We start from the raw sequence: 285272 nt of genomic DNA on the forward strand, positions 1-285272 counted from the left end.
AATATTGTTTTCATATATAAAAAATGGTTTATGAACTCACTAAGATGAATAATTGAACGCTAGCATTAAGTCTGTGTTGTGTTTGTCATTTTATTTAAAAGCCTTGTGGATTGATGTAAAATAATTATTTTTCCACTCTAGCAGTTATAGCTGTGTGTGTGTCTGCTCACCGCGTTGGTCACAAAGTAATGGCAGCAGTCTCTGCAGAGAAAGTGGTAGAGTCCCAAATGGGGTTTCTTTCAGTATGAAAGCCACCTGAGAAGCACGCACAAGGCAGCTACAAAAACCACTCTGAACCTAAGCAGTAACCTACGATGTAAATGATGTGCACATCTCAGAATTGTAACTATAGGTCGGGTGTACGCAGCCCGCAACAATTGTGATTAACCTGTTCAGCCCTGCTGAGTCCGCTTGTGTATTTCTGGCTACTTTTTGTAGCAGTGTTTAAATTTATCAGTGAGAGAACAATCAGGAATAATAATCAAAACATCAATATAAGGACTCACAAATGTCAGCAAATTCCTGGAGTGAGACTGCTGAAACTATCGGAATGGATGCGAGGGAATGAACAAAGTGAAAACACAGAGGGACAAATATGTTTGCAGTCAAAAAACTGACCACAAAGAGCGAGGACCAAAAAGTCTCAGCCAGCACCGCATATAAAACACTTGCACACGACCACAAGGTAATAACACACATGATCCAGCTGCACAAACCTAAATGCGGCAACGGCATCGACCACTTGCATAGGTTGTGTACACAGGCTCCGCAAAAACCCTGCAAGTCTAATTAGTGAGCATCTAACCAAGCTAGCTCTCTGAGCAGCTCCGACAGAGAACCAGCATCATGTGGTGGATAACATCAGGATGCAGCTGGATTTGAGCTTTGATTCCTTCAAAGAGTTCAGTTTGTTTTTGTCAAACATTCACTGCATTTTTATGTTATACACCACATGTAGGTTAATCTACTGCACTGACGCTGAGTTTATCGGGTTTTGGAATTTATGTTTTTCTTTATGTTTCTCCCTGTTGATGTTGATGTGTGACCTTAATATTACACACATTTGGCAGTAATGCTGCTATCTTGGCTGTCTAATACAGTTTTAAACGGTATCATTTGTCGATTTTTTATTACACAATAGTCACTCTTGCACCTTGAATCTCGCACCTGACAAAGTATGAAAAACTAATACTAAAGCCAAGTATTAAACCAAAAGTAAAAACTAATAAAAATAAGCAAAACCACTCTGAAAACTAACTAAAACTAACTGAATTAGAGAAAAAAGTTACAATGAAATAAAACTAAACTATAATGTAAAATCCAAAACTGTAATAACCCTGCTGTCAGCTTTAAAAGCTCAAACTGAAGCCACCATACTCTCAGACATTTTAGAAAGGTCAGACAATTCTCTCAAGCCTGAAGCACAATTATAGTTTTCATTGCTGACTACCAAAGACAAAAAATATTCAGCATTATTTATGTTGTTTCTTGTCTGGCACGAGTCTTTATTCAGTTTTATTCATCAGTACCAGCATGGTATGAGCTTACAATTAGACAGAGGCTTCAGTACTTTGCCATTTCCTTCTTTCACAGACCTATGGATAGAAAGCTTTTGATCAATGACGATCTCCCTGGCCAAATCCTTCAGGGGGCACTAGCCATGAAGCACAATCTGAAAGGGTTCAAGGACTCAGGAGTTGTATTTGAAGATGGCACAGTGGAGGAGAACATTGATGCTGTGGTGTTTTGCACAGGTTATGTTGCAAAGTTCCCATTCCTGCCCTCAACTCTGTCAGGACCCAATGAAGAGGTGACACTGTACAAGTAAGTTCACAGTGGATAGATTAAACTGTAAAGTGAGTAGATTAAAGTGTGAATCATACAACATTTTCTTTTTCTTTTGTGCTGCTGGACCGCTGTGTGCAAAATGTAATCATTAAGACATTCAATCATTTTAAGTAACCTTTTTAATAAAACTAAAATGGCATCTAGAATTTTTTTTTTTTTTTAACTGTAATGACAAATCTAGCAACTTTTATTGTGCCTTAATATTAAAATTTTTAAGTACACCCCCACAGTTTTATTTTTCATGTTTTAGGAGACTGTTTCCTCCTTCCCTGCAACATCCCACACTGGCCATCATGGGACTTTTCCAATTAAAAGGTCCAATCATGCCTACAGTAGAAATGCAGGCACGGTGGGCTGTTAGGGTCTTTTTAGGTAAACTCTTCATACACACACACACACACACACACAAGCTCTTGCTTTACAGGGTAAGGCAAAAATTAGCGGATGTGTCATCTTTAAGGTCTGAGTCGTCTTCCATCGAAGGAGAAAATGCTGGATGTCATTGAGTCTGAAAGGAGGAAAAACATGCAAAGGTAGAGACCATTTTCAAAATGACATTCCTTAAACAGCCCTGGCAGATTACTCATTCCCATTAAGTCCTGTTAATGAAACCTAAAAATATTTCCTTTGTTTCTCAGCTATCCCTGTCCAAAAAAGGCTGCTCTACAGGTAGATTACATCTCATATCTGGATTTTATGGCTGGGGAGGTTAGTTCACCTGAACAATATATCAAATTTTGAACAATAATTCAAAGACAAAATCTTCACGACAGATTCTATTCATAGGTAGGTGTTCGACCAAAACTCCTGAGACTTTTTCTGAGCGATCCTATGCTCTGGGCAAAGGTCTTCTTTGGTCCCTGCACTCCTTTTCAGTATCGTCTCAGTGGACCTGGAAACTGGCCCGGTGCCAGACAAGCTATCCTCACTCAGTGGGAGCGAGTTGCTCAGCCATTCAGAACTAGAGAAGTACCAGAGAAGACCAGCAGATTTGCTTTGTGCTCTCTATTGCTGCTCATATTTGCAGGAACTGTGATCATGGCTGTGCTTCTGTCCAGAAACAAGATCTGAAAGGTGCTACTGGGTGATGAGCCTGCAGAGGAGGACAGAGGGACCTGAGGCCACTGAGGCTCACAGATGCCAAAAAACTGAATCACAAAAAAAAAAAAGTTTTAACATCATGCACATCGCAGTACAGTTGGAACAAGATAAACGATTATTACGTGGTTCAAATAAACTTGGATCAGTTAAAGCGTGAAAGCAAAAGCAAGTCAATAGAGACAAAAGATAACTGAATATGATTTTTTATTAAATGTTTAATGATACATAACAATACATCACATGAATTCTGATTAACTTTTCTGTAACATCACTCCTTAATATGTCAAATGGCCTGCAGTTCATAACAAGCTCCACGGGGTGTAGATGCATCACCAAATGCAGATCTTAATGTAGATGCACCATCAAATATCTTTGTTTACTTAAGCAACTTTTTTTTTAATTATATTTTTGAGTTTCTATTAAAGACACAAATGATTTTTTTAAATTAAGTATCAGTTTCTTACAGAGTGAGAAGAAATTTGACAGAAATGCAAACTGTCATTTCTACATGTAAACCTACTCATATAAGGTGTTATGTAAAGGATGGCATGCACTGTAACACTGAAGGATGAAAACTCATTTTTGCAAAAAGATATTATCGCATTTAGTATTGAAGATGATGGCTGAGCGTAACATTTAACATATTAGTCTAAAAATGCATAAATGTATAATTGTCTATCTGCAACTCTTCTTGTGTAACACTGGTCAAAAAAGCCAATAAAGTCATTGCCTGAAGTGTTGATACAAGCATTCTGATTTCTATAGGATTGTGTGTTTTGTCATGGTTCTAATAATAATCCTAGAAGAAAGTACTGTATTTGGATTGTTTGGTTTTTTTTGTGTGTGTTTTTTTTTTCTGACAAATTGGAGCCTAAAGCTGACAGAAGATGGTATAAAATGTGGCTTTTGTTTTGAGCTTTTTATTGGAGAGAAATGCATAACTGTCTTATTACAAAGAGAACTATTTCTAAGACGAATCTAATGATGAATGGAAGAAAAAGTATGAAAATTCATTTTAATGTTAAATTAGAGCATTAGAGCTCACCAACCATGAAACTGAAAATGACAAGTTGTTAATATCATCTGGTACAAGGTGCAAAAATATCTTATGCTTAGAAATGCACACCAACTCTTTCTGTAAGTATAGCACGAAAGAGGCCAGGCAAAGACGAAGAATAGAAAAAAAGAGTCAATTTTGTCTGTGTATGTATTGGCCAGCATCCAAGAAGATGAGGCACAGTTCCTCAAGTATTTGGCAAAAATTAAATCTTAGGTGTTGTAGGGAAATGTAAAATTCAAAACAGATAACATTAAGGCAACTGACCTTCAAATAAATACCCTGTTTTTTTTTTGTTGTTTTCTCATCTAACATATCCACTCCACTCACCTGTATTCTTTTAACTCACCTGTAGAGGTGTGGGCTTGTAATCAAAAACTTTGTGACTCTGGCGCCCTCTAGTAGCAGTATGAGAAAAAGACACTGTGGGGTTAGAATAAGGTCACAGAGGAGTATAGCATCATTTGGGCTTTGCACCAGGGATTAGACCTCCAAAAATATGACCACCACTTACATTAGCAACTTACAGTTTGAGACTGACGAGAAGAAAGGTTGTTAAGAAAAAAACGAGCACACGCATTTGAGGTAACTAGAATCAGTTTCACGACTTGTCCTGTGTTTTGTGGGCAAATCCAGGCTGAGGCCTTTCTGTGTGGAGATTGTATGTTCTCTCTATGCCTGCGTGTGTTCTCCCTGGATACTCTGGCTTTCTCCCACAGACCAAAAACATGCACGGAGTTAATTGGTGATTCTAATTTGGCCATAGGTGTGAATGTGAGGTGAAGGATTTCTGTGCCTCAGATTGCAAATCTGTCCAAGACCTGTTGTGCCTAAAAGTGATCGCCTGCCAAAAAGTGATTTCTGATGTTTCTATATGTCTTTAATGTACAATATCGTTGCTTATATTCGTAAATAGACTGCAGTCAGCAGGGCTTATGAAGGGCTTATAAATTAAATAAAGACATTGAAAATATCTTTATGAGTCTGCATTATTGTGTCTACATTATCATCAATCCAGTCCTTTTCAGCCACTTCAATATCTTTAAAGAACTGTGATGTTATTTTTGTTGAAATTTCTGCTGCCCCCTTGGCCAGATCACTCTTAAAAGACATGTTTAATGTCACTGACAGTTTTTACTTGGATAAATGAAGGACATATAAAAGTCACAGCCAAAAAATTGATTGTAGCATCTATCCTGTGACAGGAATGTTGTTTCTGGCTCAAAATGACATATCATTCATGAGAGATATGTTTCACAGATCACAAAAAGTCATTTACAACATTTTAAATACAAGCAAACATTTTTTGGCAAATACCGGAAATCACTCCTTGCTCTGTGACATCTGGGATAGCAAACACTGCAGTGTTTGATTTGGTAAGGTTCCTGCAAATACTTTCATTAACCCTGAAGAACAGCACTAACTATGACTGTGTTCTATTTTGTGAGCTTATGGACTAGTTGCAGAAGCTTACAGGCATGTTTTCATGATTTCTCTAAAAATGGGAGGAAACATTACTGCAACAGCACAATGTGTGTGTATATGTATATGCATGTGTATAGAGATGTGAATGTGTGTATGTACGAATGTATATCTTTTTCGAGTATTTTTTCCCCCTTTTTTTTCTTTTTTTTCCCACTCTTTTCTATCCCTTTTCTTATTGCCTGTCAGGCCTGGCATAAATAACTAAATAAAAAATAAAAATACAAACATTAACAAGAATAGCCTACAGAAAACTTATAGAGCTGTTCTTGTAAAAGCAAATATGTTTGGTACATCAGTGCATTTGGATCATCGTTCCAATTGCGTAAACTGCCAGACATGACAGGCTTTTTTTTTTAAAAAAAAGGAAGGAAAAAAGAAAAGAGGAGAAAAGGAAAAAAAGGGAAAACTGATGTGGAATTTGATTAAGTGAAAATTTTGTCTGATTGTTAGTGGAAGACTCATACTATAGACTAAAGATCATGCATACATACTGGGTCCCTGCTGTTAACCCAAAGCAGAAGCCATGCTGTTTTGATGGTTTTGTAGCTACATATGTCAAAGTCTGACTCTGAAAAGTCGATCCTGTTGCAGCAGTTTTACCTTCATGGTGGTGATGCCCTATTACGGAGATGACAAAAGTTCTGTCTTTGGGCACTGCTGTATACAAATTTTTAAGACATTTTTTGAACGACCCTGCTGGTAAAAATGGCTTCCCTGAACCTGCTGTGTTTCATGTTTATGGAGAATAATTCAACCATTTCGAGCATTGTGGTGTGTTCTGTTTGTGTTGTTATTCATGCAGAGTCTCAAAAAGTTAAAACTGCTGACCTCTCACATGCATTTATGGTTGAGCTCCCCGAAATGGCTAACCCAGAGTTAGTTATTGATTCAGCTACAAGTCCAAAAGGGCAGGTGGTGAAAGCAAGGAGATGGAGTCATCTATCTTGTCTAAGGTTCAGTTGACATTTTGTAACCCCAGTGTGTCTTCTGAAGCTCCAGTGAGGCTTAGATTAAGGTTTTGCAGAGTTAATCTTAAGAAGACCTCTCAACTATGTTGCTATTCACTTGGAAGTTGACACTTTCATGCACAAATGCACTCCCACTCCTGACGGTTCTGACTGGAAAAATGACTGCTACTGCTCAAAGATACCAACTTTAGCTCATGACAGTCTTTTGTTTGGACACTTGAGTGTGTTAGTAAGACATATAATTGCATATTAAAACATTTCCTCTGGCCTTGATTGAAGTTAGATGTTGAGTATTTTCATCCATGTCATGGACGCCATTTAACTACAAGAAGATGTGGTCCTGATTTCATCGGGTGGTGGCCTCCAGCTTGCAGCGGAGTGGTTCGCAGCTGACTGTGAAGCGGCAAGTATGAGACTTAGCACCTCTATGTCTTAGTCCATGGTCCTCAACTGGAAGAAGGTGGAGAGCCCACTCCAGGTCAGGGATGAAGTGCTGCCCCAAGTGAAGGAGTCTTGTTCACAAGTGAGGGGCGATTGACACATGGTAAATGGACTATAGTGCTTTTCAGCTCTAATTGAGCACTCAAAACACTTATACAACATGTTTGCATTCACCCATTCATACAAGCACTTCCATATGATTCTAAGCTAAGCGCTTTTACTGTCTAACATTCACACACACATTCATACTCCAACACTTGCGTTGGAGAAGAACTTGGGGTTCAGTATCTTGCCCAAGGATACTGTGGCATGCAGCCCGGAGCAGCCAAGAAATGAACTGCCAACCTTCCGAATGGTAGGTGACCTTTTTGCAGATGTCCCTTCAGGTGTTCATGAGGTGCCATCTTTATGGGGAGGAGTGCTACATTCTGTTTTATTTTAATGGTTCCTCTTTCCATCCCCATCCTGATTAGCCAACATCTGGGATGGCTTGCCAGCTGGGCCTCCAGAGGCTGGTCATTTGTTCACTCCTCTCTCTCTCCATTTTGATGCAGGCACCTTTGAGGTGCTTGGTATCTTTTTCACATATTTATTTATCTAGTCCACAAAAAACCTTCTTGCATTAAACTATCAACCTTTTGCACACAAATGTTTTCTTTTAACACTTTAAAAGTTTCTGCAAAGGCAGATCGTGTTTTAGGATTACATTTTTCTTGACCACTTTAAAATACAGATGATCATTAGCCTACTAATACCATTGTGTATCTTAATTGTTTTTTTTTTGTTTTTTTTTAATAAAGCCTGTCATGTCTGGTAGATCTTGCAAGCAGAACTGTGATCTGAATGCGTTGTTGTGCCAAACATATTTGCTATTTCAAGATGAGCTCTATAGGTTCTCAATAGGCTCTTCTTGTTGATGTTTTAACCCTTTATTTTATTTATCTGAGTTATTTTTAACATACAATGTAACAGCCAGAGCTGACAGGCTGAAGAAAAGGAAAATAAAGAAAAGAAAAAGGGAGAGAGAAAGAGAGCAAAAAAAGGAGAATAGAAAGAAAGAAAGAAAAAAAAAGGGGGGAAAGAGCACAAGTAAATTAATCAAATAGTTCATCACTTTAACATTAAAAAATACTATCAATACTTGCAAAAATAAATTTGTGTGTGAAAAACAAAACTAACAAAGCATGTTATGTACACCAACAATTTTGTTGAGTTGTGATTGAGTGGGTGTTTGTGTCTGTGTCATGTTTGTGTCTGTGTCATGGAACGTACTTACCAATGAGGGCAAAACGCTGCAGCTCCACCCATCAGAAGCTAGAGGCAGGTAGAGAAAGCCTCAGGAAACCCAGGCCACCAGCAGCCCACCAGGAGCCAGGAAGACCCGTGGCTCTCTTAATTGGTTTAATATGGATGGGATGGGACCGATTTAATGATTCTCGGTCTGCCCAGTCACCAGCCTGCCTTGTCTGTCTGAGTAGTTCAGCAAGAGGACAGGGATCCATTCTCTCTGTCCCTGTGAAGAAGTAAGGCTGACACATTTTCATGTTTGTGAGGATGTGATTTTTAATTTCTAGTGTATCTTGAAGAAACTTTTATGAATTGTTATTTCTGTTATGTACATTTTGGTTTTGGTTTTGTTAGCTTTCTGAAAAAAAAATCCTCTGACTTGAATGTAGATCTTCCAGCAACACTCTCAACAAGAGTTGTAATAGCATCAAAATCATAGGAAGGAACCCCTTTCTAGCAACTAACGTAATTAATCTGTGTTTGACCACTAACAATCTCTGCAGTAAATAAGGTCTGTCTTCTGCAAACACTCAAATATTAAAGTGAATCACAGCAGCATTGGTGAGAACAAATACAACTGGTTTGATTCATTTTTGAAGGAAAACTGAGGAAAATGTAAAGGCGCGGCCGCTGCCTTTCAAACTAAGATGACACTTCAGTCTCACTCAGTACTTATCTGTGTCCTGCTAACTTTAATGTAATTATCCTTGATTGACTCAAGTAACATAAAAAGGCACACTTACATGCAAATTAGCAACTCAGAAACAATGGGTGTGAAAGATAGTCATCCTCTCAACATGAAACTCAACCATCCTTCAAACACCAACATTTGCAACAGATCAGCTAGCTGTGGTTCTCCTCAAGCATGCTTCAGAAGGTGGCAGTGATCGGTGCAGGTCCCTCTGGCCTGACCAGCACCAAAGCCTGTTTGGATGAAGGTCTGGAGCCCACATGCTTTGAGAGCAGCAATGACATCGGAGGTCTTTGGAGATCTAAGGTGGGCAACAAAGATTTTTTTGGAGATATAACTGAGAGTATATTAAAGTTAGAATGATCACATGTTCTGTCTTTCAGAATGGTCGTCACCAAGCCATCTCTTTGTTTTTGCTAGATATTTTGCCTTATTTGCACCCCAACATTTAAAGTGTTAAATAGTTCTTTGCGATGTAAACAGTTGTTTAACTATAAAGACACATAAAAGCATGTAAAAAATGTAATCTTTTTAACTGTTTAAGTAGAAATTATAAGACATTGTAGAATAATTAAAAATGTATTTACTTTAAATCCTTTAATCATATATTTCAAAAGACTTTTGTTTGGAGTACGTGACAAAGAAAATTTGCAATGCTATTTTTTTTTTTTTCCTGTGCTGACACAGAAGTGTAGTCCTGCCAGAACCCGCCGGAGCGACGCTCTGTTACTTTTTAATCCAAGAGAGGAAAGAAAATATTAACAGGATCAGATTTTGTAAAATCTGCACCAGCTCAAAAACCTCTTTTGGCATCAAAAAGCTGCTGTTGGGATTTACTGAAGCAGTACAGTGTCGGTTTTGTAACTGAAAGCCTTGGGGCCAAATTACTGTGGCAAGTTGATGCACCCATGGGGGTGGAAAGTTCTTTGGGTGAGCTAACAGTGTACTAATTTATATGCAAAAATAGATTCAGTTCATTTCAATAATAACCTGCCAGGAGCAGCACAAATCTGTGACTCAGAAATGACCACACCTGATGAAGAAATGTGAGAGAGCTAATAATGTCCTAACAAAAATAGTGCAATATAAGCACAGGTTGTACATGTGTTTTTCTCTGAAAACATTATGACAGTTAAGATCAATGAGCACAGACTGAAGAAGAAACGACATGTTTTTTCTATACCTTTGAACTGTGTGAGGTGCTGAGCACTGAGACTCACTGAGACCATTGCTTTTGTTTTTCCTGCAGGCTGTCATTAAAGTCTGACACACAAACATGGTCACATTAACAGCTGCATTTTGACACACATTTCCATATGATGCTTATCTATGGTTCTCATAGAGAGAAGTTTAAAAAACAAATTACATGAAAATTGGTCTGAGTGCACACAGCTGAGAGCTGTAGAGACATTTCAGTTGTGTGTTAAATATTTTCTTGCTAAACATTTGTGCTGTGAAAGGGAAACTCCTAATACATAGGCAATAAGGCCAACCACCAAAATACCTGCTGTGTCCCTGCCTTTCATTCATAAAGCTGTCACTAAGCATCTTCATTAAATCCAGCTTGTGGCGATTTTTGGTTTTGCTGTGGTGCAGAGTGTTCGTAAATCAATATATTTTTTAAAGTGAGCCAGTGGATTTGCAGTGTTTAATATTTTTCATCAGAAATCAATCCATAAGCAAAACAAGTGTAGTCATACAGCTTTCTAACACCACAAAACACCACGGAGTTTGTTTTTCTTCTTCTGTGAAATCTACATAGGCTACAATTATGAAACATCTGTCAAAATGTTTCAAATAGTGGGACTCAGAAAGATCAGAAGTGTCTAAGATTAATGTCAGAATCTTACAATATATAATACCAACTTAGCATTACATAGCAGGGGGGGGACAACAGTGATTTACACATGTGACACAGTTACTGTGGCTCGACTCGGGATCTGATGATAAACAATATTTTGTGTTCTTCTGTTAGTTTGTCATAAAAAAAAAACCCTCCTGGATGAATCCTACCTCCACCTGAGACATCTCTGATTCTCTGACATTAAGTCTGTGAAAAGCAGTGGAATTAAAATTCACCGCAGAGCGAGGGAGAGAGCTGATATCAAAGGTAGAGAGAGCGCGGGGAACTATCCCACAGGAACGAATGAAAAAAAGAAGACACGTTCAGAGAGGAGGGAGCTCTAAGCAGTATGTAAGCAGTGATGAAGACTTTATGTTCTTAAATTCAGTCTGACATTTGAGCACTTTTGCCATAGTTGAACAATTGAAGTTTGCTACTGTGGTGAAATACCCATAGAAACAAATAACAACTAAAAGGTGCACGTGGGCCACGTGGGCATGACCGATGGCTCTGCTACTTAAACAAATGGCACTACACCTCTGCAGACACAATATTAAAACATAATACTTGTAATAGTTTAAATTGAGGTGAAGTTTTATTGTCAAATATATTTTTCATTAATTGGTTTTATGTTCTCCTTCTTCAGGAGAAGCCGGAGCCAGGACGGGCCAATATCTATAAGTCAGTTGTTATCAACAGCTCCAAAGAAATGATGTCTTTCAGTGACTTCCCCCCTCCCGCTGACCTCCCTAACAACATGCACCACTCTGAAATCCTGCTGTATCTGCGTCTGTACACTCAGACCTTTAACCTGCTGCAACACATACACTTCCAGGTTGGTGACCTTCAGGTTTCTTTCTAAAGAAGATAAGCTGAGAATATTTGTCTATATGGAGTAATGCATTTAATAGCATAATAGTATGGTAATAATGATGATTTGATAATGATAAGGCTTTACAACATACAGCAATAGATTATTGTTATGGTAAATAAACTAGTACTTTACACTTTCTGGGTATTCATAAAAAGAAGAAAACCTAAATGATACTGTAAACATTTTATTTGTTTTTAATATATAATGATATATAATTAGATTTACTGATTTAAACTGTGCTTTTGGTTGCTTTTAAAAGTGTCCAAATAAAGATTTTAGCTTCATAATTATTTTACAGTTGTAATTTCTGATTTTTTACATTTTTTTTTTTAACTCTGTTTATCAGCAACTCTGTTCTGAGAAATGTGAAGCTTTTTGATTGCCTCCCGGGGCCGGAGACGGTGATGCAGGAGATCTGAAACTGCTGGCTAGGGATAAATGTAGATTTGGTCAAATAGTAATTCAGGTTGGCAGTAATGACACCCGGTTACGTCAATCAGACATCACTAAAGTTAATATTGAATTGGTGTGTAACAATGTCTCTGGACTCTGTAGTTTTCTCCGGGCCCCTCCCCAGTCGGCCCAGGAGCGACATGTTTAGCCACGTGCTCTCCTTAAATTGCTGGCTGTTTGAGTGGTGTCCAAAAACAATGTGGGCTTTATAGATAATTGGGAAGCTTTGGGGGAAAACCTGGTCTTGTTAGGAGAGACAGCATCCATCCCACTTTGAATGGAGCAGCTCTCATTTCTAGAAATTTGGCCAAATTTATTAAACCCCTCCAAAAAGTGACTACTGAGGGTTGAGACCAGGAAGCAGAGTTGCAGTCTTACACACCTCTCTGCAGCTTCTCTCCTCCTGCCATCCCCCCAAAACCCCTGGGAGCAGATGGTGCCTGCTCCCAGACCACCAAAAACACACCAAAAACCAGCAAAAGACTATTTAAGCATAAAAATTCACAAAAACAATATAGTATCCTCAACTGCACCAAAAAGTAAAACAGTTAAATGTGGATTATTGAACATTAGGTCTCTGTCTTCTAAGTTTCTGTTAGCAAATGATTTTATGCTGAAAAACTAATTCATGCATTTATTACTTCTAGGCTGGACTATTGATATTCATCTTTATCAGGCTGTCCTAAAAGCTCCCTGAAAAGCCTTCAGCTGATCTAAAATGCTGCAGCTAGAGTACTGACAGGGACTAGAAAGAGAGAGCAGATTTCTCCCATATTGGCTTCTCTTCATTGGCTCCCTGTTAAATCCAGAATAAAATTTAAAATCCTTCTCCTCACCTACAAGGTCTTGAATAATCAGGCCCCATCTTATCTTAAAGATATCATAGTACCTTCTTATCCCAATGGAGCACTTTGCTCTCAGATTGCAGGCTTACTTGTGGTTCCTAGGATACTTTAAAAAATAGAATCAGAGGCAGAGCCTTCAGCTTCAGGCCCCTCTTGTGTGGAACCAGCTCCCAGCTTGGATTCAGGAAAGAGACACCCTCTTTACTTTTAAGATTAGGCTTAAAACTTTCCTTTATGATAAAGCTTATAGTTAGGGCTGTAGCATGCTGCTGTAGGCCTAGGCTGCTGGACGGTTCCCATGATGCACTGAGTGTTTCTTCTTCACTCACTTCTTCACATACACTGTTAAAAATGCCCCGCATTAGCATTTAACATGTCCCCATACTTGAACACAAATAATTTATATGCTGTTATAAAAAGCAGCTGTTATATTCATTCTAGATGCTAAATAATTAATGTCTTGCCAATAAATGTTACAGATGAATGTCAGTGAAAAACATTCAACATTGTTTGTGTTTTTGTCAGACTACTGTGGTCAGTGTAAGGCAGAGACCAAATTTTGAAGTGACCGGTCAATGGGAGGTGGAGACGGAGAGCAGAGAGGGTCAGAGGGAGAGACATGTTTTTGATGCAGTGATGGTTTGCACTGGACATTTCACCCAGCCTCACCTGCCACTCAGAGACTTCCCAGGTAAATTTAAGAGAGGTAGCAACTATTCTTGCTTCAACACGACAAATGTCACACACCATGCTCTATACTAAGGATTCAACAGTGGGTGAAATGACTGACAAATCTTTATAATTAACAACAAGCTCACTATATTTTTTTTCTTGTTCCAGGTATTGAGACCTTCCAAGGCAAATATTTCCACAGCTGGGACTACCGCAGTGCTGAGGGTCTGGAGGGGAAAAGGGTGGTGGTCATTGGAATTGGGAACTCTGGAGGTGATATTGCCGTAGAGATCAGTAGAGTTGCTGAGAAGGTACACTGCTGCACTACATTTTGTCACTTCTGTGTTGTATTTTAAAAAAAACAATGATGTTTCATATAAAAAATACTGTATTCCTAAAGGAAGCATGAAAAAACACAACATCTAAACTCATGAATCTGAGCCTTCCCTGTGCTGACATGACCTGCAGGTGTACCTCAGTACCAGGAGTGGAGCATGGGTTGTTGGCCGTGTGGGACCAGGGGGACTTCCAGCAGATCTTGTTGGTTCCTCTCGTATGGATGCGCTGATACGAAAGATCTTCCCCTCATGGACCAACAGGAGGTTGGAGAAGAGATTGAATCAAGCGCTGGACCACAAATTATATGGCCTGAAACCAAATCATGGGTAGTAAATCAAAGTAGATAAAAATGTTTGTTTGTTTGTATGTTTTTTAAATAGTGTGGTCAGTGTACAGTAAGCCAGAGACTAAATTTTGAAGAGACGGGTCAATGGGCATGTTTTTGATGCCTTGATGGTTTGCACTGGACATTGCACTGGATTTTCATTAAGTGTTTTAACTTAGAATTTAAATGTCCTGCAGTTGGCATCATAATGAAGTTCAGTGGGGCCAGAGCCCTACAAAATGACCTCACTCACTGGTGTGAATGTCTCTGACCAAACAATCAGGAACAAACTTCATGAGGGTGGCCTGAGGGCCTGACATCCTCTAGTGGGCCATGTGCTCACTGCCCAGTACTGTGGAGCCCGACTGGCATTTGCCACAGAGTACCAGAATTGGCAGGTCCACCACTGGCACCCTGTGCTTTTCACAGATGAGAGCAGGTTCACCCTCACAAACCTCTACAGGCTAGGCAACACTGAATCCTTGGAGCCATTGTCAGGCTCTACGCTGGTGCAGTGGGTCCTGGGTTCCTCCTGGTCCACAACAATGCCCAGGCTCATGTGGTGAGAGTATGTAGGCAGTTCCTGGTGGATGCAGGAATTGATACCATTGACTGATCCCATGTTTGCCTAAATTCCTGAGCTAAATTCAATAGAACACCTCTGGGACATTATGTTTCAGTCATTCTGAGATCTGACATGTTTTCAAAGTGTTCCTTTAATTTATGAGTAATGTATTTGCTTTCAACTGAAGGCCAGGTTCACTGCTCCTGCTAACAGTGTGTGACTGGCCTTGTTCTTTAATACGCATTTGAAAAAGGTTTGAAGTGATTTAATTGAGAACACCAATGCAGTGCTATTTTGAGGATTTTCTCATGTGAGTCTATTTAGAGTATGTGTAGAAACAATAGCATTATTTACAAATGCAATGAGATGCTGGTGTGGGTGGGGAAATGCATTACTGTTTGAGAACTGCATTAAGAGTGGTGTGAATGACGTCCCTGATGTGAGAATTGCATCAAAGTGAACAAGGAAGGTTCTTTTTTTGTTTTCAAAATAGAATGCAAAACCTTGTACACTCAAAAATTAGTATTCAAGTATTCACTTTGATACACAACAGGATTCAGTCACCTTCAGAAAAATATCAGCTTTTACAGTAGGCATTTAGTGTCAGTAAAAACACACAGGGCAAAACTGTTAGGAAGTTAGAAGCTGAAAAACACACCTCTAGAGTCCGCTGTCTTTCTGATAAAATATCTAAACATTTTGACTGCCTTGATATACAGTGTCAAAAGAACTTTTTTTTATTTTGGAAGCAGTGATACAAAAATTACATTTCAAGACATGAATTAAAAGTTTCAGCCTTTTGTAAGATAGCATTTTACTGCATGCATGAGCTGTTTGGGAAAATGCATCATCAGACCTGAAAACCGAAAAAATTATGCAAGAAATGTGCCAAAGCAGATAACACATGGCGGCTAGTTTCATAGTCGACTAAACAAGGGGAAAAATAGACTAACCGACTAGTCAAAAATTAAAAAACACTCAACATATTTTAGCACTGTTTAATGGACAGTGTCAAGATCTGTCCAAACAAAGGCATTTGAAACATTAATCGCATTCTTCAGTCCCCGCTCATCCGGGCCTGGGTCAGTGAAGTCCAGACCTCCCTCTCCCCAAGCCTCCTCCTCCAGTTTACCCCTGATGGGTCTTTGTAGAGGTACAACGTAACCTACGTAACTGGCCGACGTTGTTACCGGTGTTTATGGTTGTACAGGTGCGTTATGTGTGTTAATTACCTTTCGGTCGTGTCGCGGTGTTTTACATGGTGCTGACCAACAGAAATATAAAATGCTGGGTCTTTTTTCCCTCCTGGTTCTACTCTTTGCTGTGGTCAGTTTTAACGGTGTTTCTCGGGAGGTGCACTCAGGTTACATTGTAAAAATTTAAAAATATCTAACAATATTAGACCTAATAAAAAATATTAGGCAAAGATTAACAGTTATGGGATTTTTCTATAACGATGTCAGGGCTGCAGCTTCATCTGGTGGCAGATGGCTGCATAACATTTAGGACAACCATTTACGGCACTGAGCCGACTACTGTTTATTTGCTCAAGATATTTGTGTGTGATTGGCTTTGTCACTAACATATTTCCTGTATACAATTCTATGTGGCTTTCCATTCAGTTTTTTTGCACAGATTCCTGTAGTGAATGATGACTTGCCAGCTCGGATCATCTCAGGTCGTGTTGTGGTGAAACCAAACGTGAGAGAGTTCTGTGGGTCCAGTGTGGTTTTTGTTGATGACACCATAGACAAGGTAGGGCTGTCCCTTTTCATTTGGCTTTAAAAATGAAATAATTAAAAGGTATTTAAATGCCGATAGTCATCTAATCACATGGTTGTCTGTGTGTCATATAGGTGGATGTGGTTGTGTTTGCGACAGGTTACAATTACAGCTTCCCTTTCCTGCCCTCAGCTCTTCAGGCTAAATGTGGTTACAGGCTGCAACTCTACAAACACGTGTTCCCTCCTGCACTGACCTGCCCTACACTGGCAGTAGTGGGCTTCATACATGGCTTTGGAGCTATTAACCCTCTGGCTGAGATGCAAGCACGCTGGGCTACAAGAGTGTTTAAAGGTAAAACAATGATGATGGAAAATCATGGAAAGGGCTTCAGTGGGAATTCTGGGATGTATTTTTATATTTTGAACTGTGAAAAATGGACTTTAACAGCATAGGAAAACTGAAAGCATCTCTCTAATGCAAAATTATAAAAACTTAAGATCGCCTGCAGTAACTGTGTTTAAAATTGTCCTATATTTTCCCCTGACAGGTTTAATTGCCCTCCCCACATCGAAGAATATGATGGCGGAAATTGAGAAAGACACAAGAACCATGCATCAGAAGTAGGAAATAATTTTGCACATTAATTACAGAGCTCCTCATACCCCCCAAATCCTTATTTAATTCTGATAAAGTCCTTTAGCTTAGACTGCTTAATCATATTTTCTGTTATCTGTTGTTTCTTTGTTGCTTCTCTGTTAGGTTTGCATGCTCAGAACGTAACCCACTGCAAGTGGACTACATCCCTTACCTGGACTCTCTGGCTGAAGAGGTGGGGGTTAGGCCAAATATACTGTGGCTCTTTTTTAAGGATCCAACATTGGCACTGCAACTTTTTCTAGGACCCTCCACACCGTACCAGTACCGTCTGACTGGACCAGGAAAGTGGGCTGGAGCCCGTCGGGCAATCCTCACTCAGTGGGACCGGGTATTTCAGCCTTTCAGGACCAGAGTAGTATCAGAACCAAAGCCAGAGACCAGATTCTCTTCTAACCTGAGCATAATGATTCTCTCAGGAGCTGTTCTGTTGTGTTGTGTCTTCTACAATAAACACCATTTGTGCTCTTGCTTCTCTGCTCCTTCATTCCTCAGATCTCTTCAGGAAACCATGGGGTAAATGAAGGAGCTCAAGGCAGAGAATGTTTTTACAACGTACTAACCTGACAAGCTGAGTAAGAAATAAAAACATTATTAAAAGAAACATATTCTGATCATAAGTGTAAAACTGCTTGTTAATGCAAACGTCTAATCATCCAGTGCCATGGTAGAAACTCAATGCATTTAGGCCTGCAGACATGGTCAAGACAACCTGTTGAATTTCAAACCGAACAAACCACATGAAAGCGTGTCCATCGTGCTTTGTATCAATGCTTCAGGCTGCTGGTGGTGTAACGGTGCAGGGATATTTCCTTGGCTCCTTTACTACCACTTAAACATTAAGGATGAATACTGAGGTTAGTGTCTAAAGTCTCAAAGTTCAGATCATCGCAAACTGGTTTCTTAAGCATGACAATGAGTTCACTGCACTCAAATGACCTTCACAGTCACCAGACTTCAACAGAGCACCTTTGAGATGTGGAGATTTGAGTCATGGATGTGCAGCACAACAAATCAAAAAGTATTTATTTTAAAGGGAATAGTATTGTATTTTGGATATATTCTTTTTGTTTTCTTGGTTCTTTTTAAATGTACTTTAAGAAGTTTGAAGTGTAGTAAAAACAAGTGCAAAGTGCAGGCTTTTGTTATTGGCCCTGTTGAAACTCATTTTAATATACTTCACATAATTTTGAGTTTAATTGTAGAACACCTGAGTTTACTCTGTCAGGTAAGAGCCCTGGGTTCTTTAAACCAAATAACCTTCATTAAACAAGAGACCATTTCACTCAAGGAGCAAAAATATAGTACTTTTAATGCTGGACTTAAAGATTTACAGTGCAGTCATATCATTCCCGAGTTATCGCGTTCACAGGATTTTCAGCAAAACTTGACCTCTGACCTTGACCTAATTATGACAAAAAGTTATTCTGTCACGGCTGCTGCAGCAAACTAGGCAGGAAGGACCTCAGAGCAGGACACAGGAGAGCGCAGGATTGATACTTGAGATTTTAACAGGGGACTCTTTAACTGAGATGGCTGAACAGAAGGCAGCTAAACAAAGAAAACCCAAAACTAGAAATCCAAAACTGGAAAACCAGAAACTTGAAATCGCAAACTAGAAAATCGCAAAGACATGAAAGACACAGCAGGACTGTCACACAGACATAAAAATGACAAGGACTCAAACACAGAACTAAACAACACTGAGACTTAAGTACAAAGAGGAAACGAGGGGTGAGGGGAAACAGCTGGGAACAACAGGTGAAATGAATGAGACTAATAACAGGAAGTAAAACACCACACAAAACACACGGAGCACAAGACTACCAAAATAAAAACAGAAAGTGAACAAAACACACGCAGACCTAACACAGGGAACTTGACAAAGGGGGTCAGACATTCACAAAGAAACAACAGGAATGGAAACTCAACAGAACATCTAAACAACAAACTGAGAAAACTATCTAAAAGAAACACTAAAAAACACAACCCAAGAAAAACAAAACAGAGCTATACAAAAGAAACACAAAACACTGGGCCACTGGCCCAGGACCCTGACATATTCAGTTGATCAAGGGGTCACTGGTCATCTTTGGTACACATTTGGTATGAATCAGACTGGTAGTTTTCCCGTAATAATGTTAACAAACAGACAGACAAACATACCATATACTAGTGTTTCCCAACCAGTGTGCCATGAGAAATTCATCAGGTGTGCCGAAAAAAAAAAAAAGAGAGATACTAAGAGTTGTTGAGGAAGTGTCTTTGTGTGTGTCTTTCTTCAATTCCTGCAAGAACATCAGCTTTGTATATTGAGCCATTGGCACAACATATAAAGTAAAATAAAGAGGCAATGAAAACAAGAAGGGCCACACAGTCCAAACAAAAACAAGAAAGAAACAAAAGGCGGCAGGACTAGGCTGTAAAAAACAGTCCAAACAACACGGGTGGTGAGGCAAAACAGTTCACGGGGAGTCTGCTGGGAAATCCACAGCAGGACACAGACAGTTCACCAGCGACGGCGGTGAGGAGATGAGGTAGGATGCCGACCGCGCTACCGGTGGCGGCTGCAAGACGAAACAGGAAGCTCGGACTGAGCCGGACACTCGGACCGAGTGAGACCACTGGGCTCCAGACCAGTGTTTTTACCCGAGATAGTCACCCCACATGGTTTACACCAGGGTTATAATAGTTTGGGATTTTACATTATCGTTTAGTTTTAGTTAGTTTTTACTTTTTTTCTCTGTGGTTTTGCTCGTTTTAATTAGTTTTTATTTTTGGTATAATGCTTAGTTTTAGTTTAGTATCAGTATTAGTTTTAGTATTTTCATACTTTGTCAGGTGCAAGATTCAATGCGCAAAAGTGACTATTGTGTAATAAAAACTCAACAAAAGATACCATAAAGAAATATATTCAACAACCAACAGCTCACAAGACAGAAGCACTACATGCTAAATGTGTAATACTAATAGTACAGAGGCTGCAGAAGTGTCCGACCTCATGTCCGCATTTATGCTTGTGTAGCTGTGTGTGCTGTGTGTGTTAATTATCTTGTGGTCGTGTGCTGCGGTGCCAGCTGGGACTTCTTTTGGTCCTCGCTCTTTGTGCTCAGTTTTTTGGCTGCAAACATATTTGTCCCTGTTTTTCCACTTCCTTCATATTTCCTCACGTCCATTCCGACAGCAGTCTCCCTCCAGGAATTTGCTGACATTTGTGAGTCCTTATATTGATGCTTTGATTATTCTTCCTGATTGTTATTCTCTCACTGATAAAGTAGACGGAAACGCACAAGAACTGAACAGGTTAATCACAGCGTTGCGGCAGCGTGGACCCACTCTGAACCCGGTCGGTTCAGAGCGACTCTGCTGCTTTCTCCTGCACACACACACACAGCTGCCCGACGGCGCTCCCAACTTAAACTCGGAGAGCGGAAAAATGATCAATCCACAATAATTTCAGTTAGTTTTAGTTAGTTTTTGAAATTCACAATACAGTTTTAGTTAGTTATCGTTTTTTTCTTTTAATTATAGTTTTTATTTATTTCAGTTAACGACAATGTTTTTTCAATTTCAGTTTTCGTTATTTCGTTCGTTTTTGTTAACTATAATAACCCTGGTTTACACATCGATTTGTTTGTCACAACATCAAAGGACAAATGTGTCCATACATCGGCTCTTCTCTTTCTCCCTGCTGATATTGTTTACATAACTTAGTTCTATCGGAAGTAAAGACAAATCGCAGACTAGTTTGGTCTTCCTGGCTTTAGAGCATATTTGTGCAACTTTGCGTTTGAGTGGATGTTTTCCTAACTTGTCCCACCCTGTCACAAAATTAAATCAGTTCTGATTGGATGTCATCCCCGCCAAGCATTTTCGTATCGTTTTCATTCATTGACAAAAGTGTCAATTAATTTCATCATTGTTTTTATTCTTTTAGGTTTAGTTATTTAGTTATCGTCTCATTTTCATCATGACATAAAGGGTCGTTGATGAAAACTATGACGAAAATATTTCGTCAACGAAATTAACACTGCTCCAGACGCAGCTCGGACTGAGCCGGACCCTTGGGCTGAACGGGACCTTCAACAGTCGCCAATACCACAAACTGTGAGGGGGGGATCCATTGCGTTTCGCTGCCCCTTATATTTCGAATCGCACACCAAACCCTTGAATTGTTTCCTGAATCAGTCACGTGGTAACGGCCGGCTTACGAGGCTTCGCACGACACGACACAAGCCTCGATACGCGCTTCACAAAAGTCACCCTCAGTTACTCGACACAAGCTTCGAAGTCTCGACACAGAACGACACATCACTACCTGTGACGTCATTTCAGCACTTTTCTACTCGTACCACAAACTTGGATTCGCATCCACACAGAAGGGAGGAGTTCTTAGTCGAAGAAATTAGAGTTGTGTTCACAAGACTTTGCACTCACAGCTTTTAGATTCGTACTCACAGAAAAACAATCCTAATCCTAATAGACTTAAATACACCATAGAATAATGAGGGAAGTGGAAAGAGCAGGGAACACAGCTGAACACAATGAGGCTGAGGAGACAAGGGGAAGCAAAATTAAATGCACTGTACAAGAAACAAGACACTACCAAAATAAGACAGGAAGTAACCTGACACACAGAAACATAACAAAACAGAACTATATGTAACCTGTATTAGAGTGACAAACAATACACAGGAGTATTTCCGATCTAGGGGCTGACAGGAGGATTTAAGTAAAAGGAGGGGTGACACTCTTAAGCTGTACACAAAATAAATTTATTAGCAAAATAAAAAAAACAAAGAAAACTTCAGTTCACATTTCTCTTCTGTTTGTTTCCAATAACACAAATACACTTAGGGATTGTCCCTTTCTGTTGACAGCTTTAATAACCAAAATAAAAAATTGATAAATAAAATTGTCCACCCTTCTTTTTTAAATTTCTACTCGGGTAGTAAAATCAGTTTCCTTTATCTTCCCTCATGGAAGCAACAGTTTAAAGTTTCTTCAATTGAAATGTTTAGTCCAATCAAAAGTATTTCAGTCAACAAGTTTAAGTTCAGTAAAGTCAAAAAAATTGTCAACTGCGCAGTTTTAGTTCAGTTAGGGGCCCCCTATTGGTTGTCTGCTTAAGCTTATCTGTTATCCAGTGGAGAATCGTGTGCATCCAAATCCATGGAACAAATCCTTCACTCCGCACCGCTGCAGCGACCGCCATTGTGCCTCCTGCTCGCAGTGGATCTGCAGTCATCCTCTCTCAGAAGCCGACCGTAGTCATAAAACCAACCGGAGAAAATCCCGACCAATCACATCAAAGTCAGGTCCTCCGAATTCCTCCCTCACAAACAACAAAAATCCAAACACGGTTGTTACACTTAACAAAACCTTAAATTCAAAATTAAAAAAGCAACTCGATTACGTTTTTGGCTAAGCTAGGTTGCTAGAGCCGAACCACGTTGGCTTCTTTGCATGGTGTCTCGCCTTCTTCCCTTCCTCCTTCTTTTCTTCTCTGACCCCATGGTAGGTTTAGATCACCACATAGGCACCTAGCGCCCTCTGTGGGACATTTCAAGGATTTGCAAACAATAAAACATAATGTAGCGATTCTCTTAGTTAGAGAGCGTGTTGATGTTGTGGGATTTCGGACTGTTCGGGAGGTTCGTGAAGGCAGCATGGAGAGAGAGAGAGAAGACCGAGAGCTTGCCTGTGTGTGTGTTGCTGTTCCGCTGTTGTAGTTGTGGTTGGCGTGGCTGTGGCCTACAGCAGCCATTTTTCTGTTAATAAAGACGACCTTTGTTGTGAATATCGCTGACTTTGGAAGTGTGTTTACAACGTTACATTGGTGTCAGAAGTCAAACTGCCAACCGTCGGCTAGCCCTGCTTCGGCTACCTCAGTTGACAGCCTGCGCTAACTATGGCAGCGCAGCGAGATGTGGCCGGGGCCCGCCCGAAGATCAAGAGAGAGGCTATGGACAGTGACTTTGGGGGCACGCTGGGTCCTGAGGGAGCGGACAGTGCCGGAGAGCGTTTAGCCCGCCTCAGACGGACTGCCAGAGGCCTGACAGCCGACGCTGGCTTTAGCCCGTCGACTGCAGGAATATACGGGGGCGCGGAGACGCCCGCCCCGAACAGCGCGGGGCCCGTGCTTGGCGATAGTGGCACCCGGCCCTGCCAGGCAAATGTGAAAACCCCCAAGTACTCCGGTAAGGCTGACTCGGAGGCCTTCCATGCTCAATTTGAACTGTTAGCGCATGCTGCGGCCTGGTCCGAAGACACTAAAGCACTCCAGCTAGCCTTGTGCCTCACTGACGACGCTTTGGCATGCCTGCTGCTGCTTAGCCCAGCTGAGAGGGGTGACTACAGGGCTCTGGTTGGTGCTCTGCAGCGGCGGTTTGGGCAGTGTGGCCAGCCTGCTGTCCTGCGGTCCGAATTGACGAGTAGACGGAGACAACCGGGCGAGCCGCTTCGCGCTTTGGCTAATGACATTGAGATGCTAGCGAAGAAAGCATATGCCCACATGCCCATCGACGTGCAGAACGAGCTGGCCAGAGACCAGTTCATCCGCGTCATTATCCCTGGTGAGCTGCGCATCCAGACTCAACTTTCCCACCCCCGTAATCTGCACGAGGCCCTGGAGATGGCCTTGGAGAGGGAGGCTGTGGTGGCTTCTGCGGGGTGTGACCATAGCGAGTATGACCCGGTGGTGAGGGCTGCGGTGCCGGAGGCCCCGGGCCAGGGGGTGCCAGCTTGGGCGGCCGAATTGACCGAACTGGTTCGAGGCGTGTCTCTACAATCTTCACGCCACGGTGCTCGTCCTCGCCGAGACCCTCCTGTTTGCTGGACATGCGGACACCTGGGCCACATCAGCGTGCGATGACCGGACTGTGCCGGTATTCAGGGAAACGCCTCAGGGCCTGCGTAGGCGGGACGGCGCAGGCCCCCTCTTCTGTGTCCCAATCCGCCGGGGCGCCGGTGGACAGAGCCCAACGGTACAGCCGGGGGTGCGGGGCTCAGCTCCCCCCAGAAGCAGACGACAGCACAGAGTCCGCGAGGGTAGTGGGCTGGACGCGTGCAGGGGATTTTTGTCACATCCCCATCACCCTGGCAGGGGCTCCGTACACAGCTCTGGTCGACACTGGCTCCACTGCGACCTTGATGAGACCTAACGTGGTGCCGGTAGGAACCCAGTTGGAACCAATTACAGTAAAACTGCGTACAGTGACTGGTGAGTTAGCCCCGATGTTGGGAAAAGGACTGGTCCCTATTCAGGTGGGGGGCCTGGGAGTGAACTTGGAGGTGTGGGTGGCAGCGGTGCAGGATGTTTGCATATTAGGCCTGGACTTTCTGCGGGCCTCACAGAGTGTCTTAGACCTGGGGAATAACACGCTGACCTTTCTAGGGGGCTCCATGGTTGACCTGGTGCGCCCTGCACAGGCCCCGAACCTGCACCCGCCAAAGTCGAGAGCAGCGGGGGTGCACCATGAGGCACACCTTCTGCCCCCGATCTACCCCCCTGCACTCCTGTCCCCTGACCCCGATTTAGCCACCATAGTGGGTTCTCCTGCCTCAGACCAGCACACTGTAATGGGGGAGGGGGATAGACTGGAAGTAGTGAGGGACATATGGACACGTAGCTGCCAAGATTTAGATCATCCACAGCAGGAGGAGCTGTGGCAGGTGCTGCTGGAGTTCAAGGACATTTTTGCTCTGTCAGAAGACGAGGTAGGCTTGACTCACCTCCTGCAGCACGACATTGACACGGGAGATGCACGGCCTGTGAAGTCACGCCCTCGCCGCCTCCCCCTGGCACATCAGGCTGCGGCTGATAGTGCGATCGGGGAGATGCTCAGGGCTGGCGTCATTGAACACTCCGACAGCCCCTGGGCCTCGGGGGTTGTGATGGTTAAAAAGAAGAAGAGCCCCAAAATGAGATTCTGTGTCGATTTTAGGCCATTGAACAGTGTGACTAAGAAAGACTCATACCCGCTGCCCCGCATCGATGAGTGCCTGGATTTGGTTTCCGGCTCTTCCTGGTTCTCCTCGCTGGACCTGCGTAGCGGGTATTGGCAAGTGCCCCTCAGCCCCGCAGCCAGACCAAAGACTGCTTTCAGCACAGGCAGGGGGCTGTGGCAGTTCCGTGTTCTCTGCTTCGGCCTATGCAATGCGCCGGCCACGTTTGAAAGGTTGATGGAAAAGGTGCTGGCCGATATCCCCCGACAGGAATGTTTGGTCTACTTGGACGACATCCTGGTCCACGGAAGTTCCTTCAAGGCAGCTCTGGCATCCCTGCGGCAGATTCTACAGCGGATAGCGGCAGCGGGCCTGAAACTCCACCCTGATAAGTGCTGCTTTATGAGGAAAGAGCTGGAGTTCCTGGGACACAAAATCGGGGGTGTTAGTACGCTGGAGGAGAAAGTGCAGGCGGTGAAGGACTGGCCAACCCCCACAAACTTGAAGGACTTAAAGAGCTTCCTTGGTCTGGCGTCCTACTACAGGCGGTTTGTAAGGGGGTTCTTCTGTATTGCTGCGCCCCTGTTCCGCCTGCAGAAAAAGGATAGTGACTTTGACTGGTCAGCAGGATGTGAACAGGCTTTTGAGCGGCTGAAAAACGCCCTGACAGAATCTCCCATCCTCGCCACCCCGGACCCCAGTCTGCCGTTTATTCTAGACACAGATGCCAGCGATGTCGGAATGGGGGCAGTGTTGAGCCAGGTGGGGCCAGCGGGGGAGAGAGTGGTAGCGTACTTCAGCAGAACCTTTAATAAGGCTGAACGATGCTACTGTGTGACGCGAAGGGAGCTCCTGGCCATAGTACGGGCAATAAGTCACTTCAGATACTACCTTTGTGGCCTGCCCTTCACTGTCCGGTCAGACCATTCAGCCTTGCAGTGGCTAATGGCGTTTAAGGAGCCAGAGGGGCAGATTGCACGCTGGCTGGAGGAATTAGCGCCATACGTCTTCGAAGTGAAGTACCGAGCGGGGGCTCACCACGCCAACGCAGATGCCATGTCTCGACGCCCCTGTGCTCCAGCTGGTTGCCGGTACTGCGAAAAGCCGGAAGCCCGGGAGGAGGAGCTCCGGGCTGGGGGAGAGCATGATTCCGGGTGTAGCGGAGGTGGGCTGGCCTGCAGAGTGGCACAGGTGATTGACCCGCTCGAGTGGAGAGCGCAACAGGAGCAGGATGTTGACCTCCGGCCAGTGCTACAATGGGTGGAGTCTGGTCAAAGACCGCAGTGGAGCGGAGTGGCTGGATACTCACCTGCAACTAAAGGACTGTTTGTGAAATTTTCAGCTCTCCGAGTAAAGGACGGAGTGCTGCAGAGAGCCTGGAAGGAGCCAGCTACGGGGGAGGAGAGGTGGCAGGTGGTGGTCCCCAGGGCCCTGAGGGAGGCAGTTTTGAAGGCCTCCCACGGAACCGCCGGGGTGGGGCATTTTGGAGTTTCCAAAACCCTTCGGCGGCTCCGGCAGAGTTTCTACTGGGGGCAGCTCAGGAGGGATGTTGAGGACTTTTGCCGCCGGTGTGACCTCTGTGCAGCGCACAAGGGTCCCTCAGACCAGTCCCGGGCCCAGCTACAGCAGTTAGCAGTGGGAGCCCCGATGGAGAGAGTAGCAGTGGACGTGATGGGGCCTTTTCCACGCACAGACAGAGGAAACTGTTATGTCTTAGTTGCCATGGACTACTTCACAAAATGGCCGGAGGCATATGCCATACCCGACCAGGAGGCGGAGACGGTGGTCGACAGGCTGGTGGAGGGCATGTTTGCCAGGTTCGAGATGGCAGAAACCATTCACAGTGACCAGGGAAGGAACTTTGAGTCGGCTGTTTTCTCTGTCATGTGTGAGCGCTTAGGGATGCGAAAGACCCGGACGACACCGTTACACCCGCAGAGTGATGGGCTCGTCAAACGCTTCAACAGGACCCTGGCGAAACAGCTGGCCATCCTCACTGCAGAGCACCAGCGTGATTGGGACATGCATCTACCCCCTTGTTTTGTTGGCGTATAGGTCCGCTGTGCAGGATTCCACCTTGTGTACTCCTGCCCTGCTCATGCTGGGGCGAGAGCTACGGATGCCAGCGGAGATGGCACTGGGGAGGGTTAAAGGGAAAGACTTCAGGGCCGGTGACCTTGTGTGGGTGTACAGCCCGAGGAGGAAGAAAGGCCGGTGCCCTAAGCTGGACTGCCACTGGGTGGGGCCTTGTGTAGTGGTAGAGAAGCTGGGGGAAGTGGTGTACAGGGTTCAGCTGCCGACTAGGGGGAGACGAGTGGCCCTTCATAGAGACAGGCTGGCTTCATATAAGGGCGATGTGCGCCCAGTCCAGTCAACCCCCCTGAGAAATGAAACAGCCACAGCCCCAGACTCACTGACTGTGCCCCCTTCTACTGCCCCACAGCTTCCTCCACTTTTGCACCCCATCCTAGATCAAAAGCAGGGTGCTGCAGGACAGCAGACACAGCCCCAAGTGTCGTCTACAAGGGGGCTGCAGAGGCAGAGAAGACCCCCAGGTCACCTCAGAGACTTTGTACGGGATCCCTCGGGGCGAGGGATTTAGTGAGGGGGGGCAATGTAGCGATTCTCTTAGTCAGTTGTTTACAACGTTACAATACATTAAATCCAATGGTTTTTTCCCTGTAAAACTCATGGGGGTTACATATACAAAAGGAACATAAAACACGCTGCCGGTATCAACAATCGAGGCCTCCCCCTAGTGTTCAGTTTGGTTTTTTGTTTTATTTCCGGTTACCTTTGTGTATATATATTTAAATACTTCACTTCAGTACATAAGTAAATTGAGACTAGATTTTTATTATATTTTGATAAATATATTTTTTGTGAAATTTTTATTTGGTGGTGTGCCTTGTGATTTTTCTAATGTGAAAATATGTAACATGGCTTAAAAAGGTTGGGAAACACTGCCATAAACAAAGTGGGGTAATAATTAAAAGTTACTAAACTTACATAAACACAACACCCTACCTCACGGGCTGAACAATTGGCCACATCTGATGTCAATTCCTCCTTGATCAGTGAATGAGATTTCAGAGTTCATCCCAATCATATAGGAATCGTTTACCTTCATAGGGCAGCTTATACCCTGGTCAGATTATCACTGTCTCAAAGGGCTTGCTTGCCTTGGAGTCAAAGGTTAGTAGGCATAAAGTCACGGGAACAGTGCTTACACCAGATACTGCCGAGTTGCAGGCAACACGAAAATCATTTTCTTTCTTGAATGTGCCAGAGGTAAGAACCTTGTATAATTTTAAATTCATCAGTGTAGTCAATATAAAGACAATGAATGCAGCACTTGGTACCGCAGGCTGGAAAAGAAACACTAAAATTACATATCTGGCTATGAGTATCACTGTATATTTTCATGGTCCAACAGTAAGAGGTGTCGAACATAATTTGTCTTAGGCTTAATGATGGCACAGGTAGTCATATCAAAGCAAAGCTTTTTCATATTTTTTTTAATGCTTTGATGGTGTGTGGATTATTAAATGCAACGGCATTTAATTGCCTGCCTGTGTGCAGCTGAGTGACCATAATGCATGTCATTTGAAAATGATTCCACTTTCATGACAAAAATATCAACACTTTTCAAATGAGGAAGTCAAATATTTAGTTAACTTGATTAGTTGAAATTCAGTTGTCACTTTAAGAGTAAGCTGTTCCATGCAAGAAAGTCGTTACACCAAGGTCTGCGCTATGGGGTTGTTATTGTAGCAAAACTATATTTGTTTATGCGTATCTCAATCCACATGTGTGTATTTTGATCTTTGTGAAGATTTGTGCGTGTGTACTGAGATCTGTGTGTGCACATTCAGATCTGTGTGTGTGTGAGATCAGATTTGTAAATGTATAAATAACTCTGCAAGTGTGTAGCTATTAATGAATTAAAAAATCGTAACATTTTCCTTGAATCTCTGAAAATTCACCCAGCTCTCCAGTTGACTGAGCTACAGATAGCTACAGATTCTCTGTACTTGACCCATTTCATGATTTCTTTAGTGTGCGCAAGCAAAATCATTGCTTTGACCATTCTTACATCAACCATTTTTATTCTAGTCTGCCTCTACACTCTGAATATGTATTTATATCTGTTAACTACACAGAAGGAATTACTAGGAGCTAATTTCTTGCTGTAGTTTGTAACAGTCGTAATTGTGGTGTCTCTTTACAACAGTCTAAGCTTTTCGTTAATGATGTCACCAGTGTGCGCCCACCGCTCCTTGGTAGAGAGCGCCTCAGAAACGTTTGCAGACGGACATTTTGGCTTGAGGCGGACCTCTAATTTCTTTCCTTATTCTTTGTATCGTCACGGGTTGTATGAACACTGCTCGTTTTCATGTGTGGTAATGTAGCAGCCGTTCAACCGGGCTTTATAAGGTTGGTGAAGAATACGTTTATTAAAGGACAACACTGTGGAATTCCCAGTACCAGTGTGGTTGTGCGTTTTTGGCTGCCTGATAAGTATGCCCGCTGCCTCCTCTTCACCACCGAACACAACCCAGACGTTACAAGTTCTAGGTAGGCTGCACATTTGTTTTGTCCATCTGAGCTTACCTTGCATCGGCACAGCCACCACTACCAGCCGATTACAAAAATGGATCTGAATGTGCACACACAGAATTCAGTACATACACACAAATCTCCATACAGAATGAAATATACACATATGGATTGAGATACACACACACAGTTTTGGTACAATAGTAGCCCCATACCACACTGCCCGTACACTCCATTATCATGTTGGGACATCAGGGTTATTATAGTTAACGAAATAACGAAAACTGAAATTGAAAAAACACTGTCGTTAACTAAAATAAATAAAAACTAAAATTAAAAGGAAAAAGCGCTAACTAACTAAAACTGTATTGTGAGTTTCAAAAACTAACTAAAAATTATAGATAAAATGACTTTCCTTTTCTTGTTTGTCATTTTATTTAAAAGCCTTGTGGATTGATCATTTTTCCGCTCTCTGAGTTTAAGCTGTGAGCGCCTTGCTCACCGCGCTGGTCCGAAAAGTAATGGCAGAGTCCCATATGGAGTTTCTTTGAGTCTGATAATACAGATAGAAGAGTGTCTTGTTGTGAATGATGAAAAATGTATGGAACACGTCTCAGTGAGGAAAAAAAACCAACATCAAAGTCCACCTGAGAAGCGCACACAAGGCAGCTACGGAAACCGCTCTGAACCGACGGAATCTGGTGTTGACCTCAGGAGAAATGTGACTACTCCACGGGTGCCGCGAAGCCGCAAGGTTGTGATAAACCTGTTCCGTCCTTGTGCGTTTTCGGCACTTTATCAGTGAGAGAATAACAATCAGGAACAATCAATACAAGGACTCACAAATGTCAGCAAATTCCTGAAGGGAGCTGCTAAAACTGTCGGAATGGACGCGAGGGAATGAAGAAAGAGCGAGGACCAAAAGTCCCAGCCGACACTGCATATAAAACACCAGCACAGGACCATAAGGTAATGAACACACAATCCAGCAACACAAGCAGAAGTGTGACATGAGGTCAGCCACAAATCAAGCATCTAACCAAGCTAGCTCCAAAACAGAAGCTGTTGTTGATCTACTGCACTGACGCTGAACTTTATTGGGAGTTTATTGTAGAATTTATTGAGTTTGGGAGTTCATGTTTTTCTTTGTTTCTCCCTGTTGATGTTCATGTGTGTCCTTAATATTACACACATTTAGCCTGTAGTGCTGCTGTCTTGTGAACAGTTGGTTGTCGAATAAATTTCTTTAAAGGGTATCTGTGGAAAAGACTGGAAACTTGCCTGCCGGTGCATCAGAGGCTGATCTGGAACATCACTGGCCGGCTCACCTGCCAATCATAATCAGCATCGACCAATCAGCGCTTCAGGATTCCGGGACTTACCAGAGCGGCAGCACAGGACGGTGATGGAGTGCAGGAGGACTGTAAGCGAGCAAAACCGGACTTTCCAGTAGCTTTAAGTTGTTTAAGCTGCTCTTAAACAACTCTGTAACTGTAAGTAGATGACATTTAAGAGTTGATATTATTTGCTAGCGTTGAATTGTTAATAACTGTTGTTATGTTATTCATAATATGTTACTCATATTATGAATAACTAATAATATGTTACTCATGTTATTAAATTCAAGATGGCGCCGGTGAGGTCAGCAGCCGTCGTACCTGCTCCTACGCTTTGTTTGTATATATTAGGTTTAGCTCTAATTCTCGACTTTATAATTCCGCCTGCTCTGTGTCATATCACGTATGACAGACAGACTCTTTTTAATATCAGAATACAGCACTCTGGCTGTATTCTGACACCTTTTTCTCCCGACCCGGCTTGGCCCCAGGAGATACTGCGTATCCAGTGGGCCAGCTCAAACAAAGGACGGCGCGGAGCACCCAGGTCACGGACAAGGCCCCGAGGGAAAAGAGCCGGCGTAAGAGAGAGGCTGAGGCGCAGAGCGCACCAAACGCCACTGCCGAGCATCCTGTTGGCTAATGTCCAGTCACTGGATAACAAGCTGGACGAACTCAGGGCCAGGATACAGTTTCAGAGGGACATAAGGGACTGCAACATCATCTGTCTCACGGAGACATGGCTGACCCCCCTCATACCGGACCACGCCGTACAGCCGTCGGAGTTCTTCAGTGTTCATCGCACGGACAGAACGAGTGAGTCTGGAAAATCAAGAGGAGGAGGTGTGTGCCTAATGATTAATAACAACTGGTGTGACAGTAGGAATGTTGTCCCTCTGAAACAATCATGTTCACCTAACCTGGAGCTCCTAACCCTGAAATGCCGCCCCCACTACCTGCCCCGCGAGTTCACTTCGGTCATCTTCAGCGCCGTCTATATTCCACCTCAGGCGGACACAAACACTGCACTATCCGAGCTACATGAGGCGATTTCCACCTATCAGGCTAACCAGCGTGATGCGGCTCTCATCGTAGCCGGGGACTTTAACAGTGCAAACTTGAAAAAGCTGATACCGGAGTTGATTCAACACATCGACTGCCCCACCAGAGGAGAGAGGACCCTAGACCACTGCTACTCTCCATTCAAAGAGGGCTACAAAGCAAAGCCTCTTCCGCCTTTTGGGAAGTCTGACCACACCGCTGTCCTTCTCATGCCGAAATACAAACAACGGCTCAGGCAGGAACCCCCTGCTGTGAGAGAAGTGACACGGTGGTCTGATCAAACAGAGGCCGCTCTGCAGGGTGCGTTGGATTCAACCGACTGGGACATGTTTCGCAGCAGCGCGGGCGGAGACATCGAGGAGTTTACGGAAACTGTTGTGGGATTTATTGGGAAAGTTGTTGATGACACTTCACTTAGGAGGACCATCAGGACTTTTCCCAACCAGAAGCCGTGGGTGGCTAAATCTGTCCGCGACGCCCTGAGGTCCCGCACCGTTGCCTACAACTCCGGCCTCGCCTCTGGGAACATGGAGGACTACAAGGTTGCATCATACAACGTCCGCAGAGCGGTGAAAGAGGCTAAACATCGCTACGGCCGCAGACTGGAACAGCAACTACAACAGTCTGACTCCAGGGGACTGTGGCAGGGACTACGCACCATCACGGACTACAAAGCACCACACACACACCCGGTGAGTGCCGACGCTTCTCTGGCTGATGAACTCAACATCTTCTTTGCGCGCTTTGAGTCGGGAAGCCGACAGCCCACTGCGCTCCCGGCCGGAGGGGCGGAGACACTCACTGTGACGGAGCGCGATGTGAGGAGGGCGTTTAGACGTGTAAACACCAGGAAAGCGGCTGGACCAGACGGTATTACTGGACGTGTCCTTAAGACCTGCGCTGACCAGCTGGCACCTGTGTTTACACTGATATTCAACCTCTCACTGAAACTGTGTGTGATTCCCACCTGCTTTAAAAAGTCCATCATAGTCCCTGTCCCAAAGAAACCACACCCCAGCAGCCCCAATGACTTCAGGCCCATAGCGCTCACCTCTGTGGTGATGAAGTGTTTTGAGAGACTCATCAAGACATTCATCACCTCCTCACTGCCCACCACCCTCGACCCACTACAGTTTGCATACCGGCCAGACAGATCTACAGATGACGCCATATCCTTCCTCCTCCACAAGACCCTTTCACACATAGACACTGGTAAGGGGAACTATGTGAGAGTGCTGTTTGTAGATTACAGCTCAGCATTCAACACCATAGTTCCCTCCAGCCTGGTCTCTAAGCTGCTGGACCTGGGCCTGGGCCCATCCCTGTGCAGGTGGGTTCACAGCTTCCTGACCAGCAGACCACAGGTGGTACGAGTGGGTCACCTCACCTCATCCTCCCTCACCCTCAAAACTGGATCCCCCCAAGGCTGTGTGCTCAGCCCTCTGCTGTACTCACTGTACACCCATGACTGCGAGGCCACGTCAGAGTCCAACGTCATCATCAAGTTTGCTGACGACACTGCTGTTGTGGGACTAATCTCTCACAATGAGGAGACAGCCTACAGGAGAGAGGTCTCCCGCCTGGAGAACTGGTGCCAGAAGAACCACCTCCTGCTCAACGTCAGCAAAGCGAAGGAACTGATTGTGGACTTCAGCAGGAAGCAGCAGAGGGACTACCATCCACTTGTCATCAGTGGTGCTGAGGTGGAAAGAGTGGACACTTTCAAATACCTGGGAGTGACCATCTCACAGGACCTGTCCTGGACTCATCACATAAACATCACTGTGAAGAAGGCCAGACAGCGTCTCTACCCCCTCAGGCGGCTGAGAGACTTCAAGCTCCCACTCAAGGTGCTCAGGAACTTTTACACCTGCACCATCGAGAGCATCATGCGTGGGAGCATCACCACCTGGATGGGAAACTGCACCAAGCAGGACTTCATGGCCCTAAAAAGGGTGGTTCGTTCAGCTGAACGGACCATCAGAACCACCCTCCCCAACCTGCAGGACATTTACACCAAGCAGTGCAGGCTGAGGGCCATGAAGATCCTAAAACAGCCCAGCCACCCCGGACACTCTCTCTTCTCCCTGCTCCCATCAGGCCGGCGTTACCGCTGCCTGAGGACTAAGACTGAAAGGTTGAAGAAGAGTTTTTACCCACAAGCCATCCGTCTGCTCAACTCTGAGCCCTAACTGGACCATTATTGCACAATGTAAATATTATAATTTATAAAAGTGTGTATAGTGTATAGTATATAGAGTATAGTGTATAGTGTGAATTACTTTTTTTTATTTTTATTCTTCTTATTTATATGTGTGTGTATATATGGTTGCAGGTACAAAATACATTTCACTGTGCATTGTACTGTGTATAACTGTGCATGTGACAAATAAACACTATCTTAATCTTAATCTTAATCTTAACTGAGTTCAGTGGTAATTAGCTAATTCCGTGTAAGATGTTGCATGTTTACCTAGCGAATGTGGAAATAAGCTAACTGTAGGCGCCTGCAGATGCCATAGTCATGTATGTAGCCGTTAATTATCTTCTTTATCTGAGCTACTGAAGTTACTTTGGCATTTAGGATGTAGCTTGCTACTTATTAACTGTTTGAACTGTTTATAAGTGATGGAAGAAGATTAATGAGTATATTGTGCAGGTTTATAATTTGAATCCTGTTTACTATATTTTCTTGTTGTGTACTTTATAGAAACCATGCACAAAGGAACTGTAATGTGAGCAGAACTAAAATAAACGACAAAAGACAAGTAACGCCTCATTCTTGACCGGATGCCTGCAGCCTTTCCCCCTAAGAGTAACCAAGCCTTTAGTACAGTTTGGTCCTTCGAGCCGGATTAAGGGAAAGACTGCAGGAAATGGCGACAAGTGCTCAAAGTGGAGAGGAAGATCGGCCTGTAGTGAGGCCCAGACAAGTTATACGCCAACCAAGCTATCTGTCAGATTATAAGATGGATGTTAGACAACCTGTGCGTCAGTCTGCTTCTAGAGCACAGATACCTCCTTCTGATTTCAGTGACTCAGATGCTGAAGATCGTTATAGTGCACCCGTCAGCCAGCTACTTAGTCCTCCTGATTGGAGAGTGATGGATCAGTGGGAGCATTCTGATGATGAGAGAGAAAAGGAGTGTTTACGCTATGAAAATCAGAACCAACGCCAAGCTATTTTAGAGCTCACAAGAGATAGAGATGAATTATATCACTACAACAGTGAGATGAGGAGAGAGCTGCAGGAGCTGCAGGAGCTGCAGGAGCTGCAGGAGCTGCAGGAGCTGCGGAGAACGGCATCACAGTTGCCTACAGTACTGGAGTCGTTAAAGGTGATGGAACACAAAATGGAGAAACTTATGGCTAGTGAGGCCGAAGATAAGTTTTCTGCTCCATCAGCACACCGAGTACACTCAGCTGAATTTCCTGTCCCAAAGCCAAGGATTCGCACACTACAGAAAGCTAGGAGGGAAGAAGTAGAGCATCATTCACTTTCAGCAAGCATAAGAGATGAGTCGGCAGTCCCTCACAATGTTGAGCGTGTGCAAAATGCAGACCAAGGCTGGGAACAGAACATACCAGAATAGAATAGAATGCCTTTATTGTCATTATACAGGATGTACAATGAGATTGGAGGGCCACTCCTGTTCAGTGCCATGTACAGAAAATCAAACTCTCTAAAATAAAAATATTATAAAAATATTATAATCTAGTATGATCAATATAATCAAGAGATATACAGAAATAAACAATGTGTAAAATATACAAAAAATAGAATGTATAAAAATATATACATACATTGGTGCATCTGTACATTGTAAGAAAAGTAAATATGTGTATACATATAATAATGAAGATGATGAATATTGCACTTGGTGAATGAATATTGCACTAGTGAATGAATACTGGATATTACACAATATAGGAATGTCAGATATTGTTCAGTATGAATAATATAATATTGCACAGTTACAGCGGGTGAGTGTGTGAGTTCAGGGTGGTGATTGCTCTGGCGAAGAAACTGTTCTTGAATCTGTTTGTTCTGGCTTTGATGCACCTGTAGCGCCTGCCAGAGGGCAGCAGGTCAAACAGGTCAAAGCCAGGGTGTGAGCTGTCCTTGATGAAGGAAAGTTGCTCTTGATAACATCCTACTTGGGGGTGCCTCTGAACATTTTAAGTATCAGGTTCTCACAGACCATCTTAAACTAGAGGAAGCTCAGCTGATAGCCGATTCCTTTTGCAACTCTCTACATCCATTTACAGACACAATGGATGCCCTGTTCAGGCAGTTTGGCCAGCCGCACCAGCTTGCCTTGGCCCGCATAGCCGAACTGATGGATGGAGCAGACATCCGCAGTGGGGATGGAGAAGCATTCTGCATAATTGCTTTACGAGTGCGTTCCCTGTTAGGCATGTTAGAGCAGCTAGGAAGAGAAGGCAACATTGAACTCAAGTGTGGATCTCATGTTTCTAGGTTTCTGGGAAAATTAAGAGTAAAATGTACTGTTCCTACTGTGACCACTCTAGTTATTTCTTGAATGGCTGTCAGGACTTTCTGCAGCTCACATAGGAACAGAAAGTGCTGTGGATAAGAACAAATAACCACTGCTGGCGCTGTGGTAGAGGACATCAGTCTGCCAAATGTACTCTCAGAGCAACCTGTAAAACCTGTGGTCATAGACACCTGCTTATATTACACAATGTTAATGAGAAGTGGCAGGGGAAGGGGGACACACCGGAAAAGGGGAAACCTCCAGAACAAGGAACCATTGTGGGTGCCTGTCTGACAAGCACTCTGGACGATAGTCTTTATGTTGGACGTTCCCTAAGCGCAAAGTGTTACTCAAGATAGCCAAGGTCCGACTGAGTAATGGAAGCTATAGTATGGATGCCTTCGCCGTTCTGGATGATGGTTCAGAACGATCCATTCTGCTTCACAGCGCTGCACGTGAGCTTGGGTTGGAAGGTGAGCCTTAAGCCCTTGTACTCCACACCGTGAAAAGGGACTCATGGGTCATCCATGGCAGTGTAGTCTCATTCTCTGTCTCCCCCATAAATCAACCAGCAAAGATATTTTGGATCAATCGAGCCTTCACAGCTAAATCTCTGAACCTTGCTGAACATAGTCAACCCACTGAGGCTCTTCAGAGAAAATACAAACATCTGCAGGATCTACCACTTCAAACAATAAACACAGTGCAACCACTCCTCCTGACTGGATCTGACTTCCCACATTTAATCACTCCTACCGAACCTGTCCGCTTGGGAAATACAGATGGATCAGCAGCAGTCAGGGCTCATCTAGGTTGGACGTTACAGGGTCCTGCGGACGGAGTAAAACCAGGATCAGACGAACAACAATGCCACTTCATTTCATTTCAGTCTCCCAACGCTGAGTTACATCAACAGATTGAAAGACTCTGGCAACTGGATGTTCTTCCTTATCGAAGCTCCAAGGTAGTAACAAGGTCCCGCCAAGACAGTGAGGCTTTGTGTATCCTGGAAGAGAAAACTGTCAGAGTCGAGGTTAGCGGAGTATACAGATATGCCACTCCAATGCTTCGCATTAAAGGCACAGAACCTCTGCATACAACTCCCGAAGCAACTTTCCCACTTCTCAGAAATATAGAAAGGAGACTGGTGAAAACTCCTGATCAAGGGGAAGCATATAAGTCTGAGATTAAGAAACTGGAGGATGCTGGATACATACTTAAACTGCAGCCTGGCGATGTGAAGAAGTTTGAGGAAGCTTGGTACATTCCACTTCACATGGTTCAGCATAACAATAAAAAGAGAGTGGTATTCAACTGTTCATTCCAGCATCAAGGGAAGAACTTGAACAAACTGCTTCTACCTGGTCCTACTTTAGGCACATCCTTGTTGGCTGTACTTCTTCGCTTTCGCGAACATGCAGTGGCCATCTCCAGTGACATTAAAGCAATGTTTCATCAGGTGAGACTCCTCCCCGAAGACAAATCATTGCTGTGGTTCCTTTGGAGAGACTTGAAGAGAGAGGAACCCCCCAGTGTCTATGAGTGGCAGGTGCTCCCTTTTGGGACGACCTGCAGTCCATGCTGTGCCACCTATGCCCTGCAAAGGCACATTCGAGATCACAGCCAGCCTGGAGAGGACATCCGTGAGGCAGTTGAAAAGAGCTTCTATGTGGACAATTGTTTGCACAGTTTCAGCACCAAAGTGGAAGCCAAGATGTTAGTTGACAAGCTACAAGCTGTCCTTGCTGATGGAGGATTTGATTTAAGACAATGGGCCAGCAACGTGCCTTCAGTGATCAGTCACCTCCCAGAAGATGCCAGGTCCACTAGCAGCAATTTGTGGATAAATCAAAAATCAGCTTGACTCATTTGAATCCACACTTGGTCTCCACTGGCATTGTCCTACAGATCTGCTGCACTACAAGCATCTTTCAACTAGTGACCACTCAGTGACAATGCGAAGTATTTACAGAACTTTGGCTAGCTTGTATGACCCCTTGGGTTATATTATCCCTTTCACCACCCGAGCTAAGATTGTCATTCAGTGTCTTTGGGACAATAAAAGAGAGTGGGATGACCCAAGACTCCCTGAAGACCTGCTGCAGACATGGAAAATCTGGGAAGCAGAGTTGCCTGATTTGGAGAAGATTTCTTTACCCCGATGCTACACCACAGCAGAGTTAGATATGCCGGACAGCAAAAGGGACATTCATGTGTTCTGTGACGCATCTGAGCAGGCATATGGCTCAGTTGCCTATCTAGTCACAGAAGCTCCAGATGGGCTCAAGGAAGTCGCCTTTCTAGCAGCAAGGTCACGAGTTGCTCCACGAAAGCAGCTGTCCATTCCAAGACTGGAATTGTGTGCAGCTCTTACTGGTGCCCAGTTAGCTCATGTGCTAAAGACTGAACTCAACGTACCTATCCAGAGAGTTTTTCTGTGGTCAGACTCCACCACTGTTCTAACTTGGTTGCAGTCTGAGTCATGCCACTTTAAAGTGTTTGTTGGAACCCGAGTGGCAGAAATCCAAGAGCTGACATCACCTCACGATTGGCATTTTGTGCTGTCGAGGGAGAATCCGGCAGATGACATCACCAGGGGAAAAACTCTAACTGAATTATCGTTCATCTCCAGATGGTCACAAGGACCACACTTTCTTCAAGATCCTGTTGACAAAAGGCTGCTCATGCCCTCACTTCCAACAATAGATGGCGAAGATGAGTTTAAACGTTCGGCGTTTTGTGGAACCATGTCGGACATTCCAAGATCCACCATCCCTGATGTCACACAGTATCCAACTTTCAAGGATCTTGTCGAGGCCACAGTGAGACGCGTTCATGGGGCAGCTTACATCCCTGGCACCTCCACAGCAGATAATTATCGGAAGGCTGAAATGGAAATATTGCATCAAACTCAAGAAGAGAGCTTTCCTACTGAGTTTTCCAAACTCAAGTCAAATCAAAGGGTTGGACCTATCAGTCACTTATACCTCTTAGATCCACAAGTTGACCAATCTATGGAGCTCATTCGTGTGGGAGGCCGGCTGCGACGTGCCAATGAGCTGGAAGAGGATTATGTATACCTCATAGTCCTTGATTCCCGTCATCCTGTGACGGGGTTAATTATTAAAGATGTGGATGAACAACTTCACCACCCAGGACAGAGAGAGTATTCGCCGAAATAAAGAGAAGATTCTGGATCCTCCGGGGCAGGGAGGCGGTTCGACGCTATCAGCGACATTGTGTTGGCTGCAAACGATAGAGGGGAAAACCGGTCGCTCCTCAAATGGCTAATTTACCACCATCCAGACTCAGAATATTTAAACCACCGTTCTACTCCACCGGAGTGGATTGCTTCGGACCCTACATCATCAAGGTTGGTAGAAGACATGAAAAGAGGTGGGGCGTCATTTTCAAATGTATGACCACCAGGGCCGTACATATAGATCTGATGTCAACCCTTGATGCTGACTCATTTTTGATGGCCTTCAGACATCTGATATCACGCTGAGGGAAGCCCTTTGAAGTTCTCTGTGACCGAGGCACAAATTTTAAAGCTGGAGAACGTGAACTTAAAGAAGCATTCCAAACCCTTCAGCCACAGATCCAGGAGCAGTTGGCAAGTCAACAAATTGACTTCAGATTCAACCCTCCAGGATCACCACATTTTGGTGGATGTTGGGAAAGGGAGATTAAATCACTGAAATCGGCACTCACTGCGACTTTGGGAGTTCAGATCGTGATGGAGGAGGTTCTACGGACACTCTTGGTGGAAGTTGAAGGAATACTCAATTCGAAACCACTTGGCTATGTTTCAACAGATGTAGCTGACCCAGATCCCATCACCCCTAACATCTTATTGATGGGGCAGCTGGACCCATCTCTTCCTCAAGTCAAGTACCCAGAGGTGGAGCTCACTGGTCGGAGGAGATGGAGACATAGTCAAGTGTTAGCCGACCAAGTGTTAGCCGACCAAGTGTTAGTGAAACTGCGAGAAGTCCCAGATTAAATGGTCCGTCTTGACCGTGAACATTTTCCAAAGTTACAAATTATCATAGACAATTTGGGGGCGGCTGTGGAAAGGACTGGAAACTTGTCTGCCGGTGCATCAGAGGCTGATCTAGAACATCATTGGCCGGCTCACCTGCCAATCATAATCGGCATCGACCAATCAGCGCTTCCGGATTCCGGGACTTACCAGAGCGGCAGCACAGGACGGCGATAGAGTGCAGGAGGACTGTAAGCGAGCAAAACCAGACTTTCCAGTAGCTTTAAGTTGTTTAAGCTGCTCAAGAGAGCTTTGTGTGTGCGTGCAGCTAACTGTAAGTAGATGACATTTAAGAGTTGATATTATTTGTTAGCGTTGAATTGTTAATAACTGAGTTCAGTGGTAATTAGCTAATTCCGTATAAGATGTTGCATGTTTACCTAGCGAATGTGGAAATAAGCTAACTGTAGGCGCCTGCAGACGCCATAGTCATGTATGTAGCTGTTAATTATCTTCTTTATCTGAGCTACTGAAGTTACTTTGGCATTTAGGATGCAGCTTTCTACTTATTATCTGTTTGAACTGTTTATAAGTGATGGAAGAAGATTAATGCGTATATTGTGCAGGTTTTTTATTTGAATCCTGATTAGTATATTTTCTTGTTGTTGTGTACTTTACCTTTGTTCATGGTTTCTATAATGTGAGCAGAACTAAAATAAACGACAAAAGACAAGTAACACCTCATCCTTGACCGGATGCCTGCAGCCTTTCCCGCTAAGAGTAACCAAGCCTTTAGTACAGTATCTTTTGTTGAGTTTTTATTACACAAGAGTTACTCTTGTACCTTGAATCTTGCACCTGACAAAGTATAAAAAACTAAGACTGAAACTAACGAAACTACTGTATTTTGCGGACCATGAGGCGCACTGCAGTATAAGGCGCTCTATCAATGAACGGGTCTATTTTCATACATAAGGCGCACCAGGTCATAAGGCGCATGATAAAACATATGTAAAGCAAAACAAAAGCATCAGGTAAGTCGAGCTTTATTCAACTCATTCACAATAACTCAGAATATTGTTCAGTTGTAACAAATACAGAAAAGTACTCTCACATTTTAAATCATTCATCTTTCACAAATCCATCAAATTCCTCATCTTCAGTGTCTGAGTTGAACAGTTGGGTGATTTCAGCATCAAGCAACGTCCGTATCCAACGTCCGCAGAGCGGTGAAAGAGGCCAAACATCGCTACGGCCACAGACTGGAACAGCAACTACAACAGTATGACTCCAGGGGACTGTGGCAGGGACTACGCACCATCACGGACTACAAAGCACCACACACACCCCCGATGAGTGCCGATGGTTCTCTGGCTGATGAACTCAACAGTTTCTTTGCACGCTTTGAGGCGGGAAGCCGACAGCCCGCTGTGCTCCCAGCCGGAGGGGCGGAGACACTCACTGTGACGGAGCGTGACATGAGGAGGGTTTTTAGAAGTGTAAACACCAGGAAAGCGGCTGGACCAGACGGTATTAGCGGACATGTCCTTAAGACCTGTGCTGTCCAGCTGGCACCTGTGTTTACAGACATATTCAACCTCTCACTGAAACTGTGTGTGATTCCCACCTGCTTTAAAAAGTCCATCATAGTCCCTGTCCCAAAGAAACCACACCCCAGCAGCCCCAATGACTTCAGGCCCATAGCACTCACCTCTGTGGTGATGAAATGTTTTGAGAGACTCATCAAGACATTCATCACCTCCTCACTGCCCACCACCCTCGACCCACTACAGTTCGCACACCGGCCAGACAGATCCACAGATGACGCCATATCCTTCCTCCTCCACAAGACCCTTTCACACATAGACACTGGTAAGGGGAACTATGTGAGAGTGCTGTTTGTAGATTACAGCTCAGCATTCAACACCATAGTTCCCTCCAGGCTGGTCTCTAAGCTGCTGGACCTGGGCCTGGGCCCATCCCTGTGCAGGTGGGTTCACAGTTTCCTGACCAGCAGACCACAGGTGGTACGAGTGGGTCACCTCACCTCATCCTCCCTCACCCTCAAAACTGGATCCCCCCAGGGCTGTGTGCTCAGCCCTCTGCTGTACTCGCTGTACACCCATGACTGCGTGGCCACATCAGAGTCCAATGTCATCATCAAGTTTGCTGACGACACTGCTGTTGTGGGACTAATCTCTCACAATTAAGAGACAGCCTACAGGAGGGAGGTCTCCCGCCTGGAGAACTGGTGCCAGGAGAACCACCTCCTGCTCAACGTCAGCAAAACAAAGGAACTGATTGTGGACTTCAGCAGGAAGCAGCAGAGGGGCTACCATCCACTTGTCATCAGTGGTGCTGAGGTGGAAAGAGTGGACACGTTCAAATACCTGGGAGTAACCATCTCACGGGACCTGTCCTGGACTCATCACATTAACATCACTGTGAAGAAGGCCAAACAGCGTCTCTACCTCCTCAGGCGGCTGAGAGACTTCAAGCTCCCACTCAAGGTGCTCAGGAACTTTTACACCTGCACCATCGAGAGCATCATGCGTGGGAGCATCACCACCTGGATGGGAAACTGCACTAAGCAGGACTTCATGGCCCTAAAAAGGGTGGTACGATCAGCTAAACGGACCATCAGCACCACCCTCCCCGACCTGCAGGACATTTACACCAAGCAGTGCAGGCTGAGGGCCATGAAGATCCTAAAACAGCCCAGCCACCCCTGACACTCTCTCTTCTCCCTGCTCCCATCAGGCTGGCGTTACCGCTGCCTGAGGACTAAGACTGAAAGGTTGAAGAAGAGTTTTTACCCACAAGCCATCCGTCTGCTCAACTCTGAGCCCTAACTGGACTATTATTACACAATGTAAATATAATATTCTATAATTCCATGTATAGTGTGTATAGTGTATAGTATATAGTGTGAATTACTTTTTATTCATCTTGTTTATCCGTGTGTATGTATATATGGTTGCAGGTACAAATTACATTTCACTGTGCATTGTACTGTATATAATTGCGCATGTGACAAACACTATCTTATCTTAAGCATGCCAGGTTCCCTCTCGTCATTATCCGAATCAGTCTCGTTGTTGTTACTGTTTTGTTTTGGTTGCGACACACAGCAACCATTTAATTGTTAATAAAAGGGCAACTTTTGCTGGCAATATCGCGCCATCTTCTTCAACGTCTTAACAGACGCTACAATATATTCTTTATTAATGAGAGTAAGAACAAGTAATTTCTTCATTTTATATATAAGCCCTTCACAAATCATGTGCACCAGTATATTTACCGATATAAGCAAAGAAAAAACATTAAAAAAAAAAAAAAAAAAGGAAATTCCTTTTTGACACAACACCGGAAACCTGAAAACTCCGCTGTCACCGTGTGCGCTCATACTGCGTCCCTTCATACGCTGTGGCATTGTCCGGACCGCTCTTTGGCACCGAGGGGGACAGTGCACATACCCCTGGACCTCGATTCGTCCTTTAGCAACTTTTGAGACAACCAACAGCGAGTTTTGTTACACAAAAGTTGGCAACAGTGCTGGCCGCCTATTGCCAGATTATGCACAAATATACGGGCCAGCATAGATGAAAACAGGCCAGGAACATGTAGAATAAAATCCATCATAGTTTCCTGCGGTTTACTGCATACGGTTTCTATTTTTGGAACAGTGCTTCCACTTCTTGTTGAATTTATCTCCAGCAGCTTTGGCTGCTTTCCACACCTGCTGCACTGCACTCAGAGCATAGACCTTTAAAAAAAAACAAGTCAAATCCTTGTTTCCCAGCACTCACAGCTTGTTCCTGTTTAATACCATCAGTAGAGTCATTTTGTGAATTGATGATGGACTATTTTAGAGAATTCAATGAGGCCTTTGAACTGATCTGCCAGACCTGAGGCCATATCGCTGCAGACCGCGGAATGGTGCAGTGGTGTGGATGCCTCAGCCATCGGCAGTCAGACGGCAGCGCTCAAATTACACAGACCGATGAAATTTTCTAACTGTTTGAAAAACATATGCTGGGTGTTACCCCCCTCCCCCCTGCCATAGGCTTTGTACACTCTGGAAAATGTCCATATTTGTTAAGCGTCCCTCGCACTAAAACATTTTGACAGATTTTTGAGCGCAGTGTACCACATAAAATTGGTTCAAGGTCAGTAAGCAAAACAAGAATTCATACATAAGCCGCACTGGATTATAAGGCGCACTGTTGATTTTTTCATGCACAAATCAGTGATTTATCAATATTTATTTGTACTCTAGGAACAAATTTAGAAGTCCCTCTGACCATGCTTATGAACATGTGTTATGTTGTTCTAAACACAGTAATGTTACCACTACACTACACCAGCAGCTGTACTTTCTGAAGGTACCTTTTTATTGTGTGCAGCTGACTGCACTTTCTTGTTAGTAGTAAACCTATTTTGAACCGATACCTCCTTCACAGAGTTGCAGTATGACCCGCCGTGTGGCAGTGATTGGTGCAGGGGCTTCAGGTCTGGTCTGTATCAAGAGTTGTTTGGATGAGGGGCTGGAGCCTGTCTGTTTCGAAAGCAGCAATGATATTGGTGGCCTGTGGAGGTTTAAGGTAGGTGGGGCAACATCTGGAGGAACACTTTGCAACCATTTAGGTTAACTGGCAACAAATCAGTAACATGACTGAGTATAAAAAAAAGAGCATCTTAGAGAGGCAGAGTCTCTCAGAAGGAAAGATGGGCAGAGGTTGACCAATCTGTATAAAACTATATCAACAAATTGTAGAACAATTTCAGAATAATGTTCTTCAACATACAATTGTGACTACTTTGAATATCATCTGCAGTACCTAATATTATCAAACAATTATGAGAAATCTCTGTGCAAGGGACAAGGCTGGAATAAAAACAGGATTGCATTAAAAACAGGCATGATTCTGTCATGGAAATCACTGCGCAGACTCAGGAACACTTCCAGAAATCGCTCTGTGCACACAGCTCCCTGTGCCAACTACAAATGCAGGTTAAAGTGCTATCATGCAAAGAAAAAGCAATATGTAAACATGATGCAGATATGCTGCTGTCTTTGGGCCGAAGCTAATTTAAAATGGACTGAGAAGATCTCCAAAAAGTCCAGCAACTGGTCTCCTCAGTTCCCAGACCTTTTAGAATCTTAAAAGAAGAGGGGATGCTACAGTGTTGTTTTTTAGGTGTGTTGATGACATTGAATTCAAAATGAACCAATATTTCTCTTCAAATGGTTAACTCTTAATTTTTATGTTCTATGTGAATAAAATATGGGTTCATGAGATTTGCAAATGATTGCATTCTGTTTGTGTACACTTTGCGCTTCTTCTTTTGTCCTGTACTTGTCCAATTTTTGTCAGAATTTTTAAGGGGATGCTACACAGAATTCTGAGAAGTTTTCAGTTGATAGTTCTTTGGGAATCACCTTGTTGGTGGTGGGGGGGAAATCTGTCTTATGCCTGTCAAACTGTGTTATCTTTGTAATTTTTCATTGATTCAACTAAAGAAATGGGAATAAATGCTGTGGCATTGTCACAGGCTGCTAGTAACAAAATGCCTAAAGATGGCATTTAAAATTGGTTCTTTGCTAATTGTCTGTGTAGTCAGGCACCTTTGAAGCAAAATGTTTGGGGCAGGTGTTAACAATTTTGGATTTTAATTAACAGTTACTGTTACTGTAACTATTTCATTTCAGACTATTTCATTTACTTATGCACTACATAGCTTTATCTATTATACAGCAGATTATATTGGTAGATTTATACTCTAAAATAATACCGTGAAACACAAAGTTAAAAATTATAACGCAATAGTGGAAGAATGTGCAGTAACAAACTGCAAATACAATGAAACTGTAGTCCAGGCTCTCATCAAGAGTATCAGTACTATGTCCCAGTGATGTTTGTGTTTTTTAAATTCCCCCCTTTGGTATTTCAGGAGAATCCAGAGCCAGACAGGGCCAGCATCTACCACTCTGTCATCATCAACACATCAAAGGAGATGATGTGTTTCAGTGACTATCCCATCCCCGCACACTTCCCAAACTTCATGCACAACTCCCTCATCATGGACTACTATCGGATGTATGCCGACCACTTCCAGCTCCTCAAGCACATACACTTTAATGTAAGGATGCTATCATGGTAATCATACCACAAAATTTTCCCCCCAAAAATGCTGAATGGTACAACAATTATTTTATAGCAACTTTAGTAACTGAAGAAATCAGTTTGTCCTGTTATCAACAACCTGCTTCTGTCTTTCTGTTGTCCAGACCAAAGTCTTGCAGGTGAAGCAGAAATCAGATTTTTCTCATTCAGGCGAGTGGGTTGTTGAAACAGAGAACAAAGATGGCAAAAAGGAGAAGCACATTTTTGAAGCTGTGATGATCTGTATTGGACATCACTGCCATCCCAACATGCCTCTCCATGACTTTCCAGGTAACTTTCCAGGTACCCTTATCCTATAATCTACTCAAGGGAAACAACTGAAGGAGGGAGCTGTGATATTTAATAATCAATCTTCAACAAAGCATAAGTAAAGTATTCATTTTTAGATCATTTGTAGCAGAAGGACTGAGGCATTGTGTCTAGCTGCCATAAGTCTGTCTTATTTTCTTTAGGCATTGAAACTTTCAAGGGGAAGTATTTCCACAGCAGAGACTACAAGACTCCAGAAGAGTGGAGGAATAAAAAGGTCGTAGTGATTGGAATTGGAAACTCTGGAGGAGACATAGCAGTGGAACTGAGCAGAGTCACCAAGCAGGTTGGACTGAGAAAATGCTTTACCTTAAAGCTTCACCATTCTCCATTTTAGTGTTGAATCCAGTATGAATACGAGCAGTGACCTATGACACATAGTCTATAGACTTTAGAAGTAACAGCACAATTGCTGACTTTGGTTTTTTTTTTCTTGTTCTTCCTAGCTTTACCTGAGCACTAGAAGGGGAGCCTGGATTCTGAACAGAGTTGGAAACAATGGGGTGCCTATTGACCTTCATTTTAATAGAGTGAAAGGTTTTCTAAGAAAGACTCTTCCCTTTGGTGTTTCCTGTAGTCTGAGGGAGAGACGGCTCAACCAAAGATTTGATCACACGTTGTACAATCTAAAGCCGAAGCACAGGTACTGTATTTATATTAGATTATACAATGTAATATAGTCCTTCCTTGAAATGTCCTGATCATGTTCATAAGAGGTAGCTTCAGAGCATATGTTTTAGCCCAGATGTATTGCCTTACTATTTGTGCTGCTCTATAGCAAGTGTGTGTGTGTGTGTGTGTGTGTGTGTGTGTGTGTGTGTGTATATATATATATATATATATATATATATATATATATATATATATATATATATATATATATATATATATATATATATATATATATATATATATATATATATATATATATATATATATATATATATAGTGCTTTTTACTTTTTGTTTCAGGCTGTTCAGCCAACATCCCACAGTGAATGATGATCTTCCCAACCGCATCCTGTCTGGAACAGTTCAGGTGAAACCCAACATCCACAGATTCCGTGGTTCCACTGTGGAGTTTGATGATGGAAGTGTAGTGGAAGATGTTGACTTGGTGGTAGGTCTTCACTCACCCACTTTTCTGCCCACCCTACACCTTCATATAGAGCAGTAAAAAGTAGCTTGACTAACGTGGACCTCTGTCTTGCAGGTGTTTGCTACAGGTTACCGGTTTTCCTTCCCATTCCTGGCTTCACAGGTGGTCTCGGTGTCTGACAACAAAGCATCTCTGTACAAATACGTGTTTCCTCCTGAGCTGGAATGCCCTACACTAGCTATCATTGGTCTAGTGCAGCCTCTGGGAGCCATCATGCCCATCTCTGAGATGCAGGCCAGATGGGCCACACGTGTCTTTAAAGGTAAAAAAATTTTTTTTTCTTTAATGCATCTTTTTCTCATCACTCAGGCCTTTACAGATTTTTTTTTTGTTTTCACTAAAGTAAACAGCTGTGTCCCCTTTCAAACAGGCTGCATAAAGCTTCCTCCAGTAGCTGGCATGCTAAAAGATATCCAGTGCAAGCAGGAGGCCATGGCTCAAAGGTAATGAACAGGCTTTATTCAACATGGTTGTTTATATAAGATCTATAAAGTGCCAGATCATTCACATGTTCAACTCAAATATTATTTTCAGGTATGTCGCTAGTCAGAGACACACCATCCAGGTGGACTACATCAACTACATGGATGAGATAGCAGAGCTGCTGGGAGTTCGGCCCAACATCCTAAGATTGCTGCTAACTGATCCCCGGCTGGGACTGAATGTGCTGTTTGGTCCCTGCACTCCATACCAGTTTCGTCTCAAGGGGCCAGGAAAGTGGGCTGGAGCCCGTCAGGCCATCCTCACTCAGTGGGAGAGAATAGCCCAACCCATGCAGACCAGGCCATGTGATGAGCCCAAACCCAAGAGTTCGTATACATGGCCTCTGCTTCTGTCTGCTGCTGCTGTAGGCTTGGCTGCCTACATTAACAGGAACAACCTTCCAGCTTTGCTACAGGATCCTGCTGCTTTAGTGGAAAAGGTTAAAATGTACCTGCCTACAAAATGATAGATTCCTAATTGATCAGTCTCAGCTTTGATTACTCTTTTAATACCGGTACACATAAGCTAGGTTTTTGCAACAACTTCTGGATTGGAAAATTTACTGAGCTGAAGTCCACCTGGCCATCCTGACTCAGTGAAGGAGTAATTCAGCCTCTAATGACCACAGGACAGACCCGAGAGTCATAGTTTCATGGTTAATGAAGTGGCTGCAGATAGAATGGATTTTTAATGATGAAAGGCATGAAACCATTTTTAAAATATCCATGATGGATTTGTTAAAGTCTGCACAATAATCTGAACAGAAGTGTAGCTTTCTTTTGGTCTTTTTTTTTTTAAATCAAAATTAAATTAACAAATAATTGAGCCAATAATCTGTAGTGGTCATTACATTAGCCAGTATTGAACTGTTAAGATACAATATTTAATAAATCTTACATATCTGTATGTCTGCAGAGTTTAAAATCTCCACAACCCTTTATGGTTAAATGCGTTTTGCTTGGAGTATGAGATTTAAGAGTGCATAATTTCCTTTTAAGCATTATAATTCTTATGGCATGGTCAGCACGGTGGTGCAGTGGTTAGCACTGCTGCATCACAGTTAGAATACCATCTGGAAGGCCTGGGAGATTGCATGTTCTCCCCGTGTCTGCGTGGGTGTGCTCCGGTTTCCTCCCACAGTCCAAAGACATGCACTTACTTAATTGGAAACTCTAAATTGCCCATAGGTGTGAATGAGAGCATAAATGTGAGTGTGGGTGTTGTCTGTCTCTCTGACAGGCTGGCGACCTGTACAGGGTGTACCCTGCCTCTCGCTCTATGTCACCTGGGATAGGCTCCAGCCCCCCCCCCCCCCCCCCCCCCCCCCGCGACCCTGAATAGGATAAGCGGAAGTGAATGGATCAATGAATTCTTATGGCATAAAAGACGTTAAAATGGCAGTCATAGTTTTATAGCATACTAACAAAAATGTGCAATAAAAACATAAGCTGTTTCTAGTGAACAGGAAACATGTTTTATTTGCAGAAACAGACATAAAGAATCAGCTTTCCTAATGTGATGGTTCAAAAGCATGAAAATAGAAAATAGAAATTATTTAAGTGCTGTACTTTGGAATTACATTTAGATGAAAAGTCACACGTGAGAAAAAAACAATACACACAAATGTCATTCCACGAGAGCAGGTATTAATTCCTCGCGACTACTCGCGTGCGTAGAACACACAAAGAAACATCACCGGATTGGCTTGCGATAAGTATACATGTTAGAATAGTGGCGAATTATGACCTTAATGGCTTGCCATAGATAAGGGGTGGGGTGGCTGTAGCTCAGGAGGGGTGACGGTAGAGCAGGTCACCTACTGATCGGAAGGTCAGCGGTTCGATTACTGGCTTCAAAGCTGCATGCCAATGTATCCTTGGGCAAGACACTTAACTCCAAGTTGCTCTCCGATGCAACCGTTGGAGTGTGAATGTGTGTGAATGTTAGATAATTAATGTGCTTAGTTAATCATGGAAGTGCTTGTATGAATGGGTGTGCATGGGTAAATGTAAAACATGTTGTATAAGCGCTTTGAGTGCTCAGACTGAGTAGAAAAGGACTATATAAGAGCTAGTCCATTTACCATAAGTCTGCTGTGTGCGCAGAGCAGAATTCTACCCCCACCACGAAGAAACTGATTTTTGACCGTTTGGGCGGAGCCTATAGAGCCTAATGTGATTGGTCACTTTGATGGCTAGTTCAGGTTACTGCATTAGACCAAGTTACACCGCGCAGCAACATAAGAGCGGTTTTAAACCGGATTTGCTCACACTCTGGAGAATAAAGTTTCCAGAATTAACTATCTAGTTATTTTTTTCTGTCAAGTGACGTATGGCATAATACCATCGTTTTAATGTGATTAAAAAATGTTAAATAATTTTGAGTATGTATGTATTTGTATAAATATGTATCCCAGTGTTTTTTTTGTTTTTTTTTTTGTTTTTTTTTTGTTTTTGTTTTTTTTTTTAAAGCCTGTCATGTCTGGTAGATCTTGCAAGCAGAACTGTGATCTGAATGCGTTGTTGTGCCAAACATATTTGCTATTTCAAGATGAGCTCTATAGGTTCTCAATAGGCTCTTCTTGTTGATGTTTTAACCCTTTATTTTATTTATCTGAGTTATTTTTCCACATACTATGTAACAGCCAGAGCTGACAGGCTGAAGAAGAGGAAAATAAAGAGAAGAAAAAGGGAGAGAGAAAGGGAGCAAAAAAAAAAAGGGGAAAGAGCACAAGTCTATTAATCAGATACTTCATCACTTTAACATATAAAAAAATACTATCAATACTTGCAAAAATAAATTTGTGTGTGAAAAACAAAACTAACAAAGCATGTTACGCACACCAACAATTTTGTTGAGTTGTGATTGAGTGGGCGTTTGTGTCTGTGTCATGTTTGTGTCTGTGTCATGGAACGTACTTACCAATGAGGGCAAAACGCTGCAGCTCCACCCATCAGAAGCCAGAGGCAGGTATGGAAAGCCCCCGGAAACCCAGGCCACCAGCAGCCCACCAAGAGCCAGGAAGACCCCCGGCCACTCAGTCCAAAGACAACCGCACACCTACCCCAGCAGACGGGAGAGGGTGGCCTCAGACGGAGCCCCCCCAGTCGAGGAGCGAGGGCTCCAGGGAACCCAAGGCGATGAGAAGCCAGCCCCCCCCCAGCGGCCAGCCCCCTGCACTGGCCGGCGGCAGGGCCCACGGCACCCAAGGACCTTCCGACCCTCCACAGAGCCCCCCCCCACGCCGAAGAAGCCAACGCAGCCCCGCACCGCACCCCCAAGGGGGGCAGGCCAGCACCCACGCCAGAACATCCAGCCCCACCCAGGAACCCCGAGGCACCCCCATCCCAGGGGGGTAGGGGGGAGGAGGCAACCAGCAAGGAGCGGCCAGGAGGCAAGGCACAAGGCCCAGACCCAGGTCCAGCCATACATACAAACACACCCACACACCCGTGTACACATTTATGCACAGATACTCATACATGCCCATACATACTTACCCACACACAGATATGCCATACATACACATTCACTCACCCACCCATACTCACGGAGACGGTGACAAATACACAAAGACACACATTCATCCATAGCTACCCACCCTCTGAAGGCAGGGCAAGTGGAAACCACCCCAGGGCCAACAGCGACCCCAGGACGCCACCAGCCCGGTCCCCAAGGAACCACCCGACCCCTACCCCGGGCGAGACGCAAGAAATCGGGGTGTAAGATGACCCATCCACCCCTCCTCCTCCCCAACTTGTAGGTCTATGTGTTAATGTTTGTGAGTGAATGAGGTGTATAGGGTGCAGTTAAAATTGAGGGGACAGTTATGCCACAAGCGCTAACTGTTGGTCGTCAGTGCTTGCCCACACTGCCCCCCCAAAACCCTCCATGTCTAAAGTGCAAATAAAATTTGGAGACAGACAGTGACGAGGATCCGAGGGGGGCCACCTCAGCGGCCCACCTCATCAACCTCTGAGTAACATGCCTGCCCCAAAGGTCCTATGTGTATCAGGGTGTAAGTGTGTATGTGTTGTGAGTTATAATGACTAAAGTGCAATTAAAACGGAGAGGCAAGTGGTGGTGCAGCTCTCCACGTGGCCTCTCCATCCTACATCTGTGAGTGATGTGTATTCTGTGTGTGTGTGTGTGTGTGTGTGTTTGTGTATGGGGAGGGGGGGGGGGCATATGACCAGGAAGAATCCTGGAAGAAGAGAGCCAGCTGTCCGCTGGCTCAATAGGCACCCCGACCTCCCACACCCCAGCACAGGGCAGGGGGAGGTGAGCCCGGGGCCGCGGTGACAGCATCCCGGAGCACTGCAGCACCCGAGGTTGGCGCCCTCGCCCCCACTGCAGAGGGCGGCCCGCTCCCCCTAGATGCCCATTCACTCAACAATAGACACAAACAGGCGACAGGACATACTGGCCTGGGCATGGAAATGCAGTGCCCAGTCCCCCCCAACCACCCCACCGCGGCCCCATCCCCCACCCCACCCCCCCGCAATGCAGGCACCCCAGGGCCCCAAAAGCGTAGACCGGACATCCCGACGTCAGGCCAACCCACCCCACCCGGCGGCGCGGCCGGGACAGCAGAGGCCCCCCCCCGCGCCTGGGGGGGCCCACCGGGAGCCGGCGCGTCCCCAGTGCCGGGGCCCCAGACCCCAGCCCCCAAGCCATACAGGGAAGACCAGCCAACCGACCGAGGGCCCGCACCACCCCCCCAAGCACCCCGCCCAAACCCCAGGACCGAAGGCAGCACCATCCAAGCCCCCACCACCATCAACCAGGACAGGCACACAGACATCACCAGAAGGTCGCCCCAGGACTCCAGTCTCAGGAGGCTACCAGCTACCTAGGCCTCCGTCAAGTGACGTATGGCATAATACCATCGTTTTAATGTGATTAAAAAATGTTAAATAATTTTGAGTATGTATGTATTTGTATAAATATGTATCCCAGTGTTAATGTGCTGGAAAATATTGAAAATGGACCTTCAAAGTGCTTGAATTTGACCCTGGGAAAAGTGTATGAACCCTGTCTCACATTGTCTTGCTTCCTATCTGCTACAGAGACAGACTCTCCAAGTATGAAGAATACAAGAATGATATTAGCCACTTAACCTGCTTACAGCCTCATTATGTTTAGAGCCTCTTTGGTGCTACAACGCATCAGAGTTCAAGCCAGATCATCAAGATGCACTATAGATATAAATTATGTAACTACACTGCTACTTGTGAAAGTTTAAATAAGTGTCCGAATATGTTTGAAACTACTGCTATAATTACAGTACCTTGGTCAAATAGGTCTAATAGTATGTTAAAATGCATTAAATAAATCTATAATATTACTTAGTAATACATGAAAACATTTATGAACATATACAAGTATATTGTTTGCTGTCTGACAGTGTTTTATTACAACTAGCAAGAATGAAGAAGCTGTGTCATTGTGATACCTTAAGGTGCAATTTCATCAGCCTGAATTGTACCAGCTTCCTCAAAATGCCCTGCTTACCTCTCAGCTAGTCCAAATAAATCTTGATACAGACTGATTGTTGCTGAGCTCTCAGTTGAAACTGGTATCAATTCAAATAATTGGAAAAACTTTGACACTACAGGAGTTCAGCTTGTGTCACATCATTTGGAGAAGGACCTGCTGCTGCTGCTTCATTCTGTCTGATGTTTATGAAATTAAGGGTGATTTTGACCTTCGCCCACTGTCTTTAACAGCTGCTAATAGCTAAACTATAAACTTGTTGTCCTCTGCTCACCTTTGTTCCATTCAGCCATCCATCCATTTTCTTCCACTTATCCGGTGCTGGGTCGCTGGGGCAGAAGCCTAAGCAGAGAAGCCCAGACCTCCCTCTCCCCAGCCTCCTCCTCGATTACACACAAATCACTGCAGAGTGTAGCAAAAGTCACGTGTGAAAAGAGAGCCTGTTGAAATGCTGGGTGACTTGTAATTGACTTCTGTTTAAGGGTATGCATCCTCCTCATAGTCACCTGGCCGGCCTAATTTCGGGACCTACTGGGGGAGAGCTATCAGTGGCTAAGCTATTATTACTATTATTACTACTGTTACTATTATTAACTTAAAATTTCAAGTTGCGGATGGTGATTTCTTTTTTTGTTTGTTTTGTGGCTGAAACAAGCTTCCATACTAATGACACAATAAGTGAACAGAGTAACAGAGTATGCTTTGGATAAAGCACATGAAGATTACACAATGAAATAAATGGCTGTCTAGAAACTTATAATTAATCAGTTACACAAAAAGACCACTCTCTGTCTGTTAGCAATAGATTAAACTTGATGGAAATATTCCTTAGGGGCCCAAGAACATATTATTTTATTTTTGAGGTCAAATGTCATGGTCACCAGAAATTTTCAAAAATTTAAGAAATCCGTATCTCTCATCATTGGTGAAATTTTAAAATTCATATGTCAGTGAATTTTTTCGTCTATCGTGATGAAATTTGATTCTCAGGTATAAACAATTACTGTTGATAATTTCTTTGTCTTTTCCTAGTTTAAATTAAAATACAGTAATGCAACATGAACTACAAACACGACGCAAAACTGACATACACATATCTCAGCAAATGTTTGTTTTTCTTTTTTTCATGTGGTTCTTTTTAGAGGATGTTATTAGGGTACCTAAACTGGATAAAATATATCGAGACTACATGTGCCATTATGTGTTAATGTGGATCTCAGTTTTTAAATAAATATATAAAAATCATGTTTCACAGTTTTTAAAAGCCAATAAAATAAATTTGTACTCTACTTAGTGCTGTTCTATTTTTCACTTTGATTTTCAGGGTGTGCTTGAATTTAGCCCACAGTAGGTTGATCATTTCCATCAAATGATATGGCACCCCAGTCCATATCAATATAGATATCCTGCACCACCACCACCGAGATCTGTATGTGTTTTCAAAGTGTTCCTCTAATTTTTTTTAACAGTATGAATACTCCCCAGAGAGTGAGCTGCCTTAGCGGAGGTTTATGCTCTTGGAGTGCTTCTTGTTATGTTTTCTTTTATGTTGTTGCGCTTTCTAAACTATTATTTTTCTCTTTTGGTAGGTGTGTTGTGCACATCAGACCTACCATACAGAGGCGTTGTCCGTTTGCGTTTCCCTCGGTCTAATTCTGACGCTACAGGGAATCAAGGGTCAGTAGTATAAATTCAGAGGAGCAGCTCTCGCTCCGCCCACTGTTGAGTTACTTGCAGCACGATAAACATTTTTTACTTTTTCTCGAGGCAACAAAGGTAGGAAATGTGGACACGCGATTGTAACTGATGAGTGGATCATGTAACAGATTTAGAGACGGGAATTGCAGCGTTCGGGGAATGTAGGTGCTGTCCGTGCAGCCTGGAAAAGTTTGGCAACGGCTGCCCTCGTTATCGTTACAGGAGCGTTGTGTGCAGTTTTATATAGCCGTCAAACAGCTAATAAACCAGTAACCACATATGAACTCGCTTTGATTTTGCTAAGTTTCAAACGTGGCACAGATCCAGTATTAAAGGAAGTGTTTTCACCAGCAATATAAACACAACTGGAGAGCGGCCAGTTTAACGGGAAAATGTCTGCAGCATATTGTTTAATGTTTAACTTCCTGCTGTGCACAGCTGACTGGCTGCAGCTTCTTGTTAAGAGTAAACATGTTTTGGACTGATGCCTCCTTTCGCAGAGCTGCAGTATGACCCGTCGTGTGGCAGTGATCGGAGGAGGCTCTTCAGGCCTGGCCTGTATCAAGTGCTGTTTGGATGAGGGGCTGGAGCCTGTCTGCTTCGAAAGCAGCAATGACATTGGTGGCCTGTGGAGGTTTAAGGTTGGGTGACACTATGTGAAGCGTGGGCTTTTACTTACATTTTATTATTTTTAATACATTTAAAGTGGATTTTCTCTTTTTGAGTGGCACAGGGTGCTTTGACCCCAAATAAATATAGTGTAGAAAATGGTGTGGACACAATTTTCAGGCTCATAAACACCCTTGTGGCCTGATACAGATGTAATGCATGAAAAGTGGCAGTGCACAAGAGTTTAAACATTGTTTTCTATTGGGTAACTATATTGCTGAGTCACAAAACAAGTATTTAGACTCTTTACTCAAGTGAAAGTAATAATCCTTCTCAAGAAGCCTAAAAGTGCAAAAGTTTTAGCATGAAAATATACTTAAAGGCCTTTCAGTATTTGCAGAATGGCTCCTTTCAAAGTATCTTTTAATCATGATATTAATTCATTCACCTACAGCTGGAAATGATTTTACTTACATATAGCTGGCTAGCTTTATCTATATAGCAATATGGCATAGTATATGAGTAGATTTATATCATAAGACCTGCAAAATAAGTAGCTAGAGATTTATAATAAATATTGTAATATACAAAGTACAAATTTTTGCATCCAAATATTGTGGAGTTGAGGTATAAAGTGGAATAACATAAAAATACTTATATTAAAGTACTTATATATTAAAGTACAAGTGCATTGAAACTGTGTTGTAACTGTGTTGTACTTGAGTTAATGTACAAAGTTACATTCCACCACTGGCCCTATCCATGCTTTCCTCTAATGGGGATGGGCTTTGAAAGATTAGCAGTACTGTAGTCCAATGGGAGTTTTTTATTCTTGTTATTTCAGGAGAATCCAGAGCCAGACAGGGCCAGCATCTACCACTCTGTCATCATCAACACCTCAAAGGAGATGATGTGTTTCAGTGACTATCCCATCCCCGCACACTTCCCAAACTTCATGCACAACTCCCTCATCGTGGACTACTTTCGGATGTATGCCGACCACTTCCAGCTCCTCAAGCACATACGCTTTAATGTAAGTATGCTTTAGTATTTCTGAAATGGTAAATTATATCACAGAATCTACCAATAAAATGCTGATTAGTATAACAATTATTTCATTGCAACTTTAGTAACTGAAGAAAGCAGTTTGTACTGTTATCAACAACCTGCTTCTGTCTTTCTGTTGTCCAGACCAAAGTCTTGCAGGTGAAGCAGAAGTCAGATTTTTCTCATTCAGGCGAGTGGGTTGTTGAAACAGAGAACAAGGATGGCAAAAAGGAGAAGCACATTTTTGAAGCTGTGATGATCTGTATTGGACATCACTGCTACCCCAACATGCCTCTCCATGACTTTCCAGGTAACCCTTGGCCTACAAGTTATCAAGATCATAGTTACCTCAAGGGGAAAAAAAAAAACAAAAACTATTGACTCTGCAGTTGTAGCAAGATAAAGAGGGAATTGTGATATTTTATAATCAACCTTTGACACGTCTGTGTAGGTTCTCAGTCATCCAGTCTGGCGCTTGAAAAAAGGTGACTGAACTTCTACCTTTTTTTTTTTTCAAGCTCCAGACTGGATGACTGAGAACCTACACAGACGTGTCAAAGGTTGATTATAAAGTATCAAAATTCCCTGTTTAACACTTTTGCATGTTTTCAAATATAGATAAGTCTTTTTGTAGCAGAAGGACTGAGGCATTATGTCTAGCTGCCATAAGTCTGTCTTATTTTCTTTAGGCATTGAAACTTTCAAGGGGAAGTATTTCCACAGCAGAGACTACAAGACTCCGGAGGAGTGGAGGAATAAAAAGGTCGTAGTGATTGGAATTGGAAACTCTGGAGGAGACATAGCAGTGGAACTGAGCAGAGTCACCAAGCAGGTTGGACTGAGATGGTTACATTGTTAGAGATTTAATTTGACATACTTAATGAGAAAAATTATTTTACACAAAGCTTCATCATTCTCACAGTTTTAGTACTAAATCTAGTATAAATACAAGCAGACAACTTGTCAAACCAAAAAATGGGCACAGTGTGTGAGATTGCATTATTTTAACTTTCAGTTAACTTTCTTCAGCCTGTTAACGCTTCATTTACATATCAGTAGCTCAGACACTAAAATTATGCTAACTTTCCATATAAACAAAGAACCAGCAAGATGGCTGACTGCTCTTTTTTTCTCCTAGCTTTACCTGAGCACTAGAAGGGGAGCCTGGATTCTGAACAGAGTTGGAGACAATGGGGTGCCCCGTGACTTGACTTTTAATAGGGTCTTGGAATTTCTGAGGAAAATCCTTCCCTTTGGTTTTTTCTGTAGTTTGGGAGAGAACCAGCTCAACCAAAGATTTAATCACACTCTGTACAGTTTAAAGCCAAAGCACAGGTACTGTATTTATAGCTAGTGTACAGTGTAATATAATCTGGCATGTACAGATTTTGTGTGTTTGTTGTTCTAAGACAAACATTTTGGCCCTGTCATTGTCCTCCCTCATGAAAAGTGGCATGCACCAAAAGTGATGGCACCATTGCTGACGTACCATTCTTTGGTGTCATTTTGGTTTGTTGGGCACCCTTCTTGTGTCTTGTAACCTGACATTCACAGCTGGCGCAGTCAAGTTGGAGACGTGGGTGTATGAGCGTTTTGGTCATTTCGATGATATATTAGTGCAGGGGCTTAGAAAGTCTCAAATGATACAGAGGCAGATGCTTCAGCAGCTATAAAAGATGAGATTTTCTGGAGAAAACTTGAGAAAAATAACCTCTGCATGCAATCACTTTGCTCCCTGCATCGACTACTTTTATTCAGTATCAGCACTGATGCAGAGTGGTGATACCTATTGTTCTACAGTAAGTCTGGCATGCTTTACAATTTATAAATATAAATGGGGCTGAGATTAGTATGATACTTTTGGCTACAAATGTTGGTCTCAGAACAACAATTGCTTGTCAAAATCAGGACCTAACAACACATTTCCTGATGTTCATGTTTGTAGCTACATGTTTTGAAAAAATAAAGAAATAAAGTAATAATGTTCCCATTTGTGCTGATATATATATATATATATATATATATATATATATATATATATATATATATATATATATATATATATATATATATATATATATATATATATATATATATATATATATATATATATATATATATATATAATATTGTGCTTTTGACTTCAGGCTGTTCAGCCAACATCCCACAGTGAATGATGATCTTCCCAACCGCATCCTGTCTGGAACAGTTCAGGTGAAACCCAACATCCGCAGATTCCGTGGTTCCACTGTGGAGTTTGATGATGGAAGTGTAGTGGAAGATGTTGACCTGGTGGTAGGTCTTCACTCACCCACTTTTCTGCCCATGCTGCATCTTCATATAGAGCAGTAAAAAGTAGTTTGATGACTAACGTGGACCTCTGTCTTGCAGGTGTTTGCTACAGGTTACCGGTTTTCCTTCCCATTCCTGGCTTCACAGGTGGTTTCGGTGTCTAACAACAAAACATCTCTGTACAAATACGTGTTTCCTCCTGAGCTGGAACGCTCCACGCTAGCTATCATTGGTCTAGTGCAGCCTCTGGGAGCCATCATGCCCATCTCTGAGATGCAGGCCAGATGGGCCACACGTGTCTTTAAAGGTAAAAATTATTTTTTTCTTTAATGCATCTTTTTCTCATCCCTCAGGCCTTTATAGAGGGTTTTTTTGTTTGTTTTTTTGGGGTTTTTTTTACTAAAGTAAACAGCTGTGTCCCCTTTCAAACAGGCTGCATAAAGCTTCCTCCAGTAGCTGGCATGTTAAAAGATACCCAGTGCAAGCAGGAGGCCATGGCTCAAAGGTAATGAACAGGCTTTATTCAACATGGTTGTTTATATAAGATCTATAAAGTGCCAGATCATTCACATGTTCAACTCAAATATTATTTTCAGGTATGTCGCTAGTCAGAGACACACCATCCAGGTGGACTACATCAACTACATGGATGAGATAGCAGAGCTGCTGGGAGTTCGGCCCAACATCCTAAGATTGCTGCTAACTGATCCCCGGCTGGGACTGAATGTGCTGTTTGGTCCCTGCACTCCATACCAGTTTCGTCTCAAGGGGCCAGGAAAGTGGGCTGGAGCCCGTCAGGCCATCCTCACTCAGTGGGAGAGAATAGCCCAACCCATGCAGACCAGGCCATGTGATGAGCCCAAACCCAAGAGTTCGTATACATGGCCTCTGCTTCTGTTTGCTGCTGCTGTAGGCTTGGCTGCCTACATTACCTGGAACAACCTTCCAGCTTTGCTACAGGATCCTGCTGCTTTAGTGGACAAGGTTAAAATGTACCTGCCTACAAAATTATAGATTCCTAATTGATCAGTCTCGGCTTGGATTACTCTTTTAATACCTGTATGTGAAAGCCAGGTTTTTTGTACCAACTTCTGAAATGCGTGATTTTACTAACTGAGTGTATTAATATCAGAGACCAGCTGATCTTATAGTGCTAAAAGCTGCTGTTCAGTGCATTCTTTTATTCATGTCTTGATTTAAATGTGTGCTTCAGGTTTCTTGCCATGTAGTCTCAGGATTGTGAAATAACACAATTTTTGCAGGTTAATTGTTTTACCGACTGAGGAATAAACCCTTTATTAACATCAGCGATGTTTATCTGCATTCACGTGCTTTTTGTTTTCTTTCTTTATCTTGATGTAAGTGTTCAAATGTCCTAAAAGTATTACTGATATACTGTACAACTGGTTCCATAGTGCTTCTTACTTATAAAAATAAATCAGTGTGGTCACACACAATTTTCATCACATTTTTTATTTGGTTTTATCCACTACATCCACTGTGACACAAAAGTATGTAAAAACATAACTACAAATAAACCAATAGGACTTGAAGCTAATCAACTGTCACGTCTTTTATTACTAAATCAACCTTTTCTGAAACCTTTAAGATCTGAGATTCTTTCTGAAATAAATAAAAATTGAAAAGTCATAAATAATGAGCATATAATCTTTTTAACATTTCCATCTCAAAATTCTTTTATGAAGAGTGAGAGGCCAAACTTGGAAAAATGTGATAGTCGTGGATTATGTGAAGTGGGATGTTCAAGCGACAGAGGCATTTGAATCCTGTAGCAAGAAAAGCAGCTTTGACTCTTTGTAGCACAACACTGAGCTTGTCTTCCACTTTGACTTCCACCAGTTTGTCTTTCACTGATCTATGCAGAAGCGACATGGAGTGCCACCTGACCTTTTTTATTTATTATTTATAGGTAATGCAGGGTCAGTGTGGTGCCTGCACCACTGGGCTCTCACCTGCTGGGCGAGGATACGAGGCAGTAGAATCACGACTTCCTGAGATTTACTGCTACCTCGAGGTAAAGACAATGGAAAGATCGGAAGTTCCCACTGGGCAAGTTTCCACTGTTCAGAGGTTTGAAAGGCATCCACTGGTTCAAAGATCAATTCTCTGACACATCTCACAGAACAGACACTGAATGAGATTCTGACCACCAGCACTCTAGCACAGGATAGACCCAGCAGAAAGGACAGAATGAACCAAAAAAGTTGCTGGTGACCAACTGCAAAACAAACAGGCAACCTCACTCACAGATACTCTTTTAAACAGAGCCTATGATGTTACCATGCTGGTTGTCAAATTTACACTCACACCATGAGGCAAAGGGAGAGCTTTGCTATAGAAAGCCAGAGTCATCCACAATCCAGTAAGAAAGCAACTGGTTAGACAGAGATTTTTCTCTGGCCTGATTCGTGACACAAACTATAGTTTGCACACACTCTGACCGCATGAATGGGGAATGGAACCATCTTTGCTCCACAGATGTAAAAGAAGGGGGTCAAAAGCTCAAATCCCACTGAACTATCAGCTGTAGGGATAACTTTGGCGAGTAAGGTAAATATTATAGGTAATGTTACCAAAGAAAACAGCAGAGAAAAAGCATGGAAGTCACCCATCCATTTTGTAGAAAACAAAGCAAGAAGCAGTTCAGTCTGAGTGAAGAATGAAAGACATTTCATACTTATAGACTTAGTGGGTTCAAATGGGGGGGCACAAGGGGGGTCTCAAGTACCAAAGTTAAATCTTAAGACTCTAATGCCAAAGAATTGCATGGCAGCGGGGTGAGCACTTGGTGTTACTCCATCAAAATCAACATGACAGAACTGCCTAATTAACCTTAAATATGGAAAAAAAGGAGAGCTCCTTATCCAACAGCTAATGCAGGGATGACAAAACTTCTACAGTAGCACTCTGGGAGAATATTCCAGTCCAGGCAACACTGCTCAAACACCCATATAGGCATACAGACCTGGAATGGATGAAGCCATCACACTTTGGATTGTTGCCACCATACACGAGTGGTAACACCTTAGCTATATAGTCTGACCTCTCAACAGGCAGACATGCAGCCACTACAGATATGGGTAGGGATAAATTACCTCTCACCCCCTTTTCTGAGAGGAGGTAACTGTTGACAGAGTGGTGCATATCAGTGATCTCCGTGGGACCACCATGATCAGTGACAGGTGCTGCTAGAGCACTCTCTCCATAACCAGCTGTATAATTTCCCCTGGTGCACACAAATTCTCTGTGTCCATTAACTCAAAGATTGGTACTCATATTAAAGCATTGATTCGGTAGCTGTTGTGTGACAACATATCCAGTGCAATCAGGAGGCCATGGCTCAAAGTAAATGAAGTGGATTTACTCAACTTTGTGGTCGCTTACATATTTAAGCTCTGTAACACACCACTTTGTGTTCTGCGCATATTCAACCTCAATATCATTTTTAGGTATGTCACCAGAGACATGCCATTCTGGTCAATTTGATTAGTTACATGGATGAGATAGCAGAGCTGCTGACTGATCCCCGGCTGGGACTGAATGTGTTGTTTGGTCCCTGCACTCCATACCAATATCATCTCAAGGGGCCAGGAAAGTGGGCTGGACCCCATCAGGCCATCCTCACTCAGTGAAAGAGAATAGCTCAACCTATGCAGACCAGGCCATGTGATGAGCCGAAACCCAAGAGCTCGTATACGTGGCCTCTGCTTCTGTCTGCTGCTGCTGTGGGCTTGGCTGCCTACATTAACAGGAACAACCCTCCAGCTTTTCTACAGGATCCTGCTGCTTTAGTGGACAAGGTTAATTAAAATGTACCTGCCTACAAAATGATGGAAAATTTCTAACTCATAAAAAAACGGGTAACATATGTTGGCAATGCTTTTGACCTGAACTGTATGAGCTTTGAAATGGACAATTTACTAAAATATAATCGTTCAACGATTTGATAACTTCAAAGGCCAGCTGACCCTACTAAAATTATTTATTTAGTGCAGTTTTTGGGATTGTATGAATGACAGGATGGCTCTCCCAGCCTAAAGAAGATTTAATATGAGTATATCATGCTGACACTTTTCTCTGCCCTCTAGATCTTAAAAACTCTAATAAAAATAATTAATTATAGTTTTTAAACATTTATTATGACTTTGATGCCAAATAGTTTAAACAAATAAACATTAGGAGGAGAACATTTTATAGCATTTCTATGCAAAGCTGCACCGTAGGTCCATGGTTTTTTTTTGTTTGTTTGTTTGTTTGTTTGTTTGTTTGTGTGTTTGATTGTTTTTTGGGGGTGGGTCTTTTTTGTTTGCTTTGTTCTGTTTTGTTGCTATTCTTGTTTTTTCTCTAGTTTAATTTATATTACTGTTTTAATATTGTATATTGGAATGTAAAATAGGGCAGCACGGTGGCGCAGTGGTTAGCGCTGTTGCCTCACAGATAGACTACCATCTGGAAGGCCTGGGTTCGATTCCACCTTGGCCCAGGCCTCTCCCTCTCTCTGTGTGGAGTTTGCATGTTCTCCCCGTGCTTGCGTGGGTTTCCTCCGGGTACTCCGGTTTCCTCCCACATTCCAAAGACATGCACTTACTGGGGTTAGGTTAATTGGCTATTCTAAATTGCCCATAGGTGTGAATGTGAGTGTGAAAGGTTGTTCGTCTCTCTGTGTTGGCCCTGTGACAGGCTGGCGACCTGTTCAGGGTGTACCCTGCCTCTCGCCCTATGACAGCTGGGATAGGCTCCAGCCCCCCCGCGACCCTGACCAGGATAAGCGGAAGCGAATGGATGGATGGATGGATGGATGGAATGTAAAATAACAGTAACTCTCAGGCTTATATGTCACAAAGAACTGTGTTTTTTCATCACTACAGCTACATAATTACCAATTTGACTGACAGGTTTTGTAGAGCTTGTAATAAGAAAATAGTTAAAAGTAGGTGTGCACATAATATAACCACTGAAGACAATATTTTTTGTGACTCTTAACTTCAAGACCTAAAATTGTAGAATTGCATATGGTCAAGTTATCCTCAGATCTATCAAAGGAAGTAAATGAAAAGCTTTTTAAAAGGATAAAGTACTTGTTGGTTTTGTGTTACGCTGTTGACACTGTGCTAAAGGTCCCTGCCAGTTATCTATTTGGCCATTTGTTTAGTGTATATGATTTTTTAATGCATGCAAATGTCAAATCAAAGTCTTAATTCAGCTGAACATGTTATAATCTAGGCTACTATAGGTACAAGATATTGTACATTGGAATTGATGCATAATTTAACCCAGGAGTTCTGCAGTTTATCCACATGTGAATTTGATTTCAAATAGTTAACAGAGTTCTAAGTTATAGTGTCTACCCTAAGACATTTATTTTACTGGACTTTGATCTACTCTGTTATATCAGCTACATGGACAAGATAATAAAGCTCCTGAATTAACCCCAGTTGGCACTCAATGTGTTGCACAATCCCTGCATTTTATAACACTGTTTGTAGTCTCCAGGTCATCAACCCATGCAAAACCCTGTAATGTGTGCGTGCGTGCGTGCATGCGTGGTGTGTGTGTGTAGGGACAGGGCCCTGCATGGCATGTACCACCGGCAGATAGAAGAAGTGGCTAATATCGAAAAATCCTACCAAAGGCTGGACAAAGCTGTGATGAAAAATAGCACAGAGGCACTGCTCATGGCAGCACAGGAACAAGTTCTAAGCACAAGATCGATAGAGGCTGGGGTCTACCACACAAGGCAAGACCCCAGGTGCAGGCTGTGCAGAGATGCCCCTGAGACAATAAAGCACATAACAGCAGGGTGCAAGATGCTAGCAGGCAGGACATACACAGAACGACTTAACCAAGGGACTGGCATAGTGTACAGGAACATCTGAGTATGACCGGGAAGTCTCAAGGTCAGAATAGGATATGCCCCCAAGGGTGGTTGAGAATGACTGAGCTAAGATCCTGTGGGACTTCCAGATGCAGCTAGATACTGTGCAGGACCCTCAAGCTCCCAGGCCTCTGGTAGAGGACCCAAGCTTGGAGGCCACAAAATGCATGGGGATGAGCTTATGGATCAAAATACACTGTTTGTTTCTTTGATCAGCTGACAGCTGATCAAAGAGAGCTCATTTAGATGAAGGTACCAACTTGACTGCAGAACTGCAAAAACCCTGTTGTATCTCAACTAAAAGCAACTCAGATATCTTTTATGACCGTGACTGCGCAGTCCTTGTTAACTTGCTAATACTGTGATCATAGACAGTGCCGATATAGAAAGGAGTGAAAGGTCATTTAATGTAAACTAAACAAAAAGTAGAAGAATGCATTGCAATACAATGTAAAGGACAGGATTTTAATTGATCCATATGCTATCACAAAAACTTTTAGAACTATGCAGGGGGGGGGGGGGGGGGGGGGGGGGGGGGGGGCAACTGGGCCTTGATAATATGTCCACTTTCCTTTTAAAGACATTTGCAGAGGAACTGACTCCAGCTTCGCACCAGCTGTTTCCACTCTCAGTTGTTACACAAACTGTGCCAGAAATATGGAAAAAATCCATCATAATACCAGTTCCAAAAAAGGCATGCCCTCAGGAGGACGGTGATTATAGGCCTGCTGCACTTACCTCAAATGTTTTTAAATCACTGAGATGCCTATGATAAATGAACTTCAAACTGATGTGGGGCCACTGCTAGATAGATATCAGTTTGCCCACACAAGAAAACATAATACAAATGATGCCATATTAACATTAATGCATTTTATCTCAAAGCACCTTGAAAAGCCAGCTACATTTGCTAGACTGTTGTTCGTTGATTTTAGCTCAGTTTTTAACTCAATTCAGCCACACATTCTCCTTGAAAAGTTGGTGCAGATGAATGTAAACCATTTGCAAAAAAATATAATCCTAATCTTTAATAGAGCAACAATAAGTCCATTCTTGGGTTACGGTCTCACTAGCTGGTTTGGGAGCCTAACAGTTAAATCAAAAAGTCGAATCCACAATTTAATAAGAACAGCAGGTAAGATTCAGGAACTCTTTGACCGGGCAGTCATTGCACAGGCAAATAACATCTTAACTCACAGCTCCCATGTTTGGTACACAGAGTATGTGTTGTTGAATTCAGGAAGGAGGTATAGGGTTTGTCTCTGTACAAGCACTCATTTGTACCTTTGTCAATTAAACTAATCGATGAGCAAACATGAAAAGTACATATGGCTAATTTTGCATAGCTTTTAATAAATTGTATATTATTTTTATTATTTGTGTTTATGGTTTTATTGTCCGTGTAAATTTTTATTGTGTTGTCTTACTGTATTTATTGGAGGACTGTATTTATTTAGAGGACTATTCAGGGAAATGCATCTTTAGAGATGAGAATTTCCAAAATTTGAGAAATCTTGCCAAAGCAATTGAGAATAACTGTAAATATGTTTTTCAATACTCAGACTTCTGGCTCACAACTGCGAGCTCGACCAATTTTGGCAATTTTGGTGACCAGAATGGACATGATTAGAAATGAGTACATCAGAACGACAGCTCTGGTTGAGCAGTTTGTAGGCAAAGTTAGAGTGGTTTGGACATGTGCAAGAAGAGGGATAGTGGCTATATTGACAAAGGAAGTGGAAGATGGAGCTACCAGGCAAGAAGAAATGAAGAAGACCACAGAGAAGATTCATGGATGCTGTCAGGGAGGATATGCAGAGGGTTTGGTGTGACAGAGGAGGATGTTGGGAATAGGGTGAGATGATCTGCTGTGGTGATCCCTAAAGGAAGCAGCTAAAAGAAGAAGATTGTAGACAATTAGAACCAAGCCTAAAATATTTGCAGATGTTAACAAAAATGAGATATGCTCCTTCTGATGTGCACAAATTAACCGTTCAAAGGATTTCACATATTGTTTTGACAACCTGGTGCTTCTCCACATGCATTACCTTTACCCACTTGGAAGTTTCTATTTTGCTATTCCATTATGTACTGTAACTGTAATGCAGCCTACATAAATCAATAATGCCACCTAATGGTGGCTTTAGTATTTGCATGATGTTTTGTTTGAAAAAGCCACATGAAACTACAGTATGTTTCGTATTGTCCTTTGTGTCTCACTGCAAGCATGTGATTATGAATCTCCCTCTTACAGCCAAATCTGTAGCTTCATTTTTTCTTCTTTCTTTTTCTTTTTAAGAATGACAAAGTATCTGTCCATTAATGCAGGATTTTTAAAAAGTAAATAAATAAATGGATATTTTTATCACAATGAAACAGAAATACCTGTTCTAGCAATTTCCATCCCATCTAGGGTAGTTTGTCACTGCTTTTGTTAATCTATAAAAGTCTGAAAAAGCAGCAACGTTGCTTTGTTTGTTCTCTCTTTTTTTCCCAGTTCAGTGGATTGTAGTCATTGTATTTGTAAATTTAGTTTTTTCTTTATTAATCGTTTTCAGATAGATAGATAGATTTTTTTTTTTTTTACTTTAGAGACTTCCGCCGGCTATCGGTAGCTCACGAACCTCAGAACAAGCTTCGTCCACGCGTGACTCCTTAACATTTGGGTTGCCAGGTTTAGAGATAATAAGATAACACTGAAGATTGGTAATTTGTCTTTTGGGCGAGTTCGCTGTTTCATGAACTGGTACTGTATAAATAACGCTGAATTAAACTGAACTGAACTGAACTGAAATGATAACATACTGACTTAATAATGCAACATCTGGCTTCACTTATAGCAATCCAGATTAATTTGTTCATACATCTAAACCAGAGGATGCCATGCAAGTAATAAAAAGAACTTGCCAAATACTGCTAAGCAACTTCGATGGCACAATTCCCCACCGTAGTTTCTGAAGGGAGGTGTCTGACAAATGGACACAGATACTTAAATGTCATTCATTGCACTTTCCTGATCATTTTGGGGTGCTTATTTGTTTTGCAAGCCTGTGACTTTTTGTATTATATTTTGTTGTAAGCAGCTTTACATGTCTCACTTGGGTAGTTTAGCTGTTTGGCTTTTTTCAGTGTGAACTGATTGCTAGCCTCCATCCATGCTTGAAATTATTTTTTCCAAATTTCCCCCACATAGGCAATATCACAATATTTCTCATAACATTTTATTCCCTGCTCAAGGATAACATCCACTTGTCATCATGATTGTGACAGCAGCTTACTGTGTTTTAATAGCTTGCTGTCTCACAACTAAATAATGATCCTCTGATGTGTTTTTTTTTTTTTTTTTTTTTTTTTTTAATATGTAATCCCATGTTAAATTCCCCCATTTCCCATGCCTTACTGGATTACAAAAGACATCAGTAAACAAGAAAATCATAAAATGACATATATGCTTGGCTGTAAATCTTTTATCTCAGTCTATCAATAGTTGGGCTTTTCAGTCTGGCTTTTTTTTTTTAATCTTTGCTCCTGATGTAATTTTTCCCACTGAAAACACTACATCCAGATGAACACAATCAGTTTTCTAGCATAGCTCTTCTTTGTCTTCTATTAGCTGCTCCCTTTAGGAGTCGCCTTAGTGGATCATCTTCCTCCATCTCACCTTATCCCTAGCATCATCCTCTGCCACGCTAAGCTTCTGCATGTCCTCCTTCACTACATCCATGAATCTTCTCTCTGGTTTTCCTCTTTTCCTCCTAGCTGGCAGCTCCATATTCAGCATTCTTTGTCCAGTATAGCCACTATCCCTCCTCTGCACGCATTCAAACCATCTCAGCCTCACTTCTCTAACTTTGTCTCCAAACCACCTAACCTGAGTTGCCCCCCTTCTTTGTAATCTTGTCGATTCTGGTCACCCTCAATGGGAATCTTAACATCTTCAACTGTGCCACCACCACATCTGCCTCCTGTCTTTTTATTCCATCCATCCATCCACTTCTGCTTATCCTGTTCAGGGTTTGGGGTGGGGGTGGGGGTGGGGGGGTCTTTTTTATTACTGCCACTAGTTCCAAACCATACATCATAATAGGTCTCTCGCCATCTCATAAACCTTCCTTTTCAGTCTTGTTGTTATCCATCTTTCACAAATCACCCCTGACCTTCATCTCCATCTACTCCACCTTGCCTGCATTCTCGTCTTCACCTGTCTTGGATGATTGACCCAAAGTAGATATTTCTAATCATTTGTCATAATTTAGCATATTAACACATATAAATATAAATAAATAATTAATTACAAATTTAAAGATGATGTCAGGATTAGGCTGACATAAGATATTTATGGGAAAAATTGTCAATTATTTGCAATTATAGAATAAAAGATCAAGATTCAGTAACACATGTTGTATTGTTTTAACTCAGTATAACAGAAAGCTATTTAATTGCAACTTAAAAATAAGAATATCTAGAAATTTATCGATGCTCGAGATACACATTTGTTTTATACAAAATCTTATTTGTGTACCTGCACGGGTTGTGAAAAGCTTTGAGAAAGGGGGATGTGAGAAGACATATCTGGCAACCGCGGTCTGCCATCTTTGATTGTGCGACAGGCCGCGGCGCGAGCGGGGCCTCACTCAACTAGAAAAACGGTCTGGCACGAGATAACGGGTGGGGAGACATACGGAACCACGGGGCGACTGCGTACCGGTTCCCGCTGTAACGGTCGAACAGACGAAGAGAGACCGGCGGCGTGAAACGGCGGAGCAGACAGAAAGCGCAGAGCCGTGCATGTGGAGAGCGGTTTGTTGGCAGCTAGCAAGCAGGGTAGCTAACCAGCGTTAGCCGAACTGGGTTAGCAGGCTAGCCAGCTTTTGTAATCCGCCGGCCAGACACGCACTGGTCCACCACAAACCAGGCCGAAACCGGATTTCAAGGAAGGCCGTGCAACACCCGAAAGGATAAAGAAGGCACCGGCGGTGGCAGGTGGGTCTGCGTGTGTCATGCAAGTTGAAAGTGTGAAGTTTTACCCGGTCGCTGATGTGTTGGTGTTCACACAGCGTTAGCTGGTTAGCATGCTTTGGACACTGACGGGCTGGAAGTGGATGTGATGGCGACTGGTGAGAAACGAAACTGTGCCAAACCTTGCAAGCTGTGTGCCAGCTTTCAATAACAATCTTGGTTTATATTATATATTAAAAGCTATTGTGTTGGCTGCGTTAAAACGCTGACGTTTTTGTGCACAACTTTTGTGATACTGAGGTGATATTTGAGCCCGGTGTGGTTGAGTTCCGGCGATGAGGGCCTGCACTCCCCTGCCGGTATGAACCACCCAGCCCACCAGTGGGTCGATTCATGGGTAGGGATGGCCTACAGATTCATCAGTGACAGTGATGTTAAAAAAAAAAAAGAGAGAGAGAGAAAAAGAAAACTACACGAAATAGTGAAACCTTTATAGCTGATCTATCGTTTATCTAAAGAAAGCGATCTCGTGATCCTTCCCTCATGTTAAAGTGAAACTTTAGCGCATTGCTTTCATTTCCAGCCTTGAAGAGGTCCAGAATTAACGAACTGTGGTCGTAAAGAGCATTTTTACTCTGTGAGTATGCATGTTGGCAGGGATGGGTTGTCTCAGACTCCATATGATTCATAAACATTTCTCAGATGTGGAAACCACTTGGGAGAAAATTAATTGGCTTCATGGTGATGTTTTCTGCTTATGCATTTTAGATCAGCAATGGGTCTACATCTGACTGGTTTCATTGGAGGCCAGTCAGACAAGTATTGGTTAGAGTAGTACTTATTGATCGACCATAGGGATGTGGCCTGATCAGAGGCACAGCTGAAGAGGGAAGAGTCTTTGGGAAGCAGTGATTTAAGGAATAGAGAGATGTTATATTTCCCCCCTTCACCTGAAACTTGAATCAGTTTTGTGGTTACACTGAATCAGTTAATCTCATATGTGTATTTGACCTGGCATTTCATGGATTTGCATATCAAATCTAAGCACTTTTCACGTCCCTTTACTGAAAACAAAACTATACTTCACTTTCTTATGGGCATAATGGAATTGCAGATGTCTCCCAGGGGAGACAGACTCACCGGTATTGATGACGTGCCACTGAATAAACATAATAATTTTAAGTGGCTTTCAGTCCTCATCTTTCACCCAGCTTTATGTTCATCATGCCAAAAACACTAAGCAGTGATTAAAAATGGCTTACTAAGCCTCTTTCATTGGCCCTGACCAAGTGTACAGTAGTTGGTAGATGCTGAGTGTGTTCTAATTGTAACAATATCTTCTATTTATGGGCTAGATCATGCGGTCGATTGTCACTTGACTGATATTCGTGGCAGAGTTAATAGTTGATATGGTTTGCGTAGGCTTTTTACTGTAACTTTGGGTGGTATATCTAAATGTATAGTCATTATTGCCAGTGTAGAAAATTTTTACTGCAACATTACAATGCAAAACATAAGAGACCATGAAGTACAAGCCTGTCAGGTGCACTGCATGCTAGTGCGTCTTAATTATGGCAAAAAACAGAATCACAATTAGTTTGGCAAATAATGTTATCTCAGTATTTTAACTGAATTATTTGTTAACTTAACAAATACGGATTTATTTACCTTTTGAAAGAATGTTTCTTTACAGGAGGTTTCCTTGAATTTGAAATATTTTTCAAGTGAAAAACAAGTTGAAGGTGGGCGTCAGAGACTGGGTCATCCAAATGGGAGTTAGGTGCTGAAGTGCAGGGTGTTTTTAACCTTGAAGCCCGTCTCAAAAGGGCTACTGCCCGGAGCAGCTGGCCCTGGGCCTCTGTGGATTTGGACATCTCATGCTTAATTTATACTTCTGTGATGTTGCCTATGCAAGTGGCCAGTGGCATTGTCAGCATTTATACCTGTGCAGAATGCAACAGCACTGATGTGCAGTTGTATTTATAGGAGGTCCACGTCAGGTTACAGCATAGGTTTTCAGAAGTGTTTGCAGTTATGACGTACCTATGGTGTAAATTTAACACAGAAGTATAAATCACCTGTTAGGAGACCAGCAAGGTAACAATGGAGAGCCAAAACCAGCAATTGGCCAGCACGTCAATTGCACACTAACAAAAGTGGTATGTGTCAGAGACCCTCAGAGGTCTGAAAACAAAAGCAACTCTAGGCAGTCTGTTGATCCTGCCACAGGTTAACCCATGGAAAACTTTTACGACTTTAAATTTTTCTAGATAGATCTTGTTGAGTATTGGCTTTCTTGGGGCTTTGGGGAGGGCTGAAAAAGTACTGCCAAAAAGAAGAGATAAAACAAATGCTTTGTAGCAAAAATAAAAGCAAAAAAGTAATCATTAAATCACAGTTATCTAATTTTCATTATTGCTATAAATCAAAATTGCAAATGTATTTTAATTGAATTGATCATCCAGCTCTTCTATGAACAAAATAGTTTAGACATGAGCAATATACAGGCAACCGTAGTCAGTCCGCCTAAACCTGCAAGTAGATCTCACATGCAAAAGGGAGTTTTGCTATTTCATTGTAAACTTTTAACCTTTACTAGAGATGTGCAAACTGAAGTTGATATGAATGGCTCCACTCAGATCATTGTTACAACACCTGATCCAGCTTTTTTAGTTAAGATTGGACCACTAACCGATTCAAATATCACGTTGATGCATCTCTTGTCTTAACCTTTATATAAACTTCCAAAAAATGATCCTTAACCAAATGTTTCCCTGGCTTTGAACTTCAAAGTAGGGATGTTCTTTGGTGATTAATTGTGTCAAATACTGAGTGTGCCTTTATGAGCCAAACTTAGCCTTGTTTCATCGTAGATTAACACCCACATGCCTGTGCATAATGTGTTTTATGCATTTCTCTAGTAGAGTAGTTATGTGGCAGCTTACTCTAACGCAGCCGAGATACAACTATTGTTTTTTCTAGATCAGTGTACCACAGAACGACACCACCTAGCATGACTGTATTCGTTTGCTTATCCACGTTGCCTCTTTACAATTTCCTGTCACAGAGTGACAGGAAACCCAACAGTTACCTGGCATAATTAGTTTAACAACTAGTATGTTTTTTTTTTTGTTGTTGTTTTTTTTACTGTCAAGTGAGGGCAGCATTGTTTAAATGTCTTCTTTACTAGTTCTGCACCACTGCTGAGGAGTAAGCAAAACAGGACACAGTCATTTATTGTGGCAAAAAAACCCAAAAAAACATTGTTTATTTAGCATTAAGAAATATATATTTATTGCTTCTTCACCTGTTCTTAATATTATAAAAAAAAAATTTAGATGGCAAAACTCATTATTTTGGTCAGTATTGAGATTTAATGCCATTAACTAGAGTTTGAAAAACCATCAGATTTATTAAACTTTTAAAAGAAGAAACTTCTTTCTTTAAGTAGACTTCTGTGAACTAGAATTGTAATGTGAATGGGTGAACTAAAATAAATATGAACCGAAGTAAAGCCTGAACTTTTGTGGAGGTGCAAAAGTAAAGTAAAGGGATGTGCTGAAAGGCAAAATGAGAGCATCACTGCAAATCATAATGCAGCACAATATTCACTTTGTCACAATTAATAATCAGTAGAAGCCAAAATTAGAATTGGAATTGAATTTTTATAAACTGTACAGCCCTACAGTCACTTTTGGAAAGAGCAATAATTAGGATGCTTGATTTCTTGCTGCTGAGATTCTTAACCCTAACAGTAAAGTATTTGTACTGCCAGCATGCTGGGACTGAGTGAATAATGGAATTTAATTTTTAATTAAGATTTTGACTTCGAGCTATTATAAAAACAAAACAGTTGGGGTAAACCATTATTGTTCTGCTTTATGTTTAACAGTGAAGCATTGGACTGATCTTCCTCTGATGTGGAACATGGTGTTAATGTTGCCCAGTGGTGACTTGTTGCTGCAGTAGTAATCATCCTCAGTATGAGAGGAAACGCGGCTTCGCTGTTGATTTTGGTCTCACCTCTCATATGTTTGTGGGCAACTTTGGGCTAAATGAGTTGCAAATGATTTGATTTACCTTGTTCTCTCTTTAGCATTTTTTCTCAGCTAAATTTTAAATTTAAAAGAAATTTACTGTCAAAGAAGTTTAAAATTAAAGGTTTTTCCAAAGTCATGTTAAAGGATTCTGATTTCATTATTTACCAGATAATAAATAATAATAATTTATAATTTGATCCAGATTCAGCTATTTTAACTTCATCAAATAGTCAGTATCTGTGAGAGAAACATTAAAATGGGCACACAAACTATTTAACACAACAACAACCAAACACCAGAGTTCAGATTTTTTTTGAGTATTCAATAAGAGAAGAAAGGGACTGATAAACTGTGTGAACTGTGATGCAGAAGTAGTTGCAGGTGTGCAGGGTCAGGCTGGAGAGCTGGGATATTTTTGCAAGTTTTTTTTTTCTTGCACTCTCCTAATACAGTCATCCAAAAACATTTAAAGTACGCACTCCTCAGGTGGCTGTTGATTAAGCACATATTTAGCACTAAATTAGCCCATTTAGTGTAGACGCCTCATTCTGGAGTAACTTAAACCCACATTTTTGAGACATGTACTTTAAAAGAAAAAGTGTAGGGAAAAAAACAATAATTATTGAGATTTTGATGATTTAAATACAGTAATCATTTTAGATTTCTATAAACATGTACTTATTGAGCTTTTAATAAAATTTCATTTATTATCAAGGAGCTTGACAAAGAAGAACAAAGTCTTTCCAAACATCTGAATTGGTTTCATCCATCTTTTTCTAATCATCTTAGCTCAAACGGACCTGACAAAGCCTGTCAGGGAGTGAGTTTGGTCTTACAGAGAAGTACACCATTATAAAGGAAAGGGTTGCACTCAGTTTATAAATGACAAAATGAGAGCATCACTGCAAAAAGAAATGCAGCACAATTGTTTTACAGCTTGCTTACATAATCACTGTGAAGCCTTAATTGTAATACATATGTGTTTCAGTTATTCCACAATGACACTGTAGATACTTGAATTCATTGAACTGTCACTGTTCAGTATTACTGCAGTGTTTCCTACAGATTTAGAGGGAAGGTTTATGTGGCTTTGGTTTATGTTTGAGTACTGTTAAATTTATAAATGTCCCCTTGGCAAAAAGTTTAATTGCAACTGCTCTTTAAGAAATAACTGAAGAACAAGGGCCCTTCCAGTTCATCTCCCATCCCTTCGGATGGATTCCAACTCCACCATCTTGGACTTGGGGCACATCAATCAGTTGTCCACCTGCTGCAGGTTTTGGTTGGACAGGGTCCTTTCTGAGGAAGTAGCTGGATGATGCTGAGAACTGCCATAATAAAAATCTGGCCAGCAAGCACAGAGAGGATCAGGTGGTTAGTAGCAGCTGAACTTTCAAAAATGATAGTGAAGAATTGTCCACTAATAAATCGATTGTGGGTCCTCCTGTTCTCTCAGATAAATGGGGAGAAAGTAAAAACTAAAACGAGTCACCAAATATATTTGTTGGTCATTAATATTCCTGGGCTAAGAAAAGAGGGAAAAAATACATATTAGTCATACATATTTTTTTTAAAAAGGACTATTTACACACATACAAAAACTCAAGTAATGAACAGGATCAAGGAATTTTGATTTAGTAAAGGGACTGTGAAGCTGTATTAGCCATCATTTCTACAGAAACCAGAGGTAATTTTGATGTAGTCTTGCTTACAGAAAATATGGAAGAGGACATTTTTTTTTTTTTTTAGTATTTTGTAAAATGAGAACCAGGTTTTCCTCAAAGACATGATTTTCCCTTTTAAGTTAGTTTGCTACACTGTTCAGAGGCAGCATTGTGAATAGTATCGACTGATCTGGACTCTCAGCTCCCCCCCAGCACGCATGCACACACACACCAACATAATCTCACACTTGCAGACTCTGTTACACCACTGCTCCGTTAATAATAAATGACCTCTGTGTGACATAGGAAAGAAACTGCAGCCATAAACGTGCCGCCTCTCTGTCCGTGGAGCTGCTCTCTCTAATTCACTTTCTGGTGTTTCCTTTTCTTGGTTACCCTGAGTATCCTAAATCCTGGTCCTTTTTCCCTCATCACCCCATTGCCATAACTGGGCAGTGTCTTGATTAGATTAAATTCAGTTTATTGTCATTGCATATGTCACAAGTGCAGTGCAACGAAATGCAGATTGCATCTACCCAGAAGTGCTTGCGCGGTGATTTAAAAAAAAAAAAAAAAAAAAAAAAGCATATGATAACATGAGCAGTGTATATACAGGGTGCAGTAAAATACTCAATGCTTCTCAACCTTCAGCTTGTAGCGGTATTTGATCTTTTCTTGTGTCATTTTAAAAGCTTTAATATCACTCTGAGTTGGTGGATCAGGGTTCACGCAAGATGTCTGGCAGTGAATGTTAACACCAACTCAACTTGTTTATTTTTATTTATTTATTTTTTTTAATGTTTGTTTTGTAAAGTTTTTTCTTGTTGGCTTTTTTTTTTCCTCTCTCTTGATCTTGTTTTTCCTCTCCCTTGTGTTACAGGAGGCTGGTTCTGGGGGCGAGGCCAAAGGACCAGACTCAATGAGTTTCCAGCGAAATGTCCGAGAAGTCAGGGCAGAGCACCAAGGCAAAGGATGGCAAAACAAAGTATGCAACCCTTAGCCTCTTCAACACCTACAAAGGCAAATCTTTGGAAACCCAGAAAACTGCAGGTAAGCTTCCAGTCATCAGTCTGGATGTTTGAGGCGTGTGATCACGCTCGCGCGCCATAGTGCACCTGAACTTCTGTTGAGAAGAGTGAAAAACTGCGCTGGCACGTCATGGTGTACAGCACACCTCACAGCAACCTGGTGGTGGGGATTTTCCTAATCAGCCAATCATGCTGAATGAGCACACAAACACGTATCCCTAGAGGGGGGTTGTACTGAAATATTTGTCCATGTGCTCTGGTGTAGTAGTAGGCTTTGTACGGTGATGCACGATTGGCCGTTCCGTGACAGTTTTCTGCTTGAACCAATCAGCAGCAGCCTATCAAAAAGGTTTTGGCATCGGACAATCCGACATTGGTGATCGCAATGATAGTTGCATTTAAATGACAGTTTAAAATGGTTTCTGCGGAATGCGGGCAAAATACAACCCCGTCAGGCTCAACATGATTTTGTGGATAGCACAATCAGTTATCAAACTGTAAAAAAGGTGGGGAACGAGCTTGTTACCAAGATGAGTATGCAGCCTCAGACCCCCGGCCTTCGCCTTGCGCTGTTCAGGCTTTATTCATTTTAATTGTCAGGTTTTCCAGTAACATGTTGGAGCTACATTGATGGCTGAACTGTATTATCAGTGAGGAGCAGGGTGACAGCTGTCTCGTAAATGAGTCCAACGCAGGGCAAACAGCAAGGTGACCCCATCACTTATGCGACAGCTGTCTAAAAGTGGTATGGGGAAAAAAAAATTGTAGTTTTGCTCTTCTATATATGTAATGTTCCATCATTCCAGTGGCTGCCAGACATGGGCTCCAAAGTTTGGGCAAAGTTGCTGTCAGCCGGCGCATGCCCCCTCCGGCCAACCTCCCCAGCTTGAAGGCAGAGAACAAGGGAAACGATCCCAACGTCAACATTGTTCCCAAGACGGCAGTGGATGGGCATCTCGAACTGAGGCAGGGGAGGAGAGGTACATTTAACTTCCTTCCGTAAAATATCTTGCATGCACATTTATGTCCTCATCTTTTCTTTTCTTTTTTGTTATTTGTCTAAAAGTTTTATGTTGTTTAAAGCTTTCCCCTGTTTTTATGTGCCATAGGCAACAAGAGACACCACCACCACCTCAGAGCAAACCAGCAGTGCTCCAGCCACAGGACCTTTCTGTTGGGGGCAGCCGCTCCTGGGCAAACAGCAAGCAGACACAGCTAGACGGTAAATATGTGTACCATTTAACCCCTATGCCTTACACCTACTCATAAAACCATCTGAGTGCACCCCATAGTTGTTCTTGGATGTTATGTAAAAGGTTGTCAACAATATCAACACATTCCCTACTAGTGCTCACACAAAATCACAGTCCTCAGTGGGCCATGATGGTCTGCTTGGAATGTAGGCTATTTGATCTCTTCATAATGTAATGTTAGGTTGTAGGATTTGTGTACACTAAATGAGGATTAGACCCTGCAGTGCTTCTTTGTAAATCACTGTTATATTCAACCTTATGATTTCTTCACATTTATAATCATGTGCTTGTGCTGTACAGGTTCTCCTCGTGTGAGCAGCCATTTTCACCAGGAGTTTCCCAGCTTGCAAGCGGCTGGTGAGGTGGATAAAAGGGACGGTCAAGAAGAAGAGCCTTATGGACCAGGCCCCAGCCTCAGACCTCAAAGTATGGCCACAGTCATGCACATAAACATCATTCAGTGTTCACTGGTTGCTCTCTGTTTGCCTGACCGAATCCCTGACTGTGGCCCTAATTAAACAATCAATGCCTCTCATCTGTTTCTCCTGATAGATGTTGCCAGTTGGCGTGAGGGTGGTGGCAGGAATTTGAACACTGCACCCAGCCCCCCGGAGATGGACAACAGGGCTTTGGAGGAAGGTAGCACGGGCCCTGGAACCTCTACACCGCCAGGGGAAGCTGATGAACCTGGCCGAAATGCAACCACTGATGGTCAGAGGGAGAAGAGGGATAGCAGGGAGAGGTTGCCTCCCTCTGGCCCTCCTCAGCCTAAAGTTAATGGGGGCCAGCAACCTCCTGCTGGGGTGCCAACTCACTTTGACCCTGCTTTCAGGAGCATGATGCCACCTTATGTAAGCTACATATCTTTGGACTGATTTCACAAAAATATCACAACTGTGAAACGAGTGGTAGTGTTGTTTTTCTTTATCCTGTGTGTTGATTGCTGTCTCCGTGCTTTAGATGTTCCACGCCTATCCGCAAATGTCTTTTGGCACAGGGCAGGGGAACTTCAGATACCCTGTACCACAAGATGGAGCAAAGTGAGTTAAAGATGCTTGGATTGTAGCAAATAAGATACATTTTGATTTGTTTTTAAAACACAGTATATTTTGGATTCTTTCCAAACACCAAACATTAACATCATTGCCAAACACGTTAGATGATCACAGAGAAGCATCATTGTTCATCTCACAGTAATGGCACAGATTTTTGATGCACAAATTCATGATACTGCCTTACAAATTTGAGTGTTTTATATATTTCTTATGTCTCAAAATTAACTTTTCTTTCCTTTCAGGGGTCCTCGTTCAGTACGACCTCAGCAGCCACCCCCACAGTCCTGGCTCCAAGACCCAGACAGACCCTCTATCATCAGTGCAACAGAACTGAAGGAGCTGGACAACTTGGACACCGATGCTGATGAGGGCTGGGCAGGTAAGTAGATTAAGATCATCCATGAATAACAACATCTAATAGTAAAAATGACTAGAACATTTATGATGAAATTTCTAGCTTCTTATCAGTCTTGTACCTTCTGCAATTCAGGCGCTCAGATGGAGGTGGACTACACTGAGAAACTAAACTTCAGTGATGATGAGGAGAACCAAGCTGCTAAAGACAAGGGAGAAAACTGGTGAGTATTTTTTTTTATTTTTATTTTTTTACTTTTAATCACTTACTCTATCCAGCTTTTACTTGTCATGTTCTTCACTTGGACCACATGAGTATTTCCCTGTATTTGCTAAATTTGGACCAACTGAGTTGATCCAAATTTTGTATTAATCAGGAAATGATAAAAGAAGCACCAGGAGGTAAACGGTGATGTGTATTTGGATGTGGTGGGCAGCATTATGAGTATATGGACCAATATATGGGGGGAAAAAAAAAAAAAAACAATAATGTGGTGGTAGTTAATTGATAAAGATGCTTTAAAAGTTGAAGTTCTATTCACTTCCAAGAGCAGAACAGAATGTAGTTAATATTGGCATATTGTTATTTAATCACAGCCTTGTTTTGCACTGTGTGCAAAATATCTATGTGCAAAGTGCCAAATGTTTGGTTTTTGTTTTTTTGATTTTTAAAGAAATTTGCAGATATTTTTTGTGTACACTGGTAGCATGTGGGATGAGGTTTGAGGTGAGGGCATTAATGGGAGCAACCCATTCAGGTTAGCTGAAAGTTGGACAAGCATGTTAGGCTTTTTTTTGGCTTTACTTATCATCCTTTCAGGGAGTGGCTGGGTAAAGTGGATCGTATGAGATCTCGGACATCGGATGGTCAGGAGGGCTGGAAGGAGGGATCTGAGGACCGTGGAGGAAGTAAAGCTTCATGGGCTGATAGTGGTGATCCCAGAGCGCCATCGCCTGGCAGTATGGGGCAGTACAGTAAATCAGCTGCTGCACAGGACTACCAGGTAAAGCATGTATAAATTATAGAAGCCTGCTATCTTGACTTCACTTTAATAACAGTCTGGTGATCAGCCCATATCGGAATTATTTTCTGTTTTCCAGGGTGGCAGTCGCCCTGGTGGTGGAGCTCAGCGTGGGGGCAAAGCACAGGCTGCAGCGGGACCTGGTGCTGAGGAGGATTCTGATGCCTGGCGACAGAAGCGCAAGAAGTCTTCTGAAATTTCTGAAGCTGTAGAGCGAGCAAGACGGAGGAGAGAAGAAGAGGAACGGCGGATGGAAGAACAACGGCTTGCTGCTTGTGCTGAAAAACTCAAACGTCTAAATGAAAAACACCGCCAGACAAATGAGGGCAAGCCTTCCTCAGCTCAGACCACCAATGATGAGGCAGGAGTTCCTCATGAGGAAACGTCGTTATTGGCCCCTGCTCCTGTTTCCAGTCCTGCACCTTCAGTTCCAGTTTCACAATCACAAGCCACAGTCATGCAAACATCCTTACCTGAAAGGGGGGATCGAGACAGAGATAGGATGGAGAGAGTAGAACCAAATGCCGAGGAGGAGGTTCACTTACCTCGTCAACCAACACCCCCAGTCCAGAGACCTGTAGCTGTAGCTCCGGAACAGCCACAGGGCGAGGGAGAAACCTCCTTGGCTGAGGTTGATCCCATACTGGACGAGAACCAAACTGACAGGACCTCAGTGCCCATCCGAGACTACTTTAACATGGAGGGCAGCAGAGGTAAGCTAACTCTGAGAAGTGTTTAAGTTGCAAGTAAATTATTTGACTGCCATTCATTAATTGCTGCCAATACTGTTTTTGTTTTTCTGCAGTGGATGAGCCCCACATGTCTCTGCCCCACAAGGAGATCCCTGCTGGTGACGAAGTCCCTGTTGCACAACCGCAGCTGGAAGGGGAGGCAGCAGCTGCTATGCGTCCTTCTCTCATCTCAGGCTATTCCAAACAATTTCAAAAGTCTTTGCCACCTCGATTCCTCAGACAGCAGGTAAAGGTGTATATTTTCTGACTAAATGTACCGCAGGTTAGTTGGGTATATTCAGAAGGCTGTCAGAAGGCAACATTTTCTCTTTCAACGGTCAGGAAAAAAATAAGGTTAATTACAGTTTAACAACAATTGAGTGATTTATAGCAAAGATGTAGGTGTATCTAATAGCATTTTTGAAAGGATGTAGTTTTCCTAATACTGTGAAATATGCAAACACCTGAGCTGTTTGTTTGCAAAAGCTTTAGGTGGAACACATAGTGACCATGTTGAGCACCCTGTATTGTCACATTAATTTTAATATGAAGTGTCTGTTTGTTGGCTCAAGTTAGCTTTAGTTATCTTAAGTTTTCTTTAATGTTCTTCAATGGTCTTGTAGGAACAGATGAAGCAGCAACAATGGCAGCAGCAGCAGCAGCAACAGCAGAGTGGGGGCTCTGTGTCTCCATCAGGTGGTGGCAGTGTGCCAGCTGCCCAGCAGCAGCAGCAACAGCACCGCTCCATGTATCAGCCCATAGGCCCCCACCATCAACACCTGGCCTCCATGGGGTTTGACCCACGCTGGCTTATGATGCAGTCCTACATAGACCCACGAATGATGTCAGGCCGGCCACCGATGGACATGCCAACTAACATTCACCCTGGTAAGCAGATATGCTGACAAGAAATTTGGTATGTATGTAATAAATGTAATAGACAGAATATATGTATAGATATGTGTAATAGACAGTTGCCATGTAGTTTGTTCAAAGTCTATCTTTTGTGTTCTTCAGGGAGGATGCCTCCTAAGCAGATTGTACGCAGGGAGCCAGGTGACAACTCCAGCTCTAGCTCAGATTCATTTGACCACTTGACCCGACCAGTTCGCGACCACGGCCTGCCCTCAGACTCGCGGATGGTGTGGGGATCTGACCCATATCCACAGTCAGAGCCATTACCTTCTGTAACTCCTCCAAAAGGACGGGATGATAACAAGGAGCAAAGGTTAAAAAAAAATTTAATTGACAGAAATTAATGACTATCACTAATTAGCAATTATTAATTTATTTTATACTGAAAACATCTCAATTAAAATTTTGTGTTTTTGTTCATAGGATGGATTCTGGTTTGGATCTGGACAGGGGTCTTTCAGCTATCTATCCCCAGGATCACGGTTCATTGGACTCTCGTAAAAGTAACTTCTTCCGGGACCCTTCTGAGTCTCTGTCAGCATTTACACAGGGCTCAGAAGATGTGCCAGGACCTCTTGACAGAGTCCCTGTAGGCTCAGGCTTTGGCTCTGAGGAGCCAGGCTTACCAAGTGGGGAGGAGGTAGAAGCTCTTGGTCAAGCCATGCTCCAGAGGAGTGTCTCACAGGGCTCCAGCCACTCTCTTAAGCTTGATGAGCCTAGGTTTGATGGGCTACCCCTGGGAACAAAATCACTAGATCTACAGGACACAGGGGAACGGACTGATGATAAGCCCCAGAATGAGCTCTACTCTCAGGCTGCAGTAGCAAACAACAGGGCTACCCCTCCTGCTGATGGATTACACAAACAAGAGAAGTTGCCTCTGCCAGCACCCAGCAAACAGAAAGCTGAGCTGCGGTGGGGTGGGAGATCAGGAGCTGGACGCAGAGAAGGACCAGGGGGAGACAGACCTGCACGCAGGTCTGGACCAATAAAGAAGCCTGTCTTAAGGGACATGAAAGAAGAGAGGGAGCAAAGAGAAGAAAGAGAGAAGCGTCATGAGAGGGGGGAAAGAGGAGAGAGGCCCAAAAAGGATCAGTCATCCAAAGCTCCTTCTGCAGCTGCAGCTGTATCAGAAGACTCCAGACCTCAGGGTGAGGGGAAGAGAGAAACTGCAGAGGCAGAGGAAACCCCAGCTGCCCATCCGCGGGCCAGAGACTCTCAGCCTTCATCTGGGGCTCCCACCTCTTCATCTCAGGAGGAGAAAGTAGAAAAGACACCCAGCAATGACAAACATCCAGAACCCAAACTACCCTCCCGGAAAGAGTCCAACCTCCCTCCACGTTCCTACCGACGTGAGGAGAGAGAGCGGGAACGAGAGCGAGAAAAAGAAATGGACAAGGACAGAGAGCGAGAATGGCCTGCAGACTCAAATTTCAAAGGACGTGGTCGAGGAGAGTATTATTCCAGAGGACGGAGCTACCGGGGAACTTACAGTGGCAGGGGCAGGGGGAGTCGGGGAGGTAGAAGCCGGGCAGAATACCCCTACCGAGAGCCCCGATCACGCGCTGATTTACCAGCTGCTGCAGGTGCTGCTGCCTTTCGCAACAGGGAAGAAAGCGAAACACGAAGTGAGAGCTCGGACTTTGAGGTTATACCAAAACGTAGACGGCGCCGTGGTTCGGATACAGACTCTGAAAGTGAAGGCGGGAGGGAGTCTGCCAGTGATACTGGACCATCTGACCGTGAGCCTAGCACCAAACCTAACCGTCCACTAAGAAGAGAGCTCCCTGGAGAGGGCCGGTCTGTACCCCACAAGCCAGGCTTCGGGCCACCTCACATGGGGGAAAAAGTTGGATCAAGAGCAGATGATGAAGGTCGGCCCAAACCAGGATTCCTTCCTAAAGGAGAGCCTTCTCGGCGAGGAAGAGGAGGATTATACAGTAGACGGGGTGGAACAAGGGAGCGTGGAGGCCCTCGCTCAGCCCCTCTTAGACGACCATCAGCCAGAGAATCATCCTCTCAGTGGCCCTCTAAACCCATGGAGACATTCAGGCCTGAGGACGCAGAGTCCACACCAAGATTTGACAATCCTCCTACGGACAGACGACCCCCTAAATCAGAGGGAAAGAAATTTGGGGAGGGGGGTCCTCAAAGTAGCAGAGAAAGGCCTCGTCGATCCAGGCCAGCACGACCCCCAAGGCAAGATAAACCACCTCGCTTTAGGCGTTTAAAGGAGCGCGAGGCTGCAGTGTTGGCTAGTGGAGAGTCAGCCCCAAGTCCTCCTGTTCCATTACCCTCAGTGCCTGCTGCTATGCCCAGCTCTGCACCTGCCCCAATCCCCCTATCCCCAACTCTCTCCAGAGCTCCAGGAACCCCATTAACTGTGCCTGCAGAAACGGCAGCCTCTATGCCCACACCTGACCTGCCGTCTCCTCTAGAAGCGCCTTTGCCTGAGACAAGCAGTCCTACCATTACTGCTGCTGGTACCAAGTCCCCTGATTTGTCAAACCAGAACTCGTCAGATCAGGCCAACGAGGAATGGGAAACTGCCTCTGAGAGCAGTGACTTTAATGAAAGGAGAGAACGAGAGGAGAAGAAAGGAGCAGTGGAGGCTGCTAATGAAGTAGCTACGGCATCTGCACCTGCCCCTGCACCACACCAGGGCTCTTTGACTCCCAATAAAAGCTCACCTGATGGAGGGGTGACACCAAAACGCGATGGTGCTCCTGTAGCCAAGAGGAGCTTCTCAAGTCAGAGGCCTACAGAGAGACAGAATCGTAGAGGCAACAGTGGAGCCAAACCAGGCCGCAGCTATACAGGGGGCAAGGGAGAGAGAAGAGGCGGTGGCAAAGCTGGCCGCAAGGGGTGAGTGTGAAACAATCAGGCTTTTGTCACGTACACAAAGAAGTTGAACAGTGTGCACTAGGATCACACTGCAGGTTTATTTTCAAACAATACATCAATTGTGTAGTTATTAAGCCTAATTAAGAGTTTAACTGAATAACAGCAGAGCAGAATGTAAATATCACAGTAGCTTGGGTATGGCCTGTTTAAACTGCAGTGGGCTTCCTTTTCTTTATTTTCAGACAGAGATTTATGTTTACAAGGCAAGTGCCAGAAAAGCTGCAATGTCATATCCTTTGTACATTTTAGAAGAGAGAGTGCATACACAAAGTGTTAAATGTCTTTTTTTTTTTTTTTTTAAATCAGAGGAAGTTTGAAGAGGAAGGGGGGAAAAAAAAACACTTAACCGCTATGAAATCTGGTCATATACGCTTAACGTGTTTGACCCACTTATTCCATAGTTGAATAAATGCAGTTTATACAGACACAAAAAGAAATAAAGCAAACCTTTCCATAAAAATAAATATATATAATTTACTATATTTATCCACTCTTGAATTGTGGGGCATTCAGGAAGCAGCCAGTGTTCTGTGAGTGCTTTTTTTACAAGCAGATATCAGGATTTAAAAACATGTTTTCATCAGGGCGTCGCCTGAAAATGTGGTCATTTGAATTTTAATCTTCAGGGTCGTAGGCTATTGAAGTATTTGTAATGTTATCATCCAGTTTATCCATTCTTCACTCATCCCAGATTTTCAGCTAGGCATTGATCTGTGGATTTTGTACCTTATTTATAAGTCTTTCACGGTTTTTACAGGCCGGTAGTGAATTCACTGATTTCTCATTCATGATGGAAAGTTGTCTTTCCATCTAGTGTGAAAAGTCAGGGTATACATGTTGGTTAATGGTTTAATCTGGGCTGTGTAATTGTGCCATTCCCCTGCCGCCTCCTGTAGGAGTTCCAGTGTTATAAGTTAAAAACTGGGGTTCTTTCACTGCCTAATAAATCTGGAAATGATCTTGTTCAAATCAGAAAATTGTTCTAAAAGAATTTCTACTTTGAGTGCCTGAAATGCAAAGAGGTATCATGGAAGGATATTCATTTTATACTGTCAAGGAAATAGAATTCCATCTTTGTATATCATAATTATTTTTGTTAAAAGGGGACCATAATTTATCTCTGCTGTGCAACGGGCTGTTTTTAAGGGTTCTTCACTTTGGTGGATTACAATCCTCACTATGCTATAATTGTTCATTGAAATATTTTGGTTAAAAATAGCTAAATATGGAATCAGATTGTTATTTTTAGACTTGTACTGTATCTCAGCTTTCTGAAGGAAAATGACATAAATCATATTTTCTCTTTATCTGGTACAAGCTGCCTGTGAAGTTTTTGTTTTGTCATCCAATTCCAACAGTGGTAATAAAGTAAAACCATGTACTGCTGTTCCCTGCATGAATATGAAGTCAGTGTTACTTAGACCACCTTCAAAACCACTTAGTTCTCACCGGCAGTATCTTGTGCCCAGTACACTCATGCCAGGTCTAAATTTTTCTGTCTATTTGTCTCTTAATGTAACAGCCCCGCAGCCCAGCAGAACTCAGAGACAGCAGCACCAACAGCTGGAGGAGCAGCCCAGCGATCAGCAAAAGAGCAGCCTGCACGTCGCAAAGATGATGCTAAGCAGGCCACCAAGAAGCCCAAGGAGAATGCTCTTTCTCAATTTGATCTAAACAACTATGCCAGTCAGTAAACATGCTCACATGTTAAACCAGAAACCTAGACTGGACTCAGACTGTTCATCACTTGAAAACTGAATGTTAATTTGTGGTTGTTCTAGGTGTTGTGATTATTGATGACCACCCAGAGGTTACCACCACAGAGGACCCACAGTCCAGTGCCAACGATGATGGCTTTACAGAGGTTGTCTCCCGAAAACAACAGAAGCGTCTGCAGGATGAAGAGAAACGGAAAAAGGAGGAGCAGACTACTCAGGTGGGGGTGATAGTCTGCACCACACACTGTTTAAAAAAATTAAAAAATGGAGGTGTACAGCTAATATTGATACATGTCCTACAGAACTGGGGTAAAAAAGGCTCCGGTGAGAAGAGCAGAGGGAGTGGAGGAAAGCTGCCACCAAGATTTGCTAAAAAGCAGTCATCACAGCAGCAGCAGCAACAGCAGCAGCAGCAGCAACAACAACAACAGGCCTCTCAGTCTCAGCCTCCTGTAGCTGCTGCTCCCCAGACCCTGCAGCAGCCTTCAGTTCCTGCTGCTCAGCATCCTCATCTCACCCCCTCCCAGCCTGCTGCTTCACCTCAGACTCTGGAAGGAACAGTGGCTCCTCTGCCCTCTGTTCCCCCTGCTGCTGTGGACTTCACGTCGAAGACCCTACCCCCTGCACCTGCTCAGACACATAGTAATTTGGGTACTGAATTGTGGGAGAACAAGGTAGCAGGTGGCACCGTCCTTCCTGACGTCAAGAAGCGTGAGTGGGAAAAGTTCATTCCTGTCTTCAACTTGTCTTAACTCTTGAAATGTGCTGTGATCCAGGTGTGAATATCTTGCCCATCTAAATTATGGAATCTGTATATTCCAGTTGGTCCAATCAGCCCTCCCCAGCCACCTTCTGTGAGTGCCTGGAACAAACCTCTTACCTCCTTTACTGGTACTGTCTCCTCTGAGGTAGGTGAATATACCTGTCATACCTTTTTTTCTTCTTCTTCCTTTTTTTTTTTTTCTTTTTTTTTTTTTAATTATTTTATGCTTTTGTAACATGATAAACCAAGAAAAATATTTGATTTTTAGGGTGTGAAGCCTGGAGCTGAGGGCAGTGTGGAACTGGGAATAGACAGTATTCAGTTTGGAGCACCATCATCTGCAGGCAGCACTGACAGTGATGGAGTTCCTGCATTGCTAGAAAGTGGCTCTGAAAACAAACTACCTGCTCCCAAAGAACAGAGACAGAAACAACCTCGAGCTGGTCCAATTAAAACACAGAAGGTACCTGTAGTCTTCAAGAGACACAGCTTTATGTTGTTAAATGCTACTGATTTCTGTTAATTCTGTAAAGATCTGCTCCATTGTAAATGTTTAATCTCTCCTCCTCAGCTACCAGAGATGGAACTGGTGGAAACCAAGGAGTACAAGCCAGGTCCCATTGGTAAAGAGCGCTCTCTAAAAAACCGTAAGGCCAAAGATGCACGCGGAGGAGAAGGTGATGGGATGGAGGGAGGAGTGCCTGGAGGAGGTGGTAACAGAGCAACAGACTCCAGCCCTCCCACTAGTGACACCACAGTACCAGAGCTGGGAGGAGACATTGAGGGCATGATCACAGTCCCCTCAGCTGAGTACAGCAGCAACTCTAAGGTATACCATACCACTGTCTTATGGCAGCTCACATTCTTGGAACTATAGCAGGATTGGGTTCAGCAGCTGTACCTTTATCCTGTTAACAGATAGTTTGCTGACTTCACTTTTTGGGGACCAACGGCCAGTTTTCAGCGCTTCTTGTAGTGGAAAATCTGGCCAAGAGTTCAGTTTATGTCCTTATTGTTTACATATCGAGCTAAAATATAAAATGTTTGACCCCATTTGTTGTCAGACAGTATCCGATCGTTTGAGTGCAATTCACCAAACAACATCCCTCTTTTGCCCACCACACAGTGTTTGTCTGCATGCAACCAAACTCTGATCAGTCAGTAGCACTTGAACTACAAATGGAAACAAAGCACTGGGTACTACTTAAGAAAACTTATTTGCTGGGTTTATCCTTTCTATGTTTACTGTTCATTATGAACAACTTTTACAAAACATTTTGAGTAGTTTTGTGACCATAGTTTAATATGAATGTGCTAAATTATTTCCCCTCAGGAGTCTGTCACTGACTACACCACCCCGTCCTCATCTTTGGCTGACAGTGTTCCTACAGGAGGCAACAAAATTGAAGAGAGTTTAGTGGCTAATGTGAGTCTATATCTTTACATGGGCTCAAAATATTACTCACTATTTCTAATTTGAGGAGATTACATCTTTTTTTTTTTTTTTTTTTTAAATGTGGTTCTATGTTTTTAGGTGGCACTACCACACTCTTTGCCCCTTCCTCGCCGAGAGACTCTGCAGCAGAGCTCCAGTCTCAGTACAGTCTCTCCGGCTACTGTTGACCTAACACTAAAGGTACGCAGATGTACAGAGAACTCTAAGGAACGTTATTTTCTGAGAAATTCTGTTTCCCAGACTTCACCTAAGCTCTGGTTTCTTTCTTTTACCTCTTCAGATGGAATCGGCTCGTAAAGCATGGGAGAACTCCCCAAGTCTGGAGAAGAGTTCTCCTGTCACCACCTCTTCGTCCCCCATTACCTCCTGTGCTTCCTCATACTCATCCTTCTCCTCAGCCTCCATGCCACAGATCCCTGTGGCTTCTGTTACCCCCAGCACTTCACTGTCAGGTAATATAACGTCCGCTCATATGTGTCATATACTTCCTACAGTTTTGTTTTTTCACACCTTGTTAAAACATCATCACTCACCTTGTAGGTTCTGCCACCTATACTACATCATCCCTCAGTACCAAAACCACCACAGCCTCTGACCCCCCTAACATCTGTAAGGTGAAGCCCCAGCAGCTGCAAGGTGGAAGCCTGTCCTCCTCTAGCAATAGCAGCAGTAGCAGCAGCTTCTCCCAGCTTGGCTGTGTACCTCCCCTCCTGCCCCAGCAGCAGCAGACCCCACAGGTGTACGTCTCCCAGTCTGCAGCAGGTGAGCGGAAACCTGACATTAACCTGTAATTATAGAGCTATGCCTCATGTTAGTTGTTTTGAAATTATGAATTAGAAATCTTTGGTTTTCCCAAATTTGATCATCAGCTCCTTTTATTGTTATATATTTGAGGATTTTTTTTTTTTGTTGTTGTTCCTGGCACTGATTAGTAATGTTTAACATGTTCAGGTTCTGCAGCTCAGATTCCAGCCTTCTACATGGACACTAGCCACCTCTTCAGCACACCCCATCCTCGTTTGGCTCCTCCCTCCCTGGCGCAGCAGCAAGGCTTCCAGCCTGGCCTCTCACAGGTAAAATTAAAACAACAGAGTTAAGACTTTAGAGAAACATTTCAGGAATGTTTAATGTTGAAGATCAAACCATCCTTTTATTTGTTTTCCCCCATCTTATAGCCAACTGCAGTGCAGCAGATTCCTATCCCTATATATGCTCCACTGCAAGGTCAGCCTCAGCACCAGCACACGCATCAGGCTCAGCTAGGACTTGGCACCGGTCCTCCAGTCTCACAGCCACAGGACCTCTTCAGCTCCTCACTGCAGCCTTACAGGTAACACACATCACAGGCTTTCAGTTTACTTCTCTGCTTCCAAACAAAGTAAAAAAAAAAAAAAATTTTTTTACCAGTTTACACCTTTGTTCCTGTAATGTTATCCTCTGATTTTTGTCCTTCATCAGGTCTCAGCAGGCATTCATGCAGAGCAACTTGTCACAGCCCTCTATGATGCTCTCAGGACCCTCCCTTCACAGCTATCCTGGTGTGCAGGCACCTGAACTGGGCAAGCCTCAGTCCAGTCTGGCTTATCAGCAACCCTCCTCCACCCAGCACATTCCCATTCTGTTTGAGCCACAGCTTAACCAGCCCTCTGGCATGAGCGGGTCTCAGCTCATTGATACACATCTGCTGCAGGTAACCAGACAATCATATGGAGAGTTAATTTGATTCCTTTGTATATGCACACATTCATCTGACTTTTTTGTGTTGGTTCAGACTCGACAGGGGATGAATCAGCACTCGAACATGTACTCAGGGCAGGTGCAACAGCATGGTCAGAGTAGCTACTATAGCAACACCCAGTCACCCAGTTCTGCAATGCAACAGGTAACCTACATGCAAACATAAGGCATTTAAAATTTAAATTTCCACCTACACTCGGTCACCTGAGGAATGGTTTACCCTGCTCTTAATTTCTCTCCAGGTGACAGTCCCTCTGCCCGGTTCCCAGTTGTCCCTCCCTAACTTTGGTTCTGGTGGAGGCCAGCCCCTCTTGGCACTACCTCCCACTCCTCCCCAAGCCCAGCCCCCCAACATTAACCGACAGCCCCCAGTCTCTCAGCCTTACCGAGGCATCATGGGGCCCAACCATAACATGATGCAGCCTCCCACCAGCAAGGTACTGACCCATCTGTGTTTGACTGAATAAACAGGAAGGTTTTTACAGGAGGCTCAACAGCTTTTTGTGATATCTTGTAGATGGACATGGATCTGAAACTGTTTGGCAGTGGGATGGATGTGAAGCCTGGGACTCCTCCTGTCAGCGCCAGGAGCACTACACCCACATCCAGTCCTTACAGGTAAAAGCGTAAAAGTACATCTGCAAACCAGCAGCAATACCATCTTCTCCTTTTACGCAGAGGTTAGCAATGTGTGAATAGTTGGTAACGTATTGGTAGATGATAGGAGGAGGTTATGACCATATTTAATCTTTGGCCACAATGAATTGGTGACTATAATTTTGTCTATTTTGAAATTGTGGTGATTGTATAGATGCACTTTATTCCCAGAGTGAAGATGTGTGTAAACTTGTAGCTTATTTATGGCAGCATCCATATTTGAAGCCTTATCTGCTGCAGACAAACAGAAAAACAAGAACAACAAACTTTTTATTTTATTTAGCGAATCCTGTGTCACAAACTAAAAATGTACCTCAAGAGACATCATCAGTCCTGGATTTATACATTTTGCAAGTGTGTGAAAATTCACACTCCTCAGCTCAGGTGAGGAGCTTTTACGCTTCAATAGTCAATTTTTTTTGTTGTCTGCCTTCCAGGTCAAAAATGTGCTGCACCTGATGTTATTGTATTGTGCCTGTTTATCTGCTGGATCCATTTTAAATTCACATTTAAATTGAACTATCATTGCGATCTCCGATGTCAGATTGTTCTGTACTGAAGCCTTTGAAGGCCCTTTTAATCTCATCTGCTGTCATATAACCCAGCTCAGCAGTGTTTGCACATTTTGTTAATATGGGTTTTGTGTAATTTGGATGTACATCTGATTTTTAATGTTTCTCTGTCTTCTCCCTGCAGGGCCAGCTCCACCTCTCCTAGCAGCCAGTCCAGCAAGATGAACAGTATGCTCTACCAGAAGCAGTTTCAGCCCAGCTCTGCTGGCATGAGAATGACACAGCACTTCCCTGGCCAGTTCAACCCACAGGTAATAATCTAACAATAACTTGTTTTTTGCTCACTTTTATGGAAAGCATTACTTTTTAAATCTGAGTTCCAAATTATTTTTTTTTTTTTTTTTTTTTTTCCCCCCATCAACATTCAGCTTCTATCTCAGCCCAGCATGGTCTCTCCTCTGGTTCGCCCTCCTCATGCTAACTCTTTTGCTGGAGGTGTCCAACGCTCTCCCATGGGCCCTCCAAATCCGCCCAATGTGAGTGGTGGCCTCATGCCTCACCCCAGACCTCAGCACCCACAGCACAGCCAGCACCCTCCACGAGGACCACCTGGCTCCTCCCTTGCACCCAGAGGCACGCCAGCAGCTCTGAAGGCAGAACAGGACCTAAAGGTGTGTTTGCCATTTCTCCGTCTGCTGATTCTCCATTTGTTGGTGTAATCTCCACAGTTTAATGGATGTGTGGGTTGAATTATTTATTGTTTATTTCCTGGGTCTCTCAAGGCAAAGCAGCGGGCTGAGGTGCTCCAGTCCACTCACAAGTTCTTCTCGGAGCAGCAACAGCCGCAACCGCTGAAGGCCCCCCCACAAGTCAGCAAAGCATCTCGAATCGATCAAGGAGGAAAACCCCCACTAGACACCTCGGCTCCAAACCACCAGGCAAGCGAGCGCCCAGATTCTGAAAAGCCCCCTGCGTCCACGGCCAAGCCCATACGTACTGGCCCCATAAAGCCACAGGCCATCAAACCAGAAGAGGGCAAGTAAAGCGCTTCTGACCCTCTTCAGATGATGAAACGGAAGGATGGAAGAGAGAATCTAGCCCCATTCACTCAGCCACCACCTTATGTCAGCCCGGCAGACAGTGTGGGGGAGGAGAGTGAATTGGGTAGAGATGCAGATGGTAGTGGTTCCTGACAGAAGGCCCTTTGGAGTGTAAACAAAATCCTCTTCTTTCTTCCCCTGTCTTGTCCCACTGTAGGCGGGGGCATTTGAGTTGGATTGTTCCATCACATTTAGATGCCGGTAAAGTTGCTGCACAAGTTATTTCATAGAAATCTACTGTGACAGTAGATAACGGGAGAGTTGGAGAGAGAAATTTGAAATTTGCTGCTGAGTTTGCCATTTTTATAGCTCTTAATTTCTGTTCAGTTTTTTCTTGTTTTTTTTTTCCTTTCCCACCCCCCAAATAGGATTACACATATTATTATATTCCTGTTTTGTTAACGAAAGAATGAATCAAATTTGTTTTTGTAGTCAAGCAATCTGAAGGAGATGTCATTTAGTGAAGCACACTTTTTTTTGTTGCCCAATCTCCCATTATAATTAATCCAGAGATCAGTGCAGGCGTGCACACGCTCATTCAACGGTTTAATCCAGTTATTGCACGGAGATATGAAATCTGAACTCCTGTTATTTGTTTTTTCTTTGTTTTACCAGAATTGAAATGTGAAAATTGCAGCTTTTGATTGACTTTAATAATTGATGAGTTGAGTTATTGATTTGTCTGCCTGTGAGCCTTTGCTCCTGCCTTCTGCTCTCATCTCCTTGCCTGAGATTTACTGATGTGTTGGGGTGAGTGTGTCGGGTGTGTGCGTGCGGTATAAACAGAGGGGAGAGCTTGTCGCTGGACTCTCCCGGATATTTAGCCAAAGGTTAAAGCAGAGCAGAGATGAAGTTGCAGCCTTTTCAAGATTGCTGAGTTTTGAGTGAACTTACAGGTTTACATGGATGATGTATGATCACTACTTAAAGTTGTTCCAGTGTAGGAGCTGCTGTCACACACACCCTTTCACTGCTTTCACACCCATCCTTGCTATCGCTCACTCTCTCTCACACACACACACACACACACACACACACACACACACACACATATATATATACACACACTTCACTGTAAAACACCGAGACCTGCTGCTATTGACTGATTTTTAGTGCCCTTAGCTAGAGTTTTAGCAGGATAGGGCTGGTTAGAGGAATAGATGCGGTGAGCCGATTGTTTAAACAGTAGAAAACTTTTCATGTGTATGTCGACCTTCACGGCGAGAGGGAACAGGAACAGGATGAAGAACAAGTTTTTAAAAAAGAAGAGAAGCCTCAAATTCTAAAGTGTTTGGGCAGAAGGACACTTATTATTTTGTTGTCTTTGCTGATGAGAGCAATCAGTGCTGTTTTCTGTCTCTGCCTCACCTCCACTGGCTGCCCCACCCACAATGCTCTCATCTTGGGGGTTGCAGTGATGATGGTCTTTCAGAAATGTACAGTAGTATGCACCCTGAGGTGGTGAGGGAGTCCTCACATCTACCCTGGCTGAGGGAATAGTCCTTGCTTTGGAGGATGAATGAGGGAGGGAGGGTAATGACTTTTGGGGGCGGGGAATTTTTTTTTTCTTTTTTTTTTTTTTCTTTTTGTTTTTTGTTGTACTTGTACAGGGGTTTCATCGCTGTATTAAAATATGTACGGTCTTATTTACATCTCTTGGTTTGGTTACAGAAACTAATAAATAATATACTGTTGAGATGTTTTTCAGTGAAGTCTGCTTTTTGCTTCAAGTAATTGTTCATGATTAGATGAGGGGAAGAAAATGGATGGATGGATTCAAATTCGTCCCTGCGACCCTGAAAAGGAGATGGATGGATGGACTCAAATTCAGTAGGGATTACTGAATTTGACCACTAGGTGTCAGTGAAAACCACTGTAAATGAGCAAAGTAGGGAAGCTTATGTGAGGAATATTCCTTTTCTTTTAGTGCCACCCTCCCATAAGGCACCTTTTTGTTTGTTTTAAACTGTAGGAAAGGTTTTTATGAATTTATGGTTAGTAAATTGTTAATTGATCTGACAAAGACAGATCAGTTAACAAAGACACTGGTTGACCAGGTTGACAGGGTTTTCTTTAACAAGTAAAAATATACTTGATATTATCCATTCTATTTATATGGTAATTACTGATTAATTCTTTAATTGGTAAGACTTGCTCTTTAGTTACTTTACTAATGATTCAGGTTATTAATGATCAACAGAACTAAAATCCTTTAAATTTTCAGAATGTTATGAATGAAATTATATTTTAATTTGAGAATCATGTAACCAAAACTTAAACTTTTCATAAGCAAAGAATAACTGTGGCCACAGACCGCAGCTCTCTTTTTATCCCTCCTGACTGATCATTACCTCACCCACCAAAAGGTGGAGGCTATGTTCTCACCCCTGTTTGTTAGCAATAAAACTCAAAAGTTTTTAATTGAAATTAATGAAACTTTGTGGAAATATTCCTTAGGAGCCCATGATTTCATTTTCAAGGTCACCAAAACTGGGGAAAAAAAAAAAATCCCTGTCATCACTGGTGCAATATTAAAATTTATATCTCACTGCATTTTTCATCTATCATGATGAAATTTGGTACACAGGTATAAACAATGTTGATAATTCATTCTTTTTCTGTTTTAAATGAAAACACAATTATGTAAAGTGATCTATAAACCCTACACAAAAACTACACACACATAATTTATATATCAGCAAAAATAAATTTTAGTTTTTTTTTTTTTTTTTTTAAAGAGGAAAATGAAACTGGACTCCCTGTGGAACCTGAGTGGGCTGCAGGTAGCATCTTAGTGAGACCTCGGTGGGTGTAGCCACACTTAAAAAACCAGTTTAGGATGAAAATATGAGTAAAATAACTTTATAAAGTGGCACAAATAACCACTCAGACTGCTGTGATTCAGATTTATTTCATGATGATTTTGAAGTTGTCATCATTATGTTGAGTACATTGTACAAGTACATGCAATATTCAGTAAGTAAGAGAGCAGTTTATTTGATAAAAGGTGTTGACTGGTGAAACACTGTAAGGTGTATATGTAGTACCACAGGAGTTTTTGTCGTATTTTAATTTGACACAAAAATTTTACTGTGCGTCATTTTTTTCAGACCTCAAATATACATAGCTTAACAAGAAAACAACAAAATCACACATCTGGATTAAAGGCAGTACAAAAATAATTCCTCTAAAAACATGTTCGTGGACCACGCCACAGCAAAAGCTCCCCTCTCCTTCTGAGGGGGGAAAAAAAAAGACCTGTTGGGGATGCTGTTCCTCAGATGTCTTCATTTCTCTTTGGAGTTTGGTAGTTAGGCTCTTCTACACATGGATACTGAAGGCGTTAGGTTTCTAACTACTGCTGCTACTCATGCTCTAAAGCCGTGAGTCTTTGAAGCAGGAACAGGTGAGCAAATGTCACTTTTCAGCAGTCACTCGTGTTGGCTTCAGTTAGCCTGCTGGCGCCCCAGCCTGATGTCATAGGACACTATGTGGAAGTTGTCCCAGGCAAAAAGCTTCCTCTGAGCCAGGCTGTAGTCAATCATGCTGTTGTAGCCGTACTTGTTCCTGAAGGGGATGGCCACAGCCTTCCCCTGGCTGGTTTCGGTGTCATACATGTAGTTGATGATGGTTTCACGAGATGCATAACTAGCCAGGGTGTACAGCTTGCCACAGATGATGAACGAGTTGGCCACAGAGTTCTTCCTGATGTTGGTCTCCCAGCTCTTCTTTACCTCCAGGCTTTCTGGATTCAACTGCGAGATCACAATTGCTCCTTTGGCCTTATTGGTGGAGTAGACGGCCCACAGCCCCTTCTCATCCACAGACAAGTCGATATCTGTGTAGCCTCCCCAGGAGTATGGGAACTGGCCATGGAAGCCGGCGTGGGGAAGTTCGCGACGGGCTGCAATGCTCTCAGAGGCCAGGTCATATCGGATGAGAGTGCGGCTGTTGCGTCTCTGATAATACAGGGAGCCTTTGTACAGAGTAGCACCTGTGCTCTCTAACAGCTCTGGCAGCAGTAAGACCTGCCATGGGAAACCATGAACAATAATTAAAAATGATCAAATATTTGTGATGTAATGAATATCATCCGTGTGACACTTGCCTTGGATGGGAAGCCTTTTGAAAGTTGCTCCAAGTCTTCATATCCAAACATCTGCCTGATCTCACTGCCAATGGCATCAATGCGCCAGAGCATGTTGGGTCCGTAAGGAGAAACGGCTTCAGGGTCCTGCATCCAAATACCATATTTACCTGCTATATTATCGGCTTTCCTGTGAGTTACTGGCTCAGCAACTGAAAGGAGCTCCCCACATCCTGCAAGTAGAAAGGGTAGTTAAATAAGTAGATAACATAGAGACCATTTAGGCTCGCTTAAGGTGACTCACGGAGACCGTTCAGAGTAAGTGGTCCACAAACAATGAGATCTACATGCACCTGAATCTGGGACATGATCAGGTCATCATTTCTCATCATGGAAGCAGACAACAGGTCTGACACCATGACCAGAGCAGCAGCAGCTGTAGTACAACTCATCCTGCGCGGGAACTCTCTGCTTCTCTTATTTGGAAAACGATAAGGCAGGTTGTATATTTACCACTTCCTTAAATACACCCTCCCTCTCAGGTTCAGGAAGTAAAGCTGGATTTAATGTTAGATAAGAGTATGTCTTATAAATATACCCATTAGTGTGGCTTCATCTGAGATCAAATGACTATCTGCGTTGTCTCCATGCATATTTTTCATGATCTCCATAAAAAATAACCCTGCATGAGCTATGACGTGGCTCTGGGAAGGTTTAAGTGTGTCCTCATTAAAGGTGCTTTCCATCTACATTTAGTAGACAAATATGAAACTCAGGAGGGCGCTCATACCTATAGACAGGCATGACTGTGGTATTCTCACCTCAAATGCCCCAGTATTAATAGTAGTATTTGCTTTGAGGCTGTCAGCAGAGGTGGGGGATGAGTGTCATGTTTGGCAGGCCAGATGGATGCATGGGGAGGAGGGTGGCGGGAGGGAAGGAGTTATAAAACTGGTCTTTAAAGGTCCGTACTGGTGTAATTGCACTATAGACTGTATAAACACATAGTCATGGTGACATCCTTTATGGGTTTCTGAATGTCTTGTTTTTCTGGAGTCAGAAGTGACCACTTTGGGATGAGAAGGTGAAGTGCTGTTATCAGCTAACTCTAGTAATCTGGGTTAGTAAGAAACATTTACTGTATAATCTGTATGGGTGTGTTACACAGATGCACATCCCTGCTAATCACGCTAGAGTTTCACTCACACAAACTGATGCATAAACGTGTTGGACGTGCTGTACCAGATAGATAATTTCCCAGCAATGGGATAAATAATATAGCCTTTCTCATGAGTATATATATATATATATATATATATATATATATATATATATATATATATAATATATATATATATATATATATATATATATATATATATATATATATATATATATATATATATATCAGCCGTTGAGGGTCTACAGTTTTTGACAGGTCAGCGTTGCCTTCATTTTTCAGCCTCAGGGTTCTTCACTTGGTTTGCACATTTGACCTTCTCTGCTTTCGCGGGCCCCTCTGTTGCACATCAACTGTCGATCCACAGCATCTTTTTAAGCCGAACTAAACGGCTAAAAGGTATCCATTCATCTCTGTAATTCCATGAAATAGTAGTAAGCCTCAATTCAAATCTCTAAAACAAAGCAGCATGTTAAGCCCAGTAATTTAATGTGTTTTGCAATGATGGGATAAAATGGGCAAAATCACCCAAACAGACCAAGTGAGACACGGATACCTGTGTTATCATCATTGCCTTCTGGAGCAGGCACCTCTGTCACTGCAGCCTTGAGCTCCTGAAACCCCGGAGATCCACGCTGCCATGCTGAATCTGAACACAGAAAGACCCGGGGTAAGCTGAAGATACAGGAAACAGTGAAAGTTCTGCAGAAAACTCATCTCACCTCTCAAACTGGAGCTGTCTCCCTGCCTGTTGGGCCTGGTCATGAGGTGAGACATCGGATTAGACCCTAAACAAAGACAGGCACATCATAGGTTTTTGTTGCACACTTTACTTGTAGCCTGCAATAACTTGGACAGAGTTTGTGTATACCCAAACATGTCTATGGCATCAATGACAGCAGGGAATCTGACAGCAGAAAAGAAACACCCCTAAATGGATTCCCAGCTGCTCTGGAGTCAGACAGTCGGTAGATTGACTAACCACATGCATAACAGACAAGTCAACACACTTGACACTCCATTCCACCCCAGCACTGTCAACTTCAAACCACACATTTTGTTGTTCTTCCCCCACATCACTATAATCTCTTCTCTTCTCTTCTCTTCCCTTCCCTTCCCTTCCCTTCCCTTCTCTTCTCTTCTCTTCTCTTCTCTTCTCTTCTCTTCTCTTCTCTTCTCTTCTCTTCTCTTCTCTTCTCTTCTCTTCTCTTCTCTTCCCTTATTTTTCCATTTACCTCCTCCATGAAATCTTCAAAACTAAACAATGTCAAACAATATTTGGAAACTGTGTACCCCTCAGAAATCTGATGACATAAACACGGTGATGTTTACAAAAGAAAAAAAATGACCTGTTTGAATATGTTTTCAAAAAAAAAAAATTGATATACAGTCTGTGTCTGGGTATGCCGGTCCTTGGGGATACAATCAACCCTAATGATGTAGAGCACATTAAACGTTTGCATCTGGAAGTTGATCTTGATTTACGATGAAGACGAGCAGGAGGTTGGTAATGGGGCAAATACCGAAAAAGATTTGTGTCGTACTAAGTGGGTTTAAAAAGTAAAAAAATGTCTCCAAAAGTTAAAGGCTTTTAAATCAAAAGCATCAATTGTGGTTTAAGTGTTGCAGGAAGTTTAATGGCTCCCTCTCAGCTATGAGGCCAGTCCCACAGGGTAACGGCCATTTATCATCATCACAGGTAAACAGCCACATTTTCCTGCTATCTTTTCCCCGGAGTCTATGAGAGTGATTGCCATATGGGCCCTCATATCCTGCCACTTTGTTTAGGATGTCACTGAGCTAAATAGCATAAACCTCATTCATTTCCCACAGGATGCTTTATGTGAGGACAGAGAAGCCTAATTGGCACCAGCCAACAGACTTCAGCTCGGCTGCTGTAAACATTTTACAACTGGATATTTATTCTCCCAGTATACTCATGAGTCAGAGTGTAAAGTATAACATACAGCCCATTTTTTTAAGCTGTAGTCCCTCTACCTGTTGCATGTGGAGCCCCATAGCTGAGACATCTCACAAATATTAATATTACTCATTACTGCAATTCCTTCTGGCTGCACATTCATGAAAAAAGAAAAAAAAAAAAGAATATTGCCATTTCAACATGAATGATGTTGGTTTGCATTATCACTTCCAGCGTAAATTTTATGTGAAGATCTAGTTATAAAGTCCTAGAATAACATTGCACGGTGCAGGTCGTATATTTTGAGTGGCAACTATTACTACAGGTCATAACCACTGCATGGGTTGTAAACAATAAAAAAAAATGTTCCTGTCAGAGTTTCCTTACTCCTAAATACAGCCTGGTTTGACATTTATCTCTTCTCTCCTACATGTCTTCCTCTGACTCTGATCTATTTGACATCTGCCTCTCACCCTGAGGGGCCCTCTCTGTGTATTTCAGTCTGCAGGTGCAAACATGAGGAGCTCAGCAGATAACCTGGAGTATGCAGGAGACAGAGCTTATAAGCTCTCCTGAAGCACAGGGAGCAGAGGATGTCTGGCAAGAATTAGAAAGGCAGGATTTACTGCTGATGGCAATCTCAGCCTTTTAAGCAACTGATGATGAGAGCCAAAGGGTGGACAGAGTGATCTCTTGACTGAGAAAAAAAAGGGGATGCGTGACCAACAAGCTATGGTGGCTGAAACGCTGATGTTGGATGCCAGTTAGACTGGTGTTTGGCCACTTTTAACTTCACTGACTCCAAGATAACTCCAAAGCTCTGTGAAGCCCTCTAACCCCTGTTCTTGGCCACAGTCCCACATCCCGACCAGCCCCGACCCACCAGGCATCATCAAAAGCCCTCAGATGATATCCAGGCAATGGAACAACCACTTCCAGAGAGTGCATCACATTTCAGTCCCCCTTCCCCGCTGAGCTATTCGCACACTGCTTGCCATGCCGAGGGAAACACCAGTCATAAAGAAAGCAGGCTATGCCCATAAATACTAAGCTGATCCTCTCTGGGCTGCGTGTTTATCATCCCTAAATGCAGTGCAGGAAGTGGGAAGCACAGAAACCTGAGCTGAGTGTATCTGTAGACTAATGGGGCAACCAAAACATTAGCAACATACAAACAGGTGTGAATCATTTAAACATGAACTCACATTTTCACCTTTTTTTTTCTTTAAGATGATTTGTGCATGCAGATATAGGCATCCACGTGACCCACATGCAGTGCATTGTTATTTTGTGTGGCTCTAAATGTGCATACATAGATGACTTTGTTGTGTTGTACCTTCTCTGTTCTGATGAACTCATGATCCTTCGCTCAGTCACTAAATATAAATTTCAGCTGAAAGCGAACCTGTGTGCAGACAGCTCATTCTGTTGTGCATCTTAATTACTGACAGGTGAATTATATATCAAATAAAATGACCTGTTTGTGTATATCTGAAGTATTTCAAACGAAATTACAACAAGTAAAAAATATTTATTTATTTAGAAATGTTGTTAAGTCTTGCACATGATGTATGGGGTGTATCTCTTACCACTAGAAGGTCTTTTTGGGACCCTGTCCTGCAGAGTGGGGCTGGGTGGGACCACGGGTGTCTGTTGAGGACAGGGTTTGTTCCTCAGCCTTTCTGTCTCCCTCCTCATCTCCTCCATTCTAAACTGAAGCCCCTTCAGTTCCCTCTCTAGACGTTCCTTTTCACTCTGCAGCAGGTTCTTCTCTTCAACAGCCCGGTTCAGTGCCTCTTGCAGGTCAGACTGAACTCTGGCGCCTGCCCCTTGTTCAACCCCTGGGAGCCGAGAGTCCCCTCCACTCAGCTGGGAAACCAGGACCTCCAGCAGGCTGAGTCTGGCCTTCAGTCCATCCATCTCTGGACCACCAGTTTGTGGGCAGCTGGACTCAACGGGGCTAGGTATGGTAAAGGTGTATTGGCATCGCCCACTTCGGTCATTTCCCCTCCACAGAGAAGCTCTGTCCTGTGCCTCACCTTGCAGCAGTAGACCACATAAACAGAATGAGAGAAGAAAGAACATGTTTGAGACAGCTCCTCCACACAGTTTACTCTAAAAACCTCTTCCTTCTTTTGCCCAGTCTTGGATTTATTGTAAAATTATTCTTTAAACCTTCACTAATTCCTAATTTCAAGTGGTGCCTTTTTTTTTTTCTAGTCTTCCCTCAGGTATTTCCTCTATTCCTGCAGCTATGAGTCTTGCCCCTCTCCTCCCACTTTTGCTTTCTCCTCTGTCTTTCCTCTATAAACAGGTCTGCAACACTGAGCTCTTCTCAACAGCTCACAGTTATTTATACAGTGTGGAGGGGACGAAAGGAGGGAAATGAAAAGGGGAAGAGAGAAGAGATGTAAAGGCCCTCCCAGAGGCAGAGGGACTGAGAAGATGAGAGAGGAAGAGAAGAGAGGGAAGGAAAAGAAATGCTGGTTGTTTTGAGGTGAAAAGTCTCATTTTTGCACAAGTTGTCTATGCAGCCCTCACTGATTTTCAGACTAAAGAACCAGACATTACAGCTCACTGTCCTTTCATCAGTTTTAATTGTTGCTATATTTATACCTCTTATTTGTAAAAGCTTCCAGCACAGAAATTTCCCTGAAGTTTGGGTCCAGCATGAATGCTAATCCTTGTTGGATTCCCACGATTATCTCCTGAGAAGCTGTTGTCCCCTTTCATATTGGAAGGGGAGCCACATGTGATGCAAGCAGCCAGTAAGAGCCTTCATCACAAGTGGTCGATGGTTACAAGTCACTTGATGACTGAATACCCGATGCTGACTCGCGTGAGTGAGATTCCCTGGCTCACCTCCTGTCACTTGCTACCTGGGTGGATTTGTTGCAGTATGCCTCTCGTCCCATCCTGATTTTTCTGATATGTTGATCGACAGCCTGCTGTGACTCATACCTACAGCCATCAGATATCGAGGCTCTCCTTAGAGAGGCAAAATAAAAGACTTGAAAGTGAAACGCTTCAGGTGCAGATAAACACAATTTCCAGTCCTAACTAATCTTTACAAGCTCTCAACTTACCCTCATATCCTGCCTTTGTTTGGGCTCCTTTCCTACTTTTCTTACCCTCATTTCTCCTTAATTTTCTGTTCACACTTCTTGACCCCAATTCCTTGACCTGCTAGGACACTCTGATACCTAAATCATCTCCTTTAGGGATGCCACAGGGAAAAGGGTGAAAAGGGAAAGAGGTCAGCATGGGGGTACAAGATAAGATCTTTGAAAGCATGCTTCTACTTGCAGGTGGATGCATCCAGCTTCTGGTAATACTTACTTGACACCCTTATCTTTATTAAAGCAATGATTGTTTGGATAGATGGATGAATAGGGTATAGTATGTGTAGCATTTTGAAAACATAACTTACATTCACATTTTTTACAGTAGGTCTGTCCTAACAATTTCATTAGTATTTGTCAATCATTTAAACCAAAGATAGGTTGAAAGGTGGAACACATAGTTTTAAAAAACATGTAAACATTAATGAGGAAAATGATAAAGAGCAAAGAGGCTCCTTCTGCCACAGCCACCATCATCTGTGAGTGATCAGCCTCAAATGAAGAAGGTGTGTGCTCATTACTGACCACTGCTGGTTGACATTTTGTCCATTCTACTCTCTTGTGGGTTTAGTTCACTTTTATGTGACTCATAAATTCATCGCTATGCTCGGAATCTGAAGTCATCCAATATCAGCACCTTAGGACCAAAACATCCTCGTCTGCCAATGTGGGTGCGTCTCGGCAGGCAGAACGGATAAAAGTGTCTCATGCAGATTTATAGGCTACTGCCGCCCAAATCTTTTCTCCTGACCAGTAGCAAATTCAAACCTCTAAACTTTAAGTTAAACCACGTTAATTAAGCCACCTGACAGGGCAGCAAACTTTTACAGCCAGGACTTAACAACCTCTGCGGTTATCATCCAGCAATATGCACCTTTATCACCGCAGCTTTAACATTTGAGCAAGTGCATGAGATGAAATGACCTCTCTCCTCTTCAGAGCTGAAACAAAGTCATCACCCCCTGCTGTCTGCAACACTTATGACTGTGAACTGGAATGCCATTTGCCTATGATCAATAAAACACAAGGTCCCTGTGGGCCAATTTACTTTCTGCTCCTTCAGAAGGGTGGGGTAGTGCTGGCTGAGCAAAGGGCAGAGCTGTCAGTGTGCGTTTGCGTCTACTGTCCGGGGAACGAGAACAGCGGGTCTGTCAGAACAATAACACCTCACACAAGCTCCAGTCTCTCCAACTTTAGTGCCATCATGGGACTCAAAACTGCCAGTAAAGCCACAAGCCAATAAAACTGTCGGGTAATGAGAAGAGATTAAAGGACTCTGCTGGCTCTGAGAGCATGAGGATAGTTAAGAGTGTTTCAAAGTGAAGGGATGGCATGACAATTAGTTTTTCCTTCTATACATTTTTCCATCAGTCTCTTTTCTCCCTCCATCCATACTCATCCATTCTGATTTCCCCAAACACACTGAACTAGTTCAAAGCAGAACAAACCAGACAAGTGCCCTTTAAAATCACTTTATTTCAGAGCAAAAAAGGATCACAGTCTTCCAATGCAATGCCAGAGTATTATACATCATTACAGAATCAATATTTACAGCCAAAATAAATATGAAAAAAAGAACATCTCGAGTTAATCCAGACACAGTTACACCTATCCTTGTTTCACAGCTCAGCCACATAAATCACCCCTCCTTAAAACCGTACAGTGATAAACTGTTCCTTCAGTGGCAATGGGAACACCAGCAGTTAAACACTTGAGCGAATAAGAACTTGAAAACAGTGGAGGAAAAAAAAAGAGACAGAAGCAGCATATAAACCAAACAGAACCATCTGCAGAGTGAGACACGATGTAATGCCACAAGCAGGAAAAAATTTGACAGCCGTGACCAAACGGGCTCAGAGCTCAGCATCTGAGAACAGAATAGCAAGGAGACATTCATAACCTTGGTGTTTTGGTTTTACATGGTTCTTCTGTACACTATAACAAGAGCAGAGCAGGTTCTTGTACGAATACATGTAGTTTCTTTCTAGTCCCTTTTTTCTGTGCGAACAAGGAAAGATACCTGAAAAGTGAAAGCAGTTTTCTGTCAAAGCCACTTAAAAGATTGGAAAAGAAAACAAAAAAAAACAACCCAAAAACCAGCTTTAGACTCCACAGATAAACCTCAGATGTTCTCCCACTTTGTGTTGGGCAGAAAAATGTGCTTTCATTCACCAAGCATTCCCTTTAAACATTCTCATTGTCCCAAGTCTCAGTAAGTAAGAAGACAAGGAAATTGTGAGCAGATATCAGAGGTTCATCTGCTGGAAGTTACAGCCCCTTTATATAAGACTGCTGCAGCAGAAACAGACTGGCTAAACTAAGAGATGGTTGGCATCGATTCTCTGCCTTTATAATATCGATCTATATGATGTAACATGTGGGACTTGTTGTCCAGCCCCGCACGTGATATGTATCATGGAATGGAGCACTCCTTCACATTGACTAGAAGGCTGAGAGGTTTCTCCCAAACAGCACTGGTGGAATATCTCCCCAATTTTTCCCCATGTGTCCCATTTCTAGAGCTTAGTTTCAAGGCAGGGATCAAACCAAACCTTAGTACCGACCTCACTGTAGATTTATGTGAGAGTACAGTGATAAGATCCGTACTAAGGGACAAGTTGAGACCAGATCCTTGAGGGTATACCGGCTGACATTGGAAGAGGGTGTGGGAAGCTGGCTGCTGCCCCCTAGCTGGAGTGGAGGACTGTGTGCGGGGGTACATAGGAGGAGGAAGAGAAAGAGGAAGGTTTTATCCCCCCCCATCCTCCTCCTCAGTCACTAGCGATATCGAAGGATCACTGGAACTGGTGAAAAGAAAAAAGAACAAAGTAACAGTAAGAGGGAAGTCCTGTAAATTTATACTGCATTCATGTATTCGGTCTAATACTCACTGATGATAATCAGCAGGAGAGCAACAACCACCAATGCAATAATCATCTTCATCTGAGAGAGAAACAACACATTAGACACAGAACACATGATGGTGAACATCTCCTGTGGAGGACCAACACTGCCATAATCCTAAATACATTAAAAAATAAGCCCTTAAATGCATCAAACATAACAATAAATGTGTTTTTTTTTTCCTCTCATTGAGTGTTTATTTTTACGTTCCTTTGCATAATGCATAATTTCTGCTTCATTATTCAAATAAAAGGAGGAGCTGTCATGGGGTTCGATGCTTTGCCTACTTGTTGATCAACATTAGAAATGGCTGCACTCAGACTGGAGAGAACCACAGAACTTAGTTGTGCTACTCAAGCTGATTGGCTAGATTTCACCCTCATTCGAGAAGAAATTTAAATGGTATTTTTAGTGCATTTAATGGCATACAAATATATTTATTGAGCCATTTCGCTTTATTTTTCATTATAGAAGTTTCGATCCTCCATCCATCTTTCACATTTTAATAGGAAATATACTAAATGTGTCTCAGACTTGGATGTGCGCACCCACACCCACCCACCCACCCACACACACACACACACACACACACACACACACACACCACACACACAAAAGAGGTGGATGCCCCACCTTCATATCTCTCCACCACATCCTCCTGTGCAGCTGTTTGGCTCGGCTGCTGAAAGCAGACGCGTTGTCTGATAGGCTCTCTGCAGAATCACGACCACGGCGCAGATGAGGGGAGGACACGTGAGGAGGAAAATAATTCAGAGAGAACAAAAAAATGACATCTGTTTAATGGCAACAAAAACAATAAGCTGACTATTGTTTTCACTTTTATACAGCACAGGGTGATTCAAGCTGTTTGGCTCTGTGTTGCAGTTATGTAAGACTTAGCTGTGATGCTGAAGTCACTCCCTTAAACAGCTTTTTTTTTTTTTTTTTTTTTAAGCATCATCTCTACTGGGACCAATTGTTGTACAAGTTTCCAAATTAAAACACAATAGAGCAAAAACACATTTCCTTCTGCCCTTATCGTGACAGACATTTTCAAACGGCTCGCCCACACGCCTGATTTTCTGTTTCTTGGATACTGTTGTTAACTTTATGTTTATGCATGATAACATGAAGATAGGTTAGAGCTCCCTAGTGTGCGTAACTGTACTTATCCAAGCTTCTGTCCCTATTTAGAGTCTTCATGTCTGCTGTTTCCATCTCCACGTTTACGACCTGTCGCTACTACAAAGAGAAGCGCTCCGGCTTCCACAGAGGTGCTTGTGGAATTTAACTACAGGCTACCTGCACATGGGTCAGAGGGCAAACTGCTAGTGTCAATTACAGGATTGTAAACTGCTCACATAAATTCAGAAGGATGGCAGAAGAACAACAAGCACAGCGGAGGCACAATTAGACACAGACATGTCCACATGCACATCAAAGATACACAAAGATGCGTTCCAGATGTGCGTCATTGTCTTGGTTGTCTGGAGAACATGACAGAGCTAAGCTAGTGTACAACATCTGTGTGTGTGTGTGTGTGTGTGTGTGTGTGTGTGTGTGTGTGTGTGTGTGTGTGAGTGAGTGAGTGAGTGAGTGAGTGAGTGAGTGAGTGAGTGAGTGAGTGAGAGAGAGAGAGAGAGAGAGAGAGAGAGAGAGAGAGAGAGAGAGAGAGAGAGAGAGACTCCAAAAAGAAAAGAAAAGAAAAACAGTGAGTAGTTCAGCCATATGTTTTTTTTTCAGTGGAGAAGAGAGCTGCACGTGTCTAACAAAGAGCTCAACACATCAGCGAGCGTGAGGTATGTCAAACACTTTAAAATGCATACCTGCGAACAGCTAAACTGGGATGTATGGTATTTTTAACATTGCATGCATGGAGTCTATTTACATGCAATCATTGCTGCCACACCCCCCCCGAGTCCTGCTGTTTGAATACCCCTGCACAATGTTAAAGTTGTGCTTTGATCATTTTTAGAGCTGAAACATATTACATATATTTCAGATTTTAAGATTTACAAAAATCCCTCCATTTAATTCCCTTAAAACACTGACAAAGTGTAAAACTAGCACATCTTCAGCACACAGTAACACCTTGATGTTTGCTTGACTTAATTTTTACCAGTTAAATACTTTTGTTAAAAATTATTCTAAATTTGTCTAATACTGAAATGACAAGTTACCCCGTGCTTGCATTACCCTTTAAATTGAGGGAATTCAACTTCAAGGTTGTTTGCATGTTACGGATGTCTAAGCCTCATTAGCACATGTTTTTCTTTAAAATTTGATGCACATTGCACAGAGCTTTCCTAAGTACCTAAAATAAGGCTTTTAGGGTACTTGTGGAAACTAAATGTTAAAACAAACAATACTAATAACAGTACTTCCTGCCTTTCACTTGTCACTTGTCTGGTAAATGTGCACACACGGTGTCCCGTGTGACTCACCTGACTTGTCCTGCAGGTCATCGAGCCGCTCGCCCCTCTCTATCACCTTGGAGATGTTCTCTTGCATCACATCGATCACCTCATCGACCTGCGACTGCACCCTGAAGACACAGAATCACATCTGTAAGTCGGGTCTTATTTTTGGCACGGCACAAAGCTTCTGTCCAGCTGGCAGACAATAAAAAGCCTGACAGATGCCTTTCAGCCTCAGTGTGACCTGTCTACACCTGTTTAGTATCTGCAGCATTACGATCAAATCCTTTGTTTATACCTGGCACGAGTAGTCCAGATTACCTTTAAGTCACTCTTATCATAGAGTAATGCCAGTTGCTGGGCTGCATGGTTAGCAAGAGGGAAGACTTTGACATAGAAACTCATGAGGGAGAAAAAAAAAAAAAAAGATTTCAACTGTGGAATTTCTCTCTATAACAACTGTCTCCTCTGAGGCACCATCACACTGATCGTTTCAGACAAAAGGTCTGCAGTAAATTATCAGTCTTGGCCATCACCTTGATTGCATGCTGAAGGTGGTATACAAACATGAGCCAGAGCAAAACAAACCATCAGGAAGACAAAAAGAAATATGAGCTGCCACCAGGACACATAAACAACCAGAGCGAGCACTTGACTTCAGCAGTTAAGGTTCAAGAGCCTCGTTCAGTTAACATTCCTCAAATGTGCAGCTATGGCATCTAGTTTCATATGCTCACAACTATGACAAACTACAAAGTATGAGAGTGTGGAGAAACAACTCAGGGTGCCAGACGGTGTCAACAATGACCTCCTCTGTTCTCCGTTAGTCTGCAGAGGGACTGAGACAACCTGGGAAGGTTACACAATAACCTGCACATGACGGCAGAGCTTTTGGTAAACATTACGAACCACGGTTACATAACACCTATACCAAAACCAGTAATGGAAATACTACTTTGACCTCTGGTTTTTAGTTATAATGAGGCATGTGTTTGTACTTACTGCTTGATTTTGTCATTCTGAGGCCCAAACCTGGGTCCTGTTGGCCCTCTCCTGGAAAACAGGCATGAATAACGTCAAAGTGAAAGCGTGAATTTTGTTGTTGAGTCAGTGTACTCTGCTTTCACAACCCATATTATTAATATTACCCTTATACATTGGCTGCAACTTAACATTCTCAATTAGGTGGTTGGTTGTTTTCTCTATAAATGTACAAAAATGCCCATTATCATTTTCCACACTCCAAAATAAAGTAAGTATATATCAGAAAAGACATAAAAACTTCACATTTAAGAAGCTTAAAGCAAAGAAAAAGTAGATTAATTGACTGATCACAACTCAACGTTATCATCTAGGCATATTAAGGCTCTACTGTGTAAAACGCAGCCTATTTTTTTAACTATTTAATGTATTCTTATTTAATGAATTATTACTCACAGAAAAAAGTCTTCCTCCTCATCAGAGTCCTCCTCTAGCAAGTTCCTCTGTAAGAGAGGACAAGGTCAGAGGTCACAGAAGTTGGGACTACTGACTGCCTGATATCTGCTTTGTGTATTGAAGGATTCAGCCTGTATTAATGATACTGTCACAATGTCAATGGTTCACTGGTTCTTTTGATTGTGGAATTAATTCAATTCAGTTTTATTCATATAGCACCAAATCACAACAACAGTCACCTCCAGACTCTTTATATTGTGAGGTAAGGACCCTACAATTATACAATAATACACGCGGAAGAGAAAAGATTTTACTAATTAAGCTTGGTCAGGGCACTAGTCCATTACCAGCATATTGGTTTTGAAGCCTGAGCAGAGTGCAGAACACAGCAGGCACTGAGGAGCAATGCTGGTCATAAGGACACAAGAAACTGGCGGCACGACTCCCAAAAGGCCACAACGCTGCTGTGGGGACCATTAAGAGCCTCTTCTGACTGTCAATATAGTGACTACAACATTACCCCAGTACACTGATCAGCCAAAACATTAAAACCACTGACAGATGATGTAAATACAGTAGAAGTGATCATCTTAAAATGCAGTAGTTTGCTGGGAAACCTTGGGTCCTGGCATTCAATGGAAATGTTACTTTGATACCTTAACACCCTGCCTAAACACCGATGCTGACAAAGCAGCAGTCCCTGCAGGATGATAATCCCCAGCACACTGAAGAAAAAAAATAATTTTTTTTAAATTTAAAAATCACTCGGGAATGGCTCAAGGAACACAACAACAAGCCTACTCTCCAATAAACAAGTCCCAAGGGATCAATGCCAGAACAGGTCAAAGCTGTTTGGGTGGCACAAAGGGACCAAATTGTAGGCTGGTGGTTTTAATACTGTGACTGATTGTTGTATCATGTCTGAACAGCAGAACAGAAGCTGCATCTCTGCTGCCCAAAGGACAATTTAAAACACCCTCATCTCTTCTATGAAGAGGCTGTTTGAGGGGGACAGAGTGAAATGGGCCCCAAAATGTGGGCATCACTAAAAATCTGCAGAAAACCTACAAAGATCTATGTGACTATTAAAACAGACACCTGACATGTTTACGTGTCTTACGTCCAAGATGGGCTTTCATCTCGTGGTCTCGACACAAACCCAAGCTTGTGTTGTATGATTCACTGAATTCAGAACACTATTAACTTTTTCCCCCAATTTTGTTTTCCAGCCTGGTGCTGACTGGATAATGTGTTATTATTGGCCAGGTGGGCAGCTGTCACAGTGCGCAGCAATAAAAGTTCAAGTTTGTTGATCTTAGACTGCGGTGTGCGAGAACAGTACTGCACTACACAGGCCACTGGAGTGAAATGATTTCAAAACCAAACAATCAGTATGCTGAGAAATCCAATATGAAACTGTACAGATTAACATTTTTTTTTTTAAAAGGGGGGGATGGGACAACATGTCTGATATCTTAAGGTGATTTATCCCGTAAAAAAAAAAACACTGCAGTGATCACATGTCTGAACCACTGATGGTTTTGATCAGGACAAAAAGCACCCCGTGTAAAATGCTATTCATAAAGAATTAGTGAGGGCAGCTGAAAATCAATTCTCACAGGACAAGAAAGAAAGAGTCCATTTCCTATTGGACTGAAGGTAGGTGGGCTTTGTCCAGTGCTACTGGAAAATAAAGGTCTTTATTAGAGATTACACGACAAAGATAATGGACATTAAATGCTAACAGTGTGAAAATTTTATGAGCAAGATCAATTACATTTCATTGTCTTAGCAGTATTAAAGGTGACATTCACCTTCTAATAACCACAACACCCATGGTTGCACCGCAAAGTCACTTCTGCCAGCCAACGTGGAGCCAATACAGACAATTTATTCTCCTGTAAATACAATGTCATCTGCAAAAAATCTGTGAGAATGGTGACCATATGATCATAAAATATTTTATAAGTTAAGGCACTAACAATCTCCTTCTGTACAGCTTCTTTCTTTCCATCCATTCGAGAGAGGAGACGTGAAGGAAACTGTTAGCAATTATCACAGGACAGGAGGCAGGGCACCGAAGGGAACGATCGGGAGGTTATTTTGTTATGTAAGTCTCCTGGTAAGCTTTCCTTTGATCTCAGTTCAACACAACAGCAAACAGGATGACACAGAGGAAAGAGAGAACTGAACACAATAAAGAATCAGAGGGAGGACAAGGGAGGTTGAGGTGTGTGGGGTGATCATACTGATGAGGACCAGACATCTGGCCATAACAGCTTCACCCCTCGAAAACTTTTAGTCTTGTTGGTTCTCTGCCCTTATTTTTGTTGTTTTTCCATTGTGATTAGTATGACAAATAAACTATCTTACAAAAAAAATCTCCACCAGCTACAGAGCTTTTTCCTGGCACCGGACAAGCTCTCAGGGGTGACTGCAGAGGTAAGCACAATCAGCCAATGCACAGTAAAGGCAGTGAGTCTGCATTACCTTATTAGATAGAAATCAGTGCATTTTATTGCACCCTGCCCTCTCACCCAACATCAGCTGGGACAGGTCCCAGCTTCCCCCGACCATGAATTCGATAAGCAGTTAAGAAAATGGACGGATGGAGGGATGTACTACATGTTCACTGCTCTAACTGGGTCTGCTGTTCGTTGCACACACCACCCCCTTCTCCTGCGTCTTACCCTCTCGCTGCGAATGGATCCCGTGACCTCATCATCGTTGAGGTGTCGTTTAAACTTCGGGGGCATGTTGTCTTCAGGCTGCTCCTCCCGGTCTGGCTCCCTCTGTAGGGCAGGAGGAGAAGATCGTCAATGAGGATTTACCACACTGTGGGAGAACACCATCAGATACCTGAACTGAGAGGACTCCAGTATTGGCTGAGTTACAGACATAACTACATACAGAGCTTACAAACACACTGAGAATCTAAATATTATAAATGGCAAAAACTTAACTCACTCAGTAATTATTGTTTGTCATGGTCCAGCAATATGACTGTTAAGCCACTTTATTGTACTGTTCAGTACAGTTAATGCTCTTTTTTTCATTTCTTGCAGTGAAGTATTTTGTAACTTTTATTCTATTTAACTGAACTCTTTTCTTTCTGAGTAATTTCACTTTACTGAGCTATTTTGTGTATTCTATTTTATTAGGTTATATTTTTATTGCTTGTGGTTACTGTTTTGACACCTACAAAACAGGAATTTCCAAATTTTTCATTTTTAATAAAGCATCTCTCACCTTTTCTTTTGTGTTAAACAGCAGCAATTTTTTTATTTGCATAATTTCTTTCCACTGGAATATATAAAAGATAGTTTTTAGGCATGAAGAAACAATTTTAGGATCATTGCGTGTCAGTTCATTAAACAATTCAGATTTACCTGAAAAAAATTCCAGGGTTTTCCTGAAGGTAGGGGCTTTTTTTTTTCTTCTTCTTCTTCTTTATTTTTCATTTTTGATGGGCCATTTTAAAATTCCATTACCTAGAAAACTGCTTGCACTGGGTCCTTCAAGTGATCCAGTTCTGTGCCTCAGTGACTATGGACTCTCAGGAGTGAAGCTCAAGTTAACACATGGGATAATGGATTCGTTAAATCCTGAAAACAGTTGGATGTCTCATCCCTGACAGCAGATCTGGAGGACTGAATAAACCACAACTTTGCAAGATATTGTTTCCAGCTTCTCATATACACAACATGATGGGGTGGCTGTGGCTCAGGAGGTAGAACAGGTCACCTACCAGTTGGAAGGTTGGCAGTTTGATTCCTGGCTGATCCTGGCTGCATGCCAAAGTATTCTTGGGCAAGATACTGAACCCCAAGTTGCTCTCCAATGCAAGTGTTGGAGTATGAATGTTAGATAGTAAAAGCACTTAGCTTAGATTCATATGGATGTGCTGGTGTGAATGGGTGAATGCAAACATGTTGTATAAGCGCTTTGAGTGCTCAGTTAGAGCAGAAAAGTGCCATATAAGAACTAGTCTATTACAATACCTTTATCTTTGGAATATTTTTTTGGAAAACTAATGACAGTAAGGACCTGAAATTTTACACAATTCCTATTAAGAACGGCATCTTTCCCTTGGAATTTTTTTCAGGCAGCTCTATGATGGTCAGGTGACAACTTTTTTTTTTTTTTTTAATTTAATGAACTGAGAAGATATGATCCTTTATGAAATGATGGTGACCATAATGACAAGACCTACTGAGTTATCTTTAATTTCAAATCCTTCTGGTGGAGCAGGTGCTGAGTCTCACTAGATATGAAAGGAAATGTCATCATTGCTCTCCATGTAACATGGAAATGAAAACAGGCTGTTCTTCCAATTATACACCCTAGAGTCTGTGTTTGGGTGTTTCATGCTCCAAAGACCGAGACAAAACACACACAGATGTCTCATTAAAGCGCCTCTGTGACACTGAACTAAACAGCATGTGACCCTCAGTGGTAGTATAATCTCTCTCTCTCTCTCTCTCTCTCTCTCTCTCACACTCACACACACACACACACACACACACACACACAGAGCCCCTGTTAAGCCAACAATACAACTTATACCATTGAATCCAGCTAGTTCTGACACTGGCTTTCTCAGCTTCCTTTTCTGGCACCACAGCTGGAAAAATGGGCTTTTCAGCAGCCAGGAGAGAAGAAGAGCTTTCCAGTAAACAGAGGAGAAGAGGAAGAGAGGCAGGGGACAGATCTGAAGCAGAGGCAATTTGAAGAGAAAGAAGGCAGAGTTACATCTAACATGTTAGGGCTGCAGGAGGAAAACAGGAAGACAGAAAACTTTTCAAGAAGGCAATATCAAAAGGTACAAAACATTAAAACTAAATCTGTATCCGAGCTGTGATTTATTGCATGAAGAGAAAGTCTGATTTCAAATTGGAACAAAAAGCCCTGTGGAAATTGCATAATAATGGCTGTTGATTATTAATGACCCTAATCAATTCATGGATTGCAACTTTAAGCAAACAGTAGAAGAATGAAAAATCAATCCCAGAATCCTCCTTTTTTTTTTTTTTTTAAATCATGGGAGGAATACCAAACGTATAAAGCTTGGCCAACTGTGGCTGAATATTTTCTTTTTCTTTATTAAGAGCTTTAAGGACCCTTTAAATTGCCAAATAGTGAAACTGAAATAACAGAAACAATCTCACATAAGCTAATTAACGTTATATCACGGCCGTTAACAACTTTAGCAGATCTAGCTGTTTGACAGCCTAATTCTTAGCAAATTATATTGCTGTCAACCACATAAACCGCTAAGTTTCACCTCCACAGTAACAAAAAACAATTTAAAGACTACTATAGCTTAGCTACACTCGAATTTATCCATATCAGACAGGCCGCTTAGCTACCAAGCTAAGCTAAGCTAAGAATGCTAACGCGGCTACCTGCTGTTTTCCACAGGACTCGCCTCGACGCCGGTGAACTCCCACACACAGAAACTCAGCGATTAACACGGAGGTTTACAGCGGATTTACGGATCTGTCTGATTCATTTTAGAGGCTCTCGGCCGGACGATGAAACACGATGATCATTGTGGATGCCAGCGTTCTGCTTCCTATCTTTGCTCCGTCTGAATCAGCTGACCAGGAAATCAACACAAACAGCTGGAGGAGGAGAAGGAAGAGGAGGAGGAGAGGCTGCTGTATATGTTTGACGGCCTGCGGATGTATTTTTACCTTACCTTCTTTTACGCAATAAATATTCCACTTCCACAGAGAAATATATAAAATGCAGTATTCATAAATAATAATAATATTAGTAATATTTAGGCTACTTCCTTTACGGGTCGCCAGAGCGGATCATCTGCCTCCATTTCACCCTGTCCTATTCCTCTTCTGTCACACCACCATGAACCTTTTCTGTGGTCTCCCTCTTTTCCGCCTGCCTGGCAGCTCCATCTTCAACATCCATTATATCCACTGTCCCTACTCTGCACATGTCCAAACCATCTCAACCTTGCCTCTCAAACTTGTCTCCAAACTGCTTGACCTGAGTTGTCCCCTCACTTCTAATCTTCTCCATCCTGGTCATTCCCAATGAAAATCTGAGCATCTTGTTTTTTTTTTTTTTTAACTCACCACCACCTCCAGCCCCACCTCCTGTCTTTTTGTCACCATCTCCAAACCACACATCATAGGTCTTGCTTCCATCTTGTAACCCTTCCCTTACACTCTTGCTGATATTCTTTTGTCACAAATCACTCTCCTCTTCATCTTGCTTGTGCACTGTCCATTACCTTAGATGGTTGACCCCAGGTATTTAAACATATCTACTTCATTATTTCTGCTACTTGCATGTTCACCTTTCCAACTGCCTCCCTCTCATTCACACACATGTATTCTAGCTTGCTTCTACTGACGTTCAATTCCTCTTTTCTCCAGAGCACATCATAATTTCTCCAGGCTCTCTTCCACCTGCTCCCTAATCTTATTCCATTCACAATGTCATCTGCAAACATCATAGGCATGGAGACTCCTGCCTGACCTCATCTGTCAACCCATCCACACAGGGCTGCCCCCCCACCCCCACCCCCACCCCCCATACGACTTCCTTGTCACCTGAGCTTAACCATTATTAATGCTGGAGGGCTGAAGTTGAATATTCATTTTTTTGGGATGCATTGCTGAATCAGCCCCATGTACACAAGCCTGAAGAACAATGTATTTCAGTATGATATACATTGTAATACTACGTCATGTCCATGACATTGACGAGAGCATATGGTATGCAATGATGCATGCATTGATGCATGCCATATCCAATCTAGAAGGCATAGGCTTTTTTAGGAAATATGTAATTTAGGGTATTTGACCTGCTTTTGGACATGTTGGATATGCTGTTTTCATCTGAAAGATGTGTAGTTTTGCATAACTATGCAAATGCACCTAATTAGAGATACCTAATTACAGATAATTACAGATATTACAAATAAGCTATTTGTAATACAGTACCAGTATGCATCATACAGAATTGCTGAGCATCAGTGGAATAATATCGAATACAAGTGGCCAGCAATTGGGACCAGCACCAAAAGAAGTGCAGTAAATATGTTATTACGCTGTTATACCACAAAATGGCATGGTGGCACCCAAAGACCACAAATGAGGTATGAAAGCAACGTCTACTAGTCTCTCCATGCAACCTAACCACAGTGTGAAAATAACAAAATGCTGTCACCATAGGAACAGTGCGTAAACCAGTCGGATTAAACCACCACAGCCCACAAATGCACAGCTATGTCTGAACATGCATGTATGAATAAAGCCAATATATGCCCAGCTAGCATGTCCCATCCACTGACCCTTGTAAATATTCAACAACCCTGACATATAAGTGTCATGATTCTGCAGTGTGGCAGGCCGGAAAAGGGTCCAAACAAAGGACTCAGGAGGCAAAGCATGAACTCAGAAATATACAGCTTTATTGCTGGTTGCACATCAGGTACAAGGAAACTAGGAAAGCTCAACTGGAGCTAATAATTCAACAACCAGGAATACTCAGGGAAACTTGGAACCAGGAAACACACTACCTAAGTGAGAAAACTTGACAAAGAACAGGAGGACACAGATGATTTAATTGAATTCAATTTTATATATATAGCGCCAAATCACAACAAACAGTCACCTCAAGGCACTTTGTATTGTGGGTAAAGACCCTACAGTAATACAGAGAAAACCCAACAGTCAAAATGACCCCCTATGAGCAGCACTTGGTGACAGTGGGAAGGAAAAACTCCCTTTTAACAGGAAGAAACCTCCAGCAGAACCAGGCTCAGGGAGGGGCAGTCATCTGCCGCGACGGGTTGGGCTGAGGTGAGAGAAAAAAGACATGCTGTGGAAGAGAGCCAGAGATTAATAACAATTAATGATTAAATGCAGAATGGAGTATAAACAAAGTAAATAAGGTGAGTGAAAAGAAACAGTGCATTATGGGAACCCCCCAGCAGCCTAGGCCTATAGCAGCATAACTAAGGGATGGTTCATGGTCACCTGATCCAGCCCTAACTATAAGCTTGATCAAAAAGGAAAGTTTTAAGCCTAATCTTAAAAATAGAGAGGGTGTCTGTCTCCCGAATCCAAGCTGGGAGCTGGTTCCACAGAAGAGGGGCCTGAAAGCTGAAGGCTCTGCCTCCCATTCTACTCTTAAGTATCCTAGGAACCACAAGTAAGCATGCAGTCTGAGAGTGAAGTGCTCTATTTGGGTTATATGGGACTATAAGGTCTTTGAGATAAGATGGTGCCTGATTATTCAAGACCTTGTATGTGAGGAGAAGAATTTTAAATTATATTCTAGATTTAACAGGGAGCCAATGAAGAGAAGCCAATATGGGAGAAATCTGCTCTCTCTTTCTAGTCCCTGTCAGTACTCTAGCTGCAGCATTTTGGATCAGCTGAAGGCTTTTCAGGAAGCTTTTAGGACAGCCTGATAATAATGAATTACAATAGTCCAGCCGAGAAGTAATAAATGCATAAATTAGCTTTTCAGCATCACTCTGAGACAGGATGTTTCTAATTTTTAGAAATATTGCACCAATGCAAAAAAGTGGACCTACATTGAAGGACATATCCTGCGCATTGAAGGACATATCCTGGTCAAAAATGACTCCAAGATTTCTCACAGTGTTACTGGAGGAGTAAGTATCTGATTTGACACCATGTTTCTAAGATTTGTGGGGCAGAGTACAAGAATTTCAGTTTTATCTGAATTCAGAGGCAGGAAATTAGAGGTCATCCAGGCCTTAATGTCTTTAAGACATTCCTGCAGTTTAACTAATTGATGTGTGTCATCTGGCTTCATTGATAGGTAAAGCTGAGTATCATCTGCATAACAATGAAAATTGATGCAATGCTTTCTAATAATACTGCCTAAGGGAAGCATGTATATTGTAAATAGAATTGGTCCTAGCACAGAACCCTGTGGAACTCCATAATTAACCTTAGTGTGTGAAGAAGACTCCCCATTTACATGAACAAATTGGAGTCTATTAGATAAATATGATTCAAACCACCGCAGTGCAGTACCTTTAATACCTATAGCAAGCTCTAATCTCTGTAATAAAATGTTATGGTCAACAGTATCGAAAGCTGCACTGAGGTCCAACAGGACAAGAAGACAGATGAGTTCACTGTCAGAGGCTGTAAGAAGATCATTTGTAACCTTCACTAATGCTGAGGTAATTGGGGAGATAGGACACACCAGGGAGCACAACTGAACAAGACAAGGGGAGTAAAACTGAATACAAAGCACACAATACAAAGTAAAACAGGAAAAAGACATGGAAACAAATGCAACTTGACACAAACCAGGGAAGCAGGCACACTGAGGGCCTACAACACACACTAGAGGAACAAGAACACAACATAGGTAACTAGACACAAGAGGAAGGAACACTGCAGCACAAGGAACAGAGACCAGGACTAAATTTACTTAACACGAGAATAAACAAGAAGCAATAAAAAAACCAAAAAGACAGAGACTTAGCAAGACAAGAGCACAGAGGAAGCCTGAGAATGGAAACACATCTTGTAAATGCTTCCCTACCACCCAGAGCCTGTCTCAGCTCCTTGCTGAACATTGTTCACCCTTCTTCAGCTTCCACTATTTAGTCCTTGCCTCTGCATTCACTTGCTTCCTCTTTTTGATTTCAAAAGTCATTCTACAGCCATCTGATGTTGCCAAGCTACATTCTTCCCTGCTACCACCTTGCAGTCTCTTATTTCTTTTAGATTGCACCTTCTGCATAAGATATAGTCCATCTGTGTGCAGCTTCCTCCACTCTTATAATTACCCTATGTAAGTATGTATTCACCACAGCCATTTCCATCTTTTTTTTTTTGCAAAATCCTCCACCATCTGTCCTTCTGCATTTTTCTCCTTAACACCATACCTATAAAGTCAATAAAGTCTGCTCCAGTCACCACTCTCTCTCCCCTGGGGTGCTCCTTACCACTTAATCCAACTGACTCCAGAATTCCTCTTTGTCTTCTAACTGATATCACACCTGTGGGGCACATGCACTGACAACATTCAACATCACCCCTTCAATTTCCAGCTTCAAACTCATGATCCTGTCTGAAACAGTCTTCACCTCCACAATACTATTCAAGTAAGTCTGATTTCAAATTGGAACAAAAGACCCTGGGAAATGGCATAATGATGGCTGTTGATTATTAATGACCCTTATCAATTCACAGATTGCAACAAACATAATGACTATGTGTAACATCTTTAAAGATATTAGGTTAATTTATTGTCTTTTAATTTTCATTTAATGTTAGATTTGTTTCTTTTTGTTGGGATTATCTGTTTGATGCAGCTTTTCACTTTGATAACTGAATCCTTCACTTTTTTTGTGTGATTCTGATGATTTACTTTGTTACTGTGCATGTTTTCAGCTTGTGACAAAGTCATTAAACTTTATACTTATCTTCTTCCAGCCATCGACGATAAACAATGTTGATGTCTACCACACCTGTAGGTGGCAGCAGCGCGTTGGTTATGGCAACAAAAAACATTTAACAAGAAGAAGATGAAGTTTTTCACCGGAAAAGAGAGCACGTTGATGGTCCAGCGGGAGTGAAGTTGGTAGGCTGCAGGTATGTACCTGCATAGTTCTCTCCTTCTTAATTTCTTTAAGCAGGCGATGTTTCTGTGCGTGGAAACAGTTACCTGCAGCGTTGGTGTTTGTTGTTTTTTCTTCTCTTTATAAGCTTCACAGAGAAATGCAGAGTGCAGCAGGCAGCGCTCATGAGGCCCATCCTCTGTTTGGAGGAGCCCTGTCAGCTGTCATCCCTCACAGCACCACAGACGTCAGCGAGCTGAGGGAAATCCCGGACAATCAGGAGGTGTTTGCCCACGCCCACACCGACCAGAGCCTGATCGTCGAGCTGGTGGAGTACCAGGAACAGGTGGCAGACCAGGATGCAGCCAAGTACCACTTTGAGGACATCGCGGGCAGCAACAAAGCTCTGGAGCCCGGGGCTTTTGAAGTGACCAGTGTTGTGGCTCTGGCCAAATCTGAGCTGTCCTTGTCAGAGTGCAGCTCTGCCTGGATGCTGACTGGGACTCAGTGTGTGTCTAAGTTCAATGAAGAAGCAAGGAATACCGTGACCCTCCACCTGGGCCTGGTCCGTCTGCCGCAGTTCTCCACAGATGTTCTCATAAGCTTTAATGACCCACAGAGTATCAGCCCTGACAGCAGCAGTGCCTCTGCAGTGGGGACACACCAACAGCCCTGGACGGTGCAGGACTTTGAGCGCCTGTTACAGACTCTGACTCTGCATGACCCTGGGCTGTTTGGGTAGAACAAGACCACTTTATGATGTGGTTGTACACAGTGGTCTCTCTCTCTCTGTGACACATCATCATAGAAAAGCATACTGGACATACTTTTATATTTTTGGCAATTCTGAGCTTGTTTTGTCTGTGTCTCAAGTGCTATATAACATATGAATCAGGAGAATCTACCCTTTTATTTTTTTTAATTCTCATAATCAGTTCAGTAATTTAATTTTTTTAGGAACAGCTATGGGCATGTCATCAATTGTTTTAGGGTTGAAATATAGTCAGGTGTGTGTTCTGTCCCCTGATGTATTTCAAGTCTCAACCCAATAAAGTTTTGAGAAAGCAGCAGTCCTGCTTCTTCCCTGAAACATGGGAGTCCCTGTTTTGCTTTGTTCTGTTTGAGAAAAAGATTTTCACTTCATTCATGCTTCAATGTGGAATTGACACGTTGAGATTTGTAGGTTAAATGCTTGGTCTATACTGTGCTACTATATTCTCTAGTAGATCTCACAGATTGGATTAATATGAGGAAAGATAATCTTCATTTTAAGACATTTCCTTAATGCATTAAGGTACATTTGGGTCCGGAAATGTTTATACAGTGATAAAAAATTTCCATAATTGCGCCTCTATGCGCCAGATATTAAATGAAACATCCAAGATGCTACTAAAGTGCAGACTTTTGACGTTAATTAATGAGCTTAAACAAAACTATTGCAGTAACTGCTGAGAAATGAGTCTTTGTTATACAGTACGTGTCTGGAACCGTGGGTTCTCCAAAGGATTCTCTTATAAATAGCATTTTGAGCCCTGAAAAATGGGGAGTGTGTATCAAAATGTCTGTAATACAGTAACTTTTTATGCCTGAGAAATGTGAGATTAGACAAATGCAATAGGCATGCATTCAGCTTCTCTTTCTGACCCCATTTCTCTTTGCCCAGCTTTCACCTGCTCATGCAGGCATCTCTTCTTACCTCACTAGTCTCGCTCTGTATTTTACTCCAAAACACAGTCTTTGTACTTAAGCATGTTTAATGCAGACATGAGTAACCTGCAAATGGCCAACAAAGAGGAGTGCCTTAATATTAAATGTAAATCACAACCTTCCCCTTAGAGACTACTCATATTTGAGTTTTTAACACTCATCTTGTGTTACATTCTTGATGCTATCTATTCTTACAGTATGGTGGTGATAAACGTTGTGCCAAAGATCAGTGCAGAAGTCAGAGGGCTACAGCTGAAATGAGATCCCAGCATCTCACTGGAGTAGTTAAATACAGGTAATGTTCATGGAGCTCTCTGTGTCTCCAGTGTGACTTTATTTTGGTCATAAACAGTGGAAACTGAGAGGACCAGTCCCAGCAGGAATATGTATTAGGTCAACCGTTTCCATCATGCACAGCAGTGGCCTCATGGTGGACGAATTCATTAGTCTGATCCCTGAAATTCCTTGGAGAGACTTCATTCAAGGGTGAGTTTGGTTAAAGCAAATTTATAGAGTGGAAAATGGCCTCTATTAAGTGTCCCTTTGAAGTCAATTTTTTTAAAAGATTTTAGCATTGTAAGTCATACTGTATATAATCGAAGCCGTTTACAGGTACAGGTGTTATTGTTTAAAGAAAAAATGTTTTTAACTTGAGTCTGCTGTGAAATAAAACTCACCACAGCAGGAGAATTCAGGTAAGTCTTGTATAACAAATAAAAAGGAAGTATAGTCTGTCTCCCAAAGCCACATAAAACCCTTCTTATCCTCTGGTGCAATCGCAGCTGATTAAAAATCTCATAAAGTCAGGCGTACTTTCCTCTCAGTGATCCCTGAGTAGCACGTTCCTTCATTAACCACCGCATACACGATATCACAACAGCAACGTTTCCTTGGATAAGCATTGTGTTAATAGTTCTGTTTGTAATAAAGTTTGAAAACATCCTGTGTTCCCCTGTGAGGGTTTGGGGGAAAGGTATTTGCAGGTCATGTCAGGAGACAATTTTCCAGCTATCATGGACTTCCAGTGCCTGGAAAAACAAAAAAAACAAAAACAAAAAAGAGCCTATTACAGAGTGGCTCCTGGGCTGGCTCTGCAGTCTCCAGGTTTTTGGCTTGTGATGTTTGTCATATGCACATGTAGAGTGAGTTTAACAAAAGCACCATTGTCTGTTTCTGTCGTGGGAAAGGAAACTGAAATATAAGAAATATAGTCACAAAGAAGGAAAACTATTTTTCCTGTTCCAAAAATCAGTATCTGTATTACAACAGTTTTTTTTTTTTTTAAAACCATGTTGGATGTCCAAATACTTAACCCGAAGGGCAGCTTAAAAACATTAAGAAACTCTGTAAAACTCTGTAATTTAAATGTGCAATTTATTGAATGGTACCAGGGCAGACATCTTGTTCTTGTAAACAGATTTTTAAAAGTGCTGCAGACATTTTTATGTTCTCTGGTGGACACAACATAACTTAGATTAAAAAAAAAAAAAGACAGCAAGAAGAAAATGAGCTGCAATATGTTGTCAGATTTCTAAATATGAAGGATAGAGATGTACATTAACTTGAGATCAGGTAAATCCTACATAGTATGTCCATTCATCCATTTTCTTCCACTAATCCTTTTCAGGGTTGGGGTGGGGGGCTGGAGCCTAGCTCAGCTATCATAGGGTGAGAGGAGGGGGACTCCCTTGATAGGTTACCGGCTGTTACAGAGACTAACCCCACTAAGTGCATGTCTTTGTACTGTGGGAGGAAACCAGCAAACCCATGCAAACTCCACACAGAAAGGTCCCAGCTAAGGTCAGTTTGAACCCAGAACGTTTTGCTGTGAGGCAGCGGTGTAAACCACCACGCCACCATGCTGCCCTACAGTGTATGCATCATAATAAAAGCATTCATGAACTTACTTTTAGTAGGTTTTGGTTGTGCATTGAAATTGAAGTATAATATGATAAATTTCTATAGGCAGTGGGGTCTCAATGAATGCTTCAGCAGTGACAGTAATTGTTTTGATTTAGAATCACAGTGGAAGCAAGAAAAAAAAAGTGAAGGATGCCTTCACAGTGATGTCTTTGACCTGTAGTAACTTGAAGTCTGGCAGGCATCTCCCATATTCTGGGAAAAAACTTGGCTGATGAGTAAAATGTTCCCTGATGAGCACCAAACAGCTCCCCTGTTCTTTCTTTTGCAACTTGCTACTTCCCGGCATATCCCTGAACAAAACTAGACGATTAGGGAAACAGGGTGGCCCTGAGTTTGCACTGTTCTCCTGAAAACTGTCTCCTGGGTATTCTTGTCAATAACTAGATGCAAAACTTTCATTGTACAGATTTAGAAATGCTTCATATAATAAACATAAGGAACGAGAATACACAGCTGAAGCAAACATAACATTTAATGTGTGCTGAATAAAATTCATTAAACATTTGGTATCTTTAATACAAACAACACTCTTCAATAGGCCGTTTGTGCTGGTCTTAGTCAGAGCATGCATGTGGAAGCACATGTCACCGATTCAACGCATCTGGGAGACATCAGTCACAGGTGTACGCATAGTTCCTGCTTAGAGGCTTTCAGCTCATGGGTCATTTATAATCCAAACTTCTCTGTTATCACTGTGGTGTTTGTACTGAACACCCCACTCTCCCCTTCAGGACCCCTCTCGTCTCTGGACTCCAGCCCTGTGCTTCCCTCCCCAAATCCAGGAGCCAGTCTTGGCCACAGAGGGGTCTGCTGCTCTCATCAGGACCGTGGATGAATAATGAATTATGCTCTTCCTCAAGTCTATCTTTGTCAGTCCTTGGAAGCAAGGACTGACAAAGATAGAAGCAAAAACTCAGAAGGCCATCTTTGAGTATCCACTGTGGAACAATGAAACAAGACTTGCTGGAGTCTCTGCTATATTTTTAGATATAAGATATGTTAACATTTTCTATTTCCAAGAGGTAATAGTCAAAGAGAAATGTTCACTGAGAATAATAGAGATGGATGGATGAGTTCAAAAACATTTATTTAAAAAAAATAAGAGAAAACATATGCAGTCTACAGATATTCATCAAAAAATGTCTTCTCCAATTTTTTTTTCTGGCCTAAGAATATGCAGGGTCTTATTAAGGTATATTTTCTGCCTTTAGGTTTGATGTATAGAGCTACAACTTCAAAACCAGATGTTGGAGCAAAAGTTCTCTTTAATTTTCCTCATTTTTCTTCTTCTTGTTCTGTGGTGAGGCATTGTTGGTTTGAGAGAAATACTCGGACATGGCAGCAAGCGCCCGGTACCGGTGAGAGATTGAATTCTTCACTTCTTTGGGCAGTTCAGCATAGCTGCAGAGAAGTGAGATGAAATTATGCTGAGTGTAGATTTGTACCAAGTAAATAATGTAGACATGTTAAATAATAGTAATACTTTATCCTAAGTGCACAGCATGACGCAGAAGGGTTTTGGTATGTTTGCTATGCAGAGGCGGTGTGTTAACCTCTGGCTCCCCTCGGTGGCAGGAACTGGGAAATACAAACAGTCTTGCTTACGTTTTGTCATATCCATCTGGCTGGAAGCAGGGATCCCAGCCAAAGTCTCGAGGCCCCCTGGGTTCTACAATGCACCCCTGAAAATACCACAAGAGTCAACTGAAAATACACACACACACACACACACACACACACACACTTGTACAGACTTATACAGACAGACTCTCACCTCTGTTTTCCCTCTGAAGAGCTGGACAGGTTCATCTTTCCCAGCAGAGAACGCAAAAGTGCAGAGAGCCCATGCCGATTTATCCTCAAACCCAGCTAGAAGTTTGTACAAGCCTAAAATATAAAATCAAAAAGAAGAGAAATGCTCAAAAGTCGACGTCACAATTTTTCTAAAGAACTCCAGATAATCCCAGAAGGTTTATTCAGTTCATCAGTGACTTCCTCAGTCTCAGCTGACTGCAGTTTTCTAAACAGGTTCTATAGGTTTAAAAACGTAACTATTAGGATGCTTGCACAACAGTGAGCCACATGATCAGTTGATGACTGTTGCTATGCAAATATATATTAATGAAAATGGCCATGTGTACTATTCACAGAGAACGGGTGAATGCCTGCAATCACAGCATTGTAAGATGGTGAAACATGTACTCTTAGCCCCCCAAATTCAGAGATTGTCATTCCCTTTTTACATAAATGGCCTCCTTGACTCCCCACTCAAGCCAGCGCCCCTCCCTGTCCAGGGTGTGCACATCTTAGTCCTCAAAAGATTGGCCACTGGCCTGCAGGTGTAAACAGACTGCAGAGTAACTGATGAGGTAACTCTTCTGTGTTATCTGATGTACAATTCACACAATCCTGATTTGCATATCTGATCATGTGGCTTATTGTTATGCAGTGGTGCTGATCTTTTTGCAACTATACTGTTTACAAGGTTGTGGAACCTGCATATGTGTCCAGATGAACTGAATCAACTTCCTGGGATTTCCTTACCTGGATTATCAAGCATGCATCAAACTCTGCATAACTTTGTTTAAATATCACATCATAGCATTCATTTCATTACTTACCTTCTGGTTTGAGTTTTTCCAGGAACCATTTGCTACAAAAACAAGTATTTTTTTTTAAATGATGCTCATTATCCCTGTGTAAGATGATATGACTGAAAACATAAGGAAGTTACCTTACTTACATGTAAGGACCAGGTAGTCCCCCCAAAGCTCTGAAACATAGACATGTGTCCTCTACTATGACTGGCCCATCAATCTAAATGACAAAAAAAGCAAAGATAGGTTTTAATACATTGACTTGTTTGATTAATATGTGATACACTATATTGCCAGAAGTATTTGCTCATCTGCCTTCACACACATGAACTTGAGTGGCATCCCATTCTTAATCTATAGGGTTTAATATGATGTCTGCCCACCCTTTGCAACTATAACAGCTTCAACTTCTCTGGGAAGGTTTTCCACAAAGTTTAGGAGGAATTTCTGACCATTCTTCCAGAATCACATTTGTGAGGTCAGACACTGATTTTGGTTGAGAAGGCTTGGCTCGCAGTCTCTGCTGTAATTCGTCCCAAAGGTGTTCTGTCGGAGTCAGGACTCTGTGCAAGCCAGTCAAGTTCTTCCACATCAAACTTGCTCATCCACGTCTTTATAAACCTGCACTGGTGCACAGTCATGTTGGAACAGGAAGGGGCCATCCCCAAACTGTTCCCACAAAGTTGGGAGCATGAAATTGTCCAAAATGTCTTGGTATGCTGAAGCATTAAGAGTTCCTTTCACTGGAACTAAGGGGCCGAGCCCAGCTCCTGAAAAACAACCCCACACCATTATCCCCCCTCCACCAAACTTTACACTTGGCACAATGCAGTCAGACAAGTGCTGTTCTCCTGGCAACCACCAAACCCAGATTCGTCCATCAGATTGCCAGACGGAGAAGCCTGATTTGTCACTCCAGAGAACTCCACTGCCCTAGAATCCAGTGGCATCATGCTTTACACCACTGCATCCAGCGCTTTGAATTGCGTTTGTTGGTGTAAGGCTTTGATGTAGCTGCTCGGCCATGGAAACCCATTCCATGTAGCTCTCTACTTTTCATGAGCTAATCCGAAGGCCACATGAAGTTTGGAGGTCTGTAGCAACTGACTCTGCAGAAAGTTGGCAACGTCTTCTCACTTTGCACCTCAGCAGCCGCTGAACCCACTCTGTCATTTTGCATGGCTGAGTTGCTGTCATTCCCAATCACTTACACTTTCTTATAATACCACTAACAGTTGACTGTTAGTGGCAAGGAAATTTCACAGCTGGACTTGCACAGGTGGCATCCTATCACAGTACCACATTGTGGAATTCCCTGAGCTCTTGAGAGCGACCCATTCTTTCACAGATGTTTGTAGAAGCAGTCTGCATGCCTAGGTGCTGAGATTTATACACCTGTGGCCATGGAAGTGATTGGAACAGCTGAAATCAATGATTTGGATGTGTGAGTGAATACTTTTGGCAATATAGAAAATATATATGCCAATTATAATGTATTGTACCTGCTGTGCTGCCTCCTTACACTTCTGTATGGAGATCTCATCTGGCTCTCCCTGGTATTCAGGCACTGGATAAAGAAAAAAATTGTAGGAGCGACGACTATGTGACCCCACCTATTTTATTTTATTTTTTTTAATTATTTAATCAGTGGTGTTACTTTTGATACTTACAGTCGATCTTTTTCGCCACTAGTTTGTAGGGAAACTTGTCCCCCAGGATCTGAATGACCTGATGATATCACAAAAAGCAGACAAACAATAAATCTACTGAGACGTGTTTGTGGCGAGTGAAATAAATTTCTGAATGAAGTTACTGCTCCAGTCTCACTCTCACTTTAACTAGCAAGCACAACACGCAGCAAGAAAAAGACCGTTAAATATACAAATGTTCTGCCTGAGACGGTTTAGAAAGTACAGTCCGACCACCATCCATCTCAGTTATGAAATACTGGACTCTTACTTCTTCAAGTTTCTTTGCGTTCCCGGTCACGAAGACCACAGACCTTCCAGCGGGTACAGCCATGATGAATGAAACCCGGATGACTAACAACAGCGAACCGAGCACTTCCACATATGCAGCGACCAATAACATCAGCGCCGAGAATCTCAGCCAATCACTGAACAGTGTGTACAGGCGCTCCACCAATCGACAAGCGGTACTGGAAGCAATGTTGTCCGGGTGGAAATCAGAGCAAAGTGCCATGTGGAGAAGCGCTTGTAAACAGGTAGACTTACGGTAAATTTGAAACGTGTTGAGCCATTTTAAGGATCGCAGCCGACGATGAGTCTTTTACCTCGCACCGCCGAGGAGTTCAGCTCTGCTGAGTACTGGGAGAAATTTTTTAAGAAGAGAGGGGAGAGGGCTTTTGAATGGTATGGAGACTACAACAAACTCTGCGGTGTCCTGCACAAATACATCAAAGTGCAAGATAAGGTAAAGTGGGTGATGAAGGCGTTTAGCGAAACACTCACCGTTTCTTTCCACACTGCATTAACAAATTTGGTTTGACAGTTTGACTGCTGATGAGCAGAGCTGTGGTAACTACAGTGGGATACGGCTGATGAACCGCACCACGAAGATATGAAAAAGAGCTGTTGAAGCTCAGTTAAGGGGAGAGGTGATGATCAGCGAGAAGCAGTATGGCTTCATGCCGAGAAAGAGCACTACAGATGTGATGTTTGCTTTGAGAGTGCAGAAGGATAGAGAAGGTCAGTAGGAGCTGCACTGTGTCTGTGTGGATCTGGAGAAAGCATATGATAGGAGCTGTGGTATTACATGGGGAAGTCAGGAGTGGCAGAGAAGTATGTGGAGTGGGGGTGCAGGTGAGGAAAGTGAGACAGTGGTGAGGTGTGCGGTAGGAGTGACAGATGGGTTCAAGATGGGGGTGGGATTACATCAGGGATCAGCTCTGAGCCCCTTCTTGCAGTAGTGTTACAGGTTGACAGACGAGGTCAGGCTGGAGTCTCTGTGAACTATGATGTTCACGATGACATTATGATCTGTAGTGAGAGTAGGGAACAGGTGGAAGAGGAATGAAAGTCAGTTGAAGCAAGACAGAAAACACGTGTGTGAATGACAGGGAGACAGGTGTAGCAGTGAAGTTGCAAGGAGCAGAGGCAATAAAGATGGACAAGTTTAAAAACCTGGGAGCAACAGTGCACAAGAGAGGTGAAGAAGAGTTCAGGCAGCGTGAAGAAAGTGTCAGTGTTGATTTGTGACAGAAGGATAGCAGCAAGAGTGAAATGGAAGGTTTACAAGTTGGGAGTGAGACCTGCTATGTTGTATTGTTTGGAGAGGGTGGCACTGATTAAAAAAAAAGACAGGAGCTGGAGCTGGAGGTGGCAGAGTTAAAGATGCTCAGATTTTCATTGGGAGTGACCAGGATGGACATGATTAGAAATGAGGGGACAGCTCAGGTCGAGTGCTTTGAAGACAAAGTTAGAGAGCAAGGCTGAGATGGTTTGGACAGAGAAGGGATAAATTTGGCAAAGGATGTTGAAGGTGGAGCTGGCAGGCAGGAAGAAAAAAGGAAGATCACAGAGAAAATTCATAGATGTAGTGAAAGATGGCATACAGAGGGTTGGTGTGACGGAGGAGGATGCTGGGGACAGTGTGAGAGGGAGGCAGATAATCCGTTGTGACAATCCCTAAAGGGAGCAGCCAAAAGAAGAACAGGTTGCCAAATGTTTCAGATTTCATTCACCTCCTGTAAATGTGTATATACTCAGATGTTACTAACACTGATTGTGCATCAGTGAATTTCACGCCTCGATTAGTAAACAGCTGGCTTTATTTCTGTTCTTCAGGTGCTGGTGGTTGGTTGTGGTAACTCTGAGCTGAGTGAACAGCTGTATGATGTTGGCTACAAACATCTGACCAATATAGACATCAGTGAGACTGTGGTGAACCACATGAACCAGCGAAACGCTGAGCGCAGGCCAGGCCTGACCTTCTATCAGGTGGATGCTACTAAAACTCCATATGAGGACGCAAGCTATCAGGCTGCTCTGGACAAGGGCACCTTGGATGCTATGGCATCTGAAGAGGAAGGAGCTTTGGCCAGGAACATGCTCACTGAGGTGAGAAGCTGGTTGGCTTTTAGTTGGCAGACTGTGCATCATCAATATGCATTTTTTGCATTTCCTTCACTGCAGTTTATTTGTTTTTCCAGGTGGGCCGTGTGCTAAGTGTCGGGGGTCGTTATGTCTGTGTGACACTGGCTCAGGAGAGTGTGATCAAGTTGGCTGTGGAGCATTTTGTTCAGCTCGGCTGGGCAGTGAGGCTCCACTGCCTGCAGGAAGAGAGCAAGAGAGAAGAAGACTCCTTTGCTCTGCCTGTTTTTGTTCTGGTTTGCACCAAGTTCCGTCAGCCTATGCCCACGCCCATTCTTGAGATGTGCCTCGGAGAGGATGGAGCCCCTGTCCGTCACACACAGGTTTCTCAGCTGTTGTCAGCTGTGAGGGAGCATCAAGCATACTCTGTTTTGAGAAAGAGGCTCCGCACAAACACTGACGCCAGCTCAAACCTCTCACTCACGCTCTGCCACGCCAAGACCGGCCTTCCCAGATACACTCTCACAATACAAGATTGTCCACCAGGTGCCAAGGTGCCAAGAGTTAACCAGTTTGCAATATTTATTGGTGAGCCCTGCTTTCATTTCATCATGTTTCTGTCTTCTTATGTATGTGGTTGTATTTTGTTCTTTGATTATTTTTGTTGTTTATTATGTCAGTGCCTCAAGGGAGTGAGACAGCCTGGCTCTACAGCTCCAGTGAGGGGCGGAGGCAGCTAGCAGCGAGTGCGAACTTTCGTCGCTTGGTTATTGTTTCAATGCACAGGAATCAGGAGTACACAGACATGCAAGCTGTCCAGTCAGAACTCTCACCAGTGGTGATGGACTTGGCTCCCCCGGGTATGCCAGCCAACCAGCAGGTAAACACTCATAAATATCCTCTTTTTTTAAAAATGCTATTAAAAACTTTTTATGTCATCAGTCAGAATAAGCGCTTTCCTTTGTGCTTTTTTTTCCCTGTTCAGGTGCCGTTTCTGTCTGTGGGAGGTGACCTTGGTTGGCGAGAGGAGGTGAACAGGGGTGTGAGTCAGCTGAGTGGGGAGTATTGTGTGGAGAATGTCAAAGGAGAAGACGGAGAACTGTATCGCCGACTTGTTTTCCTATCTAATGCTGCCCTTGTCCAATCAGAGAGCCGGCTTGTCTTATTAAATATGGGTAATTTCTTTCACCTTCCTGTTGTTACCATCCAAACACAACCAGCAATCCAAAGATATACAGTATATCAAGATTACCGGTTAATACCAGAATACAAGTAGATGAAGAAGGAAACTGACCAAAGAAAGACACAAACACACCACGAAAAAAAAAAATCAAAAAGGAAAAGGAAAAAACTACAAGTTGAATCATGTTGTACAGACCTTTATTTTATTATTGTTTATTTGTGCAGTGACAAGTCAGAAGAAAAGGAACAAAAGGAAGGCCAAGGCATCAGCTGCTCAAGCAGCATCTTCAACCACTCTGTCTGTGGACAGTGGCTTCCTCTGCTGTGCTCACCATGAAGTCATGGTGGCTTGTCTTGCTATGCTTGGGGTGGGGATGCCGCAGAACAAAGGTGTGTGTGTATGTAGGAAGAACCTATCCTGCAATTGTCACTCTTCAGCATCTTGCATAAAATATCACACTCGATTAAACTGCATCCCCTAATCCTTCTTAGATCTCCCAGTGTCAGTGCTTCTGGTGGGACTTGGTGGAGGCGGCCTTCCACAGTTTTTGCGGGACTTTATGCCCAATATGACCATTGAGGTTGTAGAATTAGACCCAGTTGTGTTGGAAGTGGCTAAACAATGGTTCGGGTTTCAACCAGATGACCATTTGACTGTCACTCTTGGGGATGGCCTGGAGCGCATTTGTGCCCTGGAGAAAGAAGGTCAGTGAGAGTGTGGATTGCAGTGCAATGAAAAGTAAACCAGCAAATATAATGTATCAGAAATATTAATAATCAAGTCTGTTTATTTTTCTTTTTCTGTAGGTGGTCATTTGTTTGATGCCATCATGTTTGATGTAGATAATAAAGATAGGACTCTGGGTATGAGCTGTCCTCCCGCTGCCTTTGTAGAAACCCCAATCCTGCAGAAAGTCCGTAACTTACTAACGCCCAGAGGTACAGAATAATTTTAAAATTCTCTATTTCTATATATCCTTGAATCTGTTTTGCTAAATTGATTTGAAGCTTATAAACAAAATAAATAAACTGGTCATGCCTTTAGCAGTCTCACTCCACATGTTACATTTTGTTACACAAGGTTTATCAGAGTTATGTGCTTAGTTTCCTCATAATATTGCCTTTCTTTATCTCTCCCTGCCAGGGCTGTTCATCCTGAACCTAGCATGTCGAGACTTGGCCTTGAGGAAAAGCGTGCTTGAGCGTGTAAGTGGTGTGTTTCCCACCATCCTGTCTCGAAAGATCGAAGAAGAGATAAACGAAGTCCTTCTGTGCACTTGTGGTGAAAAAGAGGCATCGGATGCCGACCACATTTCACCATCCTTGAGCCAGGCAGCCAAGAATCTGCAGAGTGCACTGTACTCCAGCAGGACCGAACCCAACCGCAGGCCAAATATAGACATTGCAGAGTTGTTAAAAGACTTGAAAGTAGTGTGAAGCATGTTTGTGACCAAGGAGGGCTGAGGTTAACTATGTGTCAAGACTGTGTTTGAAACTGTACAATGAACATATTAAAATATGAGAATAAGTGCTCCGACTTTGCCATTTAGTGCAATGTAATTTAAAGTGTACATGTGTAACATAATAATAAAAAACATTTTATCCTTAAAATAAGGCAGTGGAGTGGTAGAGAAATTAATTCCCAGTGCTGTAAGATCACTTTAATAGCACTGCATTATTTCACCACTAAATGCAGCCTTCACTTTCTCTTTTACTTGCCTGTTTTCCATTGCACTGCACAGTGCTGGCTCCATGCTCTGGTGAAGAATGCAGCAGCGTTATTTACAGTAGATGAATCGTACACTCTGGTTCTTGTTGCAAGTGTTTGGAGGGCAGCAGCGGAGACCTCCCCACACTGGATACGTGAGATTTTAAATAGCTGGAGGAGTGAATGCTGGCGTGCTCTCTGTTAATTCAGGGTACTTTCATAATTGGCTGTGAAGTTTGTCCGTCTCCTCTATAAGGGGTAGAGGGGTGCGGAGTTAAACTACTTTATTGCAGCGCATGCGCACAAAACTGTTCCGTTGGCTGTCAAATCAGAACAGTTTTCTTCTATACAGAGACCAAACAGAGCGCAGTGAGCGGCGGATATCTTCTTAAATAATTCCTGGCCTTAAGGAAAATAACATACTGGGAACTTCTGGAGTTTGAAAACAACGAAAAATGACTTTGACGAGCCGTTTTCGGAGACCAGAGAGGCGTGGGTACAAATGTGAGCACTACCGTCGTGACCAGACACGCTAACTAGCCCCTACTGACGCCTGCTTAAAGATTTGGACCTTTAAAAGTTGGGACCAATCTTCAAGAAAACTTCTATTTTAAGTTTTTAAAAAACATTTCAGCAATAATAACTGATTACCCGAAGCCACTAACTATGGTAGTTACTCTACCGTGTGGTGTAGACTAGAACCGGAGGTAAACAGGATTCAGAGGAGCTGGACAGGTAGCGACTCCTGTTGCGATGGGCAACCGCGGGATGGAGGATCTGATCCCGCTGGTCAACCGTCTTCAAGATGCCCTGAGCAGCGTGGGGGAGAGCTGCAACCTCCACCTGCCCCAGATTGCTGTGGTGGGCGGCCAGAGCGCAGGCAAGAGCTCCGTGCTGGAAAATTTTGTGGGCAGGTAAACCATAGATATTTATCTCTTTAAGACAAAAACAACAAAAATAATCAGGTTCAACTGATGTTTAGGAGTCCGAATTAACAGGCATTAATGACTACAATTAGTCATTAGTCTTAAACCATTAAGTAAAACTTTCACATTCATGACTTTCGATTTAATACCAGAATGCATGGCAAAAATCCCCTAAGTTCTATAATCCAGACATTATTAAACACAGTGAAGTTGCAAGATTATAATTAATGTATAATTTATAAGATTTATAACCGATCTATGGACCAGTACCAATCCTGTATTCACCATTAATTAAGCCACTTGTGACAGCTTATCTAGGCTGACCAGACACAACTGATGAGCAAGAACTGTTGTTCCAATTTAAATAGTTTTTTTTTCACACATAACCCATGTGAAGCAAAATCAGAAATCCAATGTAAATATTGATTTTCTTTTTTATATATGTATAGGTGACTACTGTGATGTTTAAAAAATTATCTCCTGCTTTTCTTCTTTTAAGTTTATTTTGAACCCAATAAACGTAATGCTGGACAAAGAGTATATTTTGTGTGGGACAACTGGGGACGCATTACTGATGCTGAAAGGTAGTGTTTGATACATCTTAAAAAATATGTTGCAGGTTTGGCATTGGTCATGCAAAGCACAAAATATACTGTATGTACTTTATATACAATACTTTACAGTGCTTTATATATATTACTGTATGTACTTGTTATGTGTACAGTACTCTGTGGTTATGAGCACTAGTTCTCCAGGCTTTCTGAAGGTCTTTTTCACAGTTTTTCTTTGGACATTGGCTGCTTTTTCATCCATTTTCAGTCCAGGTCTTGTATCTGACTATTTTCAGTGGTATTTTTTGTTTTCTTCTGTGTTAAGCCACTCAACACGGTGCCATGTATCATTTAAGCATAAAAAAAAGCACCTAAATCAAAGGGATAAACCAGTGTTGTGTCTACATATAACAGGCAAGTTAGCAAAGAAGCAGTTTTAAATTGTATCTTTATGCACTTTGTTACTAGCAGCAGTTGCAAAAAACTCATAATTTGCTCTCATTTATTAAGTTGAACCTAAAAAAAGAAAAAAAAATGCTAAAGATAACATTTTTGACAGACATAAATACTATTTTTGCACCAACAAAAAGAGTTTTATGCCAAAAACATTATATATTTCAGAATGCTGTGCTGTGTGTCCTTAAAAAAAAAAAAAAGATGAACCTGGGCAAGTAGAGGACAAACAAAGAAGGTGCAGGCCTAATAAAAGTCTATCTGCAGCAGATGAACAGTATTTCAAACTCATGTCCTTAAGAAATAGGAAGAAATCCAGCAAAGACCTGATAAAGGACCTGAGAGATGCATCTGGCACTTCAGCTGATCCATCTACTGTTTGCTGAAGCCTCATCAGAAATGGTGGACATACAGTTCCAGCCAAAAGTTTGGACACACTCACCCATTCATATGAATGGCTGCTGTGACACAATAATTTGCCAACTTTTGGGCTAAATAAAGTATAGCTTATCTTTATTTATTTGAATGCAATTTCACCAACTCCATTTTGTTAAATATCTACAATAAGCAAAAATGAAAGGTAAAATTTGTTGTTGTGCCCATGCATTTCCTTTTTTTAATTGTCAGGAAAAAATGGGAAAAATTTTATTTTATTATTTTAAAGTACTTGTTACTTGTGTTGAAGTACTAAAAATGTGAAAATGGCTGCAGTTTAACAAGTTAGGATTTGAAATTTGCAATATAATGTTAATTTTTGGTGATGGTGTCAATTTTTTTGTGCTGTCAAAACTATTCAGGGCAGGGCCTGGAACATGCGTGATTTCCCTAAAGTGAAACGAAAACTTAACACAGCCGCTTGCGTTCATATTTTCAACATCATGTCATCCATCCAGCTCTACTTGTAATGCTATATTTGCTAGTCTGGAGTGGTGGATACCAGGCATGTCAGGGTCTGTATGACAGTAGTCAGAACAGCAGCTTATCTCACAGAGAGGCCCTGAAGGAGTGACGGTTAATAAGGCTTCTGAAACATAATAGAAGCAATAGAATTCTTGCTATCTTGTAAGTTATTAAGGTCACCAAAGTAGAGCTGAACAGAGCTTTGTTTTGTTGCATCTATTTCTGCCCTTTAACAGATTTCAAGGTTCTAAAAATATCATAGTTCACTTATGAATAACAGTGTTGTTTGGGTAAAGTTTAAATGGGACTGAAAAAATCTGGTGTGTGATGAGGAGACCAAGTACTGCTATCCTGTCCGGAAGGAAAACTGGTAAGTCAATAGTCTTCAAGCTTCCTGAGACAGTAAAGCTCTGTTATCCAAAGGAGACCTGTGCATTGTTCTGATCTGTAGGCTGTCTACACCATAATCTGTGGCATTTCAGCAGCAGGCTGTTCATGCTTGAATGCCTGAGGTGTCCTGATATTTTGTCACATACCTTTCCGACATGACTGTGCTATGAGACTTCTTTTTGTGGAGGACTGTACCAGCTGTTTAAACTAAGACAGGATGTAATAAAACAAACTTCCTGAATCTGATTTTAATAGGAAAAGGAGTGTCATTTATACCCAGCCCACTTGGTTTCTTTAGAATTAACCCTATGTGTAGCTTTATGTTCATGTCTGATCCAGTTTTATGACTAAAATGTGAAAATATCTGTAGTAATTCACAACACCTCAAGCTCCTTTATTTTGTAAGGTGTAGGTGTAGCTGTTTAATATTAGGCAGAAAACCCCAGTGATAAGATGATTCTTTGTGAGCAAGCACTTGGTGAGAGTGGGAAGGAAGAACTAATTTTTAACAGGAAAAGATGTCCAGTAGAACCAAATTCAGGGAGGAGCAGCCATCTGTCATGATTGGCTCGGGGATGAGAGAAAAGAAAAAGAAAAGGAGAGCATAGTGAGACCACGAAGGACAAAGCACAAACTATGGGAGAGAACAGACAAAATTCATGACACATGATAGTGATATTAAAAAAGAACAAACATCAGGAGTGAAAAAAGAGAAGTGGAGAAGAAATGCTTTGGGCCTCATGGAAAGTCCCGTGGCAGTCTGAGCTAATGGCAGCAGAACTAAGGGATGGTTCAGGATCAGCTGATTCAGCACCAACTTTGAGCTTTATCAAAAAGGGAAGCTTTCAGTCTAATCTTAAAAGTAGCTAAAAAAGTGTCCCCTGAACCCAAACTCAGAGCTGCTTCCATAGGAAAGCAGCCTGGTAGCTGAAGGCTCAGCCTCCCATTGGGAACTGTAGGAACCACAAGTAAGCCATATGGATTCTGACAGCAAAGTGCTCTGTTCAGATAATATGATACTGTGAAGTCTTTAAGATACGATGAGGTCTGATCATAATTCCGAAACAGTCAAGAGAAGTTAATATGGGTGAAATGTAATTTCTCGTTCTAATCCCTCTTAGTGCTCCTGTTGCAGCATTTTGGATCAACTGAAGGTTTTTCAGGGAGTTTATAGAACAACCTGATAAAGTTAATGTTTCACACAAAGATTTGAGTTGGAAATGGTATCAGCAACAGTAATACTTTGCATTTGTTTTTAATGTGTATGTGTATATCCTTCTCTTATCTTTCCTCTAACAGAGACTTTCTTCCGCGGGGTACGGGAATTGTGACTCGCAGACCTTTAATTCTCCAGTTGCTGAGTGATAACACAGGTACGAAAGCTCATACAGATGTTATTCTGTAGTATTTATTTACAGCCGGCACCAGATGGCAGTGTGGTATCTGATTGTGCCTCATGCAGTCCTACTTTTTTTTTTATTGCCCTTTCTAAAAAGAAGTAAGATGGCATTTTTATTTTCTCAGAAACAGTCAGAAATTATTTTCAGAAAACAGTTTTCAGCATTCATGTGTTGCTGCTATATTAGGGACTCAGTGGACTAGCTTTAAAGAACAGCTACAGTCTGACTCTTTCCAAAGATACCCCAAAGTTAAGATGACATCATGAGTCTCTCATTGTTTAGCTGCTGATTTTCTTCAAATGCTTTTTTGTCTCCCCAGAGTATGGTGAATTTCTGCATTGTCAGGGAAAGAAGTTTACAGATTTTGATGAGATCCGCAAAGAAATCGAGGCAGAGACACGCAGACTTACAGGATCTAATAAAGCCATCTCTCCTGTTCCCATCCACCTACGAATCCACTCACCACACGGTAGCCATAGTGTGCATGTCCATGTGTTTTACATGACCTGCCCATTCACATTTAGTCTGTTTCTCAGACATAAGCTAATGCCTGTGTGTATTTATTTGTATGTGTACAGTGTTGAACCTGACTCTTGTAGACCTGCCTGGCATCACCAAAGTCCCTGTAGGTGATCAGCCCACAGATATAGAGTACCAGATACGAGATATGATCATGCAGTACATCTGTAAGGAAAACTGTCTCATCCTGGCCGTCACACCTGCCAACACTGACCTGGCTAACTCTGATGCACTTAAATTGGCCAAAGATGTTGATCCTCAAGGTAAGCCCCATGACTTGTAAAGCCTTTGGCTAGAAATATGGCCTGAGACTATAGCTCTATGTCCTGCTGTCTTTACATTTTGACATTATTAAAATACAAAACCAATTCCAAACATTTTGGGATGTGTGTAAAATGTACATAAAAACAAAATGCAATGCAAATTTGATAAACCCATATTTTATTCCCAATAGACCACAGAAAATATATCAAATGACTGAACTGAAAAAATTTATAATTTTAAGAAAATATTAGCTTGTTTTGAATTTGATGGCAGCAGCATGTCTCAAAAAAACAAAATTGGGACAGCATCAGCAAAAGGTTGGAAAAGTAAGTGGTACTAAAAAGAAACAAGTGAAGGAACATTTTGGAACAATTTTAGAATAATGTTCCTCAACATAGACTTTGAATATCTTATCATCTATGGCACATAATGTCAAAAGATTAAGAGAATCTGGAGAAATCTCAGCGTGCAAAGCGCAAAACCAAAAATCAATATTGGAGGTCCGGCACTACTTTAAAACCAGGCATGTTTTTTTTTTTTTTTTTTAAATAGAAACCACTGCATGGGCTCAGGAACATTTCAAGAAATCACTGGCTGTGAACAAAGTTTGCCGTGCTTTCCACAAATGCAAGTTAAAGATTTATCATGCAAAGAATAAGCCATATGTGAACATGATCCAGAAACTTCCCCTGTCTTCTCTGGGCCAAATTTCATTTAAAATGGGCTGAGGCAAAGTGGAATTATGTCAGATGAATCAGAATTTGCAATTCCTTTTGGAAAACATGGACACAGTGTCCTCCAGACTAAAGAGGAGAGAGACCATCCAGCTTACCAGCACTCATTTCAAAAGCCTGCTTCTCTGATGGTATGATAATGCATTAGTGCCTATGTAACTGGCAGTTTGCACATCTAGAGAGGCACCGTTAATGCTGAACAGCATATACAGGTTTTAGAGCAACATAAGCTTTCGTCCACAGGGTGTTTTTCATTGAAGCCCCTGCATATTTCAATAACATAATGCTAAAATGCAAACTGCATCGGTTACAACAGCATGACTTTGTAGTAGCCTTCAGTCCAGACCTTTCACCAATTGAAAACATTTGGTGCATTGAAAAATACAATAAAGAAGACCCAGAACTGTTAGAATGATATAATGTTATAATCCCATATCAGACGAGAATGGGATAGCTCTCCTCTCCCAAACGTCCAGCAGCTGGTCTCCTCGGGTTCTAGACAGAAGAGGGGATGCTACACAGTGGTAAACATGACCCTGTCCCAGCGTTTTTGAGACATGTTACTGCCATCAAATTCAAAATGAACTTGTTTTTTCTTAAAATGGTAAATATTTTCACTTTAATCATTAGATATGTTTTTGTCCTGTTGTGTATGAAATAGAGGTTTATGAGATTTGCAAATAACTACATTCTGTTTTTACTAAAAAAACTTTTTTATTTAAATTTTTAGGAATATTTTACTCCGCCATCCATACATTTATTAACTGCTTATTATACTTTATTCACTGTATGGAAATATGTATGTTTTTTTTTGTCTTTTCATTAGGTCTGCGCACAATAGGTGTAATCACAAAGCTGGACCTGATGGATGAAGGAACAAATGCCAGACAGATACTAGAGAACAAGTTGCTTCCCCTCCGCAGAGGTGTGCTGCTTGTGTGTGCTCATGCTCAGTGTGCTATCAAATCACAACAGAGCCTCTCTAAAGAAGATTTACATAATCATTGTGTATTTTATTACCAACCACAAGCTCACTCAAAGCCAAGAACAAACATAACTTTAGTTCTCTGTATGACGTCACTGTAGCGCCATCGAGTGTGTGTGTGTGTGTGTGTGTGTGTGTGTGTGTGTGTGTGTGTGTGTGTGTGTGTGTGTGTGTGTGTGTATTCTTCTGAGTATCCAGCAAGAGATAAAGAGTGAGAAATGGATTATTGACGGTGTTGATTTGTGTAACAGCCAGAAGTGTAGATGCTGACGAGTGGGAACTGATAGGCATCAGCCCAGCTGTTAGCTTAGAAAAGTTTTTAATTTGTGTCTGTGAGAGAGCGGAAGAGAGAGAAGCCTGGAATAAGGCAATGCAGGCAGCTCCCTGGGCAGTGTATAGACTGGCTAAAGCACCACCAGGTGCTGGCTGCTTCATGCTTGTCCTACAGCACTAATGCATTAGCCATGGAAGCCCTCTGAAATAATTCCGCCAGTAGCAGCATAGAGCTGAAGTATTAGATGTGAAGCCTAGTGCTATTACATCTATTACTGTACCAAATAGGCAATTTGGTCTGCCTCATTCTGCATGCCCTGCTGTTGAAGAAGCACACACATTTCCTGCTTGTATGCTACAGTCATAATGTTCCATTATGACTGTAGATCCTAAGGACACACCCGAAAATGCGAGTTGAATTTGTCTTACATCAGAGGCCAGTAATTGTTTCTTTTTCTTAGTGCACATTGTCATCCTTACACTGATCGTATCTTTTTCATTTCCCGTTCATCTTCTCCTCCCCAGGTTACATAGGGGTGGTGAACCGCAGTCAGAAGGACATTGATGGGAAAAAAGACATCCAGGAATCTTTGAAAGCAGAGAAGAAGTTCTTCCTGTCCCACCCAGCCTATAAACACATGGCTGAAAAAATGGGCACCCCTTATTTACAAAGAATACTAAACCAGGTTAAAAAAGAAAACATTCACACAAAGAAAAAATAAATTATGTGCTTGTGTTATTACTGACACTGTTTGTTTTCAGCAACTGACAAACCACATCCGGGACACACTACCAGCCTTCCGTAGTCATCTGCAGAGCCAGTTCCTGGCCTTGAAGAAAGAAGCTGAAGATTACTTGCATTATAATCCAGATGACCCTACACGCAGGACCAAGACACTCCTACAGTCAGTCAGCCATTCTGTGCATATGTGTGTCACCAAATGTTATCCTTTAAATTATTTATATATATATATATATATATATATATATTTGGCCTGCATGTTTCTGTCTTTTAGATTAGTTCAACATTTTGCTGTTGACTTTGAGAAGCTGATTGAGGGCTCAGGTGACAAAGTAGACACCGTCAACCTGTCAGGAGGAGCTAGGATCAATCGAATCTTCCATGAGCGTTTCCCCTATGAACTAATCAAGGTGTGTGTGTGTGTGTGTGTGTGTGTGTGTGTGTGTGTGTGTGTGTTTTTGCCTGTTCTGTTTTTTTGCATACTCAGGCACTTGTTGTATATCCATTAATTGCTGTAATGCTGAACCAAGCTGCTAAGTCCTCTTTCTTGTGATGTACTGTACGTGTCTTAAGATGGAGTCTGATGAAGGGAAGCTGCGGAAGGAAATCAACTATGCCATTAGAAACACCCATGGTGTCAGGTTGAGTACAGTGTTCTTAGCACAGTGCAAGTGCTTTTACTTTTTAAACATTTTTCTATTGTAACATTTTATTTTTTCCCTACAGGACAGGCTTGTTCACGCCTGACACCGCCTTTGAAGCCATAGTGAAGAAACAGATATCAAGGCTAAAAGAACCGTGTATTAAATTTATCGACATGGTCAGTAAAGAACTCACCACCACTGTGTGCCAGTGTATCGACAAGGTATGAAGATGCTCGTGTTATGTATGTTTGTGATGTTTTCTACACTTCATGGTGTAACAGCTGTCTTATGGCTCATTCCTGCTCTGTTTTTACTCTGTAGCTCAGTTCCTTTCCCAAGCTGCGAGATGAGACAGAGAAAATTGTAACCACTGAAATTCAAGAACTGGAGAGTAGATGCAGAGACCAGGTGATCCACATTTGTACAAGGCATTTGAAAAATTGTTTTGGATAACTCATTTGCATTATTATGTTGTGTACTGCTCTGTTCCTTTAGCTAACATATGAGCTTTTCAGGTCTTGTTGCTTATTGACATACAGCTAGCCTACATAAATACCAAACATGAAGACTTTGTTGGCTTCACTAAGTGAGTCTCCTCATCTCTCTTAAGATTTCTAGTTAATTATGAGCCTCGTTAATTATACACTATAGTAAATAAGACTTGATCTTTGTTCCTCTCAGTTCCCCTCTGATGCACAATCACCGCAATATGAAGAAGGCTGCAGGGATGTCGGGAAACCAGGTGAGACTTAGAATATGATTATAGTCATTAAAACGAACTAAAGAGATACACTGAGGAGCAGTTAGCTCTGTAATGTGAAAGAAGGTGGTCTGAGAGGATCTCAGAGTCTGAGTTTGTCTGTTGTTTGTCAGTTCAAATAGTCCATAGCTTCACTTTTGTCAGTTACACCTCTTGATGACTCAATTCATTAATGTGAGTACAAAGAGTCCACAAAGAATGCAAAAACTTAAACATTTTAGTCTCTGCCTGTTAGATTATGCAGGCATATTTATGTGACACGTGTTAATTTAGAAGTGATAATTAAATACACATTTCTACTATAACTGGAACACTGATGTATGATGTTGTTGACATTTGCTGAATTTTGTAACCACAGTTTAAAAAAAAAAAAAAAAACATGAGTTATTTACATAGTCTTTAATGATGCTTTGATAATAGTTAACTGATAAATCTAATCATTATTAGTATCATCCCCCAAAATTTTCATATAATGAAAAAATTAATTCCATCTTTCTGTTGCTGCTTCGTCTCCTGTTTTTCTCCAGGGTGTGGCCCCTCCTTCAAGTCTAATAGTAGGAGACCAGTCTCTTTAAACCCTTTCACTCTTTGCTGCCTCTGCTGGCGATATGTGTGCGCAGCAGTCGAGCTAAAGGGTTATGGTTTGGTTTGGCTACTGATGGCAGCAAACACGCACACACACTCTTTCAAAATGGCTCCCTGTAGCTTTAATAATCATGTCTTTCCTCGTCTGCAACTGTTTGTTTTTTTTCACAAACCTTTTCTTGTTCAGTCTTATCTAATCTTACATTTTCTCTTTCACAATTCCCCTGTATAAATATCCATTTGCAGGAAGTATATGTCATACCTTGGTATTATATGTCTCATTTCCTGTAACTTTACAACTTTCCTTTACAGCGCGCTTGTCTTTCATCTTTGACCACTCTTCCTGTTTTCTCCCAAATTCGAACAGCCAGGCACTGATTTCTGTGCTTACTCGACTGTCTTTACCTAAATCCCTATTATTTTCTTTTCAACACTTGTCGGCTGTTTTTCAGTTAAATATTTTGTTGATTGAACCCGATATCTCACAAATGTCAAGTGTAATTTTTTCCTCCAGTGTCATTTGTTTCTATTACTCTTGTTTTCATCAGCACAGTCCACTCTCATTGTATGACCTGCTTTTCATGCTTTCATGAGTTGCCCCTTGCTATGATGCTTCCTCTCAACTCTTCTCTGCTGATCCTGCCTGTTGCTTTCTGAGCTCCTTACCCTTGACTGTTACAGGTCATACGCAAGGGCTGGCTGACCATCAGCAACATCGGCATCATGAAAGGTGGGGCCAAGGAATATTGGTTCATCCTTTCTGCAGAGAGCCTCTCCTGGTTCAAGGATGATGAGGTGAGGCCTTCTCGTTTATTTAATAACCAGCTGAATTGAATTTCTTTTACTGAGACAAGTTAGAATTTAGTGAATCCAAAAACACAGAAGTACACCATCACAGGTTTATTAAAATCAATTTCAGCTTGAAATATGTATGTATGTTAACTGTTCATCTGTTGATATCACATTCTTAAAAAAAAAAAAAGTTAGGTGGCAGAGCTGTCTGAGGGGCCCTCTGCTCTGATGTCAGTGGGGCTGCCATCTGTCTGCCTGTCTGTGCCTGCTGTACAGGAGCAGAAGGTCTGCACAGCAAGTGTAGACAGGCAGACACACCACAACAGTCTCATCCTGTCACAGCTGATGTCATGGGAAGAGGGAAGGGCAGAGTACAGGGAGAGAGATCAGAGAAGGGGAAACACATTGCAACATTTCTTTATGGATACAAACAAGCACCTGTAAACATTCACATCTGGGAAAAAAAACTCCGTGGATGAATAGTTAACATTTGTGAGTGTGAGTGCGATAAAGAAACTCAGTTGTATTGTTTGACAGACTGAGAATTGAGTGTTTTTTAGGAACAGTATGTTGATTGTTTTACAAATAAGTTATTGTTCTTGGTAACCACACTAAAATAGTTTGAAGGTTTAAACTAAACAAACAGTGACATCATTATATTCTCAGCTAAACGCACATCTTTAACCCCCTTCTCTCTGTCCAGCAAACTGTTGGGTTTCTCTCCTACCACCTGGACCTGTAATTGAACCCCACCATTTCCTCCATTCATTCCTCTGACACCCCCCTTCCCATTCGTCCTGCTCTCCCTTCAGTCTTCCCCCTTCCTCCCCCCGTTTCTTCCTCTTCTGGGAGTTTAGGCATTTGGAGCGGCTCACTCTGACACAGCTGGAGCTGCCCCAAGCCAAACTGAGACACACACACACACACACATACACACACAAACGCACACAGTGGACAGGGTTGTATATACAGTATACAGTACACATGCAGACTCTGATGTAAACAAAGTGACATGCAAATAGTGGAGAAAAATATACACTCACTCAGACGGACACATGGCCACTTTTCAGATAAACACTGGATCGCTTGAACACTGTGTTCCAAACACAGCCCCAGGCATCCATATTGTACACACAGTGTTTTAGGTTTCCTCTTGCTGTCATTCCCCTACTAAGCATTTACAAATCAACTCAGTCATACACACAGACTTTGTACACGGGCAAGAAGTAACACAACTGCAGGCAAATAATTATCTCTTGACCACATCACAGCAGCGAGCTGGTTCTCTGCTGGTCAAAAAGGGGCATATATGCTTCATGGGAAGGATTAAAGCTACTATAAGAATTAAAATGTAAAATCTTAATACATTTTTGCTCTTTTGGACTAATGGTTGTTTAACCTTTGCACCTCGTCACCATATTTATCAGTTGTTTGTGTCTTTGGAAGGCCTGAGTGCATTTTAAGTCACCCATGTTATCACAGGAGATCAGATCGACTGGATTTTTTTTCTGACGTGCACATAGACATACACACAGTCACACAAGCCAAACTTCTGCTTCTTCTCCCTCACAGTTCCCGCTCTCATAACCCCCCCGCCCACACTACCTCCACAGACATTTCTTTTTTCTTTGACTGCTGCACTCCCCCCACCCCTCCACACACACACACACACACACATTCACACTATTTTTTTCTTTCCTTTGCCTCTGTTGCCTTTTACTCCTCCTTTTTCTCTCCCTCTCTCTGTCTGTCTCACCCTCTTTCTCTTTCTCCCCCTTTCTGTGGTTGGCAGTCTCCCTGGGACTGTGCACATTCCTGGCTGGAAAATCTGAAGCTTTGTCCAAACACCAACTTCCAAGATCTGCCCAGAGAAATCCCACATGGCTGTTTCTACACTGCAGACCTCCCCTTTTGACTCCCCCTCACTCCTCTCAACTACTCCACAGTCTCTCTCACACATACCCCTCTTTCCCCACTTCACCCCCCAAAAACTCCCCTATCACCCTCCCCTCATCATCTCTGTGTTGATTGCTTCCATGCACGCAGTTTTAACCTCTTTGAATTACATCTTCATTCTATTATATATGTACCCTGTACTGACCTCATACTGCAAGTGCAGTTTAACTGTTCAGAGTTTCATCTCCACAGCACATTGAACAGACAAACATTCCTTCACCCCTTGACTGCCAGGGAACTGAAGAAAAACAGACGGCTCATTCCTATACATTTAATCTACATGCACTCCTCTCTGTGTATGCATGTGAGGCCTATCTCAAGTCCATTAGCCTCTAGGAAGGGGAGACAGCTTCAGACACAGCATCTCTGATGTATGATCCTTCAGGACCACCCTGGCATCACTGGACATACGGCATATGCACACATAACTACACACATGCATATATAAAGCAGTGCCACAATGCCTTTAAACACAAAGCAGATGCACATGCAAAATGTGTGAAGCACTCTGTGGAAAAAGTTAGATTAGAGCTTTTCTGCAGTTGCTGTGCGTGAAATAAGCTTAGCTGATTAGCTGATTTGTAGCCTTCTTAGTTTGTAGCCCTAAAAAATAAGAGAAAACAGTCACAAGTTATACCATCATATGTGTTATTCCCACTAGTCATCAACAAAGACACTTAATTCAAGCTGACAAATGCCACAAAATGGATGAGAGATTGTGCAACTTATATTTGCATAGAGTTGATCACAGTGTTTGAAGAGATGAAAGCTGGTAGTGTATGCATATTTAAAGGCACTTGTACACCTGCAAGCAAGAAACATCACAGAATAATAGACCTTATATTTGGAGCATAGAATATGTGCAGGTTTTCATCTTCTCTTGTGTCTTTGTAGATGTCAGTGTAAGCTTCTTCTGATGCACTTCCTTGCACAGTCTAACCAATGTGCAGACTACTGTACACCAGTAAGATCCTGAACAGGTAGTCTGAACACTGGGATGACGGAGCAGGACCCTTTCTCTCTTGTGTTCGGCCTTGCCTTTTCCATCTCTGGTTGTTTTCTAGCAGTCCTGCCTGAGGCGGAGGGGAGTTGACAAAAGGTTTCCTCTGTTATTCTCATCTTTCTTATCCGGTCTCAATGCTGGGTCGCAGGGCAAGAGTTCTACAGACAGACATTGGACATCCACTCCTATGGGCATCCCTCCTTCAGAGATGTTAGTGTACCTTGACTCGGTCGTCCGCGGGGCTGTGTCCCGATGTAGTATCCAGTCTTGACGTGGCACATTCACTCATTCAGCCAGGGATCTGCCTGTTCGCTCAGGGAAGGCATAAGGAAATAAGGGGAGTGAGAGAAGGAGAGAGAGTTAGGGAGGAACTTAGCAGCCATATATGGGTTGATGGGACCCATGGGGAATCAACTTTGGAGTGGTCTGGAGTTTCTCCCCATTTCTTCTGCACAGTCTCTCCTGCTTTCTATGTTCCTCAGCGTTTCCTTGTCTACTTTTGCGAAATTCGCCTCCCTCTTTCCACGTCTATCCCTCCGCTTCCTCTCTTTCTCATCTCTACTTTCTATTTCTACCCCATCGGAGCACCCTATACTCACTCTGGTCTCCTCCCTCTGCTAAAGCGATCCCAGATGTTGCTGTATGAGCGCCAATCGCGTTCTGTCATTTTTTTTTTTCAACCTCTGTTACAGGAAGTGGGCCCCTTTGGAAAAAAAGGAAAGAGGAGCAAAGGAAGAGAGTCACAGGGTTCAGGGGAGCACTGGGAGAAAGAGGGATGACCAAAATGTACTCCCAGAATAGTCACATCTCATTCCATTCGTACACATGTTCAAATGCAGGATCACGTGTGAATCTACACTTTATCAGAAAACCCTCTTTTTCTATGGTGGTCACCTTTCTCTTTTGACTCTCTCCTTCTTTACCGCATCCTTGGCTGTGCCTATAGCTTGCCTTTATGGAAGGCCCATTCTCATAGGCTAGACAGAGAGCAGGCTGGAGAAGAGAGAGACAAGGGGGAAGGGCTTCACTTTAGGAGAAATGTTGTGTTAAAGCTTGAGTCTGAGTAATGACTTTCACATGTGGGCCCGGCCTCTCTCCCTCTTTTTTTTTGTACTACTTCTCTCATTCCCTTCCTCCCTGCTTCACTTTTCTGCATCCTGCCTCCATACTGTCTGGTTCTCCTCACACTAGTCACTCCACTCCTCCAACTGTTCTCCGTCATTCATAAGTCACCATGGTGATGACAGACTATAGACTTATGGCATCTCTTTCTCCTTCTCTGTCCCTCCCCCACTGATTCTCTTTAACTAGTTTGTGAGTTGTTAATGCGAGTGAGTCTGACAGTCAGACACATCATCTTATATGAACTCGGATGCACTCCTAGCACAGTGTTCCACATCTCCGTTTCGCCCTGCCTTCTGACACTGTTCCCATTACAGTTCATGTCTCTTGGCCCCACTTTCTTCTCTAGGCGCACACTTAAGAAATTTACTACCAGACACATGTGAAGTAGCCTTAGTCTCTGGTGTTTTTTGCTATCAAAGCTTTTACTACCTCCATGGTGTCATATATTATCATGCATACCTCTGTCAAAATTTTATCTTTTCATATTCTGTCTTTTTTAGGAGAAGGAAAAGAAGTACATGCTTCCACTGGACAACTTAAAGCTCAGAGATGTGGAAAAGGGCTTCATGTCCAGCAAATATGTTTTTGCTATCTTCAACACGGAGTTAAGGTTTGTGTGTGGTTGGAGGTGTGTGCTTTTTCATATGTGCATGTTTGGTGAGTGAATGCATGAGTCAGAAAAGGGAGTTCTGTTCTTGTCACCTGCTCACTGAAATCTTGGTGATATTTCACAAGGGTGGACATGTCAGAGGAGGAAAGGGAGGAGATGTCAGAGTGGCGTTTTGCCCTTCCTCCGACCTCTTCCATTCAACTTTGCCACCGGAACTGAAAGGGATATCCAGCGGGTGCTGGAGCGGATGCAGTTTTTTGCTCTTTAAGTATATGCCAGGCTTTTGAGGGCAGGAGTGGGTTTGAGTTTGCTGAGTTTATGTGTGTGAAACAGATTGAGAAGGACAGAGAGACAAAGGGAAAACATAAGAAACGAGAGAGAGAGAGTGTTTAGGAGCTGGAGCTGACCCAAAGCCTGGTTGATTGTACCAGAGCATGTGGGCTTTGTTTATAATGCTGTGCTATGCTGCATTCACGCACACACAAACTGAATTCATAAGTGCATGTGTGCGTTTCCACATGTGTATGTGCGTTTGCAACGAGTGCGCGTATAGACCACAGCATACCGACGGCAGGCTCATTAAGCAGCTAATCAAAGCCAGAGAGCTTGGATCAGAGATGAGGCTGCTCTTGTTTGGAAAGAATTGCTCGACTCACCACAAAAAGGAGGGAGAGGGAAGAATTGGAAGGGTTGGGGGGGAGAAAGAAAGCAGGAGAGAGAGAGAGAGAGAGAGAGTATCAGAGCCACTGGCCAGGAATGTGTCAAAGTCTATCCTGTGGCGCCCCCCCCCCCCCCCCCCCCCCCCTACCCACCTACCCCGCCTCTTTCCTGCACCCTCACTCTGTTTCTCTTTCTGTATTTGTGTGTGTGGATTTTTTTTTTTTTTGGGGGGGGGGGGGGGGGTGGCAGCAGACATCGCAGTGGCTTTGTCCCTGTCTGACAGTAATCAAAAACCTCAGGAAACTCTTCAAATCTAAAGCAGTCAGAGCTCTGCAGAAATTCCTTCAGATTAGTGAAAAAGCTCCCTCTGAGCTGAGGAGAGGACAAAAACAAAAAAACTGTTGGTGTAAGTGATAAATCAACATAAAGAGCAATTTTCTTATGTGCTCGCTGGTGTAAACGGAGGTTAGTATCCTGATCCTAGTGTAATAGCACTCCAGTATTGTCATGGTTGGCCTGGCTCCCTGTCTGTTAGCCACCACACCCTGATTTATTAGCCTCACCCATACTAGCCCAGTTAAGCGCACAAACTAAACACAAACTAAAAGCCGATTTCTTCATCTTTCTGTATACCTCTTTGTCACCGCTGTCTAGTTTCTCAGTTTCTGTCGTCTCTCATTCTCACACGCATAGTCCTCACATATTTGAGGTTAATTGCTACGTGTTCCGAATGTGAGAAGGGAACAACAAAAGGGGAAGAGAAACAATCGAGTGATTAAAGAAAAATGTTTAACAGATGGGCCACAGCCTGCTCCAGATTCTTTACTTGTTTCTTACTTTATTGCTAAGCATAGAGCTTGTTAGATGGTGTGAAGAGGGCCATGAGAGGAGAAATAGAAAGAAAGCTGAGTTTAATATGAATCACAGTGAAAAAATATGTGATGATGATGATGATGATGATAAGGAAATAAGCTGCTGTGAAGCATTGCGTTTGGGGAGCAATAGATGAAAATTTTTTTTTGTATGTGCGTGTATGTCTCTGTGTTTGCTTGGATCTAGTTGCAAGTGCCTGCATTTGTCTTTATGTTCTTTGCATATGTAAATGTCTTTCTTTATATTCAGTCTGACTGTGCACCACATTGCAGTTACAATTGCAAATTTATTAGACCACCACCGAATGTAAGGTTTATGGCGCAGCTGCCCTGAATTAACAGTATTGGTAGTTACCAAAATAATTTTTTGTTTGTGTAATGTTTAATCCACCAGTATGCGCAAGCTCTTTAATCGAAATGATATTTTTTATGCTAAAATTAGTTATTGTTGTTGTTCAGGAATTTTAAATTTACTGTTTAAAAAAAAATAGTAAAGCACATGATTATTTTTTGATTAAGATGCCAAATTACAGTGATTTTCTTGCATTCTTGAACAGAAAAAAAATAGTTTTAGTGGTTGAATCTTATGCTTGATTAATTTCTGACTTCTCAGAGAAGACCAGGATCAAATTTGGGTATAAAAATGTGAACTCAGTTTGTTATTTGCCTCATAAATAACAATATAATTTTTAGTTTTAAGCACTTTTTTTTTCTAAAATATTGTGTTTCCGTGTTTATATAACAGGTGGTCTTGATAAATTTGTTAAGCACTGTACATGCAAGTCTGGGGAGTCTGGCCTGCCCACATAACTCTGACACACATCAGTTTACATAGAGGACACTGGCTTCTGTTACCCATGTATCAACTGATTTATAATTTTATTATTATTAGTTGTAGTAGTAGTAGCAGTAGTGCACATGATGCAGTAATGGGGCACAGGTCAACTTGAACAAAGTAAATTTAAAAAGATTCCAATGGCTGAAATCACATATTTATCAGCATGAAGAAGAAACATTTGCAGCGTGCAGTGTTTTACAGTGCAGATCGAACAATAGGGTACAGAGACTCTGACAGACAATACAATTCTTAAATGTTTGCTATGGTAACACCAGAAATTATTTTTTTCTGTACAAACAAAGCATTGCTTTTGTTTGGTTCACACAGAGACTGTATATAAAGATATATATACAGTCTGTGACTGTAACATTTGACTTGTGTACAGACTGGGTCAGAAGCTGAGTAAATAATATTCATATATTAAGAATTTGCAACGCAAACACTGAAATCATCCAAGTGGCCTTGATGTTCTCTTTCAAACACGCTACACCCAAACTGGTGAGCTCCCAAACATAACTAAAAGTCTGGCTATAATGCTTACAAAGAGTTCACAGGAAAAGGTTAAAGTTCCGGTTGTGGATAACAGTTGTTGTATCCCTTCATCAGAGTTCATACCAAACACATCAGAAAATGTGTTTGGTATGAACTGTATATTTTGGTAACCATAAGGTAAGCAATGGGCCAGTCTCCCCCACAATGTATGTAAGGTTTTGTGTATATTTTTTCTGTATTGCAGAAAGCTCTCTCGAGTTAAAAGTGTTACTGCTGTATATTTTTCAGACATTTCTGACAGGATTGTAATAAATTGCAGGAATGTGTATAAGGACTACAAATGCCTGGAGTTGGCCTGTAACTCTCAAGAGGAGTTGGACAGCTGGAAGGCTTCTCTGCTACGGGCCGGAGTCTACCCTGAGAAAGTTGCTGTTAGTACTTTGACCCCTAATTCAACATAATTAATCCCAGTCCTGACCTTAGTTGTGGGGAACTGCACCTGTCTGCACCTTACCTTTGAGTTATATGCACTCATTGGCTTTGCTAACCTTAAACCCTGGCTGTAACCCCTTACCCCTCTCGCTTCGTGTTCCCCCTTCTCTCCCCCTGCCAAAGCAAAAAAGCAAGTCCCCCACCCCTTCCATCCCGCTCTGTCGTTGGCTCTTTAGCACAGCATTCTTGGGCCATGATGTCATTGCAATATGTGTGTGTGTGTGTGTGTGTTCTGGTCTGTTTCTAATCAGCAGTTCCTCGTCCCTCACACACTCCCCCTTTTTTTTCTTCTGCCCATTCCTCCTTAACTCCTTCTTTTTTGTTTCCTCTGTTCGGCTTTTCTTGTTCTTATGCTATCAAATGTATTTTTTCTCATCACCAGCATTGAATAGATATGGCCTATATATAAAAGAGATCTTGTGATGGCTGTGTGCGAGTCTCCCCATCTTACCTTGGAAATATTTAAAAATTACATCCTTCATCTGGACACTGAACTTGTAATGGAGTATCTCTTTACACATCTGTACTGGTTAAAAATGTGTGGGCTACCTGCATAGTGTTAAGTTATATGTATGTCCCAACTTGTGTGTCTGTCATTAAGGTGGATGAGCAGGGAAATGGGCCTTCTGAAAACTTCTCAGACCCCCAGTTGGAGCGTCAAGTGGAGACCATCAGTAACCTGGTTGATTCCTACATGAGTATCATCTATAAGACGATCAGGGACTTAATGCCAAAGACCATGATGCACATCATGATCAACAGTGTAAGCTATTAGACCACACTTTTAATGTTATTTTTCCTTTTCTCTGTTTTTGTCTTTTACCGACCCTTATGGTCCAGCGTATCCTGCTCTTTCTTTCTCCACTTTTAGTTTTTTTCTTTCACAATTTAAAATTCCATTTGACTTCCATTTGATGAGTGATTTCCCAATGACGAGAAAAAAAGACAAAGACCTGGGGTGGGGGAAAGGAGATTTTTGCCACCCTTTAAGAATTTAAATTCATATTTGTTAATCAGAATAAAATATCACTTTATAAAGTCTACATTCAAACTTTTCACAGTAGTTTATAATCCCTCTTTGTAGGTTAGGGAGTTCATTAGCTCCGAGCTCCTGGCCCAACTCTACGCTCTGGGAGAATGCTCAGCACTCATGGATGAGTCACCAGAGCAGCAGCAGCACCGGGAAGAAGTGCTCCGCAAACATGCTGCCCTGAAGGAGGCGCTCGCCGTCATCGGAGAGATCTCCACCTCTACCTGCACTACCCCCTTGCCTCCACCTGTGGATTCTTCCTGGATACAACCCTCCAAGTGCGCATGTAGACATGCATGTACATGCATTCATTAAAAAAAATCTATGCAACATATCACTTAAGCATCTCTCCTCCTCTGCTTCTTCTTCTCTTGGATAGCCCCCCTAACAACTCTGTAGCCAGTGGTAAGGCAGTGATACGTGGCCATGCTCCACCTGTTCCTCGGGCGCTAGGCGCTGGACCCAAAGGCTCCCCTAACGGCTCTCGGCACCTCACTGGTCAACAAAACCGTACCCCAGCCTTGGTGCCAAGGTGACTGTGAAACCAGAGAGATTAGCCCATGAAACCTGACATGTTGTATTAATGATGACCTCTAGGCCTCGCCAAGCCTGGCATTTATACATACGCTTACACACACACGTGCACAATCAAATGTTCCTGTACAAAGGCACAGACTTAGAAAAAGTTGTTATTTGAGCTGGGTGGGGGTCTGCTGGAAAATGTGTTTCTCATATTCTCCTTCCCATCAGCCTCTGTAGACAAGACTTCTCTGCATGCAGCTTTCTACTGGAGCCAGATACAACAGGCTGAGCGCCCTGTCAAGTTTTCATCTTTCTCTGTCCTTCATTCCCCCTTTTTCTTCTAGCATGCATTTGTTTTATTGCCTTCCTTAGTTTCCCTCATGCAATAACCATTATTTTTCCTTTTGCCCATACCTCTTTTTCTTGTACTTTTTCTTCACTTCTCCTCTTTCACTGGTTCCTCCCCTGCTTTTGGCCCATCTCTCCTTTTTCTTTCTGCCTCATTTCCTCTGTGCTCTCCAATGGTTCTTTAGGTTCTTTCCCTCATGTACTTTCCTTGCTAGACTCTTTCCATCTAGCCTAATGCTTCTCTGCCTCCCCTATAGATATAGAGTACATGATCATACTTTAATAAGCCTTGTACTTGTACTCTGCTTGTGTCCTGTATGCATCTTCATAATTCTTATGTTTTTCATCATTATAAACTCCATTAACACTGAGTATTAGTCATGTGTGACACTATGGGCAAATAAAAACACAGTCATGTAGAAATACAGGAATTATAAATTAGGATTAGGAACAAGTGAGAGCCCCAGTTGGCACTGCTACACTTGGATCAGCTCCTTGTTAATAATCTTTTTTTTTCACAGATTCCTCTTTTCTCCTTTAAAACAAAACCAAAGCCTTCTCCTAATTCATGAACCAGCATCCTAATCCAGGGATCAGAATGAGCTCATTCCATGTTTCAGAACTGTTCTCTGCAGTGAGAGCATTAACTGCATCTTTAAGACAAAAAGCTTGTATCTTAAATTTTTAATGTTTTTGTTTAGGAACATATAAACCTGTCTTTTTAAGCTTCACACTTCTGTTTAGCTCAAGATTATAACTGTCTGCAGATTAACTAGAAATATAAATTTGAATGATGAGGGATCAGACATCATCTCTAGGATTAGTTTTTTAGGTGTCCTATTAAGAACGCTACAGACAGCATCCTCTCATCGAAGATGCCATGTCCTCAAAATCATTTAATCATTTTAGACATTTAATTGAACCATATAGTAATATCTTTAATCTAATATTGTCTCCAGGAGGCTTCCCCCAGCAATCCCCAGTGTGAAATAAGCTCCCCTGTGCTTTTAACTCCATTACCCATCTGCCCCCATGGTCCTTCCAGCTGCAGCTGACTGCTACCCAGAGACACTCCTGACCTGCATGATGTGTAATCCAGCTGAAGCACGATGATGGGCTTCTCTCTGTCTCCTCCGGGAGCTGCTGTCTGCAAAATTTAATCTGTCCTCAACCTGTTTTGTACATAATATCATTGGCCACAATCGCTGGAATGTGCACAACTGTCTGCTGACTTCTCTCAAGTGCCTGAACTTTTTGTAAATAAAAATATCAATTTGAATTATTATACTGAAAAGAATATACATGCACTGTTTCTGTTGTTTGTGAATAAACTGGTATTTTATTTTTGAATACGTGGCCAGATGTTATTATTTGGAAGCTTGAGAATCAATACTGATAACAATCACTGGCTAAATAACTACTAGTGCAATTTTTTCCTGCTGAAGCACTGGTCTACAGAACATCAACATCTGGTAACTCAAAGCCAAACCCTTAGAAATAATCTTATGCGGTTGCAAGGCTCTCCGACCACGTGGTTAGACAATTTTCCCTGTAAAGCTAAATCTTCAGTTCCAATTAGCAGATAATGTTCATAATATCCGGTTGACGAGCGGGTAGTTATTTCCCATAAATATACTTAATATTGGAGTCTTTGGGTTTAGTTGAAATTTAACACCTGGTGCATGCTTTATTACTAGTGTGTAGATAACAGCCCAATATGAAGAAGGAAAAAACATGAACCAGTGATGCGCTGTCACCACGGCACACTCTCCACTGTGGTTCTCTGAGGAAGGCCGCTCAGCTACAGGGAGCCCGTCTCAACATCTGTATCTGCTGTGCTGTTCAGACCATAGCGCCAACACTGTAGTCAAAACCAGCTGCAAAGCCCGCCGTCAAACCTCGTACCAAGCCAAAGAAAGAAGAAGTGAAGGTATGACACCTAGCGACCACTGCGCACTGTTGCCAGGTTGGCTGCATTCACGGCCACTGGTACCATCGTAACTCAGTTATTTGCTCATTAGCTGCTAACACGGAGGGTCCTCAACAGCATACAGCAGTAGTTCTGGTGCAATCAGGGGCGTAGCAGCAAATTCTGGGCCCTGTACACTCTCAATGTCAGTGGGCCCCTGTCCATGTCAGTACACTAGGCAAGTGAGAAAGAGAAAAAAAAAAGGGGGAAAAAAAGAAGGGGCATTTATTTAAAATAAAAAAGCATAAATAAGGTTTTAAGCTACAATCAGATCAGATTGATGAGTTGTTCTTTCATTCACCACCTGTATTGATGCATTTGGCCTACTTGTGCTCAAATACCTAAAACATTAGGCTACATCTGGTTTGTGTTGATCCATGACACGTGCAAATTTTGATTTACAAACATTTACTCTCGAACAGGAGACAACTGTACACTCAGAATCAAATCAAATAAGCTACATTACTTTTGTAATGAGAAGGTACAGTAGAAATGAACAGAAAAATATTTTTTCAATGTGAAAAAAAGAGGTTGTGACTGGTTTCTGCTTTTTACATCAATGTCCTATGTCATCTTATCAATAGAGCCTGTGACAGTACAAAATGTCAACAGTCAAATTGTTTTTCAGCTTGCAGAGAAAGAAATAAAGCCTTGCTGACACGATATGTAAAGATGTAATTTACATCCCAGTAAATGCCCACTGACGGGTCTTCTTCTTTTTTTTCTCTTTCTCACTTGCCTAGTGTACTGACATGGATAGGGGCCCACTGACATTGAGAGTGTACAGGGCCCAGAATTTGCTGCTTTCACACAAAGGCAACAATCTGCTGTTAACATCACAAACGTGTCCAAGCTGAGCCGAGGCCTGTTTGCTTCTTTCCTCTGAAGCTGATTCTGTCCTTCTCCAAAGGAACGACTGTCTGCAACCTTTACACTGATTCAGGTGATCCGTGTCACATGACCTCAGGTGGTCATATTCTTTAAGAGCCTTGGCTCCCCCTGGTGGACAACAGAAGAGCTCCACTGAGCACGCTCAGTGCTGTGAGTTGTGGGTCTTGCACACACTGAACTTAACAACCTAACTTTGTTTCCTCCTCTTCCTGCAGGAGGCCAGAGTTCCCAGAGGAAACCCACCCAGGAAGAACAAACTCCACAGGAAGAGCTCCAACATTTTGAGAGAACTGCTGATTCTTTAGTACTGCAGTAACAGTAAATGTTTACTGTGTAATTCATCTGAATACAGGTTGCAGTGTGTAGTTGGTAGTACTACAGTTGTAGCCTTTTGGACTTTGAACCTTCCTTATTTTCTCCTCTGACTCGGCCCAGGTGACTGCAGCGAGTTGTTGCGTTCGGTTTGTTTGGCAGTTTCAGCTTTTGTGTCCTTCTCGTCCTCCTGTGTGTTTGAAGGCTTGTTTTGATCTCCTGTAATTCTTGTGATCACCTCCAGTCTGGAGTTTGTTGGCTCCATAATGACTTTGACAAAGTGTTTAAAGTTTCCTGTGGTTGTTTCAGCAGCACCAAAAACATCTCAGCTACCTGCCTGAGAGGAACATCTTCATGCTTCCACCTCTGCTCAGGTGAGATTTTACAACTCACTGTCAGCTACATATCAAACTCCCAGCTTCTGTCACAGATTTGTTCCTGCTGAGAACCAATCAGAGCATCAGTCGTCCAAATGATGCAGCAGACAGTTGCTTTCTAGGGCTGTGAATCTTTGGGAATCCCACGATTCGATTCAGAATCGATTCTTGGGGTCACGATTCAATTTTTTTCCGATTCTTTCAAATCCAAACGATTCGATTAAAAAACGATTATTTTCCGATTCAAAAACGATTCTTGATTCAAAACGATTCTCAGGATCTACTCCGGTCTGCTGGCATGAAAGCAGAGTACATTTATAAAGATTTTATAATTATAAAGGTTTTATCATGAATGAATGAATTATTTTATCATGAATTTGAAGCCGTCTCTCTCCACTGCGCTGTATGGTCGCAGGTCTTTTGCGATGAAACAAGCGATGGATTTTGTTATCTTCTTTGCCCATTCACAATTGAGTGGCAGTTTTTCAAAGTGGTGAAGCGTGCTCTGGGTGATGTCTTTTCAGGTGAGAACGGGGAGTATTCCCGAAATACTTTACCGTTACAGTCTCTGCAAATCGCGTGAGTCGTGTCATGCCCTTTCTTACCCGGGTTGACGGTAAAACCCAAAGTGTTTCCAAATGGTTGCTTTCAAAGACCGCGGAGGCGGTTGGATTTCTTTTTCTTCATCCTCCATAATTTAGCGGCGCAACAACAAACACCGTAACACGACACTACACCCCCCCCCCCCCCCCCCCCCCCCCGTAGCCTACTAGGCCACGCTGCTTCCTTGTTTTGCCTAGCACTATGGTGGCTGAGAAGGCACACCCGCACCCGAAAAAAAAATCGATTTTTTTGAAAATGAGAATCGATTCTGAATCGTTCAATGATAGAAACGCGATTCGAGCTCAAATCGATTTTTTCCTGCACCCCTATTGCTTTCATTAGAAATTATGAATGTGAACTAAAAACTGATCTGAGAGCTGCTCTCAGACACAGCACTGACACTGTGGTTCTCTTCCTGGTTCCAGCTGTGATCGAGGTTTGCACATCTGTGCTGCTCTCTGTGACTCTCTGGTTTGAATCTGATGTTCTGCTCATGAACTTAAAGGCAGAGCTGCAGCAGGAAGTCACTCTGCTAATGATGCTTCTTTATTCTGTTCTTGCAGAGCTCAGTTCAATTTTATTCATACAGCACCAAATCCCAGCAAACAGTCGCCTCAAGGCGCTTTGTATTGTGGGTAAAGACCCTACACTAATACAGAGAAAACCCAACAGTCAGAACGACCCCCTATGAGCAGCACTTGGTGACAGTGGGAAGGAAAAACTCCCTTTAACAGGGAGAATGTCATGGATCAGCTGTGTGGCCGGCAGGAAGGAGGAACCCAACGCAGGATACGCCAGACAGACAGGAAATACCTTAGCTTTATTAGACGGGGCTAACAAAGGCACGAGCAGCGGCACACAGCATGTAAGACAAGGACAAGATGACAACAGGCACTGAAAACACGGGACCTAAATACACAGGAGGATAACGAGGGAAGTGGAAACAGCCGGGAACACAGGTGACGCTAACTACAAGGACAAGACCAGGGGAAGCAAAACTGAACACAACAGACAGAGACAGGACGGCTATCAACATAAACCAGGAAGTAACTTACATAGTACACACTGGCTTGACACCTGACGATATGACAGAGGGATAACTGACACCAGCACAGCAGAACACAGGGGAACAGACACAGTGAAACCAGAATAAAACAGACCTCTATAACAAGAACATAGAATACTGGGCCACCGGCCCAGGACCATGACAAAGAAACCTCCAGCAGAACCAGGCTCAGTGAGGGGCAGTCATCCGCTGTGAGGGGGCTGAGGGCAGAGAGACAGGACAAAAGACACACTGTGGAAGAGAGCCAGAGATTAATAATAACTAATGATTAAATGCAGAGTGGAGTATAAACAAAGTAAATAAGTTGAATGAAAAGAAACAGTGCATCATGGGAACCCCCAGCAGCCTAGGCCTATTGCAGCATAACTAAGGGAGGGTTCAGGGTCACCTGATCCAGCTCTATCAGCTTGATCATAAAGGAAAGTTTGTAAAGTGTAAAGATTGGTGGAGGGGGGTGGGTGTGGGGGTGTTTCTCAGGAGTTGGGCTGGGCCCCTCAGTACAGTAGCGTGTACAGTAATCCCTGTGAGTGTCAGGCTGTTTCTGTTTCTCTGTGAAACTTTGGAATTGATCAACATGATCACAAACCATGTCATTGATTTTGAAACTGACTGTTTCCATAATGCTTACAATACAGTTGTAGTCCAAACTTGTGAGGAAGCAGTTGCTGTGATGCTCAGTGGAGCCCTGAGTCGTTCTGAGCGCGCTCCTCTGCTGGGTTTGATGACCCCCTCCTCTCTGGGTATCCAGCTCAGCACTGAGCCCTCCTCCTGGTTTTAGGATGTTGGACTCTGAGCGGTTTGCTGAGCATCTGCCCTCTGGTGGCCGCAGGAGAAACTGCACCAGTTGGTCTGTTTGGGTTTTAAACGTCTGACAGAGACAAAGGTTAAAGGTTAAAGCTCAGATTTTCTAAGAGAACTTCCAAACTCAGTGAAGTGACCTGGAGTCTCTTCCAGGAAGCAGGTTCAACAAACTGAGTTTCAAAATAACCTCTCAGACTGGCAGTTTAACATTTCTAATCTGATCTGAGATCAGCTTCACTGATAGATGACGGCTCTCTGGCAGCCACAGCAGAGATGTTTCACTGAGTTACTGTTAAAGGTCAGAGGTCAGTCACAGTCTCACGTTTAACTGAAAACATGCAGGTCAGCTTTCCAAGTCTGTAATGAATGTAAAGTTTTACCACTAAAGACAAACGTGTTCTCAGAAATGTCTCAGCTTTGTAGGTCTTAAATATTTCAGTACAGTTTGGGAGGATGACACATTTTAGACGAATGCAGATTGTGTCGGGAAAAATGAAGCCATTATGAACAGATCTGGACGGGATGAGCTGGGAAATAGCTGGAACCTGAATCTGGGCCTTATCTGGTCTGAATCCATGATCCTGATCCGTTTTGGACCCAGACAACGTTACAAAATACGAAATCCCAAACCAAGTCAGGACTGGAGCCAGTACTGCAAACAGATGATAACTGTGGAAATGTTACAAAGTGGGCCAAATCTGCCCCAAGATAAGAAATGAGTTCTAATGGTGACCAGCAGAAAACCACCACACTCACACTGGAAACAGGGTTCTCTTCAAAGTGTACTACTGGGCTGGGAGTCCAATTCTGGCCTGCAGCACAGGCCTGAGAACACCACCACCAGGGTTATCTGCCTTAATAAGGCTCATGTCAGTGGGGAGTGGGGTTCCATATGAGATCCTGGGAATGCAACTTAATCTGTTCCTCTCCAGGTCCTGGGTGCTTACATCAGGCTGGCCTAAGACTCCATTAGCAAACGAGTTCTTACTGGCAGCTCCCCCTCTTGGTAAAAACTCCACATACACCTGCTTTCCACCAGCTGAGGCTGCTAATCCAAATCAGCCTCAACCAGCTGCTCCTGTGCTCTGCAGCCTTCTTGCTTCCTGTCTCTCCTCTTTATAGAGAAGGGCCCCAAACCCACACAATCAACTACTTCCAGTACTCAACTCCAAATGGCTGCTGTACGTGACTGTGCTCGCCTTCATGCTTCTGAAGAAGCTGTTAAATGTGTCCAAATGCTGTGATTACAGTAATCAGACTGTGAGCAGACACACAAATATGTACTGCAGAAGACAGGAAGTGACCGGGATGGGAACTGATAATTGATCAATACTGAAAGTGCAAAATCAGAAGGATTTTATTGGTTTAATGACTGTCGCAGAGAACAGTATCTGTACATGTGTGTTAGCAGAGCTCAGGGTCAAATCTGTGCCTATTAATCTGACACTGCTTTGTTTCTGATGTGTTTTCTATTGTGAATAAAATTTGGGTTTATCAGATTTGCACATTGGTTCATTCTGTTGTTGCGTCCCAGCATTTTTGGAAATGGGGCTGTAAATGCTTCTGGATTTGACCTCTGACCCTTCCTAAAGCAGACGTGACTCCTTCATCGCTTGTATGTGCTACATATTCTGAAAGGCCCAGTCGTTTCTGGCTTTGGTGCTTCGTGTTGTTCCTAATTCGTGCTGAGACCCATCAGCAGGAGTTCACCTGAGCCGTGGAGAGCTGCCAGAAACTTTGGATCCCTGCAGGGAAATGACTTTGTGTGATTAGACAAGACGATTCATTTCCCACAAAGAGTCCCTGAGGATGCAACATGTGCTGCTACATGTTGGTGTGTCAGATTTTTCTGTTGTAATATTTGCTTCAGTTTATTGGAAATTATTTTTTAAAAGTCCACCTGTGAGCACATTTGTGGAAAACACAGGTATGATAGCACTTTGGCCGTGTTGGTTTTTGGAGCAGAGGGGACCACATTAGAGTCTGGAGTCATCGGGTCAGACATGCGTGGTGCAGAGAGAGGGTGAGAGGACGCCCCCTGTGGGGATTCTGTGTTAAATGTGGTCACAGTCTCTAAGAATGAGAGGGTGCAGCGATCCCTGAGAGCCCGGCGCTCAGATCTGAACTACAGACAGGATAAAAACATGGCAGCAGTCGCTCATCTCAGGTCAAACTGCAGAAAACATCGAGGCCAGTTGCTACATTGTGGCCACTCTCAGTCTGATAAAGGACGATTGTCCAGGATATGCTGTGCTTTGATTCATGACTGAGAAGTTGTTAGCCAATCAGCATGCATTATAGTGAGCTGTACCTGCAGCCATCTTTTATACTGTCTCTGAGTTTGTGCAGCAAAACTTTGCATAAACAGAAAAGTATGCAGAAGGAGAGAAACAGCTCATAAAATGAAGCACAGCACGTCATCTGTCAGACATGATGACGGGCACGGAGGGCCGCCAGAGGAACAGCTCAAAAACATTCCTTATATTTAAAATGATTTGGGTCGTGGTCCTGGGCCTTTTACCCAGGTGGTCCTGCCATGCCATTGGAGGGTCTTCGTCTCTGACATCGACCACCACAAGTGTTTCATCGCCTTCACCCTTGTCGGCCCCCTCCATCACTGGCCACCAGGTGCTGGACGGCCCCCTGAAGATCTCCATCTCCATCATAAACCTTTCTGTATATGAATATGCAGCCTTGTGACAAAGACATAAAGAATCCTCTGATCCACAGCAGTTTGTAAAATTATATTCTTAATATGATGACCCTCCGTGAATCACCGCAGTGGAAGGCTTTGTGTGCCGGCTGAGTACTGCCCTGTGGGGCCACCATCAAAGGAGGGGCCGTAGGGGTTTGACCCTCTGTGGACTGGGTGGGTCGGCGGGGGTGGAGGTCCAAGCCTGAGCCGGTGTGTGAGGCTGAGAAGGACCAAATATTTGTGTTGGCCTCAGCACAGCTGATAGATGGAGAGAGGTGTGAAGGGAGGGCAGGAGAGGGAGACCCCAGATTAGTTCCACAGGTCATCACGTAATCGTGTAATGACCTCGTTCTCTGGCTTCAAACAGGCAAAACTTTATTAACACTACAGTCTGAACTGTTAAAGCTCTCACACACACACACACTCTGCTGCTTTCACTCTGTGTTCTTCACCTTTTGTGATTTCTCTGATGTTACAGGTTGATGTTCCTTAATGAAATCAAATCTGCTCCTGGTCCTTGTTTCTGATTGGTCAGATGCTGCCAGCTTCTTCACTTTGTTGTGAATGAGCTTGAAGCTGGCTCGATAAACCCTGGGCACTCCTAAATAAATTAAAGAGCACTCAGATCTCGATAGGGGGAAAACAAAGGTTTTTAATGAGATGATGGATGGTGTTCTGGGGGATCTCCTCCCAGATCTGGACCAGAGCATCACTGAGCTCCTGGACAGTCTGAACTGCCCGCACACTCTCAGTATGAGGCCGGGTATCGTCGTGCACCAGGAGGAACCAGGACCCACTGCACAGCGTGGGGTCTGACAGCTCCGAGGATTTCATCCTGATACCTGATGGCTGCCGTTGCCTGTAGAGGTCTGTGTGTCCCTGCATGCAGTTCTTAATCTTGCCCTCCTGTACAGGGTTCGAGCCACCCAAAAGGCAGAAAGGATTCAGGGTGATAGCACTCACCGTTTTCTTCCTGTTTCAGTTCCTGTCACATGAGCTGAAGTCTGCAGGAGGGGGAGGGATGAGGGGGAGGGGGTAATAAAATCATCAGCACGGAGTCGTTTACAGTCAGAGGGGAAACGCTGCAGGGGGAGGATCACTGCCTCACCTGTCTGCTCTCACCTGTTCACAAAGAAAAGACACCACAGCTCAGCTGAAGGAGGGGAAACTGGTTTTTCTGCAGTTACATGAAGAACAGTCACTCAAACACTGCAGCAGATTCACAGTTTATTGGTCAGTCCTGAGAGAGATTTATATTTCTGACTCGTTCAGTCTGCATGATGACAGACAGCAGCACCAACAGCAGCCCCGAGCTTCATGATCATTAATATGCAAAGTGTCACGACCAGGAAAGGATAAAGCTGTACCCTTATACACACACACCCCCTCAAAGAGAGAGCAGATTTCTCCCATATTGGCTTCTCTTCATTGGCTCCCTGTTAAATCTAGAATAGAATTTAAAATCCTTCTGCTCACCTACAAGGTCTTGAATAATCAGGCCCCATCTTATCTCAAAGACCTCATAGTCCCATATCACCCCAACAGAGCACTTCTCTCTCAGACTGCTGGCTTACTTGTGGTTCCTAGGATAGAGTAGAATGGGAGGCAGAGCCTTCAGCTTTCAGGCCCCTCTTCTGTGGAACCAGCTCCCAGCTTGGATTCGGGAGACAGACACCCTCTCTATTTTTAAGATTAGGCTTAAAACTTTCCTTTATGATCAAGCTTATAGTTAGGGCTGGATCAGGTGACCCTGAACCCTCCCTTAGTTATGCTGCTATAGGCCTAGGCTGCTGGGGGGGGTTCCCATAATGCACTGTTTCTTTTCATTCACCTTATTTACTTTGTTTATACCCCACTCAGCATTTAATCATTAATTATTATTAATCGCAACAAATCTGCTTTAAACTGCTCTTATATTGCTTCCACAGTGTAACCCGGTTAAACGTGGTAACCTGAACTGTCCATCAAAGTGACCAAGTGACCAATCACATTAGGCTCCGCCCAAACAGTCACAACTCAGTTGCTTTGAGAGAGCAGGACTCAAGAGCAGAACCTTTCCTAGTGTGAAACTGCAGCAGCGCACAAAGCAGTCAGTGGTGTGTGAGATTCTTCTTTGTGTGCGTGGCTGCTGAGTTCTACGTGCACTGGTTGTTGAATTTATGCACGAGGAATGAATTCCTGCACTTGTGAAATTAAATTATTTGCTCAGATTGTGTTTTTTTTCTCACATGTGAATTTTGACATGAATATAACTCCATATGGATCCACTCACTAATCCAAAAAAACAATATGGCGGCGGCCAAAATATTATAATAATTGTGTTTTTATTATTGTTTGTATAAAAGGAGAAAATGTGCTCACAGGTGGACCTTTTAAAAAATCATTTCCAATAAACTGAAGCAAATATTAAAACAGAAAAATCTGACACACCAACATGTATCAGCACATCTTGCATCCTCAGGGACTCTTCATTGGAAATGAATCGTCTTGTGTAATCACACAAAGTCATTTCTCTGCAGGGATCAACAGTTTGTGGCAGCTCTCCACACCTCAGGTGAACTCCTGCTGATGGGACTCAGCATGAATTAGAAACAACACGAAGCACCAAAGTGAGAAACAACAGAATATACTGGATATACCAGTGATGAAGGAACCACATCTGCTTTAGGAAGGGTCAGAGGTCAAATCCAGGAGTATTTGTGTCTTATTAAAAGTGATAAATGATTTAAATAATGAGCTAAGTTGATGTAGAATAATCCCTGTGAGGTAAATAAGCTCCTGCCTGTTCTAAATGCTATTTCCAGCAGTTTTCTCCTTTTATCATTTTTAGATTTCTTTGTACAGCTGCAGCAGACCCACAAAATGAAACTACTGAACACAACAGGCTGTTTGGTTTTTGGGATCAAATCTGACTCTGAGCTCTTTCTTCTGGATAATCTGAGCTAACACTAGCACCTCTGCTAATACAGATAAATGCTGGCATGTAGCTAAAAAAACCGAGAAAACAAAAAAACCGAGGGACAGAGTGAGCGGGGAAGTGTAGTACATAAGCAGGTAGTAATGTTAGGATAATACAGGGACTTTGAGGTGATGAGGTAACGTCAGCTCTGTTACATCAGAATAATGAGCAATGGCAATTGATTAGTATCAATATTTATTTGCGTTGCATACTTCCCAAAATCATGCAGCCACCTTAATCTGATAAAATAGCAAACGGTCAAAGCTGAGAAGTGTTGGATGAGCAGCAAGTGTGCATTTTAGGCTCCATCACAGCATTTTAGGTGTGTTGAAAGGCTGCACAGTAGTTTGAATTTGTAGCCTCTATGCTGGTTAAACATGTTTTAAAAAGCCCTCAAACGAGTGAAATAATAGATTTTTAAAAAGCTAAATGATAAGTAAAAGCTTTGCAATTTAAGCATTACTAAAGTAAGTGTAAAAAAAAGTATTATTAGCAAAAGCTATGCCCACACTGAATAAGAGTAAGACAGTGTCAAATGCTTCTAAGACATAGTTGCGGGCCAGTCTCAGCCAAAAATGCCAGGGCTGATTTTTTTGTCCCAGTCCAGCCCTGCCTGATACTGTAGAAAACCTAAAAATGAATGTTGCTGCCAATCATTGACTCATATCAGGACTTAATAAAATAATCAAATACTCCCTCAAAATGCATTTTATGGAAATTATTTTAGTTGTTTTTGTTATGTCGATGAAATCAAATCAATAGTACAATGTAAGAATACTGGCCTTTTGAAGGGTTAAAATGCAAAGCAATATATGTAATATTTGATGTATTTATTACAGGCTGAAGTAGTTTTAATAGACTGGAAAAAGTGGTTTTTTGAAGGATCTCCATTAACGTGTTTATTCTGTCCGTGTGCCTGTTCCAGTTCTGGGAGGCGATTGGTGAGGAGCGTGGCATCGACCCCACCGGGACCTGCCACGGAGACCGCGACCTGCTGCTGGAACGGATAAATGTGTACTTCAACGAGGCTACAGGTTAACTGCCTCCGACCTGCACAGGCTGATTACCTAATGTCTGGGTTAGGCGAGTAATTCAGAAGGTATAAATTGGATTTTTAAGAACCATCAGTCCCATTTTGTAAATGGCCCGTTCTCAGCTCGCTCCGATCGTCTGCTTGATTGTTGTTATGACAGGTGGTCTAATGAATTTGTTAAGCACTGTATGTCAGATTTACACATTTTTATCATCTTCATGAATTAAAAATAGCTCACTTACAGAAGTTTGGGCATAATCCTAACATGCAACACTTTATAACACAGAAAAACACCACCAAACTCATATTTGACAACACAAGAAAAAAATAAGAAAAAGATTTTTTTTTTATTTATTTTTTTTATTGATGCCAATTTTAAAACAATTCAACTCAAGATTAAAAAGCACCAAATTAAAAGAACCCGTCTCCTTAAGATGTTTCGTACTGTAGGGTAAAGACTCTACAGTTCGAAACATCTTTCTCTCTGGTACTCTCTACAGTACCAGAGAGAAATCCCAACAATCAATGATCCCCTATGAGCAAGCACTCGGCGACGGTGGGGAGGAACAACTCCCTTTGAACAGGAAGAAACCTCCGGCAGAACCAGGCTCAGGGAGGGGCGGTCATCTGCCGCGACCGGTTGGGAATGTTGGGACTCAAAAAGGAGACGGGGTGATGTTGAAACCATAATTTAATCATTGCTGCCCTTACGGCAGCACCTAAAGGGCTTAAGTAAAGCTTTTCCCACTGCTGAAAAGAATCTCGAAATTTTGGACTTCTTTGGGGGAGGACTAGAGAGGATACCGAGATCCAGTTTCAGGTTCCTCAGTAGAGCTTCATCAAAAGATGAATCATAGGCCATAGCAGCCTCCAACACCTTGTTTGGGGATCCAAACTCCTTGATGAGTCTTTTAGATAAGGATTTGGTGAATTGGTACATGGAGTCCTCCAGATTTCCAGCAGACTCTATGTTGCTGATTTGTTGGTTCACCAAATCTTGGAGACGGTCCAAGACCATTTTTGTTTCCTTGCTAGACAGAAGATGTTGCTTCCTGGATTTTGTGATGATCCGGATTAACAGAAAGGAAGTGAGGTTTTTGGATATTTTCTCAGCATCAAATGATGACACAGACACTTGTGACAGACCCTGCTCAGACTTTTCAGGGGGTGACGGCTGACTGATGCGACCTTTTGAATCCCCAGGGAGAGAGGCCTGTTTGCTTTCTTCCAGAGACATGCTAACGGACCTCAATCCTGCTGCAGAGTGTCTGGACCTAGCAGAGCTTTTTTCCGGCAATAAGTTGATCCCAGGCTGTGATGTAGGAACTGCGTGACTGGATGTAGCAGAGCTTTCTTCCAGAGACATGCTAACGGACCTCAATCCTGCTGCAGAGCGTCTGGACCTAGCAGAGCTTTTTTCCGGCAATAAGTTGATCCCAGGCTGTGATGTAGGAACTGCGTGACTGGATGTAGCAAGGCTTTCTTCCAGAGACATGCTCTGCTCTGCTGTACTCAAAGCAGATGCTGGCTTTGAAGGGCAGGATGCTGCAGATCTTACATCTTCTGGGCTTTCTCCCCTGACCATCTGGCTTTGAATCAGAGGCAGAACAGGTCTCTGGATTTTGGCATTGGCGATCTGAATGATTTCAGTAATGATATCATTCATAAGTTCTGTAGCCTCTGAGTCCCAAGGACGATTTTTTAACATGTGAAGCTTTTCTTCAGAGAGCTTCTCAAAGCATCTCAAAGCATCTGAATAAAAGTCCTCTGGTATGACCACGGTTGGATTTTCAGCTTCGTCTTCTTCCATTGTTGACATTCTCAAGTTTGATGACACAGACACTTGTGACAGACCCTGCTCAGACTTTTCAGGGGGTGACGGCTGACTGATGCGACCTTTTGAAGCCCCAGGGAGAGAGCCCTGTTTGCTTTCTTCCAGAGACATGCTCTGCTCTGCTGTACTCAAAGCAGATGCTGGCTTTGAAGGGCAGGATGCTGCAGATCTTACATCTTCTGGGCTTTCTCCCCTGACCATCTGGCTTTGAATCAGAGGCAGAACAAGTCTCAGGAATGTGGCAAAGAACTGAATGACTTCAGAAATCAGATCAGCCAGAACTGCTTTAACATCTGAGTCCAAAGCAACATTTTCTATCATGTTCAACTGTACTTCAGAGAGCTTCTCAAAGCAGCCTTTAAAAGCTGATAAAAAGTCCTCTGCTGTGACCACGGTTGGAGTTTCAGCTTCGTCTTCTTCCATTGTTGACATTCTCAAGTTTGATGACACAGACCCTTGTGAGAGACCCTGCTCAGACTTTTCAGAGGGTGACGGCTGACTGACACGACCTTTTGAAGCCCCAGGAAGAAAGGTCTTTTTAAGCTCAGAAAACATTTGCATTAATATGCAGTCGTCCTGTGGACTGAGCATATTTCTATTAAACTTAATTTCTGGATAGTGCCATAATCTGAACCCAGGCTCTGGTTTACAAAATAGGGCACAGAATCTAGCACAGCATGATTCTTTTGGCAGAACAGGTGGAACAGGACTCGAGGGCAACAGAAGACATGCAAGAAACATCTCATTCAGAAGTGCAGTAGTCTCTGAGTCAAAAAAACCATTGTGTAGCATGTACACCTGTTCTTCAGAGAGCTTCTCAAAGCGGGCGATAAAAACTGAATAAAAGTTCTCTGGTGTGATCACGGTTGGAGTTTCAGCTTCGTTTTCTTTCATTGTTGACATTGTTGACAAGTTTTATCTCAAGTTTGAAACTTGCTTTCGTGAGTGCATTGTGTCTGGCATCGAATTTAAACCTTCCTTTCGTGACGTCATCCGCGGTCACATCAAAGACATTAGAACGCGCAAAGGAATTTCTGAAACGTCACAAGAACGCGCGCGCAGAAGCGCGACTCAAAGGAATCCCCACGTGAACGCGCATGAATGAAAATCACTAACGTACTAGTTAGTGCCCAGCAGTGTTGCCAAGGCCACTCATTATAAGTCACTTCGGGCTTATTTTTTGTCTAAAGTCGCGGGTTGCGGTTTTTTGGGCTTGTTTTTGAACGTGGAGTTGCCTATTTGGGCTTCTTTCAGAGGGAAACTCCTTGAATATCTCCCGGCAATCTTTAATAAAGCAAAAGCGAGTGGCAGGTAGTTTGTCCCTTCCAAGCCCCCGTTTCCTGTTTATCGCTCCTGGTCAAGTTGACCGGGCGCACAGCCAAACAAACACTAACAGCTCAGAGTGAGGAGGCAGCGCACGAATGAGCTCCAGTAAGCGGGGAAAATATCTAAAAAAATCTAATGAAGAGCGGGAGAAAGCGAGCGCACTGACAGAATGGATCCGAGACAGTGGCGCTATGCACTATATGCGTAGGGGCACCGCACGAGAGGGGTAGTCGGCGTTTTCTGTATTTAACAGCTGTGCATATGAAATGATCAATAACAGAGGAACGGCGCTGATTAGTTACCCCTGCTCCTTCACCTCCCCTCCCCCTGTCGCCCCCCCCAGCCTAAAATTGTGTCCGCATGCACCTCAGAAAGTAGCTGCTCCTAATGGGAGGCGTACCAAAGGCATTCTGCAGATTGTGTGAAATATGTGCTCACCATGCTGATTTAGTTCAACATGCTGATACAGAGAAGCACTGTTGGGATATTCATGATATATGCCACATATATATCTTACATACACTGACTTCCCTGAGAAATTTGTCTGGAAAATAACTGATTAAAAACACAGAAGTGTTGCACCCTTAAAAAGAACTAAAAAAATAAAAAGATGAAAATAGGTATTCACTTTGTGCAACTTTATTACCAAAAATAATCACCGGCTTGAGCATACAGCGTGTGTAGTTTTCTCCTTTCACAGTACAATCACTGTCATGAACTCTCCTTCCCATCATGTATTGTGTCATTCTTAAAGCGGTATTATCATGACAGAAATCTATGAAAGAAACAAAAAAAACTAAAGTAATTTTTAACATATTTAGCCATCGACCACCTGTTTTAACTAAATACTAAATAAAGTAGATGTTTGCCCAATAAAAATAAATAAATATATATATCTATTAATTGACTATCACATTCTTAACATCTTTTTCAGGGCTCTACATCCTCCCCTACTAAAATAATAAAATGTTTCCAAAACATTTTACCCTCCAAAAACTTAAAGAATGTATCCTTACTACTAACTTCTAACATTGAACTCACCCAGGTACCATTTAGTTACATGTTGCTCTTCAAAACGATAACCAACATTACACCTCAAATGACTACAAATGTATGTATACAGGATAAGTACATTTACCTATATTCCTGTTTCAGTGTATCAACTTAAATGATTGGTACATTGGTAGGCCTCCCAAGTCCATTAAGTCACATATGGCTAAATCTACCATTCCACCTTATTAAATGTGTCCACATTAAACATGCTTTGAATGTAGTACCACCTCTTACAGACTACTTTTGTGTTACCTGATAAAACACTCAATTCCTTCTGTAAATGCATCAATAACGTATAAGTGTAGGTTTAGTCACTAGAAATACATTTCTGCAAAATGACTCTTACTCGTAACTAAATATTTTTGTACCAAATGAGTAACAAAACATTTTCAATGAACTTTAGCTGTAACTACAACTAGATATAGTTCAAAATACTATTCCTATTTCTTCAAAGATGTGAAACTAGGTTTCCCTAACTCATCATATGTAAAGATGGATTTTGGTTGACGTGTCCTTGAGGAACGTCGCTCCTGCTCCACTTCCACCTCCCAATCACCCTCCGAGGAAACACTGCTGTCTTCCTCAAGCATTTCAAGTTCAAGTCTTTGATCCTCAGTATCCATGCCTGGATTTTGACTTGTGTCTTGGTTCTGAATGTCTCCTTCCTCATGTCTCTTGTCCACTTGATTACTGATGTCAGCAGAATCATTCTCATCCTGAGACTGGTTTTGTCTTCCTACAAGTCTCCTAGTTTGGGTTTCTTCTGCAGGTTGGCTTGATCTGGACTGAAAGACTGGGGCATGCGGATTGAGGCTGGTAGTCTGACTTTGACGGGCAATCCACACAGAATGCTCGTTCTCACTACAGCTGTCAGAATCCTCCTGAACTTGATCTCTGATTTGGCGTATTTGTTTACCTTCTCGTCTCCTTTGTTTGTGTTTTTCTTTTGGTCCTTTAGTATCTTGACCATCAATAAGATAAGGACAGGGTAATAACACATTCCTATGAAGGATTCTTTCCCTTCTTTCACCATCTAATGGTGTCACCACATAAACTGGACTATCTTTCCCTCTTCTTTCTTTTATAACATGCATTTTGTTTTCCCAGTAAACACGTATCTTTCCAGGTCCTCCTCTTTCAGATAGATTTTGGACAAGAACATGGTCTCCAGGTTGAAGTTCTGAGCTCCAGGCTTTTCTGTTGTAATACTTTTGTCCTCTTTTGCTTGCTTTTCTCATGTTTTCTTGTGCAATGCTGTAAGCTTCCTGCATTGACCTTTGCCATTTGTCTGCATAGTCCTGATGAGACTGTGACGGCTTTTGCTCTTTTGGAAACAGTAGGTCAATAGGTAGGATCGGCTCTTTTCCAAATAACAGAAAAAATGGTGAAAAGCCGGTCGATTCGTTCATTGTAGAGTTGTATGCATGTACTACTTTGTTTAAATAGTCTTTCCAGTTAGGTTTCTGTGTCTCTTCCAGTGTTCTGAGCATGCTTAACAAAGTTCTGTTAAAACGTTCAGCCGGGTTAGACTGGGGATGGTAAGGGGTTGTCCTTGAATGTTGTATCCCACTGTAACTCTGTAACTTCCTGAACAACTCATTCTCAAATTCCCTTCCCTGATCATGATGAATTCGGGCAGGGTATCCGAATCGCAGAATAAAGTCATCAAAGATTTTGCGTGCAGCTGTCTTTCCAGACTTGTTAGGTGTTGCATAAGCCTGCGCAAACTTAGTAAAATGATCTACTATTACCAGAATATACTCTACACCCCCTTTACTTCTCTCTAGATGCAGATAATCGATCGATATGATCTCAAAAGGCGCAGAGGTTGTAATAGTTTGTAGTGGGGTTCGGGTTTTCCGGTTAGGTTTCTTTTGTTTCAAGCAGCGGCAGACTCTTGTAACATAATGTTCAATCTCTTCTCGCATTTTTGGCCAAAAGAACCTCTCCCTGGCCAATGAGATCATTCTGTCTGCACCTAAATGACCCATTTCTTCATGGAGTTGCTGGTAAATCAATTTCTTGAGCTTAGCAGGCACTACAAGTTGATTTCTCGTTTTTGTCTTTCGTCGTAAAACTCCATCTTTGTCCAGATAAAGATGAGGCCACTCTCTCAGTAATCGTTTCACTTCAGATGGCTCTTTTACTTTATCCCTGTATTTAAGTTTCTCATTATGCTGCTTTAATGTGATTACTCGTTGTATCACTTGTGTTGTGTAGCGACTCCACCACCATTTGCCCCTACACCTTTGAGCAGGGAGTACTGCACCGCTGACTCGCTCTTAATTGATCACAAACAATTCAGTTCCCACATTGCACTTCAAGATGTTTATTTGTATGTTCCGAGCTTCCACACAGCAGTCAAGCCCAAGCATATGCAGGCTACTTCATGGCACTCCATACAAAGCGAGGCATCACATAGAAAGCGTGAAGAAAGTGCTTAGAAAGCGGTCAACAAAAATACACTCTTCCTACTCACCGATACTCCATGCTGACACACCGGTGACCAGGTGATTATATTTCCTACCCATTAACCAAACACCTCCCACGTGACCTACGTGCCTGCCGTAATCCCAGGCATAAACATGCAACACCGTAAATTCACCATAACACCAACTGAGTTGTATATGGCTCTTACATCCCAGCCCCTAATTATTACACAATGTAATAATTATAAACCATAAAACTATACATTCTAGATACCACACATGCTGATTCAAAATTTATCACACCTAAATAAAAATAAGTAAAGTTCAAAGTTTAAACCAAGGGTTCCACCCTATGGCCAAACTAAACAATGTTCTGCAAGTCTGTCAGTCTAAGTTGTCAGCACACTGTCCAGATCGTCTCTTCAATAGAACGTCATACATCTGCCTCCAATAGCAAACAGACTTTCGTTATAGGCCTGTCCAAACAGTTAGTCTTGGTCTTGATTTTTAAGCGTCGCACAAATCCTCTCTCATCTGTGAAAGTCTGAATGATTCTCCCCATAAGCCAGGAATTGCGAGGAGAAGTCTCATCAATGATAAGCACAACGTCTCCCACCACCATGTTGCGCTTGATGCCACTCCATTTATGCCGTTCCTGCAGCTGAAGTAAATACTCCTTAGACCATCTCTTCCAAAACAAGTCAGCCATATACTGAACCTGTCTCCAACGACGACGAACATAAATGTCATCCCTTTGAAACTCTCCAGGTGGTAATACCGGAAAGGTCTTCAATAGCAAAAGATGATTTGGAGTTAATGCTTCCAAGTCATTAGGATCCGTAGATGCCTTAGTAATCGGACGTCCATTCAAAATAGCTTCCACCTCACAAAGAGCAGTGTGGAATCCATCCTCATCCAGAGTCTGCAGCTTAAATGTGGAGTTGAGAACCTTCCTTATAGATCTTATCAACCTTTCCCAAGAGCCTCCATGATGTGATCCTGTTGGAGGGTTAAAAAGCCACTTGATGCCCTTCTGAAGAAGGTAATCATGGATCTGCCCATGATTCCATCCTTCCAAAGCTTCTCTCAACTCTCGTTCTCCTCCAATGAAATTGGTACCGTTATCAGCCCTCATCTCTTGAACCTGGCCCCGTCTTGCTATGAATCGTCGCAATGCATTAATGAAAGAATCCGTGTCCAATGATGTTGCTACCTCAATATGAACAGCTCTTATAGCTAAACAAGTAAAGATCACTCCATACCTTTTCACTCTGTTCCTTCGGCTTTTGACTTCAAATGGTCCAAAATAATCTACTCCAACTCTAGTGAATGGAGCTTCATCAGGGTATACCCTGTCTGTAGGCAAATCTGCCATTTTTTGACACACTGGAATTGCTTGTAGCCGACGACAAATTACACATTTTGAAAGAATTTTTCTTATTGCTGTACTTGCACCTGGAATCCAATATTTTTGGCGTAATCTTGACAACATGTAATTACGTCCGCCATGACCCACTTCATGATGTATGTGCCTCAACAGTAGATCTGTTATATGCAATCCTTTCTCCAGTATGATCGGATGTTTTGTCTCTTCTGGCATCAGTGCCCTAGATAACCGTCCACCAACTCTGAGAATCCCATCCTTTACCACAGGAGAAAGCCTAAAGATATGACTTTTCCTTTTGACGTTTCTACCACTCTGCAAACATGCAAGTTCATCAGAATATGCTGTTTTCTGGCAGAACTTAATTATTTCATTCTCAGCATTTGTCAGCTCATCTACTGTTAGCAGACTTCCAAAAGCTTGACCTTTAGTTTGATTTACTGACTCAGGTTGGGCAGAAACCAAATCCAACTCCTTCCTTTTCTGACAAAGTTGCAAGAGCAAAGTCTTAAACCTCAAGATCCAAGCTACTGCCCTTCTTAATCGAGTCCATGAGGAGAAGTACTCCATTAAACTCATAATTACATCCATTGCATTAGAACAATGTAGGGCATTTGCTACCATACTGATTCTCATCTCTGGATCATTCACCAAAGGTTCAGTCAGACAATCTGGATTTACAGGCCATTCCTGTTCAGGCTGCAGAAGATAAGATGGTCCTGAGAGCCAGGTCTTCGTCCTCAAGAAAACATCTATCTTCAAACCCCTAGAAGCTACATCTGCTGGGTTGCTTGAAGTGTTGACATACCTCCATTGAGAAGGGTGTGACACTTTTAGAATCTCTGAGACCCTGTTTGCAACAAAGGTACGAAACCTTAATGTCTCATTGTTAATGTACTTCAAAACAGTAGTACTATCTGTCCAAAACACTGACTGCTGAAGGTCCATGTGCAACTCCTGTTTCCAAAAAGAATCCATACGACTTGCTAAAGTAGCAGCTGTCAGTTCCATGCGAGGTACTGTCACTGACTTCAGAGGTGCCACCCTAGATTTTCCCATAATAAAGGCACTATGCACTTGTGAATGAATACTTCGCAACAGCAGGTAAGTCACTGCACCGTAACCATCTTTACTTGCATCTGAAAAATGATGCAATTGTGCTGTAATGACATCACCAAAGTCTGACGGTTTAAGACACCTAGCCACCTGAAACTGTTCCAACTGACGAAGCTCGTCCAGCCAATTCCTCCACTCATGTTCAGCTGATGGTGGTATGGGATCATCCCAACCCAGCTCACGTCTACACAACCTTTGCAAGATGATCTTTGCAGACAGGACAATGGGGCTCAGAATACCCAGAGGATCGTAAATTGAACTGATGACAGAAAGAATTCCCCTTCGTGTTAGAGGTCTGTCTTGCACCATAATCTTGAACTTAAAAGTGTCAGACTGAATGCACCATTGCACACCCAGTACTCTTTCCACTGGCAACAAACCATTTTCCAAATCCAAATCCTTCATGCCTTGTGCCCTTTGTGCCTCTGGTATGGCAGCCACAACTGCACGCCGATTGCTCATCCATTTTGTCAGTCTAAACCCGCCTTTAGAGCAAATGGAAACAAGGTCATGGTAGAGCATGACTGCCTCCCTTTCACTTGCTACTGACACAAGACAATCATCCACATAAAAACAGCATAGAAGTTTATCGACAGTCTGTTGATCATACTGCTCCTTATTGTCTTCTGCACATTTCCTCAAGGCAAAGTTGGCAACACTTGGTGAAGAAGTTGCACCAAAGAGATGCACTCGCATTCTGAAGTCGACTAACTCCTGCGTGATGTCTCCATTGGGCCACCACAAAAAACGCAACAAATCCATGTCCTCAACTGGCACCCTGACCTGATGGTACATGGACTTAATGTCTGCTGCAATCACCACTGGCTCCTTTCTGAACCTAGTTACAACTCCTATCAAAGAGCTAGTGAGATCTGGTCCCTGCATGAGTTCAGCATTAAGTGAAGCTGACTAAAAGGTAGCTCCACAGTCAAACACCACACGAATCTTACCCTTCTGAGGGTGATACACACCATGATGTGGGATATACCATAATCTCCCATCACTGCGTGCCAGTTCATCTTCAGACACTTGCTCTGCAAACCCTTTTGAAATGATGTCATTCATAAAGTTGGTGTAGTGTTGTTGAAACAAGGGATCCTTCTTAAACCTCCTTGTTAAAGTCAAAGTACGTTGCTCAACAAACTTTCTGTTGTTTGGCATATTCAACTGAGTCCCTTTCAGTGGCAATGCTATCTGATAATGGCCATCCACAAGGGTAGCTGATTCTGACACCACTTTCATAAATTTTTGGTCTTCTCTAGACAAAGCAAGTTGTTCATCATGTTTACATTCTGGGAAATCATTCTTAAACTGCTGCTTCCAAAGCTCGTCCAGGGTCAAAACTGAAATCCTATTGACTGTTGCAACATCCATTTCATCTCCATTTTCTCCTCCCAATGGTCCATTTACAGTCCAGCCAAGAGTTGTCCTAATAGCATAAGGTCCATCATTTATACTTTGGATCACCTGTAATGGTTCCAGCGCCTTTGGTACATTTGTTCCTATCAACAACTCTATCTCGGAATCAATTTCTGGAAGTTGAATGCATCTTAAATGAGGCCATCTCTGTATGTCCTTCTGACTTGGGATGTTTTCCTTACATACAGGCATAGTCTCCTGAGTATAGGTACTTGGCAGATCAAAAAACATCTGGCTATCCAAGCCTGCCACTTCCAGTCCATTAACAACATAGCTGTTGACCACCTTCTCTTGACCCATTGTCCGTAAGAGAATACGTGTCATTTTTCCAGAAAGATTAAGCTTATGCATCAGATTTTCAGTACAAAAGACAGCTGTACTACCTTGATCTAAAAAGGCGTAAGTTAGAATTGTCTTATTGCCTTTCCTTGCTTTAACTTGTACTGGGACTATAGGGAGTTTACAACCATTATTGCCAGCCCCAGTAAACCCACTGGATAAAGTACTGTCCACAGCAGTGGTTGGTCCTACGTTTCCATCTGTAGCTCCACCTCCGGCTGTTCCCTTTGAATAAATATGGAGCATTGTGGGGTGCTTTAAACAACACACTTTACATGAGAGGCGCTTCCTGCAATCCTTGCTAATATGCCCTGTACACAAGCAAGCAAAGCAAACTCCAGTTTCCTTTAAGAAAGAAAGTTTGTCACAATGAGCTCTCCTTTCCAATTGAGCACACAACTCCAAAGCGTGTCCACCTCCACAAAACAGACAAACTTTCTTGACCTCTGGCTTCTTTCCCCTAGTCTTAAAGTTGGTGTTGTTATCCACAGCATTTACAGTCGTACCAAAACTACTTCCCTTGGACCTTATTTTGTGTCTTGAGCACTGGCCTGGATGGTGGGCTGAAATTGATGATCTGTATTAGAAACTTGAGCGTGAACATTGTGAGGCAATGATTTAACCTTAGGCCTTGTAGCAGGTTCATCACTTCTAATCATCGTTTGCAAATGTTTAGGTGCATCAAACTTGGACATAAACACAGCAGCATCAGCATTCAAGTTTATTAGCCTTCCTTTACTCTTATCAACATATGAGTTCATGGCATTAGACTGTCGGGTAATACCTTTTCTGATACCTGAGGTACTTGCAGTAGTTAGAACACTCAGCTTAGCCATATTTGCAGCAACTTCTTGTTCAAGATGAAGCATTTCCTTTTTTTTCCTTAGCTGTTCTTCCTGCTCCTCCAATGCATGCTTGTCCACCAACAATTTCTGCCTTGCCTTAAGTGCAGCCAACTCAGCCTCTGCCTTAATACGAATAGATGATGTAGATGATGCTAAAGATTTCCTTTCTCCAGAACTTTCTGCAGACCTTCTACTCGGTACATTAGAAATGCTATCATGTGGATTCACATCATCTTCTTGGCTCACTTGAGATGCAACAGAGCTGGTGGACTTAATTAGTATTTGAGGCGATTTGTCCATTTGAAAGAATGGCACTTCACTACTCCTTGGAACAAAGTCAGATTGCTCTGGATTGACAGAACATTTAATTTCATTCAACCATTGTGTCACATCTTCTTTAAAGCCTTCACTATGACTTTCAACACTAGAAAACCAGTCATGCTGTTTGGTTTGTTCATCCTCAGGCAATAAAGAAATGAGTGTTTCATGAACCTTTGAAGCAATCTCTGATAACTGAGTGAGCGTTTGTAACTGAACGTTCACTTGTGCAGCATTTTCATTTTGTTTCATAAGTTCTTTCATAGAAAGTATCAACTCTCTGATTTTATTCACATGTATCTTGCGCTCCTTTTGCAATGTTTCAATTTTGTTTCCCAGAGCTTTTGCAGTGAGTTTGACTGTTCTCTTTGCAACCACAGCGTCAGACTCCTTATTTTCTCTGTTTTCATTCGCTTCACTCATTATGGCTTTATAAAACTCCACAATTTAATATGTTACAGGAAACACATCAAAGCATAGTCCATTCAAGCACAATTTGGCATGACCCTCTTCCAACTCCATAATGAACATCAAATGACATCTTCAGAAGCCAGACACAGCTCAGCAGACCTTGGCTGGGCAAACTACGCCCCCAATGGACGTAACACGAACAACAACTCCATTTCAGCGTTTTCCTCGTTTCACAGCAAACAGAACGGCATTTGTTACATTCCTGGCTTTATGTTCCCATATCCGCGGTTCGCTTGCTTGACAACTACACTCAATTCAGAGCAGGACCAGTCAACTCACATTGATGAGATTCTATTGCGCCACAAAAACTCTCAATGTCCAGGTACAGCATAAGTACAGCCTATCAAAATGTCCATATTTTTGTTGACAATGTTGTGTAGCGACTCCACCACCATTTGCCCCTACACCTTTGAGCAGGGAGTACTGCACCGCTGACTCGCTCTTAATTGATCACAAACAATTCAGTTCCCACATTGCACTTCAAGATGTTTATTTGTATGTTCCGAGCTTCCACACAGCAGTCAAGCCCAAGCATATGCAGGCTACTTCATGGCACTCCATACAAAGCGAGGCATCACATAGAAAGCGTGAAGAAAGTGCTTAGAAAGCGGTCAACAAAAATACACTCTTCCTACTCACCGATACTCCATGCTGACACACCGGTGACCAGGTGATTATATTTCCTACCCATTAACCAAACACCTCCCACGTGACCTACGTGCCTGCCGTAATCCCAGGCATAAACATGCAACACCGTAAATTCACCATAACACCAACTGAGTTGTATATGGCTCTTACAACTTGGTCTTCGTGTTGAGCCATCTGAATGTCTTTGACTGCTATTGGCTCAACTGGAGTTGCACATGGAACAGTTAGTTGTGACAGTACATCTACATTGCATGTAATCAGGGGCGTAGCAGCAAATTCTGGGCCCTGTACACTGTCAATGTCAGTGGGCCCCTATCATGCCAGTACACGAGGCACGTGAGGAAAAAATCTATGACACATGCAAATTTTGATTTAAAAACATTTACCTTTGAACAGGAGACAACTGTACACTCAGAATCAAATCAAATAAGCCACATTACTTTTGTAATGAGAAGGTACAGTAGCATGGAAATGTAGCATCATATATGGTGGAGAAGTGTAGCACTTCATTTTCAAATTCTTGTGAGAGATCCACGTGATATATTTTTGCCAGTGCCCGGCGCGTTGTTTTTATCTGCGCTTCAGTCATATCAGTCAGCTTCAGAATAGGTGCACGTTTCACATATATTTTGCTGTGGTCTGGAGCCTTGCATTCAAGGCACTGATGATGCTATCCACTGCAACAAAAAATATGTTGTTCCTGAATTCAATGTAATTCAATTTTATTTATATAGCACCAAATCACAACAAACTGTCGCCTCAAGGCGCTTTGTATTGCGGGTAAAGACCCTACAATAATACAGAGAAAACCCAACAGTCAAAACGACCCCCTATGAGCAGCACTTGGTGACAGTGGAAAGGAAAAACTCCCTTTAACAGGAAGAAACCTCCAGCAGAACCAGGCTCAGGGAGGGGCAGTCATCTGCTGCGACCGGTTGGGCTGAGGGGAGAGAAAGACATGCTGTGGAAGAGAGCCAGAGATTAATATCAATTAATGATTAAATGCAGAGTGGAGTATAAACAAAGTAAATAAGGTGAATGAGAAACAGTGCATTATGTGAACCCCCCAGCAGACTAGGCCTATAGCAGCATAACTAAGGGATGGTTCAGGGTCACCTGATCCAGCCCTAACTATAAGCTTTATCATAAAGGAAAGTTTTCAGCCTAATCTTAAAAAAAAAAAATGCATTGAATGCATTTTCGGCACTGTCTTCAGTAGTTGCATCTTCTTGTGTTATCTCATCAGGCATGCATTTCCTTTTCCGCTTTCGGCTCTCTTCACTCCAAAAATGATCAGGGCTTGTGCTACTAGGGAGGCCTCTGCAAGCAGCGAGTCCCATCTATTACGAAGAGCCTGCATTTCCTCTTGTAGTGCCTTGATGTTTGCAGCCTCAACATCCAGAGAAATATCTCCTGCCTGAAGAATCACATTTCGGTTTTCAAAGCACTGCAAAATCTTTACCCACACAGTAAGAAGAACAATGGCATCAAAGGTCTCGAAATAACTGATCAAACCATTTGCCTCGGACTTGGCTTCACTTGTTAGACTGCAGGTGGATAAGACACAGTCTAGTGCCTCAAGGATGGAGGGCAAGTGAGCTGCCACAACTCATACTGCAGCAATGCGGGCACTCCATCGAGTGTCAGAGAGACGATGAAGAGAGCATCCCGTCTTTTCTTTCAAGGTTGCCCATCGCTCTGGGCTAGCACTGAAGAGATTATAAAGATGGTTTACAGAGCCAAAAAATGTTGCAACCTCTGGACATGACTCAGCTGCATGGACACCAACCAGATTGAGGGTGTGGGAAGCACAGGGGGAGAATGTAGCAAGTGAATTGACTTTTAAAATCTGAGCTTGTACTCCTTTCACCTTCCCAGACATGTTGGCTCCATCATCATATCCTCGTCCTCTACATTCTTATAAAGGTATGCCATTGGACTGCAACGCTTCTAGAATCATTTTGGAAATTTCCTGGCCTGTCTTTTTGTGAAAATCTTTGAATTCGATAAACCTCTCAGCTATCTTCCAAACACCACTGTCTTCTTTGTCGTGATGTACATATCTTTCCAATAGCACGTTCTGTTCTGTATGAGATATGTCTGGTGTTGAGTCACATATGACAGAGTAATATATTGCATCTTCTCTTTCTTTCAGGATAGTGTTGAGCACTCTTTTGCCACAGAGCTCAATGAACTCATTCGGCATGTCTGGACTTCAGGTGCTCCTGCTGCTTCAGCTGCGCCGCTGTTTGTTTCTGAAACTAGTTAATGTTGACAACTAACGTTAGCTGGCCCATAATTGTCTTTATGAGTCATTCTACGAGAATAGCTCAAATTGGACTTTGATATTTTCAAATTTTTTACCAAAATGTATTATGTGTATGTATATCCCTCAGCATTAGAATAGAATGCCTTTATTGTCATTATACAGGATGTACAATGAGATAGGAGGGCCACTCCTGTTCAGTGCCATGCAATAGAAAATCAAATTCTCTAAAATAAAAAATAAAAATATTATAGTCTATTATAATCAAGAAATATACAGAAAATAAACAATGTATAAAATATACAAAAAATAGAATGTATAAAAATATATACATACATTGGTGCATCTGTACATTGTAAGAAAAGTAAATAAGTGCATACATATAAAAATGAAGATGATGAATATTGCACTAGTGAATGAATATTGCACTAGTGAATGAATACTGGATATTACCAATATAGGAATGTTAGATATTGTTCAGTATGAATAATCTAATATTGCACAGAGATGTGGGTGTTGCACAGTTACAGTGGGTGAGTGTGTGAGTTCAGGGTGGTGATTGCTCTGGCGAAGAAACTGTTCTTGAGTCTGTTTGTTCTGGCTTTGATGCACCTGTAGCGCCTGCCAGAGGGCAGCAGGTCAAACAGGTCAAAGCCAGGGTGTGAGCTGTCCTTGATGATGTTCCTGGGTCTGCTGATGCAGCGGGAGGTGTAGATGTCCATCAGGGAGGGGAGAGGGCAGCCAACGATTCTTTGTGCTGTCTTGACTACCCTCTGAAGCCTGACCCTGTCTGCCTCAGTGCAGCTGCCGTACCATACTGTGATACAGTACGTCAGCAGGCTCTCAATGGATGAGCGGTAGAAGGTCAGCAGCAGGTTTGAGTCCAAGTTGTTCTTCCCGAGGACCCTCAGGAAGTGAAGTCGCTGCTGAGCCTTCTTGATAACAGCTGTGATGTTATCTGACCAAGAGAGATCAGCAGAGATGAGGACACCAAGAAACCTGAAGGTGTGGACCCTCTCCACACGCTCGCCGTTGATGTAGAGGGGAGCTGGGTCAGTCCTGTGCTTCCTGAAGTCAATGATGATCTCTTTGGTTTTCATGGTGTTCAGTACCAGGTTGTTCTCTGAACACCAGGCTGTCAACTTCAGGACCTCCTCTCTGTAAGCTGCCTCATCTCCCTTTGAGATGAGTCCGACCACTGTGGTGTCGTCAGAAAATTTGACGATGAGGTTGTTATTGTGGGCCGGACTGCAGTCATGGGTGTAGAGGCAGTACAGGAGGGGGCTCAGCACACAGCCCTGTGGGGAGCCAATGCTCAGTGTGTGGGTGGAGGAGAGATGGGGGCCAAGTCTCACAGTCTGGGGCCGGTTGGTTAAGAAGTCCTTGATCCAGGAACATGTGAGAGGGGGGAGGCCCAGGGTGTGCAGTTTGGTGGTGAGAATGTCCGGGATGATTGTGTTGAACGCTGAGCTGTAATCCACAAAGAGCATGCGAGCGTAGCTCTGCTGCTGCTCCAAGTGGCTTAACACAGAGTGGAGAGCTACAGCGATGGCGTCCTCTGTGGATCTGTTTGCTCGATATGCAAACTGATGGGTGTCGAAAGTGGGGGGCAGATGGTCTTTGATGTGCTGGAGAACCAGCCTCTCAAAGCACTTCATGATTACTGGTGTGAGGGCCACAGGGTGGTAATCATTTAGGCTGGTGACAGATGACCTTTTGGGCACGGGGATGATTGTGGCTGTTTTTAGGCAGGGGGGGATGACTGCTTAGGCCAGGGAGAGGTTGAAAATCCTGGTGAGAATCAGGGTGAACTGGTGGGCACACGCTCTGATCACCTTGCCAGGTACTCCGTCTGGTCCGGCAGCCTTCCTGGGGTTCACTGCCAGGAGCACGCGCCGTACCTCATGCTCCTGGACAGTGAGTGGGGTGCAGCCTAGTGGGGGGGGGCAGGACTGGAGCAGATGGGTGGTCCTGAGGCATCTCAAAGCGAGCAAAGAAACAGTTAAGTCCTCTGCTAGTGACACACTCAGGTCTCCTGCAGTCACATCACAGCCTCTGAAGTTTGTGATGTTAAGGACATAGTTAACTATCAGAAAAACACATTTTCCCATCTTAGGGATTATTTTTCCATTTTTATAGATCATTATTATCACAATTTCTCAACCCATTAGAATAAAATATCTAACGGGGTTGAGTGTGATGGGGTTGTGATTTTTGCACAAAATGGCCAGAGAGAGACCACATGGCATCCATGAGATTAAGAATTTTTACATATTCTTGAAATAAAAACCACTTTTTCCATAAGTAATAGCTTTCTATCTTTTATTCATTGTACGGTGTTGAGTCACTGAGTTTGACGACCACAATATAAAAACTTAAATAACCAAAATATAGAAAAACTAAGGAGTAACTTGCCTTTCTCTGCTGTCCTGTTGTCCAAAAGACTTCAGTGATGTCACTTTCTGATGTACATTCTATCATGGATCATACCATTGTATTTATGGGGGGAGAACCATTCATGTAACTGGGTTGAGGGGTTAGCCAGGGACAGAACTGAATAATGTGATTTTAATGAATAATTAACAGTTAATCTGGAAAATATACATCAATAACAAAAGAGCACAAATAGATATTTATGTTGATATAATAATTTCTTAATTTATTTAATAATTTCTTTTGGTATTTTCAAAGTATACTTTTATCTATGCCTTGAGGGACATGACTAAATAGGTGTTGTCAAGTGAAAAAACTATTTTATTTCCCATAAAAGGATAAAATTGTATTCAAGTTTTTTACACTATATCAAATAAAACATTTTAATGTACATTTAAAGCTGTTTAAATATAATTTTCGGTAATTTATTTATTAAAATACAACTAAAGAGGTGAGAGGGGCTCAAATTGTGCTATGTTGATAGAATACCTTTTATACTTACAGCCCCCCAGAATGTCCCCCAGTTCATTCCCTCAGTTGATGTTATCAATATATTTGAAATATTAATAAATAATTAATTGGAGGGCACAATTCATTCGAAATAAAAACATCAAAAAAAAAAAAAAATCAGGATTTTTATGGGCCCCTCTCCCTACTCGGGCCCTGGGTAGTCAAGTCCACTTTTCCCCCCACTACCACGCCCATGGGTGCAATGCTGGCAACGTGTTTGTCACGTTTCACTTAAAGCCAGAAGGAAGAGAAGACAACGTGTCGCCATGTAGTTCTTTTAATCGGAGACAAAAATTAAAAATGTGCAGCGTCTGTTTCACCCTGTATGCTGAGCAAACTGGAAGGTAAACGACAAAGTTTGGTTGGGGAGCCCTGGTTAAATTCAAACTTATTCTGACGGGGTAACAAACTGCCGCTGTGCAGCTCTCTGTGGACAGAGAAGTTTGATGCAGCTTGTCAACAGGTGTTTCTCCATCAAGATATTCCATCACTAATTGGGGTTTGGACGGAAGGCAGCGTGGCTGACTGTCGCCCCTTTCTCAAATCCTCTATCCCTTTCCTTGCCTCCTCAACTGTAGGAATCTCAATGCTCATGACATATTACATTTAATTCAAGGTGTCCTGAAATATGCACAATATGGTACAGTGTCACAAGATGCACTATATTGCCAAAAGTATTCACTCATCTGCCCCCCAACGCATTTGAACTTGAGTGACATCCCATTCTATGTCATATTAAACCCTGGTCTATAGCAGGGATCCTCAAATCCAGGCCTCGAGGTCCAGTGTCCTGCACCTTTTAGATGTGTGTCTGCTTCAACACACCTGAGTCAAATATAGAAGTCATTAGCAGGACTCTGGAGAACTTGACTGCATACTGAGGAGGTGATTCAGCCATTTGATTGAGGCGTGTTGGATCAGGGACACATCTAAAAGCTGCAGGACACTGGACCTCGAGGCCTGGATTTGAGGGTCCCTGGTCTATAGGGTTTAATATGTCAGTCCAACATTTGCAGCTAGAACAGCTTCAACTCTTCCAGGAATGCTTTCCACAAGGTTTAGGAGTCTGTTTATGGGAATTTTTGACCATTAATCCAGACGAGCATTTGTGAGTTCAGATACTGATGTTGGACGAGAAGGTCTGGCTCGCAATCTTTGCTCTAATTCATCCCAAAGGTTCTGTCAGGTTGAGGTCAGGACTCTGTGCAGGCCAGTCATGTTCTTCCACACCAAACTCACTCATTCGTGTCTTTATGGACCTTGCTTTGTGTACTGGTGTGCAAACTGTTCCCACAAAGTTGAGACCGTGAAATTGTCCAAAATGTCTTTGCATGATGAAGCATTAAGAGTTATTTTCATTGGAACTAAGGGACTGAGTCCAACTGCAGAACCCCCCCCAATCAAACTTTACATTTGGCACAATGCCGTCAGATAAGAATCGTTCTTCTGGCAACCGCCAAACCCATTCAATGAAGCTGTCTACTGTTCTTGAGCAAATCTGAAGGCCACATGAAGTTTGGAGGTCTGTAGCAACTGACTCTGCAGAAAGTTGGCAACGTCTTCTCACTTTGCACCTCAGCAGCCGCTGAACCCACTCTGTCATTTTGCATGGCTGAGTTGCTGTCATTCCCAATCACTTACACTTTCTTATCATACCACTAACAGTTTACTGTTAGTGGCAAGGAAATTTCACAACTGGACTTGTTCCACAGGTGGCATTCTATCACAGCACCACACTGGAATTTCCTAAACTCCTGAGAACAATCTATTCCTTCACAAATGTTTGTAGAAGCAGTGGCCACGGAAGTGATTGGAACACCTGAATTCAATGGCTTGGATGGATGAGTGAATACCTTTGGGAATATAGTCCATTATACCTTTAAAAAATAATTTAAAAAATTCACACACACCTTAACAGTGAAGGGCAGAAAGTCTGATCACACTGCTGATCATCGTAAACAACTGAGGAATAAGTAAAAAGTTTTTTGTTTGCTGGGGAAACAGATGCTGCAAACAAATTTTCTCAGTACCATAGTTTCAAAATTGATGAAATTACAATTATGTATATTGTGTGACTCCACAGTGTAAGTGGTTTACACATTCGCTTAGTGAAAGCTCAGTTTCACCCTTGCCCCAGTTTGACCCTTAGAAGGAGACACGAATCCTTTTGGGGTTGCATCAAGAAGGGCATCTGGTGTAAAAAATTTGCCAAACCAAATATGAGGAGCTACCTGCTGTGGGGTCGCCAGAGCAGGTAGCTCCTCATATTTGGCTGGTTGTGAACAAATGACATTGTAGCTCTAAAAACTGAGGCCACATCTTATATTAAAATGCAGATTGGAGCAGGTAAAAACAGCTTCTTGTAGTATCACATTAAATAACATGGAAGAAATACTATATCTTGTTAACAAAATACACACTTAAAATTCTTCCAATACTTACAAATCATTTGCAACTGGAATTACAGCCCTTGTTTATATTCAGGCCAATAGGCCTTCATTTGATCAGACACAAATTTGAAATTCATAAGCATCCTCAAACACCTCCCACCAGGTTATTAAAACATCAAATTGGTGCACAGCATCGGTGTGCCCACTGATACAAGTCAGCATTGCACATTAGTTGATACCATCTATACAAACTCTGAGGTAACTTACAAAACAGTAGCAGCTTGTACATTAAAATGATATTATACTCATACACTCCCTGCAAGAGAATCATAATTTGTCATAAATTTCCAATATACATAGACTAGTGATAAAAGAGTTAACGTTAGTCCTTTTAAATGTACAGCACCAACAAACCAGGACTATGACAGTGAATTGGTTCATATAAAATTCATCATTAGGTTACACCTTTAATATCCGTTTGTTCAGAAGCTGCCTGTGCTAGGCTGTTTATTACTGAAGGAAACGGCTCAGGTCCTCACGAATCTCAGCCTCATCCCAGGGTCCATGAATGTTGTCCTTATGCCTCTGCAGCCTCACAAGCAGCAAAGGACAGAGCAGTGTTACACTTGCTAAAGCCAGGGTTAAGAGCACAGCTCCGCCCAGCGACTGAGACCCCAGACCTCCTATCCCTCCAATACAAACTCCCACACACACCCCAGTAAACTGGCTAGGGGTGTTCTCCCTCAACTTCTGCACCAGGCAGGGCCACAGAGCAAACACCAGGAGGGCACAGCTCAGCATGGCGAAAGTGTGCAGAGTCCCAGGTAACCTGGAGGCTAAGCACACTGAGGCAAACAGAGCTGCATTTAAAGAGAGGCTGCCGGGAGGTGATGGCTGCGCATAAGGAAACGAGACCAAATGGGCCAGCAGCATCAAAGCAGACATGGCGTACACTGTGTCCGTACTCACAGACTCTGTTAGTGTCTTAAGAACTGGCGAGAAGCCAAAGGTGAAGGAAAGGAAAATAGCTGCACTCTGTAAATCAGCCAGATGAGTGCGGGGTTCACCGCATGATTCAACCCGAGACGTCAGGGCTTGATGGAGTCCATAACCCAGCAGGGCACAGATGAGGCTGGACCACAACAACGTCTCAGGAGACAGCAGACCCTGTGAGGAAAGCAGAGCTGTTTAATAACCCGCTCCATACAGCAAAGACACTTCATCCTTCAAAGATTTTTTTTTTTCCAAAGCTGTACCTGCTCCATGTAGAGCCAGAGGGTGATAAAAATGGCCACACAGGACAACTGCTGTCCTACAAAGCCCGCTTCCTTCACTACAGCCCAGTAGCGGTACTGTCGGATGCCCTCGTTTCTGCGCAACTCCTCCAAGAACCGCTGGTCTACATAGTTATCAGGGAAAGGCTGGCATTCCCACAGCACCTTCCGCCAGGGCACTGCTGGACCCAGGGCACCGTCTGGCCCCATCACCCTGACCTCAATACATATACATAGAGACACACACACAAATATAAAAACGTCTAACAAACAGACTGTCATATCTGCAATGTTTGTGATTTTCATGATTTGTGGTTTCTCCAGTCTTCTGGACTGCTTACCCAGTGATGTCCCATTATATACACATTATATTTTTATATACTAGGCTTTGGGTCAGCTACTGCTGTTCTGTGACTTGACTCAAAGTTTTTGGCGGAATTTTCCACGATTTTACCCATTACAAAGATTTATAGACTTTAAAGACTAGAGGCTGCCAACCGGGGTCTTTTTCTGGGTTCATAGAAAGAGTCAAAAAGCTCTAAAGCTAATATAATATAATGGAGTTTTAAATAAGGTCACCCACAGCTGTGTTAGCCAAATAAATGTTGGATGCGAACGACATTTAAAGCGTTTTCTTTCCTGTCAAGTGAATGGATCTAATCTGTCAGTCAATCCATTATGAAACTACCGGTTCTTCCGGTTTAAAAGGCGACAATAACACCACACATCCTCTGTGCACACGTCTGTAAAAACAATAATGTGCTGAGAACGGACAGAAATATCCACATACGTATCCCTAAGGTGTTTTCCACTTACCTGGGACGGGATTTTGTTCAACGCCGATGCTACAATCTCATCCTATCATTATCCCGGAAGTAAAGCGATTTATCACACAGCAGCGCCCCCTGTTCTTCTTCCTCTTCTATTCGAAATAGCGACACAAGCGTGCTGCTGCCCTCTACTGTCTGCTGGTCAGGTGACACGTTTACGTTTCCTTATGCAGTCCAAGACTGTTAAGATCGTATTTATTCTGTTTCTTCATTTTGGTGGCGCTGTTATAATTAAGCAAGGTGCTCTCAGGTCTTTAACCAGCCTCTGAACTGAGTAATCGATTCACTGGCTGTCTTACCGTCTCTAAGCCTCCATGACCCCAATTGTCATTTGGGTATCTCTCAGTCACAGCCAGCCCACTGAAAATATTTACTAGTGAAAACCAGGCTGAGACTTTGTGGATTTAAGAGTGGGCTGGGAATGTGGAGGTTTAGATCATCCCACAACTTCTTTGAATTTGTTCTCTTCTTATACTTTAGGATGCATAAATTGACTTTGGGATCTGGGAATAATCATGCTGTTTTTGAAAAGCATATTGGCACTGTCTGTCCACTTTATGACAATAACCTTTTTCTTTTACAAGGTGACCGTGGTGAACATATGTAGCCCATTCTATGCTGAAGTTATAAGACCAAATCAGCAGACCAGTGTGCCTTCCAAAAAGTAACCAGACATTTTAAAGTTCTACTAAAATATTCTTAAGGTGGCAGTAGTTGGTGTCAGTTTTAAAATTGCTTGCTGTGTTGATTGTGATATTTATCTGCATCATGTCATAATAACAGATTCTCAGTGTGTAGACCACAGCCTCCTGTCTCCGTGGGTAACAGCTCAGGCAGCCAGCAGTCCCATCAGCTCCAACACTGAGACAGAGGAGCCGCAAATGCCAACACAAAGAAACCATGGGAAGGAATCTAAAATCTTTAAACAAACCATAACTAATTCCTGACAAGGCTTCTACATTCTCTGCAAATCCATGTATACAGTCACAGGACTGTCACAGAGTTTTGTTAAAACGTTCTTTTTCTCGTGGCTGTAGCCGTTGTCTTCTTATTACGCTGTGATTGAAGCTTTGCCACATCTCTCCTATATTTGACTTTACAGAGATCATGCCTTAACAGTGTTTCAGGAGTAGAGGGTAAGTGTCATGAAGTGCAATATTTTGAGGATGACTAAAACTAGTAAGCCACAATAACATTTTCATTCTGTTTAGTGCCAACGTGCTACATCCGCTGTACTTTGGAAGGGCCTCTGATTCTGCACTACAAGAGTGTCTGATCATCACATCTCTGCACCACCGCATCATGAAGGACACAGCCGTAAGCTGAGCAGCTTCAGGGCGGGGTAAGGGGTAAAGCGTCTGAACTGCAGCATGCCTGAGGATGCCTGGCTATTCTACAGGGATCTGCATAAGTGGTTTGTACACCCTACCCATATACAGTAACATCAGGCTTGTTACTGTATATACAGACACATGTAAATGATTGCAACCCTAGGTCTGCTATAACCCAGTCTCAAAAAAGTTTTGGATGCTTTGGAAAAAAAACAGAACAGTGATGTGTAAATAATTCTGAAAATGAGAAGTTTTTGTTTGTCAAAGTGACACTAGCAATATGTTTAAACATTTTTAGGATGGGTTCTGGAGAGTCCCTTGTTGTATTTTGACTTCCATAATGCTCGAAACAGTTGCAAATTTTTAACGGATGACTGGTCTGAACTGCTGGTTGGCCACCAAACACCAAATCTTTTGCAATGTAGGCATGCTATTGTAATGCAGCCAGAATATAGTTGTATGTTGTCTTACTGAGACAGTATTCCCTCAAACAGACATCATGTAGATGGCAGCTTAAGTTGTATGCCAAATCTGTCCATGCTTGGATATACAGTATATATTCAGCATTAATGGTGCTTTAACAAATGTGGAAGTTGGCCTCGTTGTATGCATGCCTGCTACTTACATCTGTGATACACACTATCACAGATGCTGGCATTTAAACACTGAAAACTGGCCAGAAGGAACTTCTCTTTTTTAGCCTGAAGGACGCAGCATTCATGTTTTTTTTTTCAAATCAGCAGTCTCACTGTTCTTTTATCACCGTTCTATTGTTACCAATAGCTTACATTAATAAAAAAAAAAGATATGATGATGCCTTTCTTCTGATTTCAAAGTTAATTTCTTTCTGTTTTTATGCACATTTGACAGAGTCAACCTTTTTTTTGGGGGGGGGGGGGGGTACAAAGACAGAAAAAAGACAGAGGTCAGAAAAAAAGGTACAGTTTAATTTAGAGACATTTACAACTGCAGTACATTAGCTAAATAAATATCATGCCACTTTCCCTCTTCTCCCAGTGCTCAGCCATGGTAGAAAACATTTTACAAAGACAGTGCAGCTGTAGACACAAACCTTTATTACTCAGTAACAGAAATACTTGAAATGTTATAGTTTTTTTTTTTAAGAATTCTGAAAGCACTTTAAAAATGGATCAAAAAGATTTTTTGACTAATATGAAACTTATTAGAATCCAACATACAGTACGTAAATACCAGTGACAGCAACTGTACAGGGGAATAAGGAAAAGCAAGAAAACTGAGGCAGATGATGCCCATTTCTCACAACCACACATCCAATATTATTACACCCATCCACAAAATTCAGTCTGGCATATGCACATACTGTATGGCAAAATGGATAAACAATTAGTCTATATACAGTTTGGTTTTATGCACTTTTAACATGAGGCGGTATAAATCACAAAGGCTTGATTGAACTCACTGTGTGAGCTTTACCATACAGCAAAAGGCAAAAACCAGAAGACTTGAAGAAGTGCACCAAAATAGTGAGCAGCCAGGGTTCCACAGTGGACATGAGTAAACATCAATAAAAATTACAACCACACGCCACAGTAGCAGTTTAATAGAGTACAAGTAACCGACTGGTGCCCTTCAAACATGTAAATTGTGGACCCATTTCTGGTTGACCCTTGTAAACTCATCCTCAGAGCCTAAAATGTTGTTCTGTGGCATCTGAGGCAGTGCAAAGATTGGGAATTAAATACAGAAATAAAAAAATGCTGACATAGCCAAGGCAGAGGATGGCTTGTGCATATTAAACCGAGCAGTGGTAATGACCTTCCAGATGTCACTCAGATCAAAATAGACTTCTGTCACAGGAGAGACGGGCAGGCTCAACATCTTCACACAGTAGGTGGCTGTAAGCAGACACCCAGCAGCAGCAGAGAGGCTTCACAGCGGCGGCGCTGGCTGGCGGCCATTCAGGCCACAAGTCCGCGAATCACGGCAGAGGAGAGTAGGGCAGTAGTTATAAAGAGATTTGGAGATGGCCTGTTTCCTTTTCTTACACACCACAGTCCTTTGGGTGCCAAAGAGCAGGCTTGATAGTGCAGCCCTGTATTTTCAGCATTGGCATGGAGGGCAAAGTGTGGCTGAATTGTAACAACATAAAAAAATAAGAGAAGCATTCAACCCCACCAACAGGCAAAAGCCTGGGAGCTAAATCCAAATCAATAAGGCATCTTAATGTAAGGGGAAGACACACTGACAGAGTGGCAGGACCTCCCACTCGCAGCTAACAGAAATAACAGGCGCGGGACCATTTCTTCATTTAGTTTAGCTTAAACATGTTGAAATTTTAAAAAAGAAAGAAAAAAAAAATGACACTGTTGCATTTGGTCTGGTAAGTTTAGACTCCATTAGAAAAATAGCTGCATTGTAAATGTGCTTCTTTGAGTGAAGAACTACAGTAGCTGGGGCGAAGTATCAAACAAGATGCTATTTTTTTTTTTTGGCTTTTTTTTCTATTAGCAAAGACGGGTAGGTTGTATGTAAAGCTCTTGAGTCATAAGTTTTTCCAAACCTGGGATGCCCCTCAAGCTCCAGGGGGCTAAAAGACCAGAGCAACAACTGTGGTGAACTGTTTCTTAATCAATGCATTATGCATCTGTATGTGTACATAAGACATCCTTTATTAAAAGTTACAAATGGGGAAATCAGGTTAAAAAAAATCCATTAGGTTTTCGTGGGCAAGTTTGTTAGTCTCTCTCTCCGTTTCAGGTTGTGTTATGTTCGAATTTTCCTTTTATCTTCAAACAGCGAGCGGACAAGGTAGACCTGAACCCCCGAGACCAATACCATAACAATGAGATTGACCACTGACCAAAAGTTCACCCTTTCAAAGTTACTCTCCTGGATGTTTCGGTCGCGAGCTTCGAATGCTCGCAGAAGCGTCTGGATCTGCACACTTTTACCCAACCGAGCCTTCACATTGTTGATGGCGTCCTGATGGAGAGGAGAGAAGCATGTCAGACTCATGGGATCTGAGAAGAGAGCTAATATAGGCAGCCTTCTCCTTATGTAAATTTTACTTGACCAAATTCAAACAAATGCAGAGCAGAGTAGTCAGAATAAGAGACCAAAATAAGCTCAGTCAGGCGTTCTTTCCTTCTTGAGAGAACAACTTCCTCAACAGCTGGGGGACAAATTTCCTCCCTCTTACCAAGATGTGATGGCTATGTGACTTATGACATAAATTTAGGCTGTTTCTAGTGAAGGGGTGGTGCAACCTGAAACAATTGGCTGCCCTCAGCCAATAGGTGAGAGTTCATGACATGGTCTATTCTTGTCACACTCTTCCTGTAACTTTGCATGTAGGTGGTGGGTTGCATGCTATTTTGTTGGCAGTGTGTTTGGTCACTTTGTAGCCCCTGTGTCATCCTGTGCGCATACCTCAGAGGCAGACAACAGAGAGGCAAAGTCTACAACAGTAAGTGGGAATAAACCCAACATACTCTGAATCTAATTTAACCCCTCCCCTCTATCAGTGCTATTCAAGTTTAAAGTTCACACACACGTTCAAATCTATCAAAATTACAGGTTGGAAATGTGTTAAATTTGATCAAATGAAAACGAGTCACACCATAATGTCTTCCAGCTTCATGTCCAGTATGTCTGTTCCATGAACGTACTCCTTCCAGTCGTCTGCGTCTTCTTCTGTTCCCATGTTGTCCAGGATCAACTCGAAGAAGATGAGCTTCTCAGAGACTGAGCTGAACGTGTTGTCAAAGCAGAACATGTAGTCTCCCTCCTCTGTCTCTATGCTGGAAGAAAGCACAAGCAGTAAGAGCTTGCCCATACACGCGAGTCATTAATGTCTGCTTTTAAATAGAAGATCTGAGCTGCTTACGTGTGGACGCCGTCTGACTTGCGGTAGTCAGTGAACAGCAGTTGGCCAGTAGGAGAGAAGATGGTAAAATCTACATCAAGACCTGCACCGTCTAACACCTGTGGATGGTCGTGAATGAAAATAAATGAGATGTGAATGGGCCTGAGTAAAATGTTGGAAGACTGAAACAAGTTGATGTTGTAGGCAGCAAGTTGGAATTGTAGCAGTTAATTTTCATAATAACTGGGGATGCACTGATACTGATTGTGCTCCATTAAATGTTCAAAGACAGTGTGATGATGAGCTAAATAACTTTGAAATAATTCAGATATTTTGTAGAATTATCATTCTACTTACTCGATACAAAATGGGTAATAAATATAACAACAAAATCAAAATACACCAAGAGCATTTGTATCAGCCCTGAAGTTCACAGCTGGTGCATTCTTACTAATGGTTTACTTAACACACGAATTGTCAGGAATGCTATATTTCCTTGTCAAGGTGTTTGGAATTCTTCTATGGAAGCAATGCATCTTGATACCAAGATATCTAAAAAAATTGTAACTCCCTGACATCACACAGCAAAAATAGATCCTGATTGACTGCAAAACCTACACGCTAACCTGAAAAACAGGTTCCCACCAATATGAAAATTCAGGTGTGAACCTCTTGTTGCGTCACTTGAACCGGATTCACTGTGGTAGTATATGGGTGTAGGCTGCATGTGGCTTGAATGAATAAGAAGCTTAATAAATTATTCACATCCTGTACTAAACTTTAATAAAATAATGCAACACTTTAAATGTACAAGTAAATGTCATGTATCGAAAACGCTGCTCAAGTATGTAAATTATTACAATGTACTTAAACTTTTAAAAGCATCACTCAAACTTTAATGTAACAGCTGAGTTTCACTGTTACGTTTAGTTGAAGTGGACCTCATTTTGAGCTGTTTTGTATTTAAATTCAATCATTTTCTCCATAGTATAATAGGAAGAAATACCTTCAGAATTTCTGTAAACCAACAAAATCATTATATATTTACGGCTTGTATGAACTGATGGGTAGTTTAATTAATAAGGGAATAATGTCAGCTTGTCGTAAGCTGCAAGCTGTAAAGCAAACAGTTGTCAGATAAATACAGTAAAGTAAAAGTACAATATTTGAATTAGTGAAGTAAATATGGCAAGTAAAAATACCTCAACTATGTACCTGATTAAATTCACTTAACTACATTTCACCACTGAAATAACACCCACAACTAAAGAGCTAATCAACAGGTTTCACGAGTGTAATATTAGCTCAACGCTGACTGGATTTGGCAGCCCGCAGATAGAAATGGGACGTTCTGGGTCGCTCAGCTAACCCCATACAGTTTAAAAAGAGACCATTTGTGGTTTATGAGTCTTTATGTATGACCTGATATTCAATCTCCAGTGAGGCATCTTTCTTCATGGTCTGGTAGAAGCACTCTTTCCGACCGGCGGGTAGAGTGAACGTGAAGTCGCTGTCAAGAGACTGAGAGAAGGAAGCCAGCACCACTAACCTCTCCGAGACCAGCGAGACAAACACGGACAAGACACACAAAAACACCCGCACCAGCTCCATGGTAAAACTCGTGAGCCTGAAAGTCTCAAAGAGCCGGAAATGTGGTGCAAGAGGCCAGTCACCGTGTGGGTCAGTAAGCGGCGAAGCCTGTAGCCACCTTCGCCCAAAGTTGACTTGACTGTTAAAATGTTCTGAAGACTGGCGACAGCTCAGGACCCCGCCGGATTAAAATAACAAATTTTTAATTAGCTCAAAAACGGTGGATTATTTCGCTGTTAATTTAAGTTATTCTGGTGTAGGTAGTTTTATTGTTGTATCCAGTATGCGAAATAAATTATACACAAGAAAAAAAAAATAGGCAAATTATCCAGTGCCTTAATGGAATTGCATGTTGGGATATGTAGTCCTTTTGTTCCATGTGTCACGACTACATACTAAGTACCAGTGACTGTAGAGAAACATCGTGCTATATAATAAACGTTTTGTGTAGTCTGAGAGAAACCAAGAAAAACTCTTATTTTAATATCAAATGTGTAAGTGACTGCTACTTAAAAGCAGTTTTTTTTAAAAGTAGAAACATAACTGATAACATGTAAACGTATAAAACGTGCTTCTAGCGGACAAGATATTTCTGGTCTGTGGTTTCTTTATAGTCTGAAAATACAAGGAAAATAGTTAAACTGCAAACATTTCATATAATGCCCGATCGTATGAAATATGACTATAAAAATTTTATAGCCAAATAAAATAATGCGACTATTGCTCTGTAAACACTGACAACCAATTTTCATTATTCAAAAAGTATATATTTAAGAGTTTAAATATTTGAAGGTGTTTTGCGATGGTGAAGAAGGAAGTACACAGTGTTCACATTTCTTCAACCACCCACCTCCGCACCTCATCTTGAGAATGAATCTTAGTTCATTTACAAAAAAATAAAATAAAGTGAAGGTTTGAGTACTACTTATTCATGCCGACACATTTAACACTGAACTGTTATGCAATAACTTTAAATATTGCATGTTCTGGCGATTTGCTTATCAAGAAATAGGTGACGCGTCCAGCTCCACAGTTACCAAGTCATCCTCAATCGATGGGGGCGGGGTTTTCAAATCAAACTGGTGTTGCTACGTGCCTTTTCATTGGCCAACGAATTCTCAGCGCTCATTTGATTGGTTAGATTTGGCAGCGGGGGTTGAACATACTAGGAGCCAGCTACTCGTCAACAGCAGTGGCTGCAGGAGCTGAAAAAGAGGCGGACAGCTGGTCCGCACAATGAAAAATAGCACCCCCTCAAGTACAGGTTTTACATTTTTTCATGTTTAAATTAACACGGGTACTTAAATACTGTGTTAGGTGTGTTGTGTAGCCGTGACTCATTAGAAGAAAACATCCCCAAGGAGCGAGGATGTTGGTCCCCGCGGGAAGATAATGAAGAGACTGCGCGTTTTGTTGGTGTGCCTCATTGTAGCTCTCCTGTGCTGGTAAGCTTTCACCGACATCTCCTTTTCCATCCACGTTATTATCAACATATCAGGAAAATTACAATCGTAACAATAGGTGCAAGAGGTTTTATGATGCTCGTGTCCACGTAGCTTTGCTTGGTGTCTTTTGCCGCATATCCGTCAGTCATCAATGCCACTGCTACACAGCTAACATTAACAGCTTGTTACAGTCTGTGGCGTGTTCTTGACTTTCTTATCCCAAGAACAGCTTTGAAATGTTTTTTGTTTTGTTTTGTTTTTTGTATCTTTTTTGTTGTAAGCTTTATTGATGAAATGATTTATGTTAGGTTAGTAGGTTAGGTAGCCAGCTGTTGACTAGCGGTATGGCTAGCTGACCTCAAAACCAATGAAGTCGGGCTACTTGTCAGGTAACTTCAGTGTTCACCAACACATGCTGGAAGTGACAGTGATAAACGAAACCCTTTTATTTATAAATGTTATCATGGTAAAAATTTCAGTTTTTCTCCCTGTAACTTAAACTGTATTTCATGTTGGTTTATTTTTCAGTGCCTAAAACATCATCAGCTGATATCCTTAAAATCGTGTAGTCAGACTGGGCAACACGTATAAACTCTGAATGACGTTTATTGTCATCATATATAACAAAGAAAGCAACTAATAGAAGGAAATTTTTCCATTGTTTGTCCAATAATTCCAGTGAATCACTAAAAATATAAAATTTAAAACAGTCCCTTTTTATGTTTTGCCAATAAAAATCCCCCAAAATCACATGCTTTAAGGAGCTAGTTGAATGTAAAATCATTTTAATTGTACTTCTGCAGACATAAGAGAGCTCTATTATTACATTCAAACCTGTCAATAAGTTGCCCTCCTAAAAATGACGATTGTTCTCCAGAGTATGCGCACACAGAGGTCTGGTAGATTAACACAACTCATGAATTTGTTTAATCTCATAGGCACGCAGCAGGTAACAGTACACAGGGTATGTGGAATGGGATTAACAGTCCAGCTAAAGTGCCACCTTTATCCCGATTGGTGATTCAGAAGCAGCTAGCTATCCAGTGTGTGTGGCCTGCAGGCTGCTGTCTCAACTTTTCTGGTAATATATTTGTGATAAATATTTCACACTCACTTTTTTTTTTTTGACAACATAAGGGGAGATTGTAGATTACTTTACTCTTTAGGAGACTAAAAAAATAAAGACACATTTGGTGGATTTGTCAATCCATCCATCTTATTTGGCTTATAAGTGTCTGGAGTGTAGGTGAAGCAGGCTAAGCACATCCTTTAGCTTTTCCTGGGGTATACTGAGGTGTTTCCAAACCAGCCCAGAGAAGCAGTCTCTCCAACGTGGCGTGGGTCTGCCCTGGGGTAGTGGTGGAAATTTAAAATTTCGAAGTTGTACAAGAAAATGTACTTGCGGTGTGTAGTAATGTTTCCAGGAAGTGATCAACCAACATTTGTGTTACCAGATCCAATAGTGGTTCTGGTTACTAGGTTTGTAATGGTCATTTGAATCACACCCATGTTCCCGATGACTGTGGTGTTAAAGGAACCGTTTTTCCTTTGTCCTCATTTCCTTGTAGCATTGAATTTTAGTGCTCATGTTTTATTGATCATACCAGGAATTACTCTTATATGTCTTCATTAATAAGTAAAACCTAGACTCTAGCACATACTCTAGTGTAATGTCTTCATAACTTTTGTACTTTCCAAAGAAGATGCATAATTTTTGAATCAAATTAATTTACTGGTTAAGCTGCAAGCAGACTAGACCTCTTAGTCTTGGATTGCAAAGCTTATACCTTTTTTTTTTTTTTTTTTTTTTTCCTCTCCCTCTCTCTCTCTAAAGAATGATCTCATTCCCATAAACTAGTTCATTTGAAAAGGTGTCAGGTATTGTTTGGACAAGATTTGATGTCGTTTTTCATGTTTATAGAAGAAAGAAAGGAAGACAAAGTGAAAACTGTAAGGGTTTTATGCTTTGCCTCCTGAAGGCCAGGAAATCAGGGATACTGACTCAGGAATTAGCATATCCGTAGTTTTTTTTTGTCTATATTCTATAAAAGCTCAACTAGATTTATCAATAATTATTTATAAATCTCCAATTCAGTCATCTCAAGGATGCTTTATATTTTAAGTTAAAGACCCAACAAGATTATATGGAAAGAAAGAAATCTAAATATTCAATAAGGGCATTGCAAGTCAAGTGCCTGCTTGCCTACGATAATGGGCCCTTTTTCCACTTCCCCACAAACTAACTAATGACAATGCTTCTACACGCACAGACTTCATTAGTAATGCAAACCCTTTTTAGCGTGCAGCTTCTCACTGCTCCATGCCAACTCTCACACGTCTCAGTAGGAGCAGAGAAATGGGGAATGCGATACTTGCAGTAATCCGATGGTCTCCAAGGCAGCTGTGATTTTTTTTTTTTTTTTTTTTAAGGCTTTAAAAAGGAGGCTCTGTATTAGATGGTTGGTGGTAAATGACTATCGGGAGGTGTGTTCTGATTATTGACCTGATGCTTTTAATAACCACACTTGTCCTGCTTCCAATGACCAAGGTTGATGTTGAATTTTTTTCTTTCTTTTTTTTTTTTTTGCTGGATCACGTTGCATGCTTTTATTTTTGTTTTGTATGTGAATTATGGTCTTTTTATTTTAAAGCTGCGTGGCGTTACATCTCTATTCTGCAGTGGTCAGAGAGGCACAGCAGAAAGTGTTCTGCGTGTCATGCTGCTCCTTCACCTGTGGTCAGCAACAGGGATCTTACTGTGCCCACAGTAAGCTAGCTCAGGCTGCTGACATCAACACAGAGGGGAAAAAGTGTGTGTGCGTGCGCTCATGACACTGTTTGCACGAAGCTGCATGTTTCCAGCCAGGTTCTTAATCTGTAATGATAGCTTAGCAGACATATATTTTCTTCCCATTTAGGTGTTAATTTTAACAAAGATGTTTTGAGTCTGGTGGTTTAGTATTTGTTTCCAGGTTATAAACTGTTAGAACTTGTTTGACTTCCTGTCAGACAGGTGGTATCTCTCTCTTATTTGTATGCTCTGAAAATTTTACCTGAGATCTACACAAGAAAAAGATTTTGTTTATTCAGTTTTTGGCGTGCAAAAAGACAGTTTGCTGCACATCTTGTCACCATCTCATTCTGTCCTTCTGCTGAAGGTTAAGCCATTTAAAGATTATTGTTATTATATAACCTGATTAGTGCTCAAGAGATAACTCTGCAGCCAAGTGACCAGTTAAGGATTTTTTAGTATATTCCATTACACTGCAGATAGATTTAATCGATTGCTTAACAGATACACCCAAACTATACCAATTCTTTTAACATGTGTTGTTTAAATTAGGTTGTGTGCCTGTTGGTGCTGAATTTGAATCTACTGACTTGCATGATTTTTATTTTATTTTTGGCTTATTGTGCTATTAACTTGTTTTTATATGAGTGCAGTTTAAATTACTTCAGGGTGTTGTGGTGTTTCTTCTCTTTATAATGCCAAAAGACGTGTTTGTACTTTGGCTTTGATACAAACCCAGAAGAAGAACACATGCAGGATTTATCTTGTCCAACCTGTTTATATTACTAGATCACCTAGAGAGTGAGGACTGTACGTGCTTTAAGTTACCTTTTGCTGCTAAATCCCAACTCATAGCTTCAGTTCTTGAGCAACTCTGAGAGTGAGGCTTTCTTTTGCTCTGCAGGTATTTTGCACTGAGAGGAAAACCTAATCTCACCAGGACTTAGTAGCTCATCAAATATAAGTTAATATGAGTTAAATTCCTTTTCATTACACACACACACACACAGAGCCAGAACCTCAGACTGCTCTGAATGCTCAGTTTCAGGCAGTTTTTTGTTTACTCGGCTCTCAATGATGTTAAAGAGTGAGGATATCTTACTGACTATTAGCACTGCAACCTCACCCACCTACTTAAATTCCATACTTTCTGTTTTTGAGGGGCGTCTAATCAGAGCGAAATTGGTTTCAGGCAAGGGTGTCTTTAAAATGAGAGGCACTAAAATGTTTTGTTTCAGATGGTGGGTAAACCGAGAGGCCGCAAAAGATATAAGATAAAGTAAATAAGAATTATTTAGAACACTTTCATGCAAAGTTACTCTTCTAGACTCTAAAAATAAAATTATAGAAGCAGAAATGAACTTAATAGAAATTCTGTTAAAATATCTCTTCACTATGTTCTCCAGTTTCTGAGCACCATCCTTCAAATCTTACTGAAAGGTGCTGAGAGCACGATCCAAAGAAGGAAGGCAGGATGCAGCTCGGGGACCCTCTTGTTAGAAGAACTATGTGTTCTGCCCACATTGTAAAAGTACCCACTGGAGGGGTAGTTGTTGCATAAGAAGATCCTCTTTATGTTCCCCACATGCACCACCAGTACACACTCACACAGCACATATATTGGGAACTGTAAGTAAATGTCACAGCGAAGGCTTTGTGTGTGTGCTCTGGTTATTTCAGCTGTGAAATGGGAGACTTGTTAGAAGGTAAATTGGAGGATTACAAATGCTGCCTTGAAATAAGAGTAATGCTTATTGGAGCTTTTTTTTTTTTTTTTGTAGCTCATTCCCTGGCAGCTATTCATTTTATCAGCTGGGTTGTTCTAACTTTTATGGTTGTACTATGTTGCTTCTGCGATTCAGAGAATTGAACACGTCATGAGTCTGTGCATGTGTTGCCTGCTCATATGAACACGACTTGTATAATAATGAAAAGAATGGGCTGTAAAGATGTTTTTCAGGGTTACGTGTGTGTGTGTGTGTGTGTGTGTGTTTTTTCCTTCTTTTAGGAGGATAAGCTTTAGTGACTCTGGCTAGGCACATAAGTATTACTATTGCCTGAGCCTGTTCAGGTATATTTGGTACTGTAATTTTGGACTTCGTGCACTGTTTACACTGTCTGTGATGACCGAATTTAAAGACAAACAACTAAATAAAGTACAGTAGGTAGTGGATGCATGCATGAAGGAGGTTAATGTCCTTCAGACTTAAATGTACATGTAAAAATAATTCCTTTATCTTGTAGTAATATGCCAAATAGAGGCATACACATTACAGCTATTACCTTGTTTATTTACCCTTACTACACTTTTTGAGTGGAAAGCAGCTTATCTCTGCTAAAGTCCTGTTTATTTTAAACACTGGAATTTAAAGTATTGAAGGATGGATCTGAATCTGTTTCTAAAGAACCAAAAATCAGTCATCTCTCACAGCAAACATGACATTTGACCCACAAGCCAAAAAAAATGATGGAGTCATCCTTTTCAGTGTACAAACCAGACCCAGACACTATTGTTCGCGGCCATGCTGACCTTTCTCTGAGTTTAACCAAAGCCTTTCACACAGTGTCTCTCTTGGTTCTGTTTGGTATTTTCAGAAATGACCTTGAACAACAGGTCATAGCCAAAAGGTTTTGCCAATCATAGGGGAATTGATCATTTATTTTCATCATTAAATAAAACCGTGTTTTATTGGTTTGTTTTTGTAGTGATCACTTTAAAATATTTGTTTTAATAGCAGCCGAAATATGCAAGAAGATGTCATTTTGAAAACTGTGAGTAATATCTTGGAATTGTAGTGATTAAAACTTTGAGTCTCCTCTGATGTTGGCTGAGATTACTAGGCTGAGTAACACAGTCCATTATTCTGCTGTTGTTGTAGCACGCTAAGGTTTTGCCCTGCGGGTTGGTAGCTTTAGTTTTAATGTGAGGAGACAGAGTTGGACTGGCACAAAAGCACACGCCATTGTTCCTGCCCACCGGCTATGGAGACTGATGACCACATAAAGCTCTGTTGCCTGCTGGCGTTCTCATGCCCCAGCTGCACACCCCGCTCTGTTAATGCTTTCTGCTGGCACTTTTTTAGCAGTCAACTGTAAAGTGTGCCATCAATGCAGTGCTAGATGAAATGGTCTTGTGTGTGTGTGTGTGTGTGTGTGTGTGTGTGTGTGTGTGTGTGTGTGTGTGTGTGTGTGTGTGTGTGTGTGTGTAAAACTGCCCTGAACTCTTCTAGACATTACTCAGAATTGCTGTATATTAGAGCCCAAATATCTGAATCAGTCAAACTGGGTGATAAACATACTTTACTCCTGCTTCCTGCCCTTTGCCTAAACCATAGAATATTTCCACTAGTGAGACCATGTCTGACTTAGAGCTGGACAGTTCAGTTTAATTGAATTCTAATTTCAGTTAGGATTTTGGCCTCCACCATTATGAAAACAAGAAAACTGAGTTAAGGTCGTGACTTTTTTTTTTTTTTTTTTGGCATTCTTTTTGTCTTTTTATAAGTCAGGTGCAAGCCTTTCATTTACTTTTACCTTTGTGAAACTCTAACCAAAAGAGAAGCTTTGATCAACAAGATCTGTGAGAGCTAGGTAAACCTGTAGCATTACCATTAACAGGCGTCTTCAGCTGATTTTTTTTTTTTTTTTTTATCTCCAGTGGTCTCAGCTGGTCTGATACTTGTTGGCTCTCCCTCATTCTCCCCATGGCTTCTGCGCAGGTCTCCCTGACGTGCAGAAGTCCACCAGCTTGGTTCTTTGTTGCCACTGTGTGCAGCCAGCTGGATCAACCTGTGCACCTCACCACCTCTTTTATTTATCTGCTTTTCAATTGAATCATATATAAATCTCCTGTAAAATGACTTTTAAATACAATAAATACATGATGCCTGTTATTTTACCATGTTGATTAAACAAGATTACAGATAATAACCAGAATAATTGTGATTATTATTTTTGTCATTATCAAGTTGGCCTAGTGTTGCATGGCGTATTGAAAGAGCAACTAAAGGCAATACTCAGACTTGACTTTGCCAACATTTTCCAGAGCTCGTGTGTGAAAGTAGCCTGGGGAAAAGCGACTTTAATTTCTGATTGTAACAAAATTTCACTAGAAAATGACAGTGGGAGGCAAATAGCAATTGTGGTTTGCGTGGTATTCATAATCCTGTTGTATACTGCGTGGTTAAAATTGCACAGTTACATCTGTCATGAATTTACAGCTCTGAATCTTTAACGGCTATAAGAAAGAGCAGTGAGTAGAGCACCGCCATTCATAGCTGCACTCTCTTGAAGATCATGAGGAAGTTAAAAACTAGTTAACTAAATGAAGACTGACCTGAGAATAGTATAAAGCACATCAGGTGTAAATCTTAAACTAAACTACAGATGCTTAACCTCTGTTTCAGTTTTGTGTATATTTCTCACTTCCTTTACTTAGAAAAGGTTTCCGTAATCTCATTTGAAGTGTGACGTCCCATGCAAAATCTTGTGCACCATGTCGTTGTATTTAAGTCCCACAATGGATATACACTTTTTTTTTTTTTTTTTTTTTCTAATTTCAAATTTCATACCCGATGATATGAGCAGGAATTTCTTTGCACTATCTTGCTGCACACATTATATTTTTCTGGGAATCAGTAGTCCTGTGGTGAGAGCTGAATGCGAGCCAGTACCCTGAGGCTTTATCTGTGGTTAGGAAGCACATACTGTTTACTGCGTTATTGAAAAGTATTCAGAGGGTGGAGCTTGTAAGGTTTTAAAGGTGTATGTCAGAAAGCTAATAAAGTGTTGGTGCATGTATTTACCTGTGTGACAAGAAGGTACGGTAAAGATTTGAGAGGGGATTGATTTGACTTTTTCATAAGAACTTATTGTGGTTAGACAGGTTAGAGTTCCTGAGGAATTGGTACTGAAAGTAATCTACCGCATTTTTAATTATGAGTCTAAACTAGTTTATAGGAGGAGGTGTTCTGTCCTCAGTAGTTTTGTGTCTGAAAACAGTTATAATTCCTGTATACAGTAAATACTTCCAAGTTTTGGATTGCATTTGCTTTGCTTTTTCTTGCCCCTTTATAAGAAGGTCACTACTTTTTTTTTTTTTTTTTTTTTTTTTTTTTTTTTTCCCATCTTCTGGTTTCTTCTTTTCTCCCTTCCCCCTCTCTCAACTCGCTGCTTTTCAGTGTTTACCTTTTGCAGCCACTGACTGGCTCTCATGCATGAATTTAGTGTGTGTGGGGGCCATTTCTGTCTTTTTTTTTTTTTTTTTTTTTTTTTTGGTATGGTTTGGTCTTCTAATACATGAAGCATGTAGGCAATTCCCTACAGCCTTTCCCACAAGGCCTACATACCCTTTTAAGGGAGGGGGGGGGGGGGGGGTTGTTGGAGCTTGTACATTAAGACAGTATCATAAAGTCTGCTTTAGCCTAGTAAATGCAAAATGCCTACATTATTGATCAGATTCAGTTAATTCTTAATAAACAAGGTTTTAGATAAAAGCAAAGTGGCTATGACATTAAAACCAAAGTATCACAGTATTTGTCACTTTTTACCGAGCTGACTTTTTAATGAGTTTTTGTTCTCCTGCTGTGCTGGCTGACGCATACATACTGGGCAAGAATGCACGTGTATTGTTGTAACCACACTCATCCATGCAAACGCCCAATGGCTAAGTGGCTTTTCCTATCAAATTGCATTACATCACATGAGCGCATCTTTCAGTCCCGTTGTCCTGGCTCCATGTTCCTGATATCTCATCCATAAGCTCCTTTCTGACTGGGACTACTGCAGTGATTTAGTGTCACTGCTGCCGCCTGGATGTTTTGTCTAGTAGAGATTTGTGTTTCTTTTTAGATACAATATAGTTATATAGTGTGGCATTTAACATTAAACATGGATGTCAATTCATGGATGTCAATTATTAGTTTTCCCTAGGATCATGTAACTGCTTAAATTTATAACAAGTATAAACTAAGCTTTTCATTTTTATGATAATCGTCCCTGTGAGTGATATTTTTCATCTGCAGATAAAAAAGTTAGTGTTTAATTATGGTGGACTAATTCTAACCTCTGTACCTTTTGAATACATTAATTAATAAATTGCTGCTTATATTTCTACGCCGAATCAGTTGCCCTAAAACTCCTAACTCACACTCCAATGGATTAGTCACTCTTACTTCAAAAATGATTTTTCACCTCCTGTAACAGTCTTAACATTACAGTGTGGGCTCATTAATCTTCATTGATGAGGTCATGCATGATGGCAGGAGTACAGTGAACTCAGAAGTCTACAGAAACATTTTGTCTTTCAATTTAAAGAAAGATGCAACCAAACTGATTGAGAGATCCTTCATCATGCAGCAAGATAATGACCCAAAACACACTGCTAAAACTACACAGGAGTTCATCAGGGGCAAGTGGAAGGTTTTAGACCGGCCTAGTCAGTCTCCAGACTTAAACCATAGAGATGGATTTGACCTGATAAAGAAGAGACTGAAGGGAGTAACCCCCCCACCCCCCCAAATAAAAGAAAAAATCAAAACGAAACATAAAAACAACTGAAAGCGGCTGTGACGAAAGCCTGGAAAAGCATCAAAAGAGAAGAAATGTAATGATGTCAGTGGGTCACAGGTTTGATGCAGTTATTTCAAGCAAAGGATTTGGAACAAAATATAAAGTCTTATTCACTTTAATCTATTGCAAGTTTATTTATTCCAATACTTTTGCTCACAAGAAAAATGGGTGGCTTCAGACGAAAGATGCTATCTTCTGAACTGTGTATCAAATCCAGACTTAAATACCTGGAAATAAAAACTGAGATTCTGAATTTTTGTCTCACATTCATCATTTAATGTCAAACCCAAATGCCCATCAGGGTTCTAGCCAGCAGTTGATTGTCTGGTGCTCCGCCTTGCTGAGAATTTCAGCAGTTAGCTACTGGAACAGATCACGATCGTAACAGTTAGCTAGCGACACGGTTGTTTGGTAATGAGAGGAGAGGGGATGACACCCCCCCCCCCCATGCCCCCCGGGGTCATATGATCACGCCGCCCTGTAAAATCTTTCTGGCTAGAACCCTGTCATTGGACTCAGTTTTCTTCCTTGACTTATCTTTGGATTTTAAAATGGTTAGGAGGACACAGGACTAGCTATTTGCGTTTGCGTCCATGCTAGCCACTGCAGTTGAGGTTCAGCAAAGTTAAGCGGATAATAAGTTATAATCCTCAAATCAAGTCCTGCGTCATAGCCAGAGGGAACCAAGGGATATGGGGACAAGAGCAACAAGAGATTCTGGAGCACAGGGTTTGAGCTCATCAACAATTATAGCATTCAGTTCATGAAGGTTAACAAAAAATTTTTTTTTGCAGCTTATTCAGTGTGAAGATTTGATGTTTATAACAGAAAAGTGATTACATTAAAAAAATATATCCATAAAATCACACCAAACACCGAATTTGGACATGTGACAAAGGGCTGCATGCATTTTTCTCCATTTATGTAATGTTACAGACCAAAAAAAAAAAAAAAAGTGATAATGAAAATGGTTTGTTATAGCACAAAACACAAATCTTATTTGAAAAATACATTTTAAAACATCTGATCACTGGGGTTTGTGCAGGGACTGTTTCTGCCCGCCTGACTTCAAATGTTGTTTATCCAACTGGCCTTACAGAGATAGATACCACAAGGGACATTATTGACTTTTATTCCTCTAAAATATATTAGTTTAGTTTTAGTGAACTGCAGTAACCTGTAGTGGAACAGCATACAGGTAATTTATTCTTGGGTCTTTTAGTCGTTGGCCTGCTGGGTTGTTCAGTAAAGTTATCCCTGTAGGAGCAGCAGTCTGTCTTCCAGTTGGTGACTTGGCTTATTAAGTGCACCATGGGATAGCTCCCACATAGAGGTGTGTCTGTTCATTCACGCTGCATCCTGGATAAAGGTTCCTGTGTAAATGTTGAAGGTGCGTCACAGGGCTGGTGCTGTCAGTGATCCGTACAGATCAGAAAGACAAACAGATTTTACAAATACTTGAAAGTAGTTTGGATTATAAGGGCATATGGCCTTTCAATATATAAAACTCACTCAAGTGTTTCACTGAATTGTAATTATCTGGTATTAAGAAGAAACAGGATGAAGTTGTGGGATTGTGCCACTGAAGTGTGTTTTTAAAGGGTTGCAGAGAAAAACCTTTTTTTTATTCCAAGCTAATGTAACACAATTTATATATTCATTCATTCATGAAATGCAAATCTTGGCTCAGTGGTATCAGACCATTTTCAAATAAATCCAGTTAATCGAATGATTAAAGTAACTGATAAAAATATAAGCTATGATAAAAAATTTAACCAGAATTTCACTGATGTATTATCTTAGCTCAGTCCACCACAGATGATTTTATTGCCTGTAAAATAACAGATGTGACTTTGACCTTGACCTTGACCTTGAGCACCATTTTGGGCGAAGCCCCATCGTATTAGGGTTTCACTAAAATATGACTAGTACACGAGGAAGAGTACCAATTCTTGTGAAAAGTGTCTGTAAAATGACCTTGACCACAATTTGAGTGAGGACCCATTATGTAATTGTGTGAAGGTTTAATTCAATTCCACTGATACTTAAGGAGGAATCATCATTCTTGTGAATTGTGGATGGATGGACACCTTTCCACAGCATGAGCTCATCAGGCCTTGGGCCAGATAACTTAACTGGTGCCCCTTCAAATCAAGTTCAGAACAGGCCAGTTGGTTACACGTTGGTTAAACTTGCACTACTGACAGAGGCTTAACCTTCACCTTCTCTATCCATTGGGTATGATGTGGTCTAAAGCTTTTATGTAATTAAGCTGAGGGATTCTTTTTTTTTTTTCTCTTCTCCAAATTTGTTCTTACATTAATCTTCTAATTATTCAGTTATTGTATTGACTAATCTTTTTCTGTTGCTTTCCACCTACTGGGAAGTCCTAACAGGTTATGACAGCTCTGAACTTCACAATAATTCTAAGGAAAAGAGATTTGAGATATTTGCACTTACATGGCAAAATTGTGCAAAAGAAAACGGCAACACCCTTTAATAATAATGATAATAATAATGCATTAGTCTTATATAGCACTTTTCTAGACACTCAAAGACGCTTTACAATTTCATGCACCATTCATTCACATCTCAATCATACCTGGTGGTGGTAAGCTACTAATGTAGCCACAGCTGCCCTGGGGCAGTCTGAGGTAGTCACGACTTTATGCCAGTCTTGACTACCTCCTTGATCTGTTTGATAAGTATAGGGTGGCATCTGGGTTTCAGAAGAAGGTGAGGATTGTAATTCTTAAGGGGTGAAGTATATTGCTATGCCTCTACTTATCCAATACAGCAAGTCAGCATATACTGTTAAAGCACTTAGGCACATAAACCCTGTATTCAAACCTGCATTAGTGACTTGGGTCGCTCCAAGCGGAAGAAGGCAAAAAGGTGAACCCTTTAAGGTCAGTCTGTTGTAGCCATTTAAACTTGGCATTGACAGTTCATTTAGGAGTCTGTTTTGAATTTGATGGGTTTTAAATGCAGAAATAAATGCATGCAGAGACTTTATAGGAGAGGAACCTGGTACTGAAAGAATTCTGAATTGAAATGTATAGGCTATTTACACAGGACAGTGACCACAGAGAGAGAGAGAGCAGAACTTTAAGAATAGTTTTCTCTGATGCAAAAGTTCAAGATAAGAACTACCAGGGGATGAGGAAAAAAATAAAAAACAGCCTTTATCAGTCGCCCTGGCTGTCCGTAAATATAGGACAAAAATTTTGACAAGGTTTTTCCACGGAGAAATGAAATTGTGTGACAAGTTTGATTACATTATTTTAAAAAAAGATACTATAATTTCAAAAGGTTTTTAAAAACTGTGTGTGTGTGTGGTCTATCATGAATGCATGAAGTCTATTAAGAGGCTGACAGAGGAGTCTGAAGATAATCAGAAGAGTAGGTGTCTGAATTTTAAAAGGCAAATTTAAAAATTTAATGTCAGGATTGAGGAAACTTCTTTATCATCTTTGGATGTTAACGGGTTGAGAGAAGTGGCTGGTAACGAAATTGAGAGCTCTGGAGACTGAATCGTGAGGATGAGGAAACCCGTGCAAGTCCATGTGGGGCTTTAAAAACAAAAGAATCTTAAAATCCATTTTGTACTAAACAGGTAGTCAGTGAAGACAAACCATCACAGGTATGTGGTATCTATTTGTACCAGTGATGTGCTGCAGGTAGAGCCTGGTTCAGAGCTGTCTCTGCGGTGGTGAAAGAACTGTTTTCCAGTTCAGCCGCTCTGTCCTGGTGGCATTGAGGATGCACCAGTGAAGAGGATTATGGGGGATCAGCAAGCTTTAGACCAAACTGCTGTTCTCCGTTATTTCATGCCTCAATGTGGAGCAAAACTGGCGTGCACACAGACTGACTTGCACACGCAAACATGGTCAGTCCTCTTAAGGCTGGGCTTTAGGCTGTAGGCCCTGCCCTCTCTTTCCCTCCAAATGTTGACGGCATGTTTTTGTCTGCCTGGCAGATGCTTTGGCCTACTTTTCCTGGCAAGCCCTGGCACATCTCCACGCCCCATAATCCACCTCTGGCCACGTGGATCCTGGATTCTCTCCTCAGTTCTTTTTCTCTCTCGTTGTCCTCTCTCTGTTCTGTATGAAAGTAAAACATTGTGTGTCTTGATTCAATATGGATTTCTCTAGCTAAGAAAAATAAATACTTTGGGGAGAAAATGTTGGGATTTGGGGGATTTTTGTGTGTCTTTTTCTTCTCTCCAAGTGTGTGGTTAGGCTTGGTTGAGTTAACAGTAAAGTTTAAAAGAGAACTTGAATTCTAGCCTATGTGCTGTTATTGGCCTGGTTTTCCTTTTTAACTCACTCTCAGTCAGTACCTCATCTCTTATCTGGAATAATCTGAACTTCAGTGGAAAAACATCACAAGACACTCCTCTCCCTTAGGACAGAGGACAAACCAATGTAGTGGTCACTCTGCTTTTAAATTCATAATCAAGAGTCTAGTAAATTGAGTACATTAACCTTATTACTAATTTCAGCTTGTTCACTCAAATTTTTTTTCTTCTTAGGGATTTTAAAAGCTTGTATCACATGTTGTTGATTAATTAAACTCAACATTTGTGACAGAGTTTATATAAATGGAGAGCAAGGAGCTGATCAGAGATTTGGGTCAGGAGATGAAAAGGCAGCAACTAATCTGCGGCTGACGTTAAAGGCTGCGTGTACTGCAGTGGCATCCTGTGACTGAGAGGAGTTTGTATGACAGGGCAGAATGATGAATATTAACCTCTTGTATATGTTGATATTTCATTGAAAAATGAGCAGGAGACAGAGCAGGACCATACGTGTGTAATGGATACACCAACAAGATCATTTTGTTTGATGTGACTGAAATTCTTAAGACAAAAGGAAAACTTCCAGCCTGAGAAGAGATTAGAGTGCACTTTGCATGCTATATAGCTGATGATAAAATTAGACTTCTTGTCGGCAGATTAATCCGTTCTTACCCTGTTGTTTCTGCAGTTTTTGTCTCCTCTGTGTCAGCCCAGTCTGTTAGTTGATTTGATAGGGCTGAATCATGCCTCCTAATTCTGAATGGTCCTTAAGCCAACAGGAAATATCAGGGGATTTGGCTGCTCGGAAGCAGCACCGACAGTGTGTTTGGTCATGCAGCTAATGCCTGTCTCTGCAAAAACTGTTATCTTCAGAATTATTAGAAATATTTGTTGCCTTCAGAGGGGTATATGCAAAAGACAAGACTGATTGAAAATCCCTAGGATCTACTGAATTGGGACAGGAAACAGAGAGAATGAGGAAGACATATCTGCAAAGTGCTGACTCATGCTCCTCCTCCTTAAGCTTGACTGGTATGTAAATAAATGGCATACAATGGGTTTCAGTGTTCTCCCCACTTCATTTGTGGGTGCTACATAAGTAGGTCAGAGTATACGCCCAAAGCTGATCCTCCCACATTGGCTTTTTCTTCTTCTCTCTCTTTTTTTTTTTTTTCTCCCCCCTCCTCTTTTCACCAACTTTACTTCTTACCTTTGGACGAAATGTCAACACTGAGGTATTTTCATTCATGGAGATGACGCAGAGCCAGCCCAACAGAGCCTCCCACTTGTTTGAGACTTTGGCACAGGTTTAAACGTGTCTCAGTACAGAGAGGACATTTGTGGTCTTGAGTTGCAACCTCAATTCCAGAAAAGTTGGAACACTGTAAAATATAAATAAATGATTGCAAATGCAATGATTTTCAATTCTCCTAAACCCATATTTTATTCACAGTAGAACACATAGAAAACATATCAAATATTTAAATACATTTTACACAGCAGACCACATTTTTTGGGCATTTGAATGCTTTTCATTTGAATGAAGGTGTTTATTGTTTTGCAAGTTTCCGTTAAACACTTCCCCAGTGTGAGATTTGCATCCACCATCAAGGAAATTGATACGCTGGTGTGCAGTGGCATGAGATCTGTTTGTCACCTATCTCTAATATGCACAAGTGTGCTTATCTGAGTGATGGGATGCTATTTAAAAACAAAAAGATAAGCTAAGTTTAGTTATGTTTTATAAACACATCAGTGAGTGAGCTTTGGACTACCGCACAGAAACAACAGCTGCAAAGACACTTTTAAAATGAGACTTTCTGCTTTTTCATTTAATACCTTATCTGAAACTGGGAAGTGAAAATGTCTAGGTTTCATCATCCAAAAACAAGGAGACTTTTCTGTAAAATCAGCACTGAAAGTATCCAGAGCATGTCAGATCTTTGCAGAACACTTTGTGGCGGTTGTATTCTGAAGCTTTTAAGTGCACAGCTCATGCAGAGTCAAGAGATCCGAGGATAATACTCTAAGCATCTTACAGCTAAAGGCTTCTGACCAAAAACACACAGGATCTTGTCTTTGTCATAAGATAGAAGATAAAGGATGTTATGAAAGTTTGAATTTGAGTGTTCCAGAAGCAGCCAGACAGCTTGTCTCTGGGTAATAGCACTTCATGTGTACCTTCACGTTTTTAATAATTTATGGATAAGCCACAAAGACGACAAAAGGTTCAAGCGACCGAAAGGAAGCTGCGAGGTGCAGTTGTTGCAGTGTTGAATGAGTTTTGTTTTGAATCTAAGATTTTATTGTTACCAGTGTCATTATCGTCATTATTGTCAAAGGCTGATTAATTTGGAAAACCTCTCATTACAAATGTTGTGACTGCAGGTATAGTCTTTGTTCCATAATTTCTCTTCCTGTACAGGAAAGTGTGAAAGGGTTTTCCCCTTTGGGACCTTATGAGCCAGTCGAGCAGGCTGTAGCCTGAAACGAACTAAAAAAGTCTGATGTCATCGAAAATAAGTTAAATTAGATAACAGCATTCATGTAGGTTTTATTAGTCAAGGAAATTGCTAAGCCGTGTGTAAAGAGAATTTGTTGTGACCATTACTCTTGTAACAGATGTGTTGCCCGGTTTGGAAAGCAGTGTCACCTGTGCAAACACTGTGTCAAGGATGGCACATCAGAAACATGGCATGTATTTCCTGGAATTTAAGTGCATGTTCCTTGCTGTGTTTGTTTGGGTTTTTGTTTTTTTTGTTTGTTTTTTGGTGGCATTTTTGGCCACAGCTGCTTTTATCGGCAGTAGAGTGAGACAGGAAATGGGGGAAAGATACAGAGGAAGACACGTGGGCAAACTGGCGACAGGCTGGGGCTCGAACCCACACCACAACGCGGCATATTCATGCGGTCGTCTGTTCCACCACTGAGCCACCCGGGTGCCCCCTCATTGCTGTTTTTGACCTGATTTTCTCTGTTCAGTTTTGTACTTGTTCCTTGATAATATAGCAGAGCCTGTATATTTGACCATGCAGCAGACAGCTGTGATTCTCAGGCGTATGTGTGTGACAGACATGGTTTCAGCTGTGGAGGGTGTGGAGTAGATCTGACTTGACTGAACATGTGTATTAATGATTTTTTTTTTTCCTCTCACATTTAGTCAGCCTGTGATTATCAGCAGTCAGATGATTGGGTAATGAATCAATATTTTCATTAACATTCATGTTTGTTTAACACTGAGGTTAAAAATATACCATGGAAAAAAGCATTAATCATCATTGTTGCAAATACATGGATGCCACACTGACCTTGTAATATGCTGATAGTCTGTTACATAATCTCATGACATCATCACTGACTGGATGATATCTTCCCTTTACATCCTTGTGTGTTTGAGTTGAAGGGGGTCGAAGGAGACATTAGAAACGCAGCACAAAATAGCTTAAAGCTATGGATCTAAGTTTAGCCAGTAAGATACATTAGCTTGCAGTCCATATTTACTCCATAGCATCTGTATAGTGATTGGCTCTTAGGTTTCCCTCTCTGGCTTTGTGGCTCCTTTTATCCCTTTTGGGGGACAGATTATATTACGAGGTGTTAACACTAAGAGGAACATGTGCATATTTCATTATTTCATCTTGACAGGGATCTCCAGGTTTTTCCTGGCTTGGAAATGGGCCTTTTGGGTGTGACACTGCTTGTAAGCATGAACAGGCCACATACAGAAAAGGCAATGAGTCTATATGACTTTGAGAGAGATCTGTTTATTTTTCATTAGTATGCCTGAATAAATGAAATGCCCAGTAACAAATGTGGTTAAAAAGTCTTTGGTTGGAAATCCTCTATGCTGGGGAAAAAACCTTGAATCTAAAAATATCAGTAAATGTCATGTGTTGGTTTTTAGAGTTGTATACCCCTCAGAACTGAGGAGCAAGAGCTTTGTTGTAGATATAACATTTTACACATTTTACATCTTTGTTCAATATTCAGATAGGAATAAACCATAGAATAGGCTAGGATATTAATTGATCTACAAATTGAGTCATTTTTACTTTAATAGGCAATATGCTGTAATAAATAGAAAATTTTAAAGAGGACCCACTGTGCTAATTTCCAACTCTGTATTTTTAGAGTAGCTTTTCCTGATTTCACTGTTCAAATTTATATAGGCTCTGCTGATATATTGGCTGATATTAGCTATTTGCTGATATACCGGTACTGGCATTTTATAACAGTCGATAAATGAAAATTTAAAAAGCAAGACAGACTGGAGAAACACCCTTCAATCATGTTATGAGCATTGATGTTACATAATTTGTTTGTCACACAAGAATACAGAGGGCAAAGTGGAAACTAGTAATCCACAACTTATTGTAATACAACAATTATTTCATTTTTAAACTATAGCATCTATCTTAGTAAGGACTCATAACTACACATTACGTTTCCCTGCAAATGTTAGGTAAGTCTGTTTTTATATATTGTGTTTCTGAAGGAATTTTTTTTTAATTTTTATTTTTAAATCTTATACTGGGACTTGGTGAACGCCATCAGTAGAGCCTGACTGATATAGCCTTTAAGACTGATATGAGACCAATATATGGTGACTTTTTACAAATTTGAGATTTGAGAGCATTTAACATGAATACAAATATTATTGGTCCACTTTAAATGACTTGCGAAATTAAATTAGAAGGCTCTTCAGTATTAATATTTCACACCTTCTCAACATTTGTCTTTTTGTTTAGTTTTTCATAAATCCAGAGCATATTTTGGGCACGGCTTTAAAAAAAAAAAATGCTTTTGTCATCTCTTATCTCCCCATTTAATCTCTTCAAAGAATACAAATGGCAGCGCTCTGTGAGTGACAGGACACTGACTTGCACAGATGGTTGTCTGTCAGTGATTGCGTATGTTGCTCACTGTAGATGTCCTTACTCTTGAAAGCCAGGCTGACAGGGCGCTAACATGATTGTCCATGTGCTTCGCTCTCTCCTGACATTGATATTTGATCACTCGAGGGGAACAGCTTCAGCCTGAGAATCACATGGTAACTTGCAAGTTGAGCTGCGTCTTTGTGTCTTTCTGTGCAGCAGTTACTGATGGGTGTTTTTATGTTTCAGATTTGAGCTTTGGATGCTTATTTTCATCCATCCATCTATCCATCCGTCCATTCAGTTCCGCTTATCCGTTTACATGGGTTGTTAACTATTTAACTGTCTAAATATTTTAATGCATTGAAGTGTCCAGTTTTGTTTGCCTATCTAAGGGGCCACTGTGGAGTTTTTGGTTTAAAGCTAATGGGTTTTCAATTTAATTCAATCCACATACAAATTAAACTAATGGCTCCAAAGCAGTGTGCTGACTGACTTATTAAGTTGAGCCATTTGTCAGTTAGTTGGCACTATAGCAGGGTGAACTTGTTAAGACAGACCTTCTTTTTAATTTCTTCTCCACTAATACAGCAATAACCTGAGAAACAGCTGTCCCTCTCGTTCCTGTGTCCCTGTCTTGTTTCTGTGTTTAGTCTTTCGCTTTGTTTGTCTTTTATTAGCTCTGGCTGTTATGGTTTCATAACCTTTCCATCCCTGTTTGAACTCCTTTTTATTAACTGACTGTTGCAGTTGACATTCATTTAATAGAAAGCCACTTTCCCCCTAGTGACACTATATTAGAACACGCTGTGGGTATGTTTTTGTACATCATGGGAACACTTGGAAGTCAGTGATTATAAATGAGAGGCGTGGGAATCACTGGACATCTCAAAATGACAATTTTGGATAAAGTGTTTTTTTTGCTATAAATGTGTGTGCATTACTCAGTGATTACTCTTCAGTGTTAGTAACGTTGTGTCAGTTCAGTGAATTTGGCTCTTGGATTAGCTTTTCCCTGAAGTGAGTCCTTTTTTTTAACCACAAGTTAATTTACTTTCATTCTCCTTACCCTCAGTGATTTGATGTGGCACCATGAAGAGCCACAGTGTCGTGAAATTTGCAGAACAATCATTTTATAGCACCTGCATGTTTTTAATTGATATTTATCACCAGTTTTAACATTAACTCATATGAAGCAGGAGTACAGTACTTTTGATCTGCATATTTCTGTTGTCCTACTTCTAAATGGCAAACAGAGCACTAGGTATTCAAGATGTAAGAGGCAGAAACAGGCTAGGCTGTTTTTTTAACCTTGACTTTGAGATGGCTAAAAGAATTACAGCAATATCCTGAGCCTAGCCTGTTGAACAAACTCAACGCTATTTGCCTTGAGCAGCTTGTAAGAATACACATAAATGGAATTTGGTTTTCCCTGCTTTGTTCATTCACTTTCTGCATTCTTTTCCTCTTTCTGCCGTCCCTTTGAGTCACTTTTGTACTTGAGGCTTTCTCTGCACTCCTAAACTCAGTGCTTTAATTGCCTGTGTGAGTGGCTCTCCCCTCAGGGAAAGATGTGTATAGGATATACAGCCTAAGTGTTCTTTAAACTGCATAACACCCAGTGCTTATGTCATCCTGTTATGCAGTTGATGCTGAATCATGAGTCTTTGTTTGCATACCCTTAAGGAGACCCTTATGGTTTCATGGTTTTAATCTGGTTGTTTTTTTTGTTTTATTTTATTAATTTTTTTATTTTAAAGTACTTTTACAGTAAAATTTTTCACGTACATCAAGATTTTGCATTTTCTAACAGATGTTCTTATGTTGGTCTTCCAGGTACCCGAGTCAACATGTATATTGTTCAGAGCAGAGCTCGTCTGGCCCAGGTCAGTCTCGACAGGAGAAAGATCCTGACGGCCTCGAGCAGGAGCAGGACTCCACTCAAAACAAGGTGTGAGAAAGTTTTGGCTCTCTGCGTATCTCAGCTTTTGATTAGCGCCTGTAATGCGCTGCTGTTTGATGAAGTATACAGTCATTATTAATGGAAAAGAAATTCAGCCTCAGCATATAGAAATGGTCTTCTTAGTGTTATGCTCACCCAAAAGATTATGTGGTTAACATTTCTGGCTCAGCCGTGGGAAGGTGAGCAATATTTTCACTCGTGATGAAACGTATGAGTTTGCAGAACACTAAGAGGGCTGTAGTGGGAGTGGGGTCATGAGCTTTAGTGACCCAGTAAAGCTTGATGAAAAACAAGTTAGTGTTGTGCTTGTTAAGTGGGCACATATCGGCCTGGTATCTGGGTCCAAACTTCTACTTTGTTGGCTATGGCTCTTGTTATATCAGTGAGCTGCACTGCTGTGCTCCTTGTTTTTCCGAATGGCAAGTATTCAAGTAGCAGCATTTATATGGAGCACACCTTTAAGCCAAATTATTAAAAACTCGTTGTATGCTTCAAGCTATCATTTAAACCCTGCAGCAACATATTAATCAGTAACTATATATTTTTTTTTGGTAGGGTCATCTCAGACGCTTTTATGTACTATTTTTCCTACCATGTGATAGCTGACAGATGCTGTATTTGAATGAATACTTGTGTTTATAGTAGCCTAAAGATACCCTGTTAGCTCTTGAGTGGCAGATAATGATGTCAGCTTTACTGACAAATAATGGACGACTGTAATATAACAGATGTACAGTACCAGTCAAAAGTTTAAACACACTTTCCCAGTGACCCCCCAACCTACTGATAAGTAGGTGACATGCTCTACCTCCTGCATTACAGCCATAATGTAGGATAATATATAATATACTGTAAATAGTCCGGCACATCATGCACATTGTATATAGTGTTATTATTATTAGTAGTATTAAGGTTAATATTGTTTGTTGATTTTATATATATTCTTTTCTTAATAGTGTGAATTATTATATCTTTATTTATATTTATAATAACTGCGGCTGCTGTTACACCCAAATTTCCCCTCTGTGGGACAATAAAGGCTGTTTCTTCTTCTTCTTCTTCTTAAACCCTACGAAACCTTTCGACATTAACCTTTTCTTCATTTATGTCCAGAGTTACTTTATTACATATTATCTTTAGAGATCAACTAGCTAACTGTAGCTTACAGTTTTTTTCCTCCCCCTAATAAAAAAATTATTTAGCATAATATTTTTCTCTAATGGGGTTATTTTATCTACTAAAAGCACTTATATGAAAAATCCGCCTTTTTTTTTTTTTTTTTTTTTAAGGTCATATTTATGCAGACATACAGAATAATGGTTTGTAACTTATTGAAGGTGAAAATAACATTGGTTGTTTAACTTTACAAACTGTAATCTCATTGTGACATTGAAAGTTCATGAGGAAGCTTCACAAAGACTGAAAATGATGGAAGATTAGAGCCAAATCCAGGTGAATGGTTACTTACAAAGCAGCCTAGTTACACGTTGTCAGAAACCTGACCTTCTCTGGAGTAGAATGAGTCATAGAAGTGATTTTTTTAGGTTAGGACCTGCCCTGTGGGGTCAAACTTCTGGTTCTGCGTGTGTTTTCTCTGGCTTTAATGATTGAATACTGTTTATAGTACAAGTCAAAAGTTTAGACACACTTTTGACTTGTACTATATATTGAAAGTGGTTCATCCCAAGTCCATGAATGTCATTGCAGCCATTCAGAATAGGACAGGAGAATTTTAGATACCCTCACTTATGAATTTTAAACCTGAAATGCTTCTGTGTGTTTGTGTGTCAATGAGTATCAAAATGAATGATAATTTGGGGAAGTGAATGAGTCTTGGTATGCATTTGGGGGCACAGAAGAAAGAGAATCATTGTTTGAGGTCCAGCAACAAACAGGCCTGCCAGCAGCCCTGGCAGTCTGTCATTAGCCTTATAATGTTGCCTTTGTCCATCAACAAAAGGCTTTTTCACATCCAGAGATGCAAGGACCTTGTTCCTTTTGACATTTTTACATAAAAATGCATTTTTAGAATAAACACAATCCAGTGTATCCTCTGTATTCTTACTGTTATTCTTTTTCTCCAAGGTGGTGGAAGAATGGAAGACACACACATCATACGATATGGGGCTAGAGACAGAGAGAGCGACACGAGAGAAACAACAAAAGCAGAGCATAAACCATGAAGAGGTAAAAACATTTATCGTTTATTGAAAGTTTTCCAGATCATGGCTGACAAAGTAAAAAAATAAAAAATACATCAGTGACCAATACTAAGGCGGGCTTTAAAAAAGGATAACCTGTAAAAAAAAACAGCAGTTAAGGTTGTAAGTATCTTAAAGGTGGAGTGTGAGGCAGAGCTCAGCTTGTTGCTTTTTTTTTTTTTTTTTTTTCTCAAAAAAATTTGCATGATAAACTCAGGACTTTATTCTACAAATGGGACACAAAGTCATAAACTGGAAAAGGAGAAAAAGTAAATGAGTCATATTGAACTCAAGCTGATGACACTCAGAGAAGTTTAGGGAAGTATTTAAATTGGATCATAAATTCTGTAAGTTCTCTTGTCTTTTTCTTCTGTTTGCAGACTGTGAAGCCACAAGAAGCTGGGGTGGAGGAAACAAAGCTAGACCCAGAGTCAGATACTGTACCTGTTGCTCCTGAGCCAGAACCTACCCCAGATCCCCAGGCTGACTTGACTCTGCAGACTCAAACACAGGACCATGACCATGAAGTCCCGATGCTCCCCACTCCAGAATCATTTCCAGCACAGGGCCAAGTGTCCACAGATGCCCCAGCAGAGACCTCAAGTGAGGCGCACGCTGCATTTCCCAGTCTAGACTCGAACCCAGACACATCCCCAGATGAAGCTGAAAACAAACCTACCTCACAGAATGCTGGACCGACCCACACAGGGTAAGCCCAGTTTCACTTCATCAATCCAGTGACCCAGTCTCTTTCATTAGAAGTTGTCTATGTAACCACACAACTGAGATTGGAGAACTGAAATTATAGTCCTAGACTGCTAAAAATCATACTGCACGACTTCTTTTTTTTTTTTTTTTTTTTAACGGTTAAAGCCAGTTTCAGAACAGTTCAGGTTTAGCATAATAAACTATTTCAGTGCCACTATTGTCATGTCAAGTATTGCAAATGTTGTTTTGGTATTTTTGTTGATTGACTTATGTTCCTCTCAGTTGCTTTTTTTTCCCCCCTCAATTATTTACACAAAATGGATCATCACCCACTAGAAGAGGAGCCCAAAGAAGAGTTGGCATCTTGGACATTTCAAATTTATTTTTCATGGAACATTGTGCTGGAACAAGTTACCACTTTTTTTTTTCTTTTTCCTAATGAATTTTGTAATGAAAGTTTAAAAAAAAAAAAAGGAGAATCACTCTATGGACATGGAACTTTGACCAGAATTGTCTAAATATCTCCGAGTTTGGACCTACAAGAAGAATATGTCCTTGCGTGATATCTTCTCTCTTCAGAACTGGGACATTTCAATAAATGCCTCAAGGCACGCTCAGTTGTCCGCCAGTAGGCTACCTCTTTGCCCCCTCTTCGTTCTCTCTCTCTCTCTCTCGCTCTCGCTCTCTCGCTCTCTCGCTCTCTCTCTCTCTCGCTCTCTCTCTCTCATGCTCTGTGTCATTTATCTCCACTCTGTTGTCCCCATCCCATCCCACCCCTCCCCCACCCTATCCTCCTCTCTCTACCCTCCCCAGTGTAAGAAGGTGTGGTAAACGCCATGTCCTTTCTTTCCCTCAGTGCAGTACGCGTTGCCAGTGCAGGAGATGAATTCCCAGTAGACAGCTTTGTCTTTGCTGAGCACTCTGATTCACAGTACGGGGTCATTGCCCCCGAATTGGCAACCTGTGAAAACTCCCCTTTTGGCAGCCCTCTCCTCAGGTGAGTTTCTAACCACCAGAAGCCAATCAAAGCACAGAGACCGATTATGAAGGTACAAGCTACACCTCTCTGCTGTGCCCAACCATCGACCGCTGGCCTTGCTCTCAAGTTAATACTGATTTTTTTTTTTTTTTTTTAATTTCCCTGTTCCATTGTTTTTCCTGCTCCAACCAGGGACTGTCAAAATTGTCAAACTCAAATTTTTTTTAAGTCATATAATCACCATGGCCATACTTATTTTTATTCTATGCCCTTCTGTTTCCTTATTCCACCCCTCTCCGTTTCTTTTTCTTCCCCATACACCACATTGGCTCTCTGTCTGTGATATAGTGTGGATGAGGCTGCCACAGAGGACCAGCAATCAGATCAGAGGCACATTTCTGATCTTGAAACAGAAATTCAGTCCACTCCAGGCTTAGTGGACCAGGAACAACAGCAGCGTGAGGTGCTGGAAGATGGGCTTCCTGTTTCGAACCACGCAGGCAACACGTCACACCACCACCAACAACAGCAGGTTAGCAGCTTTGCGGTATTTGTGAATTTTAATTTCTGTTGTGAAAGAGGCTAATTACATGTAGCACGTAGACAGCAGGGATAAAAAATGGAAGCCAAATTAAAAATACAGGACTGTGGTGAGTATTTTCTGCAGATATGGCCTGAGGCATTACAAAGCTGCTGCTATCATGATGGACTGTTGTGAGAAAAAAACTGAACAAGGAGCAGTCAGCGTCCTTGATTCAGGTGAGAAGTTCCTGAAATGTGATCCGGGGGGGAGGGGTATTTTGGAACAGCTGTTACAGGCAAACACAAGCACTAAGCTTGGATATAAGCATGATCAGTGGCCTAAGGTTTCTGTGGGTCATTTGGTCAGTCCACCTGTCCACACAGGCTGCAAAACTCACTCTCAAAACTGCTGTCTTGGTGGCCATGAATGTTATAAATATTCAGTGTGCACATCTGTTCTAGCAAAGGGCAGCATTTGAATGTTTCAGTTCGCAAAGGCTGAGTCAACTTGCTGTCAGTTGCGTTTTCACAGTTGAAGGACGAGTGTACCCAGGAGAAAGTACTCCATTTCAGGGGGATTGTGTACATGGTGTTTTTGTACTTCATTTTGCTGATTTGAAGCTAAGATCTGATGACTAATCTGTATGTGGCTTACAATGACTCTTGTTGGGGTGTTTACATAAGAGCCTGTCTGAGTTGTGGATTTTCAGGATCAGGCTCTCTTGTGAGGTCCAAAGGGACACTTATATAATCCATCAAAACATTAATCACAGCTCAATGCTTCTCAGTGCTTCAGTGGCCAGGGGCTAGCTGACTACCATGAACGGTGGATGGGAGTCTCTTAATTGTTCCACCACACACTATCCTTGTATGTTATGTTACTTGCATAGTGAATTACTGATGCCAAGTAGCCTTGTTAGCCATATTCACTGCAGGAATTTAAAATTTACTACTTCCTCCACCATGTAAAAAAATGAGCATATTATTTGGTGATTGTAGTTCTGATATTACATTCTGGATCTGTGTGTGTGTGTGTGTGTGTGTGTGTGTGTGTGTGTGTGTGTGTGTGTGTGTGTGTGTGTGTGTGTGTGTGTGTGTGTATGTGTGTGTGTGTGTGTGTGTGTGTGTGTGTGTGTGTGTGTGTGTGTGTGTGTGTGTTTCAGAAAGGAGAAACCAATATCGCCAGGGAGACTGATCCCTCTGTGCCCAGGAAAGAGGACATCCCCACCTTCGATGAGTGGAAGAAGCAAGTCATGGAGGTGGAGAAGGAGAAAAGTAAGTGCATGTATTATTAAAACATACACTGAAATGGCGCATGTGGCCCATTAAGTTCTGTTTAAAGCTTGGGCTTTAAACAGTCTTGCTTCAAAGCTTTTAGTTTCATCAAGTATGTCTGTCTTTTCTCTGTTACATCCTTCCTTATGTTCTATTTCTGTTCATCTTCCTCTCTTTTCTCTTACTTGTCACAATGTGCACGCTATGTGCAGTGGTCAGCGGAGCGTGTGTTTATGCGTGTTGCGTAATCTCTCTACTGTTTGTGCTTAGGCATCACTCATTTTCAAGGCTCTCTAACAGGTTTAATGCAACACTTTCTCTGTCCAGGTCAGTCTCTCCATACCTCAACCAGCGGCAGTCCCCATCCTACCAAGAAGGTCCAGAAAAACTTTAAGAATAATTACGCTTCTGTGGAGTGTGGAGCCAAGATACTCTCTGCCAACAGCGAGGCCAAGGTTGAACACAAATCATGCCCTGCCGCCTACACACAAACACACAGCCTCACACTCACAAGGACACAGACGTCATGCTGTCATATTGTATCAGCAGATGTGTGAGAAACAGTGTGAAATCTCGTTTTACATGTGCGCTCAGCATTTAAGCTAACACGGCTGATATCTAGGCACACATGAAACTGTGTTTTTAGGCAAACAAACAAGCACCGTCTACAAGGAAACACACTGAAAACATTGTGATAATGGTGGAAAGTTAATTTACCACACTTTTTTTTTTTTTTTAATTAATTATTTTTTTTTTTTTTCCAGAGCACATCTGCTATTCTCATGGAAAATATGGATTTATACATGCTAAATCCATGCAGCAACAAAATCTGGTGGGTCCCACTATAAAGGTTGTGCTTAACTGAGCCCAATTTTTAGGTTTGCAAGTTGCATATGCTTAACTCTTTTCAAGAAACTTTTCCAAACTTTTGTTTGTCTACAGGTTTGTGATAGAGCTCTGTGAGCCTATTCAAGTGAAGCAGCTGGACATAGCAAACTTTGAGCTTTTTTCATCTACACCCAAAGACTTTCTGGTTTCCATCAGTGACAGGTATACTCTTGTTTATTTTTCTTTTGCCTTATAAGCTAGTATATTTTTGAAAGAACACTGTACACAACAGGCTGTCAGACACATATAGCAGACAAAGACAAAGCTCTGTGTTAGCCAATGCCACACCATTTACTTCCCCTGTACATTAAGAGCTACTGCAATCTACCTCTTTGCTGCACTAGCCCTACAGCTGCCTCATTCATGATCCCACATTGAGTTGATCTCTAATAATGTCTAACAATGGTCAAAGCTTCAAAGAGGGATACTGCCTACAGCTAATGTTCTTTTAACTTACTCAGATAATATCATTTTGTCCACACTGGGTTTTTGCAATGTTCACATGTAGCCTACACATGAATTATTACAAGTCAGTTATGTAATGTTGCTGCTATTGCTATGTCAACATGACTATCAGCACATCTCTTTTACTGTCACTTTTGCTGAGTGTCACATGCCTCAGGTGTAGGTGTGTGTGTGTGTGTGTGTGTGTGTGTGTGTGGGAGGGGGGGGGGGGCAGGCACCATGCCAAAAAATGAAATGACATGCAGCTGCTGCAAGACTCAAACCATCCCCCTAAACATGCATCTCATATAAGCTGTGCGGCTGCACTAACCTGCTAGAATGGTATACATTAGCCTTGCATCTACATTTGCAGGATGTTGTTTACAGTTTATTTTCACTTGTCATTAAAAGTCAGTAGATGGCCAAATGAATAGAAAAGCTCAGTGTATCACTGAAGAATGATAAAAGGAAATTATTGTAGAGACCCTTCAGTTATCTTATTTGTGGCTGCATAATTTTAATTTCACAATAATTTAAAAAACCCACACAAAGTCTTCAGTATGATGCATTTGGTATTTCACTGACACTAATTTATGTATATAGCACCAGTTCACAACAGCAGGCACCTCAAGGTGCTTTATTGTAAAGGAATGACCCTACAATACTAGAAAGAAACTCCAACAACCACTTGTTCCCCTATGAGCAATCACTTGGTGACAGTGGGAAGTAAAAGCTTGGTTTTAACAGGAAGAAACCTCCAGCAGATCCGGAGTCAGTCATCTACCACAACTGGGTGGGGGTGAAGGGACAGAACAGTACCGTATAATTTAATTTAACCAGTTCTGCCTTCAATTATTTTTTTCCTTTAGTATTATCATCTCTAAATGTAGTGCAGTCATGGCTTGCATTGTCTTTGCTAAAGATTTATTTCTAGCACCATCTTGCACTGTAACACAAATAATTCCCACCCTTTAGCGTGGAACGACAGACCTCCGGTCATAATGAATGCAGCGGAATTTGTACCCACCCTGCGAGGACATGCCAGATGACGTGTGATGAAATCGATCTCCTTCACATACATATCTTAAGTTTCCCCCCTCTCTGTTTGCAGATATCCCACCAACAAGTGGGTAAAGCTGGGAACTTTCCATGCCCGTGATGAGCGCATAGTCCAGAGCTTCCCACTGGATGAACAGCTTTATGCTAAATATGTGAAGGTACTCCTGTTTTCTTGCAGCTAGAATTGTAATATGTTACAAAGGGAGGAAGGATGAATAGTAAATGCATCCATTCCCAGTGGCATATTAGAAATCGCAGACATAAACATGCACACATACAGACACACTCAGAGTTCAAATTCATCTCTCTTAAATGCTCACATATCTATGATTCTGTCTGCATCCAAAATTCAACCTAGACTTGCCTCTTTTCTGCTCAAATTGTGGCATAAACAAACAGGCCAAGCTGTTCATTGATGGACATCACATCTATTTTTGTCACACACACACACAGCCTCCCTCTAGGTCAAGTTGTTGTTGTTCACTGTGTTTGTTAAGTGTGCTTCTTTCTGGTTAACTGCATTAAGGGTTGCTGTCTAGTCTTTTTGTGTCAGTTTGTGAGTTTTCACACAACACAGGTGCATCTATTAAAAGAAATAGAGAAAAATAGGCTGTATTCATTTGAATGTGTGATGGAAAAGTGAATGCTTTTATAAACTGTCTCTTCTATTATAATCACTGTTGCTCACTAAATGTTCAGTGTTAAGCAGATGATTAATGCTTGGATAATTATCCTTATTATGGGACAAGTGTGGGTGTTATGTGGGGGAGCTTACTGTTGATTCATGTCTATTCTGAAACTATTTTGTTTTTATTACATAAACTGTTTTTTTTTTTTTCCTCTATGAAGATTTCAGATTCACCTATTTGAGTTACTTCCTGAGCATCTTAAAACTCTGCTTTTCTGTTGTTTTACGAGTAGTGCGCGTTCCCTCTGTCTTGCTTTTGTGTCTTTCTTCCTGCTTGTTAGAAACTGTTTAGTTTCTTGCCTGTGGTCTGTTGCAGAATAGCGGCCTTGCATCTATCAGCTGTGTAGAAGACAGCTGACCTGTACACAGATTCTTGACTTGCTTGTAGCTTTAATCAGCCTTTACTGATTTCTTTTTCTCTCTCCTTCTGTCCCTCTCCTGTCTTCTTCTCACATCAGATGTTCATCAAGTACATAAAGGTTAGCACTCTTCTGTCTCTGTCAGTTATGATGTGGGCTGAAAAAAAAGAACACTTTTTTAAATTTTTTTATTTTTTTGTACACTATAATGGGTGAGCAGAGCTTAATCTTTAATGCATGTTGATAATAAACAAGCACAACATGCACATAAACTATGTTGTCAGAGTTTGGCAAGTCTAGTGATTATTTGGTGGATTATGGGTTTATGGAGTGGTGCATATTACTATATTTTTGGGCCTTTGATTTTTATATTGTAGATATGTTCAGGGTAACAGTTTGTCTGTTGTCCTTACAGGTTGAACTCCTCTCTCACTTTGGATCAGAGCACTTTTGTCCCCTCAGTCTCATCAGGTATGTTAGAGAATTACTTTTCTCCTCCTCGACAGTTCTGTGGTCTTATTAACTAATAAAACTAAATGAAATAAAATAAAACTCTTTTAAACAATTGCGGCAAGAAAGTTAATATTTCCTAAAATGTTAAACTGTTGCGTAAACAACAGTCGATTTTTTTTTTTTTTTTTCTTCTTTCTTCTTTTTTCTTTCACAAGTTTACATCCAGCTTGCATCATTATATCTTAAAAGTTTCTGGCCTGCTTTTCTCCTGGAAATCAATCTTTAAAATGCATGCACCATTCATTTTAATAAGGTTTGACAAACCATCTTTAAGGAAGTCATTTAATGTGACTTTGATTTTATTTTGGTACAAATTGTTATCTACAGTAATGACATCAGTGTCTTAGTTCAGACTGCGCAGTACTGTAGTTCGAGGAGCTCTGCAATTTCATGAAATGTCTGTTAGGATTAGATTTTGTTGGTCACTTATTAGACACCATCTTAGTTGTTGTTTAGAGTGAGTCCTTCTCAACGTTTTGTTGTTGAGGGTTAAGGATGATGTAAAACAGTCCAGCACCTTTTTTGTTTGTTTAAGTCAGCACTGACTTCCTTCAGACTGTCCACAGCAAAGACCATAACTGAACAACCACACAAAAAATGAATTTGAAAAACCTGATTGGTGATTGATATTTCTTTATATAGACAGTCATCACTTGTGAGTCCGGGAATATATTTAATTTCCTTGAGGTTTTTGTTGTGTTTATGTGCATCAGAAAAAATTCCACTGCCTCTGCTGTGTGGTATTTTCAACCCTTGACCTTTTCTGTAGGTATGTTTGTGTAACACTGTTTGTGTTATGTGTAGGGTGTTTGGTACCAGCATGGTGGAGGAGTATGAGGAGATAGCAGATTCTCAGTACCCCTCAGAGAGACTCGAGTATTTGGATGAGGACTATGGTAGGATGGTGTTGTGCTGTTAAACCTTGTCTTTTGGATGCTGGTTTCAAATGTACAATTTGTATGTAACTAACAGAAGGAAATAAATGTGTTAATATCAATAAATTCATAGTCTATATGCCTCCATTCTGCAAAACAATGCATGTGCTACAGATCTGTAGATGACAAAGGGCTCAAAAAAGTTAAATTTCATTGTTTTCCAAGTCAGTTACCAAATACCTTGAGCCTAAGGACCTCCACTGGTTTACTTCATCAAATTTTTTCCATTGCGTTCTGATAAATGTGATTTCAATTAAATGCTACTGTGTTTCTCTTCAGACTATCCTCCTGGCTACCAACCAACAGAAGACAAGGCCTCTAAAAACCTGCTTGGTTCAGCAACCAGTATGTACTCCCACAGACACAAACACTCATGTAGTTTATAAAAGCCAAAATCCAGTCGTGGAAAAATTTTGTGTTTTTTTTTCGGAGGACTGAAGGTAGTCCGTTGAAAAACTAAGTATACCCCATGATTCAGTAGCTTGTAGAACCACCTTTAGTGGCAATAACTTGAAGATTGTTTTGTGTATGATTTTTATCAGTCTCTCAGCATCGCTGTGGAGGAATTTTGGCCCACTCTTTACAACATTGCTTCAGTCTGTTGAGGTTTACAGGCTTTTGTTTTTGCACAGCTCTCAGCATTTCAATCAGGTTGAGTTCTGGACCTTTTTTATTTATTTATTTTTTGTTACCTGTTCTGTGGTAGATTTGCTGGTGTACTTGGGATCATTATCCTGTTGTATGACCCAGTTTCAGCCAAGCTTTTTGCTGTTGGACAGACGGCCTCATCTTTGACTGTAGAATACTTTTGGTACACAGACGACTTCATGGTTGACTCAATGCTTGACAGTTGAGGTGTTTGTGCTGATACGCTGTATTTGGATTTTGCCTGTTGTGCATTACGGCCAAAACCTCACCACATTGAAACTGTCTGTCCAAAGGACTTTGTTCCACAAGTCTGTGCTGCCGTGTTCTTTTTTTTTTTTTTAAAGAGAGAAGTCTTTTTTTCCAGGCAACTGTTCCAAACACTTGGTTTTTTTGTTTGTTTGTTTTTTCCAGTTGTACTTTCATAAACTGTAACAGTTAACATGCTGAGGCCTGTCGAATCTGAGATGTATCTCTTGTGGGGGTTTTTGTCATTTCTCTGAGCATTACATGGTCTGACCTTGGGGTGGTTTTATTGGAATGTCAACTCCTGGGAAGATTGTGGAATTATTAACATACCCGAATACTCCAGACCAACAAACTGCAGTAAAGGAAAAGAGTTAAAAGAAAGATCTACCATAAGGTTTGGTTTTCATAACTGTCTAGTTATGCAACTATTTGGATATTCATTTGATGAGCAGGGTTTGTGTGTGTTACACTTTAGGGACTCAGATATTGAGGTATTGAACAACTGAGCATCCTCTCATCATTTACAGCCATGAGCTTTAGTTCACCTGATTGTTACCAACAGATTCAGATACTTTTACCTTCAGGAACTTTTATTCTTTATTCAGTATTCCTCTGTTTTTAATACTGCTTTCCAAACAGAGGACTTGCTCTCCTGCAAAAACTCCACTCAGAGTCCCCCTGCACTCACGGAGGCTCTGCGCTTTGAGATTAAAAAAAGAAAAATGAGACATTAAGTAGCTTACAACTTGCTAAACAACATATCTAAATATGTGCTTGTAAATATAGCTGAAATCACAGTACAGCCCTTATCTTTAAGTTCTGTGTGTATGGTGACTCGTTTAAAGTCAGCTTTCAGTGTGATTTAAGAAGATTTACTACTTCCTCCACCATGTAAAAAATTTAGCATATTATTTGGTGATTGTAGTTCTGATATTACATTCTGGGTGTGTGTGTGTGTGTGTGTGTGTGTGTGTGTGTGTGTGTGTGTGTGTGTGTGTGTGTGTGTGTGTGTGTGTGTGTGTTCTAGAAAATATCCCCCACTGAGAGAAGCTCAAATATTTGCTTTTGTGCTCCAAGGCTTCAGCAGCAATGAACAGACAGCCGTACCTGACTGAAGGAGGGATGGTTAAGAAAATTAGTCAAAACATGTTCAGTAACGTTTTTCATGACCGTTTACTACATGTCATGAAAAACTGCAACTATAATAATCTGGTGTTTCAATCCTTTATGTTAAAGAAGAGCTATTGTTTTATGATTTGTATAAATGTTTGGAATTAATACGGTTTTATCCAAATGTAGCTCCACACGATTTATTTTCAAATCCACGAGATTCCATACAGTTGTTGGTACAGCAGCTCAAGCAAACACTAGTAACTTTATAGGCAGCGTTAGGTATGAACTCATTCCCATGCTGTCCACGCTGAAGTATTTTAAACCACTTGGTATCATACATCCACACACTGTGGTTTTTGGGTTGCATAAATTTTGCTGCTTGCCATCTTCTTCTTTTTTTTTTTTTTTCTTTTCTCCCTGAAACCACACATGCGCAAATACACTGGTGCCCCTCTGTCTCCTGAATTAGTAAAGGAGGGGAACGGTGCACCCCTGAAAACATGCTGTGCACACAAATCTCTGCGCTCTAACCATAAAACCATAAAAAGGGTTCAGAGGGGATCGAAGAAGGAAAAACCTGGAGGAAAAGTTTCAAATAAAATTCATGACAGCAAAGTCAAAGGATATAATGTAGAAGGAGAATACAGCCATCCGGGGGGCGGGGAAGGGGGGGGGTGCAAAAACATATGGCACAAAAATGTGTTTCGACTTTTATGTGTTTGGCCTGAAGCTGCTGCCAATCAGAAACCTCATGTCATGCAGAATAAATGCATTATGTATGTGTTCTTTTTCTTTAGATGCCATCCTGAACATGGTAAACAACATAGCTGCTAATGTGCTGGGAGGAAAGTCAGAGCTGGAGGGTGGAGCAGAAACGGGAGGTACTGATTTCTCAACCACTTTGCTGACACACACCCCCCTTTCCATTTTATACATGTGACACTTCTCCAGTACAGTATCAGAGTGTCTTAGACTCATTCACACTGTTTTTTTTTTTTTTTTTTGTTTTTTTAACCATTATTCAAAACAACCTGACCATAACCTGAACATAAAGTACTGGTTAAAAGAGAGCCACTTAACTCGGTGGTTCATTTCACTAGTGCAAAGATAAGCATATCCATGAACATCTGTAAGGTAAAGTAAAATTTGCTTGCCTAACGTACCACATTCAGTAAACGGCTGACAAATTCAAATTTCCTGTTTGTTAGGCATCTCGGTGATCTGTCACTGTCTGTTTGAAAGTTGAAGTAAATTACAGAGTACAGTTTGCCAAAGAATTTTGTACATGCCAAGTTACTGTATCACTTTCTAGTACCTTCTTCCTACCTAATTTTTTAGAGGTGACATGTGCTTGTAAAAATGCTGCAGCATTTGTGTCTTGCATGATACTTGCATAACTTTTTTTTTTTTATTTTAAAAAAAGAGATGCTTGAAAACCTCACTAGGCCAAATTATAATCAAAGTTCTGACATTAATGCCTCAGCCTCCCCATGTATTCTACTTTTTTAGAAAATGAAGACCATGACTTGAATTGTGTTGCCTTTGAGCCACCACATCTTAGCTCAGGGTAGCATGAGTAGTATCTGTATGGAGCAGTTATTTCCGGGTCAGACTTTTATTGAGATTATTAAGCGGGAGTCATCTGTCTAACAGGCCGGTGTTTTTAAAGCATGTGTTTTCATGCATGAATTGGACATTCCAGTAACAAACGTGTACATATTGCATAATAGGTTTCACAGCTAGCTGAGGTTGAAATGAAAAGCAGAGCAAATTATGTTTTGCAAATAAATAAATAAACAGTATTCCCAGAGGTACTGAAGCTACTGCAGACACACCTATTTGTTTTTCAAATATATTCAACATTTATAAAGCCAACTTTGATGCTGCTTCTCCATTCCTGTACTCTGCTCACGTTGTGTGACTGCCTTTTTCCTCCCTTTCTCCAGCCAGCCTGTCTTTCCACATCTTGTTTAGATTAAGTGCTTCAAAAAACTGGGTCACTTTATTTCCTTTGCTAAAGTACAAGCATATGCATAGACTGAACGCTCATGTGTATATGTGCTAAGAGAGCCAGATGTTTACTTGGCTCTTGGCAGGAGGTCCCCAGCAGTATTTTCAGCAGAACTTTGGCTATCTTTGTTTCACTTCTTTTTGGCAGAGAGCGCCGCTAAATTAAGACTGAGTTGGGCCTGTGACACCAAGCTTTCTTCTAGTTCTCGCTACCACACAGAGCGGTATCAAAATGATTCCTTTGAACAGACTCAGCTTTTATGTTTCTTTATGCTCTTATACAATTTCTAATTTGACTTGTTGGTGAAAGGGGCCACAAATTCATCCTTTCATTCACTGGCGCAACTCTGTAGTGTCTCTCTTTACTGCTGGCTCACTACACTGACCATTCTTATTCCAATTTACACCCATAGAGTGAAACAGAGATTGTAGGAGAGACACAATCAGTTTGAACTGGAACAAACTGGTTCAAAGGATTTCTCCCTTTTCTAAACACACTGTCTGCTGTGCGTGTAGACTGTCCCTCCTACAGCTGCACAGGGTGGAAGAAAACATGCCAGTGCCAAGTTAGCTGATTCTGCGCAATCTTAAAAACAATAGCCAACTGTTACTGCTGTGCTGATTCAAGTTTGTTAATTGTGTATTTCTACAAACCCCAGGTAACACTACCACAGAGGGGATTGAAAAAGAGAGCACAGATTCTACTGCTAAACCAGCTGATGGCCCACACACAGTGTAAGAACAATCACAGAAAAGCCATTATCAATGTAAATTTAATTTACATTATCAGTGTACAAATCTAACAAAAACACATTTCTGAATTTTCTTTCGTTCAGACTGGAGCCTTCAAAGCCAGAACAGCATGCAGCTGATGAGGACTCTGTCTCCAGTGACTCCTCCACATCTTCCCACTCGTCATCTGATCCCCATAAGGATCGACAGATTGTCACTCTGGTAGAGGAAGAGGACGAGGATGAGGAGCCCAGACTGTCAACTGTTACTCTAATGGAAGAGGAGGGAGAGGAAGAAGGGGAAAAGAACGAGGAGGAGATGAGGAAGGAGGCAGACAGGAACCAGTGGGGGAGCCAGACATATTGTCCTTTCTTCTCCTCTTCCTCCCTCTCTCTGTCCTGCATAGTCACGTTGCCTGAGCTCCTCCATCGCTGGTGCTCTGCAAGGCTGGCCAAGGAGAGACTGCGCAGCCTTAAGAGGAGGCAGATTAGCACTCAAACACAGACTCACCCTGCTGTGAACGCACCTGTCCTCACACACACCCCTCCAGTTATTTCTGTTCCCACCCCAACACCTACCCAAGAAACCCTTCCTCTCACAGAAAAGGCTCCAGAGCTGGAGGTGCGTGAAAAGGGCCAGAATGAGTGCAAAGGTCTCGATGAGGCATACACTACTGACACAACTCTCAGCACTCACACACCTGATTCTTACACTCCAGAGCTCAAAATCCTCCTAGAGCCCAGTAGAACCGCCACCATCCCCCCTCAGAGTTTCTCAGACATCCACAGCTCCCTAACACAGCCTACGCCAACCCATGAGGAAAACCTGTTACCTTTAGCTAAAGATGCAACCCAAGACCCTGTTTCCACTTCACCCCTCCAAGCTGTGTCTATCCCAAAGACACAGCACGCCAGCAGTGTCACCCCCACTCTTTCTGTTAGTACACCCCCATTGCCTCTGTTTTCTGAGACAGCCTCTCCAATTGTTGTGGTTCCCCCTGTTAAAGATCAGCCTACTCAGACTCTGCCCACTGCTTCAAGACCTGAGGATTTTATCTCCCCTCCCACTGAGCTGCCACCAGCTTTACCATCAAATGACATTCACACAGACACGTTTAAGTCAAGTGCAGACAGTGGGGACTCACAGAGGCAAAATGTACAGGCTTCTCAGAACCAAGCAGAGCAGGGGGATTCTCTTCCTCAGACAGGAGACCCTCATCGGGTGGAAGACACAGTGGAAGAGGACCTGCTGAGTACTAGTGGGAATGGCAATGCCCAGCGGACAGCTACAGACTTCTATGCAGAGCTGCAGAGCGGTGGAGATTATAATGGTGGAGCAGTGAATGGGAACAGCGTGTCATTGAATGGGGGAGCAGTCCACGGGTCCAGCCAGAAGGAGAGTGTGTTCATGAGGCTGAACAACAGGATCAAAGCTCTGGAGATGAACATGAGTCTGTCCAGCAGATACCTGGAGGAACTCAGCCAGAGGTGAAACCACTGAACATGAACAGATTTTGTTTTCAGATATTTGCAATCTGCGAGAGAGTATCAGAAGTTGTGATTTATTTGTTGTGTCTGTGTTTCCCAGGTACCGTAAACAGATGGAAGAGATGCAGAAAGCATTCAATAAGACCATCATCAAACTGCAGAACACCTCCCGTATTGCAGAGGAACAGGTCTCGTTGCTTTCCCTTAATCAGAGTAAAATGTGTTTGCAGTCAAGAGTTTTATTTACTCTGTCAACTGAGCAACTGTTCTGACTCGTTTCTACTCTGTAATTTTTCAGGACCAGAAGCAGACTGAGTCCATCCAGGTCCTGCAGAGCCAACTGGAAAACGTCACTAAACTGATGCTCAATCTCACAGCTACAGTCAGCGAGTTGCAGAGAGAGGTATGTTGCTATTGTTGATTGCTAAGCAGACTATCTGTTGCCTAGTTTTTGACAAAATTGTGTTTATTGCATTTGTTTTGTGAGCTAAAGCTTAATATGTATCCAGTCAAGTAGTTTATTGCCTGTTTCCAGTTAAGCATTTTTTTTTTCCTGTTAGGATAGTCGTTATTATGTAGTTTAAATGCCATCATTTATCAGTGTTCTTGCAGTGCCAGAAATAAGGTGGGGTTTGATTTTTATTATTATGGTTAGAGTGATGATTTCAGCAGTGAGGTGCTTGAAGTCCATCTGAAACACAGTATGCCAGATGGTAAATATTAAATAGCTATTATAGAGGAACTAGAGGCAAAATTATACAGTATATGGTAGATGTGGGACTGGTATGCACATGAGACCTGACACTAGAAGTTTAAGAAGTAGATCAGCAAACTTCAAATTGTTAAAAATTGCAGCATTTTGAAGTTTCTTTCACAGAATTCTGATTTGTGAAAATCTTGCAATCCCCAAATATTTCTGAGCATCATGTACTGCTTTAACAGTTTTTTTTTTTTTTTTTTTCCCTTTTGAGCCGTGTGTAGTGTTTGACTTGAATGGAAAACATCCCTCTCACCTGAACATTTCAACATGTTTCTCTGACTTTTCACCAAAAGCACACTTTCTGTGCCCACAAGGATTACTTACATAGTTATATGAAAATTAAATGAATACAGACTGTCAGTCTGTATGCTGTGAAAATTTCTATCCAGGAGTCAAACCTAAAAAATTCACCATGTTATTTAAAAAAAAAAGATTAGAGGATAGAGTTTTAGGATGCATCCTTTCTAGCATAAGCACTTGTGCTTAGATCTTTCCTGATTTTATTTATTGGACCTTTTGCAGACAGTCTTTAGGGCAAACTAGAAAGGTTTTTGCAGTAAGGTCACACTGGTACAAATGGTGCAATATATTAGAGCCGGGGAAAGGAATAAGCACTGCATCATACATCTACATAGCTGTTAAATGTTTGTGGTTTGTTGTGCATTGTTTCACTGTTGGCTGTTGAACTTTCCACACTAGGTATCTGACCGTCAGAGCTACCTGGTGGTCTCTCTGGTTCTGTGTCTATTTCTGGGGCTTCTGCTGTGTCTGCAGTGCTGCCGCAGCTCAACTGCCAGCCCTAAAACCAACTCTACCGCTCTTCCCAAGAGCAACCACTACCCCAGCCCCAAGAGGTTTGTCTCACATGCATGAATAGGACATTTTTATTTCTGAAAACTCTGGAATGACATTTGTTGCGGTGTTGAGCTGCTTTTAGATCTGTGGTTGCAGTTTTAGGATTCTGTTTTTGTGTAAGATGTGTCAGACCACTTCTATACTGAAGTTGTTTTCTGTCAATTGCTGTCACTCCGGTCCTACCACTAACTGTAGAAAGGTGGATTGTTATAGTAAAGATGGCATGTTGTAAATGTCAGTCTCTCCCCCACAAATCAGATGCTTCTCCTCTTACGATGATATGAGCCTGAAGCGCAGGGTGACCTGCCCACTTGTTCGCTCGAAATCATTTCACCTGTGCTCTACAGAAGGTGAGAGGTCTTCTTCCTATGTGCACATACACTATACAAAAATCTCTCCTCCAACAAACCTTTGTTTTTTCCATATATTGTGTTTCCTCCCTTTGGTTGTACAACTGAAACATAAGCAGCATTGAAACCTGACACTACAGTCATTGCGTGCTAACAAATATCATGTAATCGTGCCTGTAGGCACTTTCAGGCGAACTGCTTTTGATCACTGCATCTATTGCCACATAACTCTCCCCATCCAAACACTACTTAGTCTTATTTCATTCTCTTCATCGCTCACTCTTTGTACCTTCGCTATTTGTTCTAAAAAATGTTGCCAGGTTTGGTGGCTGATATCCCTCTTGTTGCCACTGCCTAAAGCAACACACGCCCACAGGGACAGGCTGGTGCAAGCAGTAAAATTATCAGCTCTTGAAACCTAAAACTCCCCCTGCTGCTCATTACCCCCTAAGTGTGTGTGTGTGTGTGTGTGTGTGTGTGTGTGTGTGTGTGTGTGTGTGTGTGTGTGTGTGTGTGTGTGTGTGTGAGGGATATTGCCCTTGAGGCTGAGAGGCTGTCATTGCCAGCTTGCATCCACACGCAGGCATAAAGAGTGTGATAATAGAGCACAATGCTTTGCTGGCTCATGGCAGACATTTGCAAGTAGTATTCCTTAATAAAATAACACATGCTTTTCTATGATTTCAGCTTCAATTACTTATCCTAACTCTTGTTTTCACAACAGGCTGTTATTACAGTATGGATTTATGCATTTTCATCTTTAATAAAACTACTTGCAAGGTCACTTCATGCTTATTACATGTATGTATTCCTGTTTCCCATTCCATCATTAACCTGGCCCCTCTCTCCCCTCCCCAGTAGGTCCAGATGACTTGTACATTGTAGAACCTCTAAGGTTTTCTCCAGAGAAAAAGGTACAGTGTCTGTTGGCTGTGATGGCCATCGTATATAAGTACTGTGTGTTTTCTAGTGTCACTGAGTCTTTACAGTAAGCGTGTTAGAAAAGGGAATACTTTATTTGTCAGTCACTCATTTCTTACCTCAGTGGAGTAAATGAGATGATTATGGTATTAGGTGAGAAGTGATGAGAATTAGCCAAATACCCAACAGTGACATCTTTGCTGGCGCTGTGTGTACCAGTACACTGATTGACCTCATCTAAATTAATGCCTTTAAATAAGCAGCTTGAGTAAGATCTGTTTTTTCCACATTTTATATTCCATCATTCCCTTTTGAACCTTCCCACCTTCCTCTGACACATTTTATGTGACTTAACATTATTAGATGTTTAGTTTTATGTTGACCATTCTCAAATAATTTCTCCATCTCTTATGTTTTCCTTGTAGAAAAAACGCTGCAAGACAAAGTCTTTGGACAAAGTTGAGACTCTGAAGGCATTCGATCCCTCTGCTCCCTTCACCAACGGGGATCCCAAGTGTAACGGCTTTCACCCATGTCTCCCCGCTTTGCCATCCTCAACGCATCCCCTGCCTCTTCCTCCTCCTCCTCCACCTCCTCCTCCCTTGCCCCCTCCCCCTTCGTCTCCCCAGGAGAGGCTGGCATTGCCCCCTTCCACCTCCAAGGAGCTCCCCTCATTCCCCTCAGAGACTAGCAGCTGTAGCTCATCCACCCATTCTGAGGAGTCATACACTAGCCGCCTCCCTCCTCCCTCTCCCATCTTCCCTGCTGCTGGCATGTGCAATGGCCACGGCCTTTCTTTCCCCCTCAGCCAGCCACCTGCTAAGTCCCGTCAGGAGAAGCGCTCAATGAAGCGACGGAAGTCTCGACAGACGGAGCTGCAGTTCCCCCACATGCCAGGGGGGAGCGTTGGTTCGCTGCCCAGCCTGCAGCAGCTTATGAAGGGAAACAAAGAGATAAGTGTCGGGACCATCGGGGTGACAGCCGTCACCGGACATGTTTGAATCCTCACACGTCACCTTTACGCAACTATCTGTTCACACCTGTACACACACTACACAGTAGCAAACTTGTGAGGAGAAGAGGTCTCGCCACATCCCAAAGAACCACATTTCCCATGAACACCCATGAGCACCATGGAATTGAAGTGGCTATGGCAGCAGTAGCTCAGCATCATTCAGTCCTTCTTCACTCCTGTCAAACACCTGTTTACGGTTATGTGCCTTTATATCTGTTCTAGACCTTTGAATTCTAAAAACATGAAATTTAAAGATTTTTTGACGTGCACAAAAAGACACTGTGATAGGAAGTGAAACATCAGTACGAGTCAAAACTATTGAAGTGTGTTTGAGAGATTTTTTTTCTTTTTTTCTTTTCTACTGGATAAGCACATTGACCCATGAAAACTGAGCACCAGTGAATTTTTTCCCCCCACTCTGAGCACAGTGAGGAGAGGTGCTGGCCTCCACTCGACGTTCCCAGAAGAAGTATTAGGCTGCTGTTTGGGATGAAATGTGCCATTATGAGAGGACTGTGGAGCATGACAAATGGCTTCTTATATCCTTATTTCCTCCTGTGTTTCATTACCATCATTTAATCTTTTCCATCTCGTCTTAGTCTCGAAACGATGTTTCTTTGGGACCAGAGTGTTAAACTGTCTCATTCTCGCCTTCTGTCTCTGTCCGTTTGTTCCAAACCAACCATCAGAGCTGAATGAAGAAAATAATTCTGACTTGTGTGAATGTCTGCGTGGATGCATTTGCCCTTTTTAGTTTAGCGTTTTAATTAACCTCATGAAGCAAATACAGTAGCAGCAGTCCTCCTGTAGGTCCTTTTTAGACCCTGCTCAGTTAGTTTGGGCTGGGCCCAAAAACACTGTTCAGAGCCTGTGAAGCAAAGTGATGCTGTCACATTGGATTTTGTAACTGTGATGAAGGTAAACAGAGCAGAGGCAAGCGGCTGTATTATATTCTGTTTCAATACTTACTTTATATTTCTTTCATTTGTAACTGAGCCGTGTTCCACGCTTATCATTGCTAGTTTGGTTTGTTTGAATTACTGTCAGAGCCAGTGTTGGGGGGACAGTGTTTCCTGTTAAGGGCACAGTTTACTGTAGGGTAACATTGGGTAACAGTGCAGAATGTTTACACACACACACACCATTTCCTGGACCCTGCGGATGAGTCTGACTGATCAGTTTTATTTATCTATTTATTTATTTAAATGATCAGAGATTTTTCTAACCTAAATGCTGGTTTGCCAGTCTCCCAATCTTGCAGCGTCACAGTAGATCAATGCAAGTATGTTACACAGAATTATTGCTCAATGGTACCGACACATACAGTCATGGTGGATGGCTCAAACACGTATTTGCTTTCTTTCTTATTTTATCTTAGGTTATGACAGCTAATTATGTTTGCCTCAGCCTGAAATACCAGATAGCAGTCATTATTTTTTATCAGGCAGAATAATCATTAAAGGCTACGTGTATATTAGGAACACCACGCTGCTGCTTCTGCATATGCTCCGAGCTGCTGGATAGTTGTAAATGGTAGAAAAGGGCTACAATGATGAGTGTAGAGCTGTCCCGGCTTCTGTCTGCTTTTTTCAGTATTGTTGCTGGATTGGCTAACTGATTTTATATTACCCCGCCTGTTTTGTTAATAAATAATAAATGTAATGATAACATTCATTATTTTAAACACTGCAGGCAGTTGTAGGTGTAAAAGGAGATTATTCATTTTTGTTTGCTTTTAAAGAATAAAATTAATGTGCCCCCTCTCCTATTTCTGCAATTTCTGAGAGGTTCTGCATGGTTGGTGTTGTGCATTTTGACAGTCAGAACTTTTTTTCTAATGCTAATATAAGAGTGTCATTAACTCTTCTGACCAGCTTCTCCTGCTCTTCTTTCCTTACATGTCTTTATCCAGAAGGGTCACCTCTGACCCCCTCTGCACGACCTCTCTCTGTGACTGTGAAGAAAACTTTAAATATGCCTGCTCTGTCGTGTTCATTCTGCTGGCCTGCTTTTCTGTCCAGCGTATTTTTCCATGCCTCCTTACTTTGGACACTCCTTTTTAGTCTTTTATTCACTCGTCATCGCTCTTCGACGTCATGCGTTTGCCCCACATTGAATGACAGCGGTGGTTTGAGAGGATGAAATGAATTGTTGCTAAATAAAGGGAACGCAGTAAAGATTAATCCAGTTCAGAACACCATTAATGTGATTGTGTATGTTCCACAAGCCGAGCAAATCCAGAGGTTTTTTTTTTTGTTTTTAAAATGTGTGTGTGTGTGTGTGTGTGTGTGTGTGTGTGTGTGTGTGTGTGTGTGTGTGTGTGTAAACCTGCACGCATGTGAGATTATTTTTTTTTTGGCATGTGTGTGTTTCTGTGTTACGAGAGACTACTTTAAATCAATTTAAACCCATAACACAGCAAACAATGAGAAAGCACTTGGAGAGAAATTATAAATGGACAGTGTGCACTTTGTATGACTCTTTATGCCTTTTTGTTTTTCTACCTTTTCTGTCAAGTGCTATCTTCTCTCTCTCTGTCTTTCTCGCCCTTTTTGTCTCTGAGTACTCTGAAGAGCTGCACAGTATTTTGAGCAGGAGTGAGTTACTACAAAAACTGTAGTGCCATTAGAAACTGTGAATTCTTTCTAAATAAAACTTTTTTTTTTGTTGTCTTTCATTTTGTGTTGTTTCATTTGCTCGTTTAATGGGCATCAATATGTAAACGTCATATTTTAGCAAAATTGCTAATTTACATCCATAGTCCTTAGGCAGGTAAGATTATAATATAGGGAGGTTAGTATACACACACTTTGTGCAACACACTTTTTCAGAGGCTCAAAAGTAATTGGACAATTGGCTAATGAGCTGTTTCATGTTTTTCATCTCATGATTAAAATAAGCGCACACAAAATCTGGAGTTTAATACAAGTGTTGAACTTGTATTTGATGGCTGTTCATTGGAACAAACAGATGTAGATGGAAGTGAAAGAGGCCATCGTTAGGTTGGTTTTTCCAGCCTATCAGCAGGAAAGCAAAAACTTCAGGAGTGGCTTAATCAACAATCTGCTATTCATACAAAGAATGAATGCACTGTTCAGCTCAGCAACATCAAAAGGCCTGAAAGGTGACAGAAAGACAACTAAAGTAGATGATTACAGAACTATTTCCTTTTGTTAAGAAAAACCACAATATTTAACCAAGTCAAGAACCTTCTTGAAGAGAGAGGCATATCATCACAGTCTACAATGAAGAGATGCCTTCAAAAATGGAAATACAGAGGGTTTACAAAAAGGTGTAAACCACTGGTCACAGAGAAAAGTATGGAGAAGGAAAGGAACTCTCGTGATTCAAAGCACATGACATTATCTGTCAAACATGGTGGGGTCAGGGGCGATGACTTTCTTCTGACTGGCTGCCCCTAGTAAACAGTAGGTTTAAGGCTGGGTGGTTGGGGCTGTTGTGCTCATGGCCCCTGTAATATGCCTGAAATAACTAAGGATTAAGGATGCCCCTCCCCTTTTTTGATACCCTACATGTCTAAGAGTAGAAAAAAAAACAGCATTTATAGGAGTCATTAACAGCCTCATTATTTGAACATTTGACTCTGTTTATTAATGACCATCCAATATAAGATAAAAATAAATAAATAAATAAAATAAAAATAAGCAAGCGCATAGTGAATCCAGAAGGAGGCAATAAAGCAACATCAACCATACCAGCTGGCACAGCAGGTGCACCTCCAGCCACAGGGTGTCGCTGTGAGTCAAGCTGGCCGCTATTCTCCAGCGCACCTTCTCTCTTTTCTCTCCGTTGTTTACGTTTATCCAGCAACATGGAGGACGAGGTAGATGTTGACATCGAGGGAGACGACTTTGATAACAATGCTGGGTAATAACTTCTGCTTATTTGAATTAATTTATGTCTGGACAGTTCGGTGGGCTTCTGTGCCCAGATGTTGGTGTCGGTGCCACCGTGCAGGATAACAACAGCTGGGATTAGCCCTCCAGGCGGGTGGATGGTGTGTGTCTGTTGTGTTAATGACAGATGTTTTTTTTTTTTTTGCTGTTTTAGTGAGTTGGACGGAGGGGGTTTGGTGCAGGAACAGTTCATGCAGCCTGCGGGGAAGAGCAGCGCCTGGATACTGGTATGACTTCAGGAAGCTCAGTTGTTGTTCTGGCTGTGGGCGCTTGTTTTGACTCTCAGTTTGTTGTTTGTACAGCCGTGGGAGCTGGACAGCTCCATCAGCCCGGAGAACAGAGAGGTGATCGAGAGGATGCTGCTGGAGGAACAGTATCCTTTTACTGATCTTAAATGCACCGCACAGGATAACCGCAGGAGTCACAGGACACAGCGGGGAGTGTTTTAGAGGGCTAATAACGGCCCCATGCTGTGACTAAATGTAAACACACAGACAGATGACAAATTAAAAGAAAAAAGGTAAACCTCGACCTCACAGTGAAAGGATCTGGTCTCTGTGGGGGGATGGTCCTGCTAGTACAGGATACGTTTGATACTTTAATATCAAAAGAACCATTTTTGAGCAAGTTTTGGCCAAAAAACATCTGTAAGATGCCACAAAACATATTTGAGCAATCTGCAATGAGTTACTTAAGATTATTTGATACTTTAACTTTGTATTTTCACCACAGTATCCTTTGTTTCCACTGCTGCAGTCTGTATATTTTGGCACATTTTACAGAAAAAAGGCAAAATTAGAAAACTGTAATTATGATACATATAGATGTGGCACAGGCAAAATGTTTTTGAGGATAAAAGAAATAAGCTTTAATTTATTAAATTTGATTATCTCACAGGAGACTTTATTACTCTGTCCCACTCTCACTCATACTAAAAATAGAAACAAAAAGAAAATCACTATTTTGAACAGCAAACAAAAACATAAAATGCCAAAGAGAAAAAGTGACCTTCCGACAAACTTTATAATATCTACAAAATAATTTATGATTAATTAAATTAATTAACTGATTAAGTGATGCAGGAACCACAAAGATGTGCTTGAAAAATTCATTAGCAAGTCCGCAGCATAGTTTCAACCAGTTGTTGAAGCTCCTTATATCGGCTGTGTGTTGGCTAGATAGTTTAAATACTGCTATTGCTGCCAGTTATGAAATCAGTTGTCCTGAACTATAATTAAAGATATTACCTGACAAATAAAGAGATTCCTGACCACATTTGGCAAAGTGATGCTCACAAAAAAACTAAACTAAAGAAGTAAGTCGGTTCTTCCGGCCGCCTTTGCCATGAGTGCAGTACACTGATTCCTCATTTTTCTGATATTCACGATCTGCTTCTATCTGTTGGATGTTTAGGTCTCCAGCCAAGAACCTGGCCTCAGCTTCTGGTTCATCCTCTCGGTGGTCCAAACAAGAGAAAGAACTGTTTGAGGAAGGATTGGTAAGCTTCCTCTGCAAGTTCCCTGCTGTCTCTGAAATGTCATTTCATTTGGCCTTTAACGGATTTAATGCCCGTTTTATATGAGTCAGATTGAGTGTATTGTCCAAATTAAGTTGCCAAGGTGTGTTATTCTACAGGCTCAGTTTGGTCGAAGGTGGACTAAGATCGCTAAGCTTATGGAAAGCCGTACCGTTCTTCAGGTTAAGAGTTACGCCAGGCAGTATTTTAAACATAAGGTAAGACAGTCCACCTGGATTATTCTGCCCCAAGGTAGCACAGCACAAGTTTCCATTATGCAATCTTAATTGCAGTGATCCACATATATAAACGTGTAACATACGTACACTCTTTCACAACTAGAATCAGTCTTTAGAAATGACATGTTGGAAAATAAAAATTAAGGATAAACAGACTCTTTCATATACACATTTTTTTCAGGCTAAATCAGAACCCAGCCCTGCAGATTCCTCTGTAGCTCCCATGATACAACTACAACCTTCTCCACCCACCTCCAGTCAAGTGTCCACTCTTACCAATGCTGTCCGCATAGAGAAGCTTTCTGATGATGAGGATGAGGATGTAGACATCACTGACGACTTGAGTGATGATGAAGGGGATGGCCATAAACCGCAGGCAGTGCTCAACAGTGATTTCTGTGGGCCTGAGGAGGAAACAGAGAGTGGGATTCAAAGTCTTACAGAAGAACACAAACATGTGAGTTTGAGTGGGGTAGAGAGTCTCCATGAGCCAAAGGACAAACCCAGCTACAGCTCTCTTTCTCCACAAAGTCTTCAGCCTTCATCTTCCCCTGGTTGCTCAGAAGATCCTGGAGTAACAGAGCGAGATGATAACGTCAACAAGACAACATCTGTATTTCCACAAAGCCATCACACACCACCTACGACAGACTCAAACCAGATGTGCTCAGCAGGGACTGGTCAACTGGAAGAAGCCTACAGTGATGGAATGGGTAATTCACACTTACTGTTCTTTGTGTATTTACCTCATGGTCATAACACACATTAATAACACACCTTTATGACCTCCTAGATTCTGCTGATAAACTTCAGAAGAGTCTAAACGATAGACCAGACAGAGACCAGGAGGAGGAGGAGGAGAATGAAGATGAGGAAGAGGAGGAGCTCAAGGCCCCGGAACAAGAAATAGAGATGGACACAGAGACCATCACAGAGGATGAGAAACAAGCTATCCCAGAGTTCTTTGAGGGACGACCGTCAAAAACCCCTGAAAGATATCTGAAGATTAGAAACTACATTCTGGATCAATGGTAAAATAAGCATACATGTTCAATAACTTCTTTCACACCAGCTTTATACAGGAGGTGGTTATTGCAATCTTTATCTGCTAGGCTGAAGAGCAAACCCAAGTACCTGAACAAGACATCAGTCCGCCCGGGTCTAAAGAACTGTGGAGATGTCAACTGCATTGGGAGAATACACACCTATCTGGAACTTATCGGAGCAATCAACTTCAACTGTGGTAACTCTGTGGCTCTGAGTCTTTAGCAGCATTTGCTTTTGTTCTTCTCTTCTTTTTTGATGTTAAAGCTCTGACTTCCTTTTTGTAGAGCAAGCTGTGTACAATCGCCCAAAGGTGATGGACCGCTCCAAGCATAAGGAGGGTAAAGATGTGCTCGAGGCTTATCAGCTTGCCCAGAGGCTGCAGAGCATGGTAGGTACCCATAAAGCGATAGACTTTTGACACCGCAAGCATTTAAATTTCAAGCGTGCCAGAACTTGAACTAACTTCTGTCCGATTGTAGCGAACGAGGAAGCGACGTGTACGGGACATTTGGGGGAACTGGTGTGATGCTAAAGACTTGGAGGGACAGACATATGAGGTAGGGACACCACACTACAACTGTTCATCAAATTACTACATAGATTCCTCTTAATATGTCTACTGATATTGTGTTGGTCATGTTTTTTTCCTTACAGCATCTAAGTGCTGAGGAATTAGCGCTGCGGAGAGAGGAAATGAAGAAGCAGCCTAAACCTTGCAAGATGTCCAGATACCGAGGGTAAGCGTGGTGGACTGATGCAATATGTACCAAATTATACACACAAGGATGCTTATAATGCCACGCTATCCTCCAGGGCTTTTGATCCCTTCCAGCTCATTCCCTGCAGGCCTTTTGAAGAGGATGTAAAGGTTAGTGACCATTTTTATCACAATTTAGTCACTGATGTACTGATTAACCACAACATTTAAAGAACCTGGTGAAATATCCTGACATTTAGATGTTTCCTGAGGTTTCTGTTATTGGGACATTGGCAATAGATGCTTTGGGTTGGGGGTTAGCCTCCTTGGATGGGCTTGTTCTGTTGCATCGTGCAGATGAAGACTGGAATCTGTGAAGACTGCATGCTAGACTGTCATGTTTCTTGAGCCATTCTTGAGGAGCTTTTTTTCAGTGTTGTAGAGCAATTAGTCCTTCTTGGGGAGGCTAATTAGGGAGTGCCATTTTCACAGGGAATGGGAATGCTTGACCTGCAGTAAGTGGGTGGTACGTGTCTAAGTAACATCCACAGCTGCCTTAGTTCTTTGTGGCATAGAGTCAACAAGGTGCAGAGATTTTGGTCCATACTCACATGATGTTGTCACACAGTTGATGCGCATTTGTCCATGATGTGAATCTTTGATTCCACCACATCCCAAAGGTGCTCTACTGGATTGAGGTCTCGTGTCTCTGGAGGCCATTTGAGTACAGTAAACCCATTTGTCATGTTAAAAGAACCAGTTTGAGATGATTTGAGCTTTGTGAGATGGCATGGTACCCTGCTGGCAGCAGCCATCAGAAGATGGTTACACTGTGATCGTGAAGGAACAGACATGGTCAGCAACAATACTCAGGTAGGCTGTGGCATTTAAACAGTGCTTACGTGGTGCTAATTGGCCCACAGTGTACCAAGAAAAGAGCTGCCATGTGACTGGCTCATTAGATATTTGGGTTTACAAGCAGTTGAACAGATATACCCAAGTGAGTGTATGTCTGCATTTTAGATTAAAAACAAGGCAAAGAAATGATACAAAAAAAAAGTCCTGGTTGAGCAGTTTGGATGTTCTTCCTGTGCATGTGTGGGTTTGTTCTCTCCTGCTGTTCTTTGCAGTCCAAAAACATGTATTTTAGGTTAATTTTAAGTGTAAATGGTTGTCTGTCTCTCTGTGTTGGCCCTCTGATGGACTGGCAGCCTGTCCTATGTGTCTTGCCTCTTGCCTGTGTCAGCTGAAATATGCTTCTGCCCAACATTTGTTGGATAAGGCTTTAAGAACATAGTAGATGACTGGATTATTAGATGTATCGTGTACTGAATTTTCTTCATTAATTATTGCATAAACTAAGAGAACCCTATCTTTAAAATAACAGTAACTAATCCAAGCTGTTTTTTACTGTTTATCCTAGGAACCATTCCAGGTTATAGTCTGTGCTGAGACTCTTCTCATCATGGATATGGTATGTTATACACACAGCAACAGCCTGGCTTGTTTTTTCATGTATGTACAACAGATTTTACCTATACTGATGGCTGACTTTTCTGCCTACTTTGCTCTAAAGTTCCTAATTGGATAAAATATGCTATGATTCTGTAATCAGCATGCCCACGTGTCGAGGGGGGAAGTGATTGGTCTGTTAGGTGGAACGTTCAATGAGGAGGCGAAGGTATTGAAGGTAGGACGAGACGTCAAAGTGACAGTGTGGACAAATGGCAATAACCCTTTTAATCACATTAAATTCAGAAAATGGTATTTTGTGACAAGTAATTTTCTGTGTTTAGATCTGTGCAGCAGAGCCGTGTAACAGTGTGAGCACAGGTCTGCAGTGTGAGATGGATCCGGTGTCTCAGACACAGGCCTGTGATGTCCTGTCATCCCTGGGACTTGGCGTGGTGGGCTGGTACCACTCGCATCCCTCCTTCCACCCTAACCCTTCACTACGAGACATAAACACACAGGACCAGTTCCAGGTAAAACTGCCTGAGTGAGAGAACTTGCAGATAATTTACCGGTGAACCTGTGGTCTTACTTTCTGTTTGTTTTTTTTAATCTTTCAGAGTTATTTTTCACGTGGTGGAGCTCCTTTTATTGGGATGATAGTGAGCCCATATGACCCAGCTAACTCCTCCCCCCATTCCCAGACTACCTGCTTGTTGGTGAAAGAGAACCAGGAGCCTTCGGGCCCCCAGAGTAAGTCTAACGCACCCCCTCAGAGACATGACTCAAACTTCAAAACAGTTAAGATCAAGAGGCTTTGAAATCAAGCTGACAATATAGGTCAGTGATTTTGCGTACACAGTAACACAGTTTATCCTCTGGCTCAGTCTCTCAGCCTCTTTTCCTCCCCAGAGCTGCCGTACAGATTTGACTTCCTGTCATCACAAGACATCCCAGACTGGGAACAGATGATGAGGAGGGCTCATTGGATCATCCACAAATACTCTCAAGCACCAGGGTGAGTGAGACTCAAAACTGTATTGCCCATTCTGGAACAAGTGACCTATTGCTGATCTGAACATTTTGTTGAAAAATTGTTGGTCAAGTGTCAAAATTTTTTTTGTTTGTTTTTTTGTTCCGGATGGTCAGGAGTGTGCAGATGGACAGACTATTCCGGAGAGACTCCCATCTCACCTGTTTGGAGAAGGTCAGTTTGGCCATCAGTGCTCCCAGTTTGCAAATTTCAGTGGCTACGTGGACTGACTTAGACCTGCTTTTACTGTTTTAATGTCTGCCTAATTACACTTGACTTCCTCCATGTAGATGCTGGCATCACTGGCGAGGTACTTGGAACCCCTGCCAGATGAGGTGGGAGACTCCTTTCTCACCCAGATCCAGGCTCTTTTTAAGTCAGATTTTATTTCCAAGCAGCAACTGCCTGATTGGGGAGAAGGAGGATCTTTAAATTCCCCATCCAAGTCGGTGGACTCGGGTGACCTCACTTTTGATCAGCTCATCAGCCAAGAGATGCCCCAAGAAGGACAAGGGGAGTCAGAGACAGCCAGCAGCACAGTGTTACATCTAGGCTCTGTATTGTCAACTGAGCACGACTATCTACTGTGAATAACCATATGGCAGTATAATTAACGGTGTATAACATTTTTTTGTGAATACATTGAGGTATTCAAATCATTTTTTTCATGTGTGTGTGTGTGAATGAGAGAGTTATTGTGAATGTTTTCTCAGTTGAATATTATGAAATGAAAATAAAAATCTATTTTTATATTTCAGGTCTTTTGTGATGTTTCCAGCATGGTCTCTAACATTTACTCCTCATGAGGTTTACTTGCCAAGGGAAAAAATGATTAATTGGCAGTTAGTTCACCTTTATCCACAGCTAGGATCAGGATTTGTTTGTTTTTTGCTTTGTTTTTTGTCTTTGCTTTTTTGTGGTTGCAAAGCCATTCAAAGGGGGATCCTGGGAAATCAGAAAATTCTACTGGGAAAAAAAAAAACAATTTTAATTAAAGCCACAAGCAGTGATGATCGGGTCCTCGCACCCAGCACGCATCGACCCATGGCACGCTCGAGCCGTGCTGCACTCGGAGGTTTTTTGATCGTGATGGTGTACAGAATGTCTGTAACCAATTTCATGCATTTCCGAGAAACTAAATCTTTTGCCCTCCATATAAACCCAGTGCAGTATTTGCACAGCAAAATGGGCCATGGGTCTGATTGACTTTTTTGATCGCCACCTAGTGGGACCTGGAAATATGAAATACCATGTTTTTTGCATACCCCCGGGGCCACATTTTATCTACATATCTGAAATTGTGCAGGCTCATGTAACATCCTAAGATGTACAAAAAAGTCTCTTGGATCCATAACTGATATTCAACAGCCTTGTCACACCAGTCTGATGAAGTTGGCCTTCGTTTTTTCTCCCTTGCCACAAAATTGTTTGTGCACTCGTTCACACATGCTTTGCTCGATCAGCCTAAAAATGTAGTCACTCATGTTCAAACTCAGGCTGAACCCATAACTATGGATTCAAGGTTATAGCTTCAATAGTGCCCCCTACAGAAGCAAATAAAAATTTGTATGATGGTCCACAGAATTCTCTGAATTTAGTTTCTCTGAAATGCATGAAGTTGATAATATCCAAAACCTATGAATTATTAGAGAAAGCATGAGGGCAGGAAATCGCTAAAATCACCCATTTAATTCAAAATGGTGGACTTCCTGTTGGGTTTAGGGCATTGGACCCAGCAGTCTTTTTTGTTCGTCTGGACATGTTACATACAGGGGTTGGACAATGAAACTGAAGACTGTTTAATTTGTTTTAAATTGCATCTTAAATACAGTTTAACATGCCCAACAACACCAGGTACAGACCTTCCAACAGGAGCTGGTATAGTATTGAGCTGCACTTTGGATGCAGGAGTGAAGAGTGGAATTATGATCGAATGCCTGATTGATTCATTCAGATTGTGAGGCTGGAACAAAATACTTCACTGTGATATTACATGAAGAAGCAAAAATTTGCAAAGACCCACTGGTGACAAACTGACCTTGTCTGAAGACTGAAGAAATCTCTTCTCCCTGGTAGTGTGTCTCAAAAAAACAGGAAAAAAAAAAAATTTAGACTTATCTAATGCCAGCTTGGCATAAAGCTTACAGAATACAGCTTGAGGTTTACTGTAGCTCTCTGGTTGTAAAAGAAAAACCTGGGATATCCAGTGAGGCAGGCAAAGACACATACATCTTAAATCATACAGAATCTGTCTTTTTTATATATATATATATATATATATATATATATATATATATATATATATATATATATATATATATATATATACAGGGGTTGGAACTGAAACACCTGGTTTTAGACCACAATAATTTATTAGTATGGTGTAGGGCCTCCTTTTGCGGCCAATACAGCGTCAATTCGTCTTGGGAATGACATATACAAGTCCTGCACAGTGGTCAGATGGATTTTAAGCCATTCTTCTTGCAGGATAGTGGCCAGGTCACGACGTGATGCTGGTGGAGGAAAACGTTTCCTGACTCGCTCCTCCAAAACACCCCAAAGTGGCTCAATAATATTTAGATCTGGTAACTGTGCAGACCATGGGAGATGTTCAACTTCACTTTCATGTTCATCAAACCAATCTTTCACCAGTCTTGCTGTGTGTATTGGTGCATTGTCATCCTGATACACGGCACCACATTCAGGATACAATGTTTGAACCATTGGATGCACATGGTCCTCCAGAATGGTTCGGTAGTCCTTGGCAGTGACGCGCCCATCTAGCACAAGTATTGGGCCAAGGGAATGCCATGATATGGCAGCCCAAACCATCACTGATCCACCCCCATGCTTCACTCTGGGCATGCAACAGTCTGGGTGGTACCCTTTATTGGGGCTTCTCCACACCATAACTCTCCCGGATGTGGGGAAAACAGTAAAGGTGGACTCATCAGAGAACAATACATGTTTCACATTGTCCACAGACCAAGATTTGCGCTCCTTGCACCATTGAAACCGACGTTTGGCATTGGCACGAGTGACCAAAGGTTTGGCTATAGCAGCCCGGCTGTGTATATTGACCCTGTGGAGCTCCTGACGGACAGTTTTGGTGGAAACAGGAGAGTTGAGGTGCACATTTAATTCTGCCGTGATTTGGGCAGCCGTGGTTTTATGTTTTTTGGATACAATCCAGGTTAGCACCCGAACATCCCTTTCAGACAGCTTCCTCTTGCGTCCACAGTTAATCCTGTTGGATGTGGTTCGTCCTTCTTGGTGGTATGCTGACATTACCCTGGATACTGTGGCTCTTGATACATCACAAAGACTTGCTGTCTTGGTCACAGATGCGCCAGCAAGACGTGCACCAACAATTTGTCCTCTTTTGAACTCTGGTATGTCACCCATAATGTTGTGTGCATTGCAATATTTTGAGCAAAACTGTGCTCTTACCCTGCTAATTGAACCTTCACACTCTGCTCTTACTGGTGCAATGTGCAATTAATGAAGACTGGCCACCAGGCTGGTCCAATTTATCCATGAAACCTCCCACACTAAATGACAGGTGTTTCAGTTTCATTGTCCAACCCCTGTATGTGTACCAAATTTCATCCATGTACATGAAACACAGCAGTGGGACTTGAACTAAAGGTGGTGCTGTAGAGCCATTTTGAAAGGGCCATGCCTGAAACCATTAAAATATGTAAATTTTCACCAGACCTGACATGTGTGCAAAATTTCATGGGTTTTTGAGCATGTTTAGGCCCTCAAAAAAGCAATTAATTTGCCTAAATTAATTGCCCAATTACAATAGGGCCTTCGCACAGGTTGTGCTCGGGCCCTAAATATTGGCTTGGGAAACATTGGCAACCATTTCCTTGCCTTCATGTTCACAGACCTGTGCACTAATACAGCTGGTATTACATGGAAAGCATTCTGAAGTGTGAATGTTTTGTTTTAAATACATGTTTGTGTAGTACTTCCATTAAGTAAAACTAGGGTTGCCACCTTTCACAAACGAAAATAAGGGACCCCGCCACAGCTTCTCAGGACCATGACCAACATGGCCCAAGTCGCCCGACTCACCTTTTATGTTGTGATTTTTTTTGTAAAGGGGTGATCAAGAAAGCAATTAGTCATACATAAAATTAAATACTTTTTAGCAATGAAGACTTTATTGTGAAAGACTGTTGCATATAAAGTGCTCTTAAATAAGCCTACATTACATGCAAATATAATGTAAATGTGTAAATGCAGTTTTCAATAAATTCCCTGCTCAAATGTTTTTGTCTCTTGAGCCGATTTCTTCTTTTAGCATTGTGAAGCTCTACTTAGAACCTTCTTAAGATCCAATAGTGCAAAACACCTGAATCAAATGGCTGAATTACCTCCTCAGTATGCAGTCAAGTTCTCCAGAGTCCTGCTAACGACTTCTATATTTGACTCAGGTGTGTTGAAGCATAGACACATCAAAAACCTGCAGGACAGGGGCTCTCGAGGCCTAGAGTTGAAGAGCCCTGTCCTAAACAATCAATCAAACCACAATAGTCTGCTAAAGCACAATAGGAAACCGAATCAATAATAACACAATGATCTGTACCATATCAGTGTCCGGAGATGACTATGGTATTAAGAACTGCGACACTGATGCCTTTTCGTTTCTGACCTCTTATGTTTCTGCAGTGTTGCTCTCCTGATCCATGCTGCCTTATATCAGACAGCCCGCCATGCGCACTGAACATACCCGCCGATGTTGTGCCAAAAAGTGATCATCTGCCAAAAAGTGATTGCCAGAAAATGATTGCCTGTATTTAAACTGTTGTAAATGACTTGCTGACCTATAATCTGTGAAAAATATGTCAAACATATCGCTCGTGAATGATATTAAGTCATTTTGAGTGAGAAACAACATTTCTGTCACAAGGTAGAAGCTACAATCAGTTTTTGGCAGCAACTTTTATATATTCTTTATTTATCAGGGTAAAAACTGTGATTGGGCAAATTTTAAAGAGAAATCTGGCCAAGAGGGCAGCAGAAATCAGAACAAATATGACATTACACTCTATAAAGATATTTTAAGTGACCAAAGAGGACTGGATTTATTATAATGTAGGTGCAATAATGCAGAGTCATAAACATACTTGAAAAACAGGTTATTTATAAGCCCTTCATAAATCATATTGACTACACTCTATTCACCAGTATAAGGAAAGACATTACACATAAAAGCACATAGAAACATCGGAAATCACTTTATGGCAGATGATCACTTTTTGGCACAACAACTGCCGCACAACAACGGGACGGGTGGCAATCCTAAGTAAAACTATACTATCGCTATAATCTGATTAAACAATCTAACATACTAAACCACTGATTGATTATTGCATATATGACTTTAGTCTTGTAGCTGGAGCTAATTTTAAAATACTTCATATACTACGGGGTAAAATAATCCAGTAGTTTTCAAACATTTTGTGTTGAACGCACGCACACCTGTGTTCACATCTGAAGTTTGTCATGCTTGCAGTCCAGCGCTGTAATCGTTTTTCAGCTTTATGTTTATGTGTTCGGAACGTTCGGAACGGGGCTGTTTCTAGGGGACACGTTTGGGAAGCGAGCGCGTTCAACCGTAATTCGCGTCCTTCGTCTCGCCCGGTTGTGATGTGTATTTCGCCTCAGGGTGTAGCAGTGTTAGAAAACTGATTTCTGGACTGGTCCAGGCATTTCGGTGTTAACCGAGATTACTTGTAGCTAGTGTTCGCTTTTAGTAATGACACTGACAGCTGAGAGCAGCTCGACACGTAATTCAAACAAGTGTTACCGTGATGTGACGGTAATTATTTTGACCTCTAGGATGAGATAATAATCAGCCGCGTTGCACTGACTGCTTTTGGGTCAGTCCTCGTACACATTTTAAAGACTTTTATATTGCATGTAAAAACATGGCACTACTATGCGGAAGTCTTTTCAGGAGCAGTCGCTTGTGTTTTCTTTCTTCGCATTCGGTAGGAAACCTCCAGGTATGCAGACGAGCTGTCTGTCCCGCGAAGAGGGCACACTTTCAGAGCAGCTGTCAGACAACAATAACTGGCTCTGCACGCTCGGCCAGTTTTCAGATTTACTCCAAAGCCGCTGCACCTCTTCCCCGCGGTCCTGTCCTGACACCGTGCGGGCACTGCTTCCACACTTCTGCCCGCCTGAGCGCCCTGCCTGCTCCCTTCATATGGATGATAATCAAGCCTTTGCAAAAGGTTGTGGCTATAATACTGGGCAGGTAGGAGACACGTGGGATGTACAGTTAGGGCCATGTTTTTGGACCAATAGACAGTTTTTGTAGTTTTGCCTTTGTACAATACCACAGTGGATTTAAAATCAGACTGGCAATATATGATTGAAATGCAGACTTAACCTAAGGGGTTTAAGAAAACTGTTGCATTAACTCTTTAGAAATTACAAACATTTTTATACACGGTTCCCAATTTTCAGAATCTCAAAAATAATTGTACAAATATAATTTGAAATATATGGATTTAAAAAACTATATTTGGATGAAAATCCTCTGTATTCAATGCGTGAAGCACGAACATCACCAAATATCTTTCATTTCATCCCTTGAGATGACGCCTTCAGTTGCTGTTTGTGGATCTCTCACCTTCTCTGACTTTGCCATTGAAGAATATCCCTTTTCTTTGTCTTGAGAAACTCTTGGGTTACTTTTTACAGTATGCTTTGGCTTATTATCCTTTTGCACTGTGAAGCGCTGTCCGGTTGGTTTTGCACAATTTGGGTGATTCTGAGCAGAGAGTATTGCCCTGCACACTTCACAATTCATCCTGCTACTTCTATCAGCAGTCACATTATCAATAAGCAGAACGTTTCCTTTTACTAACCATACATGTCCATCTATGGAGCTTGAAAAAAGGTGACTGGACTTCTTTAGGTTTCTTGAAGATGTTTCGCCTCTCATTTGAAAGGCTTTGTTAGTTTTAAAGCCAAATGGTGGAGAGACCCAGGTAATTAAACCCTAGTGGGGGGGGGGGGGGGGTCCCTGGAGGTGGTCATTAACCCACTATTGATCATGTGAATAATCACATGAGTCAAGGTGCGAAAAATTTGGCTTTAGAACTGAATTAGGGCCCGTTTACACGACACCGTTTTCATTTTGAAACGGCATCGTTTTCATGCGTTTTGGCCTTGCGTTTACACGACAACAGTGTCGTTTTGATGCGTTTCGCCCTTCTGTTTACACGACAACGGACTAAAAACGATGTGTTTCGGAAATGGGGTCCAGAGTGGAGCATTTCAGAAACGCACCGGCTTGCATTCTCGTGTAAACACTTGAAACCGGGGTGATTTGAAAACGGGCGACTCGCACATGCGCACTATGGTTACGACGGTCACAGTTTTCCATGCATGCGCAAATTGATAAACAGTACTCGCGGATTCAAGAGTGCTTCTTATGCTTTTCCTGTGTTTTTACCGTTTTGTAATTCAGCGTTGTGTGCACCAGCGATCCAACCTCATCGTCAGTCCACACAAAACCTCTCACATTGGCCGTTTTGTAAGTAATGAACAATTTGCCGCACTACCTACTGTGTCACTCCACGCATGCGCGTCTTGCGTAAACAAACCTTGCAAAGAGAAAACCAACGCCAACTTGTGGCCTGGCATGGGAACTACATCGTTTTCATCGTTTCACATGTCATCGTGTAAACGCGGATCGTTTCTAAAACGCTATCGTGTAAACGGAAGGCTGAAACGCATCAAAACGACACCGTTTCCAGTGAAAACAGCATCGTGTAAACGGGGCCTTAGAGTCTTGGATGAGAGGTGAAACATCTTAAAGAAACCTAAAGAAGTCCAGTTGCCTTTTTTTCCACACTCCAGAGACTACCATGACCTGGATGAACCTACAGACATACATGTCCATGCCCATAATATGCTTCAGATTATGAGGTGTTCCTTTTCTTCTCCATATTTTTCTCTATGTAACAGCGGTTTATACCTTTTTTTTTTTTTTTTAAACCCTCTGTATTTCCTTTTTTTTAAAGGCATTTCTTGATTGTGGACTTTGATGATATGCCTATCTCTTCAAGAGTGTTCTTGACTTGATTAGACTTTGTGAAGGTTTTTGTTAACTAAAGGAAAGAGTTCTGTAATAATCCACTTTAGTTGTCTTCTGTGGTCTTTCAGGCCTTTTGGTGTTGCTAAGCTAGTCGGGGCATGCTTTCTTTTTAAGACGGTACCAGATTGTTCATTTGGCCGCTCCTGAAGTTTTTATTATCTATTTTGCAAAATTTGGATGAATCTGAGCAGACTAGTGAACTGGTTCCACTGGTAGCCATACATGCTTATACCATAATATTGCCTCCATCATGTCTGATGGAGCCAGATGTGCCTCTGAAAATAGGGAACCATGTGTAAAAATAGCTGTAACAGTTGATGCAAAACTTTTGTTAACCCCTTGAATTAAAGCTAAAAGTTTGCACTTTTGTCACATCTTGATTGTTTGACAATAAATACAGTGTGGTGACAGACAGAGGCAAAATCACAAGTAAGTTGTCATTTTCCAGATAAAATTATAGACTGAATAGGTTAATAGGTATTGACAGTTCAGAATAGAAATAAAACCACTTACACACTTGCATACATTAGCTTACAATTAAAAAAAAAACACCCCCAATTGTTACATTTTTAGTGTAAAATGTAAATAAAAGGTAATACTTAATAAGCTGTGCCAGTAGAAAAGCTCTTAATGCAGGTGATAAATTAAGCATCTTATTCGCTTTAAGGCTTAATACTATTTAACAGTTAATGTTTAATTAAATAATGAACACACTCCTAATTGTTTTATCAACAACTGTTTTAATTATCGGATTTAAATAAGAACAAATACATTACTGTCTAAACTGTTGCCATGCTTTATGTTTTAATTAACTGTTACAAATTAATCAATGAAACAGAGTGACTGTGATGGTATCATTTAGCAGAGCACATGGCATGTGAGGTGTGGGTATTTATTTCGTTTTATTTTTAACCAGCAGAAGTAAAGCCTCCCTTTTTGTACAGGAGTATAAGGAAGTGGTGGGTGGCTTTACCAGACAACCGCCGGCAGCTCATGCGCAAATGGGCATGGCAGAGGCGCTGGCATCTGGCAGGGGGTGCAGGTGTTGCAATTATGATTGTAGCCCTCTTCCTCCTAACCCACCTGGATGAGTCCCCGCTGACAGGACGAACCCGCCTTCTTGTGTTCAGTAAGGAGGACTACATGGAGCTGGCGGCTCTGACTTCAGAGGTGGTGAGAGACATGGTGTTGTGTGTGATACAGGATGATTATTGTTGATTATATAAACACATTTAAGAAGATTAATGAGTCACCAAGTAAGAAGGCATATAGTTAAATTGAAGTAGATAGAGAAAATGTAATATTTAATGAAATTCTTCCTTAAATATTTGTTGTTATCTCTGCGTTTCAGTACATGCAAGAGTTTGCCGAGCTGCTTGTTCCAGTCACTGACGTTCGTCACCAGGTGGTGGAGCGGGTGGTGGAGCACCTGGCACAAAGGAACAAGGACATCCCTGGAGTGTCTGACATCACCTGGAGTGTCCATGTAGTGCAAAGTCCCAGTATCAATGCCTTTGTACTTCCAGTAAGTAAAGGCAAACTGAATATTAAAAATTGTATTATTATAAAGTACTGTTTGCTTTTTGCACACCTACAAAGACACATACTTTTTTTTCTTTTTTCCTCTTTTCTTTTTCTTCTTTACTTTGTGTAGAATGGGAAAGTGTTCATGTTTACTGGGATGCTGGAAGCTATTGCAGATGTTCACCAGCTCACTATTGTTCTGGGACATGAGATGGCACATGCCTTACTGGGGCACACTGTAAGTACATAACCCTCTGCAGAGTGTTTGCTGTTGTGGCATTGCTTGTACCCCTCATTATAACTCCTATCATATAATTTACCTTAACACTTGACCTTGACCCGACACTAAGAGTGAATACGTTTATTTTATTATATGCCCATCGAAAGACAGGACGTATTATGTGATCACCCTTGGCGGTCGGGCAGGGTTCCGGGCGGCCTCCATTGAAGCGTCCACTCAATAACTCGAGAACTGTTAGGCCTACACTTACCACATTTCTTGGGTAGATAGCTTGTGACCAAAGCAAGGTTGGGATTGTATATGGGGTCACTGGGGTCAAAGGTCAAGGTCAAAGCTTTGTTTTTTGTAAATTTTTTTGTTGAGTTTTTTCATGTCCACTTCATATGTAAGAAATGGTTTGAAGGATTTTGATTTTGAAACCTTGCGTAATTATTTTCCATCTCAAGACTTATGCAGAGATCAGCTCCTGGAGTTGGTTACATAATGATTAAATCTTTGTTTTTCACGTGACAACAAACCAGGTTAATACTGTGCGATGGGCGTATTCTGCCCCTCTAGGTAGTGCTCTTGTTTTGCTAAAGTTATTAAATTTGCAGATGATTTGTTTAAGACGGTTAGACAAAGGTCAGGGCCAGTAAGATTAATTCTGTAAATCGTTTTTAAAGTTGTGCAATTTTAAGGTCACTCGCTCAGCATTGTTGTCCTTTTGTTGTTGCGCACATTTCTTTATTTACTTACAGGCCAAAGTGTAAAGAAATTCACTTTACCTCCAAAGAAAGCAGCAAAGCATATAATAGTGACACACAAACACACAGTCAAATACAGAAAACCTCACACCCATTAAGTTTCTGAGGCTGAAGTGCTGCAGTGCACAAAGGCTGTGCAGCGTGCTGACATCTAAGAGGCTTAGGTGTTCAGTAGGAGATGTTCTGTAAATGAAGATGAGTCACTGAAAAGACTTAAAGCAAATATTGCTCAAGAACTTTAATGGTTTATTAGCCCTTGGCACATCAAGTAGGTTGCAGCTAGAAGTCTTCCAGGTCCTACACAGCACTGCACAATATGCATGTGGATCCCTTACTGCTGCAGAATATACTGCATTATGCACTGCGATCTCCTGACTATTCATCACTCCTACTCTGTCTCAGAAGTGTAATATCAGCTGAAGTGGCATCTGTTGCAGTCTTGTTGCATCAGCCATTGATAAAAGACTCACTGACAATCACCTCCAAACAGTCACTAATCTTGGCTGTGCTATGATGACCAAAGTGACCTCGGGCACTGCTGTGCTTTATTAATTCACCGCAGATGCACCCCCCCCCCCACCCCCCCCCCCCCCCCCACCCCCCCAGCTTTAAAAGCCAGTTCTTCTTGTTCTAAAAAAGTGTCTAATGAAGTTGTGGGTATTTCAAGACTTTAAACGTCCTCGGAGGAAATGCTCGAAGGAGATTTTAATTAGATGAAGGGAATGAGCATCGATGGGCTTGGTATTACCCGGTAGGTGTGCTCTATTGGATTGGTTGTTAAAACCTCTAAATCTGTTACAGCCTAAATGTTCCACTAAAATAGATGGGAACAATCAATATGTTTCAGCTGCCTCAATCACCCCCCAAAAACTTTTTACCTCTATCTTTGTGTTTTTATCCTGTTCTCTTCCTTTTGTACTGCAACCTTTCATTTTCCTCCTTCCTTTCTTCTCTGTCACCCCCACTCCCTCCACAGGCAGAACAGGCCAGTGCGTCTCATGTCCTGGAGCTGCTGTCTGTTGTTCTGCTGATAGCCATCTGGGCCATGTGTCCTCACGACGGCCTGTCAATGCTAGGACATTGGGTACAGGGCAAACTTAGAGAGGTGAGGCATTATTATTCATTATTTGAAAATGATATGAACTATCAAAGCTACAGTAGATTTGAAAAAGATGGGAGGATTTGAAAAGTGCTGACTTTATGTGAGAAATTTGTCTGTTAATCTTTTATACACTTACACAGAAACTGTCTGCCCCTTTCTCTCCTAGCTGCTGTTCAGCCGCCCCTTCAGTAGGAAACTGGAGGCTGAGGCAGATCAAGTCGGATTGCAGTTGGCTGCTAAGGTATTCGTGGTCACCAATTTGTCACTATCTAAGGGATATGAACTGCTTTTACGCATAAAGTTGAAATTTACTTATCCAAAAAAAAAGGATCACACAACCTGTGATCTTATTTGGCTCAGGGGTCATCAGTGTTTTTTCTGATGACATCGTTAGGGTTATTTCAGTTTGGACACAATGAGAAGAATAAGCAGGCTAATAGGGTGGAGCCAGCTTTTTAGAGCTTGGCTGATACAAGAGACTGAAAGTCAGGATTTCTTTCCCTTTTCTCTCTTTTTCCCCCTATGTTATTGATGTGTAATAGCTGGTAAATAGCTGGTACAGACCTTTTAAAAAGGTCATTAGTAAATTTTGGGGTTAAAAATTAAGAACAAATTTTAAAACCTCTTTCCTCTTTATAGGCTGTTGAGTATTTTAACATTATAGAATTTCCTCTAATACTCCCAAATCATGCAATATGTCAACAGGACACTAGGGGGCACTGTTGTCAAACTAAATTTAACCCCAGCAGTCAGTCAGTAAGCACAGAACAGTGGGATGCCTGTGTGTGTGTGTGTGTGTGTGTGTGTGTGTGTGTGTGTGTGTGTGTTTCTGATTCCCTGAGTGTATGTGTATTATTTCCAGGCATGTGCGGATGTGCGAGCAGGACCTGTATTCTGGCAGCAGTTGGAACTCAGAGACCAGCTGTCAGGAGAGGCCACTTTACCCGAGTGGCTGTCCACACACCCTTCGCACAGGAACAGATTCACTCAGCTGGACCGTCTCATACCAGAGGTATAGACAAGTGCACTAATTATTCCCTAGATTGATTCCCCCTTAACAGTAAAGACAGTTCTTATTCATATGTATATCTCACAGATCTCAAAAGATCTGTGAGGACAGGGCTCTTCTCCTTTCTGTTATTCAGGAGAAACAGTGTAGCTTTAGGAGCTGTTGGAAGGAGTCTTAATGGAACTAATGAAGCGTCTGGAGAGAGATAAATCCACCTGCAGACATGGCGAGGAGGGCAGAGAGGAAGGAGAAACATGGGGCTTTAGGAAGACAGGAAAAACATTTTGCTGTGCCAGGGCCTGGATGTCTGCTTAGCTAAATGTCTTAAAAGATTTGAGTTGAGGGCCTGAAAGAAAACAGCCCCACATTAGCAGCTTAATCTCACAGGCTCGCAGACTGTGTTGGCAGTGTGACCAGGCAATCAATGGTATCTTAAGTCTATAAGGAAATCAACAAGCAGTTAAGACAGCAGCTTCTATGGAAAGTGTCAGCATCCACAATCCTTACTTTTTTTTTTTCTGTGTGTGTGTTAGTGTTAACAGAAAGGTAGATTAATAATCTATGTATTAGACAGCAGTGAGGTTAACCTTGACTGTTATTTGGACTATTGGAGCACTGTCAGATGCTCCAAGCACAAAAGACGAACAGATGGGTAAACCACTAATTGTCCATCAGGTGCTTGTGCCGTTGAATATGTGCAAGTTCTGTGTATGTGCTCGTGGATCACATTGTATCCCTGTGTGGTAGATTGACCTCTAGCAGCAGTTGTTGTCGAGGCCAGGCTGTAGCCACAGGCAGTGAAGTGATGAAGACTGTTGTTCGGGGATTAATTGCCCTGCTTTGTGTGTGTGTGTGTGTGTGTGTGTGTGTGTGTGTGTGTGTGTGTGGGGTGCTGAGAAAACTCTGTTTCTGGTACCTCCAATGCTAAACCGTTCGATCCAGCATAGCAGCACATATGAGTGAGTTAACGGCCAAGCTCAGTCTGATGAAAGCGATGCGTAATGCGGTGTTTTTAACCTTGCGAGGGGTGACAGCCTCAAGCTACTTAACCCGACTCTTGTGGGGGCACTCCACCTCCATGAGCGCGCTCATCATCCTTAAGCAAAGCAAATCAAGTCCACTGGTAACATAAGAGGGAGAGCCTGTGGAGTGGGAAGTGCATATATGTGCTCAGTCTTGTAGGTGACGCTAAATGAGAGATTAATGATTTGGGGTGTGCGTGGGTGTGTGAGACAGATGGAGAGAATATATTTCTCGGCTGGGATATGATTGTATTTAGTTTCCATTAGCTCCATACTGAAATATTTTTAACCATAATTTTAGCCAGGGTAGTTACATGGCTCTTTCATGGTAATGTCGGCCTGTTAGTGGGGTGTTAATACTTCAGTCTGCACAGATATCTCTAAGCATCTGTAGGCAGAGTACAGTGTCCTGTTAAACTAAGAAAACAGAGTGATATATTTGTGCTTGTGTGCTGTATGCATTTTCAGCAGCAACCACCACTTATTTTATTCAGATAGATATATCTATAAAACCATGGAATGTATGTAAAAGATGGACATGCCTTCCAAGTCAGTGCAGAAGGGCTTCAAACCTGCATTCTTTCAAATGGCCAGCAATGGGCAATGCTTCTGTTTACAAAAAGAAGACAGATTGTATAGAAGTCTACGAGAAAAGGATCCTACTGCTCAGTAAACACTTTCCTGATGAGTTTTTGGTCTTAATTGGTAGTTTTAAGTCTGATTTAGTATAACACAAGGTTCATTCAGTACATTCAGATCCCATTAAGAGTAAAATAGACATTAAAACAGGGTATACATTAGGGCATGATTTACAGGTCGCTACTATCTGAGTGTGCAGTGTCCTCCATTTCTCAGTCAGATCTTCTACTTGCTAGTTATGACAGGTTTGAAAAACTTAAGACTAAACTTAAGTCTGAAGGAGGCTTTAAAAGATGACTTGCTGTAGCTGTTTATGCTTTTGACAAACGGGGGATGAAAGGTGATCAGTGCCAAGACTGTTGTGATATTTGAGGCTATAAAATCTGTAATTATAAATGCGACTTTGCATGAATTAAGTTAAATGTGCAGGCATGTAAGCTAGCATATTAGGTTATGCATACACTACCACCTAGCACTGATCCATAAATAACTGATTTGTGTAAAGATGTTATGTTATTTCATGTTGTTTCTTTTAATGTAAAGTGTCTGTGTATCTGTCATTTGTTGTATATTTGTTCAGGCTCTGGAGCTGAGGGAAAAATGTGTCTGTCCTGCACTGCCTGCTACTGATCCTCGTGATGTTTTCTCCAAAAGCGTGCGGGTGTTGCTGGAAAACGCTAGGGAGCAACGGAGTGGAGGGCCACAGACGGAACACAAGCCTCTGTTACCCCACAGCCCCACCTCAGTGCCCACAAGACTGCCTGCAGCATTCCTTGCCCAAACAGCACTTCCTCCTTCCCCAGATGCAGATCAGTTAAGCAATGGCCCGGTCCCAGCTGCAGTTCCGAAGAGAGTTATGACTGCCCCTGCCACTGCTACCGCTGCAGAGGAGGGATCCCAGCACGTACTGCAGAGCACCAGCTGACAGGAGTGTTAAATCATCACAGACTTCCTTGAATAAACTTGACTGACTATAGTGAGGTATTTACTGCTGCTAAAACCTTTCCCTTATTTCCCATTTAAAATTATACACCTATGCATCTGGGGGCACGGGATAAATTCTTGCCCACCATTGCAGAGACTGCAGATGCCACAATAATTGAGGGTGGAGTTGGAGGTGGTTCTATAAAGGGGGTGGGGGGTGGTTATTATATAAATCAGTAGAAAATTGAGGTAAAAGGTTGGCAAAGATAAATAAAGAATGTTATCCATGCCTAATGACTACAAAGATACCACATTAATTAGATAACCTTGAATAGGAAAATACTGAATTAATTAGCTTCCATACATTGCGAGATTAATATGCGCATTATTCATTGACACATGGCAACAGCCGAGAGTAAGCACTTACACGTACTTGTTGGAGGCTGCGTCCATGGCATCCAGAGGACATCTACATTCTCATTATGACTACTGCATTCTCATGCCACACGCACAGCACTTTATGCGTTTTCTAGCCCCGGGGACTTAATGGTGTAAATTTATGCTGGGTTGTTTGCAGGTTTTAAAACACAGCGTTCCACACAGGAATGCCAATATCAGCCGTCAAGCTTTGAGAAATCTTTCATGGGATTTTGTAAAATCTTATTTAACAAGGCAAGTTGACTGAGAAAACATTGATATTTACAACAACAGCCTGCGGGAGCAGAGGGGAGGGCCGTTATGGTTCAGATCTTGGTAATGTTTTATGCGTGTGTGCTGACAAAATGGTATACTTGGTTATACTGTGAAATCAAAATGATACTATTTTTTTTTTTTTTTTGTTGGGGGTGGGATTTCATTTGTGTCATGCTTTTAGACACTGAGCCTGAATTAGCTTCAGTCAGGAGCCTTACACCTGCTGTGGAGGCTTTCTCTTACAGGGTAATGAAAGGCAATGAAAAACTAAGAGAATAATGGTTTTTGGACATCCATAAGTCAGCAGATATGTGTTCAATTTGCAGGCAGCTTGTAAAAAATTCAAACTTGGATATTCCCCCCCATTCCAAGATCTATAAATTGACATGGATCAAAGGGGCACATACAACAACATAAATGGGACTGGAAACCCAATGTAATATGGACTCTGCGTAAAAGTATCAGCCTGTGTGACATTACATAAGAGAACATCAAACACCTTGCATCGTCACACCAACCAATTAGACTCTAGGGTGAAAGATGAGTTTCTTTTGAAGTGTTCATATGCGTGTGTGTGTGTGTGTGTGTGTGTGTGTATGGCAGTAGCAGTTACTTATTGAAGCCTGGGTCCTGGGGAATATCCTTGCTGCCTGTTAACAGCTGATCACAGAGATGTAAAGTTTTGAAATCTCATTGACAGTATTATGCAAAGCCAGTTGTAATCGAATGAAAGCTACCAGAATACCCATCAGTCAGCCTCACTGCGGCTCTTTTGTAATGTCTGCCAACTGCTACAAGTTCTAGCTTCTCGAATACAAGATCAATTTTGTGTAAATTAGGTATATTAAACAGCTTTGGAGTGCGAGCCTTTTCACTGTCTGCCGCCGAAGACACGTTTTCTCTTTTGGTGATTTGACCTGTTTATGGACTTTTGGATGCACAGGTCACATTCATTATAATGGAGATAATCTATTTCAGGGTCATATTGTTGCATGCACACTGAGGCAGCTGGATGCAGCTTCTTCCCCGCTCACAGAGAAATTGGAACATGAGCAGGCAACAGATGACACGCTCACACCCAGAGGTAATTGTAATGAGCGTGATACAATACACACACTGCGCTGAGTAATTGTAGCCTACTGCTGGAGTCTAAACAATACTGTGACAGAGGGCTTAATCAAGGAAAACAAAGAGACAGCAGTCAGATGGATTGAAAGGACAGAAATAGAAAACAAACTGGAACCATGGGGATTGACAGGAGAAAAGAAAAGATTTCATTTCAACTGTGTGAAAGAGAATCTTTTGGGGTGATTTATATTTAAATCAGATGTTTAATTTTTAACATGCTGCGGCATAAATCCTGGATGGGAAAGTCCTGTTCGGTGTGCTTTCTCCGTTCTCACATACAGCCTTGAGCAGATAAGATCTGTTCCACAAACTGAGTTAAAAATCAAATGTCTACTTTATGTCTGTAAATTCACCTTAAGTCTCACATTGTTTTGAGTTTGTATATTTTTTCCGCCCACAAGAGACATCAGACAGCTTCTGAGACCTCTGCAAACTGCTCACAGGTATTTTGAGGTATTAACAAACACAGAACTGTTGAAAAGTAGAAGAAGGAGCAGTGAAGGCAGCACACCCACACCACAGAAAGCTGAATGCTTGATAAATGGCAAACTAAAGATGCTGTTTTCCCAACAAAAACACTCCCAGAGAGAGCGAAGGCAGTGAAAGAGCAACCCAACACATCTGCTATGTAGGTGGCTGAATGATGTCCCAGAATGCAGTCTGGCTACCCTTTGACCTCCCTGTGGAGTGTTGCTCGAAGTGGCTCATCCACAGTTCCATTTCTCGGAGCCGCCCCGACACAGACAAACACATAAATGCAGAGCTGGCTGTGATGCACAGGGGGAATATGGTGATGGAAAAATGTGTGTATGTGTGTTGTTGGTGTAAAAGTTGCTGCATCCTTCCGCTGCACATTAATTATACATGTGGCATGTGGGTGTCTGATTGAAATGAATATTTTACTCCTTTTAATCACTGCCATTGCCAGAGTGATGGAGCATCTGGATGTGTTACCTGGGTAATTAAAGATGCTGTCTCAAACATACGCACACATTCAAGTCTCAGAGGTTGTGTCTGCAGTATGAGACAGAAGCACCCCAGAGGCTTACTAATGAGTCAAAATTAGATTTGGAATGTTTTACAGCAATGAGGCTCATAGAAAAGTAAAGACTGCTTCTTCGTTATTTATTTATTTTGCTGTCTACCTTGCCATTTCCCCCAAAACAAAAAGAAAAACAGAATAGAGAATTTTGCAAATAATCTAAAACCTAAATTTGAAAATAGCACTTTTTTTGTCATTTTTATTTTATTAACCTTTAACCTGTGTACTAACTTCTGGTATATTGATTGGTCAGTTAAGTGTGAGGTCGTACCTGGACCCTACAGAGGTTGCACAGGTGGTCCAACTCCTCCTCAATACGTGCCATCGCCAGAAGGTTTTGTTGTGTCTCCCAGCACAGTGTCAAGGACATGGAGAAGATTCCAGGTGGCGGGCAGTTACTCTAGGAGACCTGGACAAGGATGTAGAAGGTCCTTAACCCCTCAGCAGGAGGAACAGGATGAGCACTGCCAGAGCCCTACAAAATGACGTCCGGCAGGCCACTGGTGTGAATGTCTCTGACAATCAGAAACATACTTCATGAGGGTGGCCTGGGGGCCTGATGTCTTCTAGCCAGCCCCGTGCTCACTGCCTGGCATTACTGGAGGAGCCATGAGTCAGAAGTATATAAACGATTTGTATATTTATTGTAAGAGTTAATTGTCCTAATCAGGCTCATCAGTTACTTTTGGATGACATGACTATGCTGATATTGGGGATTTTTGTGTTTCATTCCCTAGTTTAAAATAGTCAGTTGCTGTGCTGTGCTCTTCTCTGAATCTACCTGCCATCAAAATTTTATTTTTAGCAAATAGGGCAAAACCATGTTGCTTAGAAAGGCTAGAGTTGTTCTTTCTCAGTCTGATGTTGTTTAAGTAGGTTGATAACAGTCTTTTTTCTCCCACATAAAAAACTTTGTCTAGTACAGCTTTAATATGAGCTGCAGTACTGTGCAAAAATCTTGAGTCACCCCTCATTTCTTTATATTTTGCGAGGAAAATGGGAAATAAGTGCAGTGATTTATGGAAACATCTGCAAACATACATGCAAATACAGTATATAAGGCAAAAACAGTGTGTGGAATTCTAACAAGTTTATAAGTCAAGTCAATATTTGGTACGACCACCTTTACTCTTCAACGTAGCCTGACCTGAAGATTTATGTTTATGGGCTTTATGTTTGGATTCATCAGTCCTTAAGACCTGTTGACACTGATTTTCAGTGCAGTTTTTGTGTAATTTGGCATACCTCAGCCTTTTGTCCCCAGTTCCTTTCCTTAAGAATGGCCTGACAGTCACTCTTCCACTGAAACCACTTCTGATGAAGCTTCAGGGACCAGTAGCTGGATCAACTTAAGGGCCAGATGCATCTCAAGGACATGACTTTCAGATAGTGTTCATCTGCTATAGATAATTTTATAGGCCTATCATTTCTTCTTTTGTCCAGTTTCCTCAAATTTTTAAGGACACATTGCCAAACATCTTTAGTAATAGCCTTGTTGGTGCAAAAAATACTACTTTAGGCCAGTCAAACTGTGTTATCTTTGGTATTTTGCATAGATTCAACTAAAGAAATTTGAACAAATTATGTGTAACAAAGTGCTTAAAGATACAATTTAAAATTGTTTTTTCGATAAGTTGTCTGTTATGTGCAGACACAACACTTTCACACAGCACAGCTTATTCAGATGCTTCTTAAAATAACACAGTCATGAATGAAAATGGGCTCTCACTTTGCCATAATAAAAAAATGAATAAATATGAATAAATGTGATATTTTTTTCCATGCTGTTTGGGCTGTGGGTTCTAGTGAGCTGAGCTTCTGTGTGAACAGGGAAGAACATGTATGGGGTCATCAGAGCTATCTGGGTATTCCCTCTCAGCACACAATACAGGTCTTCCTCTAATGGCTCCTTGTGTCCTCTCTGTCTGTCTTATCATCTTGATCTGTGTGTGTGTATGTGTGTGTGCGCGCCTGCGCGTGCATGTGTGTTCATGGTTGAACCGGTGGAGGTTTTTATAGTCTGGCTGCTCTGATGCTATTAGAGATTAGGATGTTAACACAGTCCCTCATCTGACTGCATCGATCCCAGCCCTTGTGGTGGAATCACATTAATACTAACAACGTCAGGTACAAGCTTTGTAGCTCTCTTTACCCCTCTCTCTCCTTTTACATCTGCTTCTCTGTCAGTGTTGATTTAAATTTGAATAACCAGCTTTCTTGCCAGTCTTTCAACAAGTAGGGGGGGGGGGGGGGGGGGGGGGCGGTTTAATGAAGGGAACGATGGAAGGAAGATTGGAGGAGCAGAGGGGGACTAGAGGATGTGGAAATGAGATGAGATGAAATTGTTTAAATCAGTCTTCCTCAGCTGCTTTGACACTAGTTGCTTTCAGTGTGGAGTGCATACATCAAGCCACAACTTAGGGTAAGTGAACAACTTCTTTTTATGGGAAAAATAAATAGTGTGCAACAGTTTTGTCTATTTGAAGACAAATAAGAATACTGAATAAAAAGAATACTATATAGATTGTTGCTAACTGAAGAAAAACTACGTTAAATCTATGTTGTGAATGCAAAATACTAGATTTTCTTCTTATTCCTTACTAAATATGTGCTGTTTTTTTTTGTTTTTTTTTTAACTGGTTTAACTTGCTTACTGTCCCAGTCAGAATATTTTGGTGTTCACCTCTCAGTGGAGAAATGTTTGGTCCACAAAACAAAAACCAGCATACCCTTTTCCATATCCGTGTCTGTCAGTGCAGTAGTGCATTGTATACTTCCTCTAGCATCCTCTGTGATCCCTGTGAATCCATCAAAACAACATGGGGGGTAGGATTCAGACCAAAACACTGTCAGTCAGTGTCAGCCAAATTCAAGAAACTGTGACGGAGCAGTTGTGCATTTAAACCTAAAGCAAGCTACAAGCGGAAAGCGCAGCAGGTGTGTTTTCATGTATTCCACTTTAGAACACCTTCAGCACAGCTATTTGGAAAACCCTCAGATTTCAGAGCCTCTCAAAAAATGTTTTTTAGGGTACAATTATTACGTAATTATTGACCCTAAACAGTTCCCTGCAATATGAGCAGTTAGTGTATGAATTTAATAATGAATTTAATAATGTATTTGAGTTTGTCTACCTAAGAATGAAAGTGCCTATGCAGCAAAAGAATTATCACACATGCTGGGACCCATGGGCCATAATTATTCTAAAAGGCCTTGACCTTTTAGTTAGGGTATGTTTCGTGTATGGTTACTCATAACACTGACTCAATTTACCAAAAATGAAGCTCTCTTCATTGCCATTAATTTACAACATTTGTAAAGTTCAGATAATGAGGGAGAACGTAGGCTAACAAGTGCAACAGGAAGATTTAAGTAGGGCTTGATCTAATCAGTGAGAGAGAAAACACCTGAGTTCACCATACTTCAGGTCCTTTGCTCTTACTAAAATTACAGCATTAGCCGTATCTTTTTTTTTTTTTTTTTTTAGGTAAAATGGTTTAGATAGTTGCTAACGATGCCTCTCAAAATCATAGTTGGAATTAATATCCCGCTTTCAACATGAGGGAGCAGTAATGAGCCCATCACGCCTTTGCATTCATTCAGCTGAAGGCGGAGACGATGCTGGAAAAGTGGATCGGCAAACTAGCCAAAGGTAAGGTGGCTATTTTAACTGGAGTAAATTAATTAATTTATAACAGTATTTTCTATGTTTGTAATAAAGAATACCTAAAGAAACAAGTTGAGTTTGGAGAAGAAAAAAAAGGCAACCTTTTAAGTTTAGTTGTCCAAAAGATGTAAGCCATGGTTAAAATAAACGCTTTTGTACTTACGTAGCCATTTATCATGGCAAACCTATAACAGATTAACATTTATTATGATAAACGTTTAAGCTAAGATATGCTAAAACCTGCTACAGATTTAAAAATAAATAGTGGAGTCTGTAATTGTGGGATATAAGGTACTAAAATATATAACAGTCTTATTTTATTTTTTAAAATTTGGTCTTAAAGATGCCATAAATGATAGTTTATTTAGATTAAAACATGCTATCACATGCCCCATGACGTCAATGAGTCTAAATGCTGCGTGTTTGATACCAGCTCATGTAAGCTAAAACCTATTAAAATACACTCACTGGCCACTTTATTAGGACCATGCTGGACCCCTTTTTGCCTTCAGAACTGCCTTAATCATCCATGGCAGAGATGCAGCATTTGAGGTTTGTGCACATTGGTGGAAGAAGCCATCAGAAGATGGGTATTCTGTGATTATGAATTTTTGGACATGGAAACAATACTCAGGTGTGGTTGTGGCATTTAAACCATGCTCAGTTGGTACTAAGGAGGGCAAAGTACACCAAGGAAATATTACTCCACATCATAACACCACGCCCACCTGCCTGAACTGTTGATACCAGGCAGGATAAATCCACGCTTTCATATTCTTTATGCCAAATTCTACTTGGAGAAATGTTGCAGCAGAAATCAGACCACGCAACGGTTTTCCAATCTTCTGTTGTCCAATTTTGGTGAACCTGTGCAAACTGTACCCTCAGTTTCCCCATTCTTAGCTGTCAGGTGTACCACCTGGTGTGGTCTGACATCATTAAGGCATTTTCACCCGGAGAACTTCCGCTCATTGGAAATTTTCTCTTTTTCAGACCATTCTCTGTAAACCCTAGAGATGGTTGTGTGGGGAAAATCAGCAGTTTCTGAAATACTCAGACTAGCTGCATCTGGCGCAAATAACCATTTCATGTTCAATGTCACTTCAGCAGGTCATCCATGTCTATGTATACCGAACTGCACTGAGTTGCTGCCATGTGATTGGCTGATGAGCTATTTGCATTAAAAAGGAGTTGAACAGGTGTACCTAATGAAGTGGCTGATGATAGTTTGTTAAAGTGTGTGTGTGTGTGTGTGTGTGTGTGTGTGTGTGTGTAATTTAGCTAAAACAAGTGACATTTTGCCAAGATAAAACATAAGTTCTGGTTTAGTTAATGTATTTTTCTTAGATGGAAACATGCAAAACAATGTGTTAAAATTTGCCTAATGGCATTATGTGTAGTGCTGCATGTTTTTTGTTAAGCTAAAATCATGCTGCAAGTTAGAGCTTAGTAGATGAATAAACTCTCCAAGTTATTTTCTCCTTGTACTATTGCATTCACTTGTGTTATCTGACAGGTGTGAACAAGAGACTGTCTGGCTAGTCCTAGTGATGGTTACCCTGGAAAAGGGGAGTGACTGCAGGTATTGCTGCCCGTGTGACCTTATGTGCATCTGTCTGCTTACAGCTACTTAAGAGGAATATTATGAAGGATTAAGTCTGGAATAAATTAGAATAAATACACATTAATCCTTGGTATGTTTTAGTGATGTTTGTTTTAAATTTGACATTGCTGCTGGGGGGGGGGACACAACACTGTAAGCCACTACATGCTTTTAGCTAAGGTTCATAAAACAGACTTAGCGCCTAAACCTCTGTGATTGGGGAATAAGTGTGTGCTGTCTGTTGGTTTGAGTTCAGCTTAGTTTTGTGGGCTGTATATGTTTAATGAATAACTCTGATAGTGGAGACTTGGAAATTCTGAAGAAAACCCCACAGAGCCCTTATTAAACCAAAGCACCAGCTCACATTATGCCTCAAAGTCCTGCAGATCTACCAAGAAAATGAAGTTCCACACACGGTGCATGGGAGTGTGTGTGTGTGTGTGTGTGTGTGTGTGTGTGTGTGTGTGTCTGTCTGTAAATTGTGTTATTCAGACATATGTGTAAGGGGGAGGGTGTGGAAAACCAGTGTTGAGAATCATATTATTTCTTCAACATATCTTCTCACTTCACTTCCCCTTCAGCTGTCCTCTCAGAAAACCCGTCTATCCATACATTCATCCATCCTCGCTCACACTGAGCAGTGCCATCTCGTTGCCATGGTTTCTATTATACTTCTTGCCTCCTTTTGGTTTGAAGGACAAAGCACTGAGGATAGGTAGATGTGTCGTATTTAAAGTGAAAGAGAGAGAGACTTAATAGGAACACACATGCTACTTCTCTTTCTTGTCACCAGTTATTTAAGGTTATCTCTCACTCTTGCTCTCTGGTCTTCGATCCACATCTCCTGGGTTTCAGGGGAGGTAGAAAGTCAGTTCAACGCCAACACCTCCCTTGTTGTTTGATGTTTAGCTCTGTAGCCTGTATCTTTTAGCTGATCAATAAGCAGGTGGTACAGCACTCCCTCTACTCTCAACGGGATAGGCTGCAGTTACACAGGACTGCACCAAACCAAATCAGCTTGCATCAGGCCTGTGTTATGCTCAATGACCGTGCTGCGCACAGTACAGGAAAAAAGGATTTGCTCCCAGATCTATAACCAGCAATTGCACACATGCACATGGCTGCTTTTGTGTGTTTGCACTGTTTGTATAAAGTCTTCAGGCTGTCAGAAATTAGGCTAAAACCGTGGACTTTATTTAGCTGACCTGGTTGGAGAGTGAGGAGTAGTCACTGCAGATGAGTGGGAAGAAAGAGGGTCTTCGTGTGTGTGTGTGCGTTTGTATACGTGTGTGTGAGAAAAGGAAGCAAAGGAAAGAGAGCTTAAACACAATCCTTTCCCTGCCACCCGCATCCCCCCCTCCACTGTGTGATTTTTCACCCCCTCTCTTATTGTAAGGTTCTTAGGGCCTTCCTTAACTTTTAATAAGAGTCTTTAATAAGTCCCCAGATCATGGCTTGGTTGGTCAGGGCTTCTATTTCAACACAGCTCTGCTTAATCTCGCTCTAAAATAGATCTGCTCCCTCTTTTCTCTTCCCCCTCTGCCCCCTTTCTCTTGTCTCTATATTTCTCCACGAGATTGTAAAAGTATTTAATAAACTTCGGAGGGATGAAGCAAGGTTGTATCGACCTCTGTGGTTTGTGTGAAGGCAATCAGCCTGACAAAGGTGTGTTTGACTAGGGATATGCCAGTTTTAGTACTTCCATCGGGAAGGTTGTGAAAGGAAAAATCTCAGTTTTCAATGCTGAAGGTCAAATGTGGCAAAATGTGAAGTCAGAATTGTGTCATGTTTATATTTAACATAATACTTTCCCCTCATCCAGTCATTGATATACTTTGGCTTCCTAACCCTTCTTAACCTGGTTTGCCTAAACTTAACCTAAACTTCACCGTGAAATGCAATGACTTACGTTATGATGACTTGCTTTCTTGTCCATAAAAATAAGTCAGTGTGAGTAATACAAGTATGCACATGTGCACTGAATTGCTAAAGCAGCTTGAAAAATATGTAATCTTGCAGTTACCAATTTCTACATGGTTTGCTTTGGTGATTCTTTGTTGCGTCTCTGTGTCATACTTAAGTCAGTCTCTTTGGCCTACTTAGGCATATTGTAAGTAGCACACTGAGCTGCTAGTCCTTTCCCTGTGGACTCAGGCTGAATAATTGAGTGGTGCCGAGGCAGGGTAATAAGCTACACTGCCACTCTAATAACCTGCTGGACAATGTGTGAGTGTGCACTCATGTTGCATGGGCGCAGTAATGGCTGCTATTACTCCAGGGCTGGGAAAGCAGACAGACGCTGCTTAAGGAACCAGACATGTTATGTGAGCATATGTGTTTTGGTGTCTTCTGCATGTAGGCGACAGTACAGATACGTAATCTCAGTATCTAATGAATCATGCGGAATAAGTTTCCTCCACAATTATCATCAGTTTTATTCCCCATATGGTGATTTTCTTTTAATATGTATGCTGCGTTTTGTGTTATTTATTCGCTCGATTTGTAATGTCATTAGGTTATTTTTTTTTATGTCTGGTGACTGGTGTTAAATCTCAAAATGAATTATTATAATTACCTCATATCTATAAATAACATATACACAGTTATAGACAGAGAGACATAATAAGTTGAAAGACAATCAGCTGAATTTGCCATGTGTGACCAGACGTCTCAAACTGAAAAAAATCTCACAGACGGGTTTTATGTTAAATCTCGTAATTGGTATGCTGCTCAGTTTGACCCACTTGCAAAGGTGCTTTTGTTACCTGAAGGTAGAATTTTTATATACCAAATATTTTTTCTGCCCCCCACTGTTTTTGCTTCAACTTTCTCCTCTTATGTGTGTATATCTGAGAACTTACTCCCCACTGTGAAATGGTACACACAACTCAGCAGTTTCCTCACTGCCAAGCGGCAGTATCACTCTACAGCTGAGTGAACCCCACCCTTGCTGTAATCTCAAACCAGCATCACTTAGATCCCATAAATTCTTAATGCACAGTCCTAAACCTGAAATACTTCAAAACCCACCCTCAAGTTTCGCTCTGCTCGGTCCCCTTTTCATCCGTCTCTCTTTGGACGACAGACTGATCTGCTGCTTATTTGATTAATTTCTTGATTCTCCTCAATAATTCAAAAGTAAATGATAAACAAAATTCAGCTCCTTAACAGAGACTATACATCACATCGCCTGAAGTCACTATCCTTCCTCCTTCTGCTTTGTACCTTTCGCAGATGAAAGCAATGCCTCCTGGTTACTGAAACATGACAAATCAGAGGGAGAGTGGAAGAAAAGCCATTTATCACAAAGTTAGAGTTGACAACAGTTTTTCTGCAGTGTTGTGCATAGGTTAGTGTTTTTTTTTTTTTTTTTTGTTTTGTTTTCTGCTGTTTCTGTGTACACTTTGAAAATACCCATCGCTCGCTGTTGTACTAGATGTGTATATGAGAACTGTGCGGAAATATTATTCTTTTGTGTTATGTGCAACAATCTGGTGCAGACAGACATGAAGACATTTCCTCTAGGCAACCCTGCCTCTCCCCTTTTGTCAGTCTGTCCGTGTCTTCATTTTGATTCTGACGTTTATCCACCGCCCCACGTTGACAACCAATTTAATACTCTGTCATTCATTCACCTTGTTGCTTGGCTTGGGTTGCTCTAACAGAATCACCCTATTACCCAACTAACTAACTTGTGATGTCATACGCACATGCATACACACATTGAATTTAAGCTGTCTATGTGATGGATGTGTCCTCTCAGACAGAACTGCTGTGTGTTGCATCTCAACCTTCAGCCTCAGCTTCAGGCTATTACTAAGGCGGTGCTCTTTGTGGAGAGGGAGAGTGTTTGATCATCAGTACTTTTTACCAAAAATACTATGTGCATTTTTTTTTTCTTTTTCTTTTTTCAAGAAACACACAGGGAATTTCCCCCTTTCTCTCTCGCTCTGTCACACACATGCACACACAGGCTCCTAGTGGCTGATAAAGACCTTTTTGGCAGAGGCTCTCCTCTGTGCTGTGGGCTCATTAATGCTCCGAGTGTGTCCCTGTGACTGAGGACTAAGCCCTCAGCCCTTATCAACAACACCAGGCCTGGTCGGCTACACACATACACACCAACACGCACAAAATAGACACACAATGGATTATGAAGAGTGTGGATAAGTCGCCAACATCAGCTCAGATATCCCCTTATAGGACAATGACAGACACCCCCATTCCCATCCCACTGTCACAGTCATGGATAGTGTGTTTGTGCTTAAGGGCTAGAGGGGAAGTGGAAAGCACTGCTTTTCAATCGATCCATTTGTTGATCTATCTGTGCACAGTTGCTATCACGGATAGGTCATTTTTTTTGGATGTGAACTTTTGGGTGTGCATTGTTGGGTGTGTTGTTTCAGCTCACGATGACATAAAAGCTTACGCCTGCTCTCCTTGTGAGTACTATTTGTTTCCTTTAGCACACACACAGATGCTCACACAAACACAAACTGTGTGGTTATTTGCATATTTATTACTGCGCTGAGCTTGTGCTCTGCAAATTGATATTTGTGTGTGTGTGTGTGTGTGTGTGTTTAGCTGGGTGTTGGTGCAGACTAATGTTACAAGCCTGGTTCAGTGTGGACAGGTGCTGGTTTATGACTATTTCAAATTGGCTCTATTCGTTCAGCTTGGTATAGAATAATTATTGCTTTATTCTTGGAAGAGCAGCACCCACTACCTACCATCACACACTCATTCAACAGCATGCACATACCTGGGCAGTGTTGAGGAATCTTCCTTTACACGTGTATTAAGCATTTGAACTTTATATTTGTTTATATATATTTTTTAAACAGGATGATAAGTGTACAACTTCATATGCAGGCATTTTTACTGTAGTATTTGTGATCTTATTGCAGTGGGGTTTTCATGCATGTGCTCAGGTGTACATATGTGTGAAAATGAGGTGCACATACTTTCTTAATTGAAAAGCGCATTATTAAAAGGTTAGGTTTCCAGGAATGCTACGCTGCAGCTGGATGTACAAATTATGCATTTTAATAAATGCTATCATAGACTGAGTGGATTTTATTGGCCCAGGAGTCATAACAGTTCAGTTTATTAAAGCCCTTCAAGCAAAAACAATGTAAATTACCAAAATTGGTGTTGGCATTTTAACAACAGCAGCACTATTCTTTTACTTTACCACGCTTTTTGGGCCTGAAGCTTTTTACATTCTTTCTTTTGTAAAGATGCAAGAGCCGCGCGTCACATCGAGTCGCTCTTTCTCATTCATCTTACTCCCCAAATTACTCTCGTAGCAGCAGACGTAGAATTTACAGCATGTACAAAAACATTGTTTTTAAATTTCATTCTGAGCTTTTTAATCTTAGCTCTCCATACAAGAGAACAAGTGGACCGGATGTCCTCTGGTGGGTTCAGATCTAATCATGTTGAAAGGCAGCCAGCGTAGCTTGCGGCGCTCGATAATTGGTTGACCTCAGAACCGCTCCAACTCTTTTTGAGGATTTGATATTTTACAGCTGATGCTAAAATGGAAACGGCTGGTACTAACGATGGTTCTCCCTGCTTTGCTGTCTAATTCATCAGATTGTCCTCCTAGATTTGGAACAGTCAGGCGTCTGGCTTCTTACTCACAGCTATGTTATGATTAATATGGCTCATTAATGACTACATCTTGGGCCTGGAGAGATGGAGAAGCAGAAAGGGCAGGTTTTGAGTGAGAAACAGTGGGAAAGCTCCATCACTGGGGAGGGGCCAAACTCAAGAACATGGTCTGTAATTAGTTTGTCTGTTACTTGTCAATGGTTTTTTGTTTTTTATATACTGCAGAATATCTGCTTTGTATTTGTGTGTTTGGGTGAGTTTTGGTGGTAGGTGTGTGTGCTGTGTTAGTTTTGTGTATGTGTGTGATTGTATCCCTGGCATATCTGGTGCATGCGTGTGTTCCTTTCTTCTGTTAAGGGAATTGAGAAGCATCCCTTTAATTTGGCCTATAATTGAATTTGGCCCATGGGCATGCCATAATCTTCAGAGAGATGGCAGCAGATGAGAAGGGGATGAGAAGAAATGGCAGCAAGAAAGAGAAAGGGACATGAGGAGAGACGGCACAGAGAGGGAGAGGGTGGAGAAAGAGGAGGTGGCATATGGACAGAAGATGAGAAAATGTATAGTGGGAAGGAAAGGAGGATAGTAGGAGGAAGGGGATGGGGGAGGACACAGCATTGCATCCTCAGTCATCTGTGAGACTTCATAAGTACTGGGTGCATGGGCGAGTGGCTGGCAGTCAAGTCAATATGACATATGAATATTGCAGGAGCCATTCTCTCGCCTCCTGCCCTCCTCAATTATTAACGTCTGGCTCAGAGTTGGCTCAACTTTTACTTGAGGCATTCCTCTTCAATACTCCCGAAAACAATTGAGAAACTCAGACAGATGGACAAATACACATAAAGACAGCAGAAAAAAGGTAACAGTCTCATAGATTTGGAGGCACATGCACGCAATGTAGATGGAGCAGAAAGAGATGTTTTCAACATCCCTGACAATTTATGTCTGCAGAAGAAACGGACTGTGTTGACTCATACCAAACAGTCCAAAAAAAAAAAAAGGGAAAGGTCTGTAGCACTGGCCTTACACATGGCCACCCTGCTCAGGTCATTGTATCTTGAGGCAATGTGTTTAACAAAAAGATGTCTATTACACTGTTTATTCACAAATATGTTAATGTTAAGTGTTTTTGAACAGTGTGAAAGAAATGAAAGATCTTGCCCTTTTAAAAAAATCAACACTGTGCAGTTGTGTAATGGTAATTTGCATACATCAGGTTCAAAAACACATCAACTGTTGGTTAAATATGTTGGATTGATGTATGTTAGTTATGCTTGGAAATTAGAAATATTTGAAAGCCAAAAACTGTACTGGTTTTCAGTTTTAAATTACAGATCAAAGCTCATATTTGCAGATTATTTCTGTCTCCTTTATAAGGCCTAAATATACTTACTAATCACTTTATTAGGTACACCTGTTCCGCTCATTAACAGAAATATCTAATCAGCCAGTCGTTTAGCAGCAACTCCATGACCTGATGAAGTTCAAGCTGAACATCAGAATAGGGAAGAAGTAGCTGATATACTGGGATTTTCCTGCAGTCATTTCTAATTTTTACACAGAACGCTCCAAAAAAAATAAAACTAACCAATGAGTGGCAGGTCTCAGGATGAAATTGTCTTGTTGATGTCAGACGTCAGAGGAGACTGGTCAGACTGCTTTGAGCTGATAGAAAGGAAACAGTAACTCAAATAACCACTTGTTATAACCAAAGTGTCCAGAATCTCTGAACTCACAACGCGTTGAACCTTGAAGTGGATAGTAGCACTCCTGTCATCTGAGAACAGAAAACTGAGGGTATTGTTCAAATGGGCTCACCAAAATTGGACAATAGAAGACTGGAAAAACATTGCCTGGTCTGACGAGTCTCAATTTCTGCTGCGACATTTGGATGGTAGGATCAGAATTTGGTGTAAACAATATGAAAGCGTAGATCCGTTCTGCCACAGTTCAAAGTGATGGTTTTGGTGTGATGTGTAGGGGATGTTTTCTTGGCAGGCTTTTTGCCCCTTAGTACCAACTGAGCATCGTTTAAACAGCACATCCTACCTGAGTATTGCTGCTGATCGTCTCTTTTTGTCCATCGTGTACCCATCTTCTGATGGCTGCATTCAGCAGGATAACAAACCATGTCACAAAGCTCAAATCATCTCAAATTGTACTCAGATCGCCTCCACAGGTACAAGATTGATAGTAGAGCACCTTTTGGATGTGGTGGAACAGGAGATTCACATTATGGATGTGCAGCCAATAATCTGCAGCAACTGCGTGATGCTATCACATCAATATGGACTAAAAATCTCAGGAATGTTTCCAGCACCTTGTTGAATTTATGCCATGAAGAATTAAGGGAGTTCTGAAGACACAATGGGGTCCATACTGGCAAGGTGTACTTAAATAATAAAGCATCTAGTAAATGTAGATTAGACCAATTATCTGTTGTGGTAATTTGTAGGGATGAAAATGATTTTCAGGTTAGATTAGACCAAACACAGAGGATTAAATGAAATAGACAGCTTTCTCTAGCACAGGTTGCAAACATATCACAAATCTTTCTCAACTATTATCTAACATTATTTTAGGGGTATAGCTTTGAAGAATGGTCAAAAATTGTTGTGCGATTCTCTATCATATATACCAAATATTCTTGCATTTATACTGCATAAGTGTACAGACATGTAAGGTAGTAGTTATTCACAGCAGACTCTAATTGGCTTCAGTCATTGTGTCAGGAGGTGGACCCAGTCGACCTACGTGCTATGAGCTACACTGGTGATATGCTAAACATAAATTACGCAGGATGTTTGGAGGATGACCATTAAAATGAATGATAACTCATGTCATTTCCAATTAGCGTTAAGTATGATTTAAAAGCATTAAAGCGTGACATTAAGCCTGTGAGTGTGAGTGTCACATCGGATATGCACAAGTTGATAACCTTAAATGCGATGAATCCATGAAATAAAGTTTTGAATAGGTCACAGCTGCTACACTGATTCAGTGTGACTCTTTGTCCTTGAGTGACATCATCATTGGGCAAAGTGTTACCCTGATGCCAGCTTAGTTGCTGACATTATGGCTCTTGTTGACCCTACTGGCAGGTGAGGTACGGACATACCATGGGGGTAGAAGTGGGCAAAGAAGTGCTGCCCACCCTCTACCAAGGCCAGAGGGTGGGCAGGGTCAGAATAATTGCAACAGGGTGATCAAGGCGTAAGCGATCCTACCCCGCTGGGTACTAGATTTAGAAAGCGGATGTCAAGGTCTCCTATGTTGTTTACACACTTCACACAAAAAGTCCAGCTTCACAAACACAGCCACACACACACACACACACACACACACACACACACACACACACACACACACACACACACACTGCCTGTATTTTCAGTGCTGACCTTGTTGGGCTGACAGAGTTAGCAGGCGCAACACCTCTCTTTGGCAGCATCATCTGTTTGCTTAGAGCGGAGCAGTGCATTAGTGTATGTGTGCTTTTCTGCATTGTCTGTGACCCCCCCCCCCCCCCCCCCCCCCCCTAATGGACTTAGTGATTCATCCCTTACATATTCACAATTTGAAGCATTGTAGAATAAACAGGAAAAGAGGGACACAGGGTAGAAAGAGTTGGTTTTTAGTTTGTCTGCTGTGGGCTTTCATTGCACGTTAGAGGAAGCTTGTTCTGGCTTTGGCAATAACAGAGCAGACAGTCGATCAGTTCAATCTTTGAACTAAACTGATGAAAGTCAAATTGACAGGTTACGCACATGCAGCAGTAGTGATTTTTTTTTTTTTCTTCTTTTTTTTTTTCAGCCTGCATTTTTATAATCTTTATACATCTTCATTCAACATGTGCTGTTCTGATTAGGCCTCTGCTGTGAACTCCCAGAATCAGCGGGTTTGCTGCTGAGTGAAGATAAAGAGTTAGTTACATCTTTTCATGTCCAAGAGGCATCACCCATATAAAAAAGGAATACAAAAATATAACTCATTCAGTTCACACAAGGATTTCCTCATGAAAGTGGGCATACACTCATACTGTGGCCTATATAGTCTGGATGTGTTGCTCTATTTCAGACTTCACTTTTTGGCCTTCATTCATGTGTTGGATGAGGCTGATTTTCAGAGCAGTTGGTCAGGTTGCTGCAGCTCAGTACATGTTCAGCATTGACTGATATGCAGCAGCTAATGCTTGGTAAGAGTCTTAATTCAGTTCAATTAAATTTTATTTATATAGCACCAAATCACAACAAACGGTTGTCTCAAGGCACTTTATATTGTAAAGACCCTAGAATAATTACAGAGAAAACCCAACAGTCAAAATGACCCCCTATGAACAGGCATTTGGCGACAGTGGGAAGGAAAAACTCCCTTTTAACAGGAATAAACCTCCAGCAGAACCAGGCTCAGGGAGGGGCAGTCATCTGCTGTGACCGACTGGGAATGAGGGGAGAGAGACAGGACAAGAGATGTGCTGTGGAAGAGAGCCAGAGATTAATAATAACTACTGATTAAATGCAGAGTGGGGGTATAAACAGGGTAAAAAGAGGTGAATGAAAAGAAACACTCAGTACATCACAGGAACCCCCCAGCAGCCTAGGCCTATAGCAGCAAAACTAAGGGAGGGTACAGGGGCACCTGATCCAGCCCTAACTATAAGCTTGATCAAAAAGGAAAGTTTTAAGCCTAATCTTAAAAATAGAGAGGGTGTCTGTCTCATGAATCCAAGCTGGAAGCTGGTTCCACAGAAAGGGCCTGAAAGCTGAAGGCTCTGCCTCCCATTATACCTCTAAGTATCCTAGGAACCACAAGTAAGCCAGCAGTCTGAGAGCAAAGTGCTCTGTTGGGTGGCTATGGCACTATAAGGTCTTTATGATAAGATGGGGCCTGATTATTCAAGACCTTGTATGTGAGAAAAAGAATTTTAAATTCTATTCTAGATTTAACAGGGAGCCAATGAGGAGAAGCCAACATGGGAGAAATCTGCTCTCTCTTTCTAGTCCCTGTCAGTACTCTAGCTGCAGCATTTTGGATCAGCTGAAGGCTTTTCAGGGAGCTTTTAGGACAGCCTGATAATATTGAATTACAATAGTCCAGCCGAGAAGTAATAAATGCATAAATTAGCTTTTCAGCATCACTCTGAGACAGGATGTTTCTAATTTTTAGAAATATTGCACAAATGCAAAAAAGCGGTCCTACATACTTGTTTAGTCTTGTTTCTTGTACTCAAAGGATATAAATAAATCTCATCGGTATTTTTTAGGTCAACAGTTCTTGTTGGATACTTCTCTAAAACAGCATTAAAACACTGACTCACAACTTAGGCATATTGTTATGAACAAAAGAAATTTTGGCCCACTCTTTTTTTTCTTTTTAAGAAAACTACTTCAGTTTATTGAAGTTTGTTGGTATTGATTTATGCAAAGCTTTCTTAACTTTGGTGTACAGAGGAGTTTATGGTTGACTTAGTGACTACAAGGTGCCCAGGTATCCGTCCCTGCAAAACAAGCCCAAACCCCTCCTCCACTGTGCCTGGCAGTTGGTATGAGGTGTTTGCGCTGATACTATGTGTTTGGTTTTCGCCGATGTGCTGCTGTGGATTATTGCCAAACATCTCCACTTTGTTCTTGCCTCTTCCAAAGGACATTGTTCCAGAAGTCTTATGTTTTGTTCAAATGCAGCTTTGAAAACCTAAGCCATGCTGCCATGTTCTTCTTAGAGATAAGAGGCAACCCTTCCAAAAAGCTATACTTGTTTAGTGTTTTTATAGTTGTGCTGCCATGAAATTTAACATGCTAACTAAAGCCTGCAGAGTCTGAGATGATTTTTCTGCAATTATTCTGAGCATTGCACGGTCTGACCTTGGGGTGAATTTGCTGGGACATCCACTCCTGGGAAGATAGTGGCATTACATTAAAGCATACCTGAATGCTCCAGACCAGCAAACTTCTGCTTGTGGTGGTCACACTTCCTGATGATCAATTA

The 285272-nt window shown here is 41.9% G+C and overlaps 16 protein-coding genes across 27 annotated transcripts in view; 11 read left to right on the plus strand and 5 right to left on the minus strand.

Moving 5' to 3' along the window:
- The window catches only part of LOC115779054 (dimethylaniline monooxygenase [N-oxide-forming] 5-like), a 5287-nt gene extending 1693 nt beyond the window's left edge, over window positions 1–3594 (plus strand). The window contains exons 6-10 of the mRNA XM_030727500.1: window positions 1594–1824; window positions 2099–2220; window positions 2309–2381; window positions 2487–2556; window positions 2635–3594. Coding sequence (XP_030583360.1) covers window positions 1594–1824; window positions 2099–2220; window positions 2309–2381; window positions 2487–2556; window positions 2635–2919 — 781 coding nt within the window. The 3' untranslated portion in view covers window positions 2920–3594. The remainder of the gene's footprint in view (window positions 1–1593; window positions 1825–2098; window positions 2221–2308; window positions 2382–2486; window positions 2557–2634) is intronic.
- A 4631-nt stretch (window positions 3595–8225) lies between these two features.
- On the plus strand, window positions 8226–17757 carry LOC115778898 (dimethylaniline monooxygenase [N-oxide-forming] 5-like). Of its 3 annotated transcripts, none has more exons than XM_030727270.1 (10): window positions 8226–8423; window positions 9026–9184; window positions 11368–11556; window positions 13419–13584; window positions 13734–13876; window positions 14034–14230; window positions 16417–16549; window positions 16651–16870; window positions 17067–17139; window positions 17279–17757. In XM_030727270.1, exons 2-10 carry the CDS (start codon window positions 9053–9055, stop codon window positions 17691–17693), a joined length of 1668 nt encoding a protein of 555 aa, XP_030583130.1. In that variant the 5' UTR covers window positions 8226–8423; window positions 9026–9052; the 3' UTR covers window positions 17694–17757. The 3 variants fall into 3 exon arrangements, 2 of the variants coding, with proteins under 2 accessions (XP_030583130.1, XP_030583131.1); XM_030727271.1 differs by lacking the exon at window positions 8226–8423 and adding an exon at window positions 10854–11072 and having other exon boundaries at window positions 9056–9184; XR_004019877.1 differs by lacking the exon at window positions 17279–17757 and having other exon boundaries at window positions 16709–16870.
- A 10635-nt stretch (window positions 17758–28392) lies between these two features.
- LOC115779037 (dimethylaniline monooxygenase [N-oxide-forming] 5-like) lies at window positions 28393–49477 on the plus strand. Of its 2 annotated transcripts, none has more exons than XM_030727469.1 (10): window positions 28393–28411; window positions 45027–45167; window positions 46519–46707; window positions 46856–47021; window positions 47204–47346; window positions 47507–47703; window positions 48032–48179; window positions 48273–48480; window positions 48589–48661; window positions 48753–49477. In XM_030727469.1, the coding sequence occupies exons 2-10, from the start codon at window positions 45036–45038 to the stop codon at window positions 49165–49167; spliced, it is 1671 nt and encodes a 556-aa protein (XP_030583329.1). In that variant the 5' UTR covers window positions 28393–28411; window positions 45027–45035; the 3' UTR covers window positions 49168–49477. The 2 variants fall into 2 exon arrangements, with proteins under 2 accessions (XP_030583329.1, XP_030583328.1); XM_030727468.1 differs by lacking the exon at window positions 28393–28411 and adding an exon at window positions 29394–29698.
- Window positions 49478–55819: 6342 nt separating this feature from the next.
- On the plus strand, window positions 55820–61382 carry LOC115778815 (dimethylaniline monooxygenase [N-oxide-forming] 5-like). Its single transcript, XM_030727151.1, has 10 exons — window positions 55820–55973; window positions 56396–56536; window positions 57349–57537; window positions 57696–57861; window positions 58241–58383; window positions 58690–58886; window positions 59699–59846; window positions 59943–60150; window positions 60276–60348; window positions 60440–61382. The coding sequence occupies exons 2-10, from the start codon at window positions 56405–56407 to the stop codon at window positions 60855–60857; spliced, it is 1674 nt and encodes a 557-aa protein (XP_030583011.1). The 5' UTR covers window positions 55820–55973; window positions 56396–56404; the 3' UTR covers window positions 60858–61382.
- Window positions 61383–70334: 8952 nt separating this feature from the next.
- On the plus strand, window positions 70335–95153 carry prrc2c (proline-rich coiled-coil 2C). Its single transcript, XM_030726760.1, is given in 35 exon segments — window positions 70335–70722; window positions 77283–77452; window positions 78237–78362; window positions 78365–78410; window positions 78540–78652; window positions 78984–79109; window positions 79236–79534; window positions 79644–79723; window positions 79981–80117; window positions 80229–80316; window positions 80913–81096; window positions 81194–81827; window positions 81920–82092; window positions 82469–82733; window positions 82863–83073; window positions 83184–85625; window positions 87187–87350; window positions 87446–87600; window positions 87685–88093; window positions 88205–88290; window positions 88414–88608; window positions 88717–88974; window positions 89479–89571; window positions 89680–89781; window positions 89882–90053; window positions 90142–90363; window positions 90553–90674; window positions 90777–90931; window positions 91060–91291; window positions 91373–91483; window positions 91581–91775; window positions 91856–91956; window positions 92692–92818; window positions 92936–93178; window positions 93290–95153. Coding segments are annotated over 34 exon segments (8442 nt in total). The 5' UTR covers window positions 70335–70722; window positions 77283–77337; the 3' UTR covers window positions 93551–95153.
- Window positions 95154–96847: 1694 nt separating this feature from the next.
- myoc (myocilin) lies at window positions 96848–103137 on the minus strand. Its single transcript, XM_030727477.1, has 5 exons — window positions 102385–103137; window positions 99597–99662; window positions 99431–99523; window positions 97716–97927; window positions 96848–97635 (listed from the first exon to the last, which is right to left on the minus strand). Exons 1-5 carry the CDS (start codon window positions 102878–102880, stop codon window positions 97054–97056), a joined length of 1449 nt encoding a protein of 482 aa, XP_030583337.1. The 5' UTR covers window positions 102881–103137; the 3' UTR covers window positions 96848–97053.
- Window positions 103138–105373: 2236 nt separating this feature from the next.
- vamp4 (vesicle-associated membrane protein 4) lies at window positions 105374–116316 on the minus strand. Of its 4 annotated transcripts, XM_030727582.1 has the most exons (10): window positions 116081–116316; window positions 115242–115386; window positions 114889–114939; window positions 113366–113467; window positions 110676–110722; window positions 110241–110291; window positions 109266–109366; window positions 107455–107534; window positions 106809–106860; window positions 105374–106721 (listed from the first exon to the last, which is right to left on the minus strand). In XM_030727582.1, the coding sequence occupies exons 4-10, from the start codon at window positions 113429–113431 to the stop codon at window positions 106696–106698; spliced, it is 423 nt and encodes a 140-aa protein (XP_030583442.1). In that variant the 5' UTR covers window positions 113432–113467; window positions 114889–114939; window positions 115242–115386; window positions 116081–116316; the 3' UTR covers window positions 105374–106695. The 4 variants fall into 4 exon arrangements, with proteins under 4 accessions (XP_030583442.1, XP_030583443.1, XP_030583440.1 ...); XM_030727583.1 differs by lacking the exon at window positions 115242–115386; XM_030727580.1 differs by lacking the exon at window positions 114889–114939.
- A 4910-nt stretch (window positions 116317–121226) lies between these two features.
- rangrf (RAN guanine nucleotide release factor) lies at window positions 121227–122347 on the plus strand. The gene is made up of 2 exons (XM_030727810.1): window positions 121227–121291; window positions 121406–122347. The coding sequence occupies exon 2, from the start codon at window positions 121418–121420 to the stop codon at window positions 121997–121999; it is 582 nt and encodes a 193-aa protein (XP_030583670.1). The 5' UTR covers window positions 121227–121291; window positions 121406–121417; the 3' UTR covers window positions 122000–122347.
- Window positions 122348–125967: 3620 nt separating this feature from the next.
- itpa (inosine triphosphatase (nucleoside triphosphate pyrophosphatase)) lies at window positions 125968–129567 on the minus strand. The gene is made up of 8 exons (XM_030727737.1): window positions 129444–129567; window positions 129155–129212; window positions 128987–129051; window positions 127631–127704; window positions 127509–127540; window positions 126662–126774; window positions 126493–126569; window positions 125968–126288 (listed from the first exon to the last, which is right to left on the minus strand). The coding sequence occupies exons 1-8, from the start codon at window positions 129504–129506 to the stop codon at window positions 126153–126155; spliced, it is 618 nt and encodes a 205-aa protein (XP_030583597.1). The 5' UTR covers window positions 129507–129567; the 3' UTR covers window positions 125968–126152.
- A 107-nt stretch (window positions 129568–129674) lies between these two features.
- mettl13 (methyltransferase 13, eEF1A lysine and N-terminal methyltransferase) lies at window positions 129675–134317 on the plus strand. The gene is made up of 9 exons (XM_030726634.1): window positions 129675–129917; window positions 131291–131563; window positions 131656–132124; window positions 132217–132416; window positions 132522–132711; window positions 132944–133108; window positions 133211–133423; window positions 133526–133657; window positions 133863–134317. Exons 1-9 carry the CDS (start codon window positions 129765–129767, stop codon window positions 134153–134155), a joined length of 2088 nt encoding a protein of 695 aa, XP_030582494.1. The 5' UTR covers window positions 129675–129764; the 3' UTR covers window positions 134156–134317.
- A 405-nt stretch (window positions 134318–134722) lies between these two features.
- On the plus strand, window positions 134723–156642 carry dnm3a (dynamin 3a). Of its 3 annotated transcripts, XM_030726632.1 has the most exons (21): window positions 134724–135340; window positions 138946–139019; window positions 139366–139515; window positions 139625–139828; window positions 141390–141488; window positions 142347–142507; window positions 142584–142726; window positions 142838–142973; window positions 143137–143204; window positions 143290–143428; window positions 143529–143615; window positions 143723–143793; window positions 143889–143949; window positions 144495–144521; window positions 145234–145347; window positions 149929–150038; window positions 153220–153331; window positions 153994–154155; window positions 154477–154700; window positions 154802–154954; window positions 156252–156642. In XM_030726632.1, the coding sequence occupies exons 1-21, from the start codon at window positions 135180–135182 to the stop codon at window positions 156283–156285; spliced, it is 2490 nt and encodes an 829-aa protein (XP_030582492.1). In that variant the 5' UTR covers window positions 134724–135179; the 3' UTR covers window positions 156286–156642. The 3 variants fall into 3 exon arrangements, 2 of the variants coding, with proteins under 2 accessions (XP_030582492.1, XP_030582493.1); XM_030726633.1 differs by lacking the exon at window positions 144495–144521; XR_004019848.1 differs by lacking the exons at window positions 153220–153331; window positions 154802–154954; window positions 156252–156642 and having other exon boundaries at window positions 134723–135340; window positions 154477–154614.
- Window positions 156643–187279: 30637 nt separating this feature from the next.
- pigc (phosphatidylinositol glycan anchor biosynthesis, class C) lies at window positions 187280–190965 on the minus strand. 2 transcript variants are annotated; one of them, XM_030726594.1, is made up of 3 exons: window positions 190870–190965; window positions 190036–190272; window positions 187280–189946 (listed from the first exon to the last, which is right to left on the minus strand). In XM_030726594.1, the coding sequence occupies exons 2-3, from the start codon at window positions 190261–190263 to the stop codon at window positions 189290–189292; spliced, it is 885 nt and encodes a 294-aa protein (XP_030582454.1). In that variant the 5' UTR covers window positions 190264–190272; window positions 190870–190965; the 3' UTR covers window positions 187280–189289. The 2 variants fall into 2 exon arrangements, with proteins under 2 accessions (XP_030582454.1, XP_030582455.1); XM_030726595.1 differs by having other exon boundaries at window positions 190036–190267; window positions 190870–190950.
- Window positions 190966–193140: 2175 nt separating this feature from the next.
- tmed5 (transmembrane p24 trafficking protein 5) lies at window positions 193141–197808 on the minus strand. The gene is made up of 4 exons (XM_030728432.1): window positions 197484–197808; window positions 196083–196180; window positions 195816–195996; window positions 193141–195178 (listed from the first exon to the last, which is right to left on the minus strand). The coding sequence occupies exons 1-4, from the start codon at window positions 197670–197672 to the stop codon at window positions 194960–194962; spliced, it is 687 nt and encodes a 228-aa protein (XP_030584292.1). The 5' UTR covers window positions 197673–197808; the 3' UTR covers window positions 193141–194959.
- Window positions 197809–198826: 1018 nt separating this feature from the next.
- On the plus strand, window positions 198827–242979 carry suco (SUN domain containing ossification factor). Of its 3 annotated transcripts, XM_030727784.1 has the most exons (24): window positions 198827–199096; window positions 219468–219582; window positions 221680–221781; window positions 222176–222504; window positions 223360–223500; window positions 223831–224014; window positions 225168–225279; window positions 225607–225734; window positions 226044–226111; window positions 226222–226329; window positions 227723–227828; window positions 228817–228837; window positions 229133–229188; window positions 230035–230126; window positions 230445–230510; window positions 232970–233053; window positions 234842–234917; window positions 235019–236401; window positions 236502–236589; window positions 236700–236804; window positions 237861–238015; window positions 238275–238366; window positions 239225–239280; window positions 239713–242979. In XM_030727784.1, exons 1-24 carry the CDS (start codon window positions 199044–199046, stop codon window positions 240286–240288), a joined length of 4296 nt encoding a protein of 1431 aa, XP_030583644.1. In that variant the 5' UTR covers window positions 198827–199043; the 3' UTR covers window positions 240289–242979. The 3 variants fall into 3 exon arrangements, with proteins under 3 accessions (XP_030583644.1, XP_030583645.1, XP_030583646.1); XM_030727785.1 differs by lacking the exon at window positions 228817–228837; XM_030727786.1 differs by lacking the exon at window positions 223360–223500.
- Window positions 242980–244120: 1141 nt separating this feature from the next.
- mysm1 (Myb-like, SWIRM and MPN domains 1) lies at window positions 244121–250914 on the plus strand. The gene is made up of 20 exons (XM_030727787.1): window positions 244121–244190; window positions 244374–244446; window positions 244522–244592; window positions 245460–245534; window positions 245633–245717; window positions 245855–245953; window positions 246156–246687; window positions 246768–247005; window positions 247087–247217; window positions 247306–247409; window positions 247501–247578; window positions 247676–247758; window positions 247835–247889; window positions 249142–249192; window positions 249334–249408; window positions 249515–249703; window positions 249791–249923; window positions 250083–250188; window positions 250320–250377; window positions 250494–250914. Exons 1-20 carry the CDS (start codon window positions 244135–244137, stop codon window positions 250791–250793), a joined length of 2592 nt encoding a protein of 863 aa, XP_030583647.1. The 5' UTR covers window positions 244121–244134; the 3' UTR covers window positions 250794–250914.
- Window positions 250915–255812: 4898 nt separating this feature from the next.
- Window positions 255813–267104, plus strand: oma1 (OMA1 zinc metallopeptidase). Its single transcript, XM_030726572.1, has 8 exons — window positions 255813–256477; window positions 259273–259501; window positions 259680–259853; window positions 259983–260090; window positions 261816–261944; window positions 262108–262182; window positions 262804–262953; window positions 265192–267104. The coding sequence occupies exons 1-8, from the start codon at window positions 256146–256148 to the stop codon at window positions 265534–265536; spliced, it is 1542 nt and encodes a 513-aa protein (XP_030582432.1). The 5' UTR covers window positions 255813–256145; the 3' UTR covers window positions 265537–267104.
- The last annotated feature ends 18168 nt before the right edge of the window (window positions 267105–285272 follow it).

The sequence above is a fragment of the Archocentrus centrarchus genome, chromosome 4 (genome assembly GCF_007364275.1).
Source record: "Archocentrus centrarchus isolate MPI-CPG fArcCen1 chromosome 4, fArcCen1, whole genome shotgun sequence".
NCBI lineage: Eukaryota > Metazoa > Chordata > Actinopteri > Cichliformes > Cichlidae > Archocentrus > Archocentrus centrarchus.

What these genes read in the sequence shown, in the direction of transcription:
- suco (XM_030727784.1), top strand. Translation starts at nt 199,044, where the DNA reads ATGAAGAGACTGCGCGTTTTGTTGGTGTGCCTCATTGTAGCTCTCCTG. An exon ending in GCTGGACCGACCCACACAGG is followed by an intron (nt 222,505 to 223,359) that starts GTAAGCCCAGTT and finishes TCTTTCCCTCAG; the next exon opens with TGCAGTACGCGTTGCCAGTG. An exon ending in TTTGGCAGCCCTCTCCTCAG is followed by an intron (nt 223,501 to 223,830) that starts GTGAGTTTCTAA and finishes TCTGTGATATAG; the next exon opens with TGTGGATGAGGCTGCCACAG.
- itpa (XM_030727737.1), bottom strand. Translation starts at nt 129,506, where the DNA reads ATGGCTGTACCCGCTGGAAGGTCTGTGGTCTTCGTGACCGGGAACGCA. An exon ending in ACGCAAAGAAACTTGAAGAA is followed by an intron (nt 129,213 to 129,443) that starts GTAAGAGTCCAG and finishes TGATATCATCAG; the next exon opens with GTCATTCAGATCCTGGGGGA. An exon ending in GGAAAAACTCAAACCAGAAG is followed by an intron (nt 126,775 to 127,508) that starts GTAAGTAATGAA and finishes TTTATATTTTAG; the next exon opens with GCTTGTACAAACTTCTAGCT.
- vamp4 (XM_030727580.1), bottom strand. An exon ending in TGACCTGCAGGACAAGTCAG is followed by an intron (nt 107,535 to 109,265) that starts GTGAGTCACACG and finishes GTGATTCTGCAG; the next exon opens with AGAGCCTATCAGACAACGCG. An exon ending in TCTCCTGCTGATTATCATCA is followed by an intron (nt 106,722 to 106,808) that starts GTGAGTATTAGA and finishes TCTTTTCACCAG; the next exon opens with TTCCAGTGATCCTTCGATAT.
- oma1 (XM_030726572.1), top strand. Translation starts at nt 256,146, where the DNA reads ATGGCACTACTATGCGGAAGTCTTTTCAGGAGCAGTCGCTTGTGTTTT. An exon ending in CGGCTCTGACTTCAGAGGTG is followed by an intron (nt 259,502 to 259,679) that starts GTGAGAGACATG and finishes TCTGCGTTTCAG; the next exon opens with TACATGCAAGAGTTTGCCGA. An exon ending in TCAATGCCTTTGTACTTCCA is followed by an intron (nt 259,854 to 259,982) that starts GTAAGTAAAGGC and finishes TACTTTGTGTAG; the next exon opens with AATGGGAAAGTGTTCATGTT.
- LOC115779037 (XM_030727469.1), top strand. Translation starts at nt 45,036, where the DNA reads ATGACCCGCCGTGTGGCAGTGATTGGTGCAGGGGCTTCAGGTCTGGTC. An exon ending in TGAGCAGAGTCACCAAGCAG is followed by an intron (nt 47,347 to 47,506) that starts GTTGGACTGAGA and finishes TGTTCTTCCTAG; the next exon opens with CTTTACCTGAGCACTAGAAG. An exon ending in CAGGAGGCCATGGCTCAAAG is followed by an intron (nt 48,662 to 48,752) that starts GTAATGAACAGG and finishes TATTATTTTCAG; the next exon opens with GTATGTCGCTAGTCAGAGAC.
- dnm3a (XM_030726632.1), top strand. Translation starts at nt 135,180, where the DNA reads ATGGGCAACCGCGGGATGGAGGATCTGATCCCGCTGGTCAACCGTCTT. An exon ending in CAGGGATGTCGGGAAACCAG is followed by an intron (nt 143,950 to 144,494) that starts GTGAGACTTAGA and finishes GTTTTTCTCCAG; the next exon opens with GGTGTGGCCCCTCCTTCAAG. An exon ending in ACCCCAGCCTTGGTGCCAAG is followed by an intron (nt 154,955 to 156,251) that starts GTGACTGTGAAA and finishes TATTGTCTCCAG; the next exon opens with GAGGCTTCCCCCAGCAATCC.
- mettl13 (XM_030726634.1), top strand. Translation starts at nt 129,765, where the DNA reads ATGAGTCTTTTACCTCGCACCGCCGAGGAGTTCAGCTCTGCTGAGTAC. An exon ending in GTATGCCAGCCAACCAGCAG is followed by an intron (nt 132,417 to 132,521) that starts GTAAACACTCAT and finishes TTCCCTGTTCAG; the next exon opens with GTGCCGTTTCTGTCTGTGGG. An exon ending in TAACTTACTAACGCCCAGAG is followed by an intron (nt 133,658 to 133,862) that starts GTACAGAATAAT and finishes TCTCCCTGCCAG; the next exon opens with GGCTGTTCATCCTGAACCTA.
- LOC115778898 (XM_030727270.1), top strand. Translation starts at nt 9,053, where the DNA reads ATGCTTCAGAAGGTGGCAGTGATCGGTGCAGGTCCCTCTGGCCTGACC. An exon ending in TTGATGACACCATAGACAAG is followed by an intron (nt 16,550 to 16,650) that starts GTAGGGCTGTCC and finishes TGTGTCATATAG; the next exon opens with GTGGATGTGGTTGTGTTTGC. An exon ending in GGCTACAAGAGTGTTTAAAG is followed by an intron (nt 16,871 to 17,066) that starts GTAAAACAATGA and finishes TTCCCCTGACAG; the next exon opens with GTTTAATTGCCCTCCCCACA.
- mysm1 (XM_030727787.1), top strand. Translation starts at nt 244,135, where the DNA reads ATGGAGGACGAGGTAGATGTTGACATCGAGGGAGACGACTTTGATAAC. An exon ending in AGCCTACAGTGATGGAATGG is followed by an intron (nt 246,688 to 246,767) that starts GTAATTCACACT and finishes ATGACCTCCTAG; the next exon opens with ATTCTGCTGATAAACTTCAG. An exon ending in CTTTTGAAGAGGATGTAAAG is followed by an intron (nt 247,890 to 249,141) that starts GTTAGTGACCAT and finishes TGTTTATCCTAG; the next exon opens with GAACCATTCCAGGTTATAGT.
- tmed5 (XM_030728432.1), bottom strand. Translation starts at nt 197,672, where the DNA reads ATGGAGCTGGTGCGGGTGTTTTTGTGTGTCTTGTCCGTGTTTGTCTCG. An exon ending in CACTGGAGATTGAATATCAG is followed by an intron (nt 196,181 to 197,483) that starts GTCATACATAAA and finishes GACCATCCACAG; the next exon opens with GTGTTAGACGGTGCAGGTCT. An exon ending in AAGTCAGACGGCGTCCACAC is followed by an intron (nt 195,997 to 196,082) that starts GTAAGCAGCTCA and finishes GCTTTCTTCCAG; the next exon opens with CATAGAGACAGAGGAGGGAG.
- myoc (XM_030727477.1), bottom strand. Translation starts at nt 102,880, where the DNA reads ATGTTCTTTCTTCTCTCATTCTGTTTATGTGGTCTACTGCTGCAAGGT. An exon ending in AGGCAATGATGATAACACAG is followed by an intron (nt 97,928 to 99,430) that starts GTATCCGTGTCT and finishes TTCTACTTGCAG; the next exon opens with GATGTGGGGAGCTCCTTTCA. An exon ending in CAAAAGGCTTCCCATCCAAG is followed by an intron (nt 97,636 to 97,715) that starts GCAAGTGTCACA and finishes TTCCCATGGCAG; the next exon opens with GTCTTACTGCTGCCAGAGCT.
- rangrf (XM_030727810.1), top strand. Translation starts at nt 121,418, where the DNA reads ATGCAGAGTGCAGCAGGCAGCGCTCATGAGGCCCATCCTCTGTTTGGA.
- pigc (XM_030726594.1), bottom strand. Translation starts at nt 190,263, where the DNA reads ATGGGGCCAGACGGTGCCCTGGGTCCAGCAGTGCCCTGGCGGAAGGTG. An exon ending in TCTGGCTCTACATGGAGCAG is followed by an intron (nt 189,947 to 190,035) that starts GTACAGCTTTGG and finishes CTTTCCTCACAG; the next exon opens with GGTCTGCTGTCTCCTGAGAC.
- LOC115778815 (XM_030727151.1), top strand. Translation starts at nt 56,405, where the DNA reads ATGACCCGTCGTGTGGCAGTGATCGGAGGAGGCTCTTCAGGCCTGGCC. An exon ending in GGCCACACGTGTCTTTAAAG is followed by an intron (nt 60,151 to 60,275) that starts GTAAAAATTATT and finishes CCTTTCAAACAG; the next exon opens with GCTGCATAAAGCTTCCTCCA. An exon ending in CAGGAGGCCATGGCTCAAAG is followed by an intron (nt 60,349 to 60,439) that starts GTAATGAACAGG and finishes TATTATTTTCAG; the next exon opens with GTATGTCGCTAGTCAGAGAC.